Here is a 288,358-nt window from a genome sequence, read left to right as displayed (position 1 = left end):
CGGATATTCATCCAAACTTAAATGGTATACCTTAGCACAAACAATTAAAATAATTACAATCAAAAGTAGTATACATAAACGGCTTCTTTTTAGATCTCAGGCTGGGCTAAAAGAGGCAAAAAATGGCACTAATAGGGCCCAAGTGCACATGTATGCCTTCTAAAATGCAAGATGTCAACTACAAAAATACAAAATCATGAACTGTGGATACTATGATGTTGTTTTGAAATTAAGTCCTTGTAATCTTTTATTATTTTATTAATGATTTCTGGAGAAATTTAGGAGAGAATTGATACTTTGTCTCTTTAGACTGCTCGTTTCTCCTTTAATCTGACTAGATGTTAATGTCTCTGCGATGAATTACGAGAGGGAGTAAATAATAGAGGTCCTACATAGATTTAGGACACAAGTCCGACAATGTGTCTTCGTATGTCATATTTGTTGAATTGGCAAGATCTCTTAGTTGTTTGTGTATAAAGTCACACTCACGATTTGGTCATATGAAGATGTTTCCTCCCTGGGATCCGATGCCTCGTTGTACAAGCCTTACAATAGTGGAGATTGTCTCGGCGTCCTCCGAGTGAGTGTGCGCATGTGCAGGTACGCTACACTCTGTCAACAGGACCGGTGCTATGGGTCCTTAAAGGGGAGAATCTCTTCTTTCAAATGAATCTTGAATTTTGTTTCTAGGTGCCAGGGATCCAAAGATATTCAGGTTTAAAGTGAGAATATCAAATTTAGATTCTTATAAAAGAGGAGGCTCTCTTCTTTCTTAGGCTACATTCACACTAACGTATGGGGGACGTATATACGGCCGATATACGTCCCCCATACACTTCTATGGGCGCACGGCACCCTACGGGAGCGGTACGGTGCAGCACACGTGCGGCACCGTACCGTTCCGTACCCAGGAAAAAGATAGGACCTGTCCTATCTTTTCCCGTAATACGGCGCCGTGCGCCATAGGTTGCTATGGAGAGGGGCGGGGGTGAGCTGCGCTCACCTCCTCCTCCTCTCCCCGTACACTGCCGTTGCCCGCTACGGTACGGGCGGGCAACGGCAGTGTGAATATAGCCTTAGGATAAAAGAAGTGAGGTTCTATGTGTCACAGAGCCAGAGATACAGCCCTCTGAAGTGTACCCCCCCCCCCCTCCATCAGGCTGCAGGGAGAATTTGCTGCACACAGGAGCTGCTGCATCTCACAGATAATGGAAATATTCATATTTATATGTTAGTACATTTTTAGAAGGGATAATATCCACTATTATTCATGTTTTTAACCCTTTTTTATGCAGAACTATCTAAAAGCACACTTTCTCTCTTATTGCCTTTTATTTTGTGATTTTTTTTGAGAAAATTGACTGATACGATGAACATTTGATCCTCTTTGCCTAATGTCGCTATTATATGTTAACACCGCGACCCGGAACATGTCCATAAAGTTATATGTAACACCAACAACACACACATGTTCCGGAATAAAATTTTTATTTCACACCATCCTCCATTATTTACACCTATGTTATGATGTTCTCACTCGAATTCTTATGAAGCGCGGAGGGTTCTGTTATTGTGCGGTGTGTATGCAGAGCATGTGTCAGTAATGTGTGTGTATGGAGAGCATGTGTCAGTATTGTGTGTGTATGTAGAGTATGTGTCAGTAATGTGTGTGTATGTAGAGCATGTGTCAGTAATGTGTGTGTTTGTAGAGCATGTGTCAGTAATGTGTGTGTATGTAGAGCATGTGTCAGTAATGTGTGTGTATGTAGAGCATGTGTCAGTAATGTGTGTGTATGTAGAGCATGTGTCAGTAATGTGTATATATGTAGAGCATGTGTCAGTAATGTGTATATATGTAGACCATGTGTCAGTAATGTGTGTGTATGTAGAACATGTGTCAGTAATGTGTGTGTATGTAGAGTATGTGTCAGTAATGTGTATATATGTAGAGCATGTGTCAGTAATGTGTATGTATGTAGAGCATGTGTCAGTAATGTGTGTGTATGTAGAGCATGTGTCAGTAATGTGTGTGTATGTAGAGTATGTGTCAGTAATGTGTGTGTATGTAGAGTATGTGTCAGTAATGTGTGTGTATGTGAAGGAGCGGGTCAGTTGTCATAGGATTAGTAAACAGCAAGCCTGAAGGGACTTACTGTATGGTTGAAGGCTCAGACTGCTCAGGGGTGTATAGGGGAGGCTGGAGGATCTTCTGCACCTGCATATCAGTTCAGGGGGGTCATACGGAGACCTATGTACCCCCACATGTCTGTAGACTTTTTTATTAGTCCCACTATGGGACATGAACATCAGGTGATTCCTTGTCCATTATAATTCCCTGTAGTACTGATGTATTGCAGGGTGTTATCAATGTCACCCTGTGCAGAGGCAGATACAGAGATTGTAAGATCCATCTATGTGGGTTCTGACTATGGACAGTCCTCGGGTGCCATAGCAACTACTGTCACCCATCAACAGCGGAATGGGGGGCTTATCATGGGGGGACAATCCCCCAGGAGACATTTGAATGAAGCAGACCACGGCATCTAACAGGTCAAACTCCTACAATCAGACCTCACACTCAGTGCTACACTGGGGTGTCAGCTGTTAGTAGCAGATGACACCGGTGACGGATATTTCCTTCTCTAAGCAGCAATAGATTAATGAAGTGTTTGGTTTTTATCTTCTTTGCTTCTTGAGGAAATTACTTTTACTGTATATCAATTGGCAACCAATCACAGAGCAGCTTTAAGTGTAAGAGAGAACGGTCAGGAATGGAAGCTGTGCTGTGATTGGTTGGTATGGGTAACCAGGATAGTTCTGGCATATGTTATGTTACCCTGAGGGGGGGGGTGTACATGTGATACCTGTGCAGTACATAAGGGGCAACCACTGGGGCAGATACATCCATAGGGGCAGTTACTGCACTATGTTCCCTGATGACCCTGTGAGATGTGATGTGCACAGACCTTGTATTCACCAGCCAAAGAAACCACCAAGAAAAATTAATTTAACCAAAAAAGATCCAATAAATAGACAAAAGACAAATAATTGGGAACTAAATAACCAAATATTTATTTATTATCCCATCCCATGGCAGACCCCCGACTCACGAAGAGTCACCCTTCAGCACTCAGGAGAGGAAAAACCCCCTGTGGAGGAAACCTCTAGGGAAACCATGGCTGAAGGATCGCCCTTCCTCTGGGCTTAGAGGGTTACTGCCAATACATATCTGTCACCCAGGTATCCGGGATCCCGAGGTCCAGGGGTCCATGCGTGCGGGGGTCCATGCGTCCGGGGGTCCATGCATCTGGGGGTGCACACGTCCAGGGGTGCACGCGTCCGGGGGTCCATTCGTCCAGGGTCCATACGTCCAGGGGTCCATAGATCCACGGTTCTTCACGGCTCGGCGTCTCATCACCCATTCCCTGCCCCTTCTGATTCAGAGGTCAATTTATCATAAGTGGGAATTGTGACATCAGCGCATCTATGAGGTCACACTCAGGATTCTAAAGGATTAACCCTTGAATGGCTGACAATATGTCTGACTACAGGGGGAAATAAAATGTCCTTGTCTCTTGTACTGGTAGCGGCTGCATGAAACGCCCTAATATCTACATATTTATAAGTGACGCCGCACTCACAGCTTTTAATCTTATTTATTGGAACATATAATCATTAATTTTTAGGGGGGGAAAATATTGTATATTATAATATTATGTAAGCAAATCCTTCAGATTTATCAGGGACCGTGTAGAAGTTTTTTCTTGACACTGTGGAGTTTATTTTTGGGTACATGGTGTTTCATGAGGATGAAGGATAGTCCTAATGATGAATTGCTGGGCTGACCTCCACCATTGTAGCCAATCCTATGTGACGTCAGAGCTCATGCACATGGACATGACACGTGTGCTAGACGGTGTTTCAGCGGTTATCACACAAGCTGCTGCTGTGTGCAGAGGAGGCCGGTGGACGCATTGATATAACATCATCCCACCTCCCGGCAAGAGGAGGGAGCAGTGAGGGAAAGAGCCATCTATGTGGGTTCTGACTATGGACAGTCCTCGGGTCCTGATCGGACCTCAGAGTTACCGTAGCAACTACTGTCACCCATCAACAGCGGAATGGGGGGCTGATCATGGGGGGACAATCCCCCAGGAGGCATTTGAATGAAGCAGACTACGGCATCTAACAGGTCAAACTCCTACAATCAGAGCTCACACTCAGTGCGGGTGCTACATTGGGGTGTCAGCTGGGCTGACCTCCACCATTGTAGCCAATCCTATGTGACGTCAGAGCTCATGCACATGGACATGACATGAGGAGGACATGAGGAGGCCGGTGGACGCATTGATATAACATCATCCCACCTCCCGGCAAAAGGAGGGAGCAGTGAGGGAAACTTGGACACCAATATTGGGCCTCTGTGTACCAGGAAAGTGGCTCCCCTAGCCAGGGCCGGCGCTATGGGTAGGCAAAGTGGACAATTGCCCAGGGCCCCCTTAAAGGGGAGAATCTCTTCTTTTAATCTTGAATTTTGTTTCTAGGTGCCATGGGTCGAAACAGGGCCGCATCTGCCATGAGGCGAGATGAAAATCTCGCCTCAGGCGGCAGAATGCGGATCCCTGTAATTCGCCGCTCTAAAGTGGGCGATTCGGGCGCCCGTTAACGCCCGAATCGCCCACTAGCTAAATAAATCGCGCCTGTCTCTTTAAGACACAGGCGCGATTTATATGCGGAGCGACGCAGCGCCTTTCCGGCAGCTGCGTCGCTCCGTTCTAATCAGTGACACAGGCGTCATGACGTCACGGCGCCTGTGTCACTGTGCTGAGCCGCGGCTCACAGGAGAGCCGCGTGTAGATGGGACCCGCGCGCCGAGGGAGCAGCTGCCTGCAGGTGAGTATATATTTTATTATTTTTCATGTACTGTCATTTATTTTATGTGGCCAATAAGGGGGAGTGGGGAGGTATCGTGGGCGTGGGAGGGGGGAGGGAATACTGTATACATTATAGGTGTCCATAATTGTTGTATACTGTGGGGGGGGGGTTGTATACATTACATGGAGCCAGAATTGTTTTATACTGGGGGGGGGGGGGTACTGTATATATTTTATGGGGCCAGAATTGTTTTATACTGGGGGGGATGCAGTATATATTATATGGGGCCAGATTCATTTAAACTATAACAAGGGAATTTCCCCTTCCAGGAGGGAATGGGGAAAAATATTGATGGACCCCGTTAATGTGTGTTCCGTGGTGGCTGGGTATTTACAAATTCAATTTAAACTTCCAAAAAGTCGCACGGCCAACGACCAATAGTACCCTTTAGCCACCAGGGTTGGATAATAAAACTCAACTTTTATTGAATATAGTTTAAGACTTTATAGATAACGAAACCAAAATTTAAAAGTTTGCAGACAGACAATAGAGGGAAGGGTTGGTAAAATGGAATATTATTCAGGCGCTTCATTGGACTAGGATGAAAATATCTAATCTTCCCGGAGGGAGAGTGATCAGCTTCTCACTCGGGGATGGTGACAGCACTGTAAGGTATTCCTAGGAGCTATTTAATCTGTATAGCTCAAGGTAAAGTGTGTAGCACTATGAGGTATTCCAAGAAACTACCTGATCTATTCTTATATAGTTGATTGCCCTATTAGAGGCATAGTGATTATTCTAGTTCGCCCTCACTAGATTGTTATTCCTAAATTACCCTGACCTCTATATTTGCTGCTGCTGAATTAAAACTTAGACGTGCCGCTCAACCAAGCCCACCCGACATGTTTCGCCGAACTGGCGTCATCAGGGGTTTGGGGCTGACTGCTACGCGACCGGCGTGCAGTGCGGGCTTTTATAGCTATCGATTGCTGGCTCATCAGGTCGCGCCACTCAAACGGGATGGCGCTGACCTATGGGTATTGTTGTTAAAAAGAATGTAATTCAATGCTCCGTCCCAAGCTCGGAGATAGGCTAATAAGCCCCAGTATTCCGTACCTCAGACCGGTTGTTGATCGGAAAGTATCCAATCAGTGGCCGTGGAGTCGGTCGCTTCCCTTTCTCCTCACAGTGCGTCAGCCTCTGTATCGGCGAATCGCCACTTGCCCATTGCGCCTGCGCAGAGGGGATTCCAAGGTATACGAATGGAGAAGATTTGGCGCATGCGCGCCCCATTGCGCGTGCGCAATGGAGATTCCGAAGGATATAGATGGTAAAGATTTGGCGCCTGCGCACCCCAAGTTCAATGTGTAGGTAAGTATCTCATGATATTAAATAAAGGGAGGGAAGGGGGCGTATGCGCGATGGAACTAGCCTCTATATATATGGCACCTCCGAGGGTAGGGTGTATTTTTGACATTTAAAATATATGACCATAGAAATATAGGTACATATTATTTATTATTATGAATATAATTGAAGGCCAGAACTGGGTTAAAGGGAGCAATTAGTATGTTATAGTTTAATGTTGTCAATTCGAGGTCGCACTATTCACGGTGGATGAGCCAGTTAGAAGATAGAAAATGTAAAGATAAATAAAGAATTATCGAGGTTCTCATTATTCTTGATTCTTAAAATTTGTCACATGTTATTGTATATAATGTAATTTCTTGTCCAGTGTTTTGGTATGCATATCTCTATATAAGGGCGCCTGGAGAACAATTTCTGTCCAGGCAATGCATAGCTTTTGAGGTAACAATTTATATCCAGGCAGTGCATGGCTTTTTATGGTCAGAGTTTTTTATAGGAATGATGAGAAAGAGAATCCTTCATTAAGTCCTCCTGGATTTAAACTTTCAAGTCTGTATATCCATTTAGCTTCTTCTCTTAGCAACTTTTTGTCCAAGTTGCCTTTGCGTGGGCCTAATTTGACTTGTTGTAGGCCCCAGAACCTAAGACACTCCAAGTTTCCAGCATGTACCTGTCTTACGTGACGGGAGATTGGTGTGTCTTCTCCATTGCGTATAGTGCAGAGGTGCTTCGAGATCCTCCTTCTGAACTCTTGAATTGTCTTCCCAACATAGAGTTTGGGACAGGTGCAGCTGGCTACATATACTATTCCCGTGCTCCGGCAATTCACAAACTGGCGGATCTGGTAACTTTTGTTGTCTACTGGATTAGTGAATTCTTTTACTCTCGGGACAAAGGGACAGAAGGAGCAATTTCCACACGGATGCGACCCTAGAGTGGCCTGTGACAGCCAATTTGTGGCTGATTTGGGTTGAATTTCCAGGTGGCTGTGCACCAAATGGTCCCTTAAATTTGGGCCTCGCCTGAAGGTGAGTTTGGGATGGGGGCTTAGGACCTTCCTCAGGTCCGCATCACCCCGTAAGAGAGGCCAGTATCTTTGAAGGATGGTGGTTACTTCCTGTGTATATGCATCGAATTGACCGATGCATCTGATCAGGGGAGGATCACAGTTGATCTCCTTCGGTTTCAACAAGTCCTCCTGGCGTAAAGTCCTCGCCCGATTGTACGCCAGGTTTAAGGTTCGTTTAGGATATCTCTTATTTCTGAACCGTTGGTAGAGATCGTTACATTCCCTCTGGAATGTTGACTCCTCGGAGCAGTTACGTCTTGCGCGTACATACTGGCCAATTGGAATGCCCTTTTTAAGCAAGAACAGGGGTTGATATCTAAGGACGAGTATCTGTTCATGTACAACCCAGCACCAACAACTGCTACATTTTATGCGCTTCCGAAAGTGCATAAGGAACGTCTCCCCATGCCAGGAAGACCCATCGTCTCCGGCAACGACAACCTTACGCAGAATTCCAGTGTATATATTGATAAAATACTAGCATCTTTTGTCGAAAGTCTTCCCTCATACCTTAGGGATACCAAGGATACAATAGCCCGTTTACAGGGCATTCAAATATCTTCGAATGTACTGCTGGCTTCCCTTGATGTTGAAGCCTTGTACAGCAGTATACACCACGAACTAGGTCTCAGGGCTGTTGAATATTTTCTGTCCACACGAGGAATACAGTATCAAGCACACAATCGTTTTGTTTTATCACTTTTGGAGTTTGTTTTGAAACACAATTATTTTTTGTTTGAGGACACTTATTTTTGGCAGATAAAGGGAACCGCCATGGGCACAGCTTGTGCCCCCAACTACGCAAATTTATTTCTTGGGTGGTGGGAAGCAACTATAGTTTTTTCTGAACCAATGGAGCACTTTACTAACCACATTTATTTTTGGGGTCGTTTTATCGACGATATTCTAATTTTATGGGAAGGCGACAAACAAAGCTTTGAAAATTTTGTCAAAGCACTAAACCAGAACAACATTGGTATGCACTTCACTCACGAGACACATGCCACTCAAATCAACTTCCTAGACCTTACTATCATGGTATCTCCCGCAGGTAATTTGAATACTAAAATCTATAGAAAACCTACGTCCACTAACAATTTCCTGGACTTCCGTAGTTGGCATCCACCAGCCCTTAAAAAGGGCATTCCAATTGGCCAGTATGTACGCGCAAGACGTAACTGCTCCGAGGAGTCAACATTCCAGAGGGAATGTAACGATCTCTACCAACGGTTCAGAAATAAGAGATATCCTAAACGAACCTTAAACCTGGCGTACAATCGGGCGAGGACTTTACGTCAGGAGGACTTGTTGAAACCGAAGGAGATCAACTGTGATCCTCCCCTGATCAGATGCATCGGTCAATTCGATGCATATACACAGGAAGTAACCACCATCCTTCAAAGATACTGGCCTCTCTTACGGGGTGATGCGGACCTGAGGAAGGTCCTAAGCCCCCATCCCAAACTCACCTTCAGGCGAGGCCCAAATTTAAGGGACCATTTGGTGCACAGCCACCTGGAAATTCAACCCAAATCAGCCACAAATTGGCTGTCACAGGCCACTCTAGGGTCGCATCCGTGTGGAAATTGCTCCTTCTGTCCCTTTGTCCCGAGAGTAAAAGAATTCACTAATCCAGTAGACAACAAAAGTTACCAGATCCGCCAGTTTGTGAATTGCCGGAGCACGGGAATAGTATATGTAGCCAGCTGCACCTGTCCCAAACTCTATGTTGGGAAGACAATTCAAGAGTTCAGAAGGAGGATCTCGAAGCACCTCTGCACTATACGCAATGGAGAAGACACACCAATCTCCCGTCACGTAAGACAGGTACATGCTGGAAACTTGGAGTGTCTTAGGTTCTGGGGCCTACAACAAGTCAAATTAGGCCCACGCAAAGGCAACTTGGACAAAAAGTTGCTAAGAGAAGAAGCTAAATGGATATACAGACTTGAAAGTTTAAATCCAGGAGGACTTAATGAAGGATTCTCTTTCTCATCATTCCTATAAAAAACTCTGACCATAAAAAGCCATGCACTGCCTGGATATAAATTGTTACCTCAAAAGCTATGCATTGCCTGGACAGAAATTGTTCTCCAGGCGCCCTTATATAGAGATATGCATACCAAAACACTGGACAAGAAATTACATTATATACAATAACATGTGACAAATTTTAAGAATCAAGAATAATGAGAACCTCGATAATTCTTTATTTATCTTTACATTTTCTATCTTCTAACTGGCTCATCCACCGTGAATAGTGCGACCTCGAATTGACAACATTAAACTATAACATACTAATTGCTCCCTTTAACCCAGTTCTGGCCTTCAATTATATTCATAATAATAAATAATATGTACCTATATTTCTATGGTCATATATTTTAAATGTCAAAAATACACCCTACCCTCGGAGGTGCCATATATATAGAGGCTAGTTCCATCGCGCATACGCCCCCTTCCCTCCCTTTATTTAATATCATGAGATACTTACCTACACATTGAACTTGGGGTGCGCAGGCGCCAAATCTTTACCATCTATATCCTTCGGAATCTCCATTGCGCACGCGCAATGGGGCGCGCATGCGCCAAATCTTCTCCATTCGTATACCTTGGAATCCCCTCTGCGCAGGCGCAATGGGCAAGTGGCGATTCGCCGATACAGAGGCTGACGCACTGTGAGGAGAAAGGGAAGCGACCGACTCCACGGCCACTGATTGGATACTTTCCGATCAACAACCGGTCTGAGGTACGGAATACTGGGGCTTATTAGCCTATCTCCGAGCTTGGGACGGAGCATTGAATTACATTCTTTTTAACAACAATACCCATAGGTCAGCGCCATCCCGTTTGAGTGGCGCGACCTGATGAGCCAGCAATCGATAGCTATAAAAGCCCGCACTGCACGCCGGTCGCGTAGCAGTCAGCCCCAAACCCCTGATGACGCCAGTTCGGCGAAACATGTCGGGTGGGCTTGGTTGAGCGGCACGTCTAAGTTTTAATTCAGCAGCAGCAAATATAGAGGTCAGGGTAATTTAGGAACAACAATCTAGTGAGGGCGAACTAGAATAATCACTATGCCTCTAATAGGGCAATCAACTATATAAGAATAGATCAGGTAGTTTCTTGGAATACCTCATAGTGCTACACACTTTACCTTGAGCTATACAGATTAAATAGCTCCTAGGAATACCTTACAGTGCTGTCACCATCCCCGAGTGAGAAGCTGATCACTCTCCCTCCGGGAAGATTAGATATTTTCATCCTAGTCCAATGAAGCGCCTGAATAATATTCCATTTTACCAACCCTTCCCTCTATTGTCTGTCTGCAAACTTTTAAATTTTGGTTTCGTTATCTATAAAGTCTTAAACTATATTCAATAAAAGTTGAGTTTTATTATCCAACCCTGGTGGCTAAAGGGTACTATTGGTCGTTGGCCGTGCGACTTTTTGGAAGTTTAGATTCATTTAAACTGGGGTGTGGGGGGGGGGGGGGTACTGTATATATTATATGGGGCCAGAATAATTTTATACTGGCGGGCTGTATATATTGTATGAGGCCAGATTATTCTTTTCCTCAGGGGGGGTTATATATTTATATGGGTCCAGATTTCAGCTGGGGGGCTGTATATGGGATAGAATATTACTAAGCTAGGAGGGGGCTGTATATGGCATACAGTATATTACTAAGCTGGGAGGGGGCTGTATATGGGATACAGTATATTACTAAGCTGGGAGGGGGCTGTATATGGGATACAGTATATTACTAAGCTGGGAGGGGGCTGTATATGGGATACAGTATATTACTAAGCTGGGAGGGGGATGTATATGGGATACAGTATATTACTAAGCTGGAGGGATGTATATGGGGTACAGTATATTACTAATCTGGGGGGCAGTATATGGGATACAGTATATTACTTAGCGGGGGGGAAGTATATGGGATACAGTATATTACTTAGCGGGAGGCTGTATATGGGATACAGTATATTACTAAGCTGGGAGGGGGCTGTATATGGGATACAGTATATTACTAAACTGGGGGGGCTGTATATTAGAGGGTGCTATATATTCACATTGGTCAGGGGAGCACTGTATGTAAAATCATGTAACATAATAACAGGGTGGGATATATTAGTTATAGGATACAATAGATTACTTTTAGAGATGAGCGAACATGCTCGTCCGAGCTTGATGCTCGGTCGAGCATTAGGGTACTCGAAACTGCTCGTTGCTCGGACGAATACTTCGCCCGCTCGAGAAAATGGCAGCTCCCGCCGTTTTGCTTTTTGGCGGCCAGAAACAGAGCCAATCACAAGCCAGGAGACTCTGCACTCCACCCAGCATGACGTGGTACCCTTACACGTCGATAGCAGTGGTTGGCTGGCCAGATCAGGTGACCCTGGGATAGACTAGCCGCTGCCCGCGCTGCTCGGATCATTCTGTGTCTGGATGCCGCTAGGGAGAGAGCTGCTGCTGGTCAGGGAAAGCGTTAGGGTGTTCTATTAGCTTACTGTTAGGCAGGAGTGATTCTCAAAGAACCCAACAGCCCTTCTTAGGGCTACAATAACGTTCTACTTTTTTTATTTTAATTTGCATCTAGTACCATTTTGTGAGGAATTAGCAGGGGGACTTGCTACCGTTGTGTTTAGCTCTTAGTGGCACACATATCCATAGCAAAGACCGAAGTGGGAAAATTTAGTAGGGGTTGGATTTCAATTAGGCACTAACTCAGTGTCATCTCATCTGGCATAGTAGTGTGCTTTGATACTTGGCTAGAAAATAGCCATAGGAGAATACAAAGAGCTTACTTACGCATACAGTAGCGTTCTATATATTTGATTTCTGGTTGATCTGCTGGTGGCTGTACTTTCTGCAGTGCATGTACTAGCCAATTCTGAGCAATTTGTAGTGAGACTTGCGACCGCTGTGTTCTGCGCTTAGTGACGCACATATCCATAGCAAAGACCGAAGTGGGAAAATTTAGTAGGGGTTGGATTTCAATTAGGCACTAACTCAGTGTCATCTCATCTGGCATAGTAGTGTGCTTTGATACTTGGCTAGAAAATAGCCATAGGAGAATACAAAGAGCTTACTTACGCATACAGTAGCGTTCTATATATTTGATTTCTGGTTGATCTGCTGGTGGCTGTACTTTCTGCAGTGCATGTACTAGCCAATTCTGAGCAATTTGTAGTGAGACTTGCGACCGCTGTGTTCTGCGCTTAGTGACGCACATATCCATAGCAAAGACCGAAGTGGGAAAATTTAGTAGGGGTTGGATTTCAATTAGGCACTAACTCAGTGTCATCTCATCTGGCATAGTAGTGTGCTTTGATACTTGGCTAGAAAATAGCCATAGGAGAATACAAAGAGCTTACTTACGCATACAGTAGCGTTCTATATATTTGATTTCTGGTTGATCTGCTGGTGGCTGTACTTTCTGCAGTGCATGTACTAGCCAATTCTGAGCAATTTGTAGTGAGACTTGCGACCGCTGTGTTCTGCGCTTAGTGACGCACATATCCATAGCAAAGACCGAAGTGGGAAAATTTAGTAGGGGTTGGATTTCAATTAGGCACTAACTCAGTGTCATCTCATCTGGCATAGTAGTGTGCTTTGATACTTGGCTAGAAAATAGCCATAGCAATAGGATAGCATTGTTTGGTTTTAAAAACTCAAAAAAAAACAAAAAACACAAAAAAAAAAAAAAAACACAAAAAAAAACAAAAAAAAGTAAAAAAAAAAATAAAGTTATAACTCTCATTTTAAAAATGTTTAACCCGAGGGCTAGGGGTAGAGGACGAGGGCGGGGACGTGGGCGTCCAACTACTGCAGGGGTCAGAGGCCGTGGTCCTGGGCGGGGTGAGACACCACCTGCTGATGAGGGAGCAGGGGAACGCCGCAGAGCTACACTCCCTAGGTTCATGTCTGAAGTTACTGGGACTCGTGGTAGAGCACTGTTGAGGCCAGAACAGTGCGAACAGGTGATGTCGTGGATTGCTGACAATGCTTCGAGCAATTTGTCCACCACCAGTCAGTCTTCCACGCAGTCCACCCATGTCACCGAAATCGCCACTCCTCCAGCTCCTGCACCTCAGCCTCCTCCCCCCCAGTCTGCCCCCTCCCAGGAAAATTTGGCATTTGAACCGGCATACTCTGAGGAACTGTTTTCTGGACCCTTCCCACAGTCACAAACCACTTGTCCGGTTGCTGCTGAGCAATTTTCCGATGCCCAGGTTTTCCAACAGTCACAGTCTGTGGGTGATGATGACCTTCTTGACGTAGTGGAAGTGTGTAAAGAGGTGTCCGACGATGAGGAGACACGGTTGTCAGACAGTGGGGAAGTTGTTGTCAGGGCAGGAAGTCCGAGGGGGGAGCAGACTGAGGGATCGGAGGATGATGAGGTGACAGACCCAAGCTGGGTTGAGAGGCCGGGTGAACACAGTGCTTCTGAGACGGAGGAGAGTCCTCGACCAGAACAGGTTGGAAGAGGCAGTGGTGGGGCCAGACGGAGAGGCAGGGCCAGAGCTGGTGCATCAGCGCCAAATGTGTCAACTAGTGAAGCTCCCGTGGCGAGGGCTCCTGCGGCGAGGGCTAGATCTTCAGAAGTCTGGAGGTTCTTTAAGGAAACACCGGATGACCGACGGACTGTGGTGTGCAACATTTGCCAAACCAGGCTCAGCAGGGGTTCCACCACTACTAGCTTAACTACCACCAGTATGCGCAGGCATATGAATGCTAAACACCCCACTCAGTGGCAACAAGCCCGTTCACCTCCGGCCGTGCACACCACTGCTCCTTCCCCTGTGTCAGCTGCTAGTCAGCCCCCTGCCCAGGACCCTGCCACAAAAACCCCATCGTCGCCTCCACGATCCTCCACAGCATCCACCAGCGTTCAGCTCTCCATACCCCAGACGCTGGAGCGGAAACGCAAATATAGTGCAACCCACCCGCACGCCCAAGCCCTTAATGTGCACATCTCCAGATTGCTTAGCCTGGAGATGCTGCCCTATAGGCTAGTAGAGACCGAGGCCTTTCGCAACCTCATGGCGGCGGCCGCCCCTCGGTATTCGGTCCCCAGCCGCCACTACTTTTCCCGATGTGCCGTCCCAGCCCTGCACCAGCACGTGTCAGACAACATCATCCGTGCCCTGACCAACGCCGTTTCTGACAAGGTCCACCTGACCACGGACACGTGGACGAGTGCTGCCGGGCAGGGCCACTATATATCGCTGACGGCACATTGGGTTAACTTGGTGGAGGCTGGGACCGAGTCTGACACTGGGGCTGCTCATATACTGCCGACGCCGAGGATTGCGGGGCCTACCTCGGTCCAGGTGTTTCAGGCCTACTATGCCTCCTCCTCCTCCCACCCCTCCTCCACCTCCTCCTCCGAACTACCATCCGTGGGCACGGCGCCATCAGTCGGTAGCTCTAGGCACAGCAGCAGTGCCGTCGCTAAGCGACAGCAGGCGGTGCTCAAACTGCTGAGCCTAGGCGACAAAAGGCACACCGCCCAAGAGCTATTACAGGGCATCACGGCGCAGACTGATCTGTGGCTGGCACCGCTGAACCTCAAGCCGGGAATGGTTGTGTGTGACAACGGCCGTAACCTGGTGGCGGCTCTGCAACTCGGCAGACTGACACATGTGCCATGCCTGGCCCATGTGTTAAATCTGATAGTTCAGCGTTTCCTCAAGACATACCCCAATCTGTCTGATTTGCTCACGAAGGTGCGCCGCATCTGTGCGCATTTCAGGAAGTCCAGCCCAGATGCTGCCACTCTCAGGGCAGCGCAGCGCCGCCTCCAACTGCCCGCTCACCGACTGTTGTGCGACGTGCCCACGAGGTGGAATTCAACACTGACCATGTTATCCAGAGTTTACCAGCAGCGCAGAGCGATTGTAGACTGCCAGATGTCAACTTCCACCAGAACTGGTAGTCAGGTCAGTCAGCTTCCTCAAGTCTACAATGAGGAGTGGACGTGGATGTCTGATATCTGTCAGGTGCTGAGTAACTTTGAGGAGTCAACACAGATGGTCAGTGGCGATGCCGCCATCATCAGCCTCACCATCCCGCTGCTTGGCCTGTTGAAAAACTCTCTGGTCAGCATGAAGTCGGAAGCTTTGCGCTCGTCACAAGAGACAGGGGAAGAATATTCCCTTGTTGATAGCCAAAGCACCCTCAGGTCTGTTTCTCAGCGCATATCGGAGGAGGTGGAGGTGGAGGAGGATGAGGAGGAAGAGGAGGAGAATGTTGGTGAGACACAAGAGGGGACCATTGTTGAGTCCTTTACTGTTCAGCGTGTATGGGCAGAAGAAGAGGAGTTGGAGGAGTTGGAGGAGGAGGAAATGGACAGTCAGGCCAGTGAGGGGAGTGAATTCTTACGCGTTGGTACTCTGGCGCATATGGCAGATTTCATGCTAGGCTGCCTATCCCGTGACCCTCGCGTTCAAAGAATTTATTCCAGCACCGATTACTGGGTGTTCACTCTCCTGGACCCACGGTACAAGCAAAATCTTTCCACTCTCATCCCTGCAGAGGAAAGGAGTGTGAGAATGCATGAATACCAGCAGGCCCTGGTGCACAAGCTGAAACAGTATTTCCCTTCTGACAGCGCTAGCGGCAGAGTGCGTAGTTCTGCGGGACAAGTAGCGAGGGAGAGTAGGCGAGCAGGCAGCTTGTCCAGCACTGGCAAGGGTACGCTTTACAAGGCTTTTGCCAGCTTTATGTCACCCCAGCAAGACACTGTCACCTGTCCCCAGTCTCGGCAGAGTAGGGCTGATCTTTACAGAAAGATGGTGAGGGAGTACGTAGCTGACCATACCATCGTCCTAAATGATCACACAGCTCCCTACAACTACTGGGTTTCAAAGCTGGACATGTGGCACGAACTGGCGCTGTACGCCTTGGAGGTTCTTGCCTGCCCTGCCGCTAGCGTCTTGTCCGAGCGGGTTTTCAGTGCAGCTGGTGGCATCATCACCGATAAGCGTACACGCCTGTCGACTGACAGCGCTGACAGGCTGACGCTTATTAAAATGAATAAAGGCTGGATTTCTCAGAATTTCCAATCTCCACCAGGTGAAGGAAGCTCAACCTGAATAATTGATCCACTCCTCCTCCTCCTCATTTTCCTCCTTCTCCTCCTCTTTGTACAGTAAAGCAGAGGAAAATGGCTATTTTTTGACAGGGCCCACTGGCTCTTGCTATAGTACTTCATGCATTTAATTTTTCTGGAGGGCCACCTACCCGGTCCTCTGTTTGAAACAATTTTTGTGAGTGCCACATACAGGCACTCAATCTATTCCATTTTACTGCAGGGCCACCTACCTGCTCCTCTGGTTTGAAACATTTTTGGGACTGCCACATACAGGCACTCAATCTATTCCATTTTACTGGAGGGCCACCTACCTGCTCCTCTGGTTTGAAAAATTTTTGGGACTGCCACATACAGGCACTCAATCTATTCCATTTTACTGCAGGGCCACCTACCTGCTCCTCTGGTTTGAAACATTTTTGGGACTGCCACATACAGGCACTCAATCTATTCCATTTTACTGGAGGGTCACCTACCTGCTCCTCTGGTTTGAAAAATGTTTGGGACTGCCACATACAGGCACTATCCAAATTAAATTGTCTCCATAGCAGCCTCCACACGTTGTCTCCATTGCTACCTCCAAAAGTCGTCCATATAGCTGCCTCCATACATCGTCCCTTTATCAAACGAGGTGTGTCAGGCAGAAATTTGGGTTGTTTTCATGGATTCCACATCAAAGTTGTTAACTTTGTCGCCACCCTGCTGTGTTATCCACAAAACATACTGGCAAACTTTTACCATTTAGGGATATTATTTCAGCGCTTCTTGCGCATCTGTTTACATTCCCCTCACCCGGCATATCCTAAACTTATAAGAACGCTACTACACTTGATCTTATACAAAAGGTTCTTAGAAGTGCTGTTTGGGGAGTAGCCTAGAGACAGGGGCTTGAATTGGCGAAAGCTCGCCTGGCAGCGGAGCGCCAGCTCCATGCGCATCATGCGCTTCTTGCGCATCTGTTTACATTCCCCTCACCCGGCATATCCTAAACTTATAAGAACGCTACTACACTTGATCTTATACAAAAGGTTCTTAGAAGTGCTGTTTGGGGAGTAGCCTAGAGACAGGGGCTTGAATTGGCGAAAGCTCGCCTGGCAGCGGAGCGCCAGCTCCATGCGCATCATGCGCTTCTTGCGCATCTGTTTACATTCCCCTCACCCGGCATATCCTAAACTTATAAGAACGCTACTACACTTGATCTTATACAAAAGGTTCTTAGAAGTGCTGTTTGGGGAGTAGCCTAGAGACAGGGGCTTGAATTGGCGAAAGCTCGCCTGGCAGCGGAGCGCCAGCTCCATGCGCATCATGCGCTTCTTGCGCATCTGTTTACATTCCCCTCACCCGCCATATCCCAAACTTATAAGAACGCTACTACACTTAACTTGGTGCAGGCTGGGACCGAGTCTGACCCTGGGGCTGGTCATATACTGCCGACGCAGAGAATTGCGGGGCCTACCTCGGTCCAGGTCTCAAAGGCCTACTATACCTCCTCCCACCCCTCCTCCACCTCCTCCTCCTCCGAATTACCATCCGTGGGCATGGCGCCATCAGTCGGTAGCTCTAGGCACAGCAGCAGTGCCGTCGCTAAGCGACAGCAGGCGGTGCTGAAACTGCTGAGCCTAGGCGATAAAAGGCACACCGCCCAAGAGCTATTACAGGGCATTCCACATCAAAGTTGTTAACTTTGTCGCCACCCTGCTGTGTAATCCACAAAATATACTTGCAAACTTTTACCATTTAGGGATATTATTTCAGCGCTTCTTGCGCATCTGTTTACATTCCCCTCACCCGCCATATCCTAAACTTATAAGAACGCTACTACACTTGATCTTATACAAAAGGTTCTTAGAAGTGCTGTTTGGGGAGTAGCCTAGAGACAGGGGCTTGGATTGGCAAAAGCTCGCCTGGCTGCAGAGCGCCAGCTCCATCCCAAGATCCAACTAACATAGTTGCAGCACCTTTAATCTACTACTAGTTCACTGCCTCCATAATAATAATAATAATAATCTTTATTTATATAGCGTCATCATATTCTGTAGCGCTTTACAAATCATAGGAAACAAATACAAATGTAATGTAACAGAGCACAACATTTGTATGGAACAACAGGAGTGAGGTCCCTGCTCGCCAGAGCTTACGGTTTATGAAGATGATGGGGTAACACGAGGTAAAAGAATATTTAATGGTCAAGCCATTCTTCTTAGGGAATAGAAAAAAATATAATAAATGGAATTGCTGTCGCTTGAACCACTCAGCCGTCATCTTATATACCAGGTCCAGGGTGAATGGGACTGCAGAGAAGTCTGGTGCCTGTTGGTTGCTGGATAACAGATGGGAGGACGACACAGGACGGGTTAGTAGAAGAGTTAAAACTTCATGCAGTTAATGAGTGTTATAGGCTTGCCTAAAGAAATGGGTTTTAAGAGCACGTTTGAAACTTTGGAGGTTAGGTATTAGTCTGATAGTCCAGGGCAGAGCATTCCATAGAATTGGTGCAGCTCTAGAGAAGTCTTGGAGACGCGAGTGGGAGGTCCGCACTAGGGTAGAGGTTAATCTAAGATCACTGGCGGATCTAAGAGCACGGGTTGGGCGATAGACTGAGATAAGAGAGGAGAGGTAGGGGGGTGCAGCATTATACAGAGCTTTATGGATGAGGGTTATTATTATTTTAAACTGTATTCGAAAGGAGACTGGCAGCCAGTGCAGCGACTGGCATGAACTGTAAGCATACATGGTCCCCTTATCAAACGAGCTGTGTCAGGCAGAATTTTGGGTTGTTTTCATGGCTTCCATGTTAACTTTGTCGCCACCCTGCTGTGTAATCCACAAAATATACTGGCAAACTTTTATCATGTACCGATATTATTTGAGCGCTTCTTGCTCACCTCCTTTGGTTCCTCTCTGCCACCCATTGGTTTGAAGCCTGAGTCCATTTAGGGTATGTCGCCATGCCACTCTCTAGCCTGCTGCCGCTGCCTCTGCCTCTGCATGCCGTCCCCTATAGTGTCAGGGTCAATTATTGGATGTTTTACATGCTATCTAGCTTCATTCTGTCACTCTGTCATGGCCATGCTGTTGCCCATAATTTCGGCATAATGGTGCGATTAAGCAGCCTCAGAGGCATCCATGCATGCTGCCCCTGCTGTTTCCTGTCCATTTCCGTGGTGTTTCCATCCTTTTCTGAGGTTCCCAGGTGTTTGGCCAAGCTTCCCTGTGCAGAGCCTTGGTCCCCTTGAAAAATGCTCGAGTCTCCCATTGACTTCAATGGGGTTCGTTATTCGAGACGAGCACTCGAGCATCGGGAAAAGTTCGTCTCGAATAACGAGTACCCGAGCATTTTAGTGTTCGCTCATCTCTAATTACTTTGCATCATTTAAGCTAAATGTTAGGGGTCTGTATTAATAAATTGGGGGTGTTGTATATTGATTGGTGCTGTGTATGCTATAATTTCAGTAGAATATTTATATATAATGAAGGGATGTTTTGTATGTGGGGAGAGTGCGGTCAGTTGTGTTGTGAGGGGTATATACTTCATACTGTAAGTGACTGTGGTATTTTTAGGGACGCCGGGTGGAGATGCTGCACGGAGCTGAAGATATCTTGCCGTGAAGTCAGCAGTGATACGTCATGGATTGGAGAACCCGGAATAAAGTCCTACTGATGGAAGAGATGCCTCTCAGATCCTGTAGTCAGTCACACAGTGTCAGGGAGCTGTCACTTGTTAGTAGTTTTCAGCATTTACTTAACAGGGAGTGGGGGGGGGGGCAGCATTTTAATATTCGCCTCAGGCAGCAAATATGCTAGAATCGGCCCTGGGTCGAAAGATATTCAGGTTTAAATTGAGAATATCAAATTTAGATTCTTATAAAAGAGGAGACTTTCTCCTTTCATAGGAAAAAAGAAGTGAGGTTCTATGTGTCACAGAGCCAGAGATACAGCCCCCTGAGGTGTTGCCCACCCCCCATTAGGCTAAAGGGAGAATTTGTTGCACATAGGAGCTGCTGCACCTCACAGATAATGGAAATATTCACTTTATATGTTACTACATTTTGAGAAGGGATAATATCAACTACTATTCACGTTTATAACCCTTCTCTAGGCAGAACTATCTAAGAACACACTTTCTCTCTTATTGCCTTTTATTTCGTGAAAGTTTTTTTTTGCGAAAATTGACTGATACAATGAACATTTGACCCTCTGCCTAATGTTGCTTTTATATATTAACACCGCAACCGAGAACATGTCCATAAAGCTATATGTAACACCAACATTACCCACATGTTCTGGAATAAAGTTATTATTTCCCACCATCCTCCATTATTTACACCTATGTTATGACGTTCTCACTCAAATTCTTATGAAGCGCGGAGGTTACTATTATTGTGCTGCTAATACACTGGCGACATCTAAACATGACTTTTATTATCTTATTAGCTTGGTTTATGGATATATAGTTATTTATTTGGGTTACCATTGTGTAAGGCAGCATACAATGATACATCTGTGTGACGCTCCGCAGTTTGGTGTCCCTGTGGATTCTCTTTGCTTCATATTTTGGTGAATAGACACATCTGGGGTCTGTATAGAAAGATTTGGGATCTAGGCACAGTATGAAAACCCTATCTAGGGCTAAACACATGCAAAACAGCCTATATAATAAACAAGAACCTACGAATCTCAATCAAACAGAAAACGATTGAAACTACACTGTATAGGAAGGAAACTGCGACAAACAGCTTATTACATTACCAGAGCTTCCACCCCCGTCACCTAAAGGATGGCATCCCAACAGGGCAGTTCCTTCGTGTCAGGAGGAATTGTAGTGCACAAAGTCAATTTATGGAACAAGCAAGAGACCTAACACATAGGTTCAAAAATCGGGCCTACCCAAAGAAGGTCATCTCTAAGGCGTTTCTACGGGCCAAACACACTCCGAGACAAGACACATTTGCACCCAAAACGAAAGTACCGGACGGAAAACCCTGTTTAATAACAACGTACCATAATCAATGGTCAGATGTCTACAAATTGTTACACAAAAATTGGGGTATACTACAAAGTGATCCCAGGTTGGACATACATATCCCCCCTGCACCAAGGATGATTGCTAGAAGAGCCAAAAACCTGCGTGACAGTCTAACCAGGAGCCACTTTCAACGCCCAAGCAGGGCAATAGGACATGGCCAACGTCTATTGGGAACATATCCATGCGGGGATTGCACGGTCTGCCCTATGATCCTGAGAGGGGACAACTTTCAGAACCCGGCTGACTCCAAAACAGTCAAACTTCGATCTTATGTAAACTGCCGCACACGGTGTGTCATTTATGGTCTGATCTGTTCCTGCCCAAAAATTTATGTGGGACAAACAGGTCAAGAACTGCGGAAAAGAGTGCAGAAACACATCTCTACTATACATAATGCAGAACGGGACTTCAATGATGGAAAACAACTTTCCACCGTTGCAAAACATTTTCTCAATGCACATCGGGGGGACCCTTCCGGATTGAAAATTATAGGTCTTGACAAGCTACAACCCAACATACGGGGAGGGGACCTGACTCCTGCCCTACTTCGCTTAGAAGCCAAATGGATCTTCGAATTGGCAGCATTGGCTCCTCGAGGGATGAATGAAGACATGCTTTTCTCCGGCTTCTATAAAAAGTAGGTATCCCCCTATCCTCCCCATTTATCTCTCTTGCTCCCTGGGCTTCTCTTCTCTCCCCCTGCTCTTCTCACCCTCCTTTTCCTCCTTTCTTTTCTCCACTCACCTCTGGGCTCTTCCAGCATCTGCTGTTTCTTTTGGCTCCTTTGCTCTATTCCCCTTTTTTCACTCTCACCCGCTTCATCTTCTTCCCCTCCCCTGGCTCTTCCTCTCACCATTCACGGCCTCACAACCATCTCTTCCTATGGTTGGCACACATTGGGTCACCCTATGTCATAGTGACCCCCTCCCGGCACTACACAGTCACCAGTCCAGTTTCCACTCACCTTTGCTCCAGCCTGGGCTTATTATTTCTCTGTCCCCCCTTCTGATTGTAGTATACAATCAGCCTGCCCCCATGAAGTATACAGCCTGCCCCAATGAAGTATACAGCCTGCCCCCATGAAGTATACAGCCTGCCCCAATGAAGTATACAGCCTGCCCCCATGAAGTATACAACCTGCCCCCAAAAAGTATACAGCCTGCCCCCAAAAAGTATACAGCCTGCCCCAAAAAGTATACAGCCTGCCCCAAAAAGTATACAGCCTGCCCTCAGTATAATAAAAAAAATAAACTTAATACTCACCCTCCGACGATACTCACCTTTGATTTGAAGTGGCGGCTCCCGGTCCTCGGCGGCGGCTCCTGGTCCTGGGCGGCGGCTCCCGGTCCTCGGCGGCGGGTCCCGGTCCTGGGCGGCGGCTCCCGGTCCTCGGCGGCAGCTCCCGATCCATTGTGGCGGCTTCTCTCTTCGATCTTCACGTGCCGGCAGTCGCGTCTATGCGACTTGCCAGCGGGCGCACAGTGCGATCATACATCATATTGTGCGCCCGCCGGCAAGTCGCATAGACGCGACTGCCGGCACGTGAAGTTCGAAGAGAGAAGCCGCCGCATAGGATCGGGAGCTGCCGCCGAGGACCAGGAGCCGCCGCCGAGGACCGGGAGCCGGAGGGTGAGTATTAATTTTTTTTTTTTTATTAACTCGTTTTTTTTTTATTAACTCGTGTATAAGCCGAGATTACTCGAGATTACTCGGCTTATACATGAGTATATACGGTACTTCTGCACAGCTATAGATTACCAGACCTTTGTTATCCCACACAATAATATTGCACTAGCACTTTATTAGTTAATTGTTCCATCCGGCACACACCTTTCATCTTCTTCTTGCCTTATATATCATTGACATCGGCGTCGGTGTTGCCCGGATACGGAATTGCGGCACGCATGCGCGGACGGCCTCCCGCGTCAGCGGAAGTGACGCGATCCCGCGGCGCGCCTCCCCCCGTGTCCGGGGACAGCCCTCTGACGCCGCTCTGCCGCATGCACACCGGCTACAGATTTACATCAGACACTATGTGCATATATACCCGAGTACTGCATCCATGGGGCACCCCTGAGGAAGCTGCGGTTGGCGGCGGAACGTGTGGGGCGACCACTCCTGAGCCTTCACCCTCATCCCACACTCTCTGGTAACATTTATGCATTGGCTTATTATGGGTGGCATGTGATTTGTGGGTAAACTTTCTCTTTTCACGACACAGCAGGATACCTTTGCACTATCCGTGCACAGATTTCCATCACTCCTTGCTGTGCTCTCTGCTTGTGGTCACCCCACTGCAGTGTATACATACACACACCCAGCAACCTTGCAATTTTTAATTTTAGCCAGTGTTTGTGGGATGCCATTGTGGGTGGCTCAGGTCTGGAGGACCTGACAACACCAGGTGTCAGGCTCCAGGTGATTTTTCACCTATGGGTGCAATTCCTTGCATCCTTTTTAAATGTTTTTATTTTTTGCTCTTTGAAGGTCTTGTTCCATGTTTATGTTGGTAACCTTAATAAAATTGTGTTTTTTGGCTACGTGACACATGCTTCTTCTTTATTATACATCTGGGGTCTGTATGATCCTACGGTTTTAGGAAAGTATATTTTCTTTATATAAGTATTCAGGATTTGTAAATATATTAGAGGAAATTTTGAATGTTAATTGCCAAATGCATCGCCTGGTTGTCTGCTTTCAAAATTACTTAGGTTTTATGGCGCCTTTGGTTTTTATTCTGTTTTATTGCTATATTTTGCAGGTTGTGACTGTCTTAAAATTTCTAGCTGAAAAGCAGATATTTAGTTATTTCAGTTTTAGTGATATTATGATGATTTATTCATGTGAACATATCAATATGAGGCATTTGTGAACTCTACACATGTCCATCTATTACACTTAGGAGATGTGAAGGGAAATATTTTCTGTTTGGAGCACATTTTTTGCCATCAAAGTAAAATTTTAAGTATTTTTTATAAAATGTTTCAGTTTGAATCAAAATTGCGTGAAGGTGCTTATGTCTATAAACTCTTTAATGCAATTTTGAAAATGGGGCAAGTGTCTGCTTTCAGAAAATATGAGGTTTGTTGGGTTTACTTTAATTCTTTTTACTGTAATTTTGATTTTATTTTTAAGCGTCAAAATTGTAAAAATTGCTCTGGCCAATAACACATCAAAATATCCAGAATGGGGAGTGAAAGGTTGAATTCCCGGTTGAAGATGCTTATCATCTATCTGTCTAATTATCTATCTTCTATAATCTGACTATTTATATATCTCACTATTACGCTATCAATTTATTAATCAATCTTCTATTTCTCTTTTACTGTAGTCATCTCTCATATCTACTGTATATATTATCTACTTTATAGTTCTGCATCTAGATATCTCAATCATCTTTCATATTTATTTTCTATCATAATAATAATAATAATAATTCTTTATTTATGTAGCGCACACAACCCTGCACAGAACTTCCCAGATCAGTCCCTGTCCCCGATGGGGCTCACAATCTATTCAACCTACCAGTCATTTTTTGGAGTGTGGGAGGAAACGGGAGGACCCGGAGGAAACCCACGCAAACACAGAGAATATACAAACTCTTTGCAGATGTTGACCAGTGCTGCAAGGCTGTAGTGCTAACCATTGAGCCACCATGCTGCCCATCAATTTTCCTATCATCTATCTCCTATACAATTCACCCATATTACAGTTTGTTTTACCATACTAAAGGGAGCCTTTCCCACTTTAAGTTTTGCCCAGGGCCCCACTTTGTCTAGAACCGGCCCTGTCTGTCAGGTTGTGTGAGCTGGAAGCTTTTGTACCTAGTCCCGTGATGTAGCAGAATGGAGATGAGGTATTTGAATATACCGTATATACTCGATTATAAGCCCAGATACCGAATTAAAAAAAAGGGAAAAACCTATTGACTCGAGTATAAGCCTTGAGTGGGAAATGCATTGGTCACAGCCTCTCCAGTATAGAGCTAGCCAGCCCCCTGCCCTCCAGTATATAGCTAGGCAGCCCATATCCCCCAGTATATTGCCTGCCATCTTCTGCCCCTCAGTATATAGCCTGCCAGCCTATGACCCCCAGTACACAGCCAGCGCCTGCCTCTCAGTAAATAACCTGCCAGGCCCTGCCCCCCCCCCCTCCCAGGATGAACAGCCTCTGCAGTATATAGCCAGCCCATCCCACCCAGTATATAGCTGGCCAGCGCCTGCCCCGGGCATGCCAAGCTTCTAATAAAATTGTAAAAAAAAAACTGTACTCACCTTTACGATGCCTTTTACTCTTCTTGCTTTGGTTCCCCGCACATGCAATGACGTCAGCCGCTTGCCAACGTCATTGTTTGTGCACCGCAGGCATCGCAAGAGAGCCCGGAGGACACGAAGGAGGAACTAAAGCAAGAAGAGGACCTGCAGGGGGGCGGCAGAAAGGTGAGTACAGTGTTCATTTTTTTAATAGACTCGAGTATAAGCCAAGTTTGGGTCTTTCGGCTTATACTCGAGTATATATGGTAATAAATAATAAAACTTCATTTAAATGTCTGTTCTATTCCTTATCTAAGGATTTAGGTCAGAGGTGAACAAATGTATTGGTTCAATGGTCATATTGTCATACTGCTCAACTTTAAGGAGCCACATCAGCAACCAGTGCTCTATATGCACCAACAGCCACAGTACAGCACAAAATGCCACCCCAGAAATTATAAATGACACAGGACAGCAATGATATCACCCCCAAGTGGAAATTCCGACCTCTATGCAGTAATTCAGTACAACTTCTAAATAAACTACAATTCATTCCCAATATTTAAAAGGTCTCATATAGCTACATTAAAGAAATAGTTTTTTGTTTCTTTTGTTAAATGTCCTGACAACTAAACCACATAACTACCATTATTGTAATCTACACACTTATCTTCTATCAACAGGGTATGTGCCTGATAACTGGGACCCTCAGTGAGCACAAGAAATAAGATCTGAAAGAGCACCATACAAGTCAATAGGTCATGGCATATGTTACTTCAGTTTTATTTTTTCTATGGGAAAACTGGATATCACATCTAAGTACAGTATGAAAGAAATGCGTAGAATGGTGCCTGCTTGTGGATCTATACAGACATTTATCCTGTGAATAGTGGGTAGGAGTTATTTATGGACAACCCTGTTAAGGGTGGTTTCACATTGGGGTTTTTTTTCACATCAGTGATTTCTCACTGAACCCATTTTGGAACCCATGGGCCAAAATGAGTTCAGTGAAAAATCACTGATGTGAAAAAAAATGCCAATGTGACACCACCCTATGGCTGAGTCATTAAGGGGCTACTAAACCCTAAAGGCTCTTGGTTTATTTGGATAGAAATATTAAGCACAATGCACGTTTTACACATCTGGTCCGTGGCGGTAGAAGAAAGGCACTGCAAAAAGTACAGTACATTTCAGTACATTTGGCTCATGTCCATCCATAGTTACAGCTGTTTTAAACAAACTAAGAACATCTAGCGACATGTTCCTAGAATTGCTTTAATGGATAACTTACGGGAACTGCATGTAAAAGAGAATCCACAAAAGAAAAAAAATGACTCATTCAATATGTACTAAAACAGCCTGTCCTGAATGCTGTGTATTTTCTCACTGTATGAGGTGAATGGAATTTTGTGGAAATACCCTGGAGAAAAAAGTGTCTGAGAAAGTGACTCTTGGAAAATCTTGATCTCTGCAAGAAAAATTCAAAGCTTTCGAAAGCTTGCAGCAATTTCATAGCACATAGACACCCATTATCCTACTCTGTATTAGGTAACAACGAAAATGCTGTCACATTAATGTACAGGGTAGCTACCTTTTACAAATTATGATGAAATACCCTTTCTCCAAGGACTTGGAGACAAAGAACTTTCAAAATATTCTTGGACTATCCCCATTAATTAATACTTTGTTCAATTATAAAGAACACTTTTGACTAATCAATGGGAGGTTTTGAAACATGAACCAAATAGAAGCAATATACAATAATATTATATACAGGAAGAAATTGTTCACATGCTGGAGGCAGCTCCCTTTTTATTTTGTAACTGTTTTGCTGTATTGTGTGTCATTTTATTTTGTACCCCTTTATTTTGTCACCACATTTTTCAAAAATACAGATAGTGACAGGTTCCCTATTAACTAAATTCCACCCTTCTTTTAGCTAAAAATGGTTTAATCCCCATAAAGTCAACTCTGTTATCTTACTTTGCATCAGAGAGGGCGTGTCTTGCTCAGCCAACTTTTCCCATCACCTGCTCCCTATGCCTCCTCACATTTCAGCACTTCGTTTGACCAGGGTAATGTCATCTAAAGTCCTTTACCCAGTAACATTTGCAAAACCTACCTCATATACGTATCTGATCACATCAAATCACAGACATCTACTACCCCCCATGCTATGATTTCATGTGATCAGATACATACATGAGGTAGGTTTTGAAAATGTTACTGGGTAAAGGAAAGCATGTCTTACCAGTGAGACCTGTCACTCAGGAACAAGGTAGCAAGGTAAAGTTTAACTGATTTTAAAATAATTTTTTAAAATTGCAGCCATGGAAAGGAACTATCTGGGGATATGAGCAAAGCTTTTAATCTCATAATTTTTTATAAAGTATTTATTTTGGGTGGGTTAATTTAATTGACAGGTTCCCTTTTAATACATTTTTTAAGCACTGAACCCTTTTTGTATTAAAGATTTTACTCTAAAGGGGTATTCCAATGAAGACAACATTCTTAGATATACTCAGTATAACAAAATAACAAATTCTCTAATTCACTGTTCTTAACTAAAATACATAATTTCACAGATATAATTCCAACCTGTCTATCAGTTGTGGTATTTCAAATTTTGGTTGTCCCTGGATCTGATTGAAAATCTTCTGACTATGGTCATATTCTTCTCATTCTCCTCCTGTCTGCACAATGCAGTGTCTCTCTGCCTCCAGCCCCTCCCCCTGCATTACAAGACCAGCTCAGAAACAGGCATTTCCTGCCTGCAAGCAGCATTGTGTAGAGACTTATTCTACTAGCTACAGACATTATAAGGTCTTTATAGCAGTGCTGACTGTGTGTGTTATAAGTGAGTTAGCAGAGCTAACTCCAGTTAGGAGTCACTTTGGCATATTTACTAAGGGTCCATTTTCGGGGCTAAAACAGCTTGTACAGGTATTTAATAAGTGTGTGCGCACATGACCCTTTTTGTGATGCAGCTGTGCTGGTTTCCATGCGACACAAATTAGGGGGCGTGTTGTCGGACAGTCTGACAGATTTGGACTGAGCGTGGGATTTAGTGTTTAAATTGTGTCGCATGCACTTAGATGCACCACTAAAAAGATGGGGAACTCTGTCGGACCTGAGCTTGGAAGCGACACATTCATGATATCGGGGGCACGATCTTAGTGAATCACGGCACAGTGTATTATAGTCGGACAATACACTTTCTATGAACTCCGGTGATCGGGTAAGTAAATGTGCCCCATTGTGTTTTATATCATCATCATGGTTTCACCTCTATTTTTCTATGTGTCAGATACGAGTAGGATGTTAAAAAGCTAAATAAAAGTGTAGATTAACCCAGTACCCTGATAATCTAAGCACATTGTCAGTACACAGTATCTCATAGCAAAGAGGAATCATGAAGTATTTGCTTAGAGTCCCCGCCCACACCCTGGAATATTACACTGACCATCACAGAGTTAGGCTACATTCACACTACAGTATGGGGGACGTATATACGGCCGACGTATATGCGGCCGATATACGTCCCCCATACACTTCTTTGGTCTCACGGCCCTGTACGGGAGCGTCACCGTGCGGCACCGTACCGCTCTGTAGCCCGGGGAAAGATAGGACATGTCCTATCTTTCCCCATATTACGGCTCCGTGCGCCATTACTTTCTATGGAGAGGGGCGGGGGTGAGCTGCGGTCACCTCCTCCTCCTCTCCCCGCGCTGGGGCCCTTGGCAAAACTAAAAGTGGGGCACCAAAATAAAACTATTTTATAACTAGTCACAGTCAGTAAGAGGCTCCCTTTAATATGGTAAAACAAACTGTAATATGGGAGAATTTTATAGGAGATAGATGACAGGGAGATTGATGGGCAGCATGGTGGCTCAGTGGTTAGCACTACAGCCTTGCAGCGCTGGTCAACATCTGCAAAGAGTTTGTATGTCCTCTCTGTGTTTGCGTGGGTTTCCTCTGGGTCCTCCGGTTTCCACACTCCAAAACGTACTGCCAGGTTGATTTGATTGTGAGCCCCATTGGGGACAGGGACTGGTTTGGCAAACTGTGCAGCGCTGCGTAATCTGTGTGCAATATATAAATAAAGGAATAATTATTATTATGATAGAAGATAAATATGAAAGAGATTTCTAGATGCAGAACTATACAGTAGATTATATATATACAGTAGATGGATATGAGAGATAAATACAGTAGAAGATAAATAGAAGATTGATTGAAAAATAGATAGAGAAAAAGTTAGATATATAAATGGTCAGATTATATGAGAGATAGATATATAGACATGAGAGAGATGATAAGCATCTCCACCAGGAATTCAACCAAGGGGTATTAACCCTTTCCCTGCCAGGTGTTTCTGTATATTTTGTTGCGTTATTGGCCAGAGCAACTTTTAGAATTTTGACATTTACAAATAAATTTACAGCAAAAATAATTAAAGTAACCGCAGCAAACCACATATTTTCTTAAAGCAGACACTTGCTCCATTTTTAAAATTGAATTAAAGAGTTTATAGACATAAGCGCCTTCATGCAATTTTGATTCTGAAACATTTTATAAAAAATACTTAAAATTTGACTTTGATGGCAAAAAATGTGCTCCAAACAGAAAATATTTACCTTCACATCTCCTAAATGTAATAGATGGACATGTGTAGAGTTCACAAATGCCTCATATTGATATGTTCACATAAATAAATCCACATAATATCACTAAAACTTCAATAACTAGGTATCTGCTAGTTGCTATCTGCTATCTGCTAATTTTGAGAGTCACAGCCTGCAAAATATATCAATTAAACTTTTCAGCAAATGGCAATAAAATGCAAAAATTTTATGAAAATTCTAAATTTCCTCTAAAATATGTACAAATCCAGAATACTTATATAAGAAAAACATACTTTCCTAAAACGGTAAGATGTGAGGAGATCATACAGACCCCACATGTTCATCAAAATATGCAGCAAAGGGAACGATAAATCCACAGTGGACACCAATTTTGCTGAAAATTGCACTGAGCGTCACACAGATGTATCATTGTATGCTCCTTACATGATGGTAACCCAAATAAATAACTATACAGGTGGTCCCCTACTTAAGGACACCCGACTTACAGACAACCCATAGTTACAGACAGACCCCTCTGACCTCTGGTGAAGCTTTCTGGATGCTTTACTATAGTCTCAGATTGCAATAATCAGTTGTAAAGTGTAATGAAGCTTTATTGATAATCCTTGGTCCCATTACAGCAAAAAATGTTTAAACTCCAATTGTCACAGGGGCCAATTTTTTTTTGCCTGCATCTACATTTGTAAAATATACAGTTTCGACTTACATACAAATTCAACTTAAGAACAAACCTATGGACCCTATCCTGTACATAACTCGGGGACTGCCTGTATATCCATAAACTAAGCTAATGAGATAATAAAAGTCACATTTAGATGTGCGCCATTGTATTAGGCGCACAATAACAGAACCCTCCGCGCTTCATAAGAATGAGAGTGAGAGCATCATAACATAGGTGTAAATAATGGAGGATGGTGGGAAATAAAAACTTTATTCTGGAACATATGTGTGTTTTTGGTGTTAAATATAGCTTTATGGACATGTTCTGGGTTGCGGTGTTAATATATAATAGTGACATTAGTCAAAGAGTATTGAATGTTCATCGTATCAGTCAATTTTCACAAAAAAACGATCATGAAATAAAAGACAATAAGAGAGAAAGTGTGTTCTTAGATAGTTCTGGATAAGACAGGGTTAAAAACATGAATATTAGTAGATGTTATTCCTTATCAAAATGTATAAAGTGAATATTTCCATTATCTGTGAGGTGCAGCAGCTCCTGTGTGCAGCAAATTCTCCCTGTAGCTGCCGGCTAAGAATTTGGAGGGGGGACATTTCAGAGAGCTGTATCTTTGGTTCTGTGACACATAAAACCTCACTTTTTTTTTCCTATGAAAGAAGAGAGTCTCCTCTTTTATATGAATCTAAAGTTGTGTTTCTAAGTTTCAGGAAAATGGAGATATTAACTGTTAAATTGCCATCAGGAGTGATTTTTATATATAATAATCGCACATGATATCTCACTTTCAACCTGAATATCTTTAGATCCATGGCACCTAGAAAAACACAATTCTGGATTCATTTTAAAGAAGAGATTCTCCTCTTTCAGGGGGCTCTGGGCAATTGCCCACTTTGCCTACCCATAGCGCCGGCCCTGGGTCCCTGTATGCTCTGCTAATCCATAGGCTTGCCAGTGTGGTTAGCTGCATGGCTGCTTGTAAGCTGAGAGTGCATGTCTAGTGGAATAATAAGATGACTACTTAAGAGGCAAGAGTGGATGTAGATTGGGATGCCTATTGGTTCCAGTATTTAATAGGTGATGGAACATGTTTGAGGACTATCGCTGTGTGAGATTTATGCTCAATTTGTGACTATGAGTTAAAGGTAAGCGCAAGATTGAATTATGTTTTCCATATAGTAAAGGCCGGACTGTAGCCAGTGAAGGGGAGGCCGGCATGACAGGGCCTGTTGGGAGGGAACTGTTGTCAGGGGGCGTATTAATTAAGAGCGGGAGTTGTCAGGAGGTGGAGTTGTCGGTCAGCATGAAAATCGACCGTTAGTCAGTTGTGAGGAGCAGGAGAAAGAGTACACACGTACCTCACAATGTCTGACCTGTCAGACCTGTCAGGTCGGCGTCAGCAGACGAGAATGGTGCCCTGGTGCGGGAAAGAGTGGGGGCGGTGCTGAGGTCCGCTATACTGGGGAGCGCTGGAGACAGAGAGCCGGAGCTGCCCACCGACGCGTTGGAGGACCTGGGGAGAGGGGCACGCCGCTCACATCCAGCGGAACGGCTGAACCCAGAAGTGGAGGCGACTCTCTGCGCAGCCGCTATCCGCCCCCTTGCTGCGGGACTGGAGGGTTTAACAGGATTCCTGATGCCAGAATCCTGTTAACCCCTCCGGTCTCACGGCAAGGGGGTGGATAGCGGCTGCACAGAGAGTCGCATCGCTGCTGAGGCCGAAGGAGCGATCGCCATCGAGGAGCAGCGTGGCAGCGCACAACCCAGGTGAAGAGCCGGCCAGGAGTGTAGATGGGTCGGTTGGCAAGGCAGCTGGGGGACGCAGGTGATCAACAGGAGACGCGGAAGGGAAGACAACAGGAGGGAGGAGGCGGAGTTTGCGGGAGCTCCATTCGATCGGTCACGCCTAGGGGATCCGAAGGGTCAGTTCGCTGCTGCAGCTGTGGAGGCCAGTCAGATGCAGGAAATGGCAGCAGGCTGTCGGAGGAGTCAGGCACGGAGGACGGCGCTCAGCGAATGGAGTCTGGAGAGGCCGCTGGTGGGGTCACAGCACCCATGCAGCCAGGTTAGTGTTTGTCCGATATGATTGGGCGTGGAGCCGAGGTAGGTGGGGGGGTGAGTGGTGCAGTCAGTGCAAGCGGGGTGAGTGATGGTGGAGCAGGAGAGGACTTAAGGGCTCTGGTGGGTAGTGTGAGAGAGTTGCTGGATAAGTGTGGGGGGAACAGTGGTGGGGCCCCGGTGGCATTGTGGATGCCTTGGAGGGGGCAATGTGGTGGGTTGGGGTGCGTAGGGAGTCTAGAGTAGCAGTGTTGGTGCAAACGGAGAAAGATAAAGAGGAGAGAGTGCGGCTAGATGATAGGGCAAAAGGGGAAGTGTATGTCTGCTTTGAGGGCCCTCTGGAGTCGCACTTGAAGAAGGAGGTGAAGGAGAAGATTTGGTGGGATGAATATGTCGAAATCTTCTCCCTCTTGCCATTAGCCAAATTTAATCTTGACAAAGTGCGGGATAAGGAAACTAAGGAGGAGGATGAGGAGAAGAAGAGGTGGCGCATGATTCCGCAGACTTTTCATAATTGGCTACAAGCATTTGCAATTTTGGCTAGTGTGATAGGGGAGAAGGCTCTGGATAATTGTTTGGGCCTTTTCTGTTATTTGGATGCAATTGTGGAGGCGTGCAGGGTATATAGGGGCCAGACATGGCTGCGCTACAATGAGCAGTTTAGGCAACGTAAGGGAATGGGAAGGTGGAGTTTACGTTGAGGAAATCTAAGACAGATGGTGGGGAAAAGGGAGGTTGATAGTTTTGGGTCGCTAATGTGCCCGGTGGCTTGTTTGGAGGGTTTTTGGAAGGTGTGGGGGAAGGAAAAGGGTCCATTATTGCGCCATGTTGATGGCACATTTTTGTCACGTGTTCAATTTATGGCTGTTTTTCATCGATGCTTGGCGGAGTTGGGATTGGACCCTAAGGAATTTGCACCTCATTCATTCAGGAGGCGGTGGCATGGGGTTTGGGCCCAGACGTAGTAAAAAGAATTGGGAGGTGGGAATCAAGAAGGTACGTTTCTTACATTCACCCGGATTTAGCAGTTTAAGGAGGGTGCGGGCAGGGGGCCAGGATGGGGTGTGTGAGGGATCGCAATAATTTAGCGGGGGGGGGGCAGGAGTGGTCTGTTGGGGGTTATTATGTAACTTTCATTTTCTATTTCAGGAGGGACAGTTCAGATGGTGTGGATTCTAGGGCACTCCTATGTGCATTGGGGTGTGGAAAGGGCAGTGGTTGGGCTTCCCAAGGGAAGAAGTGGCGGTGGTAAGGTGGTTGGGTCTTTGAGGAATGAGGTGGGGGAGAGTTTTACAGGAATTCCACAAGATCGTGAGGTTGGATAGGATACCGGACATTTTGGTGCTTTACGTTAGTGGAAATGATTTGGGAGTCCGGCCGGTGCGGGAATTGATTTGGGATATGAAACATGACTTGTTGCGCTTGTGGGTGGATTGTCCCAATGTGGTGGTGGTCTGGTCGTATATGGTGCATCGTAAAGTTTGGAGGCATGCTCGGTCGGTGTCCTGTTTAAACAGAGCTCGGTTGAAGCATAACAGGTCAATAAGGAGTTTTGTGGCAAGGAACGGAAGGTTGTTTGTTCGACCATGGCGAGTTGGATCCCGCCTTGGGGGAGTACTGGTTGGCGGATGGAGTACATCTCAATGCAATTGGGATAAACATGTGGGCTTGGAATATTTGAGGTGGTATTGGAAGGGCGTTGTTAATGGTGGGGGGCTGGCATGCTTGAGGTGGTCAAATCAGGCAGGCTGTGGCATGGTGTGAGGTCCTTGGAGTTGGTGGAAAGTTCGGGTGATGGGAAACATACTGGTCGGTTTCCTTAAAAAAAAGTGGCGTTTTTTGGTCTCCCGCTGGGTGGTGTGTCCGGGGAGTGAGGGAAAAGGAGAGGTGGAGTTTGCCATAAGGTGTGTGGGGTCCAGTGCCCTCGAACCAGAGGTGGCAATTGGGGGTAAGTAACAAGTGGGGCAGATCGGCATGCCCTCTCCTTTTTTAGTAGCTCCAAGGACCTCATCCTTTTAAGGTAGTAATTGCAGGTTAAAAAGTTATTTATAAGAGTTTATAAATTGTTAATTTATGTTATATGTGGTTTGTAATAAAATGGCTACTGTGGCCAATATTATCCAACCTTGCTTGTTTGTGTGTTTATTGGGAAAGGGGAAGTGGGTTGGTGGGGGGCTACACAGTCAGGTAAAAGAAAAATGTAACAGTGAATTAAAGGTGGGCTGAAGAAGGTAAATGCATAGTGGACAAAGGAACCAAACTCAATAGTGCCATTGTCAAGAAGATCCAGCACTAAGGTCTTGCCGTCCATTCATAGGACGCTTCACTTTTGCTCTCTTGCTGTCTTAGACAGACTCAGCTCCTGATAGCTTCTTATAATTCGGGCACAGAACGCTTTGGAGCCTTTGGAAGTGAGAAAGTATCCCACATCAGGTACTAGACTCATGAGTAATATTACTAGCAAATTCTTTCCAATTTGGATATAGGAAATGATTGGTCAAGAGAACTATCATTTCTGCTGGCCAGGGAGAGTGAGAAGCTCAAGGAAAGCCACCAGCGGACTCTTCTTCATGTGCTGGCTGTTGTATAACTATGCTTTCTCTTACTTTGTTTTTCAAGAATTCATTCTTTTAAATTCTCGCCTGTTTACATATAAAATAATCTCTTCCAAAGTCATTTAAAAATGAACAAGTAGGAGTCATATTTTGCATCAAGGGGTCATACAAGTCTGAAGAAGTTTCAGTCTCAGATGTTTCTAATAGGTATATTGGGCACTGTTGACATTTGCTTAGATATCTACCAAGGATAAGCTTACCCATTGTAATTTAGAATTTAGTCAACCTGGAACCAAAGGGTTTTCTAACTGGTTGGGTTTCACCCATGTCAGAACCATTACCATAATAATCAATATTGAATACCATTAGTATTGAATACTATTTTTCTTAAGTCCATTAAAAAGACCAGTGACTCCATATATTTTGGAATCTGGAAGAAAGTGTGCAGGTAACATGGAGTTTTACCATTATTTTCAGGTCTCAGTAGCTGTTACTAAATTGTCTTGGTTTGCTTTGGAACAATTATGTCTGATGATGCCAGGTCTTTCTGTAATTAATACAGGTGGTCCTTGGCTATTAACTCTTCTGACAATTGGTTGTGTAAAGTTTACAATGTGATCATGTTGTCTTCACTTCCAACAGTGCTCACAGGAGCCTTTGGTAGTTTAGACATTTCTCTGTAACCAATGCCAATAGTATTTTTTGCAATGGTTGCGGAAATCTTGAGACAGCTGACTGATTAACCCATCATGAGATGTGTCTATTGTGGCACCTTAGTAATGAGACCTTTTTATAGGCCATCAGTTGAACAATCTGCTTTCTAATTTCTGATCATTACTGGTCATTTTGCATTATACATAACTTCATTTATGGACATCTATACTTTGATTTTTTTGCCAGTGCGGATGGGTTGTCACAAGATTGATACTTCACCACAGAAAATATGCTTACCACTATACTCTGGTGTATTACACTGCTACCAGGGTGCTATGTTTGCATTTACATGTTAGCCTGGCACTAATAATAAACCATGCCGTGTCTAGCAGGGAGGCAGATAGCCCGAGTCATTCCTCCAGCTGATGCCATTCCTTGCGACACAGCAGCTTCCAGGGCATGGCCGTCTATACAGACTTAGTAGCCGCTGTACGTTTGTGGGAAATGAAGCGATGCACTTCCTGAAGCAATGCACACAGTCCAACAGTACAAAGTGCAGCTAGAGGCACGTCGGGAGGACGAGCCAAGTCTCATATGCATGTTGCACTCATGTGACTCCCACTTGAGAACCAATGTATGCAGGACGGATACAGGAGTAGGAGAACGGGGAGGCAGGGTGGGGCTGCACACAGCTGATGTATCGGCACATTATAGAGAAATTGGACCGGCCAGGAAGAATTTATAGACGTATCCATGGGAAACCAAATTACAAATAGGAAGAACTGATGAAGACAGGTAAAATATCTGTGAAACACGTGATTTTTTTTAAAAATTCCAAAATATGTTATTTTTCTTTTCTGAATGTAATTATGAAATTTTGTCTTTGTGGGAATAACTCTTTAGTATCTCATCCTTATACATCAATTTTTGAATCAGTCTTCTCATCTTTCCCTCAAGCTTTCTCTGTACTGCAATGGCTACAGTTGATCCCGCTTTCAATCCATTTTTCTATGCAGTTTTATTTTCATCTTTCTCCCTTACTCTTTCACGATTCTTATTCTAAATTCTAAGACAAGCTGAGCGTTAGCTTCAGAACTATTCCTTATGTCACAACCACTCAAAATAGCTGAAGTAATCTGATCCAACCTCAGTTTCTCTTCTATTATCGCTGATTTGTGTAAAACAAATCCCAAATATTCCTGGTTTCCGGAAACCAGAACATTTGGGAATTTTGTATGAGAATTATTTTGTAGAAAATAATTTGCTCAGCTCTACTGTCTAGTGTTTTTTCTCCTTTCAATATATTTATATTGCCTTACCCTTCGTTGTTGCTTACATGCTTAGATGCAAAAATACTCCTTGAGGCTTTCCAAAAAAGAATGTTAAAAATGCATGGTAGGGAAAAAGATTGAAATGTATGCAACAAATCTGTAATTTCTATGACCAAAATATTTGCAGACTTGCAGATTTTCAAACTTGTTCAAGCAAAGTTCTTGTAACAAATTCAGCCCATCAGCAAAACACAAGCCGGACAGGACTCCACAATAAGATGTGCAATATGATCATGACTTTATATATTATGTTCCACTTTTCCCCTTTATCCTACCCCTTGCCAGTGTAGGGAACATCCCCCAGTTGTGTTCTGTTTAGAGAGTAGCAGACCCAATGGTCGGGTTCGGTGTTCAGGTTCAATGGCCTGACCCGGACAAATTGTCCCAAGCAACTAGCCATAGCTATGATTGGCCATGGGGACTCACACTGTCCAATCATAGCTATGGCTAGTTTCTAGAGTTATTGTTAGAGTTTGTAGAGTTGCCATATTGTTGACATATTGCTGGATTGGCTGTTCAGTCCCAAATCCTGCAATATGTCTGGGTCAGGCAGCCGAATCCAAACGACAAACCCGAACCCAACCATCAGTTGTTGAGAAGGGGGATGGGGGTAGCACATGTCACAGCTAACCCCCCTCTCCTCCCTCCTGATCTGTCATTCTCACTTACATCCCAAGTTCTTCATTTTATTGATGCAGAACTATCCGCTTGTATGAGAAATTACATCTGGATCACAAAGGAGTCAACAATGTGAATGAATCTGGGGCCATATTCATTTGAACTGATTGCATTTCACATCTGGGAATGAGCCAGATCACTGCCTGGTGATGGATTCAGTCTTACTTCAGTATTAATAGTTTCTTCACATATGACTCATTTCCTGATGTGAAACCCCAAACTTGCTTTTAGAACAGTCAGCAGACATAAACATGTGTGGTTTGAAATAAACAGCAGGCTTACAGGGGGCTTCTTCTTTTATGGAAATAAAACTTCATCATTGTATCATCTCAGCTTTAGAGACGATTCAAGGCTCAAATAACAGTAATCCTCACGGATTCAGGCACCTACACACACACACACGTGTGAACCCACTTAATATAGACACGTGCATCTATACATTGGCCCGCATTTATTAAAAGTAGTGCAAACTACACAAGGTGACTAGGTGCAGTTTCCCTCACTAATGTTCAGAGTGCGCCAGATTATTGAATATGCCAACTATTTTTGGTGCACCTTTAAAATAGAGCATGCAACACAATTCAGTTGAGTCACAGTAATAAATGTAGTGCATGGTCCGAATCATGGCAAGAACATGTGGTCACATTACAAAGCTCCTAGCCGTAGTATATTTATATTTTCACAGCAATTGTGCCAAATGTATATGGTTACTTTCAATTAAAATCAGTACAACTACATCCATTACATGACGAGAGTAAAACATTACTGTCTCTGGAAATTTAGGGCAATGCATTTCTTTACAACAGAAAGATACATACCCTATATACTCATGTAGAAGTAAATTTCTCAGCACAAAAAATGTGCTGAAAACCCCCACCTTGGCTTATACACGAGTCTATAAAAAAATAAAAGTACATATTCACCTTCCGGCACCCCCATGCTCCAGTCCCAGCGGCTCCTCATCTCTCTGATGTAACAGCCAGCAGAGCTGCGGCCATGCGCTGTCTGGCTATATACCTCAGGTTGCTGTCTGGCTATATACCACAGGGGGCTGTCTGGCTATATACCACAGGGGGCTGGAAGGCTATATACTACAGGGGGCTGTCTGGCTATATACCACAGGGGGCTGGCAATCTATATACTACAGGGGACTTGCTGGCTATATACTGGGAGGCTGTGACCAATGCATTTCCCACCCTCGGCTCATACTGGAGTCAATAGGTTTTCCCAGTTTTTGGTGGTAAAATTAGGGGCCTGAGCCTATTCTCGGGTCGGCTTATAATTGAGTATATATAGTGTTTACTATTTCTTTTACCATCACACGATACAGAATTGCTGTTAGATGTTCTCGTCTTCTTGGATTACTTGCACAATTTCTTTAGCTCTTCCTTTTTTTCCCTTTAGAGCTTCTCGCTTGAACTATCCGGTGTGAAAGCTTAGACTTTGTGGAAAACAACTGGACTCTGTTATGATACTGGAAAATATGACTGCCTTGGAGAATATCATTGGAATTAGAATACTAGTATAAAAGAGGTTTATGCAATATAAATCCAGCAATGTGCCATGAAATGTTTGGCAGGTAAGTGCATATGGAACTGTAGCAGACATGTGAGCTGTCACATGGACTGGACTCAGCATTTTCCCAGCCTACATAAAACGCTTTATAACAAATGTTATAACAGTCTGCCTTACATACACCAGAATTAATATATTATTTATGGATATTATAGAGATTACAAGACCAATGCACTGCAGCCGTAGATGCTACATTACTTGCGCTCATTAAAAGCAATTAAATTGCAACCTAAGCAATATTCATACAGGTTATGAACTGATAATCACAGCTATAATGAAGGCTAATGTTGCATCTTGTAAAGCAATATTCTTGCTGGCTGCTGGTTTTATGATTGACAGCTGTCAAATCCAAAACTACTTAATGGGGTTGGCCACTTTACCTCATGTTTTTTGTTATGTGTGTAAATGTGTGGGTGGCTGAACATTAGGTAACTTAAAGGGGTTGTGTCACCATAGCAAATGGCTGTAATTGGGTCCCATGCATTGTGACAAGTACTTTCACCATTTACACTTATTACAAAATATGCAGCCTTACTGAGATAACTCCTCTTGTTATGGTTGCTGGCGCCCCCTAGTGGTAGCTGTGTCCTGTCCTGAGCAACAGCTGATCTGGCCGAGTCTGCGCACAAGGAGTAAGCCAGATGCTCTGCACTACAGATCACTCCACGGACTCACAGCTCCTCTCCACACTGAGAGATCACCTGACACACTGCAGCCAATAGGGAGTGAGAGAGGAGGAGGGGCAGAGATTGTGCTGTGATGGCCACTGTTTACCAGCTCCACACGAGCTGCCAGCAGCAGATACAAGGTAACTGCAGCCAGACATGACTATCTGCAGCTCTCCCCCAACATGGATCATAGCAATGTAGCAGCCCTCTCCTGCCTCCACCATTAGTCAGGTCACACAGGAGGCTGCAGAGATAACACAAGTAACAGGCTGAGCTCTGACCTCTCCTGATGCAGTCCTCCTCCTGTACTCTCCTCCATGCACTGTCCCTCCATGCTACACTGCTGTCCTGCAAAGGGGCCCCTGTCCCTGACTAGCAGGGAAGTCGCTAAAGATCAGTAACATGTGAGAAGCTGTCATCTATCTATCTATCCAAGTCCTATTATCTATCACCTGTCATCCATCTATCTATCACATATCCATCAGTCTATCTCCTATCTATCACATATCTATCTATCTATCTATCTATCTATCTATCTAATATTTATTTATCTGTCTATCTCATATCTATCACATATCCATCTATCTCATAAATATCCATCTATCTCATAAATATCTATCTATCACATATCCATCTATCTATCTCATATCTATCTATCTATCTATCACATATCCATCTATCTATCTCATATCTATCTATCTCATAAATATCTATCTATCTATCCAACATTTGAAAAGTCCAGCAGCACCAAGATTGCCAAATAACTTCGTGGGTGCAAACCCCAATATCCTGGTCTTGACACACCAGACGATTATATCCAAGAAAAAAATGAGACTGCACTCCAAGTAAAAATGTGATCTATCTATCTATCTATCTATCTATCTATCTATCTATCTATCTATCCATCTGTCTCATATCTATCTATCTAGTGATTTAGTTGCAATTCCTTACAAAATACACAGAAAGAGATGCAATTAACGGCCCCAAAGGAAGATACAAAAATACAAAAGTTTATTAGTAAAAGTCATAAAAACAAAGGTCCATGTTAATGCACCTAATTTTGTACAATCAATGCATACAAGTAGAGCAAAACAATGGGGCAGATTTACTTACCCGGTCCATTCACGATCCAGCGGCGCGTTCTCTGCGCTGGATTCGGGTCTGGCCGGGATTTATTAAGGTAGTTCCTCCGCCGTCCACCAGATGTCGCTGCTGCGCTGAAGAGCATCGGAACACACTGGAATACACCGAGCCGGGCTGAGTGAAGGTAAGTGCAATCTTCGCAACACATTTTTTTTTTTTAAATGCAGCGGTTTTTACAAATCCGTTGGGTTTTCGGTCGGCCAACCCCCCCCCCCCCCCCGATTTCCGCCGCGTGCATGCCGGCGCCGATGCGCCACAATCCGATCGCGTGCGCCAAAATCCCGGGGCAATTCAGGGAAAATCGCTGCAAATCGGAAATATTCGGGTAACACGTCGGGAAAACGCGATTCGGGCCCTTAGTAAATGACCCCCAATGTATTCTCACAGCATCATGGTCGGTCAGACGTATAGTAAAGTGTAAATATGTCGGCGGTCTAGAAAAATGCAGGGACGGCAAACTCCATGCGTATCCTCACTTCGAAGTCATTTCAGGGGAAAGTGTCACTTTGGAGTGACGATACACGTGGGGTTTGCCTCCCCTGCACCCACCTAGACTTCCGCCATGCATGTCAGCCTGACCGACCATGATGCTGTGAGAATACATAGTACATGTGTACTATGTGCAGTGTCCTGTGTAGTGTGCAGGGGGCGCCAGATTCAGGATTTCTGGCGCACGTTGTTCATGAATCTGGTGCCCCCTGCACTGCTTTGACAGACCGCACCAACTTTTTTTGGTGCACTTTTAACATGGGGTGTATGACACATTTCTATTGGACTTCTATTGGATCAGTAAATGCAGGGACTATTTGAGCACAGCAGGTGGAAGGAGACTCTGAAGGCTGAGCGCTCTGTAGCACCGAGGTGTGCAATAACTTCCGCTGTCAGTGCTGTGCCTAGCCAGGCCCCTCCCACATCTGCTTCTGTGTGGAGCAGAAGAGAGGCAGAACAAGCATCATAATAACAAATAGAAAGGTATCTTTAATTCCAGGTAACCATTACAAATAGATTTTTGAAATATTTTAACCTCTTTGACAGCTTTTTGTAGTCAATTGTTTCGTGGCATAACCCCTTTAACAATATACATCTATTACAAGTTTTGAACTGCTGTCTTGAAAAGTAAAGCAAAGCCTCCTGGTACAGAAATGTCTTTTACTTCATCAGCTACCATTCCTGTCCATAAAATGGCCTCGGACGGAGGGTCATGTGATTCTAACTGTTTATAAGCAATCTCTCTTCCAGAACTTTAAAAGGGTTGTCCACTTTTTTTTTTTTACATAAGTTGGCCATGTGCCTTTGCTTTCTTAATAATAATCCCTGAATGTTCGTCAAATGATTCAGCATTCCTGAATTTGTACTGTCTACAGACTCTCTGTAATTCTTTGTTTACATGTGTGAGCACTGTTGAATAGAAGGAGCAACAGCAGAAATATTTTAACTCATCCTGCTCCCCGCTCTCTCTGGTAGCGAGGATGGAGACTGAATAATTGCACAATAACACACCAGTCCTAACCATGCTTCGGAAAGGCAATGGTATGATTTGTGCAAAACAATTGCGCATTTTTTTAAAATTTGCGCCTAATTAGGGAGCTTTACTTTACACATCAAGAAGGCAGAGCAGAACATTTAACAGATGTATGTTGGTAAGTTTTGGTGTTGCTGAACCTACCACTTTTGTGACGTCTTGCCTCTGGCCTCCAAAACACGAGGCAGAGTAACTATTGCAAGAGAGATTGAGCCTTCTAGGGCTCTGATAATGTCCACCAAAAGCACTTCAGGGTTTATATTTACAAATTATCTGTGCGATTTAGGAAGGAAGGAGCCTGTGTCTACTCAAAACAAATGTATGTGTGACAATGTGTACACATTCCTACACCATGACATGGTATTAATTAAAGGGGGGGACCATAATGACACATTCCTGTTAAGAATTTTAGTTATGTGTCTGAGATGAATGCTGCCATATAGCATCTAGAGTCGACATTCTGCTAGGGTAGTAAGTTATACTCTGTAATACCTTTTCTGGGGAACATCAACCAACATGGTTATATCATCCCAAACAGCCCCCTCATGGCTATTTTATATAAAGCCCCTCACCCCATGAATTCTTTATGAACAGCCTTATGTGGGCCCTCAGCAGCTGCCGGAACCCAGCACTTGCCCAGGAATGCCCTGCGCTGGCACCAGCCCTGAGTAAACTTATCATGTTATTTATTATGTAATTAATATTTATTATGTTATGATGAACACCACAGAATCAAATATATAGAAAAACAGCGGTGGAACTTCCTTTTTCTAATATTCTCTCCATGAAATAGTTGATATATGTGTTCTCCTAAATAGTACCTTTAGTTTTTTACTACTCAAACTAAAACCTCCTTTTTTTGTGTAGAACTGAACACCTGCCTTTATGTGCTGGAGCAGTACATGGCTGTTTATCAGTGGCGTAACAACCACCGTAGCAGCCGTAGCGCTTGCTACGGGGCCCGGGCGCAGGGGGGCCCGTGATGGACGGGGAAAGTATACCTTTATTAAGTTGCTTCCTGCCTCTGGCAGGAAGCCAAAACGGTGATTTAATGAACGGTAGAATTATACTGTATTAATGACATGCCTCCGGGCCCATCCCATTACCGCCCCTGACTGCAGGCCTCATATGAGGTAGGCGGAGAGATAGTGGGATGGGCCCGGGGGCACATCATTAGCAAAGTATAATTCCCTGCTTGTCCCTGCTGTTTATTATGCAGAGCTCTAATATTGGCACTAAATATCTGGCATTTTGTGCTATTAGTATGAATAATATGCATGAATCATGCTACAGCCTTTCCAAGAATGGCCAGATAGCAGGTTTATTCCAGGACAGTACAGTTACATAACATATTGTATCAGGACCCCACTTCCTAGAAAAGCTTAGATAGGAGTGGTGAGGTTCTGAACAGGCCAAGTCCTGTATAAAACAGCTGTTATACAGTTTTGCATTATAATGTATTACATATTGCTTAAACTAGTGATTGTGCACATTATATGATCGAAAACATCAATATCTTTTACTTTTGCATGCAAAGCAAACTTCTTTGTACTGACTCCTTGGAAACAAAAGAAGAAAAACCTCCAAAAGTGATCAAAATAAACAAAACATGGCACCATACTGACATAGATATATCACCCAATTATTCATATACAAATTATAGGCCTGAGCTAGGTCTTTGTGAATAAGGAACACAATGCACCAGAATTCTTTTATAAAATACACAGAAAGGTAAAGTATTTTAGACACTTTTCCTGATCTGAGGAAAAGGGGCAAGACTTCTGGAATATGGGCCCAATTTTTGATGCTTTGAGACAAATATTGGATGACACTGCAATACCATTTTCAGGCATAGACTATCCAAGTAAGAAGCATAGCTCCCAACTGCCACCCATTCGGTGGGACAGCCCAGATTTTCCACCTCTGTCCCGCCATACCTGGCGGTTGAGAGATTGTCCCGGATATTTCGGTGGTGTCCCACACTCAGTGGGGTTGTTCTACTTCATTGCCTTGGCCGCTTTGTGTGACACGCCTGCTGGTGAGGACACTGACATACGCTGCTACAGTGAAGCCAGGATGCGGGGTGACCTGCACCCAGTGTCACCACAATCACTGTGATGTTGCGTAGCTATAAACTCCCCAAGCCCAAATTTGCCCCCCCCCCTTATAATACTGTTCCCATGTGATGACTGCAAGTCAGAGAAGAGGACAAGAACATTACGCAGGCACAGGGCCAGATGAGTGTGGAGGTCATAATATGGAGGACAGGGGTCACAGTACAAGTGATGATGGAGGACAAAGGCTACAGTATAAGATGGAGGACAGAGGTCACCATTTGTAGGGTGGTTTACAGAGGCCACAACATGGAAGATGGAGGACAAAGGCCACAATACAAGGGAGAATGGAGGACATATGCCACAGTACAAAGGGGATGGAGGACAGGAGCCACAGTACAAGGGAGGATGGAGGACATATGCCACATAATTTGAGGACAAAAGTACACAATATGAAGGAGGATGGAGAACAGAGGCTACAATATGAGCGGAATGGAGGACAGAAGCCACAATAGGAATGAGTATGTAGGACAGGAGGCCAATATATGGAGGATGGAGGAGATGGGAGGGGGTAGAAGTACATAAAGCTCAGGTATTATAAGTTTGAAGTAATAAATAAAAGTGGGGGAACAAATGTAAAGAGAGATAAAAATTAAAGGGGTTGTATTATATGTTGCCTTTGGGGGTATTGTATGGGTCCTTAGAGGGTTAACCAATGTAAGGAGGCATTATACTAGGTCTCTGTTCATGAACAATCGTCCTGCCAGGACCTTATGATAGTAATCATAATGATAAAATTAAAGTCTTGGCAGGGTGATTGCTCATGGACAGTTAGAGGTCACATGACGCTCCATCTTCTGCCATTTAATGGACAGGAATGTCTGGCGGATGAGGTAAAAGACAGAGGGCTTGAATTTACATATATGTATATTAATAATATCCTGCCCCCCAAACATTAAAAAAACAGGAGGAAAAGTGGGCACCCCTTTTAAGGATCATGATACATAAGAGTATAAATGTTTATTTGAAACAGGAATATGTGTTGTGTAGTTACAGCAGTAAAATATTCTTTTGGCCCACAATCGACTATTGAAAATGAAGAAATATCCAAAACAACAATATAAAAATATCTCATAAAGAACAGTTGACTAATATGCAGATGACGTGGAAAAAAGAAGAAAAAGTTTGCAATTGTTGGCATCCTGCTTTTCCTCTTCAAACTATAATTTTATTATTTTTAGTTTTTCTCAGCTGAACAAACTCAACCAGAACAGGAATAACATCCAGTCCGCAAACCTGAAATACTGTGCTTGGAGATAATGGCGCCAATATTATGTGGCTAACCTTCACTTTTTAAGAGAAAAAAAAACCCATGAAGATTAACATTTCAGTACATGAACTCAAAAACTTATTTAGTAGAAATAATATCTAAAAACACATGTATATAAGGGACAAAGAAGTTGGAACTTGGTTAATTGCAACCTTACATTGCCCGGAACAGCATTGTGTAGTTGTCCGGTTTCAGCAAATCAATGGTATGGTTTCAATAATGGAAAATTATACAATTTTCCTTTTTACTTTCTGTAACAGTTCCCCATGGTTTTCTAGATCGCTGGAAATTGTATAACATTTCATTAAACAAACCAAAACAATTAATTGAAAAAACTGGGTAACCCTTTTAAGCAAATCTCACCTATGTGCTACATAAAAAAGGAAATGTCCATTATTGCTGTAGTTCATCTGTAGCTTTCAATGCAATCCGTTGCAACGCAATAAAATAAAATAAAAAGATCATGTAGCATATATACTCGAGTACAAGCCTACCTGAATATAGGCTAAGGCACCTAATTTTATCACAAAAAGCTGAGAAAATGTATTGACTCACTATAAGTCTAGGGTGGGAAATGCATTGGTCACAGCCTCCTCTCACAAATGCAATGTCCAGTAGCCTCCCTTCAATAATGAAATGCCCAGAAGCATCCCCCATTTAATGAAATGGTCAGCAGCCTCCCCTAACTATTAAAAAATGGCCAGCAGCCGCCCCTCACTAATAAAATGGCCAGCAACCTTCCCTCACTAATAAAATGACCAGAAACTTCCCCTCACTAATCAAATGCCCAGTAACTTTCCCTCACTAATAAAATACCCAGCAGCCTCCCACTAATGAAATGCAAAGCAGCCTCTCCACTAATGAAATGCCCAGCAGTCTCCCCACTAATGAAATGCCCAGCAGCCTCCCCATACTAATATAATGCTCAGCAGCCTTCCCTCACTAATGAAATTCCCAGCAGCCTTGCATCACTAATGAAAATCTCAGCAGCCCCCTTTTGCTAATAAAATGCTCAGCAGACTCCCATTACTAATGAAATTCCCAACAGCCTCACCTCACCAATAAAATGCTCAGCAGCCTTCCCTCTCTAATGAAATGCCCAGCAGTCTACTCACTAATGACATGCCCAGCAGCCTCCCACTAATGAAATTCCCAGAAGCCTCCCTACACTCATGAAATTCCCAGCAGTAACGAGGCAGAGAATTCAGCGAGTTGGACTGGGTGTATACTTACGCTTGAGTCTAGCAGCCGCCTCCTAGGCATGTCATCGGTTCCTCCTTTTTCCTATATCTCACTTGGCCGTCTTGACGAATTCTTGCGCATGCGCATAAGCCGCATGTGGCTGTCATCTGAAAGGGGAAAAGTCGCACATGCACAGTGAGCTCAAACACTCACTGTGCATGACAGCCGCATGCGGCTTATAAGCATGTGTGAGAATTCGGCATAAGGGCCAAGTGAGATATCGGAAAGTGAAGTGGAAAGAGGAGGAACCGATGATGTGCTGAGGATATGGCTGCTAGAGTAAAGCGTGAGTATACGCCAAGTCCGACTATCCAGGCTGGATATCAAAGTTCATTTCCACCACTTGTGACCATAGATAAACTTAATTAAAAAGGGTGCCCTTAGGCATATAAGGCTCTATGGGAATCTGTCTAATGCTCATTTTTTTTTAAAACAGCAGTGACAGGTTCCCTTTAAATACCCAGCAGCCACCCCATGATTGCAATGTCCAGCAGCAGCCCTTATTATATGAAGAAAATAATCTCAGTGCTCCCCCCCCCCCCAGCGCTCCCTGCAGCCCCTCTTCTCTCTCGGAGTTCCTGTGTAATAGCACGGGTAGAGATGGTTCCATGTGCTTGGATCGTCTCTATCCACGCTGCTACAGAGGAACCCAGAGATAGAAGAGGGGCTAAGCGGAGGAGTGCCGGAGGTAAGTACTAAGTTTATTTTTTTTATATTCAAGTATAAGCTGATTGGGGCTTTTTAGCACAAAAATTACACTTACACTCTTACACTTATACTCGAGTATATACGATATCTCAAATGGTACCGATAAGAATAAAGCCCATTCTTCAAAAAATAAAATGTAAACATTAAACCATCTACAACACAGGCCTCTTCTCTGTTGTCCCTCACAGACCGCTATAGCGATACGGCGAGCGCAACAAGTACTATTTTCTATGGAGAGGGGCAGGGGCAGGCAGCGCTCCCCACCTCCTCTTCTCCCATGCGCCAACGTGTTCCTGCCAGGCTACGGCACCGCGGGCGTACGTTAGTGTGCATGCAGCCTAAGAGATCCCTGAGAATACCTACCACATTTACTGAAGTGGACAAAGAATCAGTAGGTGGCGCTACTTCATTAATACTTCTTAAAAATCTAGGGATATAGGCTAGATACTTTGGGGGTCATTTACTAAGGGCCCAAATCGAATTTTTTTGTCTGGTTTCCCGAATATTACCGATTTGCACAGTTTTTCCCTGAATTGCCCTGGGATTTTGGCGCACGCGATCGGATTGTGGTGCATCGGCGCCGGCATGCATTCGACGGAATTTGGGGGCATGGCCGTCGGAAAACCCGACGGATTCGGAAAAACCACAGAATTTAAAAACAAAAATGTGTCGCTTGACACGCGCTTACCTGCACCAGAAATAGGATAGTGAACTCCGGCGCACTCTGGCCGCTTTAAAAGCGCAGCAGCGACACCTGGTGGACATCGGCGCACTACCTTAGTGAATCGCTGGAAGACCCGAATCCTCCTATGAGATCGCGCCGCGTCAGGACCGGGTAAGTAAATCTGCCCCAATAAATTAATGTAAAATAAGTTCTGTCAGGTTTCTGGGGGGTTTTCTTTACTGCAAGAAGGTGACTTATAACATGCATCATGTGTTGGCCCGACTGGAATTTCTTTGCATAAGATTTGAATGTGAACATATCAGATAACAATGTTAGAATATTGTCAGTAAACAGCTATATGTGTCAACCTGTAACAAGCTGTGCAGATACTGTAACTACACAAGAATGTTTCCCTGGTCAGCTCTATTTTGTAAAAACACATGACTTCTACACAATCACGTGCTACTCACAGAAAATGTGTAGCTTCAAGTTGGGAAAGAGTTACTACATAAACAATAGTCATGTGGTGTCCAGCAGATTATTCTACCAAACTGAAATTTTGTGTGAGAAAAGGCGTTTTCTTATGGAGAACAGATGTAGTTCAAGGACAAGTTCAGCATTAACAAAATCTCATTATTTCCAGTATAAAAATTAAGTCAAGCAGCTGGAGCAGAGATATCTATTAGTCCCAATTAAATAACAGTTTTATAGAATCTATTCTTAGACTTGTGCCGGCTTATTCCTCCAGGGGCGTAACTAGGTGAGGCTGGGTCCTGTAGCTGACCTCTGCATGGGTCCCCCTTCCCCAATATATACACATATTTGAATAAACACATGTTTATACAATCACACACATGTGTATGCAACACCGCTACCAACGCATAGACAAGTGGGTTGTCAAAACCATTGAATCAGCCTCTACCTCCATATTTCTTGCACACACCACCTGCTGGAGACCTGTCAGGCTGTAGGTCAGCCCTCCGGTCCCCATACCAAGCACCATAGCGTACCCAAGGCCACACTAGTCAGCCACTCCGGTATTTTGGGCCCCGGAGGCCTCCAGGCCACAAGAAAAGGCTGTAAGTGTGTACACAGTAGATATACACATACAGCATATACACAGCAAATACACACATATACACACCATGCACACACATACAGTATATACACCCATATGCAGCATGTAAACACCGTATATACATACAGAAGATATTCACATATACACATTTGTATATACTCACACCACACAAACGTTCAGATATGATTTCGTGCAGCACATTACCCGCTGACCACATGGTGGAAGTATACGCCAGGGAGTAGAGCTGAGAGATCCCTAGTCCTGTCGTTCTGCTGTCACCTCCAGTGATTTTTCTTATCTGAGCAGCTGGCTCTACTGTGTACTGTGGAAGTTGTGCACTGTGATATACATATTATTCTGTATATGCTCCATTCTTTACTGTAGAAAGTCAGGTGGCAGAAAAGCAAACACATAGAGGTGAAAACCCTCAGATTTTTGCCAACCAGTTCCTTTGCACCCCTATAGAGTAATAGTGCCTCCCTTTAAGCTCCCATTTGCCTCCTATTGCCTCCCACACAGAATAACATTAATATATAATATTATAGCATAAATGCTGTAAAATACCTTATAAGCCCCCTCTCCGCATTACATTGGCTCCTAGACTGTAAAATGGCCTTGTTTTGGCCCCCATATATTATCATCCTGTTTCTACAGTATAACCCTAAACAGCATTACCCATAATAGTTTATTGCCCTCTAAATTATACCACTGGCAGAGTTTAATGCCCAGTGGCCCTCATGCTCCCTGTACAGTATACAGGCCCTCATGCTCCCTATACTGCATGATGCCCCCATACTCTCCCCATTTAGTATACTCAATGGCTAATGCAGCACTAAAATGTTGACTAATATGGTATGAAGTGGTTTTCTCTAAACAGAACAGCTCCATAACATGGACAATCTTAACCCAACTCAGGTCATCAATGCATTTTCATCAATTCATTGCATTTTTGTGTTCTTTTCCTGACCAAATATTCCTGGTGCAAACCCCTTGCTCAGGGTCAGACTGGGAATTTAAAGTGGCCCTGGAAAAAACTGTAAAAGTGGCCTCATTCTGTGGGCGGGGTCAAAACAAGTAGGCGTGGCCTTGTGGTGTGGGTGGAGTTCCTAAACTCCACAAACTGTTTATAGATGGTCTAAATCAACTTGTACACTGCAAAGAAAGAGACTCATACTGCCTCCCTTATACAGGAATAACACTTCTATTTTAAGAGCACACAACTTAATACTGCCATATATGTACACTAAAAACATACTACAATACCTTCTTCGATGAAAAAAAATATAACTACTATAATACTGCCCCCTGTGTACAAGAATATAACTACTATAATGCTGCCCCCTGTGTACAAGAATATAACTACTATAATACTGCTCCCTATGTACAAGAATATAACTACTATAATGCTGCCCCCTGTGTACAAGAATACAACTACTATAATGCTGCCCCCTGTGTACAAGAATACAACTACTATAATACTGCTCCCTGTGTACAAGAATACAACTACTATAATGCTGTCCCCTGTGTACAAGAATATAACTACTATAATACTGCCCCCTATGTACAAGAATATAACTACTATAATGCTGCCCCCTGTGTACAAGAATACAACTACTATAATGCTACCCCCTGTGTACAAGAATACAACTACTATAATGCTTCCCCCTGTGTACAAGAATACAACTACTATAATGCTGCCCCCCGTGTACAAGAATACAACTACTATAATACTGCTCCCTGTGTACAAGAATACAACTACTATAATGCTGTCCCCTGTGTACAAGAATATAACTACTATAATACTGCTCCCTATGTACAAGAATATAACTACTATAATGCTGCCCTCTGTGTACAAGAATACAACTACTATAATGCTGCCCCCTGTGTACAAGAATACAACTACTATAATGCTTCCCCCTGTGTACAAGAATACAACTACTATAATGCTGCCCCCTGTGTACAAGAATACAACTACTATAATACTGCCCCCTGTGTACAAGAATACAACTACTATAATACTGCTCCCTATGTACAAGAATATAACTACTATAATGCTGCCCCCTGTGTACAAGAATACAACTACTATAATGCTGCCCCCTGTGTACAAGAATACAACTACTATAATACTGCTCCCTGTGTACAAGAATACAACTACTATAATGCTGCCCCCTGTGTACAAGAATACAACTACTATAATGCTTCCCCCTGTGTACAAGAATACAACTACTATAATGCTGCCCTCTGTGTACAAGAATATAACTACTATAATACTGCTCCCTATGTACAAGAATATAACTACTATAATGCTGCCCCCTGTGTACAAGAATACAACTACTATAATGCTGCCCCCTGTGTACAAGAATACAACTACTATAATGCTTCCCTCTGTGTACAAGAATACAACTACTATAATGCTGCCCCCTGTGTACAAGAATACAACTACTATAATACTGCTCCCTGTGTACAAGAATACAACTACTATAATGCTGTCCCCTGTGTACAAGAATATAACTACTATAATACTGCTCCCTATGTACAAGAATATAACTACTATAATGCTGCCCCCTGTGTACAAGAATACAACTACTATAATGCTGCCCCCTGTGTACAAGAATACAACTACTATAATGCTTCCCCCTGTATACAAGATTACAACTACTATAATGCTGCCCCCTGTGTACAAGAATACAACTACTATAATACTGCCCCCTATGTACAAGAATACAGCTACTATAATGCTACCCCCTGTGTACAAGAATACAACTACTATAATGCTGCCCCCTGTGTACAAGAATACAACTACTATAATACTGCTCCCTATGTACAAGAATATAACTACTATAATACTGCCCCCTATGTACAAGAATATAACTACTATAATACTGCCCCCTATGTACAAGAATATAGCTACTATTACTAGTAGCCAGCACCCCCCCAGTATACAGCCAGCCCACTGTAGTATATAGTCAGCCAGACAGCCCCTGTCCCAGTATACAGCCAGACGGCCCCTGCCCCAGTATACAACCAGACAGCCCCTGCCCCAGTATACAGCCAGACAGCCCCTGCCCCAGTATACAGCCAGACAGCCCTTGCCCAGTATACAGCCAGCCCCCCCAGTATATAGCCAGACAGCCCCTGCCCCAGTATACAGCCAGCCCCCCCCCCCCTGTATAAAGCCAGACAGCCCCTGCCCCAGTATTTAGCCAGACAGCCCCTGCCCGGAAAATATAGCCAGACAGCCCCTGCTCCAATACACAGCCAGACAGCCCCTGCCCCAGTATATAGCCAGGCAGCCCCTGCCCCAGTATATAGCAAGATAGCCCCTGCCCCAGTATATAGCTAGATAGGTCCTGCCCCAGTATATATCCAGATAGCCCCTGCCCCAGTATATAGCCAGACAGCCGGCATTGCACAGACCATGGCGTCAGCCGCTTGCCAACGTCACCATCTGTGCGACGCCAGCGCGTACGGACCTGCCACCACGGACGAACTAGATCAAGTAAGGGAGCAGTGTCGGAGCGTCAGAAAGGTGAGTTTCATGTGTTTTTATTTCACCACCGGCTCCACCAGTCCCAGACCGGCCCCGGTGGGTTATGGCCAGTCAGCCCCTATAATTTGGCACTTCTTTCACAAAGGCACATCAAACTTACAGCTTTATGACTGTGCCTGCAGCACATTGATCACAGTTAGTTTCAGGAAACATCCCTCTCCTCTCTACACCACATTATCAATACTGCTGCAAACAACCGCACAGAACACAGAACCAACAGACCACAGAGCAGAGTAATAAAGGAGAACCAACAGGCCACAGAGGGAATCCGGACTAAAGTGGGGAATACAAAAGTCACAAGAAAAATCCACAACATACATTATTCTCTATTGAGTCTGCCACCATCTGGTGAATTATCTCCATCCCATTATTCCAATGTGAATATGATTCATTCTTCTGTTCTCTGATGCCCTCTGGTGGATTATATTACTCACTGTTCCACACAGAGATTATTAATATAAACAGAAGCAGTTAACTTTAAATTTACCTTACCTTAGGCTTGGGAGTTGGGATACTTTGGCAATGTAATGTTTGCTACATCTGGTGGATATGAATTATTGATGTGAATTCTGTTGCTAATGTTAGAATAAAATTGTTCATCATTTATGCCTTCAGAATCCTTTGGATGACATAACTGAGCTGGTATTGTGCCATCTGTGTGTACCAATATCATCATCCCTGCGCAAACCCAAACCCAAAAGCCAGGACACAAAAAGCAAGCAGGACCTCGGCTTAACACCTCCTTAAATGTCAAATATCTGGGTATCATAAATGTATCATAAATATCACTGTATATACAGTATATCGATATCCAGACAGTCCCCTACTTAAGATCACCTGACATACAGATGACCCCTAGTTACAAACGGACCTCTGGTAATTGGTAATTTGCTGTACCTTAGTCCCAGGCTACAATGAACGGCTGTAACAGTTATCACAGGTGTCTGGAAAATTTATTATTAATCCTGGTTCTTAGGAAAACAATACATTTTTAAAATCCAATTGTCACAGAGACCAAAAAATTGTTGACTGAAGTTACAATTATAAAGTATACAGTTCCGATTTACATATAAATTCAACTTAAGAACAACCCTACAGAAGCTATCTTGTACGTAACCCGGGGACTGCATTTCCAATTCAGCTACTAGCAGGTTCTAGCTACTGATGAAGGACAGAGTAACTCTGAAATGTCTGTCTCTGTCTGGAGTTGCAACCACTGTATCTAGAGAAATACTGTCAGTATCATGAAATTCTTGATTGCCGTTATGAATATGTGAAAAGCGGAGTATTCTCTGCACAATTTAACATAGTCCGACATCTATCTCAATACAACTGGCTATCGACCAACAGACTGTACATCCGCTTGGACACAGTAACATCCCGCATACCATCTGGAGGGTGACTCAGAATTGACTCGGGATGAGCTATATCATACCACCAAACCAGAAGGATGTTGTATGGAAATGCCTGTTTATGAAAGTGATTAAATACAGACGTGCAGAGATGTTAGTTCATTCCCTGCCTGGTTTTATCTATGATCTTAGAATTTATTTTTAGACTTTTTTAGTGTGTGAAATTGTCTGTGTGTGTATATATATATATGAGTTTTTAATTTCAAAATTTCCTTTGCAAAGCTGCCTGTGGAAGGGGCTGTCCTCACACTGCAGTGCTCTGCTCTCCTCTGCAGAAATGCTGTACTATTCAACCAGAAGCTTGCTACTGTGACCTTGTAGCAGCAAGGATTTATAAAGCTATAAATCAATATTAATGTCAGCCTCAGGCCACATTCATATATTGGGGCAGATTTATCAAGCAGTCTGAAAGTCAGAATATTTCCAGTTGCCCATGGCAACCAATCACAGCTCAGCTTTCATTTCACCAGTGCTCATGAATATTTTAAAGGGGAGCTGTGATTGGTTGCCATGGGCAACTGGAAATATTCTGACTTTCAGACTGCTTGATAAATCTGCCCCATTGTGTTTCAATAGCATTTTGACACGCTATACAAATACATTTCCACTGAAACACCTGCGAAGGGCAGCGAGCACCCAATGTTTTGCATTGTTTTTGCACCCAGTGTTCTGCACTCCATATATGCAAAACATGTGGTTCTCATTCCCAAGCACATGTCTTTCAGTGGAATATGTAATCAGACCAAACCCCTAACCATTGCATTTGAATTGCGTTTCAAAATGCAATTGCAACTCAACGTTTAAATGCAGCCCCCAGTTTATGGGGCACATTTACTTACCTGGTCCCTGCGCAATCCCCAAGGTGTGTTGTCTGCCAGAATGCCCATTTGCCGCGAATCATGAAGATCGTGCGCCCGATTTCCTGCATGTGTCGCTTCCCCACCATCTTCCTCTCTGTGTTTGTAAGTGTATTAGATGCGACATAAATTGATTTGTTAAATCCCGCGCGTTGTCCGAATCTGTCGGATCGTCCATCAGTCCCCCCCCCCCCCCCGATTTGTGTCACGTGAAAGCCAACGCGATTGCGACACATTTCGATCGCAGGCGACGCAATCCCCGGCGGGATTCCCGGAAATGTCGGAAGACCCAACGGAAATGCAGCCGCAGGACCTTAGTAAATATGCCCCTATATGTTTTATTCCAGTAATGGTGAACCTTTTACACACTGTGCACCCAAACTATAATGAAAATCCACGTAATTATCGTAAAGTGCCAACATGGTCCTTGCTTCCTGCTCTGTCAATTGTATCGGCTCCCTGAGGACACCAATACAGTAGAAAGGAGGAGAAATTCGATATAAGAATTGCATGAACTGGAATAGGAGCTACAATAATAATCCAGCTCTGTCCCCACCTTCTCTCGCCTCCTTTAGTCCCAGGTGGCCCAGGATGTGATGCTTTAACCCCTTAATAAAAAAGCCCTAATAACCCTGTTTTGATTGAGGAATAAAAAAGTTATAGCTCTCAGAATATGGCGACACTTAGGCAAATACGGTTTCCATAAAAAGGATTTTTAGTAGTAAAATATAAGAAAACCTGTACATATTTGGTATCTCCTTAACCGTACTAACCTGAAGAATGATTTTATAATGTTTATTATACTGTGTGGGGAACTGAGTTAATGTTTAACCCCTTAAGGACGCAGCCATTTTGTAGCTTAAGGCTCAGCCCGATTTTTTGGATTCTGACTTGCGTCGCTTTATATGGTTATAACTTTTGAACACTGTTACTTATCAAAGCGATTCTGAGATTGTTTTTTCCCCACATGTTGTACTTCATTTTGGTAAATGTTGACTGATAAGTTTTGCGTTTATTTACAAAAAAAAAGAAAAAACTATGAATTTTTTAAAAAATTTGCCATTTTCGAAATTCGAAATCATTGCGTTTTCAGGCAGATAGATTTACCACCTAAATGATTTGTTGAATAACATTTACCATATGTCTACTTTACATTTTCATAATTTTTGAAATATCTGGATAATTTATTTTGATGTCACGTGGCTTACAAATTGAATATCGCTTTTCCGGATTTTCAGAATTGACTATTTTGGGGATAAATATAGTTTTAAATTAAATTTTACATATTTAGCATATTTAACCCCCTATATAACCAACCCATTCTCAAATCTGCACTCCTCAAGCTATCAGAAGCAGATTCTACGAAGAGTGTTAACCCCTTGAGATCTTCATAGTAATTGAATCAAAATGGAGGTGAAATTTAGAATGGTCAAATTGTGCCGGTTACCGTATTTTTCGGCCTATAAGGTGCACCAAAAATCCTTTAATTTTCTCAGAAATCAAAGGTGCGCCTTATAGGCCAGTGCACCTTATATATGAACTTATACAGAAATGTACTACAGACAAGATGTACTGTACATTTACCAGTGTTTAATAGCTCCATCCCCAGAAATTTCCTGCACCTTCCCACACAGTATATACGGTCCCTAGCTCCTGAAGTGCCCTGGCACCACAACTAACATTGTGCCCATCCTGCCCTCCCCTAGCACGGAGAGACCGGAGCTGCCATAGTGCCGACCACGAGGCAATCATCATCATCATCATCATCAGTAACCAATCCCCCATACCTGCCAGCCCTGTAACAGGGGAAAGAGAAGGAGCCACAGGGAACCCCACAGGAATAACACCCTGGCTGAGGATGGAAGGAGAAGGGGCAGAGGGAGACCGCTTAACCCCTGCTGCATTACCCTGCATTAACCCCCAGCAGCCCATACCTCTGAGATCGGAGCTCTCTGACACGCTGAAGACAAGTTTCCCGGGAAGTGTAGCTGGCTACAACTGTGCACAGGTCTGCCACCTGCTGATCATTTTTAGGTACTGCATTTGATCCTGCGCCTTATAATCCAGTGTGCCTTATATATGAACCTAGATGTCTTAGCAGGCATTTATTAGAGGTGCGCCTTATACTCCAGTGCGCCTTATAGGCCGAAAAACACGGTATACGTTCATTTAGCCCTACAATTTACACATTTCCAAAAGATAAAAAGAGAAAGCCCAACATACAATTTCTTCTATAATTTCTCCTGAGTACAGAGACCCCCCACATGTGGCCGTGACTTGTTTTATGGGCGCACAGCGGGGCGCAGAAGGGAAGGAGCGCTCTGCAGCTGCTAGGATTTTAGTTTCCTCATTGGTCCCTTTTGCAGGCTATAAAATTTTCGTTTTTTCGTTACTGGGGCCATGTGACGGCATTTTTTTTTGCGGGATGAGATGCTTTTTCCAGTATTACTGGGGTTGGTATCCCCTATTATTGAAAATGTAGGAACTTTTTTTGGAGGGCAGGAGTAGAAAAGCATCAAATCTGTACTGGAATTTTTTACTTTTTTTTTTTGGTGTTCACCGTTTAGCCTAATAATCATGTTATCTTTATTCTATGGGTTGATACGATTACGGGGATACCAGACATGAATATTTTATCTTACGTTTTGCTAAATTTGTCAAATAAAACCCTATTGTGGGGAAAAATCTATAATTTTTGCATTTCCGTCTTCCAAGTGGCATAACATTGTTACTTTTTTGGCTACAGAGCTGGTTAATGCCTTGTTTTTTGTGAGACATGTTGTACTTTGCGCCAGTAACATTTTGGAGTACATATGTTTTTTGATCACTTTTTATAGCATTTTTTGTGGGATTGAATAGGTAAAAATGATAATTTTTGGAGGGTTTTTTTTTTTTACGGTGTTTATCGTGCAGGTTCGATAATTATTTACTGTTATTCTACGGGTTGATAAGGAGGCGGTGATACTATATATGTGGGGTTTGTGTTATGATTTAGACTTTTTTTTGAGTTATATGTCTCTTTATATGTTTTGGGACTTTTGGGCATTTTTATTGATTTCTTTCTTTCTTCTTTTTATTGAAGAACTTTTTTTTTTTTACTTTTTCACTTCTTCCACCATTGGGGCATTAACAAACATTCATCTGATTGCTTGTTCATGATAATATCCTGCAATACCCACCAGACAAGACTGGTGGTATCGCTCACCTTGTCTTCTCCGAACAAGCTGTTTTCCAGATGTTCCAAACAATCGGAAAGGGGATTCATCAGAGAAAATGACTTGCAGCACAGTAAATGCGTTTTGGAATTGTCTCATGTCCTATTCATTTGCGTCTAAATTTGCGCCAAATGTGTCTCAAATTATTAGATCTCATTTGTGACTTATAATGAAAGGAGAATGTGAAAAGGTGACAGAACGTTCAGGGCTTCATCTCTGCACAAAAAACTATCATTGTGATGTAACTGCAGGGAGTAAAAGTTACAGATATGTAAAAAAATTCTTGCTGAAATGAGTCTTTGCCTTTTTTTTTATAATTTACATGAAATGGAGTCTGATAATATCCTCAGACCTGTACAATAAGACAGTAATCTCTCACAGAGATGATCCTATAGACAATGATGAAGTCTTTACATTTTAAAACTGCGCTGAAGGATTTTCCATGTTGCATAGAGATAATTTTTCATTTGGCAAATGAAAACCTTTGTTTTTAGTCAAAGTGAAGTTTTTTGGAAGTGCACCTGCTCAGAGTAGGTGCATTTTTGCGCCTTTTTAGGCGCAAATTAGTGATAGATGCCGTGCAAACATCTGTATAGGAGGAACTCACTATGTCAGATAAGGCGCAGGGACTCAAAACCACTAAGTGCTGGACTTTGCAGTGAGCCAGAAAATGGCGCAAAAATGTGCCAAATTAACGAGATGCGCCAGTTTTTTGCGCAAAAAAACGCTCAAAACAGTCTGACAGGCTATGATTAATGTCCCCCATAGACTGCCCAGTGTCTGTGATGCTGCACATGCTGACCATTATTTATGATGCAGCACAGGTTGCCCAGTCTCTATTATGCTGCACTGACTGCCCAGTATCTATGATGCAGCACAGGCTGCCAGTATCTATGATGGGGCACAGACTGTCCACTATCTATGATGCAGCACAGGCTTCCCAGTATCTATGATGCATCACAGGTTGCCCAGTATGTATGTCACGGATGCAACCGCGGATCTCGGGCAAACCAGTGCACCTCTATATGCCGCGGTCCCCGCTGTCCCACTCCCCAGCCTGGACTCACCTCTCCACACTCCTGGCTGTACTCCTGCTAGGCCGAACATCCCACTGCTAGGGCGCGTGCCTGCCGGCTCTAACCCCTTCACGCTCCGTGGCGGATATATCCGCCACGGAGCGCAGTGACTTAGCGCTCAGTGGCGGATATATCCGCCACGGCGCTTATGCCGGCTCGGCTCTGGATCAGAGCCGAACCGGCATCGGGAAACACGGGGTGCCGGCTGTAACTAATAGCCGGCACCCCAGTGTAACACCCGCGATTGGAGTTGTCTCCGATCGCGGGTGCTTAACCCGTTAAATGCCGCGGTCAGCCGCGGTCTAACATGCATCTGGGGGGTCTTTCCCCCACGATCGGCTCCCCCGAACCGTTTTCGGGGGGCGCCGATCGTTGCTATAGCAACTCTGGGGTCCGATCTGGACCCCAGAGTTACTTGCAAGAATTGCCAGTAAGATGGCGTCTGTGACGTCATCTTACTGGCACAGTGCCAGCCTATGCAAGTGTATAGGCTGACACTGATAATACTCTGCAATACATCAGTATTGCAGAATATTATCATGAAGAAGCAATCAGAAGATTGCTTCTTCATGTCCCATGGTATAAAAGTGAACAAGTAAAAAAAAAAAAGTTATTCAATAAAAAAATAAAAATAAATCACTAAAAATGCCCCAAACTCCCAAAACATATAAAGAGACATATAACTCAAAAAAAGTCTAAATCATAACACAAACCCCACATATATAGTATCACCGCGTCCGTAACAACCCGTAGAATAAAAGTAAATCATTATTGAACCCCCACGATAAACGCCGTAAAAAAAAACTGTTATAAACCCTCCAAAAATTATGATTTTTACCTTTTCAATCCCACAAAAAATGCTATAAAATGCGATCAAAAAACCATATGTACTCAGACATGATACTGGTGCAAAGTACAACATGTCCCGCAAAAAACAAGCCATCAACCAGCTCCGTAGCCAAAAAAGTAACAATGTTATGCCACTTGGAAGACGGCAATACATAAATGATAGATTTTTCCCCACATTAGGGTTTTGTTTGACAAATTTAGTAAAACGTAAGAAAATATATTCATGTCTGGTATCCCCGTAATCGTATCCACCCATAGAATAAAGATAACATGATTATTAGTCTATACGGTGAACACCAAAAAAAAAAAAAGTAAAAAATCCAGTACAGAATTGATGCTTTTCTACTCCTGCCCTCAAAAAAAGTTCCTAAATTTTCAACAATAGGTGATACCAACCCCAAAATGGTAACAATGGAAAAAGCATCTCATCCCGCAAAAAAAATGCCGTCACATGGCCCCAATAACGAAAAAGCGAAAATTTTATAGCCTTCAAAAGGGGCCAATGAGGAAACTAAAATCCTGGCAGCTGCAGCGCCCTCCTTCCCTTCTGCACCTCGCTGTGCCCCCATAAAACAAGTAACGGCCACATGTGGGGGGTCTTTGTATTCAGGAGAAATTGCAGAACAAATTTTATGGTGGGTTTTCTCTTTTTATATTTTGGAAATGTGTAAATTTTAGTGCTAAATGAACATATAAGGGAACAATATGACCATTCTAAATTTCACCCCCATTTTGATTCAATTACTATGAAGATCTCAAGGGGTTAACAATCTACGTAAAAGCTGTTTCTGATAGCTTGAGGGGTGCAGATTTGAAAATGGGTTGGTTATATAGGGGATTTTGATGCTAAATATGTAAAATTTCATTCAAAACTGTATTTATCCCCAAAATAGTCAATTCTGAAAATCCGGAAATGCGATATTCTATTTGTAAGCCGCGTGACATCAAAATAAATTATCCAGACATTTCAGAAATTATGAAAATGTAAAGTAGACAAATGGGAAATGTTATTCTGCAAGTTATTTAGGTGGTAAATCTATCTGTCTGAAAACGCAATGATTTAGAATTTCGAAAATGGCAAATTTTTCAAAAAATTTATCATATTTTCTTTTTTTTTGTAAATAAACGCAAAACTTATCTGCCAAAATTTACCACTAAAATGAAGTACAACATGTGGGGAAAAAACAATCTCAGAATCGTTTTGATAAGTAACAGTGTTCAAAAGTTATAACCATATAAAGCGAAGCAAGTCCGAATCCAAAAAATCGGGCTGAGCCTTAAGCTACAAAATGGCTGCGTCCTTAAGGGGTTAAGACTTTAAGGGCCAGCGTCCTCCTGATTGGCTCCTGCTAATCCGGCTTGCCCTTATAATCCGGCACCTTCCTTCACTACCCGCCAGATCATCAGCATCATTTCCTGCTAAGAGAAAGCCCTCCTGTGTTCCCTGTGTTTCCAGTGTTCATCTGTGTTCCAACGCTACCAGTGTTCCTCCATGTCTCTGCCATTCCTGTGACCTGCTGTGCCTTCCAGGGTTCCTGTCCAGTGGAATCTACAGTCCGTGCCAGAATCACCAGTGTTCCTCTGCGTGCCAGCGTTACCAGTATTCCTCAGTGTTTCCTGCAGTCATCTCAGGTTTGGACTGTTTCCTGTAATTCCTGCCGTACTACCTTGGCTGCCACCTCGGGCCTCATACCATCTCCAGTGGTGGTCCAGAGGGTTCACAGACTCTTCCAAGAGACTTATACACACTTTCCCTCCTCAAGCGTGACAATGTATAGACAACATAGACTGCCCAGTGTCTGTGAGGCAGCACAGGCTGACCATTATTTATGTTGCAGCACAGGTTTCTCAGTCTCTATGAATCAACATAAACTGCCCAGTATCTGTGATGAAGCGCAGGCTGCCCAGTATCTGTGATGAAGCGCAGGCTGCCCAGCATATATGATGCAGAACAGGCTGCCCGGTATCTATGATGCAGCAGAGGCTGGCCAGTGACTATGATGCAGCACAGGCTGCCCAGTATCTATGATGTAGCACAGGCTGCCTGGTATCTATGACACAGCACAGGCCGACCAGTGTCTATGATGGAGCACAGGCTGCCAGTATCTATGATGCAGCAGAGGCTGCCAGTGACTATGATGGAGCACAGGCTATCCAGTATCTATGATGCAGCACAGGCTGCACAGTATTTATGATGTAGCACAGGCTGCCAGTATCTATGATGTAGCACAGGCTGCCAGTATCTATGATGGAGCACAGGCTGCCAGTATCTATGATGGAGCACAGGCTGCCCAGTATTTATGATGAAGCACAGGCTGCCAGTATCTATGATGGATCACAGGCTGCCAGCATCTATGATGGAGCACAGGCTATCCAGTATCTATGATGGAGCACAGGCTGCCCAGTATCTATGACACAGCACAGGCTGCCAGTATTTATGATGGAGCACAGACTGTCCACTATCCATGATACAGCACAGGCTGCACAGTATCTATGATGGAGCACAGACCGACCAGTGTCTATGATGGAGCACAGGCTATCCAGGATCTATGATGCAGCACAGGCTGCCCAGTATCTATGATGGAGCACAGGCTGCACAGTATCTATGATGGAGCACAGGCTGCCAGTATCTATGATACAGCACAGGCTGCCCAGTATTTATGATGTAGCACAGGCTGCCCAGTATCTATGATGGAGCACAGGCTGCACAGTATTTATGATGCAGCACAGGCTGCCCAGTATCTATGATGGAGCACAGGCTGCCAGTATCTATGATGCAGCACAGGCTGCCCAGTATCTATGATGGAGCACAGGCTGCACAGTATTTATGATGCAGCACAGGCTGCCCAGTATCTATGATGGAGCACAGGCTGCACAGTATTTATGATGCAGCACAGGCTGCCCAGTATCTATGATGGAGCACAGGCTGCACAGTATTTATGATGCAGCACAGGCTGCCCAGTATCTATGATACAGCACAGGCTGCACAGTATTTATGATGCAGCACAGGCTGCCCAGTATCTATGATACAGCACAGGCTGCCCAGTATCTATGATGGAGCACAGACTGTCCACTATCCATGATACAGCATAGTCTGCACAGTATCTATGATGCAGCAAAGGCTACTCAGGATCTATTTTATGGTGAAGTAAAATGGTTATTTTTTTTTAAACTGAATCCATTTTATTAAAAGCTGAAGTCCTAAGCCATGCCTGCTTTCTGGTACTTGTGTGAACTCTTCCAGTGTTGATTATAGATTGGAGACCTTTTCTGTAACAGACCTGGTACCCTGACAGTGACTAACCTAATTATAGTGGGGTCCAAAACTAATGGCACCAATTGCTAAGGAATGGTGGAAAAAATTCAAAATGGTTAAGGTCCAATGTAACTGAACGATTTTATAAGCTTCAATTGATTACTAACTGGCATTATGTAGGAATGATGAAATGTACTATAACTTATTACTGTAGTCCAAAGTGTATGAGTATCGCTTGCTGAATATGCCACAACACATGAACCCTGTGCTTTTATGATCTTGACAACTTAATGAACCTTGCTACATACTATATATTATATAATAGATCATTTTACTTACTTTTTGAGAACTTCATAATTAGAAATCATTTTTATATTGTTATGAAATAAAAATAAGAAGCTGCAAAAAACCTGAAAAATCACAAATTGATATTGTTAGTGTATGGTTTTGTGTATTCATGTTCAGTGGATTCTCTCAATAAAAGGAAGACTTTCTCGCAGCTTTCCTATATGGGAATGAGAGGGAGAAGTTGGAAGGAAGCGCCCCTCACCACCACTGGGACCAATAAGTATCCCACTCTACATCCACTCTTGCCTCTCAAGTAAACACCTTGTCACACCAGTAGACATGCACGCTCAGCACTCTAGCAATCACACAGCTAATAACACAGTGAAAGCTTTAATACAAAAGGGAGTTCAGTGGTTTCAAAAGTTTTTTAAAAGTTACAAAAATAAAATAACACACAAGAGTTATAAAATATAAAGGTAGAAACATAACAGAAACTTACAAATTAAAGTTACAGGCAGTCCCCAGGTTACATACAAGATAGGTTCCATAGGTTTGTTCTTAAGTTGAATTTGTATGTATACAAAATTATTTTAACCCAGTGACAATTGGAGTTTCAAAATTTTTGGCTGTAATGGGACCAAGGATTATCAATAAAACCTCATTACAGACACCTTACAGCTGATCATTGCAGTCTGGGACTATAGTAAAGCATCCAGAGAGCTTCACCAGAGGTCACAGTGGGCAGAGGGGTGCGTCTTTAACTAGGGGTCGGGTGTCCTTAAGTTCTCTGTTTGGTTCAGGTTTCAGAACCTCCCATTGATTTAATTAGTCCACAGGGTCACTCAGGATTTGAGAAAGTGTTAATGAGGAGGAGAGTCCAGGAATATTTAAACATTTTCTTTGTTTCCAAGTCTTGATGTAGGAGGGGGAAGAGTTTATCAAGCTCCATGTTCTCTGTGTTTGTTATAAAAGCTGCCTGGACACCTCAATAGATACTAATTGCCCTATAGTTCAACAACTCTACACATTCAAGATTAATATTACCATCACAGTGTGTGTAATCATCTGGGTGCTAGAACTTCTAGTGCTAGAGAGAAGAACTTAGCATTATGGGAAGTGAGGGAAACTGCTCTGGCCTCAGTGTCCTCAGCTGATTTCACAACCAGGAAGTATTAATGCTTTACATATTAATTAAAATAAGGTTTAAGATCTTAACGGGAACCTGCCATTAACCCACCCAAATTAAATACTTTATTTAAAAAAGCTATAATTAAAATGCATTGCTATTATCCCTTAATGGTTCCTTTCCATGACTGCAGCGTTAACAAATAAGTTCAAAAACATATATGCAACTCACCTGAGGTGAGTCTAATGATATCAATGGACTCCAGCCTATTGAGTGTTCACTGCACTGTCCTGCTTTCCTGTTTCTGATTGATAGGTCTCACTGCTACCAGTACTTAGGGATTGTCTGCCAATATTCAACTACAACTCTACTTATTATTAGGGCTATAGGTGGAGCAACCAGGGGGGGGGGCAGAGGGAGTGATGTATCCGGGACTGAGGGGCTTTTAGCTTTATAGAGTTGTATGCAAGGACTATCACAGCTCCACTCTGCTCTCTATGGTAATACATGTGTGCCGGCTGCCAACACCCATATATTGCTATTTACCTTTCAGGACCTGTGAGATGAGTCGTTGACAGGTCCTGTTCGTGCATCACTGCTTAGGTGAGACAGGGCACATGTGTGATGTAAGTAAGTGTGTATGTGTATGTTTGTGTGTTTGCTATTTCTGTCTACGCTACTACACCTATCCTACACTGGACCATTGCACAATACTACTACACCTATCCTACACTACAATATACTACATCACTACTACACAGTACTCCTTTCCTGTATATATGGACACAGCACACTACTACTACTCTTATCCTTTATACATGGGCTCAGTTCTCCTACTCCTATCCTATGTATATGGATACAGCATAGTGCTGCTACTGCTATCCTGTATTGCACATCCCTACTACTCCTATCCTGTATATATGGACACAGTACTACTACTCTTATCAAGTATATTTGGGCACATCCCTGTCCTGTATATAAGGGCATAACTCAGTACTTCTTATCCTATCCTGTATATATGGACACAGCTCAGTACTACTACTCCTATCCTGTATATATAGGCAGGGGCATAACTTTAGGGGGTGCAGAGGTTGCGATCGCATCTGGGCCCAAGAGGTTTAGGGGGCCCTTATGGTGTCACTTTCCCATATGCGAAGACTATTACTATAAACCATACATTATAGTCGGGGGCCTGGCACAAACTTTGCACTGGGGCCCATCAGCTTCTAGTTACGCCACTGTATATAGGCACAGTTCAGTACTACTACCCCTATAACTGTATATATGGGCACAGCTCAGTAGCATTACCCCTATCCTGTATATATTGACACAGCTCAGTACTACTTCCTCTATCCTGTATATATGGGCATACATCAGTATCATTCCGCTACAAAAAGGAATCAAAATGCTAATGAGGGACAGCACACTAAGTAATCACAGACATATTCAGTAATTAACTAGTAAAAACTAAATTATTCCATCATGTTAATGTCTCATATGTCACAAAAAAAAGTAAAAATTATTATGATATGTAAAGCAGTTTGAAATATTGTTTTATTTAATAAGAGCAGAACAGAACTGCAAAAATTGACCTACACATTCAAGCACCAATGACCTTCAGGTTAAGGCCCCATGCACAGAACCATGTACAGGCAGTCCCCGGGTTACGTACAGATAGGGTCCAGAGGTTTGTTCTTAAGTTGAATTTGTATGTAAGTCGAAACTGTATATTTTATAATTGTAGATCCAGACAAAAAAAAATTTGGCCCCAGTGACAATTAGGCTACATTCACACGATGTATGCCCGCCGTACCGTAGTACGGCGGGCATACATCGGCGCTGCGGAGAGGAGCAGGGGATGAGCGCTGCTCACCCCCGTCCCTCTCCATAGGAAGATACAGAGCACGTCGCCGTATCACGGGAAAAGATAGGGCATAGAAGTGTATGGGGGACGTATATTGGCCGTATATATGTCCCCCATACATGTGTGTGAATGTAGCCTTAGAGTTTAAACATTTTTTGCTGTAATGGGACTAAGAATTATCAATAAAACTTCATTACAGACACCTTACAGCTGATTATTGCAATCTGGGACTATAGTAAAGCATCCAGAGAGCTTCACCAAAGGTCAGAGGGGTCTGTCTGTAACTATGGGTTGTCTGTAAGTCGGGTGTCCTTAAGTAAGGGACCGCCTGTACACATGTCCCCCATAGACCGCCAATGGCCGACATAGCGATACGGTGCTGGTACCGCTCTGTACATGGGGAAAACATAGGACATGTCCTATCTTTCCCAGTTTTACGGGCTGTGCGCTGTTTATCCCTATGGAGAGGGGGGGGGGTCACCTCTCCTCCTCTGCATCGCGGCGAATGTATGCCGCCCATAACCGCGCGGGCATGTGTCAGTGTGCATGTTACCAAAGATTCTGGAAGGGTCTGGAAGAGGACTAGGTATCCCCCACTGACTAACGCTTAGGAAGGTGACTTCCAAATCTTGTTGCGAGGTATAAATATAATCCTCCACCATATGTGGATATCATTATGTGGAGCAGTGAAGGTATCTTCCCACATTCTGGATAAGATTTATGTATCAATTCCACATCTAATCCCTGCAATCCGGCAGGAATAGCTCCTTCTCTATATTTTGTGGTGGGCGCGGCGTGGTCCCCCGGTGGCCTCATTACAGACTGACCATGTCTGATAGAAGTCACGGGGGGCCATGAGGTGCTCGCAATTTGTGTGGCTCCCAGTCCCATATAAAGTCGCGTCATGAGCCCTAAATCCTGGTCCCATTCTCCAGCACATCACCTCCAATATTAGGGGACGGCTATTGGGGTAGTGGAAAAATCCACACACTTATTACCCCACATGTTCCTTATTTAAGGCCAGACACAGGTCTGCTCGTTGTGCAGGATTTCTGTGTTCTGTGTGTTTCTGTGCCTAAATTTGAACAGAGCCAAAGGATTTTTTCCAGCAGGACTATGGGGTTTTGTATCCTGATGACCGTTTAGTCATGTTCCTGCTCCATGTATAACACTGCGCTGCGGTATGTACTAGGCTGAGGGAGGTGACATGACAGGATGCTGTGTGTGTTCCCTATGGGGCGCCATGAATGATGCCTCCTCACAACACCCATCCTCCTCATCCTCCAGTCACTGCACAAACAGCCCGGAGCCTCAATGACTCACAGCCCCGCCCACTGCTCTTATTCTATGGCCGGAGCTAGAGCTCTCGGGGCGGGGTTATGCCTCATATCTTCTCTGATAGGCTCCAGCTCTCGTTCTGGTCCCGCCCTATGAATGACTGTATGCTGTGATTGGCTAGTAGTGAAACGGCTGATACCCAGCACACTCTGCAGCTGCCATCCGGAGGGTAAGGAGGCACATACACATATATACATATACATATACACATATATACATATACATATACACATATATACATATACATATATACATAGAGAGAGGAGGCATATACACAGAGAGAAGAGGGACATACACATATACATAGAGAGAGGAGTCACATACACAGGGAGAGGAGGCACGGTATACAGAGAGAGAGGAGTCACATACACTTATACATAGGGTGAGGAGTCACATACACTTATACATAGGGAGAGGAGTCACATACACTTATACACAGGGAGAGGAGGCACAGTATATACAGGGAGAGGAGGCACGGTATATACAGGGAGCGGAGGCACGGTATATACAGGGAGAGGAGGCACGGTATACACAGGGAGAGGAGGCACGGTATATACAGGGAGAGGAGGCACGGTATACACAGGGAGAGGAGGCACGGTATACACAGGGAGAGGAGGCACGGTATACACAGGGAGAGGAGGCACGGTATATACAGGGAGAGGAGGTACAGTATATATTGGGAGAGGAGGCACGGTATATACAGGGAGAGGAGGCACGGTATATACAGGTAGAGGAGGCACGGTATACACAGGGAGAGGTGGCACGGTATACACAGGGAGAGGAGGCACGGTATACACAGGGTGAGTGTTTCCTGTATTCCTTATACACAGCCCTGGCATTGCTGAGACTTGTGATTCTACCATAGGTTGTATAGTTATAATAATTAGGATAACCACCCCTAATCTATGCAGATCTGTATAATCAGTGCTGTGTTACACATCATCCAGGACACTACAGGTGGAATGACCCCTCTGATCTGAAGAAAATACATGCAGGACACAGACAGGATCCTCAGTGGCAGCGGGTTACAGCAGCCTTCAAATACATGACATTACCTGCTGTGGATTGCAGATTTTATGGGGTATCACCTAAAATCTGTGGTTTTCCACCGTAAATACATCACATGACTGGTAGTAGTTATGCTCCATTCATTGATTCAGTGATTGGCTGCAGGGGTCACCTGACTGCGGATAGGTCATGAGCTTTTCTGGACCAGAAGCCTGGGAGATAATATCAAGAAAATATCAATTTCATCTGAAATTTAATGTTTAAAACTGGTAAAACACCCCTGGAATTTTAATTCTTCATAAAACACACATTTAGTGACATTATATTATATTTCCTTTGTTTTAGTTCAGGAACATGGAGAACCAAATTGATGTGCCGTCTATGTCCACAAAATTACAGAAAACCTTGATCCAGTACCACAGCATTCCGGAGGAGGCCTGGAGCGTGGCTAAGAAATCTGTAAGTGGCCTTCACGAAGTTGTCATTATTATATGGTCTTAGCTGTGAATAGTGGGAGTGATACAGAGGGATCATTAAACAAAAAAAGAACAGGATCAGGCATATATTTTGTAGAAACATTAACTGAAGTCAGTATATCCTGGCAGGGCTGCAATACAAAAATATAGAGACAGATCAGTAAACTGAGCATGTGATGAGGCAGTAATTTTTGATGAATCAGACACACATGTCCATTTTCGTGGACCATGTGCACCAATATAAGCGCGGTCTCCTATGTGCCCATGGAAGCAATGTCACCTATGTACCCATGGAAGCAATGTCACCTATGTACCCATGGAAGCAATGTCTCCTATATACCCATGGAAGCAATGTCTCCTATGTATCCATGGAAGCAATGTCTCCTATGTACCCATGGAAGCAATGTCTCCTATGTACCCATGGAAGCATTGTCTCCTATGTACCCATGGAAGCAATGTCTCCTATGTATCCATGGAAGCAATGTCTCCTATGTACCCATGGAAGCATGGTCCACTATGTACCCATGGAAGCAATGTCACCTATGTACCCATGGAAGCAATGTCACCTATGTACCCATGGAAGCAATGTCACCTATGTACCCATGGAAGCAATGTCTCCTATGTACCCATGGAAGCAATGTCTCCTATGTACCCATGGAAGCAATGTCTCCTATGTACCCATGGAAGCAATGTCTCCTATGTATCCATGGAAGCAATGTCTCCTATGTACCCATGGAAGCAATGTCTCCTATGTACCCATGGAAGCAATGTCTCCTATGTATCCATGGAAGCAATGTCTCCTATGTACCCATGGAAGCAATGTCACCTATGTACCCATGGAAGCAATGTCTCCTATGCACCCATGGAAGCAATGTCTCCTATGTACCCATGGAAGCAATGTCTCCTATGTACCCATGGAAGCAATGTCTCCTATGTATCCATGGAAGCAATGTCTCCTATGTACCCATGGAAGCAATGTCTCCTATGTACCCATGGAAGCAATGTCTCCTATGTATCCATGGAAGCAATGTCTCCTATGTACCCATGGAAGCATGGTCCATTATGTACCCGTCGAAGCATGGTCTCCTATGCACCCATGGAAGCAATGTCTCCTATGCACCCATGGAAGCATGGTCCACTATGTACCCATGGAAGCAATGTCACCTATGTACCCATGGAAGCGTGGTCTCCTATGTACCCATGGAAGCAATGTCTCCTATGTACCCATGGAAGCAATGTCTCCTATGTACCCATGGAAGCATGGTCTCCTATGTACCAATGGAAGCAGTGTCTCCTATGTACCCATGGAAGCATGGTCCACTATGTACCCGTCGAAGCATGGTCTCCTATGCACCCATGGAAGCATGGTCTCCTATGCACCCATGGAAGCATGGTCTCCTATGCACCCATGGAAGCAATGTCTCCTATGCACCCATGGAAGCAATGTCTCCTATGCGCCCATGGAAGCAATGTCTCCTATGCGCCCATGGAAGCAATGTCTCCTATGTGCCCATGGAAGCAATGTCTCCTATGTGCCCATGGAAGCAATGTCTCCTATGTACCCATGGAAGCATTGTCTCCTATGTATCCATGGAAGCAATGTCTCCTATGTACCCATGGAAGCAATGTCTCCTATGTACCCATGGAAGCAATGTCTCCTATGTACCCATGGAAGCATTGTCTCCTATGTACCCATGGAAGCAATGTCTCCTATGTATCCATGGAAGCAATGTCTCCTATGTATCCATGGAAGCAATGTCTCCTATGCACCCATGGAAGCAATGTCTCCTATGTACCCATGGAAGCAATGTCTCCTATGTACCCATGGAAGCAATGTCTCCTATGTATCCATGGAAGCAATGTCTCCTATGCACCCATGGAAGCATGTTCTGCTATGTACCCATGGAAGCAATGTCTCCTATGTATCCATGGAAGCAATGTCTCCTATGTACCCATGGAAGCAATGTCTCCTATGCACCCATGGAAGCAATGTCTCCTATGTACCCATGGAAGCAATGTCTCCTATGCACCCATGGAAGCAATGTCTCCTATGTACCCATGGAAGCATGGTCTGCTATGACCCATTGAAATTTGGTCTCCCAGGCACCAATTGATAGCTAAAAATATTTGTGAAGCACACAAAGAGACTTAGCTACGGTGGAGCATTATTCTTCAGAAAAATTGAGAACCACCACTATGGGTTTCCCTGGAACAGTCCTAACATGCCATAATGATCCAATGACTCCTCATCATCATCTGCCCTGCAGTATCCTAAGTAATAATTCAAAAATATAAGAAGCTGAACATGAACAAACCAGAGAAAAGCAAGGAATGATTATTTAACCTTTTCACCACCCCACTGGTCTAGAGCACCAGAAGGAGTAAAAATGGCCAGTTTGTTGCACCAAAAACACTTACTCCTCGGACCACCTTAATACTACTGTAAATATGAGATCCTAAGATACACTGTAGTATCTGCGTGTACTTGTGACATGTTCTTCTCTAATTGAATGGGGACCACAACAAAATTTAGCCAGGGTTCCCAGAATCCCCATGGCCCTGTGCCCTCTCTAGAGCACTAGGAATCCTAATTATGTATCATGTACAGTATATATGTATATGTAGATCGGAGTTATTTCTCTACTTTTTTTGTCTGGTCAGAATTTCGTGTTGTGGTTTGTTGCTTCCTTGTAAATTGCCTTTGTCAGTTCTTTTTTATGTGTCTCGCAGACAGGTCTGTGCTCTTCAGTTTTCCTCACAGTCACGTCTCATCTAAACTTTGCTCCCACATTCCTGTTAATCTGAGATTAATAAAAGATTTGGAATCTTCCACTTATCAAAGACCTGTATCCTAGTAGCCATAAATCCTGTAATAAATGTGCTGACTCAGCTCATGATATTGTATGTCAGTGCACATATAAATGAAAATATAAAAGAAAATGAAAATTGTCCACATTAGAGTTGCACATTACTTCAGTGTATGCAGTGAACTATAGGAACCCATTTCTGTTTTTCTACTATAGTTTATGAACAAAATATTAAAATACCAATGGGGATAAATCCTTTATGAAGGGCACAAATGGATTCTGACAAATTTACTAAATGGGAATGTAAAAGTGGATTCTATTCGATGCTCTAGTGTTCATGTATACTTAGTTAAAGGGATTTTCCCGTTATACTGGGATAAATGGTACCTATCTTGCTTAGGCTTCGTGTTCACATAGCACAACCCTTTGATTCCCGATAGTGTGGGCTGGAAGTCTCGGGACCACCTGAGAGGTTTGCGGAGAAAGATCAGTGAATAGTCATGATGTGACCTTTGATTTCTCTCCCTGGGGCTCATTTTCTTATCCGGCCACTGGAATTCACAGAAAGTGCATTGTCTGACGATCATGCACTCTGGCGCGACTCACAAAGATCGTGCGCACAATATCCTGCATGTGTCGCTTCTCCGTTCAGGTCCGACAGAGTTCACCTTCTTCTTCCTGGTGCATGTAAGTGCTCGGGCTTGTGACACAATTTGAAAGTTAAATCCTGCGCTCAGTCCAAATTAGTCGGATCGTTTAATGGCACATCCCCTAATTCGTGTCGCATGGAAGCCAGCGCAGCTGCACCACAAAACGACCGCGTACGCCAAAATCCCAGCGCAGACACTTCTTAAATGCCGGTGCAAGCCGTGTAAAACCCGAAAATGGTGCACAGTCCGACGAAAGTGAGCAGCGCAACCCTTAGTAAATAAGCCCCACTGTCTGCAGCTGTCACAGGACCACTGATGGAGGCGCCACCTAGATACTGGAGGGCTGTACTGCAGGAACAGGGAAGCAGAGCAGTTTTTTCCTAGGCTCAGTCCTCATCACCCATTAGTTCCCTTTTCACTAGAAAACTACTTTAACCCTTGTGTTCCTTACTATGTTCAGTGCACATTTTCATGATTTATTCATATTTAGTTCTTGAATAAATGATTAAATAAACCTAAACAACTGTAAATGATACATAATAGTAATCTTGTTATTTGTAACTGTACTATACTTATACTGATAAGGTTTTAGCTGCTAAATATATCTGTATTACGGTATAGTCTCTGTGTACTTTGCCTGATAACAGCTCACTCCATTTCTGTGTATTCTGTTATCTGATGTCTATATTGCTTGAACTAACAATATTAACCTTGGCTTTTCTGTTCACTTTTACAGAGTGATGTAACAGTGTGGCGCAAGCCTTCAGAAGAATTTGGTGGTTGCCTGTAAGTGTCTAAAAAATATGTGAAGCATTCAGTAATTATTTAGGAGGAGTTGTCGCATGGATTTTGGATTGTTAAGTCCCATTATTTTTAAAGGAAATCTACCATCAAAACTAAGCATGATAAACCAGGGGCACTTACTCAAGGCTCTGTGACTGTGGTAATCTTATTATATTTGCTATCCATGACCTTCATGCTTCTAAAATCAACTTTTAAAATTATGTTAATGAGCCTGATGGGCTATCATAACCTCTATCTGATCTGGCTTTACAGGCTATTACTCCTCATGCTCCCTCAGCACTTGAGCAGTGAGCTCTGATGGTAGATTTTTAAGGCCGCATATACATCCCCCCAGACGGTCATGCGAATGAGCCCTTACCTGTATATACAATATTACGCTGCTCACCCCTGCCCCTCTCCGTAGGGAGATACAGTGCACGGTGCCGTAATACGGGAAAACATCGGACATGTCCTGTCTTTTCCCGTGCTACGGAGCGGTATGGTGCTGCACCGTACCGCTCCCGTACAGGGTCGTGAGCCCATAGGAGTGTATGGGGGATGTATATCAGCCATATATACGTCCCCCATACATGTGTGTGAATGTAGCATTTGGCTGCATTCACGCGGCCGTCAGGGGGCGTATTTACGGCCGCAAGCTTGCAGCCGTACATACATCCCCCATAGATGGCAATTGGCGCAAGGAACGATACGTTGCAGCACACGTGCTGCACCGTACCACTCCGTACACAGGGAAAAGATAGAGCATGTCCTGTCTTTCCCTGTGTTACATCTCTATGGAGAGGGGAAGGGTCACCCCTCCTCCTCTCCATCGCACCCAAGGGGCTCCGTTAGGTTCCTCTAGGATGTCCATTTTTTGCCAGAAACAACAATCACTGCATGCATGCACTAGGATTAATCAGCTTGAACAGCTTGTGCCAGGCTTCTATTAGAGTATCTGATGCAGGTGTGAATAGAGCCTGTGCTACCTTTTAGGATGAAAGTTATTATAGATGACTTTCTTATTTAGGTCAGCTACGTATTATGTGAATCTTCATGCTGGAAACCGGCTGTACCAAATTTGCGCCCTTACGCACTATTTAGTACAATGGGAGTGTTGGATATTGCTTGTCTATATCCAGGATTTCGAGTGACTGTCTAATTGTGGGCTGTAAATTTAGTTTTTTGTATTTTTTGGACAAGATGGATGTGGATTTCAATCTGGATGTTTAATGGAAATTCTGCAGTTGAAAAAAAAGTACTGTAAAGAAAAATTTCTCACTGCACTAATGAGACCGGGAAAAAAAAAAACTATAATCGTATTGTTTTACACAATGGAATAAATTAATGCTTGGATAAAGTAATTGTAATACCAGATTTATAAAGAATAAATGGCTGGTGTGTTGTACTGCCTTATATACACAATATATAATAAATATATACATATATTTATAGTGGTTACATGACACAATGGGGATTTGTTAATTTTGGCACAGGGTGGCGCTGGAAGTGTGTCATAATTTTCAGTGGGATGTAAGTTTGTGGCGAAAGGGATCAATGATTTGACGCACAAACAAAAACAATTAGAAATGTTTCCTCATTCATGGAGGTAAAGTAGAACTCCCTAGACCGACTTTTGGCTGCTCTAATTTCGTGGTAAAAACTGTGCCAGAAAAGTAACAAATTCATAAGCGCCCAAAAAGAGAACAAGTTGTTAGTGTTGAAAAATCGCCAAAATAGTGAGGCCGACACTTCATAAATAAGGCGCAACAAGGGGAAAAAAAATCAGCCAGTTTTTGGTTTGAAAGGCGATAATAAATGCCCCCCAATGATTTGTGGTTCTAGAATAGGATCCCGGCCTTTATAGTACAAATAAAAAACTCTACACTGCACTACAAATACAGTCAAAGGTAACACATCTGCCATATTTATAGTCCTTAAAAGCTTTATTAACATGACTCAAATGTCTCACCGACATAGCGAGCTGCCTGCAGGGTTTATTTCATCTATCAGAGATTATTGGCAGATCTTGGCATTGACATTTCTCAACAAGAAGTTAGCTAATCCCAGGTGATGACCCGTGAAACATGGCTTTAGCTTTGGAAACCTGTTCTTTCCAAAGTTATGTGTCCATCTAGCTGCAGTGGCGCAGGTTGTCATTACAAAGGGATCAGATGCTGGTCCAGAAAATGCATGCAGAATAATCTGAATTAGGAGGGAAATGGACCCATATGTTGGTCCCACAGACTGAACAAATTGCAGAGGATGGGGGTCCATTCATCATATTTATGTATGATGCAAGGACTCCCATTCATTGCACTCTGTTTAATGGGATCGGATCAGCAGATGGGACGGATCCACGCGTTAAACAAGGTCCCAGTGCTGGTGAGCGATTTTTAGTTACATGAGGCTGAATTTCAAGTCTGCTTTGCTTTTCTTAGCTCAGTCTGATTTTATTTTTCTTACAGCTACAAAGTGGAGGGAGTTGTTAAAGATGTCACAAACAGAATTGTTGATTATATCAGACCGGGACCGTACAGGCTACAGTGGGACAGCCTGATGACCACCATGGATATCATCAAAGATTTCCAGCAGGTACACTTGTCTGCCTTAACAGTGTGTGTCCATGTCACTTTACAGAAAAGACATTTGTGGATAGATAAAAAGATAAATATTTAAGTGGAATGTGTCATCAGGATTTCACATATCAGATGATTGTACACAACACAAACGTCTTTGACTAAGATATCTGCTGATTTGTTTTTAATCAAATTTAGAAAAATGTACTCATCTCTATTTGACTTTAGCCATTTGGGCCTCTCAACAAGCCAGCAGATATCTTAGTCAAGATAATGGCAGCAAAATGCCATTAAGCTGATGTGTGAAATACTACTGACAGGTTCCCTTTAATGCTTTAGGACAGTGATGGCGAACCTTTTAGCGGCCGAGTGCCCAAAAAGCAGTAATACATTGTACTTCTTCTCTGTTTTCACCACAGGGTTGCTGTGTTATGCGCTACACAACTGCGGGACAGCTTTTGAATATCATATCCCCAAGAGAATTCATAGACTTTTCCTACACCACAACATATGAAGACGGCCTTTTAACTTGCGGTATAATTTCATTGTTTTAATTATTTTCATTTTTATTTTAAATGTTGCTTTTATCTGTATAAAAAAAGGAGAGAAGGCCACAGCATCCAATATGATGAATAAAGGTTAAACCTTTATTCACACACGCATAGAAAAAAATGCAACCTTTTTTCATCATATTGGATGCTGTGGCCTTTCCTTTTTTTGTCTTGGACTATGGATCCTGCACACTAGGACCCGGAGCTGCGTGCATCAAACAAACAGCTTTTGGTAAATAGATTGGTTGCTGTCTTTTTTGGGGCTTTTATCTGTATACTACACTGATGGGAATACCGACATGTGGACCTTTAGAATTATTGGGGGAGATTCATTATAATAATATTAAAGATGTATTCCAGGAATAAGCATGATTCATATACAAAAGGGTACACAAAATATGAGCTAATATGTAATTGGTTGTTATTTAAAAATGTTGCTCCCCTTAGCAGAAAATACTGTGGAAATACACTATAATGAAGAAATAAGATGCTACTGGCCCTTTAATCAGTCCGTTGATTTCCTCCGTGTGGAGAAGACACAGGACACAAGATGGCCGCTGGTCACATGTCCTGCACCTGCCTGGGAAGGCCATGTAATCATCACTATGTTTGGCTGTAGTGGGTTGGTTACATTATATCCAGCGTGGCCAGTGTTGTGGTGAGACGTCATCTCAGTGAGGTAATGTGCAGTGATGGCAGTTACACATCACTACTACGGTAACAGAGCAAGACAGTCTGTTACATCATCACAGAGGATAAGAGGGAGGAGGAGTTACTGAGAACTAAAGGATCATGGAACTTATAGTTTTCAGTGGCGGCCATCTTGGTGATAACTCCTCCTTCTTTAGAAAGGCCATAAATTTTGTAAATTATAAAATCAAACTAAAACTATTTAAGATCCATTTTGTGACTAATGAGATTGAGTTTTATTATATTAATTTATTTATAGCATTATGGGTTTTTGTATCAGACGTTCATATTCCCGGAATACGCCTTAAATCTTTAATTAAAAAGCGGCAAAAAATTCAGCAATGCTTTATAAATGGTGTCTCTGACAGTTTTCTGGCTTTCTCCAACCCTCACGCCATTATGGGTGTGTCAGGGTGGAGAGCAGAGGGTGGGCGATGTGTGAATGACCTGTCACATTTACTATGTCAGAGTCTATAGCAAAAAACTCTACAGGTCACAACTGGTGGAGTTTGCACCCATATTCACTAAGAGCCTCTTAGTGGATATGGGCGCAGGACCGATGGCAGGGGGGAATTTTAAAACTGTTGTTCTAAACACCAGTCTTAAACAGGTATTCCGGAATATGAACGTCTGCTACAAAAATCCATAATGCTATAAATTAGTAAATAAAACAAACTCAATGTCATTAATCACAGAACGGAGCTTAAATAGTTCACAAATATTTTCACAAAATATTCACCAAATTTTATGGGCTTTCTAATGTAGGTGGAGTAATCTCCAAGATGGCCACCATAGGATACTACATGTCCCATGATCGCGCAGTTCTCATTAACAGCTATTCCTTCTTGTGCTCTGCTCCCAGTGATGATGTAACAGACTGTCCTGCTGTGTTACTATAGTAATGATGTGTAACTGCCATCACTGCACATTACATCACTGAGATGGGTCTCACCACAACACTGGACACGCTGGATGCACTGCAACCAACTGACTACAGCCAAACATAGTGATGATCACATGACCCGCCCAGGCAGGTGCAGGACATGTGAGGTGGACATGTGACGGCCGGCCATCTTCTGCCCTGTGTCTCTCCTCCACAGGGAAAAAGTCACAGGACTGATTAAAGCGCCAGTAGCATCATAGAGTGTGTCCACAACATTTTGTCTGCTAAGGGGAGCACTAATTACTCATTACATATGATCTATGTTAATGACCCATTTGAATATGAATTTGCTTCCTCTTTTATTTTTCTCCGTTGCTACACTGCTGATGCCACTGCCAACAGACACCTTACCCTTCTGTCCTCCATCTATACATATTGCATTTACGTATTTCTTTTCTTTCACAGGTGTTAGTATCGAACATGAAGATGTAAGACCCCATTGCGTCCGTGGCTTCAATCACCCCTGCGGGTGGTTCTGTGTACCCCTCCAGAACAACCCAGAGCACAGCTTCCTGACGGGATACATTCAGACAGACCTGAGGGGAATGCTTCCTCAGAGCACGGTGGACTTTGCTATGGCAGGTTCTCTGGTGAACTTCTACAGTGACCTCAGGAAGGCCTTGAAGAAGTCATAGACTTGAATCCGAATGCATATCCCCTGCATCATTTATAAAAATAACCTTTAGACTGAGTGCTTTAGACTAGGTGCTTGAAAATGATCATAGAGTAATTGCATATTAATATTCCCATAGGGCGCACTATTTTGCAGTTACTTATATTTTATGAAGTATATTCTATTTAGCAGACTCAGATGTATTTTTATAATTTTGCTTTCACATTTGCATATGCTGCTATGTATATGTCATAATAAGGGTTCTGATATATTGGTGCTGTTTTAGAGTTTCCAACAGGAAAAGAAAGTTACAGTATTGTGTGGTACTGTATTTAGGGCAATGACCCCCAAGGACCTTTCACCTATGAGCTTGGTCAGCTAAACCACTGTTTTACGGCATTCACTATTTAAGAGTGCTGTGTGTTAGTTTTATTGGAAATTTTGGTAACAACATCACTGGTTTATTGGGGTAATGTCTCATTTTTCATTTTCTTGGAAAGGACCCAAGTTGGGATACTCACACAGGTTGCTTCACCAGAGTTCCACTCACTCTTTAAAGAGATATTCTGGCTTTAAAGGGAACCTACCACCCCGATTCTACCTATAAAGGTAGAAGGGGTGGCAGGTGGATGAATGGGACTTGAGGATAGCCCTTTTTTGGGCTAATCCTCATGTCCCGGGTGTCTTTTAGAAAACTTTATTGGAGGCATATGTAAATTTTTTTATGCGGCTACTGGGGCGTGGAGTAGCCGGACATGAGGCTACTAGTCGCAGCTACTCCACGCCCCAGTAGCCACGTTACTCCGCCTACCATTTAATCTTCGGCGCGCAGCTCCTCGTAGCTGTGCGCCCTCGTCCTGGTCCCCTGCGTTCTGCGCATGCGCAGAAGGCCGCAGATGTCGGGGGACCAGGACGAGTCATTACCATATTTTTATAAAATCGTACCTTACAAAGGTGCAGTAAACTGATGCAGAAGACCCCTTAAGGTAATGAGCATGACAGTGGGGACAGTCTACCACCAATAAATCTGGTAGTAGATGTACTTTAACAGGTTATCAGTAATTCACTGCATCCAGTTCACCTTTTGCTGGGAAAAAGCGTGATCACTGGAGCCCATTTTTGTGATCCTTTTTGGGAAGATCACATTCATAGAAAGCTGATAACCTGATTTACCCCTATGACTTCCATTCACATTTCTCAATTTCTATAAATATTTAAGCATGCTACACCTTATAATTTAAACTTAATTGTATATTTAAGCGATAGGATTTCACCTTGAACTTTAGCAACATTTAATTTCAGTTTTTTTTAATGATTTAACATGACTTATAATCTATACACATATTTAATCTTTGTTGTGCTAATTGTCACAGAGACCTTTGAGAAATGTTAATATATTTTATTGGTTATATTTTCAAAAGTATTTTAAATGTAGATAAACGTCCTGCCGTATTGTTATGTAATATGACATTTAGCTTTAATTCCCTCCATACAGTTGTCAGCTGTTGGTTTCGGAAATATCTCCTGTATGGACCTGGAAAGTATCAACCAGGAGCATTATTTCTGCTGGCTTCATTTATTGTGGCTTTTTTACTCTACTGGTAAAAGCTAGAGATGTTTTCTTCTAGAAAAGCTTTCTTTAGTATGTATGACAAGTGATACAGTATGCCGCATTGTTCTGCCATATTTGTACGGATTGCTGTACTATATGAAAGTGAGCCGCAGTGCAGTCAGGGATCTTACCTCCGAGCTCCTTTCATGAGCTGCTCTTGGGTCTTGAGATATAACTTGTTTGCACCTTGAACATGCTCTTTGTGTTTGCTTAGTCTCCCTAGGTCAGTGATGGCGAACCTTTTAGAGACCATGTGCCCAAACTACAACCAGGACCCACTTATTTATCGCAAAGTGCCAACGCAGAAATGTAATTTGTGATTTATACTCCCTTCTCTGTCACAGCTTTCATTGATATCAGCACCCTGAGGACACCAATAAAGCAGAAAATAGAAGAAATTTGGATGATCATTGTAGCTTCCCTCCGGGGTCCCATAAACAGGAAGAATTGTCAGGGCCGGAGCAGGAGCTACAATGATAATCCAGATCCTTCCACTCCTTCCCACTCCTCCAGTAGCCCCAGGTACAGCTGTCTCTTGAAAATAGCTCTGTGCACAGCAAGTACTGGGCTGTCTGGGACTGCAGGAAGATACCTGGAGTCCTCTCTGGTGATGGCCTGGGTGCCCACAGAGAGGGCTCTGAGTGCCACCTCTGGCACCAGTGCCATAGGTTCGCCACCACTGCCCTAGGTGAATGATAAGAAAAATTCCCGAAATTGGGATGGTTTGTGGTTTTCAACTTCCGAACTTCAAACATTAAAATCTGCAATTAACATCTGCAGAATAATGTGTAATGCTGTGGATCTAAAATATCCCAAACATGTAATTTTACGTCACACTTTTTTTAATGCAATATGTGAATGGGATATTTGAAATATCCTATCTCCATTGCTGCAGAACGCTCTGGGTGACCCACAAGCAAAGTTGTCTTAGGGCATTTTCACGAATCTGGAGGAGATGTATCAATGTATTGCACATTAGTCCAGTGCAGAGTGTGACTATACCTAGAATCTTCTGCTGCACCCGATGGTATCTGATAGTATAGTATTGGACTGTGAACCATCTGTTAGTTGTTCTAATTCAATGAGGCGCCTTAATTTTTTGGAGTGAAATGAAACCCTTTTTCTCCTACAAATTTTTTAGTGCATATCCTTCTTAGCAGCTCACAACCTTGTTGGCACTCCTTGCAGCTTATCTCAGTATGATGCATGGAGTCCCGTCTGGACCTATGTGGTTGGTCTATGAAATCTGACCAGCACATGGTACGTTTTTCACAGGCTGACCACGGTCATGTGCTGCCTTATCTTTCTGCTAAAACGTGACTGCAGCATTTTTTGGAAAAAAAAAACCCTGATAATATGTGATAAGGTTGTACTGTCCATCCACGCACATTCAATCCTCTAACAACCATCTGTATTTTCTGACTGTAGAAAAATGGTTTACATGTTCATAACTCAAGACCCCACATCAATATGGGGAAGGCACTTTAGGTTTAAGCTACCTATCTTTTATACATGTTATATAGTTTTTCCATGTCAGTATTTGGTTGTTATTTAATGTTGCAATATGCAAAAAAAATGCCTAAAATGTGTTTTGTTATATACTGAATTCTATCTATTCTTTGATATCTGTATACTTGAATTTTCCATGAATTGAGCATTGGTTGTAAATCACAGAGGAGAAACAATGGGCAGCTTTAAGATTCTACCATAGAAACAAGTCCTACAGCTACAGTATGTCAGATCTGTGTAAAACTTCAGCAATGTCCAAGATTTATTTATTAAATTGTGGCTCCTGATAAATGTCTCCATTCAGTTTTGTTTGCACAGTAACACAAGAGGCCATCTGGAAGAAGAAAATGAAATGCCAATCTTAAAATCACATAAGAAGAGGAGACTTAGGCTCAATTTCCATATACATTACAGGTTTCACCAAAAAATGTGTACAAAAAGGTCCTGCGGGTGATTTCTACATCTGGCAATATAGCAGGTATCTGAACGAAAGTCCTAAGGACCCTATTGCAGTTAATGGGTAAATTGGGTTCTGTTGGTGTCCATAATTCTAATCATTTCCCCTTCTGTGATTGTCCATTGTTCTGATTCTAGAACAATATAACTAAGTAGCGCAGATGTGCCTTGCTAATATATTGTTGCAGACTCCAAGGCATTGTTCTCTGACTGTGAAGATTGTCGAATGACTCCCAATAGTTCATTAATAACTAATATGAACCTCTAATTCATAACAAAATGAATCTAATTATCATCAGTAGCACTTCCATTGGTGTAAATTAGGAATGTGATGCAAACACTAATGTGCCATTTACCTATAAAAATCTCCATAGTCATGTGAAAGTGAGTTGAGAAGAGTCAAAGTTGCCTGAGATAAGTCAAGTTTAGAAGCGGAATGGGGCACGTTATTTTAGATGCCACTTTTTGGGCTGTACATATGAGTTTGGCAGCAAATTAAATATTAGAAACTCTTTTTCAGTGAAACTGCATGTATCTCCAGTTCTATAGCTTTTAGAACCACAGTCCTGCTGTGATTTAAAAGAGGAGCTTATTATCTTTAAATTGATACTAAAAACATGTATATAGAGCCCAACATATGGGTATTTAAAGGGATATCCCCCTTGCAGCCTTATCTCTGCTCATTTGCATATGGCTTTGACTATAAATAGTTACATGGTGAGCCTTCACATAAAAGAGAGAATTCTAGAAATTAAGTTGCAGCTCCTGCATCATTCTCCTCCTGCTCCTATGGCCCGGACCGGAATAACCCCTGAGTAACCAGGTGGTTTTGGAAAACTTCTCTAAATGAAAAAAAATGTAGCAATAATAAATGTCATAGATAAATACCTGTAACAGAAATAGATTGACAACTGTTCGTATAACAGAGATAGATATATAGTTAAATGATAGATGTGTGTGATGTGTGTCGGTCTCCTACAAATCAGATATTGACTAATATTCTAGATAGGTTATCAATATTCTAAGCACAGAGAACCCTTTTACCTTACTCAAAGTAAGAAGTTTGACTTCCATCCCATTATCCCAAACACATATCCAGGCACTTTCACTATGAATGAACTATAGTCAGGAGCATTTAATTTGCAATATATAAAGGGGTTTTCCTATGAAAGAAAGTTATCAAATGTTTACCCACTAGCAATGTTTGCATAAGGATCATTTTTAACCCTCTTACTTTACAACTTTACTCAGTTTTATTTCTGTTGTAGCTCCTATCAATCATTGATGGTCAGTGTAAAATCCCAGAGTATGGGCAGAGACTCTCTCTGCAGACAATTCATGATCCCTCTAGTGCTGTGAGATGCTGTGTGCTAACAATGTGCTTAAATTATCAGGGTCCAGTGTTTATTTACACTTATTTAGCTTCTGAACATTCAACTAGTATCTGACACACAGAAAAAGAGAGATGAGACAGAACAACAGAACAGAGATCAGATATGATGAGATCCATGAGATGGATATAAAACACAATGACGCTCTCTGCTTTGCTAACTCACCCAATCAATAAAACACAGATTCAGCTCTGCTATAAAGTCCTTATGTAGCTTGTAGAGTAAGTCTCTGCTTGCTGCTGGCCGTCAGGAAGTGCCTGTGTCTCAACTGGTCTTGTAATGCAGGGGGGAGTGGCAAAGAGCACTGCAGTGTGCAGAGAAGAGAAGCTATTCATGAGAAGAATCCAACCATAGTCAGAATATTTATGGTCATATCCAGGGAAAACCACAACCAAACAGTGAATTAGAACATTTGTTCTTTTTTTTATCCTGAGTATATTTAAGTATCTTGTCTTTGTGGGAATACACCTTTAAGAAAAAAATTGACAACCACAATTGCTTTATATTTTATTTTAAAAAAGGAAAAATCTTAATAGTACAGAGATGAGCATTCCGACGATAAATGTCCGCTTTAAACTTTGAGTATTCTCTTAAATAAACCCTGATATATTAAAAAGAAATGTACAAGAAGTTAGATTTCGCTCTATGTGTCTTTCTGCCTTCTTTATTAAGTGTCGTTAAAAACCCAACCAAGTTTATAGATAAATTTTATAATATAGTTACTGCACTTTATTATTGTTGCTTATAACTGACTTATTAAGCATTCAATTTCTAGACAATACAATGACAGAGATCTATGAAAGTGCTTTTTGGTTAATAAAATACTGTATATAAAGTGTAATTATAAGGCATTCTTAATGCAAGCTATATTAACATACGTGTTCCAGCCCCTTGGTCTATGCATTCATGTTGCATTAATGGAATGTTGCTATTCATTTTGCCATTAATGCATATTCTTGTAAACAGAAGTGATATGATGTAAGGTGATAGATGTGGTTCTTCTTGATTATCTTAATCAATCCTGCCAAAGTGGTGGGACTATGAGATGGGTATCTATACTAGTGGAATATTTCCTATAAAGTCCATTACTGTTATAAAATTGGAAAATAAAACACTACACACTTCATACTTTATCTACAGTGTAGATACTATGCATATTGAGGTTATATTTGAAATAATATTTGCCCAGGTCATAGTTCATGTGTAGGTACAGCACTACACCTTCCATGCCTCAGGTCAGTCATCTTACTATTTTGATAAGCAGTCACATGCATTTAACAAAGTACCACCAACTCGTGCATTTCATAGCACCCCATGATGAAATCTATCACAGGGCCACGTATGGGAATCTTTCCTGCGAATATAAAGATTGATGTAGCTGGTGCATGAAATGGCAGCGACCCAGACCCAAACATGAATGATATTGACTCAAGATGCTCCTTCCTCTGCCTCCTTAGAATGCTGAGTGTTTGGCTCCTCTTGTCCTCCATCTTGAACTGGAGATGGGTTTCTGCTTGTTTTATTGCTGTCATGACTACTGTGGCTCCCAGCGCTCCCTAAACGTGTGGAGGCGACCACAGCTTTAACAGCTGCCTATAGGGAAGAAATGAAGTCTAATCATATTTTCAAGAAGTGCAATAAGAGTCGGGTATAAAGTCTCAAGTTCACCTTGGTAAGTATAACAAGGAAGGAATAATGTTGAGAAAGAATAAAATGTAACTTTTATTTTCGCTGGTTAAGATTCAAAAAGTTTATAAAAAAAGAGAAGTAATAATGTCTGGTACAAAAGCAGTTATTACCATTGTATGTGTCAAAACTGACTTTGATTACTATCCTGCCATACTATTATTTTATAGCAAAATACTTAAACTACTAAATACTAAAAACACTAAAATGGTTATCCTCCTCAGGGAGAATAAGTAAGTCCCAAATTGTGAGTGTCACCAGTCAATTTGGTACATCCATATACTTCATATCTTGTGTCAATCAATGGTAATCCTCATTGGGTTGTCAGAGGCTCGTGTTCACGTAAAGGAGTTACCTTATATACTCGAGTATAAGCCTAGTTTTTAAGCACAAAAATGTGCTGAAAAACCCAAACTTGGCTTATACTTGAGTCAAAAAAATAAATATATCTAAACTCACCTTTCCAGCGACCCCTGTATATCTTCTGTGCGATCTGTTCGGCAGCGGCGGCAGGCTATATACACTGGGGCAGGGTCTGGCAGGCTATATACACTGGGGCAGGGTCTGGCAGGCTATATACACTGGGGCAGGGTCTGGCAGGCTATATACACTGGGGCAGGGGCTGGCAGGCTATATACACTGGGGCAGGGGCTGGCTGGCTATATACACTGGAGCAGGGGCTGGCTGGCTATATACTGTGGTGGCTGTGACCAATGCATTTCCCACCCTCGGCTTATACTCGAGTCAATAGGTTTTCCCAGTATTTTGTGGTAAAATTAGGGGCCTCGGCTTATACTCGGGTCGGCTTATACTTGAGTATATACAGTATATTTGTCTGTGTGACCAATAATGAGATTGATGGTTTACACAGAAAGACCAGAGTACACAATAAGGAAAGGTGAATAAATAGGTTCACTACGGGACTATTGGGACAAAGGAGCTATCATAGCCTAAAATTCTTGAACTCCGGGCTGCTGCCCTATTATGCTACGGACCTGACTGGGATCTGGCCCTGCAGTCACTGTCCCTGTTAATGGCCGAACAGCAAGGTTAAGTCCCAGTGTATGGTCATGTGTCTATCATCATGCTTAAACATGGAATAGGCATATTTACAGTATGTCTGATAAGTAGCTGTATCATATAGAACAGTATCCAAATATACTTAGGACAGAAAAATGTGATCTGATGTAACTTCTTATATGTTATAATATTGATGTGTGTATAAATGTAATGTTAAAACTTTAATAAAAATTGTTAAAAAAAAAAAAAAGAAGGAAAGAAACATGTTCCAACCTAAAAAGTTTCAGCCATTTGGGCTCATCAAGAGATTCAAAGAATGAAAAAATGAAATGTCAATGTTGCAGATGAACATTCAGGAATGTCCCATCCCAAGCTGTGTGATAAGCATTGCTGGGCAGTGTGGCAGTTTTAAAAAAGTTTTATGATGTTTTTGAATTTTAACCAGCTGTAGTGAATGTTAAATTTTATTCTTTTTCACTATTTGTACTGATATTTTCAGTAACACGAATGTATTTGTATCACTGGATATAAAATATTTAGCAGTGTACCAAAATGCAGAAAATAAGGTTAAGAGTGATTTTGTCACTGAAATGGGCGTTCGGGTGCACTGTTCTTAGTAAATGTCCCCCAATTCACATCTGCTTTCCCAGGCAGTAGTGAGGCTATGAACATAACTATATTATTTTCCATGTACAACCTAATTTGTGGATATAAAAGTAAATATTCTCCATTCTGACCTGAATATTTTAGCTACCATGTGCGTAGTAAGACACAGACCTCAACTATAACAATTTCATTAGGGAATATGCTATGACATGCTCGGCTGAGCGCAGAGATAATCCTAGTCTGCCATATGCCATATACATACCTTGAGCTTGCGCCTGGCATTGAATTCTTGCAATTTCTTTTGAGCATTGTCCATATGAGCAAAATTTGTAGCTTTGCCTGTGACCCATGGGTGTTGAAGAGCTTGGTGAGTAGTCAGGCGTTTCTTTGGATCAAACACAATTAACTTTTTCACCTACAATAGATACATATTGGCAATAATGTATCATATGTCAAAACATTCTCATACTTGAATCACTATGTCTAAACTGTGAAGCCAAAGGATGAAGACAAATTTTACAGCAAATTGAGAAAAGAATAATCATAAAATCCACAACTGCTCTCCAAGGTCCTGAAGATCAAGACAAGAAGTCATGGTCCAAATAATTTATCACAAGGACTGTAAATAATGTCTCAACGTACAGATGTGTCCACATATGACTGATTTGTGGGTATTTAACTCATTCTACCATGCTAATTGTTAATAAGAAAACAGCCTTAGGCTTCTTCCACAAAAATCTATGCCATGCCCTGGTTGCGCCTCGGGTGTAGCATACGTTTGAAAGGAGAGATAGAGGTGTGAGCGCTGCTCACCCCTCCCCTCTCCATAGGGATGCGTGGTGCCCAACCGTACATATTGTATGGTATGGTGACACCGGACTGCGGCCGCGTGCCATACGCGTCTAGGGGGCTAGATATCTGGCCACATGTTGTGCAGCATTTTTTTTATCCAAATGTAGGTATGGTAATGAATGGGAAGCCTAATATTTTTTTTGCATTTCTTTACTGCATCAAAAACTGCAGGTCAAGAGAGGAGGTAAAAAGTGAGACATTGTTTTAAAGGGGTTGTTCATGCAAAGCTGAATCCTTTTATTATTAAACTTTGTCAGGGTAAGTACAGGACCCCAATGGTGTCACCCATATAGTACTTACCACGGTAACGTTTCTGTAAAGCTGCCACTTCCTGTGACGTCCTGTGTCCTGCTGCCTTCCGAGAGATTGAGGGAGTCATGCATTCATTACAGTCTACACGTCCCTCTGTCATAACCAGTAACTGGTTGGAGGGCATTGCCAAGTTTACACAAACTTTACAAGGGTAAGTACTAAATGGGGCCCCTTTCAGGAAGCTGTCGATGACACGAGCCGGAGTGCTGTGGTGGTAGTCTGTTGATCTGTGTCATTATGTACTAATCTGGTTAGTATAACTTTGGCTTCAGGCTGTCTTGGTATTATCAGGCCAATGGGTCCCTCAGTTTTATTTAGGACTATTTAGTTTCTCACTGATTTATTGGCATGTGGGCAGAAATAGAAAGTTCAAATACTGTGTATACTATCTGCGGCTGGAAGTCTTTGTAAAAATATGATATCGATGTTTTATGCTGCTTATTTGTATTTATAACCACCACCACATAGGTTTTATGTATGTCTTGAGGTCCTGATGACCAAGTGTTTTTATATATGTTTTGTATAAATAAAGATTATAATTCACTGGTAAAGGGTACCGTGTTATACCTCATTTATTAAATAGGTCTAAGCTGCTTATAAGTATTGTTGACTACTAAATGACTACTAATATATTCCTTAACCTAGTAATAATAATAATCTTTATTTATATAGCGCCATCAAAATTCTATAGTGCTTGGTAAAAAGTTTTGATAGTGACCAATCCCTTTAAAGTAGAACCATTTTAACTTATTGTGGATATTGCTCTACCTTGAGGATACTACAAGAAATAGCAACAGATAAGCACAGTATTCTCATAATAAGGGCCTTCAATGTCCATAGTGTTTTTAATGTAAACAGAATGGGGCTTTCGTCGGTCTTTCCAACGTTTTTGGGTAGATGTGCACCATTGTCTTTATACTATTAACTTCTGTTTTTAGGATTATATCTAAATGTTCAATATATACTCACCGGCCACTTTATTAGGTACACCTGTCCAACTGCTAGTTAACACTTAATTTCTAATCAGCCAATCACATGGCGGCAACTCAGTGCATTTAGGCATGTAGACATGGTCAAGACAATCTCCTGCAGTTCAAACCGAGCATCAGTATGGGGAAGAAAGGTGATTTGAGTGCCTTTGAACGTGGCATGGTTGTTGGTGCCAGAAGGGCTGGTCTGAGTATTTCAGAAACTGCTGATCTACTGGGATTTTCACGCACAACCATCTCTAGGGTTTACAGAAATTGGTCCGAAAAAGAAAAAACATCCAGTGAGCGGCAGTTCTGTGGGCGGAAATGCCTTGTTGATGCCAGAGGTCAGAGGAGAATGGGCAGACTGGTTCGAGCTGATAGAAAGGCAACAGTGACTCAAATCGCCATATATATATTTAGTCTTCATTGCTTGCTAGTTAAAGACATCAGGGCACATTTACTAAGCTCCGTGCAACAGTTTTCTGCCAGACTTTGCATGATCTTTCACATGCAAATTGCTCGCACAGGTATTTAAGAAGGGTCAGTGCCACATTTGTGTCGCAGCTGCACTATTCTTTATGCAACACAAATTTCTGCACTGAAGGGGAGCGTTCTGGTGCGCCAGATTTAAGATTCAAAGTCCGACAAAATTGTGTTATACGCCCCATGATAAAGGTGCACCAAAACCAAAAGTGGTGCCAGATTCATGAAGAACAGGTGCCAGAAAGCCTGAATCTGGTGCCCTCTGCAGACTACACAGTCAAACTGCATATAGTGCAGTAGTAAATGTGCCCCGTTCTCTTCTGAATGGTATTCACACTGTCTAGCAATAAATAAAGATTCTTTGTGAAAAAAAAAAACCTGCATGGTGAGAAACACATAAGCTGCATAGATGAACCTTGGCTTATAGGGCATTTCCCATATTCATAGGATAGTTCATAGACACAAGATTGGTGTGGACCACCTCCTCTGACCCTTTCCCTGCAGCCTGGCCAAATGGTGGAGAGTTTTCTGGACATGCATGACTACTCTCCATTCATGTCTAATGCTGAAAATAGAAGTGTATAGCTTTTTCTATAGTAATGATTGTACGTACTGACCGGTACTGATGTGAATATAACACTTGGGATGAGAAGCTGCTTTTCAGATATTGTTAGGGAATTCTAAAAAGACAGAACCGAGGGTTCTCTGAGACAAATTGTGTAAAATCTTTTTATTGATGTGCGTAAAATTTCAGTGTTTTTGTGAGTATAATGGAGAAAATATCCCCACTTGCAGCGCGGTGTCATGGCCTATCTGTGCTTAAATCTAAAATCATGGAATCATTGAACATTGCACAAGAATGACTGGAACTATTACAGGACTGGAACTCAACTCATAGTTATTGACTTTTTGAGGAAAGTAAAAATTGGCTCTTGAAATGGATCCTCTTTTGTAAATAATATATTCTTTAAATAATATATTATAGAATTTTGGCGCATTCTACTCACCAAGTCCTTTGCATTCAGTGACACATCGTCCCACCAGGGGGAGACAAAGTCATAATCACAGTTGAGAATTCTTTTGAACATGTACTGGTCTCCACGTTCATCATAAAATGGTTCGAAGCCACAGAGTCTGGAAGAATGAGATGTGTACAACTTATAGAATAGGCCATTTATCATCCCTACAATGTAGTCTTGGGTACAGACTGGGAAAACAATCATCGCCCGTCCCGTACCTAATAATTTATACAATCTGCAGGAAAATCTGGCAGCACACATAACTTCCTAATAAACTCTGGCACACCCTTTACTCTCAGAGCAGTGTAGTGTAACTGTATCACAGATATAGTGACCTGCCATGGGGTCTACATTGACTTCAAGAGCATCCAGCATTGTTCATGTTATTTCACGGATAAGAGTGACATAGTGGGTGCCATTGTGTCTATATATGTTATGTTTGTTGTGTTATTCCTATGATTGTAATCCAGCACTGCTACCTCCATACAGCATTCATGAAATGACATTTAATTTTTCCTCTAAGTACCCGAGTGTCGAGGTCAGTTTTTGAACTTCAGTTTTTCTCTTCTTTGACTTATTGCAGAATGCCTACTGACCCTTTAGACACTAATCTTGGGAGCAGAACTGGTTAACTGGCAGAAATGGTTTATTACTGCTGCTGCCTTCTCACTTCCTCACTGCATAGCGCTAAAGCAATGCTTTACAGTCAATAGAGGAGCCCGCACTGCCACCACCTCTATAAACCTGGAGGTCCCTGGTCTTAAAGGGTTAATCAGAGCTGCTAGGTCTGATCAGACTCAGTACAGCTCTGCTCAGACAACAGCCCCCACAGTGGGTTGTTTCCCCGTGTAACTAAGGAGTTAAATGATGATATCTTTGGAATAGACTTTAACTTGATAGGATAGTTTTTTGTGAACAAGATACCATTTACTGGTCATTTTTCTCTATTTAAACCTTACTTAAATATGTTAAAAATATGTTTGGAGTCAATCAGTCACCCGTCCCCAGGTTTAGCTACAAACCAGCTTCTGCAAACTGTCAGTTCTGTCTCCCTGCATCTTCTTAATTAGTTTGCCCTCATTTTACAATGCTAGTGGGCATACTTACCAACTTTAGACTGCCCAGCCCACTGCCAAACCTGCAAGCATAGTATAATATTGATGTCCGTCGCCCCTGTCCTCTATACTCCCTCATATTGTGGTCTCTTATCCTCCATCTTCCCTCATATTCACCATTCTGTTTGGTATTAAACAAAACAAACTTTACTTAGCTTTCTAATTTTTCCACTGCCACACATCTCTTCTAAAGAGCAGAATCACACATGCGGAGCCAGCAAGAGCTAATACCGCCTCCTGGTCCCAATGTTTCAGCTGCTCTGTATCTCTAGTGTGTTGGGGCTGGGACCAGAAGCCGGGACAATGCGGGACACCACGGGACTTTCTCTTAACCACCCGGGACAGTGGGACATCTCTGAAAAATCTGGGACGGTCCTGCTAAATTTGGGACAGTTGAGAGCTATGGAATGGGGAACACTACAAACAGTAATATATTCTGAATGTATTATGTATCTAATTGCCACAGAACCTAAGATGTGCACAATTAAAGTTACAGTCAGTAGCATGTAACGTGTGGCCAGTCTTAGTCTACATATCGCTGGTGTTGCCAAGTATAGAAGATATTAGGACCATCTATATTAATATAACATTATTACATGTAAAGCTTGTTGGCATATGGACTGAGATCTACTATTATTACAGTACATGTACAGGCAGATCATCTTCCACAGTCACATTGTGAAAGGCACATAAGTGTGTAATGTGTGAAGAGATAGCGTAAGAGGTGATACGTGACACTGAATCTGCAGAGACTGCAACTCTGAAAATAAATAGATGATAATTTTATATATATATATATATTTGTTCTCCTATAGCCTGGAAGGATTATCAGTGGAGAAGAGGTTCATTTAATGACTTTCAGAAGAAATCACATGAGTGAAGTATGAGGCTGGGTCACGTACATTATCCCATATCTTCGCTTGTCATTTTTAATACTCTTCAGTCTGCCCTTGTTTGTCTCCGATTTGGTGCCAGTCTATGGTCATATTCACGTCATACAGTAAGCTGTAATTGATCCAGCATTCAGGGACCGAATATAACGGTGTTAAAACTTGCTTCACATTTATTTCAAAACTTAAAACTGGAACATACAGAGATGATGACAAAACCAACGTGTTTCGACCAGGTGTGGTCTTTCTTATGGTCAGTATTAGAAGCTTAGCATACAGTAAAAATCTCCAGCCTAAAAATAGCCAGAAGCATCCTGGTACAGAAGCATCCTGAATGTTCTTTTATATGCATTGTAGTCTTAGAGCTATATATGCTACTGAATGACTTTACAATGCCATATGTTGGACCCTTCCAGTGGGCAATATTCCTGATGTATATTTTGTGTAAGGGCATATTATCTACATATATTTACAATATACAGGTAACATCTGTGTCAGTATTTTCATTGTAGCGCCAGAATTATCACAAGCTACAACCATCTGTGATAAGTTGAGTTCCTGCCTCTTATTAATCACTTTTCTTTAGGTGCAATTTAGGTGCAGTATAGACGCAATGTTAGATTCAGGCAGTTACAAGTAGCCTCCTACATGCTCCTCTATGCTTCTCTCCCGCACCCCAGCATGAGAATAACACAGCCCAGGTGTGTGACACCCAGCACCCAGTGATCTCCACAGCAGTGGCTGCTCCTGGAGGGGAGCCTCCAGTGATGATCTTCTGCTGCCCCCATGTAATTCTGTATTCTCCCTGTATCCTCCTCAGACACCAGTGTGGTCATCCTGCTACATGGGGACACTGTACTGTCTGCAGCTCCCACACACTTCTCTTCTATCCTGCTACACGGGACACTTCTCTGTACTATCTGCAAAATCCTACTCACTTCTCTTCTCTCCTGCTCCGAGCTGCTGTTTTGCAGATTGTTTGTAAATAAAATCTCCTGAACTGTAAACAGAGGCTGCAGGTAGTGTCTGTAGTGTCTGCTGAGCTCCGCTGCTGGGGATAAGCTTCTCTGCACAAGAGCACAGTGTTGCTTCTCAGTTTACGCCATCTTTGGGCTGTAGTATTTTTGTGCCTAAATTGCGCCTAAATTTGGTAATGATAAATGATTATTAGGCACAGCAAAACATCTGGTTTGGTAGGATTAATGAGGAAAATATGGTTAAATTTGCTGTATGGCTAGTTTGGTGTTGAGTCGCAAAACTGGCATAAAAACAGTGGGACAATATGAAAAAGCGCAAAAACAACAGAAAAAACATCTGGCCCTATGCTTTCTCCCATTCCGATCCACAACTGATGATATAATTTCTCACACGTTGACTAATTACATAATATCACTGTATTGTATTCAGTACACTGAGCCTTTAGATACCATTTCACAACTTTTAAATCATTGGACCCTAATAGATTATTTTAGGTGTAGGTACTTACAATATATAGGTTATGATACCCACTGACCACATGTCCACTTCAGGACCATAGGCGCACCCTCTGAGAATTTCAGGAGCTGAGAAGGAAGGGAAATACATTACAAAATAAATTATATATATTAAAGTACTAGTATATTAAAGAATACTTAAATACAAATCATAAATTACTATTTTAATCCAGGAATATATATATTTTATGGATTCTGTCTCCTTTCAATAAGACAGTAAATGACTGATAAAATACAGAAGGGCACAAGATAATTTGTGGCAAAGTAAAAATATAAAGTATATATACTAATACACAGTTTATATCTATGAGCCTACAGAGGAGACACATAGGGGGTCATTTACTAAGGGCCCGATTCGCGTTTTCCTGACGTGTTACCCGAATATTTCCGATTTGCGCCGATTTCCCCTGAATTGCCCCGGGTTTTTGGCGCACGCGATCGGATTGTGGCGCATCGGCGCCGGCATGCACGCGACAGAAATCGGGGGGTGTGGCTGAACGAAAACCCGACGGATTCGGAAACACCGCCGCATTTAAAACAAAAAATCTGTTGCGGAGCTTGCACTTACCTTCACTCAGCCCGAGCCGGTGAACTCCAGCGCTTTTCAGCGCAGCAGCGCCACCTGGTGGACGGTGGAGGAACTACCTTAATAAATCCTGGCCGGACCCGAATCCAGCGCAGAGAACGCGCCGTTGGATCGCGAATGGACCGGGTAAGTAAATCTGCCCCATAGAGTAGTTGGTTCTCTGTAGCAGTTTCTTGGTATTTTTATGGATTGTTCTTTGTATGTAGAGAAGTCCAGGCGATGGCCATATCAGTGAGACAGCTATCTCATAGAAAGTAGGCTGTGAATCATTGATTGGACCAGCTCTTTGACTTTTTCAGATTAGAAAGAATAGTGATATAAACTAGTAAATAAAGTATTTTGGATATTTTCCACAAATCCATATATATATATATATCAATACAGGTGGTCCCCTACTTAAGAACACCTGACTTACAGACAACTCCTAGTTACAAAGGGACCTCTGGATGTTGGTAATTTACTGTACTTTAGCCTTGGGCTACAATGATTAGCTGAAGCAGTTATCACAGGTGTCTGCAATTAAGATTTATTGTTAATCCTGGTTATTGTTAACCCAACATTTTTAAAATCCAATTGTCACAGGGACCAAAAAAATTGTGGCTGGGATTACAATTATAAAATATACAGTTCTGACTTACATACAAATTCAACTTAAGAACAAACCTACAGAACCTATCCTGTATGTAATCCGGGGACTGCCTGTATACTCAGCTCATGCGACCTAAAGATTATAATGCACAGGTTTTGTGCCCTCTCTCAGCAGCTGCTACATCGTCTTCATGTACTAGTACTAGTCTTTTAATATTCAGCAAAGGGAGAGTTTACCATCAAGGTTTGTGCCTAACTAAAACTGGAAACAAATATGAATATGAGATGGAAGAGAGATTGTCATTCTAATGTGTCTGAAAATCAGATAAGATGGTAATTTCCAATGACCCATCTAACACAGAAAGGAAGAAATCAATATAATCCTTCTGTCCTCGGAAGACTTCAAAGCTTTCTTATAACACTTAGTGGATAAATGATTAAAAACAGATTAAGATCAAAAGACACAGTGGGAGACAAAGGTAATATTAGTTATATGTGCTATTAGCATTGTACAGTTAGTAACAGATCCAAGCTAATATATTTGTGGATATGATTAGTGTCCTAGCAATGTTCTTATATCTTCTATTTATTGTTCTGCTTAGTGACGCTATTTTCTATAAGGTTTATTAATAAATGACCCATGTTCTATTCATTGGATCATTTTGGCTAATTAGAATATGACTACAAATTGATGAATTGGACTAAGGTTTATAGTTACCTTTATCTAGATTTAAAGGGGTTGTCTGGAGATAGAAAAACATGGCTGCTTTCTTCCAGCACCACACCTGACCATGGGTAGTGCATGGTATTGCAACTCAGTTCCATTCATCTATAAACTACTAAGCTCCAATACTAGCACAGCCCATGGTCAAATGTGTGGAGCTGTTTTTGAAAGAAAGCAGCCATGTTTTAAACCTCTGGACAACCCCTTTAAAGCATTATGAAATGCTATGTAACATTAGTCACATTAACATAATCATAGCTTCTTAATGAGCCTAAACGGCCACATTTCAGATATAATGAGGATGAGATATCATGCCTTGTGAACCAGTTGATGTTCAAGGCATGAAAAAGTCACAATTCCTGGACGGGCCTTGTCAGGGATACCTCGACCAACCAACTTTACGCTAATCTGTACCAAAAAACTGCAGCAGGTCACAGCTGAAATCTACGCCAGGTCAGAACTGATTTCAACTCTGGGGCACAAGTGCTGCTCCACAATTGCTAAGATACGTCCTGAAATAATCACAATTCCAGTCAGGAATCATTTCCCCCTTTACATCACCTCCGCATTAAGAGGCCGTGGAGGAGTGTGAAGAGGTGCCCAGTGGCTGAGGGCTTCTGCAATCCCTATAGCATAATAGCGTAATTCTCTTCCATCTTACATCAAACGCCTGTTCATGTTTTGTCAGCGCATGATAAATGTCCCCCAATGGAACCAAATCAAAGCATGTAAGAAAACAATCTGGTCATTATGAAAGTCTTCTCTTTTTTTAAAGTTATTGAAAGGTTTTATTCTGACCTAATGGAGGTCTCCACTGGATACAGCTTCCACTGATTTTAAAGTGGAATATATGCATTGTACAGTATATCTATTAGCCACAGTCTATCCACAGTAATGTTCCAGCACCATGGTGAAACCACGTAATTCTTGTCATGTACCAACACTGCCTATTGTGTGCTAGTGGCCTAGAGTGCATGTCATGATCATGAAAAACCAACTAATATTATTTTATGATATTTTTTTCTAATATTTTTTTTATTTACTAAGAATGACCTGCTTAGCAAGTTATGATATTGAGTTTTGCTGTGTTATTATAAATCTGGTTGCATATCCTGAGATTTTATCTGGTTTTGGCCAATATGTGTAATTGTTTAAAACAATATAAAATAACTGTATAGCTTTTTATCTCTTAGGGTACATTCAGACGTCCATCTATGGGGACGTCCTCCTAGACGGCAATCGCCGCCTGGCGGCGGTATGGTGCCACACATGTGTGGCACCATTCTGCCCCGTACACCCGGAAAACATAGAGCTGCTCTATCGCATACCGCCATGTGAATGCACCCTTAGGTTGACTGTAATTGTGGAGATGTTCCCCTTTACCTGTGATTTTGGTATATATATATATATATATATATATATATATATATATATATATATATATATGTGTCAGTAGATAAAAAAGTTGGATATTTTAGATGCAAACTGCTTGAACAGGTATTTAAGAAGTGCCGGTGCAGGGGGCACCAGATTCATGAAGAACGGGTGCCAGAAATCATGAATCTGGCGCCCCCTGCACACCACACAGGCAAACTGCATTAAGTGTAGCTTGCACTGTTCTTAGTAAATGTGCCTCAGTGAGTGATATGTGTCAGTCAGTCACTCTGTCAATGGTGTAGTTAGAGTATTAAGATCTGTTATCTTAATATCACATTTCCCTTATTTTATGCTTAAAGTGGGACAGGGAAATGAGATATAGGGATTTACTTGTTTGGCTGCTCCCTCCCAAATCCTTATTATCCTGCAGGATTAAGAAGTAAAATAAAATACATTTTCTTCATGTTGTATATGTGGAACCGTACAGAACCGCTACTGTACTTCAGGTAAATAAAATCTCATATCTATATATCTCAACATGTTGCCTTGCCATTAGGATGGATACAAATACAGTACTAGTTTCCATAGTCCTGCACTACTATAAATGTGTGCAGCTAAAGTCACATTGTAATTGGGCTCACTAAACACGCCATGAGCATTGTGATTATGTGTATATTTTCTCATTAGAAAATCCACTTCTCTCTACAATATTGTATGTTCTGTTTTATTTAACAAAGAGGATGAAATATTGGATTAGTAAGGGCTTAACAAAATTATAGGGGCATTTGGTTTGACAGGAATAAATAATTCAAACCAGGAAACAGATGCGTAATAAGCGACCGTAGCCTCACTTGTGCATGAAAATCAAGTCTGTTTGTCAGAAATTAGGCAGCATGAAAGTAGGCAAAGTGAAATTCACCAAAGAACAGCTCTGCTATAACATTGAGGAGAACGTATTTTCGCTTATTCGTCACTATGAATAGCTCAATAACATCATTATACAAATAATGTACTGATACCTATCAAAAATGTATCTTCATTAGGTTTCTATCAGCTGCTGCGGCAAGGGTGACAATGTTATAGCATTGACACTGACTGTATTATCAAAAATAACAAGCATGTAACAGTACCATAGGTAGGTTCACTTGCTCAAACCCCACTCTAAGATTGGACAATTAGGATAGAAAACTACAAAAACATTTCTGATGGGTTAAATGTCCCCAGAGTGAGCATGACCACACCTGAGGAAGTTTTGTAAATTGGGAGCTCCTGGAAACACGTACTGGAAAGACTGACTAATATCTCTGTAGAACATAATAGATAAGCAAGAGGAGTATACAGTAAACATAGTAGTGGGAATTTATCAAGAGCCAGTGCATCAATTGCCAACTCTTGATGCTCCCCCAACCACACATGTAGGCCTACATTTATTAAAGGGGTTGGCCACTTTACCTCATGTTTTTTTATGTGTGTGTAAGTTTGGGGGTAGGATATTGGGTAATTTACCAATATACATCTTTAAAAAGTGAAGATATTTAAAGTGAAGCCTTGTGTCTTTGACCTCATCAGCCAGACATTCCTGTCCATAAAATGCCTGCAGAAGGAACGTCATGTGATCACTAACTGCTCATGAACAATCGCCAGTTAGAGATCACATGACCCTCCATCTGCGGCCATTTTATGGACCTGAATGTCTGGCTGATGAGGTAAAAGACAGGAGGCTTTACATATCAGGAAAGCAAAGCAGAACTTTTAAATATATTTATATAGGTAAATTACCTAATATCCTGCTGCCTCACACTTACACATACACTGCAAAAACATGAGGTAAAGTAGCCAACCCCTTTAAAGCCCCTGCAGCAGCTTATTGTCTAACTGCACGTTGCATGTATTTATAAAGTGTTGGTGCTACTATTGTTCCTCGCGTATACCTGACATAACACAATATTTTGTTCTTAAATGGGCGTTCTAATGCACAGATAGACCGTGCAACGCATTTATCACGAGGTGCCACACAGAAATGTGTCACATGCCCTATGTTAAAGTTGCACCAAAAAAAGTAGGTGCACTCTGTCGGAGCAGTGCAGGGGGCACCAGATTCATGTAGAATGTGCGCCACAGTTCATGAATCTGCACACTTCACAGAAACTGCAGATTTGCTCCAAAATTTTTTAAAAAGTCAGACTTTCACACCTGGATTCAGGTGATAACTCAAGGAACACTGCTGAAAACTAGACAATGGCGAACTTTGAAATTAACCTGTTTTAAGTTAAAAAAAAGTTGCAAATGAGCACAAGCACCTCAAAAATTTAACAAAAAGTCAAGCCAAAAATGTTAAACATGTACCCCTATGACATGAACAGCAGAAAAATTTTTGATGCATGTTCAGCTGATATGACCATAGATTATGGCTGTTATACAATACACTATTTCAGCCATGTCCCTGTCAAAACCTTTAGGAACCATGTTTTGCGTTTTTGTTTTTCATGCAAGTTGAAATTTAAGCAGTTCACACAGACATGCAGGGGGCTGTAGGTACCGTGTGCTTGTAGTGCTTTCCACAACATACATGACTCTTCATCTCTGTAGTACTGCCGCAACGACCCCAGTTTTGCTTTTAACAACATTAAACTTATATGTTATTATTATCATTATACTTAAGCAGGTCACTTAAAAGTTTAAGGATTTAAAAAAATAATTTTTTCAAAAAAATCTAATGGCAACATACCAAAAAGCATAAAAGTACTGTATAAGAGTGAGAATAAGATGAGTTTTTCAGCACACAAAATGTGCTGATAAAACCTACCTCGGCTTATACTCGTATCTATAAATAAACAAACTCTGTGCTCACCTTTACGACCCCTCCTGGAGGTCCTCTTCTTCCGATGCTCCCTCTTTGGCTGCCTGCACACTGCTGTAGCATAAATTATGATGTCAGCTGCTTGATCAGTGTGATGGTGTGTGCATCTGCAACGAGCGGGAGCACCGGAAGAAAGAAGAGGACCTATGGGGAATGTTGGAAAGGTGAGTACAGAGGCTTTTGTGGGCTGGTTGGCTATACCCCTTGGGGCATGTGTTGGCTGACTATATACTGGGGGCTATGGGCTGGCTATATACTGGGCGGAGGCTGTGACCAATGCATTTCCCACCCTAGGCTTATACTCAAGTCAAGGTACCTTGGCTTAGACTCGGATCAGCATATACTTGAGTATAAAAGGTAATTAAAATAACAACAAAGTAAAAATTATAGGAGACCCACCTGATAATGGTGTACCCTCTTACCCCAAATTTACAGCGATAATAAACAGGAACCGAAAATGAAACCCTGCCCGGCATCCAGATAAACAAGGGACATTTTATGTATGCCTTATATCAAAATGTATGTGGAATGCTAACTATTCTTGTAATTTTATGTTAAACAAATACCAAGAAAAAAAATTGCAGCTCTTTCTTTTTTTATTTTCTTTACCCACATAATATTATTCATGCCTGCGTTATAAATGTTGACCTTTTCGGTTTCGAACAGATCTGCGCAGACTAATTTAAAATGGTATTTTGTGTATATATTCATCAGACTATATCACCTTCCATCACAGTAAAACCCGAAAGCAGACTTAAAGGGAATATCAGTTGAAAAGTATAAAAAGCAAAGCAATAGAGAGTGCAGTGAATTGTGTCCATTGTAATACTTTAGCTTCATAATAAGCATGGTAGATCAAGAATAATTTAATATCACTGGTTGATTAAATAACTGTAAGCTTTGATGAGTTATGGATCTCAATTAAAAACATGCCCAGAAGCAATTTCAGATATTACATTATTTCTTTTAGGAATATTATGATTCATAAATCTCTAAAGAGCTGTCCCTATTTTCTGATTGGCTGCTGTAGGCAAAAAGGAGACTTTTGTTCTGAAAAAGAAACTTTTGATAAATGAGTTAAACTGCTTCAAAAAAGAGACAATAGTAATAATTTTAGATTTTGTGCAATGGAAAATTGTAATATTATCCATTTCAATAGTAGGTGACCTTAAAGGGATTGTCTGGGAGTAAAAAGAATTGATATATGGCTGGAGTTGGGGGGGGGGTGGGTTAAAAAAAACTATATACTGCTTATACCTAAACCATCACTTTCATTCTCTTGTGGCACCCCTGTCTCTGCTGTGTCTCTGTTGTTTACAATGGCCAGATAGCTGTCCCTGCCCCATGCTGGCGAACTACCGAGACCATGTGAAAGTTGACCTTGCATGCAGCCACCCACTGGATGCATCAGGAGTCCTATGCCTCTTAATGTATCCAGCAACACTAGGGAGGGTGGATATTTCATAAATTTCCCCAAATGTTTGGGAACTCCAGTGGATAAGATGGTGATTGCAGTGGAAATTTCCAATCTTAGAAACCTGCTCTTCAAAAAGTTTGTTTCTTTTTTGGCAACCACTGTTTTCAGCTCATATCAAGCACTGTGCTAGACAGCTCATATACACTACATACAATTTTAACCGAAGTATAACTACACACATTGCAGATCTATATTTCACTCACCACAGTAGCCTGGGGTTCCACATACAGTCTTCATTGTCACTTGGTCATCCACAATTTTTGAAAGTCCAAAGTCAGCTAAAAAATAACAATTAAACCAAATTATGTTCATGCAATGTTTCATATTTTCAATCCAAGGAGCTAAAAAATAGCACAGTGTTTTATTTCTATGACAGTTCAAATAAATCTATATAAAAATAAAATATAAAATGCAAAGAGATCATGACCCTAATGCAAAAGGTCCTTAGGAAAGCAACATAGGGATAAAAACACCCAATTAAGTTATAAAAATTTTCTTTAAAGAAATCTGCCATGGGAAATCTACTTTTGGAAAGATTTTGCATGGTAGGTTCCCCATCCAGGCAAAAGCTGCAACCCGTTTTTTACTAATTCTTGGATGCAGCTGCTGCCGAAATAAAGTTTCATTGTCAAATATGCGAATCAATGTCATAGGCTAATGGAGTGGGGAGTAGCCTCAGACAGTTCCAGGAGTGAAGGGTACTCCATGCTCCCACTACAGACCCCCTTCTACATGCTCTGGGCCTTTCTTCTGGTGCACCGACGGAAGCAATCAAGCTCTGCACAAGCGGAGTAGCTTCAGTTTCACTGCGACGTGCCCGGTGCTGGGGAGCTCTGCGCTTCTGAAGTAGCTCTCATTCGTATGCCGACGACAAGCCTGGAGTGCGTACAGGTGGGTCTGTAGTGGCTACTGGGGGCGTAGCCTTCAGCTGTCTGAGGCTACTCCATGCCCTAGTAGCCTAGGAAATACATTTGCATATATGAAGATTAAACTTTATTTCAGCAGCAGCTTTATCCCAGAATTCGTTAAAAATGGGATGAAGATGCCTGGATGGGGAATCTATCATGGGGAATCTGTCCAAAAGTAGATTCCACATAGTAGATTTTCTTTAAGATTGTTGAGATTATTTGTGTAATGGAATTCATATATTTTTTCCTGTATACTTTTCGTCTCGGTTTTCTAGATCTCTGTTTGCTGTCATTCAACAAGTTTCATTGTTATATTTACTTTGGATAAAACTGTACGTAATAAAGCCCAGGCATGTTTATATGTCGTGCCGGTTAAGCAATGAGGGATCTTACAGAAGGTGAAACCTAAGAAATGAACAATGTTATAAGCTTATTCTTATGGCAGCATTATTGGGAATGGAAATATTAGTAACAGATTGAAAGTGCCACCCACTACAGGAAGTACAGCTGCTTATATCCCAGGCATTACTTCTCATTTAGGCGAGAATCCCAACACTTATCTCGTAAAAGCTCATTGACTAGAATTGTTTAGACTTGTGTCAATCACAGGCAGCCTTGCTTAAGACATTAGAAAGAATAATGTGAAATGTTTGCAAATTCTAAATCTTTCTTTTAATTCCATATCAAAAAAATTGACATGGACCAAAAAAACACCCCACCCTATACTCAATCTACATAGAAAATGAATAATATATGATTTAGAAATGTGTGGTGGTAACCAAACATGTTAAAGGATAGAGCACAAAATATACATACTTATAATGTTCTATCTGCCAGATATCCATAAAGCTTTCATTATTATTGTGTCTCAAGCAGCAAACGCAACAGATGCCTATAATTACACATATTTCCTGCTCTGCAGAGATATTACACTTTCGACTCTCTGATTTAGCTCAGTAGTTTCAGAAAACATCAAATAACTTTGCCATAAAACACAGAATTAGAATTTACAAAAAGCAGTGCAAAGCTAATTTAGCCCATCAAATAAAAGTATTAAACAATATTTCCGAGTTATGCACAAGAAGGAGAAATTTATGGCTTTTATGGTAGTCACTTTACCAAGTTGGCATTGGCTATCAATTTGTCCACACTCACTTTGTGGTCTCTTTATATAAAAAGGGTGTAATGTTAACCTCAAATTATTTTACCTATACTATATTTTAATAACCTTACCATCAGGAAGCTACCTATTAAGGTTAATTCGATGGTAGGTTCCTCATTAAAGCGCTAAACTATCTTTCCCTAATAGTTTAACATTTCCTAACCAGATCTAAACTTTATGTAATATGAAAATTTTCAGCAGAGGCTCCTGGGGCGTGGAGTAGCCCCTTTAGCCAATGTGCCCCGCCTCCTTCTGTGAACTTGGTGCGTTTTTTCACGCTGCTGGCTTCTTCAAGCTCTGTACTTGTGCAATAGCTCCTGCTCAGTGCTGGTGGCAGAGCGTTTGCACGTAGTGTAGCAGCCGCCGGCACTGAAGATGCTACTGTGCATGCGCAGAGCATGAAGAAGCTGGTGGCGTGTATTCAGCTTGTGTGCAAGAACAAGCTGTATCAGAAGCACGCCGAGGACAAACAAGGAGGTGTGATAGCATCAGCTATTGGGACGTAGAGTAGCCTTTGCTCGCGCAGCCTGGAGAGGCTTCTACATGCCTGAGTAGCCTCTAATGAAAATTTGCATATTACTTAAATCAAGTTAGGAAGTATTCAAGAATTAGGGAAAGGCAGTTTACGGCTTAGGATGTTATGAGAAACCTACCATCAGATCTTCCTTAATAGGTAACCAATAATAATACCATATATTGATTAGATGGAACCAACATTTTTTAACAGAATAATACTGCTAGTACAAAAATTTTAAAAGCTATCTATAGTTCGCCTACATCTGAGTCATACAAAATCTGTGGCTTTATATGCCAACAGTTGCCCTTGGAAGCATGAGATTTAAAAACAGGATTTTAATATATAATAGATTTGATAAATATCACCAACACAGCGAACCTGCTATACATGTTGTATTCATGCCTGGAACATGAGGTGTCCTAGTGAGGGAGGGACATGATTCATTTTTGGAATATGTCAGTCTTGTATATGCTTGGGTATGTGGAAGACTTGCCCACTGATGAGTCTACAAGGTGATGGTGGCATGGATGCCACCACTGACTTGATTTTAGAGATCCAGAATGGAATATGGAATAAAGTGAACTGGTTAGTGAATATGTACAAAGGAATATGCTCCAGGCAAGGTGCTGTTGCAAAGTTTGGGAATATTTTGGCTCTACAGATTAATACTTGGGGCTGGCATATAGGGAATTATTACAATAGAGACTGGGTGGGGTTAAATGTATTCACTTGGGGACACATTTACCTATTCTTGGTGTAACCATGGGGGGTTGCATTGCTGGGGCGATGTTATGGGTTATGGTTTTCCATGCTGATTTCAGGTCTCTAGTACCGGGCTGAGGACTGTGGTAGTGTGCTCTGGCTGCCAGGTTGGGTTGGGATTCTTGGGTGGAGGGTTCTGATGGTAAGGATTTTTATCATTGTGCCATGTTTTTCTGTGGTTATGGAAAGTCTTTAATTAAAAGAATATAAATAATATCACCAATAGGATTCATGTGTTAACTCATGTGTAACTTTCAGTTTCTACTACAATTTGGTGTTAGAGATGAATCCTACCTAAGCACTGGTCAGGCATGATATTCATTTATCCTATGTAATGTATGAGTTACTTGGGGGTCAAATAGTGGAAATGTGTAAATTATACTCTAACTTTGGTGAAGTACCACGCATTGCATTTAACTAGATTCTATTTTACTGTGATTTGTTCTCTCTGGAGCACCAGGGTGGCACGAGGAGGCGTTTGATGGATACTGAGAGCTTGTGCATTCTGCAGTTTCAGCGTAATCAATGAAGAGAATAGAAGACGTGAGAAGCTCTTGAAAAGAGTAGGCTGCAAATATCTGTAGAATAATGTTTCAGAGTGAGTAATATCAGATTTATTTTCAGAGGATTAGTGGAGGAAGCTGCAAAGACCTTTAGTTATAAGATATTTATTGTTCATATTTGAAGTTGTGATGGATAGGGTCAGACTAACTTCTCCAGTGGACAACAGCTCTGACTCAATAATGAATCCCAAAGTACACGACAAAACAAAACTGGAGCTAACGTAGAAGCCAATCACTTCTCACTAAGGCCAGGAAACAAATAACTTTAGGATCCCTCACTACAACATGGGACTTTAAGAAGCAGATTAGATAATACACATTGTAATGTCACAATGCATAGATCATTTATACATTGATGTCACAGTACAGGCATAGTAAACAGTGATGTCAAAGAACAGGCATAGTAAACAGTGATGTCATAGTAGAGAGGTAACATACAGTGATGTCCCAGTTCAGGGATATTAAACACTTTGATACCACAGTTATCATACTCAGTGATATAACAATACAGAAATAATTTAAAGGGAACCTGTCATTAAGAGCTCTTTTCCTGGCCCCTCTATGTCCCCATTGAGAATGGTGTATACTTTGCCAAAGAGTCTTTATAGTAAAATCTTTTTCTGAAAAATTAAATAAAAGTTTACCTTTCTGTATGGAGAGCTGTGTCCCTAGTCCCATGAGAGTGGCTATTGAGGAGTGGGGCAAACATTTATGACGCCCTGAGGGGAGAAGAAATGGAGAATGGAGATATGGGGGACATGGGAGGGTATTTTTTAAATTGATGCATGATGGAGCAGTTTCCCGAGCAGGGGTGGGGATAATTGCTTCTCACTGGACATTCCCATGGGACTAGGGACACAGCTCTGCATACAGAAAGGTAAACATTTTGGCAATGTATGCACTATTCTCTATAGGAACATCATGGGGAGCCAGAATAAGGGCTCCTGATGACTGGTTCCCTTTAGACAAAATTGATGTCAAAGGATAGAGTAGTGGCAAAAAAGCTATAGTATGGGAGTATTACATAAAGTGATGTCACAGTATAGAGATAAGCTCTGCCTCACCTATTAAAACTGATATCAAAAATGTTGCACCAATTTTTTATGATTTATTATTTATCCTTTAAAGCACATCTACCTTTAGTTTTACTAATAAGTTCTGCTTCCATTATAACTCTATACACAGGGGTTGCAGCAATATAGAGTTATAAAAATTATACTAATCAGTCTGGGGTGCTCCGGCTACCTACCCAGAGCTCCTCAGAGCACCTTGTCTTATAATGTATTCACTCCCCCATACGATACAAGTTCCCGCCTGGTCTTACATGTCCACTGTGCATAGAGCAGCTGATGCTCCAAGTACCATGTGGTATATTGGAAGCATATATGTAGTTTTGTTTTAATTCTTTGGGGAATAATATTGATGATATAAATAATTTCTTGACTTTTCAAGTGACTTTTGCTCGAGTATATGTGTTCTGTCCAAAAGTTGACCTTAGGGCATTCTCAGAGACAGTGAAAGAGATCTGCCTCTACTTGTGTACATTTGGGACTTGAAGATCTGGACTAGAGACTCAGGGCCAGCATAAGCACTGGCATACCTGTGCTAGTGCAGGGAACCAGGGCTCTTGGAGGGGCCCACATAAGGTTGTATCTTAATGAACTGTTTTTAGTTTCAGAATTTTTAATGCCACGTGAGTTCACTGCAAAAGGGCCCACTCGGGCTCTGTCGTCCAGGGGTCTACTGAAACCTGAAGCCGACTCTGTAGAGACCCATTCAATAGCTTTGTGAAGGAAAAATATATACTCTGTGGACAATTTTCAGTGACATGTCCATGTACATAGATGTGGGGATCCACAATGCTGTCTAAAGTTGAGAATCATCTCCTTCTGGAATAGATATGCTGGTTTGGCTTTAATCCCACATCATGTCATTAGGCTTCTTGAAAGTCATGCTTGATAAGGGGGCTGTCTTGCAAGGTAGCAAAAGAGGTGTGATTTTCCATGTCCCATCCTGGAAAGCTTATTTGCATGTTTCACAGTTATATCTAAATAGAATTGGTACTGCCCAGGCATCATACCAACAATCACACCATATAGGGAAAAGGAAAAGGAATAAAGAAAAAATTAAAATTTTATTTAACATGAATGCTGCAATTAAGGTATAATTAATGCAAACAGCTTCATAGTAAACGTAGAAGAGCATTCCAACTTCCAGTGCTATCTCCTACTGCTTCCCATGTCTCCCTAGGTTGATGAACACCATAGCATCTGCTCTGCCTGTTACCCAGGTAGTTACACCAATGACTAAAGCTTCTTCTGAGTGCACAGATAACCAAGTTTATAGTGCAAGTAAAGGGAACCTAGTCAGAACACAATATAAATTATATACAATAATGTAACCTTGTAAAAGAAATAGCTTAAATACAAGTTATTTTTTAATAGTTATAGTCTATGCTGTAGTGAGCCCAAGAGAAACAACATGTCACCATCCACTAGTTACACATTTTAAGGATCTGGCCCCTAGCAAGTGGTTTATCACATTGCTATCACGTTGTCAGGAATCTACAACTATGGCTGTTTTTTACAGATAGACATTAACATTTAACATGAAGTGTAAACTAAACATTTAGCCTGTTTCCCCGAAAATAAGACAGTGGGGGTCATTTACTAAGGGCCCGATTCGCGCTTTCCCGGCGTGTTACCCGAATATTTCCGATTTGCGCCGATTGTACCTGAATTGCCCCGGGATTTTGGCGCAAGCGATCGGATTGTGGCGCATCGGCACCGGCATGCACGCGACGGAAATCGGGGGGCGTGGCCAAACGAAAACCCGATGGATTCGGAAAAACCGCCGCATTTAAAAAAGGAAATTGTGTCGCGGAGCTTGCACTCACCTTCGTCCAGGATAGGATCGTGAACGTCAGTGCATTTCAGGGAATTTCAGCGCAGCAGCGCCACCTGGTGGACGTCGGAGGAACTGCCTTAATGAATCCCGGCCGGACCCGAATCCACTGCAGAGAACGCGCCGCTGGATCGCGAACGGACCGGGTAAGTAAATCTGCCCCAGTGTCTTATATTAATTTTTGCTCCTAAAGAGGCACTAGGTCTTTTCTCAGGGGATGTCTTATTTTTCCATGAACAAGAATTTACATTTATCATTGAACAAAAAATCTACCTCTCTAACATCCTTATAACTCTGCAAACTCTGAATTTGTATTTCTTGTGACTCCATTTCTATTAGAATCATTGGCCCCAACCTCTCATGTTTAGTAAAAGCATAACTGACCCTTCTTATCCTGGAAGCTGCTGGTATCACATTTGCAGCACATCAGCCATTTAATACCATGAATTTCTTCCCCATGTCACAACCTTCTGCAGCATCTAAAAGATTTACCAATACCAATGTATGGTGTGGGGGGAGCTGCTGCAATGGCGGCTGCTAGGTCTTATTTTCAGGGGAGGCCTTATATTTCTAAGCTGGAGCAAAATTGTACTAGGTCTTATTTTCGGGGAAACAGGGTATTAAGTTAATACTACAAGGCAAACCAAATCAAATTAAGAACCAATTGCAAATTTTGAAGAAATAGAAAAAAATGTTTTTATTTTCTAACATTTGTGTCAGGGTTTCAGATAAATATGCAGACATATGAGTATCAGGGAACAGGTGTGGCATTGAGATACAAGCACAGGAACAGTGTACATGCTCTGAAACACGGTTACAGGAGTACAGCTACTGGGTTCCAAATCAGGCAGGATACAAGTTTTGAGGTTTCAGATCAGGTTGGGTTCCAGGGTTGTGGATCAGGTTGGGGTTCCATGGTTCCAGATGAGGCAGGAAGTAGGCTTCCAGATTATACAGGATTCAGAATCAGGTAAAGGTAACAATTCACACTAGGGTTCAGGGCACCAGCACAGGGTGAGGGTACACAGGTTTCTAAACCTGGCAGGATCAGGGAAACCACATGTCACAGAAATACCAAGCTGAAGAAACCTGAGGTATACTGTGTCCAATGGATGCTGGATGCCTCCCCCAGCAGCTGACTGGCTTGGCCCTGCATTGCTCAACCCACAACTGATAACAACATTGAGCTGCAAATTAAACCACACAACTTTCCAGGGATCAGCTTCTGCTCGGCAGCTCAGTCAATCAGTTTGTTTTCAAGTTGACATTAACCCCTTAACGCTCTGCGCTGTAGCTCTACGGCGCAGAGGTACAGGGAATGTGTGAAGAGGGCTCACGGGCTGAGTCCTCTTCATACAATGATGGGGGTTGTTGCATATTGCAGCAAACCCCACCGCTAATAACCGCGGTTGGTGCTTGCGGCATTTAAAAGACGGCGGCGTGTGCGCACCGCCATCTTTATTCCGATCGTCGCTTCCCCCAAACGTCATCGGGGGCGGCGATCGGTTGCCATGGTAGCCCCGGGTCTTCGTTTGACCCAAAACTACATGGCTTCAGCAGATTCGTTACAATGAGCCAGTGGCTCATTGTAATGAATGACCTGCAAAAATGCAATATATTGCAATACAGAAGTATTGCAGTATATGGTAGAAACGATCTGACCATCTAGGATTAATGTACCCTAGATGGTCTAAGAAATAGTGAAATAAAAGAAAAAAAAAGTTTATAAAAAGTTATGGCCCACAGTGACCTCCGAGACGGGAAATGGCGCCCAAATGTCCGAAATGCGACTTTTACACCTTTTTACATCACATAAAAAATTTAATAAAAAGTGATCAAAATGTTGCACAGACCTCAAAATGATAGCAATGAAAACGTTGGTTCATTTTGCAAAAAATTACCCCTCACACATCTCCGTACCCCAAAGTATGAAAAGATTGCAAAAATTTTTTTTTCTTTTGTGTAAACATTCGTTTAATTTTTGAAAATGTATTAAAACACAATAAAACCTGTATAAATTTTGTATCACCGCGATCGCACCGAACCAAAGAATAAAGCTGAGGTGTTATTTGGAGCGCACAGTCAAAGTCATAAAAACTGAGCCCACAAGAACGTGGCTTTTTTCAATTTTTTCACATTTTGAATTTTTTTCCAGCTTCGCAATACACGGCATGTTAAAATAAATAACATCGCAGGAAATTAAAATTTGTTACGCACAAAATAAGCCCTCTCACAGCTCTGTACACGGAAAAATGAAAAAGTTATGGATTTTTGAAGGTGGAGAGCGAGAAATTAGAGAAAAAACTCTGCTACCCAGTGGAAACACAACCTTCCATTCTTGTACTTCCCCCAACCCGAGCGTACATCATACTCTGCAGCTTTCTCTCTGATCCCAAAAAGGTCAAAAGGTTAAAAGTTTTATATTAGCTCTACCATCCATGTGCAATTTGGCTTTCATGTCATTCTGATATTTGGCTTTTCTACATGACTATCTTTCATTTCTGTGATTTTGTTCCTGATTAACTTTTTCTGTTGTGAGCCGGATTGTTGACCTCCCACTTGCATTATTTGCTTGTCTTACGTGTCCACACTTTGGAGAGAGGTTGGATTGTCTTTATGGTTGTCTCGTATTGACTAGGATACACAGATACAAGCAGGCAGGGCTTTTGGGGCGGCTGGAGTTTTAGGGTTCACTATCCTGTCTGTTGTCCCTGAATCCAGTGTAGTTTTTAATAAAATGAGATAACTAACAGAAGTGACTGGGAATTTACTGGGACAACTTCCATGTAAATTTATGTATTGCCACATATGACCAGATACTGGCATCAATTGATATTTCATACTGATTAATTGGGAAGACTATGGCAATTCTACAAAGTAGAAGCTGTAGAGCGTACCATGCAGTAGGTACTACTGTCTAAGTAGTCTCCAAGTACTCACAAAAGTAGTTCAAATAATACAATTACTGAGTATGGGCTCTCAAATAGACTGCAATTCAGAGAAAAGAGCATTTTGGTTTGTATTTCATCCCGCTGGCATGTACAAATGGAAGGTATTTTCTGCTCTTCCTTCTGGCTAGCCAATCTTGATTTCAATGCAAATAACAAAGCTGGAATATCAATGAGACAATCACGGAATAGTCTGTATTGTTAACTTGGCATCAAATGTTCTACAAGGAATGGCTGCCCACAATACTCCTGCTTAGCAACACTTTATTATTTAACCGAATATCTTTTATTTACTGCACAATAGAAACCTTTTAAAATCAGTGTATTCAAAAGTACTGAGGCTATTTGTATCCTCAGATACACAGATTATTGAGGCCAACTGTACTCTCTTAAGAAATCTTAAACCATTTACTAATCAAGTGATGCTAGACTGCATATTTTTCGCCTTCGGACACTGTCAGTGGGTAGGAAATTCTTCTATACTGTCCCAGGCTTGTAAAGCGCAGTAAAAATTATTTCATATAAAGTATAAAGAGAAAACTGTACAAAAATGTATGAGACGTCACAGCCAACTCCAATGTTAGGCTATATTCACATGGCTGGGTGGGCATATGTACGGGGTGCTGTAGAGGAGGAGGGGTGACCCCTCACCTCTCCATAAGGATGTACACCACACGGCTGTAGAAATGGGGAAAGATAGAACATATCTTATCTTTTCTCCGTGTACTCCGTGAGTCATACAATGCCACGCGTGTGCGGCACCGCATTGCTCCATGCACCTATTGCCATCTATATATACGTATATATGGCCGCAAGCTTGCGGCCGTATATACGTTCCATATACGGTCATGTGAATGTAGCCTCATATCTTTATGGCTAGCACCATTAACATTTGGGAACAAGTTTTCCCAGGAGTACATTAAAGATTGTGTTACATTAGAAGCAGAGGGAGTTTTAAAGGAAATCTACCACCAGGGTGAATAATAATAAACGTATTTATATAGTTCCATCAAATTCCATAGAGATTTACAGATTCTGAGGAACATACAAAAAAAATAAGACATTACAGAGTAACAACATGTCATGTGAAACAATAGGAGTGAGGGGTTGTAAACCAAGCACACTGACATACTGGTGTGCGCCCCCTCTGGCAGGATCTGCTCTTCTTAAAGCTTCTGATACCCTTATGCAAATTAGCCTGAGGGGCTCCAGGCTCGATTAACAGCTATGGAGCTTAGAACCCCTCAAGCTCATTTGCATAATTTTAAAAGCCTTTTTAAAAAATATAAATAAGGGCATAAGAAGCTCAAAGAAAGGCAGATCCTGCCAGAGGGGGCACACACCAGTATGCTTGGTTTACAATCCTTGATCCTGGTGGATCATCCACATATAATGTACTACAAATTGTGGATTTTTTATGCAGAAATTTCACTGAAAATCATCAATAATTCTACCAAATCATATTTCTTCATCTTCTAACCTACTCATAACCTTTACTGAGCTCATGACCTACTTGAATATTTTGCTTCAAAAACAGAAAAGAATAAACAGAATGATTTAACAACTTTATATAAAGTAGTTTCATATACTTGAAATAACTTCAATAAAAAACATCAAGTTCATATATGGGTTATTATAAGGGTTGATGATAATGTTTTTTCTTTTACTCTGGTGTAGTCTATGAATACATAAAAGAGCTGTCAGCTACTGCTGACATGGTTAATAGCTGTGATGAAGTGCAAGTGTGGATATGTTTATGATTCAGAAAATACATAATTTCTAATGAGGCCACAAAACTATTCACAGACAACTGATCAACTATTCAACTGGTATTTGGGTAATGTGTTCAATCCGTGAAATCCAGCAAGTGCACAGGCATATGATAAATTCCCCCCTATCACTTTGACAAGGTGAATGGTAAATATCCTGGAAAAGTTATAATACAATTATAAGAAAAGATGATCCAGAATTGCGTTTTTTTAGCATATCTCTATGGTTTGTGATTTAAATAAAAAGACTCTGACTACATTCTTTTATTAAAGGTGGAGGACCAACCCATACATAGCTGAATGGAATAGGAAAGACACAAGAAGACAACAGGAAGACATAAACTTCTTTTTATCTTTATGGTGAAGTTCTCTTTACATTTTCACAAGATGAGAAATAATGGGCCTATTAGTTCCTGTACTGTCGTATGTATACTTTTGCTTTCAACACTTTTTGTAAAAGATTTTTTGTCTCACAGATGCCACACTATTACTGGAACATTCTGCAGCTGTAAAGGATGTTCTCCAGCTTAGCCTATTAAATTTATTGGCAATTAACAAAGCCAGCAGTCATCAACATTCCTGTTTATAATGAAACTGTTTATTGTCAAACATTAAATGGTTTATTGCATTCCTACTAACTTTGTCCCTTCTGCCTAAACCACTTGTGGCATATTACCGGAAAAGAACATCTAAGAAAGTAATGTCATTGCGGATGGTTTCTTTACGTAGAAGTACAATGGCAGTCGCTGCTCATTAGTAACTATAGTTTACAGTGGCCATAGAAAAGCAAGTGTCTTATTTACACCATTGGTTAAGAAATTATTTAAAAGTTTCATTGTACCGTTAATGTTTGGAGAGATTTAAGGAAGCGGAGCGGCCGCGCCGCAAATCCCCACTGAATTAGGACCCGCTAAATCTCTATCACAACAACCACCTGGCTCGGTCATGTTGCGGTGAAACCCTTTGTGCTCAACGCACTGTGACTGAATGCCACAGAACTCTCTGGGGCCATGTTTGCGGTCGTGTGCACAGAGCCTAAGTAGGATTTATTCAGGGGCGTAACTACAGCGATAGCAGCCATAGTAGCTGCTATGGGGCCCACAGTGTCAGGGGGCCTTGGCATCAGAACTGACATACTAAAGAATGGAGAATTTGCACTATTATATAAATATTATGCTGCACTTTGTACAGTATTATGTAACATAGCACATCTTCCACAGTACACAGCATAAATCGGCAGCTACTTGGACAGATCTGTGTAAGTGTACAAATATATATATAAGTCCATAAATATTTGTGTATAAGTGTATAAATGCGTCAGTATCCAAAAATATATATGTTCTGAGGGAGTAGGGGGGCAATAAATAATAAATTATTAAAAACCTGGGTAACCCCTTTGAGTTATGTTTTTTTCTGTTGTGATAGAATTGGAAAGAATAAGTGTCACAACGTCACAACCATGACTGAATTTAATTTGTCTAGATAGAGCCTTGAACACCACCTACTATTTTATTTCCAATGATAGTGTGCGTTGGTAAGTGACTCACCATTCTAATGTTGCAGTCTGTATATTCTGGCTAACATTCTATTATAAAAATCAGAACATGTTCACACAAGGTTTATCCCACTGATTCATTGTGAAAAATTTTTTTTGAAAAACTGCCTCATTTTTTCCCCTTGGTAGGCAGGGATGTTAACTATCTTAACATAGTTTCAGGGCCAAATACAGAACCAAAATAATGGAGTGTAATCACTCACTTATTATTCCCAGAGAACCCTAAAATCCAATAAAAGGCATATGATGAGTGTTAAAAAAAACACTAAATTTGACAAGCACCAACAGTAAGCAATAACAACAGATCTTAGGCTAGAACCAGATGGCTGTCAATATGGACAAAGTATATAGCATATAAAAGTGTAGCTTATACATGATATGATTGTTGGAGGACATGCTTACCGATTTTGAGTGGTGCATCTGGAGCTGGAGTCGCATACAGAAGATTTTCAGGCTTAAGATCTCGATGAACAATTCCATTTTCATGTAAATACTAGGAAAAAGGCATCATATTAGTTCACCTCACGGTTTTATCGTAGATTTAGTATTGATGGCACACAATACTACATTCTCCTACAGTTGGGGCAGCAGGGAAACTATATGATCAGATGACAATTTCTTGTATGCTAACAGCTCATGTTTCGAAAGTCAGACTGATGGTATTCAACAGATTACTTATCCAGTAACAATTTTTGAAGTACAACTGTAAAGTATAAAAACTTTTGCCTAACTCTGCACTAAGCAAAAATTAGCAAACCTTTAATTTACTCTAATTAGCAATCTGCATGTGTTTAGCTGCTAGCAGAAGTTTTACCTTGTCCCCCCGGGCTATTCTCCATTTGCTATGCTTCATGGTAACCATAGAAAACCTTGTAGAACAGCTGGAGAAGAGAGGAGGCTTTTTGGGAGGGGCTGTAGGAGATGAGTGCAAGAAAATAGGACCATAAGTGACTCATCACATGCTTCAGGTCATCCAATTACAAACATGCTGTCCTGATTCATGTGAAAGTTCTTACTGTTCTGGCAAAGGACCTTAAGTGATGTTTCAAGCATGTGATTCATCTCATGCTTCAGGTCGGCCAATTACATTCACGCTGACCTGATTACAATGAATGCCCTGAGTGCCCTGACTTCAGTGCCCTTTGCTGATGTCACAACCAGGAAATGATGCGCACTTCAGGAGTAGTTGTATATGATTTAGTAAGAAATGATGATAGATATACCAGACTGTATCTAAGGCTAGGAGGAAGCCAGCAGCATGATACAGGTATCATTGGAAATGTTGTCAAAGTCTCTTTCCAGCTGTGCTAACACTATTTTCTATAAGTAACTTTAGAGTTACGCTTTAAACCATCGTGTGAAACTGTATCATCCATTTTTGCTTTGTAAGATATTAGAAATAAATTACAGGTATGTTTCATGTTATCTCTAGCACGAAGAAAAATAGTACATAATATGTAATATAACATCTTTATAAAAAAGAATCTGTTAGCAGCTACAACAGACATAGCTTGTAAGATGAGTAATCCCTATTCTCTCATGGCAACATTTCAGGCTGCGAAAGTGAAAAGTATGTCAAATGATAATGATTTAGACATCTGGTGATAGAAGGTGATTTGAAATACCCTGTGCTATAGAGATGTCACTGACTTAAGGATAATGAAAAGAAACTTACAAGCCTCCGAGAGCAGAGGATAATGCTGTCTATGTAGTATCTATGTAATACTTTGACACAGCCAGCTAAACTTTGCAAATGTTCTAGTAAAAAGAAAATATCTGGATGACAACTGCAATGACTTAAAAAAAGTAAAATGAGTCAAAACACCAAAGTAAGTATCTACAAAATCTTGTAAAAGTTTTATCCCACAATGCTGTGTTCACATACTGTATGTGTTGGAGGCACCATTGAAAATTAATTGATTAATTGATTTCTCATTTTCATTACACTGTTCTTAAGATGATCCTTTGGATAGAGTTAGCAGACTCTACTTAAAGTAGGTCCAAAGCAGTTCCCAGGTTATGTACTAGATTAGTAATTTTGGTTTGTTCTTAAAGGGGTATTCCCACGAAGACAAGTTTCTTGTATGTACTCAGTTTAACAAAACAACACATTCACTAATTTACTGTTATTAACAAAAATACTGGATTTCACAGATCAGTCCTGCTGGACACAATTTAAGTTGCCCCTAGGGTTGGGTTGCCGCCATCTTGGATTTCTGTGCGAGATTGTGCAGATGAGATTTCTGCCGCTCTCTGCTCTGAACCTGTAGCCCGGCCCCCTGCACAGAGTTCACAGACACTCACTGATCACTTCCTGCCAGCATATCATGAGCAGCGAGGGTGCAAACTACAAGGAGATAAGTGATCCAGGAGAAGGGGGGAGACAGACACCTACCTGTGAGATGTAGCAGAGCTAAAAGTGTAACAGTGTAAAAGTCTGTCAGCCTCTGTATGCATCTCTGATCTGTCTTATCGCTCTACTTTTATGTGTCAGTGTGTTAGTACAATATCAGAAGTCAGATGAAAGTGCACATACACCTGTACCCTGATAATGTAACCACATTGTCACCCTACAGAACTAGATGGATAATAACATGTCTGTTTCGAGAGTCCCCGCCCACACCCTGGAATATTACACTGAGCAGCATAGAGAGTGATAGGAGCTAAAACAGCAAAAAAAAGTGAGTAACATTGTAAAGTAAGGGAAAACCCCTTTAAGTGTAATTTGTATGTAAGTCTGAACTGGTATATTTTATAATTGTAACTCCAGACAATTTTTCTTTTTGTCCTTGCCTGTGACACTTTGATTTTCAGATTTTTGTGGTGTCATTGAATCAAGGATTATTAATAAACATAATTACAGACACCTTACAGCTGATCCATGCAGTCTTTAGCACAACATGGGGAGACCCATGTTGAAGTTCGTAGGGTTGTTTCGTTTTATTTTAGAAGATTTCTGATGATAAATAGATTTTGGATCCGCAGAGAGGGATAGTGCAAATGATAATAGTAAAACTTAGTAATATATTTAAGTAAAGAAAATCTACTATGAAAATCAAGCATCACAAACAAGGGACACTTAATCATTAATCCAGACATTTCAAATTTGGTAATCATCTTATATTTGTTATCCATGGCCTCCTACCTACTAAAATAATATTTTAAAATTATACTAATAAAGACCAGCTTATATACATAAATTGTACAACATAGCGTTCATTTCATGTAACCAGAACCCTTTAAGCTTTAGCCTTCTTTTTGTTTTTTCTATGTTCTTTCCTAATCTCTATGCAGATGGAACTTGAGATACACTGCTCACTGCAGGAAAAAGAAGGAGTATAAAAAAAAAAAATTCTTGACTTTGTGAAATGTATTACAAAGTTTTCTAACATCACCTGCACTTTTCATTTCCACAATAAAATCTAAAATCACTGCTTTAAAGATTCCTTTATTTTATGTGAATGAGTTTGACCACTTTATGCCACTTAATATTACTTTAACTTTTTTAGCAAAATTTTCATTCTAGCTTTAAGGACATAATCATTTCTTCACACTGACAAAAACAGCTACTGCCTATACATAGTAGAATTTGACCTCATAAGCAAACCCCCCCTGCACAAGGCACTTTATCCTAGAAAAAAAGCTGACTTTTAAGTTATATATCTGTCAAAGGAAGTTCTATTAAAGCCAACAATCATTTTTAATGTTGAAATGTTTGTGTAAGTCAATGCTTTAACATTTATACTTAACATATACTTAGTATCATCAAGGGGTGGTCCAGGTTTTACCAAAACTAAAAAAATGTGCACATTACCACCACCACAAAAAACATCATCACTTCAGGCAAGCTACCAGAGACAGATTAGAGAGTAAAGTTTTTTTTTTACTTTTTTTAAATGAATACACTGGGGCATTGAAGGGATGGACTTGCTGCGGCGGGTAACCACCAGGTCGTTCCACAGGTGCGACTAGCCTGTGGTGGCTGCCAAGGTAGTAATACAGGAGACACGGAGTGACGGGAGGAGAATAGCACTGAAAGGCACACCAGGACTCATGTCAGAAATCGCAGGAGCTGGCATACAGGAACACAGGACCACTGGGACGGACTGGCACACAGGAACACAGGACCACAGGAACGGACTGGCACACAGGAACACAGGACCACTGGGACAGACTGGCACACAGGAACACAGGACCACTGGAACGGACTGGCACACAGGAACACAGGACCACAGGCACGGACTGGCACACAGGACCACAGGAACGGACTGGCACACAGGAACGCAGGACCACAGGAACGGACGGGTACACAGGAACGCAGGAATCACAGGAGCTTTCTCTTCAGGGAAGTATGAAGATCCGGCAAGAGCAATAGGAAGAGGCTGGAATTTAAATCAGGCCAGCCCCAATTATTGGCGTGCTGGCCCTTTAAATCCTAGCGAGCCGGTGCGCTCCCGCCCTAGGAGACGGGGCACCGAACCGCGGGAGCTGCGGAGGACGCCGCTGGAGCCGGGGGAGGTGAGTGCAGCCGGCCACCGGAACATGAAGAGGCACGGGTGCACCCGCAATCCGAGACAGGGATCGCGGGAGCACCCGTGTCAGTTACCTCCCTCTCTTATGTATGCATCTGTCACGCAAGAGGTGTGAATTCATTGTGAACCTTGTGCTGCTTTTTACAGCTCTTTTTTCAGTCGTGTCAAGAAGGAGGAATAGATTTCCTTTAAATGGCATCCTTTTATGCATTTGCACATTGAAGAGTGGATGCTGTATGGTGGTTTTAGCTATTGTACAACCAAAATATTCTAACAGAATAAAGGTCTAGATAAAGCTAGCCTCTTTAGGAAAAGTTATATGTTTATATAATTCCTTATATTTCATTTGTTTCTTACTTCATCAGTATCATCTAATTCTAAATTCTAAAAAATGTTTTATACAAATTCCACAAGCATACCAAAAACAGGGAAGTCCACGAGGAGCACGATTTTATTATTATCTGACAATCAAAAGTTAGTTTGTTTGCAAATCAACGAGGACCACATTCCGCGGTGCCCAATTATTCTGAAGATATCACTCCCAAATCCTGTGTTACTTCTTTAATAAACATAGAAATCTTTAGTTGTGCAGGGAATTTAATGTGATGCTTGTCATAAATCTGTCAACCTACTTCTAAAATTACAGTTAAAGATGCTCAAAGGGATAGATAAGAATTGTACAAGTCAACAAAACTGACATCCAGTATAATATTTTTCTTAAAATAAACTATTATACTCAATATATTGAAACTTAACATTGGAAACATGTTTCAGGAATTTTGTAAAGGAAGACTTTTCTTATTTTCTATAATATTTATTGTTGTTCAGCAAACAAGTATAATTCTAGTGCACTGGCACAGTATTAAATGGGGTGTCCATTGGATGGCTGTTTGAAACAATTAAATGAAGTGTGAACACCGTCAAAAAGTAAAAACAGGTGAGTGGCAAGGCTGAAGAATCCACATCAACGGCGCGTCATCACTTGGAAGGCTCTTTATTGTTATTATTGGTAAAAGGATCTACGCGTTTCGGCGCTGTACTAGCGCCTTCGTCAGGTTCAATCTTGTGAAAATTATCTTCTTTATTCACAACAAGTGGTACGCAGGGAGGCACGCAGTGCCGCTAAGCCAACGGGCCGTTTCGCGCCGCTCGGCGCTTTCTCAAGGCAGTGGTCACTGCGTGCCTCCCTGTGTACCACTTGTTGTGAATAAAGAAGATAATTTTCACGAGACTGGTGAGTGCCGCTTCTTCTTTGTATATGTAATTAAATGAAGTGTGGTCTCAGTGGATGGGATATATTCATGTAATCAGTCTGATGTGTTTATCCTAACTATGTTACCCCAAACCTTGGACCCATGGGAATCCCCTCACCTCCCTCCTTTATTTTTTCTTCTTTTATTATATTGATATGACTCAGATTGTGTTCTCTTTTTAATTATGTATATTTACACTTGTTTTACCAGTCCAGGCTCATTGGATATTTCTTTGTTTCATCTATGTTTGATTTGTTTATAAAATTAAAAATGTAATAAAAATGTAAGTAAAAAAAATGAGGTGTCCATGATTTTACCCTTTTTCCGAAAATGAGATAACCTAAATTTTTATTTAGGTTCCCCTTCACTGGCCACATTGTACATGCTCTTGTAAATGTTGAGAACATGTTGCTGGTCACTGTAGTAGCCAAACTTTTCATCACCATCAGTAAGGACATCTTCTCACTGCAGACAATAAAAGCATACAGGCGGTCCCCTACTTAAGAACACTCGACTTACATATGACCCATAGTTACAAACGGACCTCTGGATATTGGTAATTTATTATACTTTAGTCCTAGGCTACAATGATCAGCTGTAACAGTTATCAAATGTGTCTGTAATGAAGCTTTAGCGTTAATATTGATTCTTATGACAACCCAACATTTTTAAAATCCAATTGTCACAGAGACCAAAAAAGTTCTGTCTGGGATTACAATGATAAAATATACAGTTCCGACTTACATACAAATTCAACTTAAGAACAAACCTACAGACCCTATCTTGTGTGTAACCCGGGGACTGCCTGTATTGACAGGGACCTTCAAAATAGCAGCTCTAATGGGAACCTGTCTTCAGAAATTGACCAAATAAATCAGTACTAGTATGTTGTCAAGCATCTTCCAGTTCATGTTCCTTTCCAGGCCCAGCGAGTGACATAATCCAGCGCTTCCAGCGTCTTCAAAAAGGTGGTGTGGATCGTCGTTCCATTTGACGTCATCAATTTGCAAATTGTAATGAATGAGGAGGAAAATCCCTATATACTGCCATACTATAGTATGGCAGTATATGGTAGGATCGATCAGACAACCTAGGGTTAAATTAGCTTAGGGGGTTGGAAAAATAGTAAAAATTAAAAAGTAAAAAAATATATATATAATACAAAACCTAAAACAGTAAAAATCATAAGCACATTAGGTATCGCTGCGTCTGAAAATGCCCGATCTATCAAATTTTAATGCCGATTTTTCACTGCATTTAACCCCGGAGTGGAAAATAGTGCACAAAGTTGGCACTTTTTTTCCATTTTGAAAAACATAAAAAAATTCAATAAAAAGTGATCAAAACGTTATACAATCCTAAAAATGGTAGCATTGAAAACATCATCAAAAGTTGCAAAAAAAATGACATCCACCCATGACATCCTCGAGATCCCACCGACCCAAAGAATAAAGTCGACATGTCATTTGGGGCGCTCAGTGAAAGACGTAAAATCCAAGCCCACAAGAAAACGGCACAAATGCGTTTTTTCAACATTTTCACTACATTTGGATTTTTTTTTTCCGCTTCCCAGTACATGTCATGGCATCTTAAATACCATCATTATGAAGTGCAATTTGTTATGCAGAAAACAAGCCATCACAGAGCTATTTACGTGTAAAAATAAAAAAGCTATAGATATTTGAAGGTGGGGAGTGAAAAATGGAAATGAAAATAACAAAAAAGAGCCAGGTCATTAAGGGGTTAAACTGTATGGTAAAATTATAAAAATTCTATATTTTTGACATGGAGCATTCAGCGTTGACTGCAATGCTCAGAATCCATTTTCTATTGTGGTGTTTCTCATGATATTATAAGAAATTGTGACATGTCTTGGTGGAATATCACACATTGCTCCAAAATCTTTAAATGACTTTTGTTCCTGATTTATTTGATAGTGGCCATTTGATGTAATCAGAAACACTCAATGTGCAATTTACTAGAGAGACAATGACCCTGGTCTTCAGGCTTGTAGTATATGTTGTGTCAAATGTATGTTATGCGTCAGCACTTAATAGAGTATTACGAGACGATCAGCATCAACCACACTAGTGAAGCAATGCAGGATATTTATAATTTTTAATCCAATCACAACATTGATGTAACCGTCCTCTCTCTATATAATTATATGATGGTATTTCTAATTACAGTACATTACTTGCTAAATTGTAAATCAATGGAGCTGAGGTACATCTAAATGTAATGACTCTACGCCTTGATGTAGTAATTGCCTGTTTTGACAAGGTATAAATCCATATAAGAATGGAGCTTCCAATAATTCATCTGCTAGGAAAGCTATTTCTAGATAGCAGCAGAGATTGTTGGTTGGTTCTGCTCTGAAGACACCCCGGCTATAAACCTTTATGGAGCACAGACCAATAAATAAACTTCTTCCTGGCAGAAGCTCCAAGAGTTCCCTCTCGAGAGTAAATAATATCTCAATGTCAGTCTAACAGATTTTTTATTTCACATGGATTGTATAAGCTGTAAATCTACAATATATCTACAGACGAATGAATAGTGGGCAGAAGGACATATTCTTATTATAACTGTATTTAAATAGTATTTAGGGGGGAGGGCTCCATAGCTCCAAAAGCTCCATAACAAAATTCGGAATTCCACTTCACAGTTTTTCTAACTGCATTTTATCGATACTAAAGGTATCACCCACCAGATTATTTTAGGTGCACAATTCTGTATTCACAATGTCAGGCTACATTCACACGACATGTGCCCCTCTCCATAGTGATGTATGGCGCATGGCACCATATTCCGGAGAACGACAGAACACGTCCTATCTTTCTCCTGGCTACAGGACGGTACGATGCCGCACATACTGCTCCCATACGGAGCAGTGCGCCCATTGCCGTCTTTGGGGGACATATATACGACCCCTGTAGACACTAACTTGTGATCCGTAGGGACCGATTGAACCAGCGGAACGTATAGATGTGCACAGCAGTTGTGCACATTCTACAGTATGATACATGGGAGCAGAGTATCATGGAACTTGAAATCCTCATGCCGAGCACTGCATCCAGGCTACCAGGAATAAAAAGGTAAAAACCCTTACAAAAACGATTTGCCACAGCAATCACACAAAAAAAGCTATAGGTCTACAAGTAGTGCAAGAAGTGAAGACACACTGGGTTTTGTTTTTACGTTCCGTGACCATACAACCCTTTTAATCATGTTCTAATCCACCTCAAACCCTGCTAGACAAAGTGTATATATTTTTTCATAGAATATCTCTCATTTACAGTGGTCCTAAGATTTTTCATCAAAATAGTTATACTGTATAGAGTGAATTTTAAAACCAGTGTAATGTCTGGCAAATACTTACAGCAACAGCTTCTAAAATTTGTTTCACTGCATCAGCAGCGTCCCGCTCACTGTAGTAACCTTTTTCCACAATTCTGCAAAGTAGCAAAAAACATATTAAATGTATTATCGATAATTCAATAATTTATTTCATGTGTTTTATACATATATGTACATATTTTTTAAAAAATATGAAGCAGGGAAATCTTAGGAGGGTGGGGGGAGTGAGGGATGGGGGAGTAGGAAGTATCATAAAAGAAAAATAAAAGAAAAAAACTCCAAATAGGCCAATTAAGACTTATGTTAATTAAACATGGAGTATATGGAGCACATGTTTTAAACTTTTAGTTTGCTTTTTTCTTTAATTTTTGAGACTTTTCGTGATCCTTTGTGACTTTTTTTGCACCTAAATACCTTCGGAGATCACTATTGTCTAGTTTTCTGCAGTGTTCCCTGAGTTATCACCTGAATCCAGATGTGAATGTTCCGACTTTTTAAAAAAGCCCCAATATTGTTACACATTTTAGGAAACTCATCTATAGCAGCCTAGAACTGATTGCGACTTTTAGAAACTTTTTGTGACATTTGTTTTAAAAAGTCGCAAATTCACTTAAGAACACATGTATCAATAAGAAAAACTGCTAAGATACGTCTAACTAGCAGAAAAGCCACAAAAAAAGAGATGGACAAAGCTAGACCTACGATACATATGCCACCATGTGATTGGAACAGAATAGAAGGTAAGGTAATTAAACAAAGAAGAGACGAAGGAAGAGTGCGAGTGCATTTAAGGCGGTGCAGAGGAGATCCCTCCAACCAGGCAAAAAAGTGTCAGTCAAAACTTTTGGGAGGGAGGAGAGATAAACCTGAGAGATGAGGTCAACTCAGAGACTGTTGTAGATATCATGTGCTGTAGATAAATCCCACATGGAGCCCACATGAGCGGGTAATCAACATGGCACCAGGTTTCAAAAAAGTACCGGACCTTAGGCTCCTTTTGAAACTAGGCCCAATCCAAAAACTACAGTTTTTCCAAAGCTGACAAACTTCATTGAAGAAATAACAAAAGTTAGTAGTAAAGCAGTAAAATAGTTACTTTTTTCTAAAATGCAAACTGCCGAGAGTAGTACCACATTTTTACATTATGTTTAACTATAGTCTTTTTCTTGTAAAATGAGTTAATTCTGTGTCTTCTAAATTATTTTGTGTAATTATATCACACGAGTATCATTTAAAGCTCCTGGGCTCTACAGAAAATTCTATAATAGGGACTCAGAACAGAAGAAACCGTAAAAGTTTATCCAAACCTCCTAGTCACTGGTGTCCTGTAACTATATTACATAGTGGTACTTACTCCCTATTGTAAAATTATGTGATACTGTTTGAGTATAATTCCAGAATAAGGAGTGGATCAATATAGTACTGATGGGCCCTAGTAGGGGACAGCAGGAGATCTCTGTTATGGCACAATTCAGGGGAATGAAAATGAAGGAACATTGTATTGTGCTAAAGGCTGGGTATTTTTTTTTTCTGATGGATCTGGAAGTAACACACGACCATTCCACAGTTAATCCACAACCAACAGAAACCAGTTGGTGTATTGCAATGGTTGAATTCAGCAAGAAAAAGTGACATCCATTCTATATGGAGATTTTTTATTGCTAAATCCAATGCAGATATTCGTTGTGTATTGAAAAGTTGGGAAATTTTTTAATATACTTTCTGTATCAATTCCTCTTGGTTTTCTACATCTCCTCTTGCTGACACATTATAAAAAGCCTCATCATTTACTTCCTGTGGGCAGAAATCTGACCATGGTCTTGTGATGTCACACAGGTGCATGGCTCGTTACAGTAATCAGAGTTGTGTGCTATAACGAGCCGTGCACCTCTGTGGCATCACATGATCATGGACCGATTTTTATCCACAGGGAGTAAACAATCAAGCTGTATGCCTACCGGTGGCAGATAGAAACCCACGGTCAACCCATAGTCAATCATGGTCAACCTTCTGTTCTGGACTTCACAGCAATACATATTGACATATATTACTGCAATAAAAACGAAAATTCCTCGCCTACATAGTTAACAGTCAGTCATCTTCTTCATCACTAAAGACTAAACACCAAGCCAAAAAAACATATTAATTGAAATAGGTTATATTTTTGAACAAGAATCTTTAGCAAGAGAATTATGATTAGTTTCATTGTCTACAACCAAATGCTGATAAATCTGTCAAGGATCTCTGGAACAGAGCTGCATACAGTATATACTGCTCAGAGCTAGTCATCCAGTGCTGACACACCATTCTAAGTTCTCTATGAATATATTTAGTGCACATCAAACATTTGCTTATTGTCATCCACTTTACAAATTAAAAACAGAATTTTACATCCCAGTAAAAAGTGCTTGGAATGGAGGAAAATGAGTAAAACCCATAAACATTCTAGGTTTTCCTCAGTGTACTTCTGAAGACTGGACTAAATAAATTTCAATGAAATTGCTTAGTGGAGAGCTCAGGCTGCTCGGTATGAGGTTGATAATGTAGACTTTATGGCAATCAGCTGCTAAGAGATAAGAAGAGTGTTGATTAAGGCAGTGTATGGCTCCTCCACACCACCGCATGTCTGACATACATACACAAGTGTGTACAATGTAATTTGTTAATCATTAGGATTTGTATAATGAGGTTGACTATGATTTTTTTATAATTCACAGAAAATAAGAAAATATACCCTATGTTATTTATTGAAGAGAATTTACAAGCAGTTTTGACCAAACAAGGCTGTTAGTAGCAGCAGGACAGTAAAAAAATGCATATATATTCCAGGATTGTAGCTGGATTTGGAGCACTGATGTCATCTCTTCAATAGCATTCAATTCAGGGTAATATCCTGATTTATGGGATTCAATTTTACTAAGGATAAAGCAGGATGAGGTAGAAGCCAAATTCTCTCTTCTTGAGGATTAATATTCTTTACTAACTTCAAATTTGGCAATATAAAACGGTGGATCAACTATTCACTGTCTAGTAAATATAACCTGTAATATTGTTAAACTCAAGAAAGGCATCTAGGGCCGTCTTAATCCTATTTACATGAATTCCCCATAACAGAGAGTGCCATAGTCTTACAGTAAATAACCTCCCTCTATACTGGATTAGAGGATAGCCCATGGTTACAGATACAGTCCTGATGGAAGACATTGACCAGGTGCAGCCTGGAATGTACACAAATTGTTGTGGGGTAACTATATATTTTTACAGCTTCCAACAGGTTTTCCGAAATTCTCAGAGAACCTTCTTAAGCTTACCCTCACCTAATAATAATAAAAATTCTTTATTTATATAGCGCACACAGATTACGCAGCGCTACACAAAGCATGCCAAATTGGTCCCTGTCCCCATACGGCTCACAATCTAAACAACCTACTAGTATGTTTTTGGCGTGTGGGCGGAAACCGGAGTACCCGGAGGAAACCCACACAAACACGGAGAGAACATTCAAACTCTTTGCACATGTTGACCTGGGTGGGAGTCAGGACCCCAGCACTGCAAGACAGAAGTGCTACCCACTCAGCCACCGTGCTGCCCTAACCTAAAATTCTTAAGTCATTTCCCATTTTTCCACCATACATTTATCAGTAATAATCCTCATGTGTTATTACTGAAAACTAATTATAAATGCAATTTTTGTGTAAGTGAAACAATGAAATGCTTTAAATTATAATCCAATCTAAATGTGGAAGTGAGGATTTACAGCCAGCTGCACCTTTTTCTCACTTCAACATTTAACGTGAATAAAGAGGAAAGCCTAATTTGCATCTCTCACTTCCATGAACAAAACACATCAATCTTACCGAGAGACACGATTATGATTTCATTTGGAGCCAGCTTTTATCAGGAGTCCAAGACTCCCTAACAATAGAAGGCTCTTTTCTAACTGCCTTAGTCCCTGGGGCACTGTTATTTCCTTCTACAGAAGTTCAGATTTTAATATATTTGTATTATAAATGGTTCTTATATGGTTTTTCTCCATTCACCTGATCAGGCACAAAAAAACAGTTGTTAGATTTAGGGGTCAATGGTTCATCACTCACCTATCAAACAATTCACCTCCGGTCACCAGTTCAAGAACAAGGCTTATTTCTGTAGGTGTTTCAAATATCTCCTTTAGCTTTATCTAAAAGTAAATTCAATGGAAGATCATCAGTTTACATGAAATTAACATTTCTGTTCAATAGTGTAGTAAACAAAACTAAAATAAAAAGTCAAGCAACTTTAAAATAGTTTAATTGTAAGTATTCGACCTTTTTGTGTCTACAATTCCCAATAATATATGCATTAGAGATCAAAATTAGAGAACAATGGGGGTCATTTACTAAGGGCCCGAATCGCGTTTTCCCGACGTGTTACCCGAATATTTCCGATTTGCGCCGATTGTACCTGAATTGCCCCGGGTTTTTGGCGCACGCGATCGGATTGTGGCGCATCGGCGCCGGCATGCATGCGACGGAAATCGGGGGGCGTGGCCGAACGAAAACCCGACGTATTCGGAAAAACCGCCGCATTTAAAACCCGAAAAAGTGTCGCTCCGGAAGCGCTTACCTTCACCTGGTCCAGCGCGGTGTATTCCGGCGCGTTGAGATGATTTTCAGCGCAGCAGCGCCACCTGGTGGACGGCGGAAGAACTACCTTAATGAATCCCGGCCGGACCCGAATCCTGTGCAGAGAATGCGCCGCTGGATCGCGAATGGGCCGGGTAAGTAAATGTGCCCCAATGTGTGATCATTTACGTTTTTCAGAAATAATGGGGGTCATTTACTAAGGGCTCGAATCGCGTTTTCCCGACGTGTTACCCGAATATTTCCGATTTGCGCCGATTGTACCTGAATTGCCCCGGGTTTTTGGCGCACGAGATGGGATTGTGGCGCATCAGCGCCGGCATGCATGCGACGGAAATCGGGGGGCGTGGCCGAACGAAAACCCGACGTATTCGGAAAAAACGCCGCATTTAAAACCCGAAAAAGTGTCGCTCCGGAAGCGCTTACCTTCACCTGGTCCAGCGCGGTGTATTCCGGCGCGTTGAGATGATTTTCAGCGCATCAGCGCCACCTGGTGGACGGCGGAGGAACTACCTTAATGAATCCCGGCCGGACCCGAATCCTGTGCAGAGAATGCGCCGCTGGATCGCGAATGGGCCGGGTAAGTAAATGTGCCCCAATATAATCTCTACTGGTCAAAATCTGGTGGATTTTTTGGAAAGGGGTACACAATGCCACTAGAATTGTGTCTATAGGGTCGCCCTTTTACCCTTCTTCTGGACAACCTGCGGCCACTGGGTTTCAGTCACTTTGGAACAACACAACATTTTTGCAATGTTACTGAAAACTGGAGAGTTATGCTGACAGTTAAACAGGGTTTGTCAGATAATTAAGGATATTAGCCCCAGGTGTCAAATTACACAAATAACTGGCAGGTATCTGAAAGTGTTCTCTAATGACGTGTGAAATGTGCATGCATTGCATTTGGTCTCCGTTTTGTCTCTGTTGCTTCCATTTTGTCTTTGTGTCTGCATTAAAAAATGAAAGTTTAACATTGGTTTAAGTAAAAAACTGACCTGTCAAAAGTTTTTTTTTGACCTATAGACTTCAATTGCCTTCTGCGAGCCACAGAAGTGAACAAAAACCAACATGTTCAGGAAACAATGGGGCAGATTTATTACGATGTCTAAAAGAAAGTGTTCTTAGTTGCCCATGGCAACCAATCACAGCTCCCCTTTGAAAAATTCATGAGCACTGGTAAAAAGAAAGCTGAGCTGTAATTGGTTGCCATGGGCTACATTCTTACTTTTAGACATCTTGATAAATCTGCCCCAATATGAAAACACCAACAGAAATCAATGGCTCAGTGAGGCAACTATGAAAAGTACTGAAACATGGATGTGAAAAACAAGGTCATTGTAAAAGAGCCCTACCGTAATTTATTTTCTAATTATCATATTTTCATTACCTAATGTACTTTGGAATATATACAATTTATAAAATTAGCTTAAAATACTGCTATCTTATACATGTTAAGATAGGACATATTCACATAGGACTATAGAATAACCTTGACATTTCGGAAATTGTGTATTGTTCTCTAATTTTGATCTCCAGGACTTAAAAACATACATTGTGGTAATATATACTTTTATATATATGCACTACACACACTGTATATAATGTCCAGACTACAAAAACAGTTTGTCTAGATCTATTTGTTTCCAGTTACTAACAACTATGTGTAGTTTCATTATGCAGCCATTTTGTTTATTATCCTTTCCTTTCCCCATGCCCTACTGTCCAGCAAAAGAGAGGCATAGGCAGGGGCGTAACTTGTGGGGAGGCAGAGGGTGCGGTCACAACTGGGCCAAAGAGGCCTAGGGAACCCATAAGATGTCATTTTCCCATATGGTAAGATTAGTACTATAACCCATACATTATAGTCGGGTGCCTGGCACAGACTTTGCAGTGGGGCCCATCAGCTCCAAGTTATGCCCCTGGGCATAGGCACAGATATCATACAACTACAGGAAAAAAAACTACAGAGGGTTGTTAGAAGCTAACAGACAAAACTTTTTTTTAGTGTAGACATTATGGGGGTGACTTATCACTGCTTCTATGCCAGTTTTTGGTGTAGAAGCAGTGAAATAATTACAAATTCTTGTGCAATGCAAGAATTTGCAATTATACAAAGCACTACACCACCTCCACGCCATGTAAGCATGGGGGGAGGGGCATAGAGGGCCGAGGTAGCCGGTGGAGTGGGTGGGACACCTGTGTAATTTTACAAGCACTGGTGTAGTTTTGTGTGGCTTACCCCTCTTGATATATCCGGCTGGACACGGGGGTGGGGGTGGCCTTTATCGTATGATAAATCTACCCCTTTATATGTATAAACAATATGTATGTAACATACATGTTGTTGGGTGCTCCTCATACCACTGTCATCATTTTATAATATAAGTCTACAAAGGTAATAGACAATAATATTTCCATTATGGTAAAACAATGCCAACTGCTCATCCAATGAGCTGACAATTACTCCATAAATGAAATTAATATCATGTACAAGAAAAATATTTTTGAAAGCTTTGTTTAGAATTATAACAAACTTACAATATTCGGATGTGAAAGACGTAGGAGAACCCCAATTTCTGTTCTTACAATTTTCTTATCTACCTGGTGAAAAATTGCAGAAGCATGGTAAACAATGAAATGGAAGTGAAAGTTCAAGGCACACTTAATATACAGGCAATTGTAACTAATATATATGTAAGTTATTATAAATAACTATAAAATACTGGGGCACATTTACTAAGAGTCCCGCGGACGCATTTCCGTTGAGTTTCGCAAATTTTTCCGTTTCGCGCTGAATTGCCCAGGGTTTTAGGCACACACGATCGGATTGTGGTGCATGGGCACCGACTTGCATCTGACACAAATCGGGGAGCATGGCCGTCGGACAACCCGACTGATTTGGACAAACCGCAGAATTTAACTTTCAAAATTGTGTCGCAAGACACGCACTTACATGCACCGGGAAGAAGATGGTGAACTCCGGCGGACCTCAGCGGGGAAGTGACACATGCAGGAAATTGGACCATGGTCTTAGTGAATCGCGGCAGCTCTGAATCCTCGTCGGACATTCCGAATCGGCGGCGTCAACGGGATGGGTAAGTAAATGAGCCCCAGTATGTTCTTCATCAGAGCACACAGTATTAAGACCTATAGCTCATGTATTTTAGCATAGTCCACCCATATACATATAAAGTGTTATAATTTAACTCCCACACAGCAAACTATTTCTACTTTTATGGTGGCCATATTGTATATGAATCTGTTATTATAAATCTCCTTAAAGGGGTATTCCCACAAAGACAAGTTTCTTACTTGTTACTCAAGATAAAAAAATAACACATATTCTAATCCACTGTTATTTAAAAAAAATAGAGCATTCATAGATATAAGTGCAACCTGTCTCTATCAGTCCTGGTGTACACAATTTCAGTTGCCCCCAGACTCGGGGCCGCCATCTTGGAGATTTGTGTGACGGCCGTGCAGCTCAGTTTCTGCTCCCTGCACTCTAGGGCCGGCCCCCGCAGCTCACTCTGAAACAGACACCGAGTTCCAGCAGCGTAAGGAGAACTGCAAGCTGCAAGCAGATAAGTTCTTTATCTGGGGAGGCACAGCAGAAAGGCACAACAGATTTAGTGTGTTGTGGAATAGCAGAGATGAATTAAAGCTAACTGTGTCATTGTGAGTTATATCCATCTCATGGATCTCATCATCTCTGATCTGTCTCATCTCTCTCCCTGCGTGTCAGATACTAGTACAATGTTCAGAAGCCAGATGAAGGTGCATATAAACCTGTACCCTGATAATCTAACCACATTGTCAGCTCACAGAACTAGAGGGATCATGAAGTGTCTGCTTAGAGAGTCCCTGTCCACACACACAATTTTTCACTGACCATCACTGAGTGATAGGAGCTAAAACTGAAATAAAACCGAGTAAAATTGTGAAGTAAAGGGTTAAAAAAGGGTTAATCTTAATTGTGTTAACATCACTAGGGGATGGAAATTTGACAATAATCTTTCATAGGAAAACCCCTTTAAAGGAAATCTACCAATGAAATCAATCATGATGACCCAGGGAGACTTACTCGTAGATCCAGGCACTGTGACTGTGCTAATCTTCTTATATTTGTTATCTGTGGCCTCCTTCTTACTAAAATCAACTTGTAAAATTATGCTAACAAGCCAGAAGTGCTCGGGGGGGGGGGGGGGAGGGGGGCATTTCCAGAGCCCCTGTGTGTTGTCACTTCACAGGCTGTTATACTAGCTCACTCTCCCCTATGCTACCTTGGCACTTCCCCCCTCTCTCTGTCTGCTATAATCTCACAGGAGCAGAGAAATTTTCAGCACACAGTGGGAGAGGGGAGTGTTAATGCACAGTGTAACAGCCTGTTTATCTGCATCATGAAGGGCTCTGGTAACACCCTCTAGAGCCCCTGTGACCCATTAGCTTAATTTAAAAAGTTGATTTTAAAAGGAAGAAGGCCATTTATAACAAATATAAGAAGATTACCAGTCAGAGTGCCTAGATCGATGAGTGAGTGTCCCTGCATCAAACAATAACATCAAAATTTGATTTAAAAAAAATATTTTTTTAGAACTAGAAAATTCTGTTGATTGAGTTAGGACTTTTTTTTTAAGAATAGGATGATCCTCTGACTTCAATAGGGCAATTAAATTTCAACTCCCTGTTCCTATTGTTGTTTGGGAGAGGAGACATTTTAGAGTTGTCCGGCAGTGGCCTTTACATATAAAACACATGCACACTTGGCTGAGCCAACCTTGTGTATGTATGGTGGAGTATAGAAAGATAGCTTCCAAATCTGCTAACGTGGCTAATGTGTAAGTCCAGAAAATACTATAAGAACTTCATCAACAGCTTCTAGTGGGTTTATTTTATGCTAAACATTTAGGGTGCTGCAGAATCCTCTGGTGTAATGTCAGCCCTGTCTGACCCTGCTCTGTCCACTTCTTTAACATGAGAGTCTCACTTACTGATATCTCCGCGACTATAACTAGTGTAAACACTATTATCGCAAAATATATACTATCCATACCCCGGATGTTTAATAATAGTAACATAATGACTGGTTTGTACATAATTTGCCAAAACCATCTCCACATAAAATGTATAATGTGCAATACAATAGACATAAATCTCTTGATACACAATCCAAATGCTGCAGTATTGTATAAGCTTTTTCAAGCTCGCTGTGAGATCAGAATTACAATTGTGTTAGATATCCTACAAACCAGAGCAATCAAGAATGCTTTGAGAACCAACTAAGATCTTCCTCAGCTAGAATGTTCTTCATTTGTATTACTGAGGCACTTCCAGCTGCTATTCATTTTACATTTCGTGTCATTATATTTACTTCCTTAGGAACAGTATCAGTGCGCTGCTCCAAATGTGAGGAACTGGAATAACAAAGACAATCTAAAAAGAGCCACGTTGTTTCCATGTAATTTGTTTGATTTGCAAAATATATAAGTAGTAGCATCTATAGGCAAACAGGAAGTGACCAAACTGGGTTTTTAGCTATTTTAAAGCAAATATCATCCTCCCAGGTTTAACGTTCTGTCACTTTGTGAATACACAATTGTGACATTAGGATGGTTGGCATCACTGTAAGCAGAAACTAGAGATAAGTCACTGAAGTTTCACTAAATTTTCTCAAAAGATTCGGTTTGGGTCTGGATCAAATTGGTCCGAACCACTGTTTCTCCAATTGTTCGGGAAATTAGTATACGTTCCCCTCTGGTCCTCTAAAACGCAGATTTTTTTTTTATGGTTTATAAAAAATTCCTACCTTATATTGTTCATTTTCTATTAATGTTTTTCATTGGGGTAAGGGTTATTGTAAGAGTTAGTATAAGGTTTTACCCTAATTCTAATCCAAAACATAATGATAACCAACTAATGATAAACAAGAAATGACCTTTTTTTTAATAGAGAGCTAGGGGAGGTTACACACCAGTTTCTAGGACAATTGGTCTAACATTGGTTTGTCTGAAGTAAATTTTAATTGATTCATACCAAACCTATGTTACAACAAATAGATATGCTCATCTCTAGCAGAAAACAATACAGTATATACAGTAGTGGACCCCATTAGTGACAAATTGACCATGTTATTTGGTGGTAAAATATCTAAAAATTCCACCTAAACATGATATTGGTAACAGGAACAAAATTATTGCTACCCTTGTTTAATAAAAGAAAAACCCACAATGGTCACAGAAATAACTTGAATCTGACGAATGTAAAAATATTTTCTATGAAAATGAACAAATAAAAAGGCAGAAATAGTTTTTCTACCATGCTTCAACAGAGAAGTAGATCTAATGAAACAGGCCTGGATATGATGGTTCCCTTAACTTCATATTATTTTGCACAACCTTTTGAAGCAATCGCTGCAATCAAATGATTTCTGTTACTGTCAATTCATTTTTCTCCTGAGGCTATGTCCAGAGAGGTTGGCAACAGTCCACCAAATCTTAAATTTCTGAATACTATGTGCTACTGTAGTCACAGAAACATGAAGCTACTTGGTCTGGTAACCTTTACCTTTAACCTGCTTGTCCATAATTTTTTTTTCTGAACTTCTGAGACAACTCTTTCCTTTGCTTCCTCTGGTCCATGTTGAGTGTGGTACCGTACACACCATGTCACCAGACACCACAGTGACTATATACAGGCCACTGACTATGCAGGCCACTGACTGATTACAAGAATGTAGACACCTAATTAGTGGACACGGAATGTCCCTTTGTTCACATTTTTTTGGTACCATCCTAATTCTTAGTGAAGCATGGTTGGAAAGCAATGTCTGTCTTTCATGTCTACATTTTTATAGAAACTTAATTTATTTTTACTTTTGTCAGATTCAAGTTATTTCTGTGACCATTGTTGGTTTTTCTTTCACTAAACGAGGGTTACCAATAATTTTTTCCATGTGAAAAATACACTTTGTATTGAACCCGTCAGCAGCTATTTATTAGAAAATATACATCCCTGTCCTCTTGCTCTACTTTATCAAATTCTTTCACTTCTATTATCAAAGTTTTTAGCAATGCAATAAACGTCAAAAGTATTCTAAGTTACTTAGTATGTAACACTTGATAGGGTTGTCCGGCATCAGTTTTTTAGAAGTCTCTGTTTGTTGTGGTGTCAATAGCGTGCCCGTGGTTAGAGGGGATATAATTATCTGTGAGGATCTTACACAAGTGAGAAAACCCTTTTTCGGCTTCTGTAGTAAGAACAGTCGTCATCTGACCCCTTTGCTGCAATTATTTCCCTATTCATGTGTAATTGAGGGCTGCAAATAGTGGAATATATGCACTCTTGTCGCTATTGTCGGGACCCCCATTCACCCCAATGGAGAGTGGCCATGCATGCACAGCCAAATCTTTGTGCAGCCTGAACTTGGGAAGGAGGTCAGCGGACAACCGTCCTTGCAATATGTGTTGGTACCTATCTTCTATTTATGACATATCAATATAATTGGAATAATCACAGACAAATAAAAACGAAACTGTGCACCCAATATAAGATGCACACCAACCCGATATCGATCACATATCAGGTCATAAGTAAGTAAAAATACCCATTTAAAGAAAGCCAAGTGGTATTTCAGTAGGTTGACATCTTTGAGTACAGGGTAATGTATGATTTTCTAGTATTTATTTTTAATTGTATGAAACATAAAGCTGCAATCTGCTCACAATGGGTCTCAACAAATAGAAAGATTGTCAATGGACATATCCATGACTCCTTATCATCTAGCCCCAGTCTTTAAGTTTCATTACTAGGATAAGGATATTTCGGAGGTACCTATTTTGCACTAAGGTTATTCCAGTCTAATAATTCAGTGTATAAAAATAAGAGAGCACTTGCTGTTTTCTAATTGAAACTTAAATGACACAACACACAGCAGATCTCATTACATCCGCTACCCATGAACTCAGGGCAAAGTTATGAACAGAACACTCAAAAATAAATAGCGCTATCCACAGGACATCCTGTGTTACTCAGCCTACTATGTTCCGAACTAAGCACTTCATTATATTTTATCAAATAAATGCTCAACTCCTACGAAGCCTTTTCTGCAACAGCTAAAACGCCAACATTAGCCTTTCTACATGCTGGTTTAAAATGTATCATTCACAACCTAGTTATTTCTTCCTGACTTTACAGTGTTTCTGCATCTAAATATTTTATTTCGAGAACATAAAATTGTTATTTATTTTACTTTTCACTTATTGTTAGTTGTTGCAGACCACTGTTAGGTCTCTTTCACATTGGCTTTGGTGCTCAGCCTTAGTTGTGCCTCCGTTGCATTTAGTCTCCGTTTTTCTTCTGTTTCATCTCCATGAAGCATTCGTTTTGTGTCTGTGTATGCAAAAAACCTGAAGGTTTAACATTGCTTTGAAAACATCACAGCTGTTTTTTCAGGTGTTTCATCAGTTTTTTTTTGTGGACCCTTAGACTATTGCCTTCCATGATCGGCATCCATGAAAAAATAGAACATGTTTCATAATTATGTTCATGGACAATGGAACAGTGGAAATAGAAGCCAATGTGAAAACACCAATAGAAATCAATGGTTTTGTGAGGCGTCCGTGGAAATCAATGAACCATAGACACGAAAAACAAAGCCAATGTGAAAGTGCCCTAAGGGTTTTTAATAGAGATGAGCGAGCACTAAAATGCTTGGGTACTCGTTATTCGAGACGAACTTTTCCCGATGCTCGAGTGCTCGTTTCGAGTAACGAGCCCCATTGAAGTCAATGGGAGACTCGAGCATTTTTCAAGGGGACCAAGGCTCTGCACAGGGAAGCTTGACCAAACACCTGGGAACCTCAGAAAAGGATGGAAACACCACGGAAATGGACAGGAAACAGCAGGGACAGCATGCATGGATGCCTCTGAGGCTGCTTAATCGCACCATTATGCCAAAATTATGGGCAACAGCATGGCCATGACAGAGTGACCGAATGAGGCTAGATAGCATCTAAAACATCCAATAATTGACCCTGACACTATAGGGGACGGCATGCAGAGGCAGCGGCAGCAGCGGCAGGCTAGAGTGTGTCATGGCAACATACCCTAAATGGACTCAGGCTTCAAACCAATGGGTGGCAGAGAGGAACCAAAGGAGGTGAGCAAGAAGCGCTGAAATAATATCGGTACATGATAAAAGTTTGCCAGTATATTTTGTGGATTACACAGCAGGGTGGCGTTAAAGTTAACAAGTTTGATGTGGAAGCCATGGAAACAACCCAAAATTCTGCCTGACACAGCTCGTTTGATAAGGGGACCATGTATGGAGGCAGTGAACTAGTAGTAGATTAAAGGTGCTGCAGTTAAAACTATGTTAGTTGGATCTTGGCATGGAGCTGGCGCTCCGCTGCCAGGCGAGCTTTCGCCAATCCAAGCCCCTGTCTCTAGGCTACTCCCCAAACAGCACTTCTAAGAACCTTTTGTATAAGATCAAGTGTAGTAGCGTTCTTATAAGTTTGGGATATGGCGGGTGAGGGGAATGTAAACATCTGCGCAAGAAGCGCTGAAATAATATCCGTAAATGAAAAAAGTTTTCCAGTATATTTTGTGGCTTACACAGCAGGGTGGCGACAAAGTTAACAAGTTTGATGTGGAATGCCCTGCAATAGCTCTTGGGTGGTGTGCCTTTTATCACCTAGGCTCAGCAGTTTGAGCACCGCCTGCTGTCGCTTAGCGACGGCACTGCTGCTGTGCCTAGAGCTACCGACTGATGGCGCCATGCCCACGGATGGTAATTCGGAGGAGGAGGAGGTGGAGGAGGGGTGGGAGGATTTGGAGGTATAGTAGGCCTTTGAGACCTGGACCGAGGTAGGCCCCGCAATCCTCTGCGTCGGCAGTATATGACCAGCCCCAGGGTCAGACTCGGTCCCAGCCTGCACCAAGTTAAGTGTAGTAGCGTTCTTATAAGTTTGGGATATGGCGGGTGAGGGGAATGTAAACATCTGCGCAAGAAGCGCTGAAATAATATCCGTAAATGGTAAAAGTTTGCCAGTATATTTTGTGGATTACACAGCAGGGTGGCGACAAAGTTAACAAGTTTGTTGTGGAAGCCATGAAAACAACCCAAAATTCTGCCTGACACAGCACGTTTGATAAGGCGGGCATGTATGGAGGCAGTGAACTAGTAGTAGATTAAAGGTGCTGCAGTTAAAACTATGTTAGTTGTTTCGTGGCATGGAGCTGGCGCTCCGCTGCCAGGCGAGCTTTCGCCAATCCAAGCCCCTGTCTCTAGGCTACTCCCCAAACAGAACTTCTAAGAACCTTTTGTATAAGATCAAGTGTAGTAGCGTTCTTATAAGTTTGGGATATGGCGGGTGAGGGGAATGTAAACAGATGCGCAAGAAGCGCTGAAATAATATTCGTAAATGGTAAAAGTTTGCCAGTGTATTTTGTGGATAACACAGCAGGGTGGCGACAAAGTTAACAACTTTGATGTGGAATCCATGAAAACAACCCAAATTTCGGCCTGACAAACCTCGTTTGATAAAGGGACGATGTATGGAGGCAGCTATATGGACGACTTTTGGAGGTAGCAATGGAGACAACGTGTGGAGGCTGCTATGGAGACAATTCAATTTGGATAGTGCCTGTATGTGGCAGTCCAAAAAATTTTTCAAACCAGAGGAGCAGGTAGGTGGCCCTCCAGAAAAATGGAATAGATTGAGTGCCTGTATGTGGCAGTCCAAAAAAGTTTTTAAACCAGAGGAGCAGGTAGGTGGCCCTCCAGAAAAATTGAATAGATTGAGTGCCTGTATGTGGCAGTCCAAAAAAGTTTTTAAACCAGAGGAGCAGGTAGGTGGCCCTCCAGAAAAATGGAATAGATTGAGTGCCTGTATGTGGCAGTCCAAAAAAGTTTTTAAACCAGAGGAGCAGGTAGGTGGCCCTCCAGAAAAATGGAATAGATTGAGTGCCTGTATGTGGCAGTCCAAAAAAGTTTTTAAACCAGAGGAGCAGGTAGGTGGCCCTCCAGAAAAATTTAATAGATTGAGTGCCTGTATGTGGCAGTCCAAAAAAGTTTTCAAACCAGAGGAGCAGGTAGGTGGCCCTCCAGAAAAATGGAATAGATTGAGTGCCTGTATGTGGCAGTCCAAAAAATTTTTCAAACCAGAGGAGCAGGTAGGTGGAGCTCCAGAAAAATTGAATAGATTGAGTGCCTGTATGTGGCACTCCCAAAAATTGTTTAAAACAGAGGACCGGGTCGGTGGCCCTCCAGAAAAATTAAATGCATAAAGTACTATAGGTAGAGCCAGTGGGCCCTGTCAAAAAATAGCCAGTTTCCTCTGCTTTACTGTACAAAGAGCAGGAGAAGGAGGAAAATGAGGAGGAGGAGGAGGAGGAGGAGTGGATAAATTATTCAGGTTGAGCTTCCTTCACCTGCTGGAGATTGGAAATTAGGAGAAATCCATGCTTTATTCATCTTGATAAGCGTCAGCCTGTCAGCGCTGTCAGTCGACAGGCGTGTACGCTTATCGGTGATGATGCCACCAGCTGCACTGAAAACCCGCTCGGACAAGATGCTAGCGGCAGGGCAGGCAAGAACCTCCAAGGCGTACAGCGCCAGTTCGTGCCACATGTCCAGCTTTGAAACCCAGTAGTTGTAGGGAGCTGTGTGATCATTTAGGACGATGGTATGGTCAGCTACGTACTCCCTCACCATCTTTCTGTAAAGATCAGCCCTACTCTGCCGAGACTGGGGACAGGTGACAGTGTCTTGCTGGGGTGACATAAAGCTGGCAAAAGCCTTGTAAAGCGTACCCTTGCCAGTGCTGGACAAGCTGCCTGCTCGCCTACTCTCCCTCGCTACTTGTCCCGCAGAACTACGCACTCTGCCGCTAGCGCTGTCAGAAGGGAAATACTGTTTCAGCTTGTGCACCAGGGCCTGCTGGTATTCATGCATTCTCACACTCCTTTCCTCTCCAGGGATGAGAGTGGAAAGATTTTGCTTGTACCGTGGGTCCAGGAGAGTGAACACCCAGTAATCGGTGCTGGAATAAATTCTTTGAACGCGAGGGTCACGGGATAGGCAGCCTAGCATGAAATCTGCCATATGCGCCAGAGTACCAACGCGTAAGAATTCGCTCCCCTCACTGGCCTGACTGTCCATTTCCTCCTCCTCCAACTCCTCCAATTCCTCTTCTTCTGCCCATACACGCTCAACAGTGAAGGACTCAACAATGGTCCCCTCTTGTGTCTCGCCAACATTCTCCTCCTCTTCCTCCTCATCCTCCTCCACCTCCACCTCCTCCGATATGCGCTGAGAAACAGACCTAAGGGTGCTTTGGCTATCAACAAGGGAATCTTCTTCCCCCGTCTCTTGTGAGGAGCGCAAAGCTTCCGACTTCATGCTGACCAGAGAGTTTTTCAACAGGCCAAGCAGCGGGATGGTGAGGCTGATGATGGCGGCATCGCCACTGACCATCTGTGTTGACTCCTCAAAGTTACTCAGCACCTGACAGATATCAGACATCCACGTCCACTCCTCATTGTAGACTTGAGGAAGCTGACTGACCTGACTACCAGTTCTGGTGGAAGTTGACATCTGGCAGTCTACAATCGCTCGGCGCTGCTGGTAAACTCTGGATAACATGGTCAGTGTTGAATTCCACCTCGTGGGCACGTCGCACAACAGTCGGTGAGGGGGCAGTTGGAGGCGGCGCTGCGCTGCCCTGAGAGTGGCAGCATCTGTGCTGGACTTCCTGAAATGCGCACAGATGCGGCGCACCTTCGTGAGCAAATCAGACAGATTGGGGTATGTCTTGAGGAAACGCTGAACTATCAGATTTAACACATGGGCCAGGCATGGCACATGTGTCAGTCTGCCGAGTTGCAGAGCCGCCACCAGGTTACGGCCGTTGTCACACACAACCATGCCTGGCTTCAGGTTCAGCGGTGCCAGCCACAGATCAGTCTGCGCCGTGATGCCCTGTAATAGTTCTTGGGCGGTGTGCCTTTTATCGCCTAGGCTCAGCAGTTTGAGCACCGCCTGCTGTCGCTTAGCGACGGCACTGCTGCTGTGCCTAGAGCTACCGACTGATGGCGCCATGCCCACGGATGGTCGTTCGGAGGAGGAGGTGGAGGAGGGGTGGGAGGAGGAGGAGGCATAGTAGGCCTGAAACACCTGGACCGAGGTAGGCCCCGCAATCCTCGGCGTCGGCAGTATATGACCAGCCGCAGGGTCAGACTCGGTCCCAGCCTCCACCAAGTTAACCCAATGTGCCGTCAGCGATATATAGTGGCCCTGCCCGGCAGCACTCGTCCACGTGTCCGTGGTCAGGTGGACCTTGTCAGAAACGGCGTTGGTCAGGGCACGGATTATGTTGTCTGACACGTGCTGGTGCAGGGCTGGGACGGCACATCGGGAAAAGTAGTGGCGGCTGGGGACCGAATACCAAGGGGCGGCCGCTGCCATGAGGCTGCGAAAGGCCTCGGTCTCTACTAGCCTATAGGGCAGCATCTCCAGGCTTAGCAATCTGGAGATGTGCACATTAAGGGCTTGGGCGTGCGGGTGGGTTGCACTATATTTGCGTTTCCGCTCCAGCGTCTGGGGTATGGAGAGCTGAACGCTGGTGGATGCTGTGGAGGATCGTGGAGGCGACGATGGGGTTTTTGTGGCAGGGTCCTGGGCAGGGGGCTGACTATCAGCTGACACAGGGGAAGGAGCAGTGGTGTGCACGGCCGGAGGTGAACGCGCTTGTTGCCACTGAGTGGGGTGTTTAGCATTCATATGCCTGCGCATACTGGTGGTAGTTAAGCTAGTAGTGGTGGAACCCCTGCTGATCCTGGTTTGGCAAATGTGGCACACCACAGTCCGTCGGTCATCCGGTGTTTCCTTAAAGAACCTCCAGACTTCTGAAAATCTAGCCCTCGCCGCAGGAGCCCTTGCCACGGGAGCTTCACTACTTGACACATTTGGCGCTGATGCACCAGCTCTGGCCCTGCCTCTCCGTCTGGCCCCACCACTGCCTCTTCCAACCTGTTCTGGTCGAGGACTCTCCTCCGTCTCAGAAGCACTGTGTTCACCCGGCCTCTCAACCCAGCTTGGGTCTGTCACCTCATCATCCTCCGATCCCTCAGTCTGCTCCCCCCTCGGACTTCCTGCCCTGACAACAACTTCCCCACTGTCTGACAACCGTGTCTCCTCATCGTCGGACACCTCTTTACACACTTCTTCCAGTACGTCAACAAGGTCATCATCACCCACAGACTGCGACTGGTGGAAAACCTGGGCATCGGAAAATTGCTCATCAGCAACCGGACAAGTGGTTTGTGACTGTGGGAATGGTCCAGAAAACAGTTCCTCAGAGTATGCCGGTTCAAATGCCAAATTTTGCTGGGAGGGGGCAGACTGGGGGGGAGGAGGCTGAGGTGCAGGAGCTGGAGGAGTGCCGATTTCGGTGACATGGGTGGACTGCGTGGAAGACTGACTGGTGGACAAATTGCTCGAAGCATTGTCGGCAATCCACGACATCACCTGTTCGCACTGTTCTGGCCTCAACAGTGCTCTACCACGATTCCCAGTAACTTCAGACATGAACCTAGGGAGTGTAGCTCTGCGGCGTTCCCCTGCTCCCTCATAAGCAGGTGGTGTCTCACCCCGCCCAGGACCACGGCCTCTGACCCCTGCAGTAGTTGGACGCCCACGTTCCCGCCCTCGTCCTCTACCCCTAGCCCTCGGGTTAAACATTTTGAAAATGAGAGTTATAACTTGAATTTTTTTTTTAACTTTTTTTTTTTTTTGTTTGTTTTTTGTGTTTTTTAGTTTTTAAAACCAAACGATGCTATCCTATTGCTATGGCTATTTTATAGCCAAGTATGAAAGCACACTGCTATGCCAGATGAGATGACGCTGAGTTATGAAAAAAATAAACGTAAAATAAAAAAGGAAATGGCAGACTGTGCCTAATTGAAATACAACCCCGGGCCCTAATAAATTTTCCCACTTCGGTCTTTGCGATGGATATGTGCGTCACTAAGCGCAAAACACAGTGGTCGCAAGTCTGACTCCAAATTGCTCACAATTTGCTAGTAGATGCACTGCAACAACTACAGCCACCAGCAGATCAACCAGAAATCAAATATATATAACGGTACTGTAGGCGTAATTAAGCCGTTTGTATTCTCCTATGGCTATTTTCTAGCCAAGTATTACAGCACACTACTATGCCAGATGAGATGACGCTGAGTTATGAAAAAAATAAACGTAAAATAAAAAAGGAAATGGCAGACTGTGCCTAATTGAAATACAACCCCGGGCCCTAATAAATTTTCGCACTTCGGTCTTTGCGATGGATATGTGCGTCACTAAAACACAGTGGTCGCAAGTCTGACTCCAAATTGCTCACAATTTACTAGTAGATGCACTGCAACAACTACAGCCACCAGCAGATCAACCAGAAATCAAATATATATAACGCTACTGTAGGCGTAAGTAAGACGTTTGTATTCTCCTATGGCTATTTTCTAGCCAAGTATTACAGCACACTACTATGCAAGATGAGATGACACTGAGTTATTAAAACAATAAACGTAAACTAAAAAGAAACTGGCAGACTGTGCCTAATTCTACTCAAACCCCTAATAAATTTTCCCACTTTGGTGTTTGAGGTGGATATGCGTGTCACTAAGAGCTAAACACAACGGTAGCAAGTCCCCCTGCTAATTCCTCACAATATGGTACTAGCTGCAAATAATAAAAAAAAAAAATGTATAACGTTATTGTAGCCCTAAGAAGGGCTGTTGGGTTCTTGTTGGAGAATCACTCCTGCCTAACAGTAAGCTAATAGAACAGCCTAACGCTTTCCCTGACCAGCAGCAGCTCTCTCCCTAGCGGCATCCAGACAGAGAATGATCCGAGCAGCGCGGGCAGCGGCTAGTCTATCCCAGGGTCACCTGATCTGGCCAGCCAACCACTGCTATCTACGTGTAAGGGTACCACGTCATGCTGGGTGGAGTGCAGAGTCTCCTGGCTTGTGATTGGCTCTGTTTCTGGCCGCCAAAAAGCAAAACGGCGGGAGCTGCCATTTTCTCGAGCAGGCGAAATACTCGTCCGAGCAACGAGCAGTTACGAGTACGCTAATGCTCGATCCAGCATCAAGCTCGGACGAGTATGTTCGCTCATCTCTAGTTTTTAATTATGTTAGTAATCAACTAGATTAAAAGACTATGGGGCACATTTACTATATGCAGTTTGCCTATCAACAGTGCAGAGGGTGCCAGATTCAGGATCTCTATCACGCGTTCTTCATGAATCTGGCGCTACCTCCACTGCCCAAACTTAGTGCACAACTTTTTTATGGTGCATCTTTAACATGGGCCGTGTATAACACGCGCTTTCAGTGCAGTGGCGCATGTCAAATAAGTGCAGCATGCGCCACAAAAGGGTCACGTGGAACACATATGTATTATTACATACCTGTGCAAGCAGTTTGCACTAGAAAGAGCATGGAAAGTCCGACAGAAAACTGGCGCACAGCCCTTAGTAAATGTTCACATGCAGGTCTTTGATCAACCATAATGGAATGCTAAGTGACCCTATTATAGCCTCTTGGGTCCATCTGGATCTTATTGTAGATAAAATGAGGAATCGTTAACTGTGATTTCAGTTTTTCAGCTCCTTTAATAGAGAATAAAGGAAACTGTTGTCGGAAATGTGAACATGGTCTAAATTTCCACTTCACCACAGACACGACTTATGAGTTACCTTGATAAGGTTTCCTAGCTGAAACGTTCTGCAAGCATTAAATGGATGTTGAACAACCAATTGAAAAATGGTCATGGGTCATAAAAGATCATAGGTTATATCATAATTATTGGTTTTTCCTCTCTATGTTTGGAGACATTGTACTGATAACTATTTTGTCAAAAATTATGAAATCAGTGAAGAGTATAAATAGTGTTATAAGTAGTAGGGAAGGCTATGTTTGGGGTTTTCAGGTACCAATGCTGGAGCCTATTGTATTTTTCGCCTACCACTTTTGTACTATTAATGGTCCACTTATATCCATTTTTCTATTTCATCATGAGAGCAGAAGAACTAATATTTACATAATGGAGACCAGTGGAGCCCAAAAGATACATTTGACAATATTGGGATCCATCAGGTTTCCGCTATGATGTCTGTTTCATAGACAAATTTTAGTTTTGAGGCCCTATTTTGCCTAGCACTCCCCTAGACTATGAACATAAGTGTGGTAGATATCCGAATGCTGTGTATAACATTGTTTTTGGTTATTATATGACTTGTATCTAATATTAGCACCTTTATCTGTTAGTTTGCTGTGTATGTTCAGTTATGGGTCCACGGTACCTGCCTGGCAGTGCATGCTACTTTGTTGAGCAAGTTTGATGCATCTAAGTCACATCAAACTTGGATTATGTGCTTACTGGAACATCTGGCCCAAGCGTTCCACAACCAGAACTGAGCTCAGCATGTCAGTTCAGTTCTGGTTGCTGAGCGTTGGAGCCACGTATTCCAGCAAGCACATCATGTCAGTGTGGTGAGATGTGGAAGCATCAAACTCACTTGTGGGAAAGAGACCTCAGATCATTAGGCCTGTGTGTCTTCTGGCAGATATCTGAATGATGTGTTTAGTAGTTTTCAGGCCTCCCCTAGATATTGAATAAAGGTGCAGGACACATGTTCAACCTGCTGTCCATTAATTAGTGAGAATGGGACCCCCACTTATCAGATTGTAATTCCCTATGCAGTCTGAGAGTAAGGCCACATGCACACAAGCATTTGGACTTTGTGGGCTGCAAGCTGGGGAATTTGATCCCGTGTTTGCCGTTCATTTGGCATTGTTTGACCACCAATGTCAATAGGAAATGACTTCTGGGACTGCAAACACAGGCAGAAATAGGAACTGGTCTATCTTTTGCAGTGTGCAAAGTTAGCTTGTTCAAGGCACATTGTATACATGGTGCATGCACCACACCATCAGCAAGCCCATAGAAAATAATAGGGTCATGATTTAGCTGGAAAAAGGCAAGCTGACAGCCCCATTACACATTCATGTGCAAGAGACCTTAGTCATTTATTTTTGTATCAGTCGGGATTACATTTTTTAATATTATGGATAATCATTAGTTTACTTATTAAAAACAACTTCATCATTAAAATAGTTTCTATGTAAACACTTACAGTTTTCTTCAGCATTTTGACTGCAAAAGGCTTCTGGGTTCCTTTTTGCCTGCATCTGTACACCACCGATGTTGCACCCCTAAAGGGAAAAGGAGTAAGTTACCACAAAGTGAAAGTCCAAGCTATCAGTTAACATGCTAGGCTTCAATGATCAAGACACAGTTTCTACATTGTAGTAAATACTTGTATATAAAGGCAGTCCCCAGGTTATGTACAGGATAGGTTCTGTAGGTTTGTTTTTAAGTTGAATTTGTATGTAAGTCGGAACTGTATATTTTATAATTGTAACCCCAGCCAATTTTTTTTGTTCTTTGTGAGAATTGGATTAAAAAAAATGTTGGGTTGTCATAAGAACCAGGATTAACAATAAAGCTTAATTACAGACACTTGTGATAGCTGTTACAGCTGATCATTGTAGCCTAAGGCTAAAGTACAGCAAATTACCAAAATCCAGAGGACCGTTTGTAACTAGGGGTTCTCTGTAAGTTGGGTGTTCTTAAGTAGGGGACCGCCTGTAAATGGAAAGTGATGCTGTGAACAATATTTAAAGATGCTGTCTGTCTCATATGTGTTCCACCTCGGACAGCCCCTTTAACTGAACCTGAAACAATAGATGTGAAAGTGCCTGGAATTTTCTATTTTTCTATTCTATTTTTTTAATGGGCATAAGATTAAACAGTATTTAGTTGAATATTTTAAGCACAGGGGTAATTTTGAAACTTCGCATAAATGATCAACACCTGTAAATATCAAAATAAACAATGAAATACAGTATATCTTTCCAGGAAAAAAAGCTTAAATTTACTCTTACTTAAATCTTTCTTCAATCAATCTTGGTCTCCCTAGACAGATTGTCACTTCACTTAAAGTGCACCTGTCACCAGGAATGTGATTTTTAGCTGGTGACAGGTTCCAATAGCCTATGCTATGCAGATTTTAAAAATGTCTTTGTCAGCATTCTGAATCAATTCTCAATGACTCAAGTATACACATCCCTGGCTACAAAGGTGATAGAGACAGGGGGGGATATTTATCAGGACCTCTGCGCACCGCCAGTGGCGCAGAGGCCCTGAAAAAATCGCAAATGCTAGCTTATTGCTAGCTTTTGCGATTATTTTCCCCAAACCGCCACCTTCACGCCAGTGGGGCGTGAAGGGGCGTGAAGGGGGGGCGCGGCCTGCCAAGCGTGGGGCGCGGCCGGACGGGAGTGGGCCGGCGTGGGCGTTACTGTCCCCGCGCCTGCGCACTCGCTGCTGCCGGCGACTTTTCAAACGTGAAAAGTCGCCGGTTGCGTTTTTTTCTACGCCAGGCCCTGCAGCCCTGGCGCAACTGGCAGCCCGATACATCAAGAGGCAGAAGCCTCTTGATGTATCGGGCTGCGAATTTGTAGCGGCGGGGCTATCATAAGCTGGCGCACGAGCGCCAGCGTATGATAAATATCCCCCAGGATGTCTATGAGGAAAAGTAAAAGCGGAAAGTGTGATGCTCTACATTAACAACAAATGGAGCCACCCCAATCAGTACCCCATCAAGAAACAACAATGTTGTGTAAATATTTAGCTATTAATAGTTGGCATACTCCCTTATTATCTGTCTCTGTTGTGTACACCCCCCCCTATCTGCAGACACAGACAGATGGGGGATTCTGTGAAATTCTCAATGATGGTACCAGTGAACAACAGAAAAAAAACATTCCCATTGTTTGATCATAGTAATGGGGATTTCAATTAGGCATATTCCCACCATGCCCTATCAGGCTTCCATTAGACTGTTACACATCAAACTTTGGATACAACTCGGACTCCTGCCACCTACAAAAATGACTCCGTAGTTGTGGGGTGCATCAACGGGGGCAACAACAAGCAATACAGAAATACTATCAGCAACTTTTTTAGGTGGAAAGAAACAGACTGTTTATCAACAGTGGTTAGCAATCTGAAGAGAAACAAAACAGCCATACAACCAATTAGGATCAATGGACAAGCAACAGATCGGGTCAACATCTACAGGTACCTGGGTGTGTGGAATGGAGAACGCAATGACTGGGCCTGTAGCAAAGCGATGACCAGGCTACATCTGTTGAGGAAGCTTAAGTCCTACCATAATAGTAAACATTTTTTACAACACAATTGTTCTTTGCTGTTGTCTGTTGGGGAGGTGGCTTAAACAGTAAAGAAGAAAACCGGCTCAACAATGTAATCGGGAGAGCCCAGAGCACCATTGGGGAAACGCTGAATCTATTATAAGAAGTTTGGCACAGCAGATTCTAGTGACACTATTACACTGTGACAAAATGTGACACTATTGCGACAAACAACACCCACCAACTACATGGCATATTACTGAAGCAACAAAAGAAATCGCTATCGCCAGATGTGCAGCAGTACCACAAAATTCCACAATTCCTTTGTCCCAAAAACAATTGAACTGTATAACCAAATAGTGGTGAAAACAAAGGACTAAGTCACCCCGTTCCCCCACCTCTTCCTGTGCAAAGTAGTGTTGTAATGTAATTCTGCCTTGTTCGTTCTGTAGTATTCTGTTTAATGACTAGCCTGTAGTAGTAATGCTAAAAAAAAATCCCAACGGGATTAATAAAGTTTTGTTCTATTCTATTCTAAGTGTAATTCACATTACCTGGTTCCCTGCCAGCAGTGTGTGGTGAGTCCCAGGGAGGGGGCAGCTTCAGTCTGTGTGTGCCTGTATCAGTCTCCTCTCCATACTAATCCCACTCCCTCACTCCTCCCTACTTCTTGTCATGTGCATTAAGACAGATAAAGTAGAGGAAGAATGCATGAAGAGACTGAGACACAAGCACACACAGGCTGCAGCTTCTCCTCCCCCAGGACTTACCACAAGCTGCTGGCAGGGAGCCAGGTAATGTGAATTAAATTTATAAAAAATATTGAAATGATTCAGAATGCATTTTTAAAATCAGCACAGCATAGGTTATTAGAACTTAACACTAGCTAAAAATTACATTCTTGGTCACAAATTTGCTTTGAGAGTGGTTGAGTGAGACTAAGACCAAAAAACATTGAACCTGGTAAAGAAAAAAATGTATCTCACCCTTAGTGCACTGCTAAAAAGTCTTGTTTGATATAAGTAATATAATGAAATTGTGTCACTGACCATGTAAAAGGTATCCAAATATAAGATAAATTTTACACCTTGAAGTAATGATCAGCTGTAGTTGGTGAACTAGAAGAGGGCAAGAAGCCTATTAAAAAAAACATCCTAATGACATTATAAATAATGAATTAACCAGAGACAGTGACTGGCTATAGTAATGTTCTTACTATGGTTGCACACTACACAACACCTGTAAGATAGGTGACCGAAAGTCCCAGTACTAGTCACCCTAGCAGGGTCTAGTCTTGATGATATTACATCATGTGACATCACCAACCCCCCAACAATGTGGTATTGTCATAAATTCAGGGACCTTTAAGGGTACGTGTCAGGCAATGTAACCTGTTGTCCATATAGGGCTGTCTATGACTATGAATGCACCTGCCCACGGTAAGTTGTACAGTAAGAGTTAAGTGGCTTATCTTCCAATTTGTAACCCTATCAGACATCATTGCCGTGTAGGATTTGTCCTGTTTCATTGTATTAATTCAAGGTTCTCGGAACAAACCGTTCATTTTAACACTGACAAGGAGCTTCTGCCAGCACTGACTACAGATAATGCCATGCTACATCTGAGAGACAAATGACAGGGCAGATCTCATTATATCTTCCTCCCACTCTCCAGGAGAATCAACTCAGCTATTTTTATTAAGATTCAACCACTGTGTCGGAAATGTCATGTAATGAGATGACAACATTTTCAATACATTCTGGCTGGAAACATACAATGGTTGCCTTAACGAAACGATGCCACTCCAATTAGTACGTTCTCTACCTTTCGGAAGTTGCTTCCCATTCATTGAGACACACTGTCACAGCAAGCATACCAGCGCCCACACTCCATAAATGCCATAAATCGCCCTCATTGTAAAGGATTGTATACCCTTGACAGCATTCATGTGATGTGAGTTGCAAAGATTGTCATTGTTACCAATTCAATAAGTCTCCAGTAGAATGAAGTGAGGAGAATTATCTACAATCATCATTTCTGTATATTAAGATATACAGAAATTACATGACTATGAGGAAAGGAGGAATGCACAAAAAATGGAATATTGTACAAAATGATGTGTCAAAGTATATTTTTATGTAGTCACATTGAAGTGGGGTTAATGACAGCTGTCTGATGGTAAGTTGGTGATGGTGGTTAGTTGAAGACTAAGAGGGGCACAAATTATCCAAAGATCCATAGAAATATTCTGATTTCCAGTATTTCTCACATTTTCAGCCCACTTACAGAAATTCCGTTGTGGTGAAATATGTTGCCATATATGCACCCTTAAAACATGTTTAACCTTTCAACAAATTTTCCTGGAACCAGTAATCCAGTATGTGTACATGAGGACTAAAGTGGTTTTAGTTATTATTCGACTTGTAATCTTCATTATCAAGCATTTCTGCAGCTTTATCTGTGAGTTTGCTGTGCACTTTCAGCTACTGGGAGGAGACTTTGTGTAACGGTGGCGGCGCCCAGTGGTTGATGCCATGCTACTACTGTCTGACCATGAATGCCACTCTTTTAGATGATATACCCTATGAGTCTTCTGCCAATAGGCCTCTGGCCACATCTATGGTGCATACCTCTAATGATAAAAGATACCCCTACCCCAATGGGAGGTCCTTGAGTGTTCCAAGGGTGTTTGCTTTGGATTTCCTGTTTGACTAGGCTTTGCTCTCAAACCACAATCAAACCACCATCTTGATCTGTAATCCTCCAGATTGTTCCTGAACTAGTGCTGCCTCTGCCTGTTATTGGATTCTGCTACTTTGCTGCCTGGACTGTCTCTGACCATTTGCTTGCCTGATCCCTCAGTGTGACACACCGGTGTCTTTGGGCGCACTGGGTCAGCTGCTATCCATATGAGGTCCCTTTATGACACTGGTCATTACACTTTTCTTCTGTGAATCACTACTCTCCCAACCCTCTCCATAAAGATTGATGTAATCTCACACCTCAGTGAGTGTCTGTCTCATAAGGAGGGATAATAGGTGACAAAATAAGTGGAGAAAAGAGCAATAAGAAATAATACAAAGTGTCTTTTACTATCTATTTATGCAGTTCTTTAAAAAGTGACCCTTTAAAGAGCTCACATTAAACAGCCACAATTTTGACCTTAAAATTTGCTCCTTGTGATTCCATTTTCAGTTAAAGGCCTAATTTGCCATACCATCAAAGCGTCCTTGTTCAAGAGACAACTTTTTCCCATAAAGAATATACTAAGAACACGAGTAGGAAAGTTTTATACAGGTATCAATCGACACCATGAACTGAGCATTCAACCTTTATAAGGTCTTGTTTTGTATAAAGCAAATTTCAATTACACATTTTATTAAACGAATCTCAAAGTGCAATCTATCACATTTTATATTTAGCCCTCTCAGTGTTAAAGAATCTCACTTACCGAACAGATCTGTCATGTTGAAAATAATGATCCAGCTGCTTCATTATGAATTTGCATATCTGTGAATTCAGATTGTTGCCATTTACAAATGATTCACTCTTACATGAGTGTTCCATAGATAGATTTGCACATCTGTATAAGGAGAAAGTTTGTCTATCCATATTTATCTTTTATCCATCATCAGGGGCGTTACTTGAGGGGGTGCAGTGGTTGCGATCGCACCCGAGCCCAAGAGGCTTAGGAGGCCCTTATGGTGTCACTTTCCCATATGAGAAGACTGTTACTATAAACCATACATTATAGTCGGGGGCCTGGCGCAGACTTTGCACTGGGGCCCATCAGCTTCTAGTTACACCACTGTACATCATTTATCTTTTATCCATCTCTAGCCTCTATCTATCCAAAAGTAGTATAGTCCAGAGTTGCACCAGGGGGAAACAGAGACATATCTATATGAATATGGAAGGAGTATTCTAAAAGTGGCATACAGAGAGGGGGTACTATAAATAATGAGGCAAGGGAGGGAGCATTATTAAAGATGGCATAATGAGAGTGAGCACTATAAATGGGGGCATAATGAAAGGTGACATTATAAATGGGGGAATAATGAAAAGGGGGCATTATAAATGGGGACATAATGAGAAGAAGCATTATGAATGGGGGTATAATGAGAGAGGGCATTATTATTGGGGGGCACAATGAGATGGGGCATTATGAATGGGGACATATTGAGAAGAGGCATTATGAATGGGGGTTTAATGAGATGGGGCATTATGAATAAGGGTATAATGATAAGAGGCATAGTGAATGGGAGCTTAATAAAGGGGGACATAATTAGAGGGGGCATTGGGTATTGGGTAGAACTGACTTAAGTACTGTATATTAGTCTGGCCCTCTAAAACCATTCCAATTTCTCATGTGGCCCCATGGGAAACTTAATGGCCCACCCCTGTACAAGACATAGAATACACCAGGTATATCATTCAGTGGATTTATCCCAATTGGATAAATCTGGAGCAGCTCAAGACTGTTTAACTCTGCACTGTCTAACTTTTAGAAATGTTTAATAAATCTTCACCACAGAGTGTGTGTGGATAGTATATAGTATGGCTACAACTAAAAAGTAAGTTTTCTTTTCTGCCTGTCAATTACTTTGCTCTATTTTTGTTAAAAAGACTGGGAAAGATGAGCACGAAACAATAACAATAAACTGTAATGCAGACATTCCGAGGTAAATGATACATAGAATTCTCCAAGGAGCCGGTTATTGCTGCACTCGGTCCTGCTCAGTGTGCACATCTAACAGGATGTTCCTTCTCTCTATCTACTGCCATAAACCAGGCAGAAATTTATTATTACATAAAAATTACCCAGCGGTTCCTTCCCTGAGAACAATCTGCCTCTTTGAAATGTGCAATTTATTACAAGTAGCAAGTGGTTCAACTGAGAGTTATCTTTGTGTCACACAATATGACAGTCACTTCACACTGAAGCTCTTCTACACAGGAAAGACACTTATTTCAAATTACACAGTGACTGAAAGGGAACTTCATCCAGTAACCACTGAGGATCAATATACCATGTCCAGTGTAAATAATAGAGCCCTGGCAGGTATATTCACAGTTATAATAATTGCAATTCACTTATCCAACAGGTCAAAATTCACACTATGGAATCTGGTGTCGGGAGAACCACAAATAACACAGAAGACCCAAGAGTGCAGAGATGAGTATTATACATTAGCTTTCCATGCCTGCACATAAGAGATGAAGACGGAAAAATTTTGTATAGATTTGTCCAGCAAAAAATACTAATTGTCCACTAGCTCATTGTTATTAGCAGCATTTTGTATTCCAAGATTGTAGCTGGACTCTTGGCTATTCGGGGCACAGCCCCCCCCCCTTTTCTATGAGTCAATGTTGTAGGAGGCTTCTGTTTGAATACTACAGAAGTTACTCAGGTAGGTGGGGCTGTACTGTGTTGAATGAAAAGATGCTGTCTAGATTCCAAAAAATAGCCGCTACTTTCTACAGGTTATGTGTGATATTAAAATCATCCTAAAGATTTTACACTGAAACAGTTAGGGATTAAAAAATTATTTCAATTACGTCCTAGAATTTAATGCATTCCCAAATGAATAGTTTGTCAAGTATATAATCCAAATTACCGCTTGGTAAATTTGCTCTAAAATGATGTGTATGTAAACTGTTCAAAGTGAACATATCTGTACCTGCTGAGCATTGTGAACTCAAGTATTAACAATCAAACAAAGTTAATCGGTTCCTGAAAAACAAGGTGACTCAACTTTTCATTTCTGAATCATTGCTGTCTATCTGACAAACATTTGCTTTTAGAGTCTTCTCTACCTGGACTGCATTTGGCCCACACAAAATATTTCCCATTGATTAGACTTTATTATAAGCGCTATTACTCATCGGTATGAAAATAAAAATACAATATATGTAGTGGATGAAAAGTCAAATAAAATCTGTTATCTAATCTAAAATGAAAAATAATAATTTAATCAACAATTGTTACTGATTGCCTACCTAGTCTGGCTCTCGGTAAACTCCAGCAATGGGTAACATGCTCCTACTCTGCATCTCCCACCTGGAGCATGTCATACTCTGATAAATACCCTATGTTAGGGGTGGCAAACCTATGGCACGGGTGCCAGAGGCGGCACTCTGAGCACTTTCTGTGGGCAACCAGACCATCACCCCAGAATGAAGTTCACCAGACAGAACTCAAAGAATCTGCCTGCTGAATCTTCCTACAATGATAGATAAATTTTCCCTCCTCCTTTCAACTGGGCTGGTGTCCTTGGGAGGCTGAAGGATTGAAAGTTGTCAATGAACTAAGAAAAATACATTACTTCTTAAATTGCTACGCTGGCACTTTGCAATAAGTAAGTGGCTTTTGGTTGAAGTTTGGGCACTGAGGCTCTAAAAGGTTCGCCATCACTGCCCTATGTACACTATTTTCTTTGCTGGTTAAATAGATTTTCTTGCTAGATCTATTGTCTGTGCTTTTTTTTGCTATCGTTCTTGACTATTCTTTTGTGTATGCAATTCTGTATATGCTATCTCAGTTTTCACCCATATTGTTCTCCATCCTTATTTTGTTTACATGTTTTATATCTTTTTGTAGGGGGACAGTTTTAAACAAATGAGGTACCTCATTAAGCATGATGTATCAGATGACAGGCCCCTTTAAGTACAGCTAGGGGGGCCTGTCATCTGGTACAACATGCTGAATGATATACCTCATTTGATTGCAACTGTCCCCCTGAAATATGATTTTTATCCACTGAAAATAAACATTTCAAGGGAACCTGTCAGTAAAGATTGACCTAATAAACCACTGTCAATATGTTATCAAACAGCTAAACACATTCCAGATCATGTTTCTTTCATAGCCTGGTGGCATCATCCAGAAAATCAACTTTGAAGTAAGATTGGTATAAAGTCATGGAGGCAGAGAGTTTAGCACTGAAGTCTGGCTCAAAACACCTTTGAATACCACCTTTCCAGGGAAATCTAGGATTCTGTCACAATCAATCTAATTTCCAAGCCCATTTACCTTAATCAAAGTTCCATTACTCTACAGACACACAAACTTTTTCATCTTAGCCGAAAATCATTGTACGAGTACATTGGGGCAGATTAACTTACTCGGTCTTGTCGCAATCCCGCGGTGCGTTGTTCAACGAGGATTCAGGTCTGCCACAATTCACTAAGGTCGTGCGTCCAATTTCCTGCATGTGTCGCTTCCGCTCTGAGATCCGCCTGAGTTCACCTTCTTCTTCCCGGTGTATGTGAGTGCTTAATCTTGCGACAAAATTCCGTTAGGTAGTCCGACGGCAGGCCCCCCGATTCCTGTCGCATGCAAGCCGGCGCTGATGCACCACAATCGGATTGTGTGCGGGCAATTCAGTGCAAAATGGAAATATACTGGAAACCCAACAGAATCGCGGTCCGCGGACCCTTAGTAAGTGAGCCCCATTGTCTCACATTCATTCACTTAAATGGGTGAAATGGTCTTTATATGCAATAAAACCTTCATGGACTATTCACTATCCACCCTTTTGCATATATCATAGGTAAATAGTTTTTCCTTTTTCTTATATCCCTAGTTCCTCAGAGAGCGTTTAGTTATCGCTTACTAAATGAAAACTCCATGTCACTTAGGACATGTGGTCTATATGTAACCTGATAAAAATTACATGAATTTTTGGATTGGACCAGAAATCTCTTTTTTTCCTGCTGAAGAACATAGGGAGTCATTTGTCTTATTTCCTCCTTTTCTGAGCTCTTATTGCGCCTGTTGTGGGTCAATTTTTTGCACCTCATTTGTCTTTGATATGTTGCCTCTTTGTCAAATGCAGTTTTTTTTTTAGCCTTGTTACAAACAAATTTTTAAAAAAGGTGCAATATTTTTGCAATTCATACCGTTGCCTTTCCTAAGCATGTCAGGACTGGCGTGTTATTGCGCAATTATTTGTGCCCATATATTGGTGCAAATCAATGTAAAATAAGGCGCAAACATCTGTAAAAAGGCGCAATGTAATGACAAATACACACAATGGTTACATGGCGAATTTAGTAACATTCCCCAAAAAAAAAACACAAAATAGGCACAAAACACCCATTACACAGCCAAAAGGTGAAAAACACCAACGGGAGGGGAAAAAGTAAAGATAAATGACCGCCATAGACTCTCCACCGAGCTGAGCACAAAACTTGTCATACATATTACTGATGAGATGATACAGTAATAATGGTGGAGATGACAGTTTAGCCTCCTTATGTCCAAACATTGCATAAATCCGTGAATAAAGAATACACCTTTGTTTTACTGCTATCTAAGGAGTTCTGCTGCCTTTCTACATTACGGATTACAAGGACTAATAGCTTTGAGCACCCCAATCTGACTGATTCCTTGAGACCTTAAGTGCTGTTTTATCTTCTATATTTCACTTTCTGTCACTTATATATTGTAGGAGAATATAGTGAGACAGGTCATTATACTGTCCCTCCTAGCAGGCAAAGGTGGTACAATCTGTTGCTCATTTGATTCTCTCCTGATGTATAATTGGTAATATTATCACACTTGGCACTTCTTATACATATGTATCAATATGGAAAGGGGAGCAGACTAGGGACTGTTTTAAAATGAATGCCACATATTTCCACTACTTTCACCTTCAAAATGTAGAAGTATTATAAATGTGAAGAGATGTGTCCAACTCCTGAGCTCAACTGTTCCACAAATTCACTGTTATTAAAGTAAAGAGGCCTTGTTGTCTATGGAGGTTAAAACTTCTTTTTGACTTTTGGAATGATTTTACAAGGAAGAGATTTGTACCATATTTTTTTCTAAAAGGCCATTTACAGGTATGTAATAAATTGTGATAAATCCCCACTCGAGTTACATCACAGGTACACTTGCACAAGGGAGTCGCACAATTTAGCACATACAACCCGCCCACCTATGCAAGATGGCATCCACTAGATTCCTGCACCTGTCAGGGAAACCAAATGCATCAAAATCCCTGACACTCCATACCACACATGCACAGCCCTGGGGATGCACTACACACTATGTACCCCCCTACCACATAAGTGCTTATGTAATGCTACTGCACAGAGCCACTCTGCTGGCCAATACAATCAGATACTTTTCCATACAGCTGCCAACACTTGTAATTATGGCTTATGAGACACCTACACCAGGACCACACACATTCACCCAGATACTCAGTCATCTAGGTACTATACAGTTCACCTGGACAAACACTACCTATAGCTAACTGCCTGCACACAGACACTCACAGAGTAACAAGGCTTAGCGGTAATTCACCTCTCCAGATTTATGGGAACGTATAGAGCAACAAGGAAAAACTTATAAAAGGACAATTTAATATACAAAAGGTACAATGCTTATAGGTTGCATAAATTAATAAATAGACGTAAATCAAAGCAAGACAATAAAATAGAAAGGATAAAATAAAGAAAAACAGACCTTTCACTAATTAGACTGGCAAAGAGATCCCCGGAAGAGAACCAATGAAATCCTGGACAGCTCTACAAAACCTATTATATCTCCTTGAAAATGACCATGGTGTCATCGTGAATCCGCCCCCTTTGTCATGTGAAAGGGGCCTGGATCAAGGTGGAAAGTTGGGAACATATTTCCTAATTATGTTATATCTTTTTCCGGGGTGAATTTACAAATCCAACAATTCCATTATGAAATGTTGGGCCAATTGTCTAATATCTATTTTCTTGGTCTCCTGACTCGACACCCCAGGAATATCAGAGGATGCTGATCACAGATTAATTGACAAGAAATTTAAATGTATGAATTATGATCAAGTTGGCTTTGTAGTATGGTTCTGACGTACTCCTAAGCAGCCATTTTACAGACCTCCGTTACCTGCATGGCATTCGGTGATGGAAAGTCTAAATCAATTTACATTTGCTATTCATGGGACAGAGGACACAGCGGGGGGGGGGGGGGGGAGGGTTTGTTGTGAAAACATTTTGCCTAGGGACTAGGTGCTAATCATGTTATCTTGTGTCTGAGGTGGTTTGAGCTGCAGATAGGGTGCATCTTAAAACATAATTCATGACATAAATTGATCTTGCTCTTGGAGGATGGTGGATCCTCCCAACGTGGCACCAGAACTTAAACCACATTGACAAGGTAACGAGGCATGTGATGCATATTGTTAACAAGAAATCTGCAAAGAATTAGTCAGATTAAGTTGGTGATGAGGTTTTGAAGATCTCATGACCTCTTTAAATCGCTACTCTTACTGGCTAGGTATTAGGGTGAAGGGATGGGGTTACCTGCCCTTCATTAAAATGCAGCTAAGATCAGTCTGTCAAGACTACCTGAAAAAAGGTGTGCAGTCTAGGGACCCTACTACTATGGAACTAGCAATTGCAGTATGTGCCCCAAAAACCACTAGGATTTTTGACATTCATGAATACTTCTCGGTATCCTGATGGCGCTATAAAAATAAAGATTATAATTATTATATCCCCCATGCCCCTTATAATTTTTGTGACCCTCAACTTTATCCTCTCCAAATCCAGGACATTCCTTCAAGGAGCTGGTGCTCAGGACTATATTCCTGAACTATATGGCTGAAACATTGCTTTATATAACATAATCCATCAATGCTTTATGTAACAAAATACATCTTTATTCGTTATAGAAACACACAAACAGATGTGATATCCCCATTGCCATGCACCGCAGTAAGATGAATCAAGTGGCTTAGGCCGGCTGTGGCTGCAGCAATTGCACTGGAGCAGGGACAGGAGATAGGAAAATAATCGCAAGTGCTATTTATATGTAAAGGAAACCTACTACCACGGATCTACCTATAAAAAGGTAGATGGGGTGGTAGGTGCATCTTTTGGACATGAGGATAGCCCTTTTAAGGGCTAATCCTCACGTCCCCGCAATCTTTTTATAACTTTTATTTCCCTAATATGCAGATTTCTAAAGAGGCTACTCAGGCGTGGAGTAGCCGGAGCTGAGGCTACAGGGTGCGGCTGCTCTACGTCCCAGTAGCCTCTTTGATCCTCCTACCAGAAATCTGCACGTGCAGAACAGCAGGCCCGCGGCTGCGCGGTCACTGCTCCGAAGCCAAAGCTACTGCGCATGCACAGACGGCAGGTTTTGCGGACGAGGGCGCGCAGCTCCTCATAGCTGTGCAATGAAGATTTCTGGTAGGAGGAACAAAAAGGCTACTGGGGCGTGGAGTAGCCGCGCCGTGTAGCCTCAGCTCTGGTTACTCCATGCCCCAGAAGCATCTTTAGAAAATCTGCATATTAGAAAAATAATAAAATAAATAAAACTTTTAAAAAGATTGCGGAAGGGCTATCCTCTCGTCCAATAGATGCACCTACCACCTGATCTACTTTTTTAGGTAGATCCATGGTGGTAGATTTCCTTTAAGCCCCATAGTATTTATTTATCCAGTCCAATTTTGAAAATTAAAATTTGCAGCAGAACTTCAGGAGTTTTACTCAAAATGCACCACAGAAAAAGACTCCAGTTTTGCTGGATAAGTAGTAATTAGGGAATTCTAAATGTAAACTTTATAGCCTATAATTACTCTACAAATGGCTGTACTGAAATCACATTGCTACGGAATGAAGATACATTTTGTTTGTTGCAACTAAAGACTTTGCTGGCTCTTAACATATTTGCAAAAACCCATTCACTGTAGAGACAGCGTGGGCTCTGCAACTGCCAAGCTGTCAGCGAGAGGATCCAATTAAATTCTCTGGAGGTAATTAGCTGCAATTATCAAGAAAGTACATGCGAGTACATGAAGGATGGGGTGTGCAATGTATTAATATTTTCCTGATTAAACTTCATTTGGGGATCTTGTTACAAACTGAAGTTTCCATTAGGTTTTCAAAGGATAATTGATATTGTAGATCATTGAGAAGCATGTTAAAGATTTTCATTGTATATATACACTCACCGGCCACTTTATTAGGTACACCATGCTAGTAACGGGTTGGACCCCCTTTTGCCTTCAGAACTGCCTCAATTCTTCGTGGCATAGATTCAACAAGGTGCTGGAAGCATTCCGCAGAGATTTTGGTCCATATTGACATGATGGCATCACACAGTTGCCGCAGATTTGTCGGCTGCACATCCATGATGCGAATCTCCCGTTCCACCACATCAATTAGATTGAGATCTGGTGACTGTGGAGGCCATTTGAGTACAGTGAACTCATTGTCATGTTCAAGAAACCAGTCTGAGATGATTCCAGCTTTATGACATGGCGCATTATCCTCCTGAAAGTAGCCATCAGATGTTGGGTACATTATGGTCATAAAGGGATGGACATGGTCAGCAACAATCCTCAGGTAGGCTGTGGCGTTTCAACGATGCTCAATTGGTACCAAGGGGCCCAAACAGTGCCAAGAAAATATTCCCCACACCATGACACCACAACCACCAGCCTGAACCCGTTGATACAAGGCAGGATGGATCCATTCTTTTTTATGTTGTTGACGCCAAATTCTGACCCTACCATCCGAATGTCGCAGCAGAAATCGAGACTCATCAGACCAGGCAACGTTTTTCCAATCTTCTACTGTCCAATTTCGATGAGCTTGTGCAAATTGTAGCCTCAGTTTCCTGTTCTTAGCTGAAAGGAGTGGCACCCGGTGTGGTCTTCTGCTGCTGTAGCCCATCTGCCTCAAAGTTCGACGTACTGTGCGTTCAGAGATGCTCTTCTGCCTACCTTGGTTGTAACGGGTGGTGATTTGAGTCACTGTTGCCTTTCTATCAGCTCGAACCAGTCTGCCCATTCTCCTCTGACCTCTAGCATCAACAAGGCATTTCCGCCCACAGAACTGCCGCTCACTGGATGTTTTTTCTTTTTCGGACCATTCTCTGTAAACCCTAGAGATGGTTGTGCGTGAAAATCCCAGTAGATCAGCAGTTTCTGAAATACTCCGACCAGCCCTTCTGGCACCAACAACCATGCCACGTTCAAAGGCACTCAAAACACCTTTCTTCCCCATACTGATGCTCGGTTTGAACTGCAGGAGATTGTCTTGACCATGTCTACATGCCTAAATGCACTGAGTTGCCGCCATGTGATTGGCTGATTAGAAATTAAGTGTTAACGAGCAGTTGCACAGGTGTACCTAATAAAGTGGCCGGTGAGTGTATATATATATATATGTGCTTGCATGTGAACAGAGTTCAGGACTCTTACTAACTCTCCTAGGAGTCAAATGAGGATTTTCTACTTTTGAATTACAGACTTTTCTCCAGTTCATATACAACTATAAGGCTCGGTTCGCACCCTTCTGTCTGCCAAAAATGTCGGATGGAAAGGCTTAGCAAGCTCTTTTTATCCTGCAGCCACCACCTAAACGAAGTATGTGCTCACCTGGGGCAATGGATTTCTATGGGGTGCGGATGCAGCAATTGCATCTCTCCCCAGAGTCTCGTTGAGCGCATAAGTTGCTTGGCAGGAGGGAGGATCCAGTGATGTCACTGTCCATATTAGGACAGTGACATCACTGGGGGAACGTCCTGTTCATCGCCAGCAACCAATTATGGGCTGCTGCCGATGTACACTCCCATACGGCGTATACCAATGTATAGGCATACAGGTTGGAGCCCTTCTGACGTGTCCTTACAATGAATGGCAAATAATGTGGTGTGAACCCAGCCTTAGCCATATATACTGCAAACATCTTATTGGTGCATTTTATATCCATCTGTCATTTAGGGCAGAATCAATCACCTAACCGGCTAAATTGAAAAGAAACCTGGTTTATATTATACATTTGTTTCTTGGTGGTGAAACCATCTTAATGGTGAAGAAGAGATTCAACTTCAAGATGAAGAATCTCCAGAAACCGTTAATTAAAATTTGTGTTTCAGGTGTTAATTGGATGTTGTCTCAGCTCAGAGTGTCAATTTTAGCGTTTTGAAATTCCATTTTTAACGGTAATGAATAAAACTTTGAAGTTCTAATTTACAGAGATTCTCTGTCTGGTAGTGGAAATGTGGCCCATGTTTATTAAAGCTCTTGCGCCAGTTATCTGTCTGACTTTGCAATTAAAAGAATGTGTAAACATACAAAATCCCATTTTATTCTCTGTTTACATTTGATTTAGCACTTCTATATAGTTCCTCAAATTTATACATAATATGTACTCCTATCTCCACTCTTCCTCTTACTGTGGCCCCCTGCCCTCAATCCTCCCTCATATTGTGGTCTCCTGTCCTCCAGTATCCTCTACTTGTAACTCCCCTGTCCTACAGCTTCCTCCTGTAGCCCCCAGTCCTCCAACCTCCTCCTGTAGCCTCCAGTCCTCTAGCCTCCTCCTGTAGCCTCCTGTCCTCCAGCCTCCTCCTGTGCCCTCCTGTCCTCCAGCCTTCTCCTGTGCCCTCCTGTCCTCCAGCCTCCTCCTGTGCCCTCCTGTCCTCCAGCCTTCTCCTGTGCCCTCCTGTCCTCCAGCCTTCTCCTGTGCCCTCCTGTCCTCCAGCCTCCTCCTATGCCCTCCTGTCTTCCAGCCTCCTCCTGTGCCCTCCTGTCCTCCAGCCTCCTCCTTCTGCCCTCCTGTCTTCCAGCCTCCTCCTGTACCCTCCTGTCTTCCAGCCTCCTGTGCCCTCCTGTCTTCCATCCTCCTCCTGTGCCCTCCTGTGGCCTCCTGTCTTTCAGCCTCCTCCTGTGCCCTCCAGTCTTTCAGCCTCCTCCTGTGCCCTCCTGTCTTCCAGCTTCCTCCTGTGCACTCCTGTCTTCCAGCCTCCTTCTGTGCCCTCCTGTGGCCTCCTGTCTTTCAGCCTCCTCCTGTGCCCTCCAGTCTTTCAGCCTCCTCCTGTGCCCTCCTGTCTTCCAGCCTCCTCCTGTGCCCTCCTGTCTTCCAGCCTCCTCCTGTGCCCTCCTGTCTTCCAGCCTCCTCCTGTGCCCTCCTGTCTTCCACCCTCCTTCTGTGCACTCCTGTCTTTCAGCCTCCTCCTGTGCCCTCCTGTCTTCCAGCCTCTTCATGTGACCTCCTGTTTTCCAGCCTCCTCCTGTGCCCTCCTGTCTTCCAGCCTCCTCCTGTGCCCTCCTGTCTTCCAGCCCCCTCCTGTGCCCTCCTGTGGCCTCCTGTCTTTCAGCCTCCTCCTGTGCCCTCCAGTCTTTCAGCCTCTTCCTGTGCCCTCCAGTCTTTCAGCCTCCTCCTGTGCCCTCCAGTCTTTCAGCCTCTTCCTGTGCCCTCCTGTCTTCCAGCCTCCTCCTGTGCACTCCTGTCTTCCAGCCTCCTCCTGTGCCCTCCTGTGGCCTCCTGTCTTTCAGCCTCCTCCTGTGCCCTCCTGTCTTCCAGCCTCCTCCTGTGCCCTCCTGTACTAAATGATTTTATTACAATTTTTGCGTAAAACTTTTTGTATAAAGATGTTTAGAGGAAAAAGCTTGTTAAACAAACAGCAAACTAGAAAAAGTGACATTGTGTAGGATGGATTCTCTATCAACAAGCCCACATATGTACACTGTATAAATAGAACAAACAAACAGCTATATACTGTGCATATAGAGTAGGAAACAAACCACAGGCAAGCTCATAGAGCCTAGTAAAATGCCTATTTGTAATAATTCTGGAACACAGTGTTTGTTTTAGAGTTCACTCTGTAGATATGGAAATGATGTTAACATCATGTAAGGAGCTTATTTATTATGTTTTCACTACCAATAGAGAACAGTATGAAAATGTCTCATTGAAAATAGCAGCAAAGCCTGAATTAATGTGTTATAACCAACAATGCTTCAAGGCAAATTGTAAAACAGGAAACTGGAGTATTAACTTTATATTATAAAGTTTTATGCATAACAGGATAAAAGAAAGGCTTAAAGGGGTTATGCGAGTTTACCAATAATTTAGGGCCAGGCTGGGGAGGGCTACTTAAAAATAGTAAACATGTACTTACCTCCTCCAGCGCTGCTGATGTACCGCGTTGCGATCCATTTGATCCATGCCCCTGTTTGTTTACAGGGGCACAGAAACCGCGCACAGGGAGCCGGCTCCTCCCATCCGTCCCTATTTCTCAGCATTGTAAGCGTTGGCAGATGGTGCTGGATGGGAGCTTCCGGCCGGCTGGAAGCTCCCTGTGCGCCCTTGTAATCAATCCAGCACAATGCAATCAAACAAATGAACTGCTACCGATATGTGAGGGGGGGCCTAGAGTTGCTGTTTAACATTATGCATTTAATAAAGTGTACCTCCAGTTCACGGAAAGAGTCACAGTAAGGCCCCTTGCACATGACTGTATATGGCGGCCATATGCTAGCTGTACGTTGGGCAGCTAGCATTCTGCTGCCATAGGAGTTCATTGTGTTTGGTGTGGTGAGCACACACCTAACCTTCCCATGCCATAACCGGGAAAAATGCGTGCTCTATCTTTTGGCGTAAGAATAGCCCAGCAGCATGCCTCCCTTTGGAGAGGGGAGGGGTGAGGAGAGCTCAGCACTCCACCTCTCCAGCCAAACATATTCTATGCCTGGGTCCCGGCATGGGCATAGCACACAAGAAGCCTAAATACTCTGCATAATTAAAATATCAAGAGCAGGGGTACAGCTTCAGCGGTAGCAGCTGCCATGGGGCCCGCTGTGTCAGGGGGCCCTGGCATCAGACCAGAATGGAGGATGTGTACCATTAAATACTTATTATGCTGCATATTATATACCATAATATGTAACAGCAAAATAACAGGACTAGGAAACTCTCATCTCTGCTACCTGCCATATACTTCCCTACTGGAACATTACTGTATAAGTATGTATATATCAGTGCACAAATGTGTGCAGATGTGAGTATATATGTGTGTATGTGTGTAAACAAGTAATATGTATATTTTTTGAGGGGGAAGGGGGTCCCATTCAGAAGGCTACTATGGGGCCCTGCCTCACCTAGTTACACAACTGATCAAGAGCCTTCCTGATTCTTTCTGATTCTCAGGCCACCCACATTTTCATAAAATGACCACCAGTTTATCAAGCCAACTTTGAGACACTCTTCCCAGCCTTAGGCAAAAAAAATGAAGATACTAGACCATGTCATGGCCAGATTTCACATACTGAACATTGCGCTGTGTGTGGGATATATGATGCAAGGAGCCCCTGCTTCCCCGTGTAGCATGATAACAGTTCAGCCCTGTTGGTTGATATTTTTCTGGTGATCCGTTCAGCCCCGTTTGAGGAATTGAAACTTATCCCCCCCTTATGCAAGCTCCACAATTGGACAGGGAGGGAAGGAGAGCACGGATCTTGGTACGGGCTATAGCAGAATTATGTGCCAGATACACCAAGATGCGAAGTCTCGTAGTATATTGGGTGCATCCTGCCCTGGCAGGAGGATGTCCTTGACTGGTGCTGTATATGCCCAGTCATGATAAATCCCACCCATGGTAATTTAACTATACATTACTCAGTTATATTATCAAGGTATATTAATATAAAAGCCTTTGCAATGCCTCTATTTGCCATGCATTTAATTTAATTTTGGTACAAATCATGGTATAATGGTACAACTTTGGCGCAAACAAACTAAAGTCCCAAGCAGGCGTTGTCAAATGTTTAGAAGGTGGTTGCAAAAGAATTTGAAACTTTTGTGCTACTTTAAAAAAAAAAGTCAAAAACTCAAAAAAAAAAAAAAAAGACATGCACAAATGTCCGGACTAAAGATAAATGACCACCACAGTGTTCAAAAAGTCTAGAGCAATATCCGCCCCTGGTAAAAACTTGATCACCATTTATGAGCTCATTCATCCCTTTCTACAAGCTGCACATTGATAAGCTTTGTAGTTTGGGTTTTGGGTCTCACCCTCCCCTCTGCTCCCTCAGCATAGAGAGGCTAGTGTATAATTTGCATAATTTTAAGAATTGATTTGAAAAGGAAGTAGTCCATGGATAACAAACCTAAGAAGATTACCACAGTCACAGTGCCTGGATCTATGAGTAAGTGCCCCTGGTTTATCATGCTGGATCTTGATGGTAGATTTCCTTTAAGATGCAACTACTCAGCCTTAAGCATGTACTTAATTTATTTGTAAGTTTTCTGGTATTTGTGCTTCTATTGTAAGTGACTACAATCAGCTTTGTGCATTTCTTTTTCTCGCTGGCTCAGTAACCTTCTCTTAGTATTTAGGTCACATACACTTCATTCCACAGGCGACTTTAGTTGACGGATTCCATAATGTCTGATTTGGCATAACACAGACCAGGCAGTATCCCATTCTATCCTTTTCTGCAGCTTCTCCTCTGCATTTCCTACTACACAGAGAACATTCCACTATAAGATGTGGCATTTATGGATTTTTTATCCTATTCTTCAAAGTGACCTCTTTGCATCCATTATTTTCTCACCCCATGCTGTACAAAGAATGATATATAAATTCAATATGTGAGCTTAAATTCGTTAATGGAAATCTACAATTAAATTTAAGCTTGGTGATCCGATGAGCTGTGTTATACTTTCCCCTGCGAGGGGCATATGTTTCGCCAGTTCTATTGTAAGGCGTCTTTTTGCTTTTTGATCAATAAAGTTTTGTTGAAACTAAATTTAAGCCTGGTGAACCAGGGACTCTTATACATAGATCCAGGCACTGTGACTGTGGTATTCTGCTTATATATGTCATCCATGGCCTCCTTTCTTCTAAAATCAACTTAAAATTATTCTAATGAGTCTGAAGGGTTCTGGGGACGTTTCCACAGCCCTTCAGGGCTGTAGCTTAGCAGGCTTTTGCAATGAGCAGAACATGTCTCACCCAACCCCCTGCTATCTCCCTCCTCCCTATGTCCGTGTAGCAGCAGGGAGTGCAGCTCTGCTCATTGTAACAGTCTGTGAAGCAACAGCACTGAGGAGATCTGAAAAAACCCACCAGAGCATAATTAGCATAATTATAAAAGTTGATTTTGCAAGGAAAGAGGCCATGGATAACAAATATAAGAAGATTACCACAGTCACGGTGCCTGGATCTATGAGTAAGTGTCCCTGGTTGATTTTTATGGTAGATATAATGTATTTTTATTAGTTGTATATAACATGTTGGTGTGTTTTAGCTTGTAATAGAACTAGTTAGATTTTTCTAAAGGGGATGGGATATTGAAACATAACATCAGTACAATATTTTATGCATATTCAGTTATTATCATAATTATATCAGTTATAATGGACATTTATTTTTATCATTGTAGCATATTCTCCAGCAGGGCTTACAATAACAACCTACATCTCTATTAAATTTGTAATTCAGCTTTCCCATCATAGGAATGAATAATGAACTAGAGCTCTTGGCTAGTCCCAGAAGTAGTTTATGAATCATAGTTCTACTCTGACCCCATGAAAATAGCATTGAGACATCCATGTAAAAATCATTTCTTTTTTGCATGAAATGCTATATATATTTATAAAGTGGGTCAGTTTGAGATGGTGGTAAAATACTGTGGACTATGGAGCTAAATGTCTGTTTAGAGGCTTTAGGATGAGTTTCCAGACTTCTAATCCCCAGTTGATGGAAGCTTAAGAATCAGACGTGAGAAAGCACCGGATCCCCTTAAAGCCCATGTATTAAGTATGTCCAGATGCATCATTGCGCTGACCGTGATTGTAAAAAGCCATTGTTGTGCTGTGTATTCTTTCACTTTTCTTATATCCTATGTAGGATATTTGCCATAAATCTTAATTGAGGATAAAATATCATGTGTGCTGGTCCCAGGACACAGAGGTTTAATTAGTGTAAATAATCGTCTAATATTTTTAGCAGTATACCCTAATTTTAGAATTGGATTATTTTTGTTTCATTTGCATCCCAAAGATTTTACCAAGTAAAGAAAAGATAGCCACAGAGAAAAATATTGTAACATAACCAATACATGATACCTCATGTACTATCAAATAAACTTTGTGGGTGGAATTTAACATTGCTTGTATACTTTTTAATCCCCTACATCACCTCCACGCCAAATAGGCTGGGAGGGGGCAAGGAGTGGGCAATAGCTATAGCTTGCTGCAGAATCTAAAGCAGGATCCTGCGTGGAATTCACAGGGATAATCAATCATGCATCGGATAAAGTAGAGGCCATAGCCTCTTAGAACTTTAGGCACATTGAGAGAGATACATAATGCCTTCTTTACCAGTTGGAACATGAATTTCCCCCTTCAGCCAGTTTTGCTTTTTTCCGACCCCCACTCTTCTTTGGGCATGTTAGAGAGGGAAATGGGAGCGGGGTGGAAGGAGTTTCACAGCGGAGACTACAGCAAAAATTGCTGACATAATGAATTCCCCCCATTATTCATGGGACGGAAGGGGGTACAGCACTCCCTATGTTTTTGGATAACTTGATACTAAGCGATATGTAGGATGTAGGGTAAATCTGAGCTGGAATTCCGCCTTTACAATGACATGAAATAAATGAAAGCCAGCGCAGCTGCGCCACAATCCGATCAAGTGCGACACAATCCCCTGCTTAATACCTGTCACAGCCACGCAATCTCTGAACACGGCGGAATATCTGCCGTGGACCCTTAGTAAATAAGCCCCTATAAGTCGGTTATGTTATGCTATAACTTGGCCTGTCTTTCACGCCATATACTTGATTGGCTAAGGGACAACAGCTGTCACTCAGATACTAAATTAGAGTCGGAGTACTGTTTTCCTTGGGACCCCCGTACCATGTTGCATGTCCAGTTTGGCTAATTAACACCTTAGATCAAAATGTCAGTCAATGTCAGAGATACCATAGCAGCATGGAAAGTGGTACGAAAAGTTTATAGTCTCCCATGAACGATTTCAAAATATTTACCCCTAAAGAGCAGACTGTAGAATGGAGGGATAAAGAGATTATGACAATTAAGGATTTATTCCAAATGCAAGAGCACCATTGGATAACTGAGTTATAACTGTTCCAGAAGTATGACCTGAGGGGGGATCAAACATTGCTGTTCACACAGATGGCTAAATTTTACTCAGACGATCTCGGGGACGTGACATTGGAGGCGGTGGGTAACCCCTCTGATGGGCTGCTTAAATTACCCACAGTGCTTGGTCGTAAAGAACTCTATTTGTGGTAGGCAGTTAGCCAATGACGGTATAGAGGAAAAGATCATCAAGGGCTGGCAGGCAGTAAGAAATAACGTGATTAATGAGAGATAAAGTGGCACTCAGTTTTGCATCATGCAACGGGTGATATTTGCCTTTAACCTGCCTCCCTTCCCAGCATTTCCGCAAAGGAAGGTGGAGGGACCGAATTGCCAGGTAGTGATCTATATGGAATCATGGGATCTGGTAGTGCCCACACTCCGCAGCTTTTTGGTCTGAAGTGCAGAGTCTGGGAACTTCCCTATGGGGCAGGGAGATTCTTAGGACCCCCTCAAATACTTGTTTCATTATGACGTGAGAAAAGACAACAAGGCCCAGCACCCAACAAGTGGACTACCAAAGCTGTTCCATATGGTCAGTCTCGTGGCAAACAGGTGTTTATTGCAACACTCGCTGGAACCAAGAGTTCCTCCAATATCCAAATAATAGAAATAGAAAGATTGGAAGCAGAATGCGCTAAGTTGAGGCTAACGTGGAAATTGTTCAAAAGATGGAAGGGATTTCTTGTGCATCCTGTCTCTTATCAGTAGCATAAAATTATTGTCCAGCCATTTCCCCTCACGCAATGGTATTTGCTGTAACAGTTTAGGGGGAAGCTGCACAACTGGGGACAACACTGATAGGAGAAGGTTAATGAAGCCCCAGGGGTAAAATCAGTAGGGACAGACAAGAACTGGGGTTCTCAAGGTTGAAAATGGGCTATAATTTGGAATATGTATTATGTTCTGTACTTACAAAAATGATAGTATTTCATTCATGTATCCTCCTCTTTGTGGAAGATTGCACAATTTATTGTGTATTTGTGTGTTAAATGGTTTGCGAGTCATACTTGCGTCTGTTGTTGTTTTTTTAAATGCTAAATAAAAGATTTTTTTTTTAAAGAATATTTCATACCCTAGTTGAGGGTGCTGCTCGTTTAGTGGTGACAGATTCCCTTTAAAGTGAATGTATGAGTCTAAACAAGTGTTTTGCAGACCTGTGTAGACGTCATTATGCAGGGAGGGGGGGATTACATTAGCTGTAGCCAATAACTGTGCCTGGACTTCACAAAAAAATGTCCAAACTAAAAGCCTGATTTAAACATGAAGCAGCAGATTCATAACGATAATCTCAGCACCACATTGACACTGTCATACTGGCCTGGAAAAGAAGTGGTCCTCAGATAAGAAATGGATATGAATCATAGAATGTAATGCTCAGCACAAGAGGCCATTAAAAATGTGTTACTTGTAGGAAGTACTGTACATCTTATAAGTGGAGAGATATGACAATAATCCATAGATGTTACACGCTGCAGTATATCACAGTAATGTATATCTGTACAGAAGGAATACTCAGTCCCAGCCTATATGGCTATTTCTCACATACTAATACTCCTAATACTCATAATACTCTTTAAAGAAGAAAATTGTTACATGCCATATACAAAGCCTACAGTAATTGGACCTGGTAGTAGTTGTGATTTGAGGTATATTTTTAGTTTTAAGAAGATTATGTGTAAAAAGAAAAAAATAAAGAATGTAAGCCAGGATTTGCAAAATCTACAAAACGATTACAGTTTAGAAAAGCATTAAGACACAATATGCCATGTGTCCGGGGAAGCATCCCTTTGGAGATTATGCAGCAATACGTTGACTGTATATATATATATATATATATATATATATATATATATATATCTACAGTAGCGGGGTCAGCTAGAAAAGTCCAGAGACACAGACAGGCATGACAGTGGAAATGTGTTTTCCTTGCAGCTTTTATTGGCAGGTAAAGTAAAACAAAACAGGAAACAAAAGCTGGCTCTTTTGAGCACTACCCTTACAGCAGCGATTCCTTCACTAGAGAAACAGTGTATTCACAATGGCTAGTGACACACAGCTGGCTAGCCTTCCAGAGCAATGTGTCTCACACAGTGCACCATAGTTATGCGTCGTTCGCGATGGTTCCTTCGCTCACTAAACCCCGCCCCTAAACGGTTTACCCCGGCCCCTTTAACCCGATAAAATTTGAATTAAAAGTGGTGTGGAGTGGGGGACTGACTGGCTTGCGGTTCCCTATTATACATTTAATAGGGAGCCGTTCAGAAGCCAGAAGAGCCGGCTCTTCTTAGTGAGCGGAGCCTAATAAGCAAGCTCACTAAGAAGAGCCGGAATTCCCATCACTAGTGCACCAGTCCAGGATGCAGCTCTGGGCTAAAACCCTCTTTCCAGCTGCACTTGGTAATTAGGGCTGTGCAGTCTCTGGTCAGTACACTAACCATCTATTACCTACCCAGCCGCTGTCCAACTATATATATTGTGGAAGATTTGGCTCGGTAGAGACCGTGGTAGCGGGGTGCTGTGATGCAGTTCAAGACAGTGACACCAAGGTACAGTCCAAACAGGTCTCGCCTGCGTTTATTGCAGCAAAAATAAACCAGCCTTTACATTCAGGTATTTGAATAAACAAACAAAAACCTACCCGTCAGGGTGCTAACTATACAAATAGTCCACTAACTCACACTATACAAAGATCACGTGGCTGCTCCAGGCACAGAGGTCAGGGCTGTGTCCTCTCAGCCTCCTTCCACAGAGAGACAACCCACTCAACTCTGCTGAGTGATTCTTATGCAGGCTCATTAGTCTGCACCCATCACCTGTGTCCAAGGTGCTGGACAAACCCACATCAGCACTATGGCCTTGCATAGAAGCAAAACCTAGGGGAAACATACCGCCCATCCACAGTTAACCCCTTCAGTGTCTCACATACCCTCCCCCTCTGTTTGACCCTGTGGGGACGAACACTTTTGGCCATCAGACAGTGGGTACGAGACAGGGCATCGGCATTCCCATGCAGCTTTCCTGCTCGATGTTCCACCGTGAATTTAAAATTCTGGAGCATTAGGAACCACCTTGTGACCCTGGCGTTCCTCTCTTTGGCCTGACTCATCCAGGTGAGGGGAGAGTGATCAGTCACTAGTGTAAACTGCCGCCCTACCAAATAATACCTCAGGGATTCCAGAGCCCATTTGATCGCCAAGCACTCCCTCTCAACTATACTATAGTTCTTCTCAGGAGGTGTGAGCTTGCGGCTCAGGAATGTTACAGGATGTTCCTCACCCTCCACCACTTGGGACAGGACAGCCCCTAAGCCCACGTCAGAAGCGTCAGTCTGCACAATAAAGGTCTTGGTGAAGTTAGGGGTGATCAGTACCGGTCCCTCACACAAAACCGTCTTAAGTCGCTGAAACGCCCCCTCAGCCTCTTCATTCCACTTTACCATCACCGCCCTGCTACCCTTGGTCAGGTCAGTCAGGGGTGCCGCTATTGTCGCAAAATCGGGGATAAATCGGCGATAATAGCCCACTATGCCCAGAAAAGCCCTCACTTGCTTCTTGCTCAAAGGTCGTGGCCACTGCTGGATCGCCTCTACTTTATTTACTTGGGGTTTGATGACCCCTCGCCCAATACGGTACCCCAGGTAACGGGCCTCTTCCAGACCCAGTGCACATTTTTGGGGGTTCGCTGTCAGCCCTGCTGCCCTCAGGGAGTCTACCACTGCTTGTACTTTGGCAAGGTGACTCTCCCAGTCGTTACTATAGACTATGATGTCATCCAAGTAGGCCGAGGCATAACTCCGGTGAGGTTTTAGCACGAGATCCATTAACCTCTGGAATGTGGCGGGAGCCCCATGTAGCCCAAAGGGGAGTACCACGTACTGAAAAGGCCCATCAGGGGTAACAAAAGCGGTCTTCTCTTTAGCCCTGTCAGTCAGGGGTACCTGCCAATACCCTTTCGTCAGGTCAAGGGTGGAGAAGAACCTAGCCTGTCCAAGTCGTTCTATCAACTCGTCAACCCTGGGCATGGGATAGGAATCAAATCTGGACACCTTGTCCACATTCCTAAAATCATTGCAGAATCGTAGGGAACCATCAGGTTTGGGAATCAACACAATAGGACTCGACCAGTCACTTTTAGATTCCTCGATAACCCCCAGGTCTAACATCTGCCTGACTTCTTCGGATATGGCAAGCCGGCGCGCTTCAGGGACCCGGTAGGGTTTTTGGTGTACCCGGATGTGGGGTTTGGTTATGATGTCATGCTTGATGACTGAAGTACGTCCCGGTAACTTAGAGAACACATCCACATTTCGGAGCACAAACTCATTCGCTTCCTGAATCTGGGCCCTGGAGAGGGACTCCGAGATCCGTATTTCAGGCACCTTGGCATCGGGTACACCTACCTCCGGTGTCCCCTTCTTGGGGACAGACGCCTTCTCTACTCCCATGGCCATCAGGGACTCTCTTTCCCTCCACGGCTTTAGGAGGTTCACGTGGTATATCTGTTCGGGTTTCCTCCTCCCCGGCTGAGATACCCTGTAGGTTACCTTCCCCACTCTCTCCATGACCTCATATGGTCCTTGCCATTTTGCCAAGAACTTGCTCTCCACGGTGGGCACCAGAACTAGCACTCTGTCGCCTGGGTTAAAGGTCCTAAGTCGGGCTGACCCTAGACTGGGCCTCTTGTGCCCTTGTCATGTGCTCCTTTACAAGGGGCATTACCGCCGCTATGCGGTCCTGCATAAGGGAGACGTGTTCTATCACACTACGGGGGGTCCTCTCCTGTTCCCAGGTCTCCTTGGCTACATCCAAAAGCCCACGTGGGGAACGGCCATATAACAGCTCAAAGGGTGAGAAACCCGTGGAGGACTGGGGAACTTCCCGTATGGCAAACATCAAATAGGGCAACAAACAATCCCAGTCCTTCCCATCTTTGCTGACCACCCTCTTAAGCATCCCCTTCAAGGTCTTATTAAACCTCTCGACCAGGCCATCTGTCTGAGGATGATACACAGAGGTGCGGAGCTGTTTTACCTGTAGTAACTTACACATCTCCTTCATTACCCTAGACATGAATGGGGTACCCTGGTCAGTCAAGATTTCCTTGGGGAGGCCTGTGCGTGAGAATACCTTTAACAGCTCCCTAGCAATATTTTTGGAGGAGGTGTTCCTTAATGGAATCGCCTCGGGATACCGCGTAGCGTAGTCCAGGATAACTAGGATGTATTGGTGCCCCCTGGAGGATTTGACTATGGGGCCAACCAGATCCATTGCAATCCGTTCAAAGGGCACTTCTATGATTGGTAGCGGGACCAAAGGACTCCTGAAGTGGGAGACCGGGGCAGTAAGTTGACACTCAGGGCAGGAGCTACAATACCGGTTTACCTCCTCCCACACCCCGGGCCAGAAAAATCGCTGCAGGATCCTCTCTCGGGTCTTCTCAGCACCTAAGTGCCCTCCCAGCACATGTTTGTGTGCCAACTCTAGCACCAGCCTGCGGTGAGATTGGGGTACTACAAGTTGCTCAACCTCCTCACCCCGTATCTGGTCGACCCTGTACAACAGTTCCCCAATAATCACCATTCGGGGGTATATTTTATCAGCCCCTGGTATTTGGAGTACCCCATTTATTACCTTAACATTCTCCCGTGCTTTAACCAAGGTAGGGTCCTGTAGCTGTGCAGCCCCAAAATTTTCATGGGAAATCTCAAGGTCCAGCATGTTGGCCACCTCCTCGTGGCCCTCGACCTCACCAGCTAGGACCTCTAGGGGAGAGAATTCATCACATGGGGTCACCCCTACTGCTGGTGTGTGTACATCGGCCTCAAAGGGTTCAGGGGCCAAGGCCGGACATACCTGATGTCCATTATCTGCAACAGCACCTGAAGTGGGTCTTCGTCTCCAGAGGTCCCAAAACACCGGTAAGTCTCTGCCGATAATAGCCTCATGAAAAAGGGTCCCCACCACCCCCACTTCATGGGTAACAGTACCACAAGGGGTATGTAGGTTGATGACAGCAGTGGGATATTCGCGAGTGTCCCCATGTATACACAACACTCCCACTCTCCGCCCACTGTATAGTCCAGGATCAACCAAAGTTCCCCGCACCAGGGTGACCAGACTCCCTGAGTCTAGCAAGGCTTCCACTGTGTGACCACCGATTGTGACCATGCATACTTGGGGTTCTGCATCCGTGACTGACTCAGCCGCCAGAACTGGTCGGGCAAACAGTGACACTCGCCGGGTCTGGTTGCAGTCCATTGGCTCCACTGACAGTGGACAGTTGGCAGCAATATGGCCCATTTCATGGCACCGCCAGCACTGGATACGGCCATGACCTCTGTCACGAGCCTCACTGGGTTTCTGGGTATCCACGCCCCCCAATGAACCCCCTCCCAACCTGACGTGTCTCCCCTTTTCCGCAGTAGCAGTCTTACCAGCTGGTTTGGTGACCCTGTCACTGGCACTGCTTCGTGTCGGAGAGGTAAGTAGAAGGTCCTCCGTAGCCCGATACCTCTCTACTAGGGACACAAGCTCCTCAGCTTTTGTGGGACCAGCCTGTCCAACCCACCGCTGGAGCCGAGAGGGCAGAGAACGGGTGAATTTGTCGAGGACCACTCTCTCTACCATCTGTGCGGGGGTGCAGTCCTCTGGTTGTAGCCACTTCCGGACAAGATGGATCAGGTCATGCATTTGGGAGCGTGGGGGTAATTTTTCTGAGTAAGCCCACTGGTGGACCCGGCTGGAGCGAACTTGAACGGTGACCCCAAGACGAGCCAGAATCTCCGCCTTTAGCTGGGGGTACTCACGGGCCTCCGTTTCACTCAGGTCGTAGTAAGCCTTCTGCGACTCGCCGGTCAGGAACGGTGCCAGGACATCTGCCCACTGCTCAGCCGGTAACTCCTCTCGCTCAGCTACTCGCTCGAACACTGTGAGATACGCCTCCACGTCGTCGGTCGTCGCCATTTTTTGTAAAGCCTTTTGTACTGCAGCCCGTGCGGAACGCTGGACAACCGGGTACCCTTGTAGACCAGACCCCTCAGTAGTCGTCGCTTGCGGTGCTGCCATAATGCCAGAAAACTTCTCCATCATCAGCTGGAACATGGCTCGGGACTCTTCCTGCTGTTGCTGGAGCATGGCTTGCTGCTGGCGGGACCTCTCCTCCTGCTGCTGGAGCATGGCTTGCTGCAGCTGTCGATTAGCCTGGGACTCTTCCTGCTGCTGGCGGGACCTCTCCTCCTGCTGCTGGAGCATGGCTTGCTGCAGCTGCCGATTAGCCAGGGACTCTTCCTGCTGCTGCTGCCGATTAGCTCTGGCCTCCTCTTGCAGGTATTTAATAAAGTCCTCCATCTTGGCTTTATCCTGCACTTTGCCTGCTGCTTTCACCCAGGCCATGCAATGTTGCAGGATGTAGCAAGCCTTTCAGGTGTATGTCTTTTTGAACTGCCCGCAATCCGAAGCACCATATGTGGAAGATTTGGCTCGGTAGAGACCGTGGTAGCGGGGTGCTGTGATGCAGTTCAAGACAGTGACACCAAGGTACAGTCCAAACAGGTCTCGCCTGCGTTTATTGCAGCAAAAATAAACCAGCCTTTACATTCAGGTATTTGAATAAACAAACAAAAACCTACCCGTCAGGGTGCTAACTATACAAATAGTCCACTAACTCACACTATACAAAGATCACGTGGCTGCTCCAGGCACAGAGGTCATGGCTGTGTCCTCTCAGCCTCCTTCCACAGAGAGACAACCCACTCAACTCTGCTGAGTGATTCTTATGCAGGCTCATTAGTCTGCACCCATCACCTGTGTCCAAGGTGCTGGACAAACCCACATCAGCACTATGACCTTGCATAGAAGCAAAACCTAGGGGAAACATACCGCCCATCCACAGTTAACCCCTTCAGTGTCTCACAATATATATATATATATATATATATATATATACACACACTAAGAGATAGTCCAAGCAACACAAGGAGACAGCTTGTGGATGCATGCCCATTACAGATCAGTCCTCCAATAAAATACACAAGAAATCAAGCAGTCCTCCAGGTAGACTCAAGTAGTGAGAAAAAAATTGTCTTCTTTATTCAATATCTGGCTTAAATAAAAAAGAACCACTTTTTTGACTACGGCAACATTTGCCTGCAGATGATAAATATTATATGAGAACAAACTGCACCTCACTACATATGATATATTAAAGGGAACCTGTCACCAGGAGACCCATTTTTAGCACTCCCCCAGTCCCACAGAGCATAGTACATACACTGCCAAAGTGTTTTTGTATAAAAAAATTGGTTTTACAGAAAAAAAGATATGTTATATTGTACCTTTCATTAGCATGTGCGGTGTGACTAGGCCGTTGCCAATTAGGAGGGGCTGGAAAGGAGCAGTTACCCCCCACCCTTGGGAAACATGTGACCTTTTCAAATATATAGGAATAACTCCCCACACTCGGGATTGGCTGTAGAGGAGCAGGGGGCGTCGCTAGGCCAAGTGATGGGTGTTTTCATATATTTGAAAAGGTCACATGGAGTAGCTGTTCCCCAAGGGTGGGGGGGAACTGCTCCTTTCCAGCCCCTCCCATTTGGCAACTGCCTAGTCACACAGCAGATGCTAATGAAAGGTACAATATAATATAGCTTTTTTTCTGTAAAACCAATTTTTAATACAAAAACACTTTGGCAGCGTATGTACTATGCTCTGTGGGGACTGAGAGAGTGCTAAAAATGGGTTTCCTGGTGACAGGTTCCCTTTAAGCCAACTTATATTAGATAAACTACACCGCCCAAAGTAGTGTGCTGGGTAATAATGTAGCCATGACAAGAACTTGATTCTTACACAAGTAGAGTTAAAGTTCATGTCCAGCTTTTTCATAATGATGACCTATACTTGGGTTCTGTTAAATAATATCAGATCAATGGGGGGTCCAACACCCAGCACCCCCAGCAATCATCAGTTTCACTAGTTTCCAGGGCCAGAACTACACAGTGTATGGGGTTGAAGAAGACAGTTCTGTATTCCGAGTGTTGCCAATGCAGTAAAACCATACATAAAAATGGGAGCTTAGCTGCAGTTCTAAGCATGGCAACTATACTGTCAATCATACAGAAATAGTAGACAGCATACTCAAGAAAAAAGACTAGTACTGTAGTTGTGGAGTGTGCCAGCAGTCCATCAGTCCCAGTCAGGAGTTCCCCATGGATCCAATAATAGCAAAGAAGACCGCAGCACCGGGACGGATGAACTCAATCAGAGTGCTTTATTCCAACCAAATGCAACGTTTCGATTGCATTGCAATCTTTGTCAAGCATGTCAATGTTAATGATAGGACATCAATTTCAAAAGGCTGCAAGACTCCTCTGAGACTATAAGCATTTGTTCCTGTACAAGAGGTCTGTCAGAAATATATGGTGGAGAATACTATGTGATGTGCACAATGAGAGCTACAAAACCAACTTATTTCTCCTCCAGAAAACTCCTTTAATGGGCACAGGCCAGGCAAAAATGTATACATGTGATCAGAGATGATTTTCCTATAAAGAAATAAAAAGTTTTTTTCATGTCTCTCTAGGAAGGAACAGACAATTTAAAATGGGGTTGAATCCATTAGAGAACTGCTCATGACTTCAACTATCAAAAAAATAATCATTCACAAAATCAATATGCTATTAAGCCCTCTTAACACTACTGGAGAATTGAAGTGTAAGCTTTCACATTAAAATTTTCTGATAAGCTATATTTTCTGATCTGTGTCCAGAGCAAATGTAGACCGAGCAACCACAGTAAGGCTATGGGTTTATTTTATTTCATGTTATATAGTGAAGTAGGCTGGAAATGACAAGTTCACCACAATAAAACTTTCTAAAACTTGATGTCTTTCAGAAGGAAAGAACAGGACCCACATTAAAATATTTGCTAATTTGGCTGACAATTATTATATTTCCCAGATGCAATGTAAACATCTACTTCCAGTCTATAAAGCAGCAGGTGCTGTCAAAGTCATTCCCTGGTGTTCACCCTTCAACCTCCAAACAAGAACTTCACAGCAGGGAAATCACTGGGTTGCTCCCTTTTGGTGTAGTCTCCATTTAGTAATAGCTAACACAGGAGTAACTGGAAATACCAGTCAGATAGAGACAGGGTCAGGAAACAATGTTGGGCAGGCAGAGTTTGTGTGAAATGTTATATCATACGAAAGTGAGACACAGGATCAAAAAGGGTAGCCAGGTAGAGAATAATGCAGACAGATCAGGTTCTGACTTTAAAGAAAATTTACAATGCATTTACATGCATGATAAACCAATAACAATTACTCATAGGCCCATGCAGCATGCCAGTGGTAATCTTATATTTGTTACACAGTGTCTCCAACCTTCTAAAGTCAACTTTTAAAATAATGCTAATGAGCCTGAGTTCAGCCTTTGCAGTCTGCTTGTGCATGGTAGATTTCCTTTAATAAGCCAAAAGAATACAAACATAGGGACTTATTTACTAAGGGTCCGCAGATTGCATTTCCATCTGACTTCTTGTCATTTTTGGGATTTAGCAGGGGATTGTGTCACACACAATCAGATTTTCATGCGACAGAAATCGGGGGGAAGGCTGTTGGACGATCTGACTGATTTGGACTGAGTGCGGGATTTAACATTCAATTTGTGAATCGCAGAAGATGTGCATTCCGGTCAGACAATGCACTTTCAGGGATCACGCAGAATGGGTAAGTAAATGTGCCCCATAGTGTTTAAAATACACACACCGTATTTTTCAGACTATAAGGCACCGTATTATAAGGTGCACCATCAATAAATGCCTGCTAAAATGTCTAGGTTCATATATAAGGCACACCGGATTATAAGGCGCACCGGACTATAAGGATGAATGACCAGCAGATGGCAGACCTGTGCACAGTTCAAGGCAGCTGTTGTCTGTAAGTATGGTTCACATATCAGGCACACTGGACAATAAGGCGTACCTTTGATTTCTGAGAAAATCAAAGGATTTTTTGTGTGCCTTATAGTCCGAAAAATATGCTAATATACAGTATATCAGCCTGAGGATCTCAGGGTTGCATCATTAGACCCCCTCCAGGTCCCACCATATATACTACTCTTGTGCCAGAATTGCAGAGAACTGGCTGACAACACCGTCCCTCTGGCTGAAGCCGGAAGGGAAGAGGCGGAGAGTAAGCCAAAAGTCTGAATAATTAAAAGAAAGTGGATGAGTCTATAGTCTTAATGAAAAACTGATGCTGGTACCTTGTCCATTAGAGCTAGTGGATTTTGGAATTTTAGGAAATCCTTATTAAAAAGTTTAATGAAAGACTGTGAATTTTACTGGACTTCAGCTTTAGTAATATGATCAAATTATAAGATTGAAATGTTTTCATGAAAGATGATAGCACCATTAAGTCCATCAGGACTGACTTCTTGAAATTGATGTAGACTCAGTTTTATGGCCATGACATCACTTTATTGAATTCGAATAAACAATACAATAAAATTCAGCTAAGAGATTAAATTGAAAATATCACTTTTAGTATCCCATAAAATTTTATAGTATACTGTAAGCTTTTCAGTATGCCTTGGAAGAGAATCAACACACGATAAAAATGTGTATTATGTGAAATTACAAAATATCATACATTATTAACAACTTGTTGGTCATGTTATGCTCACCTGGGACATGTTTAATGGTAGGTTTGGAACCCTATTTCACAATTTATAGTCACTGTGATAATATTACACCAGCTCTACATTTTTCTGTTCCTTTCCTATTTATTTACTGGGGGCCTATTTATTGTCCCACTAAAATACATTACAGGCGTGAGACTCCATATGGCAGAGCAAATGGACTGACCACCCGAGGAGGTGACCAAAAATTGGGAGGAAGCCTGTTTGTACACCAAATGTGAGGATTCACATCTTTGCAAGTCCATCTCCTGAGAAGGGGAGATCAAAGAAGTAGAAGGCCTGTGTATTGTTGTCCCACGAAAAGCCAGAACAAGACAAAAAGGTTTCATATGTGTCCCATAATTGGGACATAATTCATAATTATGGGTCCTCAGTTACAGGAGAGAGTTAAAGGACCGAGATATGCTCATGGCCTGAGTATCAGACCTAGTAAACCTAGTTCAATAAATGTTAGGCCCAAGTTTGGTATGGGGGGAGAGGCAGCGTGGTACCCTGATGATTGAAAGCAATAGCACAGTTCGAGGATTTGAATAAAAAACCAGACACAGGAGGTGCCTCTCTGGAGGGAGGAGGAAATGCAGACCTTCAGCTCTCAGTGACATCACAGCCAGGGGGTAAGGGTAAAAACACACTGGGGTTTAAATTAGTGAATATGGAAGAAGGCATTGTCAGTCTTAGAACTCTATCATTCTCCATTCTGTGTTCCTCAGCCAAGATGCCTCTTTCTACCTGATAGTAATGGTATTTTGTTCATTCCATAACTGTTTGTATGTATTGTATGTATATTGTTTTGGAACCTTTTTTACTTTTAATCTGACAAGTTTATGTTTTGAGTGTATTGTACATTATGTATATTAAAGTGTTGACCTTAATAAGCCTCTGTTTGTAGCCTTAGAGAATTCAAGTTTCTGAAGGGATTACGTTACCAGGTTCTTTAAGTGCTTGGGAGTAAATTAAGCATAAGGATGCCATTTTGTAAGTGGGCGGAGTTGAAGGGCTAAATTTTGGGACTGCATGGAGTAGGTGTACCCTGTGATTGGACTTCAGTGTGGGGGTTCATGGCAGTCACCAACGCCCCATCATTCCTTGTAAAGACCAGAAGAAAGTTGCATCAGCTGACGAGTTGGTGAACATGGTTTTAAAAATATTTTTATACTTTATATTTTATATATAAGACATTCTCTTCTGTCTGGCTAGTCCATCTCTTTCCGCACTTCTCCTCTGTCTCTCCTCTCTGCCAGTCTCTCCTCTGGTTACCAATTGCACAATGAATTCAATTTAAAATATTAACCATGACTTACAAAGCTGTCCATAACCTGTCCCCCCCCCCACATGCATCTGACCTGACCATGCCCCACATGTAATCTCAGATCTTCACAAGACCCTCTGGTCTGCTATCCTACTATCTGCTTTCTCACAACCATCTCCAGGATGTGCATCTCCCATACTCTAGAACACTCTACCAAAAACATGTCAGACTGTCCCCCACTTTCCAAACCTTCAAATGCAATCTGAAAACCCACCTGTTCAGGATCACATACAACACACAATAACTGCACTGCTCTGGTACCTCACCTTGTGTCTCCATCTACCCTCACATATAGATTGTGAGCCTTCACGGGCAGGGTCCCCCTTCCACTTGTGCCAATTCAGTATAGTTTTGTGTCTTTTATACTTTAATTCTTTGTATTAATGAAATTTAATTGAATCCCTTATCAAATGCAAACCACAATGGCTATGGGCTCTTTCACAATTGCTTTGGTGCTCAGCTTCATTTGTGCATCCATTGTGTTTTGTCTCCATTGTTTTTTTTTCCCTTTACTTTTCGTGATGCATCCGTTTTGTCTCTGTGTCCGCAAAAAAACCCTGAAGGTTAAAAATTGCTTTGCAAACATCTGATTTTTCAGCCTCAGCAGTGAAAAAAACAGATGTTTCTTAGTTTTTTTTTACGGACCCATAGACTTCTATTGCCTTCTATGATCTGCAACAGTGAAAGAATAGGATGTTTCATTATTTTTTCCATGGACAACAAATCGGTGAAAATACAATACACTATGAAAACACCCATAGGAATCAATGGATTTGTGAGGCATCCGTGAAAATCACTGAACCACGGGCATGAAAAACAACGGCAATGTGAACGAGCCCTTATGGTGCTGTATAAATAACAATAACTTTATTATGCTGAAATATCCAATTAGATTTTTCATGTGACCAATGAAGGCACCAATTGAGCTGAATGCTTTTATTTCATTGGCTATAAGATTGAAATGAACATATTGATAGCCAAAGTTTAATCATTTTGGTAAATATTTAGTACAAATGTAAGGAAATATTAAATAGTATAAGCTGCAAGTATCTTTTCAATGTTACAATTATAATTGCCACAAGGAGTATAATAGCAGCTTCATCCTGTGAATGATTAAGACTCCAGGGATTTCTCACCATTTCTGCTAATTTATAAGATGGATTAGTTTGCTTTTATATGAGATAGAGACTCTCAAGTATGTTAAAGCTTTTAACATGTATAAGGTGATATGCACAATCTATGGTGAGAGAGTTTTCTACATTTAGCTCGGATAACAAACAATTCCCCCACAATGGCAGGTTTACCAAACTTATACACTCCCTTTATGTTTTCTGTTTTAATAAGGTATACAGGCTGTCCCCGGGTTAAGTACAGGATAGGTTCTGTAGCTTTGTTCTTAATTTGAGTTTGTATGTAAGTCAGAACTGTATATTTTATAATTGTGATCCCAGCCAAAATGTTTTTGGTCTCTGTGACAATTGTATTTTAAAAATGTCGGGCTGTCATAAGAACCAGGATTAACAATAAATCTTAGTTGCAGACACCTTTGATAACTGTTATAGCTGATAATTGTAGCCTGGGACTTAAATAGAGTAAATTACCAAAATCCAGAGGTCCATTTATTACTTGGGGTCGTCTGTAAGTCGGGTGTTCTTAAGTAGGGGACTACCTGTATAACATACAAAGGTGCTGGGCACAGGAATTACATTTACATTGTACATAAGACAACTTTCCCAGTAGTGGAAATGGGCAACAAAGGGAACATCACCAATAATGTAGTTGAGAAAGCAATCGTCACAAACTTTTACTTCAAGGCATAAAACAAAACTATGCTAGTAGGCAAACCCCCACTCAGGATGGCGTAAATGGAGCACGCTGGGGTGACAACCCCCTTTATGTTTTAACATGAGAACAAGGATCATCATGGGTTATAAGACAATCAGCATTATAAATTTCAAACAAAAACAAGGGAGAAATTTAGAATTTGTAGCAGCGGCAGGCTAGAGAGTGTCTTGGCAACATACCCCAAATGGACTCAGGCTTAAAACCAATGGGTGGCAGAGAGGAACCAAAGGAGGTGAGCAAGAAGCGCTCAAATAATATCGGTACATGATAAAAGTTTGCCAGTATATTTTGTGGATTACACAGCAGGGTGGCGACAAAGTTAACAAGTTTGATGAGGAAGCCATGAAAACAACCCAAAATTCTGCCTGACACAGCTCGTTTGATAAGGGGACCATGTATGGAGGCAGTGAACTAGTAGTAGATTAAAGGTGCTGTAGTTAAAACTATGTTAGTTGGATCTTGGGATGGAGCTGGCGCTCCGCTTCCAGGCGAGCTTTCGCCAATCCAAGCCCCTGTCTCTAGGCTACTCCCCAAACAGCACTTCTAAGAACCTTTTGTATAAGATCAAGTGTAGTAGCGTTCTTATAAGTTTAGGATATGGCGGGTGAGGGGAATGTAAACAGATGCGCAAGAAGCGCTGAAATAATATTGGTAAATGATAAAAAAGAATTTAGAATTTGTAGTAAAATATTAATAGCAGTGGCAATAAAAAGACTATAAACAAGGAATAGGGTAAAGCAAAGTAGCAACATTTATGTGCAGGCAGTCCCCGGGTCACGTACAAGATAGGTTCCATAGGTTTGTACTTAAGTTGAATTTGAATGTAAGTCGGAACTGTATATTTTATAATTATAGCTCAAGACAAAATTCTTTTTTGCCCCAGTGACAATTGGAGTTTCAAATTTTTTTGCTGTAATGGGACCAAGGATTATCAATAAAGCTTCATTACAGACACCTTACAGCTGATCATTGCAGTCTGGGACAATAGTAAAGCATCCAGAGAGCTTCACTAGAGGTCACAGTGGGCAGAGGGGTCCATATTTAACTAGGGATCGTCTGTAAGTCGCGTGTCCTTAAGTAGGGGACCGCATGCATTTATTTCTGTATTTTCTGTATTTCAATTGTAACAATTCTGTCTACATCCACATAAAATCACTTTTGCATATATAAAATACTGTATATCATCTATGGTATCAGTGCTTCTACACATTTATAACACATAGAGGTCTAGCGCTGAACTAATGTTATTGTACCTGCAGTTATTGTACTGACACAATTGTCCTATTTCTCAAACCACTGGTGATCAATCTAAACAGGTCAGGATGCAAGTTGCACATGGATTAGATGTCATCCAGCTTAATAAATCTACTCTTTGTGCTGGAAAATAGACCTAAATCCTGCATGGCAATATAGTATAGAGCCAATAGTGGGGAATTAGGTTAAAGTTACCTCTGCTCACAATAAATACTTCATTAAAATACTTGCTGTGCTTGTCTCTTACTCCTTATCCCACACTGGAAAATGTATTTGCATATTTCCTTCCCAGACTTATGGACTAATTTAATAGAGGAGCAGAATCACTGGACTACAGATAAGATTGGTGGCACAATTACATCTGCTGGTTCATCTTTTCCGATTTATTCCCTTTTTCAGGGATCCTATTAGTATTTATGGTATTACAGACTTTATCAACTACACCAGCAATTTTTCTATTACATGGAAGCAGCTGCGTGGTTTAGGAATACCGAAAAAATGTTTAAAGGATATCTACCATTGTAAACCAAGCACACATACATACATGACATGCTGGTGTGTGCCCCCTCTGGTAGTATCTGTTCTTCTTTTAGCTTCTTATTCTCTGGTTTTTACAAAAAAAAAAGTCTTGCAGCATTTTGCAGCATTTCTTAAAACCATGGGCATAAGAGGATAAAAGAAGAGCAGATCTGGCCAGAGGGGGCGCACACCAGCATGTCAGTGTGCTTGGTTTACAATCCTTGATCATGGTGATGTCCTTTACAGGGGATGTCCTTTACAGGGAGGTATCACCAGAAAATGAACAATTTTTTAGCCAAATTTTTATGTTAAAATTTGTGATGATTTAAGAAAACAATGGCAGTATATTAATTAAAATGTACAACAACAATTTTCACTCTGGCCATTTGTCCTAATGACTTTAGCTAATCCACAAATGATTACAGCTTATAGATGTCATGGCGTATATACATTTCCTATCTGCATATAACGTGCCTAGAAAGATCTGAATGGGGCACATGTATCATAAGCCTGACTTTGTCCGTCTGTTTTTTTTTTTGGGGGGGGGGGGGGGGGGTTAGATGTATCTTAGGGGTTTTTCCTTATTGGTACGTATGGCATTTGGTCTTTAGTAAATTTGCGAGCTCCAAAAGTTTCCAAAAGTTCTAAGCTAATTTCTACGCCTAGCAGGGAAGCCGTAGCTCATAGTCTAAGCTGGAATGGGGAGTGGTCAGCGTCAGTCATAGTCTGGTCCTGTGGATGACAATGGATGTCAGCCATTGTCTAGTCTAGGGTGGGGGAGTGACGCTGTCAGCCATAGTCGGATCTGGGGGGTGGGGTGATAATGGATGGTGGGTTGGACGGCATCAGCCATAAACTGCTCTGGGGGAGGGGGGTGACAGCCATCTGCTCTGGTTGTCTGGATGCACTTGCACCTAAAGCCTAGAACCTAAAGAGGCCAAAAAGGTCACTAAACCCCATATAAAGAGACCATTTCTATAAATGACATGCACCAGTAGTCTAAGCTTCGTATTGGCGTTCAACGGCTCAAACTATGCCTGACTGACAACCCCATTTGCGCCCACATGACATTTAATATTTACATTGATAATAAAACATTTTAAAATTCAATAGTGTTTTTTTAGCCAGAGTACACCTAGATACAGCATGAAAAGGAAAAAAGCTGAAAATGTAAGACATGGCAATAATTTCTGCACAAACCCAATAGCTCACAGCTATTTGTTGCATCTGCTGCTGAGCACACAGTGACTAATGTTTTATTAGTGTTTTCCATTGAGATGCATTAGTGTTTCTTTACTGCTCCCCAGGAATATCTATCACCAAACAGTGTAACAACACATTATAGTAATACGCCAGGACCAGCACACGCATCACTGCTACCTGTGGGGTAACTTTATTTGCCAAGAATTGAGAGTCAAACTAATTTCCATATTATAATTAGGAGACAGAAAGTCACTTAGAGAACTGAATGCAGTGTTTCATTCACTGTCACTTGCCGCAATTATCCCTGCATGATATATGCTACTTTATTTAATATATCACATTTACTGTACTTTGTAGTGTATTGGTGGTTGCTGTAGATATCAGTGACTCTCCTGATGGTTACATGATTATCAATTAAAAACTCTACATACAGTTGAGCGATAGATAGATAGATAGATAGATAGATAGATAGATAGATAGATAGATAGGATAGATAGATAGGAGATAGATAGACCATAATATATGGTGACACTTCCGGTGAGGGTTCACTGTAGATAATTAGCTAATTGCATATTTGTAATTGTTAATAATTTTAAAAGTGTCAAACTCTTAGCGTAAAACTCTAAAAACTGTACAGCTTAAAGTTACTAATGATGTAGAGCTGGTAACAATAACGTTAACAATATGGTAACAATAATGTTACGTCTTTGCCTGTATCGTCTTCTGTCCGCGGTATGCGGCTTAGAAGGCGTTGAGGTTGTTCAGTGTTCCTGTGTGTGAACTGGGACTGAGATTGCTGCAGGGTTGATTGTTGCACCACACCCGCTTCCCTGCAGTCTAGCAACAGTTAACCTGCTGTGAATGACAGATCTCTCCTCCAGTCACCTTGAGGGGAGGTTCCCCAGTCACCTATATTACTTCCCAGCACAGGTTCCCCAGCGCTGGTAATATTCGTATTTTTCAGCTCCCCAGTCCTTTCAGCGTTTTGTTTTGATATTGACTTCTCTGGCATTCTGACTTTGGCTTTCGTTACTTACCTCGGCTTTCGCTTTCTGATTCTGCTTATATATTGCTCTCTCCGTTGTGACCCGGTTTACCTGACTTCGCTACCTGTGTGTATTGTTTGTTTGTCGTGTTTTTTGTCTGCACTGTAGCCTAGGAAGGGATCGTCTTCGTGGTTGTCCCGTATCAATAGGATACCGGAGGCAAGTAGGCAGGTGACAGCATTGGGGGGCTCAGACTTAGGGCTCACTGTCTGGTTAGTTGCCCCTGAATCCCCGAGCCATCATTACATTATTACCAGCCCTTTAAAATCCTTAGTTTGCTACGTCTTCCGGACCCGCCAGGATGAGCTCCATCCCGGATCTTGTGCATCGCATGGAAGGCCTAGCAGGCATTGTGGCTGATCTGGCTAACCAGGTCCATGTTCTAACTCAGTTTAGAGCAGAGACCCCTGCCACGTCTCCTGCTGCTCCACAACCTCCACTCCCCAGTATTAACAAGGTAAAAATGTTACTCCCGGATCGATTCTCAGGTGATAGAGAGAAATTTGAGACTTTCAGGGAATCCTGTTTGCTTTATTTTCGGGTTAACCCGTTATACTCCCAGACTCAAATGGTAGGGGTGGTTATTTCCTTACTCCAGGGGGATCCCCAGGCATGGGCCCTGAAACTACCTCCAGCCGCAGAGGAGTGGTCCTCTTTGGAACGCTTTTTTCGATCCTTGGGGGCCATATACTCAGAACCCGATCATGTTGGGCTTGCGGAATCCAGTTTGCTGTCTCTTTCGCAGGGTACCCGCTCTGTGGAGGAATACTGCATGGAATTCCGCAAACACTGCGTAACCTTGAACTGGTGTGAACCGTCCCTGAAAGCCCTCTTCAGAAAAGGCCTGTCAGAACCTGTAAAGGATGCCTGGATTGGTCATCCTGATCCAAACTCACTGGAGCAAACCATGGCCTTAGCAGTCCGCATTGATCGTCGCCTACGGGACAGACGAAAAGATAGAGTAGGTGCGAGTCACTCCTCCGGGTTACCTTTACTTTCTCCTAAAAACTCTGTCTCTCCTATTTCTGAACAAGAACCTATGCAGTTGGGCACGGCGAGAGCCAAAACCCGGAAAGAGCATCGCCAGAAGAATCGTCTTTGCTTTTACTGCGGTGAATCTGGACATTTCTTGAGAGGCTGCCCTACCAGACCCAGGCCACAGGCGGAAAACTTCAGCGCCTGAGTGGTAATCGGGAGTGTCACTCAGGCGCACAGGTATCTTCCGACTCGGTATCTAAAATTTTGTTGCCAGTGTCTCTGTTTGCTAAAGATAAGTCTATATCTGGACAAGCTATGGTTGATTCTGGATCCGTTGCTAATTTTATTGACTTTGCTTTTGTTTCAGCCCTAGGGCTGGAGTTGGTTAACCAGAATCCTCCTGTCCTAGTTGTGGGGGCAGATTCTACCCCTTTAAGGGGGGGTAGAGTTTGTTTCAGAACTCCACAGATAACCATGCAGGTTGGTGCTATTCACACCGAACGGGTAGTGTTTTTTGTTTTAAAAAACTTGTCCGCTGATGTCATTTTGGGGTTTCCATGGTTATCTGTACACAATCCTGTATTTAATTGGACCACTGGTGAACTGGTTAAATGGGATCCGCTGTGTTCCTCCCATTGTAATACGCTGTTCCTCTCTGAATGTCAGTCAGAGGAGGAAACTCTGCCTGAATTTATCTCTGATTTCTCTGATGTTTTTGATAAAAAGACTGCCGAGTCCCTGCCTCCACATAGGCCTTATGACTGTGGGATCGATCTCATTCCCGGGTCTAAATATCCCAAGGGAAGGATTTTTAATTTGTCTTCCCCAGAACGAGAGGCTATGCGAGATATATATATACATCTTGTATATATATATACAAGAGAGCCTTCAAAAGGGTCATATACGACCCTCGAATTCCCCTATGGGGGCTGGTTTTTTCTTTGTTGGGAAAAAAGATGGTGGACTTAGACCCTGTATTGATTACCGTGAACTGAATAACATCACTGTCAAAAACCAATACCCACTTCCTCTTATCCCTGATTTGCTTAACCAGGTGGTGGGTGCCCGCTGGTTCTCCAAAATTGACCTCCGTGGTGCCTACAACCTGATTCGCATCAAAAGGGGGGACGAGTGGAAAACTGCTTTTAATACCCCCGAAGGACACTTTGAATATTGTGTGATGCCCTTCGGGTTGTGTAATGCACCAGCAGTATTTCAAGAATTTGTGAATGATATTTTTCGTGATATCCTCGGTCAATATGTGGTAGTCTATCTGGATGATATTCTGATTTTTTCCCCTGACTGGTCAACCCATATCCGACAGATCAGGAATGTTCTCTCTAGATTACGTAAGAATTCCTTATGTGCTAAGTTGTCTAAATGTCTGTTCGGGGTCCAAAAGATTACTTTTTTGGGTTATATTATCACCCCTAAATCTTTTTGTATGGATCCACTTAAGGTCACGGCTATCGAGAAATGGGAACGTCCCAACACTCTTAAAGCCCTTCAGCGGTTTTTAGGGTTTGCCAACTATTACCGCAAATTTATTAAGAATTTTTCTGTTGTGGCTAAGCCGTTGACGGATCTCACTAAAAAGGGTGCTGATCTGACCAATTGGACTCCAGAAGCGGAGCAAGCATTTGCACAGCTTAAAAGATGTTTTGTAACCGCGCCAGTTTTGACTCAACCTGATTTGAATCTCCCTTTTGTAGTTGAAGTTGATGCATCCGAAGTAGGGGTGGGAGCAGTGTTATCTCAGGGATCAAAGTCTCTCACTAACCTAAAACCTGTAGCTTTCTTCTCCAGGAAGTTCTCCTCTGCCGAACATAATTATGATGTGGGTAACAGAGAGCTTTTGGCCATAAAATGGGCATTCGAGGAATGGAGACACTTCCTAGAAGGAGCTAAACATCGCATAACTGTGATTACTGACCATAAGAACCTGTTATACTTAGATAATGCTAAACGACTGTCCCCCAGACAAGCTCGCTGGGCACTCTTCTTTACTCGTTTTAATTTTGTTGTTACTTACCGTCCAGGCACTAAGAATATCAAAGCAGATGCTCTTTCACGTAGCTTTGGTAACGACAATACCCCAGAGGTTGTCCCAGATAAGATCCTATCACCTGGTATTGTGTTATCTGCCATTGACCATGACCTCGCCACCGCTATCTCGAACTCTCAAGATCTTGCGCCTAGTAATCTTCCTATGGGTAAATTGTTTGTGCCACATAATCTTCGTCTCCGGGTCTTGGAGGAGATCCATTGCTCTGTGCTCACCGGACATCCTGGTATTGCCGGCACTAAGTATCTCTTAGAAAGGTTGTACTGGTGGCCCTCGTGGTCACGTGACATTCAGGAGTTCGTAGCAGCATGTGATATATGTGCCAGGTCTAAGGTGCCCAGAAGAGCACCAGAGGGACTTCTCCAACCTCTCCCTCTGCTTAAAAAACCCTGTACTCATATCTCCATGGACTTTATAACTGACTTACCTGTTTCTCAAGGGAGAACTGTCATTTGGGTGGTTTGTGACCGATTCTCGAAAATGTGTCATTTAGTACCCCTCAGGAAATTACCCAGTGCTAAATTATTGGCCTCATTGTTCATAAACAATATTTTGCGTCTTCATGGTATACCAGAAAATATTGTCTCTGATCGGGGGGTACAGTTTGTCTCTAAATTCTGGAGAGAATTTTGTGGTCAATTGGGAATCTCTCTTTCGTTTTCTTCCGCTTTCCATCCTGAGACTAATGGGCAGACAGAGAGACTTAACCAATCGCTTGAACAGTTTTTAAGATGCTTTATTTCCGATAACCAGGAGAAATGGAGATCCTTTCTCCCGCTCGCCGAATTTGCCTTAAACAACAGGGTTAGTACCTCATCTAAAATGTCGCCGTTCTTTTGTAATTACGGGTTCAACCCAAAGTTTTCGTCCTGCCAAGACATTGAGTCTGTTAACCCTTCCGCCGAAGCAACGTTCCAAAGGCTGAGCTCAGTCTGGGCACGGGTTCTGTCGAACCTGGTGAAAGCCCAAGATACCCAACGGCGTCAGGCTAATAAAAAACGATCTCCCGGTCCTGAATATAATGTGGGGGAACGAGTGTGGCTATCTACAAGAAATTTGCGTCTCAGAGTGCCATCTGGGAAATTTGCTCCTCGATTTATTGGGCCATACACGATTAACGAAATTATTAATCCCGTCTCTTTTAGGTTACAATTACCTAGCTCTCTTCGCATTCATAATGTTTTTCACAAATCTCTTCTGAAAAAATATATCCCTCCCGTGTTACCCGTGACTAAACCACCAGCTCCTGTGGTGGTCCAAGGTGAACTAGAGTTTGAGGTAGAAAAGATTTTGGATTCCCGCAGGGTACAAAACTCTGTCCAATATCTGGTCCATTGGAAAGGTTATGGCCCGGAACATCGTACCTGGGTCTCTGGTAAAGATCTCCATGCTCCACGTCTCCTCAACATATACCACTGCCGAAATCCTTCTAAACCAGGTGGGAATAATGAGGGTCCAGTGGCCCCTCGTAAAAGGGGGGGTACTGTTACGTCTTTGCCTGTATCGTCTTCTGTCCGCGGTATGCGGCTTAGAAGGCGTTGAGGTTGTTCAGTGTTCCTGTGTGTGAACTGGGACTGAGATTGCTGCAGGGTTGATTGTTGCACCACACCCGCTTCCCTGCAGTCTAGCAACAGTTAACCTGCTGTGAATGACAGATCTCTCCTCCAGTCACCTTGAGGGGAGGTTCCCCAGTCACCTATATTACTTCCCAGCACAGGTTCCCCAGCGCTGGTAATATTCGTATTTTTCAGCTCCCCAGTCCTTTCAGCGTTTTGTTTTGATATTGACTTCTCTGGCATTCTGACTTTGGCTTTCGTTACTTACCTCGGCTTTCGCTTTCTGATTCTGCTTATATATTGCTCTCTCCGTTGTGACCCGGTTTACCTGACTTCGCTACCTGTGTGTATTGTTTGTTTGTCGTGTTTTTTGTCTGCACTGTAGCCTAGGAAGGGATCGTCTTCGTGGTTGTCCCGTATCAATAGGATACCGGAGGCAAGTAGGCAGGTGACAGCATTGGGGGGCTCAGACTTAGGGCTCACTGTCTGGTTAGTTGCCCCTGAATCCCCGAGCCATCATTACAAATAACATTTATTTCTATGTATGGACAACTGATTCTCAGCAGTGACAAGAGTGGATATTATTATCAGCGATAATTTCGTGCCAATTGGAAAATGTAGATTAATTATAATTGGTCCAAAGAAAGCAGTAGGGAGTAGTAACAATGTAATCTGTTCCATACTTTAGAAGATTTGTATGATCTCTAAACCTGATCCTGTAATATCACAGGATTGTGGGTTGCTTGCACATGTAATAATACGTTTTATGATACAGATGTAGTACAGAGACTAAAGAGGAGTACAATGCAGAATCTTCTTACATGTTAACAAGAATGATGACAGCAGAGCATATCTTAGCTCATCTTACCACCGTTTTAGGAACAAGGTGCTAAAAGCAGAGATGTAAAAAGATATCAAGGGACCACAGGATAACTCAGAATGTCTTAAAGGGTTCCTCGCAGCTACAGATTTAAAGGGAACCTGTCACCTGTCAAAATTCTGTCATTTGTGGATCAAAAACTCCCCCAGTTTTTTTTCAAAGTGAAGGAAGAGGAGCATTTTACACAGGAGGGGCAGGGGGCGCGCTTCTTTATTGAAAACGCCCAGGGGAGCCAGGTTAAGCCAATATAAATTATCATTTAATCCACAAATGACAGAATTTTGATAAAAATAATTTGGGGATATGCTATTAATTGTCTGTGGGGGCAGCTAAAAAAGGGTCTCCGGTTCTGACAGAGACCGCCGTACACATATTTACCACATGCGGGGGAAGTGCTCCTTTTACGAGTTATGGGGCAAATTTACTTACAGGGTTACTCGAGTTCACGGAAAATGCATTGTCCGTCTATAATGCTGCATGCGTCAATTCAATAAGATTGTGCGCCTGAAATCATGAATGTGTCGCTTCCCTGCACTGGTCCAACAGAGTTCACCACCTTTTTGTGTGGTGCATCTTTAACATAGGGCGTGCAACAGTCCGAATCAGTCGGATTGTCCAACGGGCAAAAAGGGTTGTGTGCAGCACAATCCAAGCACTGGTGCTCGTTCGCCAGCGTATGCATCAAGAGGCGAAATCCTCTTGATATATCGGGGCAGGATGCTGTGGCGTGTTTATTCTACGCCAGACAGGGCCTTAAATTTCGCCGGCGGAAGGGAAAGTAATGCCCTCCTCTTGGCCGGCCACTGATAAATTGCCATAGAACTCCTTTTATGCACATTGGGGCTCATTTACTAAGGGTCCGAATCGCGCATTTTCATCGGGTTTCCCGAATATTTCCGATTTGTGCCGAATTGCCCCATGATTTTGGTGCACGCGATCGGATTGTGCCACATCGGCGCCGGCTTTCACTTGACAAAAATGGGGGGGCGTGGTCATCAGAAACACAGACGGATTCGGAAAAACCGCGAAATAAAAAAAAAATTTGTGTCGCAAGAATAGCACTCACATACACCGGTACGAAGAAGGTGAACTCCGGTGGACTCCAGCGCAGCAGCGACACCTAGTGGATATCGGGCGCACAACCTTAGTGAATCCCGGCAAGCTCCGAATCAACGTCGGACAATGCGCCACAGGATCGTGAATGGACCAGGGAAGGAAATGAGCCCCATTGTCTACATTTAAAACTGTTCAAAGTGCGAGTAAAACACTGAACAAACAGACTGAAAACTGAATGAACTGTCAAGAAAAGTGTCAATTTTTCAATGACCAAAAAGTGGTTGCACTCTGATCAGACTCTGATCACAAAATGAAGCCTCCTGTTGAATGACAACAAAGCAGAGATCTAGAAATCTGTGAAGAATTAAAACCATGAACACTTCTTTCCATTAACATGAATAATGCATCGTCCATTCTTTGAAACTGCGTACCAAAATCTGGCTTTTTTACTAAGGGTCGCGGATCGCATTTTCGTCGGACTGTTCGCCGTTCGACTGAATCTTAGTGAATCACGGCCGAGTGTATTCTTGTTGAACAATGTACTTTCAGTGAACTCCACGGATGAGCAACCCATTGGGGCCCATTTACTTACCTGTGCGACGGAGGTAACAGAAACAGAATTGTCCGACAATAATGCACTGATATCGTGCATGTGTCGCTTCCCCACTCGGGTCCGAGAGAGTTCACCATCTTCTTCGGAGTGTATGTAAGTGCATTGTCTTGCGACACAATTTGAAAGTTAAATCCTGCACTCAGTCGGATTAAGTCGGATCGTCTAACTGGACGTCCCCAATTTGCATGGAAGCCGGTGCAGCTGCACCACAAAACGATCACATGCGACACAATCCCAGCGCAGACACCCCCAATGTGTCAGTCTGCCCTCCACCTTCCAAACCTCCAAGTGTAACCTGAATCACCTAAGGAACACCTAAAACCCACAATATTCCCATTGCTCTGCTCCCTCACCTTCCATATAGATTGTGAGCCCTCACATACAGGGTCCTCTCTCCACTTGTGCCAGAGTTTTTGTAGTTTGTACTTGGATTTGTTCTCATCTTAATGTAATGTATGTGACCCCCTTAATGGATTTAATGTTGCTATAAATAAATAATAATAACATTATGGCCCACATTTATCGAAAACGGTGCAAACTGCACTATGTGCACGTTCTTCATGAATCTGGGGCTCCCTGCTCTGCTCCGACAGAGTGCACCAACGTTTTTTGGTGCACCTTTAACATGGGGCGTGGGACACACTTCTGTCAGACTCTGCATGATAAATGTGTTGCACGGTCCGGCTGTGCATCAGAACAAAATTTGTGTCACGTCGGATATAATACAGCCGTGACACAAGTGAGTTGCGTGCTACACGTATGTGTCTCGGACACTGCTTCAGTACATGTGTAAGCAGTGTGCACGAGAAAGAACATGCAAAGTCCGACAGAAAACTGGCATAGGAGCTTATTGTAGAAGTGAACACAGCTCTGGTCCAATGTACAAAGTCTGTGCTTTGCAAGTACAGAAAAGAATATCTCCAGTAATCTCTAGACAGTTTTAGGTCAAAATATCTATTACATAAAGAGAAAGATTAGATCTCTACATTCCATTTATGGACTAACTGAAGAATCACAGGTAGAAAATGCAGGCGAAAGAAGAAGCCATTAAGATGGAAAATGTGATTCTCACTCAAAGTGACCTTTTATAAAATTGTAATTGTGTTACATTTACATTACTATATGTATTGTTTGATTAGAAGTTGCCAAACATTTACATATAGTGCAGGAGACACAAAAATGAGAAAATTAGGATCAGGAGATTACTATACTGCCTGTGTAAGGTAGGCAGGTGCTATCCCTAAAATCAATGCTAGTCTTTTCACAGTATCTATCTATCAAGATCCATGGATCTACTTTTCTGTTTCTATAAATACGCACCAGCAGTAGCGGATTATGTGTCCCTGAGCTCCAACCAACGCGTGCCCCGAGACTTAATCGCCTCCACCCGACGACACTACAGCAGCCTGTACTGCCCCCCCCTTTAATGAAGTGTTCACAGCACAGCCCCCATTTAATGAAATGTCCACAGCAGAGTCCCCTTTAATGAAATGTCCACTGCAGAGCCCCCTTAATGAAATGTCCACAGCAGAGAACCCCTTAATGAAATGGCCACTGCCATGCCCCCCTTTAATGAAATGGCCACAGCAGGGTCCTCTTTTACAGACATAGTAACAGTAGAGCCCCCCTTTAATGAAATGTTCACAGCAGGGCCCTCCCTTTACAGAAATGTTCACATAAGAGCCCCATAAAAAAGAAAATCTATATTCACCTCCAGCTTCTTCTCCCTGCTGCTCTGTCTTCTCTTCTCCCAGCCGGAGCACAACACTATGACCCTGCCATGTCATAGTGTATACACGTGGGCTGGAAGAGGAGAAGAAGATGCCGCAGAGAGAAGGAGCCGGAGGTGAGTATTGATTTTTTTTTTAATCTGAAGCCGGTGTGATCTTCATATAAGACCCAGGAATGGGCCCAGCCAATACCACCTATATGATAAAATCTGCCATTGTTCACCAGAGCCACTCAGACTCATTACCATCATTTAAAAGTTTAGAAGTATGTGGCACAAAACACGCAAAGTTCAACTCACAACATTTCAATCGTCAAGCGATCTTTGTCAAGCTTGTGTACAAGGTCAAACATAAACATATATACTGTTTTGGGAGCAGCTTCTTTTTACATCTATGGACTATTTTTGATGATTTGCTGTCTACAGTACAGTCTCTATATTGACATAAGTAATTTCAAGGGAATGTCATGTTATACAAAGATCCTTCTGGTAACACTTACGGTAAGATAAATTGTTGCTAGGAATGGGTTAAATCTTTGTGCTGATGCATACCTTGTGGCCTTGCTTACACCTCACTTCTCTTTATTAACAAAAGGGAAATGGTAAGAGAACCGTTTCCCTTCCGCTCCTTGAAAATCACTTGCATGTGGAACATACATGGAACAGTGAGATGCATCTCATCTATTAATAAACAATCATTATTTTTTTAGAGAATATTTCCTAGCCTGTTTGGGTAAGGCACATTTCCCTTTCTATAAAAGCAGCTCATCTATAACAAGCATCTCTCATTGCTAAATGTACCACAATCGACTTCTGCTGGTCGGACGGGTGAAGCTTATTATACAATTCACCTCATTAATTTCTGCTATACATTCAAGGACAATACATGCAAGGCAATTACTGCCAAGAAAAGGCTGTTTTATCTTGATTTTAAGTCTTGTATATTTTAATTTTCCTGCATTAAGTAAAGAACCATGAACAGAAATTTTGTCTAAAGAGATTTTCTGCCCAAAAAACTTCAAATTTGTATAAGCCAACAAATTAAAAGTCAATGCTGTAATAAGAGTTTGGTGATGTTTCTGTTGCCTTCAGATATATTGTTTTCTTATATTGCTATTATTCCTATAACTATTATTTTGTCACCTTGTTCATCTTACAAAGATCTGTACATCAAAGCATGTAAAACGTATTGGTGTCAGAATAGGGCAAAATGAAGACATTTCTTTTTGTACAACAGGTTTTAATTTTTCAAAATTTATTAAAACATAATAAAACCTATATAAATTTGGGATCCCTGTGATCCTACCAATCCAAAGAATAGATCAGAAGTGTCATTTGTAGTGTGCAGTTGAAGCCGTTAAATCTGCGTCCATAAGACATTTGGCGCATTTGCAATTTTTCTATAATTTCATCGCATTTGGATTTTCCTTCCAGGTTCACAGTAACTGGCATGGAATATGAAATGCTGTCACTAGAAAGTACAATTTGTTAGGTAGAAAAAAAAAGCCCTGTACACAGAAGAGCTCTGTGCATGGAAAATTTAATTTTAAAAGACGGCAAGTGAAATATGGAAATGTAAAAACAAAAATGATGTGGTCCGTAAAGGGTTAATATGTATTCTGATTTATATAGAAATACACCACATCAGAAGTCCAATTTCTAACTATATTTCAATTTATTTTTCAATCTTTTTCTAGGACCAACATACCTATCAAAGACATATCCCCAATCCCTAGCAGAAGTCATATCCCTGACATTCAATGTAATCAGTTTTGTATTCTTCGAGGGTCCCATATGTGCCCATTAATCACAATAAAGTCTAGATCAATTAACTAAACTGTAAAGAACAGCATTTCATTCATATATACACTCACCGGCCACTTTATTAGGTACACCTGTCCAACTGCTCGTTAACACTTAATTTCTAATCAGCCAATCACATGGCGGCAACTCAGTGCATTTAGGCATGTAGACATGGTCAAGACAATCTCCTGCAGTTCAAACTGAGCATCAGTATGGGGAAGAAAGGTGATTTGAGTGCCTTTGAACGTGGCATGGTTGTTGGTGCCAGAAGGGCTGGTCTGAGTATTTCAGAAACTGCTGATCTACTGGGATTTTCACGCACAACCATCTCTAGGGTTTACAGAGAATGGTCCAAAAAAGAAAAAACATCCAGTGAGCGACAGTTCTGTGGGCGGAAATGCCTTGTTGATGCCAGAGGTCAAAGGAGAATGGGAAGAGCTGATAGGAAGGCAACAGTGACTCAAATCGCCACCCATTACAACCAAAGTAGGCAGAAGTGCTTCCAGCACCTTGTTGAATCTATGCCAGAATCTATGCCACAAAGAATTGAGGCAGTTCTGAAGGCAAAAGGGGGTCCAACCCGTTACTAGCATGGTGTACCTAATAAAGTGGCCGGTGAGTGTATATATATAATATGTATGTAACTAAATACAAGAACAATGTCTCCATGCTGTTGGCCATTCTTGGCAGTACCATAGAGAATAAATGGAGTGACAAGTCACATGTTTGACCTGCTGCTCCATTCATTTGTAGAACAAGGTATGACCAGGAAAAGGAAAATTGTTTATATACATGTCTCTCTGTTATTGATTTGGCCATTTCTACAAAATAAGAACTGCATAAGAAAACAGTTTCCCATAGTTACCCTTTTACACAAATTACACATTTGGTCAACAATGGAAGTCAATCGAAAACAAATTCTATGTACTTAAAGAACTGCAGGGCATTACATACAATTTCCTCTGTCAAATAATTAGGTTTAATTTAAGACGACAAAAACCACTTAAAGTGTCAATTTCACCCATAGTGTAGTAATGGCTTATTGACTTAGTCTAATTATTATTACATAGACCCAAATGGACTCCATTATAAACCACCAGTGTTCAATGACGAAACATGAACAAAAATGCTAAATTTTAATTGTAAAATGTTTTAACGTGTTTAAGTGTTATGGTTGAATCAAGAATGGACAAAATGAACTCCACAAACCAAAAACTATGCTACTTCCCACTCTGGAGCTCCAGGATTTTACAGCAAGTCCCCCTCTTTTGGTCAATAGTATTTTACCTTCTGACATGTGATTGCATTTGAAAATTATTTTCAATAAAATTACATATATTATTATAAAATATAAAAATAAAAGCTAAAAAGCTGCCGCATCTTACAGTGTACAGATAGGAGGACTCTTCATTTTCTTGAAGGAGTTGGCAAAGATTTACTATGCTGAATATAGGGGTCATCATGATCATCGGTGGGAGTTCAACGATTATGTTCCCAATTAATCAAGGTGAGGACAGGGGTTCAATTTCCTTGATGTATGTAGAGAAATAGAGCATATACCCTTCTCTTAGAGGGATGGGGTTACCTTGTTATGATGACGTATGAGGGTCCCAATGGTTAGAAGCCCACATATTATGCTTTCCCTTTGTATGTGGATTGGATCAAACCAATTTTATGTATAGGGGTTTTCATGATCATCGGTGGCAGTTCAACCATTATGTTCCCAATTAATCATGGTGAGGACAGGGGTTCAATTTCCTTGATGTATGTAGAGAAAGGTAGAGCATATGTCCTTCTGTTAGATGGATGGGGTTACCTTGTTATGATGATATATGAGGGTCCCAATGGTCAGAATCCCACATCCCTTTGTATCTGGATTGGACCAAACCAATTTTATATACTTTAGATGAGACTTATATATTGTACATACTGTAATCTATTGACTTCAATAGTCAGCAGATACCTGTGTAGATGACGTATATACCACTATATGGTCACTGTATGGAGATAAAATGAGTACACCTGGTTTGAGGTGCTACTTAAATTACCTTTAATGAACCACTAGCTACATGTCTATGGATATCCATAGTTCCATCAGTGGTCCTATTAAGGTCTATGTCACATTTGGAGGCAACAATATGGCAACAAGCTGTATTATTTTTGCTATCAAAATAATGAGAACCTCAACAGAACCCACTTCTACCCTTGTTTGATTTAGTACCGTGTTATGATTTATACAGTATCATGTCTATAAATGGAAACCATGACAGCAATATACAATGAACAATGCTGGACACCTACTTATTAGTATTTTTAATGTTTAAATTGTAAATATTGTTGAACATTAGATGAAAGGAAACAAAGAGATATTTAGTTCTCACTCCATTCCTATAAGAAACAGTTATCCAGCCAATGTGTAATCCAAGCAAAACTATTAAGTGTCTTCTTTCATGTGAAAATAAGCAATAACTGCAATCAAATACTTGCTGCAAGTTGACATTTGTCTTTCATATTGCAGAAGAGGGATTTAAGATAACAGTGGGCTGATATAATATACGTAGGATTTCTCCACTATGACGGCTACTGAAGGTGGTGCAGCTGTTTATTAAGTATAAATTCGATTTTAGTTTTCTCATATTAGGCTGTTGTTCCTTACAAAATTGTGGCAATAATTCAGAAAGTGCTACGCGTCTTGTCAAGATCCCCTGTCTAATACAACATTGAGCCTGACATCAATAAAATAATAGGGTGACTACATTTTCCTCTGATGCCACAACTGCAGCATTGTCTTTTGACCCATAGTAATAATCCATTAAAACATAACTGAACTGTTAACAAAAATAAATCAATAGAGCAGATAATAGTAAACTTTGTTATATACAGTATTTTTCGGACTCTAAGGCGCACTGGAGTATAAGGCGCACCATCAATAAATGCCTGCTAAAACTTCTAGGTTCATATATAAGGCACACCAGATTATCGGGCGCACTTGATTATAAGGATGAATGACCAGCAGGTGGCAGACCTGTGCACAGTTCAAGGCAGCTGTTGTCTGTAAGTACGGTTCATATATAAGGCGCACTGGACTATAAGGGACACCTTTCATTTCTGAGAAAATCAAAGGATTTTTAGTGAGCCTTATAGTCCGAAAAATACTGTAGTTCGTAAAAGAAATATGTTTCTTTGTCATTCTTTCTCCCTTGCCTTTCTTCCTTATTAACACAGTTTGTTTATATAAATCATCTTTCTATCCTGTATCCACGGACAGCTACGAGATAAAAGACTGACAATGTGCCTAATGACTTAATCATCAAGGGGCACACTTTAGTCTTTAGTCTGTAGTGGATGGATCTCAGAGGGTTTTTCGATCCACTGCTCACTACAGGAGAAAGAGCAGAAAAAGAACACAAAGAAGCTGCTTTTCTTAATGAGATGCATCACAAAGTTTACTATTATTATCTGCACTATTCATTTCTGAAATAAAATAAAAAATTCTTTAAACATTTAGTTACTCTTAAAGGGCATAAGTATTAATTAGTCTCAGTAATTACTGATGGCTATTGAATAAAGCTTAGAGCAATGCAGAAAGGGATGGCCAGTGTAAATCGTGTTTCAGGGCAGCATTCACTTAATTATAATTTATATTTGGACATATTAAGACTGCATTTATTTCTAGCTTTGCGTAAGAAACTCATGCATATTGATTAAAGAATTGCAAAGGATAGTCCTGAGAGGGTTGCATTCTAAAAAATACAATGAGTGTTGGTGCAGCAAAATGGGGTCTGTTGCATGAAGACAACCATTGTCCATATTCCCTATTAGAATATGGAGATCGTGGAAAGGGAGGGAATGGGAGGGCGTCCCGACGAACTTAGAGATTCAGCTTTTCTGATGGAATTTTGCCACAGGGGAAATGAATAGCTGGATGCAGCTTACACCAAGGTCCAAGAAACATCACAGGAGGAACACTTTGGATAAAGACGTCCTTTTTGTGATGGAGGTGTTTGTCTGTTTTACATAAATATACATGTGTTTTCTGACAAACTTTGTAATGTGTATAATGTGTATAATGTTGTTATCATTCTTTCCCATGAATGATACCATTACGGTTATTGATCAAAAATAAGCAACAAGAGGCAACTAAATAAAGAGATTGTTAAATTACAGCATTCTAGAGAACATCCTTCCTAATATATTGCATATTGAAATATAGTATATTTCATTCTGTTGAAAAATGCCTTAGGGCTTGTTGAGACGAGCTCACTGGCTGTCTTCCCAGGCCGCACATAGTGTTTCTAACAAGACATCATGCCAATGCAAACACCCAGTATAAAACCTTTTCTCCTTCAATAAAACCTTCAATGCTAAAAAAAGAAGCCATTGGGCATCCTTGTACCTGTAAATAATAACATTTTTTACAAGAAATGTGTGACTGATAAATTATACTGGGGCTTATTTACTAAGGTTCCCGCGTGCGCATTTTCATCAGGTTTTCGCACGTGATCGGATTGTGGCGCAAACGGGGGGGCGGGCCGACGGACGATCTGACGGATTCGGACAAAGCGCGGGATTTAACGTTTAAAATTGTGACGCAAGCCAAGCACTTACATGCACTGGGATGAAGAAGGTGAATTCTGGCGGGACTGATCGGGAAAGCGACACATGCAGGATATCAGGCACACAATCTTTGTGAATCGCGGCAGCAGTGCAGGATCGTCGGACAACGCAACTTGGGGATCGCGCAAGGACAGGTAAGTAAATGTGCCCCACTGTCTCAAATCACTGGAATATTCCGTTTATTTTACCGTGTGATGTTTCAAGGCTACCAATGATTTACCATGTGTTACATACTTGTGTCTAGCGCTGAAATATAACAGGTTACTGTACCCTGTTTCCCCCGAAAATAAGACAGTGGGGGTCATTTACTAAGGGCCCGATTCACGTTTTCCCGACGTGTTACCCGAATATTTCCGATTTGCGCCGCTTGTACATGAATTGCCCCGGGTTTTTGGCGCACGCGATCGGATTGTGGCGCATCGGGGCCGGCATGCGCGCGACAGAAATCGGGGGGGCGTGGCCGAACGAAAACCCGACGTATTCAGAAAAACCGCCGCATTTAAAAACCGAAAATGTGTCGCTTGGGGAGCGCTCACCTTCACCTTCTATGGGATGGTGCATTCCGGGGCGTTAAGATTATTTTCGGCGCTGCAGCGCCACCTGGTGGACGGCGGAGGAACTACCATCTTAAATCCCAGCCGGACCCGAATCCTGTGCAGAGAACGCGCCGCTGGATCGCGAATGGGCCGGGTAAGTAAATGTGCCCCAGTGTCTTATATAAATTTTTGCCCCTATTGATGCACTAAGTCTTATTTTCAGGGGGTGTCTTATTTTTCCATGAAAAAGAATTTACATTTACTGGTGAACAAAAAATCAACTTCTCAAACATCCTTAAAACTCTCCAAACTCTGAACTATTGGAATATTTTCCAATAATCTCATGTTTAGCAACAGCACTTTCCTTAAATGGCCACTTCATGTTCATGTAACTGCTTGTAGCGCATTTGTCCTGCAACAGTCAGTGATTTTATTCCGCAAATTCTTCACCTCCTATTGCAGTATGTAAAAGATCTACTAATACTAATATATGGCTTGGGGTGAGACGTAGCAATGACTGGCCCCAAGCCTCATTTTCAGGGGGGGGCTTATATTTCTAAGATTGAACAAAATTGTACTGGGTCTTATTTTCGGGGGATGTCCTATTTTAGGGGATACAGGGGTAGTTGTCTAGCTCTTCATTTAAAACTTCCTTAGTATCCTGAAGATATCCTAGAGTTTTTTTTAACACTTGGTTGGAGATACAAGTCCAACCAATTGTTAAGTCGTTCAACCAGAGAATCCACTCCACAGATAATAGGGTGCAATGGTGGAGGAAATTCACCCTTATATATGATAGGGATTTTTATGCAGGGCCCCAACAGCCCTCTTAACTTTTGTAAGGTGAGTCCTAATTAACCCTTTCATGGTTGTCCTGGTACCAGGAACTTGAACATAAAACCAAGACACGTTAGTCTCTTAGTGTATGTAAAGATCTTCTCTCGTTTGATATCTCAAATGCATAATATCACAGAGTCATCAAAGAGGCGTGAATAGTATACTGCAAAGCTATTGGTCATCAGCACATTCTACAAAAAGTTAATTAATTGTGCTCAGTTCTCAGGGACCTTGTACACAGATATTGTTTATACAAATTTCCTGAGAAGAAAGAGATAAACTGGCACCAAAAATCAAAATATTGAACTAAAGATGAAGGACAGACTGGCTTCTCATTAAATGTCAAAGGGAATTAGCTGACAGGCGAGCAAACAGGTTACATAAAATGAAGTTTGAACTGGACAGTGCTTTGACCCCCAGCGTGACCCTTGGCTAATACTTAAAATGGCGGACAGTCCCTTATTTTGGGATTTCTTAAGTCAAGATGGCGTCCGAAACCAGTGCAATCTCCTTAACATATACTAGAGGGCATTAAAATGATTTCTGCTATGTTCTAATGTGTGCTGTGAATATGCTTGTTTTATGTAAACTGTTGAGAGCAATAAATACTGGTGCTTATATCTGATTACTCTCTGCATCTATTAGATTTTCATTGTAAGTAGTTTCCTGCCCACCTAGACCATGAGTAACACGTTAGTGCCGGTGTGCACACACCGCTCAGATTTAAATTCAGCCAGCTACTTTGCCAGTGGAATTTAAACAGTTAACCTCATGGATCAGTGCTGGCAAGGTTCTGGTCCGGGTTTGACTGATGAACAGACTTATAAGGATTCATTAGCCATGCCCCTATTTGGTTTCAGGATTACTTTGGGAGGTGTTAACTGGGGTAATTATTGCTCATAATGTGGATGTAGTACTTGAGAAAATAGAGGATACTACAACATAAGAGGATGCGATAATGCAAAATACATAATTTATAACATAAATCATTGAAATGCTACTATTGTACCACAAGTCAACAGCAAAGTCATATAACTAATGCCCTATACTACTGCAATATGTGTAGGTCAGGAGGTGAACAAAGCTGCTTCTAAAGAATAGGTTTACTTTAATCAAATTTCTAGTGAACCCTTTGTATGAACCTGTCTTAAAACCTTTGTAATCAAATTGTAGTCACTATTAACATCATATTTTTCATAATTCATTAAGTCAATATTTACTAAGCAAGGAGGAATTTATCATCATCCCAAGGGCCGTAGGGATTAGATACGTAATTATTGAGTATTCACATTCTAGAGTTTATCTTACTCTCTTATCAAATATATTGAAATTACCCACAAAGAGATCCTTCCCACAAAGAGATCCTTTATACTATTTGCACTGTGTCCCTATCAATATTACAGACCATGTGAGAAGAAATGGAAAACTTAAATAATCCATTTTAAAAAAAATATGACTAAAATAGACTGGCAGAGTGAGTTTAAATCATTCCTCCATTCAAAACTTAAAACAAGGAAAAACTTACAAGCAGCTCCCTGGATCGCCTACAATGTAACATTTTCTATTCTTTAAATGTTCTTAGTTTCTGTGCCTACTGGGATTTGCAACTCTGAGATACATGTAGCATGTATTATTTGCAGTGTTTTTTGTCCAAAAGAAATTCTGATAAATAAAAAGCAAAAAACAAAAGTACTCATTATAAACATCAGTACTCGTTATAAACCATTTTTAAGGGGGGGAGTGGCCTGTCTATGGAGATGACAAGCAAAAACGTCTCACATTAGCTCCTGCTCGTCCTCAGGTTCTCATGTGCCCTAAGTGTACCCCAGCACTGAAATCCACCTCCATATGGGTCCTAAGAATAAGAGGGATCCCCAGAATCTCTCGGCATCCCAACTTCGGGAAACAACAAGAGGGATAAGCAGATTTCTGGCGCCCTGTCCCTCAGCGGCCACAATGCCCTTTGGCGTCAACATGGCGGCGACCAACACAGCCTGTGGATCCGAGACCAGCACCCCAAAGCCCTCCACATCACCTACTTTCCTCGGACCCCTTACACTTTGGGACAAGCGCAGCAACCTGCAGGAGGGCTCTGCAGGGAAGGAGAGGTGGCAAATGGAGCCGACAGGAACTGGGGGGGCCACACTGCACACGAGTGAGAAGGGCCGCGGCTGCCGCGACTCATTATGCCAATGTGACAGATCGTGTGGGACCACTCGGGCCCAGCCAAGAGATGATGATTGCCAGCATGGAGGGAACCAGCAGCCCGGTAACGGACCAGCATCAGCAGGTTAGCAGCGGAGGAGTCAAGGTACCCGCAGGCCGGGCCTCCCACCCCCCGTTCCAATGAACCACTCTGTGTCCTCACGAGGAAATCCCCCCACACACCAGATTCCCCTCCGGCACTGTCACCTAGTGCAGGCTCACATGCACCACCCAGCATCCCAAGGTTCTTCTTCATCTCTCCCCTCTCAACACATGGGGACACAGCCTGCCATCATGTGGAACACAGAGGTGCACAATGGCTTTCAGGAGTCACCTCCACTTCATCTCCTAGTTGAGGCACCCCCTGACTCACAGGAGGGGGCATTGGCTGAATACCAAGACAGGCCAGAAGCCTCCAGAGCCCCTTTTATCCCATCACGACCTTACAGCCACCAAAGTGGCTGCACTCTCCAGACCCACCACCCCTGACACCTCACTTCTGCAGGCGCCGTGGGACACTGGGATGCAGACCCACACCCTGCTTTCTCCCACGATATCCCCAAGAATATTTGTAGCAACACAATCACCAGAATCTATAACTACTCCACATCTGTATATCTCCAGCCTTGTGGGCTCTTCATCTGCCTCTTAAGTCTTTATGTTTCCATCATTTGACATGCAGCAAGCTACAATACTAGCACAAATTCTGAAAGGCCTAGCTGAATTGCAATACCCACAAAAGAGGATATGGAGTGTTATGTTTGCCGCCTCGAGCAATCATATGGTGCTGAAGTGGCCACCTTGAGAGAAGAAGTTCAACAGCTACAGGCCAGGAATGAGGTGGCACAGGTAACCCTGCAAGACTGAACAGACTCTCATGCAGCCATTCTGGCAACCCAAGCCTACAAGCTGCAATACCTTGCAGATCAACTAGATGACTATGAGAAAAGGGGTAGGAGGAAAAACATCAGTGTACGTGAGTTACCAGAAATGGTAAATCTGCACATCTACATGACGTTCTCCGCTCTATCTTTAATTCAGTCCTAGAGGTAGCAGAGGACACCCCCCTATAACTGGACAGGGCTCACCGGGCACTACAGGCTCGCCCCTCAGCGAGCGCACCTCCTCAAGATGTAATTTGCAGGGTACACCAATACCAGTTGAAAGAAGCCCTGATGAATAAGGCGAGGTCTCTAGACCAAATCACCTATCAAGGAGCTACCTTTCAGCTGCTGCCGGACCTCTCCAGATTGACATTACTTAAAAGAAAGGCCTTCAGGCCCCTGCTCGAGATCCTGAGATAATGTAACATCACATACAACTGGGGCTTCCCGTTTAGGCTCCAAATCCGACATGGCGGCCTTACCCAGATGATCCGCCATCCCAGAGATGTGTCCCCCATTGTAGAGACCCTCAATTTGCCGGCTCTGGAAATACCGGAATGGCAGTTGCTCCCGACTCTAGCGCTACAAATGCTGCAACCAAACCCTCACCGAGCACCCAGGGGAAGAGCGAGTAACGTCCCTAAGGGCCCAAGCCAACAGCGTAGATGCCCAAACGACCCCCACAAAATTTTCCATCCAGCAATATATTTTTTACAATGTATCATTTGTTAGTATGCTGGGTTACACCAGTTGACGAACATATCAGTTACTTTTCTTGAGGCACGGGAGCCATAGACGTGGGCTTGTTTGATAGTTAGACCTCTTTCCACCTAGGGTAGCGTGTTTGGCTAGCCTGCACACATAGTATACATTTCCCTCCCCTTGTTGAGGGCCTGGACTTTGGCCCCATACCTATTGGAATAGATTTAGTCTTTCTTGTTCACTTATTATATCGTTTGTTTTTAAGTGAGTGTGAGTGTCTGTCTGCGTCCAGCCCCCACCTTCCTCTGGTTTATTCCTCTCACAACCCCATACATCCCGGTGTGTCCTCTCGCTTGGGCTGAGTTAAAGCAGCACCTCTCCGGCTCCTCCACCCCCCCAGCAATTTAGCATTGTTGTTAATCCAACTGATCGAACTGCAGGTTCTGCATGGCAACTCTAAAGATAGGATCCTTGAATGCCCGGGGCCTAAATATCCCCCAGAAAAGATCTCAGATACTCTAAGGAATGCACAGACAGGGTGTAAAGATCTTACTCTTGCAGGAGACACACTTCAAATCCGGTCATTTCCGAGAGATCAGAGATCAATACTTCAACACCTGGTTCCACAGTACTAATCCAGACTCACGCTCCAAGGGCGATTCCATTGCCATCCACCGCTCCTTCCCACATGTGCTCCTTGGCAAGCTTTTAGATGAGGTAGGCAGGTATGCTTTCATCAAACTAAAAATATACGGCCATATTTTCACTCTAGCAAACCTGTACTTACCCAATCGCTCACCAATTCCAATTCCAATTCCAGCATCTATCAGGGATGCTGATGTTGGGCTGGGATTCTAATACTCCTTTTGATGTCAAACTTGACACTTCCTCAGAAAGAAGCCATATATCCCTACGGCAGTTGAGTACTCTCAGAAGGGAACTATATAATCTCCAATTGGTGGATGTCTGGCGCATCCTCCACCCTTAGGACACGGACTACACCTATTATCCCTCTGCCCATGACTTGTACAGTCGTATAGACCTTCTCTTCATCCAACATAGGGTCTCGACGTGGGAGCCAACAGCATCTGTAGGCAATATCATCCTATCGGATAACACCCCAATATACCTGACGGTCACTATCCCTACCGCAAATAAGCATCAGTGGTCCTGCCGCCTTAATGACTACTTGCTCAGGGATGCCCTTTGCCAGGAAATTAAGCACACCATAGAATGTCATTCTCTCTCGCCCGATCTCCAACCAAAGGACCAACCACTGAAATGGGAAGCCCTCAAATGTGAGCTACGTAGTTGCTTCACTCAGCATGGAGTTAGGTTAAAGAAGGAAAATGCATTTAAACTCACCTCCCTGTTACAGAGGCTGCATGTCCTTGAGCAATGCCATAAATCAAACCAGGTCCCTGAGGTCCTAGCGGACCTCATATTAGTCAGGGACGAGATAAGGGCCTTACTAGGCCGTAAATCACTGTCCCAACACTTTCAATTTAAAGGCAGTCTTTATGAGCACGCAAACAAATGTGGTCGCCAGCTTTCCAGACTCCTACACCCTAGATTAGGCGCATACATAACCTGGCCGAAATCAGCGCGCAATTTGGCTCCTATTACACCCAACTGTACAATGTGAAGGTCCAGCTCTTTGACCTAAACCAGTCATAATTGCTGGCTATATACTGGGGTGGGTCTGTGATCAATGCATTTCCCATCCGTGGCTTATACTCGAGTGAATAGGTTTTCCCAGTTTTTGGTGGTAAAATTAGGGGTCTCGGCTTATACTTGGGAGATATTCTGAGATTCTGCCCTTCTGATTATGCATACTCTTATTTTTGTAGGATGTTATGGGGCTTTGAACGTTAGGTGCGATTTTTCACATTTTCATAAAAAACGCAAAATCCTGCTATTGAGGGGCCTGCTCGGGTTTCAAGTCACTTTGAGAGACCTAAATAAAGTAAAACCCCATAAATACCCCATTATAGAAACTAAATCCCTCAATGTACGTAAAACAACTTTTATGAAATTTGTTAACCCTTTAATTGTTTTACAGGGGTTAAAACAAAATCGGATACTATTTTGAAAGTACATTTTTTTGGCTAAATTAATGTGTTTTTCAAAAAATTTACAAATTCTCAGTATATATAATACCAAAATTCTCCACAAAATTTGATACCCAATCCCTCCTGCATATGACAATATGTGGTGGTAACCTGCTGTATGGGCACACGCCAGGGCATCGAAGGGAAGCTGCGCCATTCAGAGCAGATTATGCATTGTCACTTTTTATTGGCTATCCAATCTTTATTTTTTTGGCAATTTGGACATATAAGGGCTTATTTTTTGCGACATGAGATGCATTTTACAAATATTTAATTTTAGTGGGTCATTAGCTTATTGATGAGATTTTATTAACTCTTGAATGTATGGGTGAAAAGAAAATTGTCAATTTTGGTTTCCTTTCTTTTTGTATTTTTGGGGGGTCGTACACCGTACACTAAGAATACTATATTATCTTTATTCTTCAGATCACTACGATTACGGTGATACCTCATTTATATAGTTTTTCATTTATTTTTACAATTTTACTGGGAAAAAAACTATGAGAGGAAATCTCATTTGTTTTTGCATCGCCATCTTTTTGTAGATGTAACTTTAATAGTTTTTTGTTGACAGAGCTGGTTTAGGGCTTATTTTTTACGTGTTGAGTTGTCCTTTTAAGTGATACCATTTTGGCGCACATAACTTTTTTTGATTACTTTTTAGAACATTTTTGTGAACAGATTTTATGAAAAATGCTAATTTTTGGCGAGTTTTTTGTGGTTTCTTTTACGGCGTTCACAGAGCGGGCCCAATAATGTTTCTGAGTTATTATACGGATTGTTACGAACGCTTCGTTAACAAATATGTGGGTTTTTTTGGCGATTTTGTGGTTTTTTCACTTTATTGCATGTATATAGGGAATATTTGTGTTTAGGGGACTTTAACTTTATTTAATTAATTATTTTTATTAATAAATGTTTTTATTTAATGTTTTTAACTTTTTTATTTACTTTTACAGGTTAGCTTGAACAAGCGATCCACTGATCGTTTGTTCAAGCTATTCTTCACCTTACACAGTGTAATACAGATGTATTACACTGTGTAATGTAACACACTGATGTATCAGATATTCATATTCATATTTAGGTTCATATTCCAGGAATACCCCTTTAAATCATTCTTTTTTTCTTGCCCTGCAGTGATGACATCCCAAACATCCATGTGTTTGCTAACCTAGCATTTGATAATGCAGAACACATTATTAATTCAATAATGTAAATAGACGAAAAATTGGACAGATTTTTGACACTGGAGTAATGTACCTTCTGATTTTGTTTTACTTTTTCAACATTAGAGAAATACGGTTTAACTGTTTATATAAATGTATTGCACCAATTACACTGCGATACCCACCGCTGGTTATTTGCAATGCCTGCCACCCAGGTTTTCCGTCATACACAATGATGTGACATCCATGTTAACAACTAGTGATGTGATCCTGTTGTCGTTGGTTGGCATATCACCATGCATGCAGTAGTGTTATACAAGGGTTGTGATTAAGAATTAGTAAAACAAAGGGGCTCATTTACTAAGGGTCACGCGCTGCACTTTGGTTGGACTTTGCACCTTTTTCAGGAATTGCACGACTTGGCAGGTATTTAACAGGTGTCTGTGCTGGGTCTTTGTCGCACACAATCGTTTTTTGGCGCAGCTGTGCTGGCTTGCATGCAACACAAATTGGGAGGCGTGCCGTTGGACGGTCTCACTAATTTGGACTGAGCGCGGGATTTATCTTTTAAATTGTGTCGCAAGCCCTCCAATTAGATGCACCACTTAAAAGATGATTAATTCTGTCGGACCTGAGCGGGGAAGCAACACATGCAGGATATGGGGCGCACAATCTTAGAGAATCGGGGCACAGTGCATTATTGTCGGACAATGCACTTACAGTGAACTCCAGCGGACGGGTAAGTAAACGTGCCCCAAACTGTTATTCTTGGAATTAAAGCTCAGATGCAAAAAATGTGAACCTTGGAATGAAATCATATGTGTAATATTTTTAATATGTATTTTACTTGTTTTCAGTGAATTGTGTATTAGATTAATACTGGGTTGCATCATTATTGCTGTAGGGCTGAACACTTCCCTTGTCTTGATGGGTTACTGCACTGTGAAATGAACCTGTTTCACTTGCTTCATGTCATTGTGCATTATGTTGCAGACCTCGAAGTGGGAAATGAATCCATTTCCCTCTATCTGTGTCATGAGAAATCAGGCCAGCAATGTTCTGAGAAAATCTGAGAAATATGATGTGTTCCAAAGTTTCTCTCAAAATGTGCTACTTTTTAACTAACTTGTAAATGAAGTAAGAACATTATATCTCACATTTCTTCCTTTTTACAGTAAAGCACGGCCAGTGTTATAATCTTTGCCAATTAATATTAGACGTTGAATTTATGCCTCGAGAAGAAAAAAAAAAACACCAAAGAAAAAAACCATATATAGGGGACGCATTGATGTATATCATTGTAGTTTGCTTCTCTTTACAATATGTGGATCAATATATTTAATGATGAGATTTTACAAAATAACTTTACGGGAACCAAGAATCAAGAACACGCACAATACACCCAACCTCCAACTGTGCCTTTGCTGAAAAGTACAGTGCAGGCCTCCCAGTTTAAAACCGGCTCCTCGCACTAATAAAATCGTTCCACAAACTTTTTTGCCGTTGTCTATGTTGGCTCCTCCCATTGCGGGTGCTCACTGCTAATTTCACCATGCAGTGAGAGGGACAACATTCTGCTAAGGACAGGAAGTGAAGAGGAAGATGACTTCCTGTCTGCTAAGGCTGAGATTTGAAGAGATGTCAATCAAAAGAAGGAGGTGGCCAGGTGAAAACATGACTGTTCTATTTAGAAACTGACTCTTTGTATTTTTTAGGAGCACAGTATAGTTATCCAAGTGACACTTTACTGTAATTGACTGTTATATTTTTAGCTGCACAGAGAGATGTGTTGCATGTAGCTGAAGACATCTTGGGGCAAATACAGCAAGGGTAAGTCATGGGAAGGAAGAATGCAGATCACCTGTAAGTCACTACATGCCATTTGTATATGTGTCTGTTCAGTATTGTTGTCACTGACTAATCTCTTAAAGTGTGTGACATTGTAATGTCATATAGTTAACGATGGTAAACTGTTATGTATGCGCTAGGACTTGGGAAGGGAGGGGCCACTAAATTTGTCTCTATGGGTCCCCAAAAGGCCTAGTGGCAGCACTTTGTACAATAAACAACAAGCTAGGTTTTCTCTATATACTAATTAGTACATTCACATTGCCTTCTAGACATGATGGTGTATGGTTGGCTTAAAGATCCAAAAGAAAGGAGAATGGCTCTGTACCAAATGCAGTCTTCAACTGTTCCATAGTCTCATTTAAAAATACATTGTGACAAAAAAACGGACCAAATGGCTGTGTATTCTCGTTTCTTTTGGATTCTCGTCTGGAAGAGTGCTCATGTCCAAGTGAGGTTGCTGTACACATTTGCTATAGTACAGGATGGTGAGCTGATTATTCCATTTTTATATTGTATGGTTGGCTGTCTACTACTAAGATCTTTAAAGGGAACCTGTCACCACAAACCTCCATTATAAACCTCACACGATACCTTAGAGACAGGGATACAGATATTCCATCGATTCTATTGCTGGGATTCCGCTGTGCTGCAAAACCAACTTTTATTCCTTAGTTGACTTCTGTATCCAGTCAGAGAGGTGGAGAGAGCTCTCAGATCCATTGAAGTTCTTCCCACCTCCTCTCTGCCATCTAGCCACCTAAACAACCCACTGCATTGCCCCTCCACCCTGCCCTCTTCTCCACCTCACTAACCACCCGTTCACGATGGTGTCGCATGCGCCTGTATATTTGAAGACAGCCTGCACGTTCCCGGCTACCTCCTCGGGCACGTTCACATTGATGCAGGGCCGCACACAGTGTCCGCACAGTATATGCACACAGCACTTGCACCTCCATTAGGAACAGGCAGTGACATGGGGGGGAACAGAGCACGGTGTAGTTGGGGTCGAGCAGGCCAGTTTCAAAGATATAGGCGCATCCCGCATGCGTCGCCATTTGCACGGTTTGCATTAGGTGTCTGCTGCTTATTACATCAGATACAAGTTGTAAATGGAGATTGTATCCCATTGATTTTGACTCCTCCCCATACACTTTACTCAAGACTGTAACATTATAGTACCCCATGTGTCAGGAAGGGGATTGAACTGCAATGGTATTCTGAGGACTCCAATGTGGGTTAAATCACTGAGTGGATGTGGGTCAGCATCCATCCTTACTCTGATTCCCCTCCCAGCTATTTTTAAAACTGTCTGGAAGAGCCTATATCCCACCACTGTAATGCCCACACCTCACCCGCAATCTCCAGAGACAAATCCACATTAAGTTTCAAAGCAATCAGTAAAAGAAAATCCCTTTAGCTACCATTATTGAGCATTAAGGGAACAAGTATCGAAGCAAAGATTTATGTTTAATCATTGTCCCAGAAACTGTGGTTTTTCCATGAATTGCTCCTGGGAAGTGAAAGGATTGAGCACCAATAAACTGTAGTTAAAGCCTTCCTCTGCCTACTACATAATGTATCCCCAAAGCACCATTGTGTACCTACTTTTATACACCAGAGCTGCAATATACTAAATGCCACAGCGTTAGTAAACATGTAGGTCTTTAGCTAATACAAAACAATAGCGGCTTATTCACATGTCCCTTTTTTTCCATTCGTCTTCCATTTTGTATCCACATCCTTTTTATAAAAAAAAAACTATGGCATCCATTGTTCTGTTTTACTTTCACATAAACAAATATACTTAGAAATATGTTAGGTATCACTGCATCCCAAAAGTTCAGATCTATCAAAATCTCAAAATGGTTGGTCCCAGCGTTAAACCCCATAACGGTAAATAGCATCCAAATATTTTCAAATGCCAATTTTTGGCTATTTTGCAACAAATACAATTTTGAATTGAAAGTGATCAAAAGATTGTAAAGTCTCCAAAATGCAATGAAACAATGAATTTGTCAACTCACCCCACAAAAAAATGACCTTATGTAACTTTGGGGGAATTTATCACAAGTTGGTGCATGGTGTGCCCCCCCGTCCCCGGCTCTCTCCTGTTATATCTGGCCTGCTGAGTAGAGCAGGGCAATTCTCTGTCTTTCCTGGCATAGAATTGAGCTAGTGTGCACTGCCCCATGCTGGCCCACTCTGCAAGCGGGCTCGGCCCCGTTCACACACCTCCCTGCCCATTTTGTGTGGAGGTTAGCGTAAGGGGTGAAATAGTCACAATTGTCCATTCACCAGGAATTGCAAACATTTGTAAACCAGAAAACTGGTGGGCAAGATCTTAATCTCCCTTAATCTCTCTTAATCTCCCATTATTTAAGTAAATTTCAATACAAATTGAAATTTCTAAGAAAATGTTATTTTAAAGAGATTTTACTCTAAATAATAGAGATGTCAGCCGCCATCTCATTTTTATCTTCTCTTAAAATGCAAAATAAGTTTTATACAATAGTGAAAAGGTCTGCAAAATAATGTGCTGGTAATAGATTATTGTATGCCCTGGATTATGGGAAGGGCCTCTTACTCCCATCGCTGTCACTTTTCATGATTAGCTTGGAGCTTTAATTAGCAGAGATGTTTGGGGGATCAATCACACAGTACAGAGCAGTGATATGGAGTAAGCTCTGTATACATCTGAGACCACTCTACCGCCCACAGCTACTTTGCATTATGGCTGCTCAGCAATTGTTACTTAAGTCCCGTGTTTACTTCATTAGAAGACCATTTTCTACATGTCTGCATTGATCTACAAACACTTTGTTCAGGGTGAAGTTTAGCCAATAATAAACATGGAAAGTTAGGCACAAAACATATGAAACGATGTCTGTGCAAGCATTGTCTATGTAAAGCCCATCACTATGGTGGAACAAAATACATTTTACCTAAGAAACAGCAAAAAAAAGGATCAAAGTGGAAGATTCTACAGTACAGACATATAGCAATTTATAAAATAATTCAAGTGAATTTCTAAAGACTTATAGGCCCAGATTTATCAAAACTAGTGCAAACTACATTATGTGCAGTTTGCCTGCAGAGGGTGCAGTGTGCGAAAGATTCATGAAATGTGTCACACGGTCTTCATGAATCTGGCCCCCTCTGACTGCATCTGCTGGATTATCCTCATGCTTTAGAATTGTGGCGCTGATGCAATTGTGCACCGGAACGCCCATTTTGGCCCCTTCTCGCAACTGGCTGTTCCGGTTAACTCAGGTGTGATGCGGGTTAGTCCGTCACCCTTTGTCGTTATCTGTGGAGGTCCCACGAGAGGCACTATCCAGTAGATAAGGCCTAACTTGCTACCATGACACAACCTTTAACCTGAAAGGTAGATAGACCGTTATAGATCACATGATCTTTCATCTTTCACCCCTCAAATATATCCTGCTATCCTGCCTACCAAACATTCCAGAAGCATTCCATGAAGTAAACTGATGAACCTCTTTAATATGTGACATCTAATTTCTATTTTTTATCTCTACACATTAACAGCTTTACTCAAATGTCAAAATATATATAATACTTTGCATACTGTACATATACTACTATATACCACTTATGTAATGAGGTCTCACAATAAATAACGGGGACATTTATCATATTTTTGGGCTATTTTTTGCCTTTAATTTGTGGCAAGTACAGATACAACTCTAGCACGCCAATTTCCGTCGATTTCCGATGTGCGACAAATTTTACTGGGGATTTTGGCGCACACGATCGTATTTTGGCGCATCGGCGCCGGCTTTCATGCAACAAAAATCGGGGGAGCTAAGCGCGGGACTTAAGATTTAAATTGTATTGCAAGCCAAGCACTTACATGCACTGGGAAGAAGAAGGTGAACTCCGGCAGACCTGAGCGGGGAGCTGACAGATGCAGGATATTGGGCGCACGCTGGTAGTGAATCGCGGCAGCTGTGGTTTCTCGTCGTGGAACGCACCTCGGGGATCGCGCAGGGACAGGTAAGTAAATGTGCCCCTCTGTTATGCAAATAATCAAAAGGAACAAGTGTTTTCACAAAATGGGGGTCAAAAGTGAGAGCTTAGGAACAAGAGATGATTGCAAGAGGTTGCAAAAGTAAGTACAGGCGGTCCCCTACTTAAGAACACTCGACTTACATACGACCCCTAGTTACAAACGGACCACTGAATATTGGTAATTTATTGTGCTTTAGTCCTAGGCTACAATGATCAACTGTAACAGGTATCACAGGTGTCTGTAATGAAGCTTTAGTGTTAATCCTGGTTCTTATGACAACCCAACATTTCAAAACACAGAGACCAAAAAAGTTCTGGCTGGGATTACAATGATAAAATACACAGTTCCAACTTACATACAAATTCAACTTAAGAACAAACCTACAGACCCTATCTTGTATGTAACCCGGGGACTGCCTGTACAGGGGGCCAAAGGTGACAGCAGGGGAGGACGGGAGCTGACTGTATAGGGGGCACATAGGTTGGTACAAGGGTAGGGTAGCCATGGGGGAGGGGAGGTCAATAGGTAATTTGCACCATGTTTTTCATCAGTTGCAACCTTAGAAACAAAAACTTACAAATAACACAATAAACATTCATACACCAATTTTACACAAACAAGATCAGGCCAGTCGCCATATAATGATATATGTCTGCTATGCTATTCCTTCCACAAAAAAGTTTATTAAACAAAAATTTCAATAAATAATAATAAGCTGAACATTGAGCTTGGACGATCTCAAGACAAAGTGAAGGGAAAGAAAGTTATAGGGAATAAGAGGTCAGAAATAAATCACCAGTTGGGGAAATAAACCAGTCATGATAATTGTACTATAGCTGCGCCAATGCTCTTAGCTGATCGTATTGGCTTCCAAGTGTCATATTCCACCAGTTACCTCTTAATGGAGACTTTAAAGTTAGAAAATATTGGAGCCTATGAGATATGTAAGGTGTACATGAATCATTTCTTTATAAACTGTGTAGGTTGATTATAAAAGCATAAAACTTTTCTTCAGCTCATTAGAAATGTGTGTATTGTTCTTGCTGTGGGATTAACATAATAGCACAATTTGCAGGTTGGTTCATTTAATATTTGCTTGCAAAGCGGTAAAAGGTGTCACGGTGGAGGTGTAGAAATGTAAATTTCTTGTGGACTCCATTACATCCCGAGGATATAATGGCACAAAATAACAGCATTGATAATTGGTATGCGCACCTTTAACTTCCCAGATCTGTATTCTCATCACAGCTGGAGTTATGTAAAAAGCTTTGCACAATTTGTTTCTGAAAGTATATGGGGTTTTGTATGATAACCTGTAGGGAGATCAAACCAAAGAATTTTATTCTTGCAATGTGAAAGAAGCTGCTGTTTCTATATTTCTATTCCTAGGAGGGGATTTATTGAGATAAGTGCAGAATTGCAACTGGTTGTCACTAAAATATAGTCTAAACTATGCGATCGTTAAATGGATGGTAGTGCGTTTAATAAAGGGTATCAGCAAATTACTGTAATGTAAGAGTAGGGTATACTTTATATTTAATAATATAGAAATCTTGGCCACTGTAAAATAAATTGATGTTTTAACTGTAACTTAGATATCCCCTTTAAAATTGCTGAAAAGTCACTACTTATATGTAGACATATAATCCAGCGCTACTCATTTGGGTGGGCCGACTAGCGGAGAAAGGTTTCTTTCTGGCGTTACAAACCATAAGGGTCACAGTCAGCAGTGATAAATATGTGCATATATATATAAATATATCAGATGAATTAACTGGGACCAAGAAATCCATAGCTTTTGCACTGTATAGATAAATATATTTATGGGACCACTTATTACCTGAAATAGATGGTCGTTGTATGATCCAAAAGGACATGGCACTCTTCAATCAGAAATCATTCTAGGTCTACACTCCTGACACTATCTATTGATATGTCACTAGAGGTCCACAGTAGTTAACTTGCAGGTTTATAGGTTAAGCTAAGTACAGGCCAATCTGAAAAAAAAAATCTCCAATGAATGGGTATTTATGAGGTGTAAACAATGAAATCCCAATCTTTGAGAGATATAATGATCAATGTAAAGAAGAGTATGATTACTTATGGTTATGGATACAATGGAGCACATATACTAAGAACAGGGAACTAACTGCACTAAATGCATGAATCTGGTGCTCCCTGCACTGCCCCAACAGAGTTCACCAACTTTTTTTTTTTGCTGCACCTTTAACAAAGAGCGTGCGACACAATTCTGCATAATAAATCTGGTGCATGATCCAACTGAGCACCGGAACGCTCCCCTAATTTATGTTGCATGGTGCCTAGTGCAGCTGCGCCACAAAAGGGTCACGTACAAGTTTGCACCTAAAAGAACATGCAAAGTCTGACAGAAAACTGGCACCTTAGTTAATGTGCCCCAATGTTATTGTTTCTATAAGGCTTAAGATAAATCCACTTTAGCCAAATAATCATGTCTTGTGCACCAGTTTTTGGCTAACAAGGTAATTAAAAGTTTCAATTCCTTTTGGACTCCATTACATCCTAAGCGGAGATGATGGCACAAAATAACAGCATTCATAATTGGTATGCGCATCTTCAACTACTGCTAACCTGTATATATGAGCACATTACAGTACTACTACTCCTATCCTGTATAAATGGGCACATTACATTACTACTACCCCTACCCTGTGTCTTTGGCCATAGGACTGTACTACTCCTTCTATCCGGCATATAAGAACACAGCACAGTATTATTACTGTATAAATGGGTACAGCACAGTACTACTACTACTCCTTCCCTGTATAAATGGGTACAGTACAGTCCTTCAACTTCTTCCCTTTATAAATGGGCACATCACAGTACTACTCCTTCCCTGTATATATGGGCACAGCACAGTACTACTACTACTGCTTCCCTGTGTAAATGGGCACAGCATAGTACTACTACTCCTTCCCTGTATCCATGGGCACAGCACAGTACTACTACTACTGCTTCCCTGTGTAAATGGGCACAGCATAGTACTACTACACCTTCCCTGTATACATGGGCACAGTACAGTACTACTATTCCTTCCCTGTATACATGGGCACAGCACAGTACTACCACTCCTATCCTGTATAAATGGGCACAGTACAGTACTACTACTCCTATTCTGTATATATGGGGACAGCACAGTATTACTACTCCTAACCTGTATCTATATAGAGTACTACTATTACTATCCCTTATATATGGCTCACTTGGATGGTTCCCCTCATGCTGAACCCCTGGCTATCCCTCTGACCCTGTCATAGACTTCAATCCAGCACATGAGCGATTTCATGTCACATTGCGGGCGTGCAGATTGTTAAGACTGCTACAGAACAGACCCTATTGTCTTTTTATCATATTGAAATTTATTAATTTAGATAAGAAAATGTTAACCCTTGAACTATAAAAATGGTAGTGGCTTGTGGGTGTTTGTAACTGGCAGAAGGAGATGGAGCCACAACTCTTATTATGTGTCTTTCTGTACAGTATATTTTATGCTGCATTACTTGTCAAGATGGTGAAATTTGTTGAAGGACCTGTGCTCCAGATTTTATTTTTATGCACAGTTGGCGTTCTAGTTTGTGGTAAAGGGTTGTACTAGAAGCCCCGGCGCTGAATATTTTAATCAATTATTGATGATCTTGTTCTGAAATGCAGCTTCACAGAGAGTTATTTTTTTTACATTTCACATTCTAGATGTACTATGAATAGCTAAATCATTACTGTAGCTCTATGATCATGTAGGTTAGATAAATTGAGATATCCATTATTTAAACACTGCAGTATAGACAGACTCTCAGCGCTATATAATGGTACTTTCATCTTGTGTTAACTGCTTGTTTTTTGCCCACTGTGTATAAGCACAATTACATTAAGGTATCAGTTTCCTATAGAAAATGGGGTATAGCAAAGCAGTTCCACATCAACATCTATGGCTTCAAAGGTTTTATTTCAAAGGGCATGTTTAACCTACAAGAAAACATTCAATGTGGTTCCCCAATGTAAAATAACTTACAGATAAGAGTGAATAATTTTCCTATTGATAAAAAATGTATCATCAGAATGCTCGCCCCATGGAGAATATAACAAATAGAATATTTTATAGCAGCATAAGTAGGGTCAGGGCGCAGCATGAGAGGTAGGTGGGGGCAGTCGCTTAGGGTACCATAGTGGCAGGGAGGCAAAATCTATTAATTTAATTTAAAGAAAAAACACTGCTTAGACCTGTCAGCTTATACAAAATTACCAGCATACCTCATTTGATTTTGGCGGTGCCCTGGCCAATTTGGTGTGTTTTTCTTTTTTTTAGACCTATCGAGTTATTCAAAATTTACACCACTCAGACATTTTATGTGAATCAATGTATACGAGCTAAGGGGGCATAAGCTTTTATTTTGGTACAGCACATAGACACAATCCGAGAGAAATTTTAAGGTTACGCCGGTTCTAGTATGAGGGCTATATATGGTCCTAAAGTTTATAGCTTCTGCTATTGGGCCTGCAGTGTCAGGGGGAATTGGATGTCTGTATATGGTGTTGTGTATGTGCTCTATATGTGTGTGCATTTGTGATGTGTATATGCTGTATGTCTGTGTATATGCTACATGGTTGTGTATGGTACTGTTTGTATGTGTGTATATGCTATATGTATATATGGTGGGTGTCTACTGTCTGTATGTTTATGCTGTATGTGTGTATATTGTGTGTATATGATGTATGTATATAAGTACAGAAATGTGTGTATATATAAGTGTATACATATGTGTGATTGCAATTCACATGTCTGAGTATATAAACATGTCTATTTTTAAAGGTGAAAGGGGGCTCCATTCAGAAGTCTGCTATGGGGCCCAGCACCTCCTAGTTTTTTACAATGTGGCTCTTCGATATGGACTGTTTCTGTGGCTGCAGCTTAGTGTCATCAAAAATCAGGCCTAAGGGAAGTCAATATATATTGCAGCAGTAAAATTTCTCCATATTAAACTAGTGAAACATAGTGAAACTAGTGTATAAATATATACAATATGTAGTTTTTAGGTTGCCTTGTACAGGCAGTCCCCAGGCTACATACAAGATAGGGTCTGTAGGTTTGTTCTTAAGTTGAATTTGTATGTAAGTCGGAACTGTATACTTTATTATTGTATCCCAGCCAGAACTTTTTTGGTCTCTGTGACAATTGGATTTTAAAAATGTTGGGTTATCATAAGAACCAGGATTAACACTAAAGCTTCATTACAGACACCTGTGATAACTGTTACAGGTGATCATTGTAGCCTAGGACTAAAGCACAATAAATTACCAATATCCAGTGGTCCGTCTGTAACGAGGGGTCGTATGTAAGTCGAGTGTTCTTAAGTAGGGGACCGCCTGTATTCATTATATTAATGTATGTATTGTATATTTCTTTCTATTTCATATAAAATGTAATTTGCCAAGTGTTTATTAATAACATTTTTGGAATAAATATTCAGTAGTTCTCCATATTCTCTTTGTGATATATCACTTTTAACGCTACCAGAGATCCATTTAATGCATTGTGAAAGAACAGCTCATGTGCTATGAATATCATTATTGTCATCACAGTGGACTTGAAGGGTGGAATGAGACCTCATTTAGAATTTTCATTTGTTAATAAGTAACTTTTATCAATTTGCACTTTTTTTAATCAACTGTGCAGACAGAATAATAATCTAAAAGAATAATTCTCAAAAACATCAAAGTTTGATAACCTATTAGATAATACCCAAATGTAATTCAGCAATTTGTAAGTATAAAAGTTTTTTTTAAAGTTATCTAAAAGCAACAATCTATTGAGTAGATATACTAATAAAAAGATTTTTTTTAAAAAACAACAATGGTTGCTAAATATTTGCTCAAAAACTGCTAAATTGCTAAATATTTCCTCAAAAAAACATGGAGGGTAGGACATTCGTTCAATGCTTAAATCCGTTCAATGCTCTGTTCAGCTGCTTAATAGCAAATAGTATTGAAAAATGAGAAGAGCAGTTTACAATGTTACTAGTCTATGTATGTCTATGGAGAGGCAGGGCCCCATAGCAGGCTTCTGAATGGGGCCCACCTTCCCACTTCATAAATATACTTATTTTTATACTCACTTGTGTGAGTTACACACCATACATCGTATACATACGCATACAGCATATATTTATATACACATACAGCATATATACATCACATATATGTACAATGTGCACCATAATATGCATATGGTGCACATCCTCTACTTTTTAGTTTGTCAGGTCAGATGATGTCACTGCGGGCCCCATAGCAGCTGCTATGGCTGCTACCACTGTAGTTACGCATACATGAATATAGAGAAAGATGACGGCACTCACCGGTTCCAAAAGCAGGAAAAGCGTCCTTTATTGGTGGGGAAGCATGCAGGGGGGTAAACAGACAGGTTCCGGCAACGGGGCCGTTTCACGCACTGTGGCGCTTTCTCAAGCCGATGTCTATACTATTGGTGGCGCTACAGGAGAACGGTTACAGGGACTGTAACAGTCATTACATTGATATAAAATCCTCCTGAAGGTGGCAGCAGTGAGCTGGGTGATTTTCTGAACAGAAAAAAATATAAGGCAGCAGGGGAATCAGAAGTCAATGATCATATAATTTTATATTTCAAATACAATTTTATATATACCTGACTGTCTTCAGAGATCAGAGTCTGAGCATGGGCACTAGATACACTGCATCTACTTCGTGCCTAGCTTATATACAGAAATAATCTGTGAGTTTTATATCTGACAGTCTTCAGAGGTCAAAGTCAGAAGATACATTGTATGTACTCACTGGCTAGTTTATAGACTATGACAGCGGATGAGGGGGAGAGCATTAAAGAACCAGAGCCCTTATGGAGGAGGGGGGGGGATTTTACAAGCTCTGCATTCCAAAATTCTGAATGTAAATGCTGCAGAATATAATTTTTTGGATTATTTGGGGCATTAACCCACCCACAGGTCCTTATAGACCGATGGTTTAGTTTCCCAAATCACCCTTTAGCAAGTCCCTCTGTGGGTGCTATAAAAATAACCTTTATACTTGCCTAGTGATGCATCATGTGTGATGATACACATTGGACCCATCCCTAATGCCCACTGCACCTGCGCAGTACTCCAAAGAAAAGGGGAGCAGGACACCCCGGCTTCATTGTGCACAACCTCAGCACAAACGCAGAGAAGCCTTGGTGTTGTACGCCGGATTCACTAAGGGACTCCACACTCGCACCAAAACGAAGTATGTATAAACATTGGTTATTTTAATTGTGGATGCATAGGGACTTGCTAAAGGGAGATTTGGAACACTAAACCACCATTAGATAGGGTCAATGGCTTTGGGCTAGCTGACGTTTTTGTGGCCACCATGTATGGTTGGCCATGCATAAAGGCTGTCACCCAGGTTTTTAACCCGTTTGTTGCCACAATCACATTACTTGGTCGATCAGGAGTCTGCCCCTCCAATTTGGTCACCCGGTTTGCCAATCACCTTCTCATACAATGGAGGAACTTTTGGCATTCATCTCTGGAGAATAACACATGTTCCCAGGGTAGTTTGCTTAGTAGTCTGGCTGTTTGACAACAAAATTACAAAACGTAATATCTAGTGGTAACCTTTGCATGATATTCTGTGTCTCTACGACAGTGTATTAGCATATAGGAGTAAGTAAGGATCATGGTCCCCTTTTATCACAGGTGCACCAACATTTTTTCTGGTGCACGTTTAACATAGGGCATGAGACCCAATGATAAATGTGGCACACAGGAACATCCCTTTCAGGGAAGAATTTTGTGTCGCGCTAGGTTCAGTGCAGCAGTAATACAAGTGAGTCGCGTGCTACACATATGTGTCTCGGACACTTTATAAATACATGTGCAAGCAGTTTGCACTAAAAAGAACGTGCAAAGTCAGGCAGAAAACTGGTGCAGGGACTTTAATAGATCTGAGCCTATATGTATAAAATAACAGAGGACCGGTAGCTTTTATAGACAGTCAAGAGAATATGTCTCAATTACCTGATGAAAATTTACTGCCCGTAACTAGCTAAAGTGTAAGCAAACCACTCAGCAATCAGCAAATAAAGTCTTTGGATCTTCTGACAGATACAAGCTTCATTTATCAGTAACTGAAATCAAAAGGTTTGCTGTATGCACTCACTCTATGGTATCCTGATTCTTATCAACAGTCCTGTGCCACCACCCAACTCCTGGCCAAACAATCCTCCCATATACACAGGATTACGGAACATGCTCAAATAGTGTATCCACAACATTGTAATCACTGACTCATGCCGTTTGCTCAGATAATAAGCAGTAATAGAGAATTATGTTAATACACTGGTGATGTATAATGTATACTTATACTTAATGTATAAGTCTTAAGGTATTTACACACTATGGGGGAGATTTATCATTAGTCCTATGTAGCTTCTTGGCGTATGATTGTCGCAAATTTTTGCGCAAACAACATTTTTGCGTTTTTTTAAGCGAGAATAAAACACAACTCTAAAGTCACGGAATGGCGGAAAAAATACCCCATAGAGTGTGCAACACCACATTTATCAACTGAGAATTTACAAAAAGAACGCAAATTTAATCGCAAAACTACACCGGAGGTGGTTATGTGGGTCCATTGCTACTACAGGGGGACGTTTTTTCTCAATTTTGAAGTTTTTGCTCAATTTTATGTTTGAGGTATCTGAGAATTTCCTGTGCAAAAATATTGCTAAAAGGCAGAAACTGAGCAGATGTTAAACATACGTGCAACTGCAGCAGTCTATTCGCATAGAGCACACACAGCTGATCAGAAGGCATTTAACACTGCACATACACCGGACTATAAATCCAACTGGTTGATATCCTGTCCTCCAACCCAGGGGCGTAACTACAGTGGTAGCAGCCATTGCTATGGGGCCCGCAGTGTCAGGGGGCCTGGGCATCCGACCGGACAAACTAAAGAATGGAGGATGTGCACCATACGTATTATGGTGTGCATTGTACATCATATTATGTATATGACACTGCATTTCTTCCATAGTATACATTACGAACCGGCAGCTCAGACAAAAAAATGTGGGAAGATGGAGGGGAAAGGAGAACAACAGGACTAGGGATTTCTCATCTGTAATTCTTGCCGTTTACTTCCCTTGTGTGGTCAGCAGCTGCTGGGATAGATCTGTGTAAGTCTATAATTGCATACTGGGGGTCCCATTCAGAAGTATGCTATTGGGCTCTGCCTCTCCTAGTTAAGCCCCTGCTCCAACCACAAGGTATATCCACTGGTTCTCGAAAAGAAAAATCAAGTGCCTTGTGGATATGATAATACATTATTTCAAAAAGATATTTACAATTTTTTTAAAAAAATGAGTACATATTACAAAAATCTTCCAATTCTGTGCAAAGGCATATACTGTATATCTAAAATGAGAACATCCCTGTAAGCCGTGAAATGATAATAGGTAATTGATAATCGAAGATAATACATGTATTGTACCGTAGACCAATTTATCTTAGTCTGGTGCGCCTTTTTGGTTATATTTTAGTGACTTTTTGAGATTGGGATATTTGCACAACTTTTTGGGACTTTTTCCAAAAGTTCGACATGTAGCAATAATCCTGTTTTGTGCCTAATTTGGCTTTGTATTTCTCCTGCTTGCAGATGTTTGCGCCTTATTTAACATTGATCTGTGTCTATATAGGCGCAAATAATAGCGCAATAATACGCCAGTCCCGACCATGCTTAGGAAAGGCTATGGTATGATTTGCGCAACAAAATTTTTTTTTTTTAAATTTGCGCCAAAAAGGGCACAAAAAAACTTTATTTGACAATGACAAAGACAAATCAGGTGCAAAAATATAGACCCACAAAAGCAACAAAATGAGCCCAGGGAAGGGGAAAATAAGATAAAATATATTTGATGTGGATTGTGCTTTTCTCAAAGTATTAATTCAATGCGACATTGTGACACATCATTCAAACCTTATGGATAACAATGGAAATCAACTCTGGCACACAACAGTAGGCACGGAATCTGAATCATATGAAAAAAACAGATAAATACACTATTTTAGGTTCAGTAAAGTTACACTCACAAATTCTGTGAGACAAGTTGTTCTCCTTCACCTGGGATCTAAAGTGACCACAGACACGGTCAGGCTTCCTTGCCCTGGTTGACACAGCATTTAATTACACCCTAAGGATATATGATGAATACAAGTGGCAGCAAAGTCAATTATTTTGCAAATATTCTGCTTTTATTTTCTACTGCATGTTAATTTATGTAATTTATTCCCTAAACACTTTAATTTGCATAACTTCAAAGCAGAGAAAGAAATTTGATTAAAAAGAAATAAGACAGTAATGAATGTGATGAATGCAATGCTTCTGAATGCAGTGTAGTAATGTCATCTGCTCTTTAGAACCAGGACCAAGTAATTTGCTGAGAAGCACTGGCCCATTTACTGCCTTCTAGTTGTTATGCATCGAAGAACTGGCATATGAGCCCAAGAAAGTGTCTTTCATAATATAACATGCATATTCATAATAAAACTTGTCTGTACAAGGTCTCTACTTATAAAACTGCTCCAACTCATTTACAGATATTTCAGTTCTGGAACACATATGGATAAATCAGATTACCCAGGGTCCGAAAGCCACAAGGCCTATGCATCCCATAACTATTCCCCATCCTAAAGGTGGTCATACACATTAGCTTAGTTCCAGATTACTTTTTTAACCCACTGTTGTAAGGATATGTTGGGAGGATTCAACCCGATTCTGGGAAAGGGTCTAAACCTTTAAACCCAATCCTCCATTCCATATGGGCCTCTTTAGGTGACTTTCAATTTGTTGACATTCAGGAATATACAGGTATAAATGTCTTTTGTGGCCCAATCCCTTTAATCACATCAATCCCTTCAAACATTCCGAATTAGTGTATATTAACATGCAGGGAGGGGTCAATGTTGAAATGTTCCTACCAAGAGGCAATAATCCTTCTCCTGAACTAGATTTGATCTACATGTGTTTAATGGAAACCATAGTAAGGCTACATTCACACTTCTGTATTGGGGGGCCTATGTATGGCCGCAAGCTCCGTACATGGGAAAAGATAGGACATTTCCTATCTTTCCCCATAGTACGGTCCGTACGCAATGCATTTCATTGGAGAGGGGAGTGTGTGAACATAGCCAAAGTTTGTCTACAACCTGAGCCAGGGACAAAGCCAGCACATTTATAGCCACGAGGTGTGATAAAGACTTCTCAACCTTCATAACTACTGTAGGAAGAAGGTATTGGCCAAGGGGCACTGCGGGGAATGCCACTTACAGACTACCCATCGGGAAAGGAGGAATAAATTAGAAAACACACATAATAGTGCATCAGTTTGTGCTTACTAAAGTAAGCAGCTCCTAGCGCTACCCGATTTTTAGCAGTAAGAAACTGATAGCTCTATCAAACCCCTCTAATAAAGCTAGCACATACTGCAGCACCATAGCCTCAGAACGCTGGACTAAGCTTACGATGGTCCGGCGTATTTATGGGGGGTAGTCAGAGGCGCTGCTTCTTCCATGGACCGCCCCTCCCACGCCATAGGCCGGTGGTGACTGCCGGGCTTCATGCGGCAGCCACCCCCTCCTAGTCCAGCCCCCTCATGAATACGCCAGATCGATATAAGCTTGGTCTTGGTCTTTAGTAAGCAGCTCATAGTGCATTTTTTTTAGTGACAGGTCCTATTTAAGAAGCCAGACTTACTGGCAGCCACAGAGTAGTGCGGCACACTTCCACATGTAATCCAGAATAATGGAGCTGAAAAATCACACAACATTACAGGTAATATAGGGAGCAGCAATCCGGAAGGTATTATGTGGTGCTCTAGTGGTAAAGGTCCCTCTCGGATCATGTTGACTTCAGGTTACCATACTTATTACATGTTTCTAAGCTGTTATTCCCCTTAGAAATTTTCCAAGGAAACTAATGCTCAAAAAGATTGTAGAAAGAGACGTGATTGCTGAGCTTCCTAAACTATTGAGAGTGTGACATAAGGGGAATTTACACCTGACGTTTTATAATTTGATTGTATACAATCTGTCCTTGAGATTGGGGCGACATGACAAAATATTGTTCCAGAAACCAATATTTCAATAGAGTATGCAGCTGGTCAGTTAGAGAGGCCAGTAGGGTCCATTAGGTTTAGGACCCACCAGGTCCACAACTTCCCTACCATGTAAATAGAGGAAACACTGGCCCCACCTAAAGTTGCAGATACAAATACTTTTATCATGTTAATCATTTTACATTGAGTGAGTCAGTGTAGAGTCAGCCTAGAGATAGCCTTCAGCCACCCTAGTTGCACCTTGTAAGGTGCCTCAGTAATTGGCATTATGTTATTTTTGTTCAAAGTGACAAGGAATAAGCAGTTTCTAGGAATAAAAGAGCAGGAAAGAGTTGGTTGAAAGTCCTATGTTTTTATTATTATTTCCATAGTTTTTTTTCCTGTTACCTTAATTGTGAAAAAGTGAAAATATTATTATTGGTTTTGGGTAAATAAACACTTTCATATTGTCTCATATCCTACATATAAAAAATGGATTAACTTTGGATTATATATGGCATGCGTATTGTACAGGCTAAATCTCCCAGACACGCTCACCTCTTATTTCATTCAGTGTAACTTTTACATTTGTAAACATCACAACCTAACCAAACAAAACCCCCATTGTTTTAACTAGAATAAAAATCTTTTTTTTTTCTTCTGACCATTGTTACAAAAGCCATAAAAACATCCTCTGCATGCATAGCCTTATTTGCCCTACTCTTGTCCCAGGTTTATTCATGGTGTATATACTATGTAAGGATAGTATAATCAATAGTATAACAAAAAACAGATAATCATTGCTATAAATAAATTACTAATTACAGAATGATTATTTTCTGTGTTTATCACTGCAATTTAAATGAAACCTGCCTTGCCAACAAAAGCATAATACAATCTCTCCTGGACAGAATGAAGATGGTCAATATAATAAAAATAAATTAAATTACAATATATTAACAGGATCATGTACATTAGGTATATACTGAAATGTCTTCCCTATTGTTACAAATCAAAGTGGAGATAGTGACCTCAAGAAGGTGGAGACAACGTCTGATCTCCAACAGGGGGCAACAAGATTACAAGATCCTATGTGATCCACCTGCTGTGCAACAAGATACAATCACAGCATATTGGTTGTATGTATTAAATGCCATGTAGTGGAGGATGCTATGGCACACATCTCCATGCCTGTCCGGTCAGACACAGAATAGGGATATATGTTTAATAGGTAAATAGAAGGTAGACCACTGCTCCCGGGCATATCCTTGGCTGCTGTCCTGAGATGTGGTGTGAATAAGAATGCATGGTGTCTCCAAAGACTTGTGCGAGAATGGGATGTTGTTATTACAATCCATGCTGGTGATGATCAGCACTGCTACCAGCTCCAGCCCCTGCTCTGCCATGCACACAGCATCTCCCCTCTCCTCTCATGGTTCCTGCCCATTCATGTCCATTGACAGTATCAGATACTAGATAGGCTGAGATACTGAATGATCCTGATTGTAACTTCCATCATTTTATATCGAAGGAGGGAAGAGACACATGGCTACTCTGTGTGTGAGAGGAGAGGACCACTGCTGCATTCACTAGACATGATATGCTCTACTTACCGTCCCAGTTCGGACTCCAGCTCATAATAATGGGCCAAGGTGTCCTTGTTGGAGCCATCGATCCAGTAATCCGGTGCGGTGCTGCCAGACCTGGAGGAAGAGGAGGAGGAGGTAGAGGAGGATGCTGAGGAAGACGAGGAGGACGAGGAGGGGAGAGTGACTTTCAGCATCTCGGGGAGGTAGAGGAGGACAGGGCTGCCAGGAGGGGGAATGAGACACAGGCACTCAGCTCAGCTCCTCAATCAATAGAGCACAGATCCCAGCCAATGGGGCAGCAGCAGAAGGAGGAGGCAGGGTCTGTGTGTACCCTGATGCTTAGGGACTAGCACCCAGTGCCCCCAATTTGGCTAGCGAGGGCAGCCCCGTGACCAGCTGAGATGTATCCAGGGCAATGCTCACATAGATATCACAGTCCGCCTGTGCCTGCTCCACACTGACGCTCCTTCCAGTGACTGTCAGCTGTGTAGATAACAGTGGAGAAAAGCCAGAGGTATTTATAGGCACACTTGGAGTTTGTTTAGTAGATTTGCTGCCATCACTACCACTAAGAAGATTAATGAAAATATTCTTCTTTTTCTATCCTAAAAGGAAAGGTCACAGAATAACGAGGAAAAAAATATATACTATATATATAACAACGTAATTTCGGTAAACTATATTACAAAAATGTAAGGACACTGTGTCTGGATACACAGGGAAGGCACGGAATAAGCTGCGTTCATAGGATGAGAGAGAATAGAGACAGCAAAAAATACTGTCCCTCGACTGAGACCTCCCTTAAGGGGTTAACATGAATAATAGAGTAGACAGGGAGGGAAGGAAGTAAATCACTGCTCCTTGGTTTCTGCTCTCTGTGATTACTATCCCTCTATTCAGCTATCCCAGGGGAGGTGTCAGAATAGCAAATCACGCAGAGATACAACTGGCAATGCCTTGGCCGCTCTGCCCCGCAACTCATCTTCATGTGTGCTAAGTCTCCAAAATCATCAACGTGTTTTTTTTAATTTCGTTTAAAGAGGTTTACAGAGAATAGTACAGGATCACAGGCAAATACTGTACATAACAGCGTATGGACGTGATGTCCAGCCCAATGCACCTGCACAGATGCTGAGTATTTATGAGCCGGACGCCTCCTCAGCCCAGCACCAATATACTTCCTACACGTCACCGCCGTACATTATGCTACCTAGAGGGATCCTCAACCAATTGGCAGGAATACGGCTGCCCTGCCCCCGTTTCCAAGGGGATTCTCTATGTGCAAAGAGACGCTGGTTTTCGATAGATCAAACATTAAGGCTGCATGAGGGCGATCAGAGATGAAGCGCAGTTACTATTAGTCACCCATCATCAGGGGGGCCACCTTCATTACAATTCTGATAATGAATCCTAGTGTAACTACCCGCATTATACAGTAGTTAACCACATAGACACCGTATTAAAAAAGACTGATAAATTATGTATCTTACAACTACAAAGGTATAATGGTATAACAGTGCAGCCTATAACATGATAACAACAATGTAATATTTATAGACTACAATAAAATTACAGCAGAAACATAAGGCTGGATTCACACTGCTGTTGCCTGCCGTACCGTAGCACCGTAGCTTGCAGGGAGAGGAAGAGGAGGTGAGGGTTGCTCACTTCCGCCTCTCTCCATAGGGATATATGGCACACGGCGCCATATGCGGTGAAAAGATAGGACATGTCCTATCTTTTCACGGGGTACAGAGCGGTACGGTGCCGCTCCCGTAGGGCGCCATGCCCCCATTGCCGTCTATTAAGGGCGTATATATACGTCGGCCCTATATACATCCCCCATACGGCATCTGAATATAGCCTTAAACTGTTAAACCCCAGATTCATTACGGGATTACATACATCCATAGATAGATAAAGGCGTATATAGGATTGGAGATTTTTGTGAAAGATTAACCCTGAGGTCACATGAATTTTTGTTGACTTTCCATAACCAAATCCATCATTCATGTTAGAGTCGCTCAACGAATATTACATTGTGCACCCCATTTGAAGGCCTGTGTTTACATTCATACCAAAACATACCCTGTACTCCATTTACTCGCACCTAGTGGAGCTTTTCTAGAAAATGGGATATATGGTTGCCTGGGAAAGAGAGCTAGGCAAAACATACCCTTTTAGTAAGGTGCAAGATATGGCAAAATTATCTCCATCAATATGGCTGTGCTAGAAGCTAGTTATAAAATATTATAAATAAAGATAATTATTATTATTATTCCTCAGATGGTATTTAGCACCAGTCATAATTGCCAATATAATCCCCTCCTATTCCCCACTGTGTTTTAGTCAGAGTGGTCGTAGGGTACTTATTTCCATAACAGGATGAAATTCCAAAACTGCACAGGTTCTGGAGAAGTGTTTATCAATGAAATCCATAATGGGGGGAATGGCCTGGCTATGGAGGAGAGCAGATGTGCTGCATGCTAGCTCCCGCTCTGTCCTGGACCTTACCGCATTAAACTAAGGCAACCCAGCTTTCTGGGGCCCTAAGAAGAGGAGGACAGTGAAGACCTCCGTGGCTCCTCCGGTCCAAGTTATTCCTAAGGGAACCAGCCATTACCTCTCCCACCGGTGGCTGCTGCGGCCTCCAGCTCCGGACCCGGCATGGCCCCACTGCTCCTCGGGCTCACCTGCGGATGCTGGGTGGAACGGATTCCACCTCGGCAGACCCTACTCAGACTTCCGGTAGGGAAATGGACCCCCCAGGCCCTGCTCACCCATCCCCAGCGCTGTTTTCTGTTGACGCGGACTGCCGCGTGGGCCACAAAATGGTCGCCGCAATGAAGGCGTCGCAGGCGGATGGGTGGATCAGGCCAGTTTGCAGCTCCCATCTGCCGAGGATGACACCGCTTCGCAAGCTGCTGAACAGCGAGAGGCTGTGCTCTGCCAGCCCAGGAGTGAACTGCTTGAGCCCGCTGGTCCTTCTGCACAGCTGCACGTGGTCCAAATCCACCACCATCAGGACTCCCCATCAGTCCTTCTGCAGCCATCAACCTCGTCCTCCTCGCAGCTGGATGACAATCTCACAGACAGGGAGCGGCAATTATCACAGGAGCTGAAGGTGGGTACTGTCATCATCGAGAGCCTGTCTGGGCTGCACGGGGACCCAGGGGCCAGGCCCGACACATATGTGCCCTCTCCACTTGCACCCTGCACCCCTGTTTTTCCAGCCTCACAGTTGGTGCATGGAATGGGGGATCACGACCTGGACCCTGACCAGGCTCCGACACATATGGCAGGCAGCCCCGGCCTGGTTCAGTCACCCATTTGGCCGGATGCAGGTGCGCCATGGTGCACCCCACCCTCTGGGTAACAAATGCGCACTCAGTTTCCACCACAAGCTACGTTTCTTGCAACACAGACCACAGAGAGGGTTGCTTCTCCACAACCGTCATTCTCCAGCTTTGAAGGCCTCCCTTTTTCCTCAATTATTGGAGGGTTTAACAGAACTACATAACCTCAAAACGCATCTTAAAGACATTCCAACTAGAGAGTATAGAGAGTGCTACATATCTCGCCTTGAACAATCCAATAGTGCAGAGGTAACAGTGTTGAGAGATGAAGTAAGACAATTGCAACAAAGAGTCGTAGGCACCTGATGATCCTGATGATGTCCATGCAGTTGCAGCCGCCCTCAACATCCCAGTTCCAGACCCCTCTACCTGGCCTTCACTGCCGATTTCAGACAAGCAGGGATTACCTCCGAGACCCCCAATAGCACCTAGAGGAAGAGCTGGGGGCAATCCAGATGGACCTAGGAGACGAAGACATCAATCTGCGGCACCACAAGCCTAATTACCTTTGACACAGTACCGCTTGGGACATTGACCCCTGGTGGGGTGCTATCCTTCCTTTTGGTTTAGTCCATGTTGTATTTCTTGTTAACTAATCTTTTTAGTTTTTGTTCTCTATACATGCTGGGTTCCACTCATAATGTGTTCATTCTCTTCATAGTTTGCGGGGGCCTTAGGGTCGGGTTACCTTGATACTTAGGTCACTTTCTACTTGGGGAAGCACACACGGCTAGTCTGTTTGAGCATTATAATTTGCCCAGTAGTTACCTTTGGGTTTTACCCCACATCCCCTAACAAGGGGTTTTTATGTTTTACTAGTTCTTCCCATCCTTTCTCCCCTTTTCTCCCCCCCCTGTCTACTCTTCTCCTCACGTCCTTTCCTAGTATACCTCCCCCAGTTCTTACCCCCTGCTCCCTGAACTTCCCCATCATATTCAAGAAATATACCTCAGGTAGCCTTTCATCCATGGTGACTTGGATCTCTGAATGCCCAAGGACTGAATGTCCCTCAGAAAAGGTCCCAAATTCTATATGGTATGCATAGCCAAGGTGTCAAAATTATTTTTTTTACAGGAGATGCACTTTAAAAATGGTTGTTTCCCCTGTGATCAAGGATCTTACTTCAATAACTGGTTTCATAATTCTAATCCTGAATCTCGTTCCAAGGGTGTGTCAATTGATGTTCACTGTTCTCTTCCGCACGTGATTCTGGGAAAGTGGATGGATGATGCTGGCAGATATGCTTTTTATAAAGGTACAAATCTTTGACCAGATTTTTACTTTCGCCAACCTGTACTTACCCAATCACTCGCAAGTCTCTGTATATTGGAAAATCCTGAGTGAGTTGTCGGGGTTCTCGGAGGGGACGCTAGTGCTGGGTCGGGACTTCAACTTCCCATTAGACGCCAAATGAGATACCTCCTCGGGAAAGTGTCATATACCTCTGCAACAGTTACATACGACACAGGGCCCTTACATGGGAACCAACGGCCGCCAATGGCAATATTCAGACCACGCCCCGATTTATGCATCAGTCACTGTCCCGAATACATAGCTAAATGACCCTGGTCATGGCCCCTTAGATCATTTGTTTAAAGATGCGCTCTGCACACAGGAAATCAAGAACACTATTGATTCCTTCCCTCTATCCCCAGACCTTCCTCCAGAGGTTCTGCCAATGAAGTGGGAGGCCCTCAAATGTGAATAACGCAGTCAGTTCCCTGACCACAGGGTCAGATTTAAAAAGGAAAACTCGGACGAACTCGCTTCTATGTTACAGCAGTTACACCATCTCGAAAGCAAACACAATGAAATCCATAACGATGAAAAATACATTCTCTCTCTCTGTACCAAGCCTTGTAAAAAGAAAAAATTCCTGGGTTGGCAACCCACCTACGTAGATTTATTTCCACCTATTTTATTGCAACCATAGCTACCTCATGGAGGAAGTCCTCGGTTCCTTTGAATCTAAACTAATGATCGCTGAATCTGTACCATAATTGATAAATAAGAATTGACCACTAAGACATGCTAATCTTGGCTGGATTACCAATCAATAGTGTAATTGATAAGCGGTCCTCTCCCCTCTGAGAGCACCCATTTCCTCCCCTTCTTTCCTTTTCTCCCATTCTATTCTGTATGTCAACTCTGTTAATATTTCAATCTATATATTACTTGAAGAGATGACCGTGGTGTGGGTGGGCGGCACAGTAGAAAAAGGGTTCAACCCGGTGGGTGCAAGCTACAGCGAGACCGATCCTAGACCAATATATACAGCATACAACGAAAGAAGTAGCAGCACTCCGTATCCAATTCAAGGTAGTTTATTCACCAAGTGAGGGTATAGCGACGTTTCAGCTAACTCATTGTAGCCATTTTCAAGCTAATGAGTTATGTGCTATCACTCACATTCATTCCTTCTGCACAATGCTTATTAAATTGAAAAACCTCAATAAAAATATTATGAAATAAATAAAATAGGTAGACAAGGCTGGGGTCGCAACTGAAAAATCCATTGCAGTTTTCTTTTTGCTCTTGACCTTGTCTTTGTATATTGCCTGGAGACAAAAGGGTTCACCTGAATGTTTTTCCCAAATATGTCTTGGCGTGCCATATTTGTTTTTCTGTCAATATTACTAATATTGGTAACCGTCTAAAAGTAAGACGTAAAAAACACTATAAATGCAATTGATGACTTTGAGACTCCGAAGACGTCACTAAGTATTTTACTTGTAAACCTTACAGGCCATTCTTTATGAGTTATAATTTATTTCTCCTCAAGTCAAGTTATTGATCTTATTTTAGAGGTGAATAATGACATCTAGGAGCCTATGACAGAGATTTGAGTCATAGTCAAATCAAGACGATGCACAAGTTTCTTTACTGATATATGTATTGAAAAGAATTACGTAATACAGTGTCCATAATCTGCATCTCAATGGCACATCAATAGTTTAAATGTCTATCAAATAGCCCATAGGCTTACAACTGTTTGTAAATAGTGTAATGAAGAATACATAGCTATCGGTTTAGACTTGGCTTGGAACACCCCCATGATATTTTGGGTCTCTGACACTTCTTCAAGCGTATAAGGGTCTGATTCCAAAATGTATATCCTCAGTCACGTTATTGTCATTATAATATGCAATCTGTCATTATCACAATTTACAAAAGCCATTGTAGGGGAAGTGTTGGGAATCCCATTGGAGTGCTCACAACAAACAAATGTATAGTGAATTTGTTGAAATGATAGATTGCATATTAGAATAATCCACATCCAGTCTCATCCCATAGTAATGTATTCCACATTAGATTCCCCTCATATTTGTCTATGGTCTATGGAATCTTTGATGGACATTTTCACTATTGATGTTTTATTGTGATGCTTGATTTGAATATATGTTATAAGTGGAGTTAGTGAGGAACCGTTACAGTGATGCAATATAAGAGGTGTACCTTTTAACCCCTTAATGGTCATAACTTTGAAACGCTTAAACATATCCAGGTGGTTTTGAGACCGTTTTTTCGTGACACATTGTACTTCATGTTGGTTGACAAATTTAAGCAATATGTTGAGTATTAATTTATGAAACTCTAATTAAAGATGAAAACCCCCCCAAAAATAGTTAAACTATTTCTCCCGAGTATAGAATTGCCCCACATGTGCATATAAAATGTTGAATGGGTACACAGTAGGGCTCGGACAGACCTCCTTAACATTTGTCAGGATGCATTTGGAGAGCCCTAGTGGTACAAAACAGAGGAGAACCCCAACAAGTGACACCATTTAGGAAAGTGCACCCCTTGGAGAATTTAGCAAGGTGTTATTAGTGTATTTTCCTGTAAAGGTGTTTGATTCAATTAGGCCCTAAAAAGGAAAAAGGTGAAAATGTTCCTTTTACCCCTATTCCATCAAGTCTTGTTACTCTCTGTCCGTGAACAACAATCTCTGGTGCATTTTCAATCCTGGTATTTATGCACAAAAAGCAAGAATTTTTATTTATGAACAATTATGTGAAAAACTTTTCTAACATCCCTATAACTCTCCAAACCCTGAATTTTGTGCTGACTTTCTTGTGACTCAATTTCTATTTGAATCATTGGCCCCAATCTCTCATGTTTAGCACTTTCCTTCAATGAGGACTTCTTCTACAGGGAGCTGCTCCTAGTGCATCTGCAGGTATGCTGACAGTTCATTACTACTGAGCTTAAAAGAATCTTTAAAACGATTACCTTTTCACCATCTCGCTGGCCTACAACATTTATATTTTATTAAAGGTATTAAAAAAATGACAAAAACTATTTTTACCTTAAAACCTTAAAAACTATACCACAATTTCAATTGTTCCCCCCACATCCCCATATTTTTATCCCCACTTCCTTCCCACATAGTTACTCACTTTCCCTCAATGATCATAGTATTCAGAGGATGCAGCTAGAGTTGCAGCATGGGACATACCTCTTTACAATAAAAATATACAGGTATATAAGATCACAGCAATAATACAACAGTGTTGTTCAAGAGTGAGGTAATAATTGCACTGTTACATCAGATTTGGCAATGCTCTGTGTAGCGCTGCTTAATCTGTGTGTCCTACATAAATAATTGAATAATTAGTATGGTGTTGGCTTGAATTTTTTAATTTTTTAATATGGGTTTAGGACAGGGGTAGGGAAACTATGGCTCAGGAGCCAGATATGGCTCTTTTGTTGGCTGCATCTAGCTCTCAGACCGGTCTTTAATAAATAGTGATGGCTGCTGTGTGTCTCTTAGACTGATCACTGAACACTGCTGTGGCTACCTATCTACTGGGAGTATGTGCTGTGGCTACATATATACTGGGAGTATTTGCTGTGACTACCCATCTACTGGGGGTATGTGCTGAGGCTACCTATATACTGGGAGGCATGTGCTGTGACTACCTATCTCCTGGGAAGCATGTGTTGTGGCTACCTATATACTGGGGGGCATGCGCTGTGGCTACCTATTTACTTGGGGGCATGTGCTGTGGTTACCTATTTACTGGGAGTATGTGCTGTAGCTACCTATCTATTGGGGGTATGTGCTGTGACTACCTATCTACTGTGAGGCATGTGGTTGGTATCAGGATTTGGAGTAGTGAACCCCCTGGACCACCACGGACAATGATGTAAGCAGACACCTGGGACCGGAATGTAAGTGGCACCTAGTCTTCCCCAGAGCCCGCCGCAAAGCAGGTGCAACTAGTCCACAGTGGCAGCCAAAGTCGAGTTACAGGATCACTAGGCAATTTCGTGGTCAAGAACAGGCAGACAGTCAAGGCAGGAAGTAATGATGCGAGGTTGGGCCGGAACAGGAGATCAGGGCTGGCAGCGAAGGAGCAGAATCAGGAACAGGTCCGTGGTCACATTGAGAGGTCAACATTTGGGAAGGAAACACTGTGGAAAGCTTCCTCAGAGGCATAAAGCACTAAGTTCCGGCGGGGAATGCTGGGTCTTTATAGGAACCTGGAAAGTGGGCAGCGCCAATCAGCGGCGCACTGGCCCTTTAAATCTGCGAGTGCTGGCTCGCGTGCGCTGGCCAGGCGGGATGGGAGCCGGAAAGTGGTGAGTTGAGTGAACTGCAAAAAAGGGGCGCTGTCACGGGTGTGCCTGCGATCCAAGACATAGATTGCAGGGGCACCAGTAACACAAGGACTACTTATCTACTGGGGGGCATGTGCATATGGTACGGCTCTTACAGAATAACATTTTAAAATATGTGGCGTTCATGACTCTCTCAGCCAAAAAGGTTCCTGACCCCTGGTTTAATTATGTTTTTTTTTAAATGCATACATAGTATGTAGAAAAAAATATATGTTCATATATGACTGATAATACTATGGCTCAAACATGGCTCCTCATAGTCCTACTGGCCCACCAGTGTGCTGCTGAAAGCTTCAGTTGGCCCCCACGACTCTCAATTCCACCCCCTGCAGATTACTGGCAACGCCGCCCGCCACTGACTCCGCCCCCGATTTCCGATATGAGGGGGAGATGAGAGGACACAATATGAGGGTGAGATGTGAGGGTCCACAATATAAGGGAAAGATGAGAGGGGCCACAAAATGAGGAGGAGATGAGAGGCCACTATATGAGGAGATGAGAGTCCATAATATGAGGGGTAGATGAGGAGCCACAATATGAGAAGGAGATGAGAGGGGTCAAAATAAGAGGGGGAGGTGTGAGGTCACAATTTGAAGAGGAAATGAGAGGCTACAATATGAGGGAGAGATAAGAGGGTCCACAATATGAGGAGGAGATGAAAGGTGCCCCATTATGAGGGGGAGATGAGAGGGGCCACAATATGAAGGGTGTATAAAAGCGGCCACAATATTAGGATAAGATGAGAGGGTCCACAATATGAGGGGGAGATGAGAGGTCACAATATGAGGAGAGTAAAGTCCATAATATGAAGAGAAGATGAGAGGGGCCACAATACGAGGAGTAGACGAGGGGGTCCACACGAAGGGGAGATGAGAGAAGCCTCAATGAGGCACATTTACTTACAGTGCTGCTGGAGTTCACCAAAAATGCATTGTCCGTCTATAATGCACTCGGCCTCGATTCACTAAGATTGTGCACCGACAGAGTTCACCATCTTTATTGTGGTGCATCTAAGTGCGTGGGCTTGTGACACAATTTGAAAGTTAAATCCTGCTCTCAGTCCAACGGCACGCCCCCTAATTTGTGTCGCATGGAAGCCAGCACAGCTGCGCCACAAAAGGGTCGTATGCGCAACAACTTCTTAAATATCTGTGCAATCTGTGTAATCCCTGAAAAAGGGTAACAGTGCACATGGTCTTAGGCTGCGTTCACATTATAAGGCGTATTTACTAAGAATGCGGCGGATCGCACTTTTGTCAGCTTTTAGAAATTTTCGTGATTTGTGCCACTCTGACTAGAAGGGGATTGTGTCGCATGCGATCGGATATTGGCGCAATCGAGCCGACTTTCATGCGGCAGAAATCGGGGGGCAGGCCGTCGGAGGATTTAACTTTAAAATTGTGTCGCAAGACCAAGCACTTACATGCACCAGGAAGAAAAAGGTGAACTCTGGCGGACCTGAGTGGGGAAGCGACAGATGCAGGAAATCGGGCTCACGATTTCATGTTCATCGGACAATGCACAGCCTGGATCGCTCAGGATGTGGCACGTAAATTTGCCCCTATGTGTTTGCATTGCATTTTAAAACTCAAAATAGATCCATGTTTTTCATTATACTGATGAGTTTTGGGATGCGTTTGCTTGATGCATTTGTTGTGCCTTTCAGTTGCAATGAAAATACATTCTGTAAACGCGGCCTAGGTAGGCCCCATATTCAATTTCACTGGTGGGCCCTCAAGAACCAGGGGCTGGGGATGGCTCCTATCTGTGGGCCCCCTACATTACAGGCTAGTTCCCAAAGGGTGTTACAGACTATTGGGATAAGTCATATAAGAATTTGCTAAATATGTACGATAACAAGTTGACTTGCAAATAAGATATATATAAATATATCACATGGTAGCTGCTATTTGTTACTTGTCTCCTGACCTTGGATAGATTGAAATGTAAATTATATGCAAATATACATTGTCATCAGAGAGTCACATAAGACAGGCCAAGGTCTATTCAATGTTACTCTATTGCTTTAGGTCTTAACCGTCAAACAGTTTAATATGATAGTTCTAAATCACCTTTCCTTTATATACACTCACCGGCCACTTTATTAGGTACACCATGCTAGTAACGGGTTGGACCCCCTTTTGCCTTCAGAACTGCCTCAATTCTTCGTGGCATAGATTCAACAAGGTGCTGGAAGCATTCCTCAGAGATTTTGGTCCATATTGACATGATGGCATCACACAGTTGCCGCAGATTTGTTGGCTGCACATCCATGATGCAAATCTCCCGTTCCACCACATCCCAAAGATGCTCTATTGGATTGAGATCTGGTGAATGTGGAGGCCATTTGAGTACAGTGACCTCATTGTCATGTTCAAGAAACCAGTCTGAGATGATTCCAGCTTTATGACATGGCGCATTATCCTGCTGAAAGTAGCCATCAGATGTTGGGTACATTGTGGTCATAAAGGGATGGACATGGTCAGCAACAATACTCAGGTAGGCTGTGGCGTTGCAACGATGCGCAACTGGTACCAAGGGACCCAAAGAGTGCCAAGAAAATATTCCCCACACCATAACACCACCACCACCAGCCTGAACCGTTGATACAAGGCAGGATGGATCCATGCTTTCATGTTGTTGATGCCAAATTCTGACCCTACCATCCGAATGTCGCAGCATAAATCGAGACTCATCAGACCAGACAACGTTTTTCCAATCTTCTACTGTCCAATTTCGATGAGCTTGTGCAAATTGTAGCCTCAGTTTCCTGTTCATAGCTGAAAGGAGTGGCACCCGTTGTGGTCTTCTGCTGCTGTAGCCCATCTGCCTCAAAGTTCAACGTACTGTGTGTTCAGAGATGCTCTTCTGCCTACCTTGGTTGTAACGGGTGGCGATTTGAGTCACTGTTGCCTTTCTATCAGCTCAAACCAGTCTGCCCATTCTCCTCTGACCTCTGGCATCAACAAGGCATTTCCGCCCACAGAACTGCTGCTCACTGGATGTTTTTTCTTTTTCGGACCATTCTCTGTAAACACTAGAGATGGTTGTGCGTGAAAATCCCAGTAGATCAGCAGTTTCTGAAATACTCAGACCAGTCCTTCTGGCACCAACAACCATGCCACGTTCAAAGGCACTCAAATCACCTTTCTTCCTCATACTGATGATCGGTTTGAACTGCAGGAGATTGTCTTGACCATGTCTACATGCCTAAATGCACTGAGTTGCCGCCATGGGATTGGCTGATTAGAAATTAAGTGTTAACGAGCAGTTGGACAGGTGTACCTAATAAAGTGGCCGGTGAGTGTATATATATAGTGGGTTTTTTTCATTTAGAGTTTAATATGATTTCTTTTTTTAATGTGCCTTTATGCCACCAGTATATAATCCAGTCAGTATTATTTATTTTTTCTATCTAAAAATCCCTGAAATAATTCTCTGTGTTTGAATTATGTGACCTGATGGTGACACCAAAAGGAAGGAAGGCCACCAGAAGGAAAAAATTCCTTCTGGTGGCCTCATGGTGGTGACAATCTTAGACAACAATATTTTTGAAGTATTGAATGTACAAGGCTATAGAGTGAAAGATCATCATACTGTCCTCGCAGCAGGCAGAGATGGTACAGTCTACGTATGGTGACTATTTGATGTTGTGCTGAGGCATCCAGGTATCGATAACATAGAGCGCAAATGTAGTGCTGATGTTTGAGAACGGATAATAAGATGGTAAAGGAAAAGACAGACAAGGACAGTGAGCTCTAAAGCTAGACGCAGCTAGCTGTCCCTAACTACTTGCTAAGCTGATGACAAATGGTGTACGTTTCCTTGCTGTACCAAAGTAAAAACACAGAGACAACGGAAACGGAAACAAGAATGGCCATACAAATATGGGTTGAAACCAAGGACAATGCAGTACAGAATTAAGAGACAAATGGAGGGTCAGATGACAAGCAAGTCAGAAGATCAAAAAATGTGGATATCCAGAAAACTCTAGCAAGCTCCAAAGAAGACATATAGCAAGTACTGGGAAGTGGGCAGATAATCCTCTTGAGTCCCGGTTAAGCGAGTGATTAGAACAGTCCCCTGTCATCCAGAACAAACAGATTAGAAGAGGACAATGTAAGTCAAGGAGAAATCTCTCTGTCACACCTAGCTTAACTGTCTGCATCTCAGAATAAAATCAACAGGAGACAGACTGGTGTGGTGGAAATCAATTAAACAGCCTGGAATGAAATAAGGCAGTGTTCAAACTAGTGCAAAATACAATGAAAACTAAGCACAAAATAACAGTCAGCAGCACATCCATGGAGAATGATACTGAAGCCGAAAAGGGCACAGATGTTACACCAAACAGTTAAGATGGACTCTCAGAGAAGAGAATGTGGGTTGCTCCCACTCTACACTTCTATTATGTACATTGCAATCTGTGTGCAGAAGGAATTTTCTTTTACAGGCTTTTTCTGTTAACTGTATTGTTGACCCTGTGTCTGAAGGTTGCTGGGACAACCTGATCTGTGTCCTCTGTATCCAGAACATAGATTATAGTAATGTAATGTCTGTTGTCCAACAGATACATTTTAACAAAAAAACATTAATTCATTCCTTCCAATAACACATTTATTAAAAAATGAAAAAATGTGTCTTGTCAAGAACTGGTTAAATATCCATCATAAAATCTTGTTCAGGGGATTCCCTATTCCTACTTCTCTTACCAGAAAGAATATCTATGGAGATGAGGATGCCTAGGTGTAACTAAAAAACGGCTTCAAGAGAAACTGTCAAAAGATATTACCACATTAAATTACTATCCCCCTCATGTATAGTTTGAAATGTCTTTTCTAGAATTTCCTCTTTCATGCAAAATCTCACCCTTCACCTATAAAATTATCCTACAACGTCATATGTAAATGAGCAGAAAAGAGTCATACTGCATTTGCCTGAAATGAGGTGTTTTTAGAGACTGTAAGGGGAGTGTCACTTCAGATGTCCCTACCGTTGGTTTCTATACAAACAGTTAAAACAAAAGGTAGGAATTGGATTTTTCTCAGCCGCTCAAATTCACAATTACGTCTTTACTGATTCAAACTAAAACGTGATTGTTATCTTTGATCTGATATAATATATAAAAGTATGTTTCTAGGTCCTATTGAATTGAGGACAGGAATTTAATTGATGTTCCCCCTTGAGCTTCTAAAGGTGACTCATCTCAGGCAAAACATCATTCTTCTCTACTCATTTTCATGTAACCTTGGATGTTTTTCTTATAAATTTAGGTGCAAAATGTAAAATAAAAGAGAGAATTCTTGGAAGGACATTTCATATCCCATGTGAGGAGGGTAGTTCAGTGGGATAAAATCTGATGACTGATTGCTTTTAATTGCTACCATTTTATTTTTTTTCTTGATAGATCTACAATATGCTCACAGTGACCTGTCAGAAAGCAGAATTATATTGTCACATATTTAGATGCTTTCACCTTTACCTAACAATATCTGAAATCAATATACACTCACCGGCCACTTTATTAGGTACACCTGTCCAACTGCTCGTTAACACTTAATTTCTAATCAGCCAATCACATGGCGGCAACTCAGTGCATTTAGGCATGTAGACATGGTCAAGACAATCTCCTGCAGTTCAAACCGAGCATCAGTATGGGGAAGAAACGTGATTTGAGTGCCTTTGAACGTGGCATGGTTGTTGGTGCCAGAAGGGCAGAAACTGCTGATCTACTGGGATTTTCACGCACAACCATCTAGGGTTTACAGAGAATGGTCCGAAAAAGAAAAAACATCCAGTGAGCGGCAGTTCTGGGGGCGGAAATGCCTTGTTGATGCCAGAGGTCAGAGGAGAATGGGCAGACTGGTTCGAGCTGATAGAAAGGCAACAGTGACTCAAATCGCCACCCGTTACAACCAAGGTAGGCAGAAGAGCATCTCTGATCGCACAGTACGTCGAACTTTGAGACAGATGGGCTACAGCAGCAGAAGACCACACCGGGTGCCACTCCTTTCAGCTAAGAACAGGAAACTGAGGCTACAATTTGCACAAGCTCATCGAAATTGGACAGTAGAAGATTGGAAAAACGTTGCCTGGTCTGATGAGTCTCGATTTTTGCTGCGACATTCGGATGGTAGGGTCAGAATTTGGCGTCAACAACATGAAAACATGGATCCATCCTGCCTTGTATCAACGGTTCAGGCTGGTGGTGGGGGTGTCATGGTGTGGGGAATATTTTCTTGGCACTCTTTGGGCCCCTTGGTACCAATTGAGCATCGTTGCAACGCCACAGCCTACCTGAGTATTGTTGCTGACCATGTCCATCCCTTTATGACCACAATGTACCCAACATCTGATGGCTACTTTCAGCAGGATAATGCACCATGTCATAAAGCTGGAATCATCTCAGACTGGTTTCTTGAACATGACAATGAGGTCACTGTACTCAAATGGCCTCCACAGTCACCAGATCTCAATCCAATAGAGCATATTTGGGATGTGGTGGAATGGGAGATTCGCATCATGGATGTGCAGCCGACAAATCTGCGGCAACTGTGTGATGTCACCATGTCAATATGGACCAAAATCTCTGAGGAATGCTTCCAGCACATTGTTGAATCTATGCCACGAAGAATTGAGGCAGTTCTGAAGGCAAAAGGGGGTCCAACCCGTTACTAGCATGGTGTACCTAATAAAGTGGCCGGTGAGTGTATATATCAACTTGACCACAGTCCAATACATGAAACCACATGAAACTAAGTTGACTCATATGTCTTATAATAATTTGCTTCCGCCAAACATTTCCGTTTGCACATCGCATACTCATCGCTGTCTGCCCTTGTCACTTGAAAGCATTCCCACACCTCCTCTGATAACATTGTGACTGCTCATAACCATGGTCACCGGATCTGTTGTGTTTCTATACTTCATAAGAAATGCTTGCTTTGGACGTAAGAGCTTGTCCTGTCCTTGTCAAAAATAATGAGTGAGAGAAACATAAATAACAGAGAGTTATACAACGCATCATAAAATGAGTAAGAGTTCAGATCTGTCATCATGGTCTTCAAAAAGAATTCCTACCAATCCTTATAAAAGATTTGAACCAATACGAGACATCTGGAGATTTATCATGTCAAGTCCACGGGAGTTATATTCTGGAGATTAGTGCTAGTCTCAGCTGTGGGTTGAGTGATGCAGGGCCTAGATAATCCCTTAAAATCTATCATCAAAAACAAGCATGATAAACCACTTACTCATAGATGCAGACACTGTGACTTTCATAATCTTCTTATATTTGTTATCCATGGATGCCTTTCTTCTAAAATCAACTTTGCAAATTATGCTAATGACACTGTTACACTATGCAGGAACACTTCCAACCCCCACTGGGGGCGGGGGGTAAGTTTTGAGGGAGCAGAGTGGGAGAGAGAGTGAGAAATCCAAAAATGTCCAATGTTCTCTAATTCTAGGAATTTAAAGGGGTATTCTCATCTGGGCATTCACATTCAGTTTCATTAATTTGCCATATGTAAACATTTCTTCAATTAGATGTCATTAAAAAAAAATGTTCCTGTGTGAAGATAATTTCTCATAAATGTAGCCATGTTGTCCCTTAGAAACGAGATTGCTTCCTCGGATACGGCCACCTCTGCTGGAGTGAGTGCACAAAGAAACAAAAGGTTATTGTATATAAAATGTCCGGGAGTTACTACATGTCGCACAGGCACCCTGTCGTAATGATTGCTGAATCCTGGTGGTCTGGCAGGACTCTATAGTGCAAGTCTGGCCACCGCTGCCAGAGTGTGACGTGGTCGTATCCGAGGAAGCTATCTGGTTTCTAAGGGACAACATGACTACATTTATGAGAAATTATCTTCACACAGGAACATTTTTTTAATTAACATCCAATTGAAGAAATGTTTACATTAGGCAAATGAATTTAATTAAAGGTAAATGCCTTTATGGGAATACCCCTTTAATCTCCTGCGATACATGCAAAGTATCTCCTCTAGTAAAAAAAATTTCCAAGATGACACTATTTCACTATTGTTATGAAGAAACAAACCCATTTGATGGCAAATTCACAATTAGAATTTAATTTAGAAAACGTAGCTTCATGTAGGAATAAATAAGATCTTGAAGCTACTGTGCATTACTATGAATAGCGAGGTCACTGAAATTTTGGTAGTGAAAAAGAGTCTAGGCATTTTAATATTGAAGTTCTCCACTGCCCCCTGCTGAATGACAAGCTCACTTGTACTATAGAAATGACTTTGAGGAAGTGTATTAGTATATATTGGGTGTCCTCAGTATATATTCCTCAAAATGGAAACGATCCTGTTCCATATAATCCATCAATAGTACAAGATAAAGGCCTTTCTCTGGGGATGTACGACCACTCATTAATATGAGCTGTATCCTCGGAAAGATAAAACTGAACAGGGCTGTTCCCGGTTTGCACAATTGCCTAAGGCCATTTATATGTTTTCTTATATGTTTTTTATATGTTTTACTTTAAAAAAAAAATATGCAGCTTATTTTTGCCTATGAAATTTACAGTATGTTAAATCAGTTTCTAAAAAGCTTTTAATAAAAGAACATGGAACCCAAGGGGAAGCAGTTTACAGGTGTATTCATACATAATACCAGTGTATAAGATACCAGTATACATTAATTACATAGATGAATTATTGTAACATGAACATCCTCCCAGGAGACATGCACATGGTCAGGATTAGCCGATTAATATTCCATTCAATGTACAAGAAAGCTGGAAAGAAATTCCAAGTGCGTTGAAATTGACAATAAAACACCTTTTTATTTTTTAGGTCGATACGATCACAGGGATACCAAATTTATATAGGTTTTATAAGGTTTTAGTAGATTTTTTAAAGGTAAATCTTTTGTTCACACTTTTTCACACTTCGGTGTATGGACCTATGTAAGGTATCATTTTTTGCGGTACATGCTAGCATTTTTAATATATATAATTTTTACTCAAATATTCATGGATAGAAAAATGGACGGGAATAATCTTTTTTCTAATTTGATAGAACAGGCATAGAATGGGTTGCGCCGATACCTAATGTGTTTATGATTTTTACTGTTTTTTTTTTTTTTTATACATATATTTTCTTTAATTTTTTACTATTATTTCAGACCCTCTAGGACCCTGCAGGGTCTGATAACTCATGCTGTATACTGCAATAATAGTGTATAGAAAAAAAAAAAGATATGTTATATAGTACCTTTCAATGCCATGTGCTCTGTGACTAGGCACTTGTCCCTTGGGAGTGGCTATAGAGGAGCCTTAGGAAACGGCTCCTCCATGTGTCCTTTTCAAATATATGAAAATGTCCATCACTTGGCTCAGCGACGCCCCCTGTTCATCTATAGCCAGTTCATCTATATATGTTTTCATATATTTGAAAAGAACACATGGAGGAGCGGTTTCACAAAGGTGGTGGTGGGGGGGGGGGGGGAACAGCTCCTCTATAGCCACTCCCAGGGGACATGTGCCTAGTCACAGAGCACGTGGCATATCTTATTTTCTGTTAAACCTATTTTTATATAAAAAACTCTTTGGCAGTGTATGTACTTTGGTCCCCGTGGGGACAGGGGGGGGGGGGGGACACTAAAAATGGTTCTCCTTATGACAAGTTCCCTTTAACGATTGGGCATTTTTGTGAATTTTCAGATGTAGTGCCTTAAGGGACATAATTAAATTTTTTTGTGTGCTTCCTTCGAACATTTTTCCAGGTTTTTTTTCATGATACATAGGGATAGTTAAAAATAAACAAGATTTATTTGCGGAAACCGCTTTATTAGGTAGTATCTAAACCAAACATAACTACTGGTTGGTGTTTAGGTACGGTTGCAAGATCATGGGGCTTATTTACTAAGGGTCACCTTTTACCTGAACTTGGCTGTGGCAAACCAACTGAACCCAGGCTGCAACAAGACTCATTGTCCTGCTCCCTTATCTGCTGAGCCACCATAAAAAGTTGGCATACCAAGGAAAAGCCCCCTTGACTGCCATAGAAAACATATACACAATTGTTAAATGGTTAACACAGACTCTGTTAATGTATGCTTAAAGTGAAGGCGTCTCTTTTATTTTATATCATTTTTGTACTGTATTACCAACAAGCAAAAATCCCCCCAAAAATTGGGATATTTTTTGATATATATTAATTACATTGTCATCAAAATATAAAATCACAAGGAAATATATTAAGAAAATACAAGCAAATACAAGTGACGCATAGAGCTCAGTGATGACAAGGACAGGTGGCTTCTCCGCCTTGTAGAGGATCTGAACATGAATAAATCAGATCTAGTCTTGGATGTATAGAAGATTCTGTGTCATCTCTATAATGTTCATTCATCATGGTAGCATAACTTAGAGACTATTTTATTATACAAAAAATCAATGCTCACAAGTCTATGGGGACATCATAACCCAAACGTTGCATGACCTTGTTAAGAGAAGACGTGCAGCTGCCATCCCTGGAAACAGTCACAGCTCGGAAGTGATATGATTTGTCAGTATTAGTCTTCTGGGAGTTACGGACAAGCCAATTTTACCTCAGAATGAACCCAAATCTTTCTGCCCACACAACAGATGTCACCTCAGGAGGAGCAACAGTAAATAGGTCATCACTGATATCTTCAGGTTAGGTAATACTCTATTGTTAATGGATTTACAGGCAGTCCCCGAGTTACGTACAGGTTAGGTTCTGTAGGTTTGTTCTTAAGTTGAATTTGTATGCAAATCGGAACTCTATATTTTATAATTGTAGCACCAGACAAATTTTTTTTGGTGTCTGTGACAATTGGAGTTTAAAAATGTTGAGTTGTCATAAGAATCAGGATTAACAATAAAGCTTCATTACAGACACCTGTGATAACTGTTATAGCTGATTATTGTAGCCTACGGCTAAAGTACAGTAAATTACCAATTACCAGAGGTACGTTTGCAACTAGGAGTCGTCTGTAAGTCAGGTGTTCTTAAGTAGGGGACCACCTGTACTATGAAAATATAGAGGCCCAGCTCAGTCATGAAAACAGTCATTATTTTCTAAGCCAATGTGAATAGCATCTAAGATATAGCCACACCCCTTCTTATTAAGTGGCTGAAAAGGGGGATAGTATTTAAGGCCTCATGCACATAAGACCTCCTGGCCAACCCACCGCAAAAAAGGGCCACACACAGTGTTGTTCACAGCAGTCGTTTATTTTTGTACTCCCATAAACTTCTATGGAAAGATGGTGCTGCTAAACATAACAACATAGGGAATAGTGCATCAGAAAAGTGTTGTTGTCAAAGAATAGTGCATATTATTATGTGCCTCAGTAAAGTGTTGTAGAATAGTGGACACTAATAGGTGCGTCAGAAAAGTGTTATTGTCAAAGAATAGCGCATATTACTAGTACTATATAATGCTGATAACAACAAGTAAATACATTTCCTGATTGCTGTATCCAAAGGTTTTAAGATACAGGCAGTCCCCAGGTTACGTACAAGATAGGGTCTGGAGGTTTGTTCTTAAGTTGAATTTGTATGCAAGTCGAAACTGTATATTTTATAATTGTAGTTCCAGACAAAAAAAATTTTGGCCCCAGTGACAATTGGAGTTTAAACATTTTTTGCTGTAATGGCACCAAGGATTATCAATAAAGCTTCATTACAGACACCTTACAGCTGATCATTGCAATCTAAGACTATAGTAAAGCATTCAGAAAGCTTCACAAGAGGTCAGAGTGGTCTGTCTGTAACTATGGGTTGTCTGTAAGTCGGGTGTCCTTAAGTAGGGGACCGCCTGTACTGACAACCTGCTTCTTTTTCCCAGGCCTGCAACAAAAGCTAGAACTTTTCAGTAAATCAATGATGCAGTTTTCATGTTTCTCCGTCATTGGGAAAACATATTTGGCCCTTGAATAGTGGTCATCCTCCACTTAGAACTTACAAATTCTACACCGAGTATAATCCAAAGAAAATAGGTGATGACATAAAGAGAACCTGTCAGGCAAATAAACCACCTAAAACTAAATATATTTTCATAAACTACGATTAGAAAGCATTGGCCCTATCCCTACATCATCCCTATACATGCCTGTAAACTTAAGCAGTCAGGCCCTAAAGCTGTCAGCAAATGACTTGAGATGGGTCCAATGAATCATTATCATATTCAGCTGTCCAGCTTATTCATGAGTGTCATGCTTCATGTATGTTCCAGAACATTTGATAATGCACTTAATAGTGACAGATTCCCTTTAAAAGATGCAATGGGAAAAAACAGGCCCTTGCGATCAACAAATATAAGAAAAAATTAAAAACAATTAAATCAAATTATAATTTAACACATCATAGGTCCATTGGGAAGAGGAGGAGTTGGAGGTAGATGTGGCTCTGGCCACAGAATCAATGGGAACCCATCACCAGGAGATGAATTATCAGATACTTATCCACCGTGTCAGTAACTCATCCCTATTCAACAGTTACTTGACCTGATCCTGATCCTCTGCAGTCTTCACTGAGCTGGTTACACGCTGAGAGTCACTGCGCATGCATGGACTTTACCTCAATGTTCTCAGGCAGCATGGACACATGGGGAAGGCTGTAAGGTGGAGCAGTCTTAGCACCAGAGCTCACAGAGGCCAATTCACGGCCCAGTAGCCTGCAGCTAATTAACATAAATAAAACTATTACACCAGGTTAGGTTTGAGAAAATAGTAACAGTTAAATAGGGATGAGTTAGACTTGGGCAAAAGTGGTATTTTCAACTTTGGGCGCTACTTTCCGTTACGGGGTCAAATAACAATTATTATATTTTGAATGATCGTACATTTTGGGACGCGGCAATACCCAACATGTTTCTGATTTTTACTGTTTATTTATACAAGTTCTAAGTAAGGGGGGGAAAGGGAGTGATTTGAGTTATTTTTTTACTTTATTTTTTTATTTTTGCCATTTTTCAGACCCCCATACTGCCATACGACCATATCCTACCCCATACTGCCATACGACTGCATGGCAGTATATGGCTATTTACTACATCATTCATTACAATGTGCAATTAGCAGCTTTGCCTGAGGCATTGTACAGGGTTAACAACCATGATCAGTGCCCGCGCGGCCATCTGCATGCTCGGAATGGATCCAGCACCGGGAGGAGGAGGTGGAAGTATTGAGCGCTCCTCACCCCTTCATAGGCAGACAAGAAGCTGATACTGTGCTCACCACACCGTGATTAGGAGCCATAGACTTCTATTGTGGATGTGATCTGACTGCATTTGGTGCGGTCAGATCACGGCCACAATTCCAGCCGTCTGAACGTATTATTAAGACCTTCTAAGTAACAGATATATTTTTTTATTAAAACCAAGTAAAGTGAATGCACATTTTCTCCTGACAGTAGAAACATTTATTTTTTTCTAAACTTAAATATAGTTTCACCATTATTGTACTGTACTGGTGGATGTATAAAGTTTCATCAATAGAAAACAACAAATTGAATACAATCCCATATACACATTGTGCTGTGTATTCATGTCACAATATGGTGGTAGGATTTCAGAAGACAACATATAGGTATGAAAGCAATAAAAATGCTTTAGCAATAGTCATCACAACTTTTGATAAATTGACAATTATCCTTAAAATTCGCCAACAACAATATGTTTGGAGCAGATTTTATTCTTGGAGGAAAAGTGTCTCTGGTGTAACCTGTCCTGGGATACAGTTGAACAAACAGCCCAGCCACGATTATGCAGATTCTCAAGCACTGCCTGCCACCTTCTTTGGGTTGCAATTCATTACGTAGAGATCTAGGAGTTCGTGCCTTGGATTGTAGACATTGTACAGCCGTTGTTTCACCCGTGCACAGAAAGGTTTGCTCCATCACTTTTTGCAATAGCCAAAGAACTTTCAAAAAACTTCTGTAGGGAATTCTGATGGTCTTATAATAAGGCACTTTTCATGTAGGTTAACACACACAAGCTCTGGTTAAACAATTTCTGCATATGAAGCCAGGTCTCATCAAGACTTGTCGATAATGTGGAAAATTCTTCTAATAATGTTGGTTCGGAGGAGATAAACTTCAGATGAATCTGAAAATAATGCAGATAAGATTATAGCAAACACAAGAAATATAAAAGATTGTCTACTGATCATGAGATGTATACAGTCTCCTGCACAGATACTTCCATGTAATGTAATTAAACATATTTAAATCTTACAGGAGTTTTGAAGCCTCTTTGGTGAGGATTATGGCTTCTCACACAGCAGGACCTGTTCCTGCTCAGAGTGCATTTCAGATATGAATTCATGATAAGTGATGATCAGACCCAAACCACAAAGTTCGAGTTCACGCTGGCACCGATCACGGGTGTTAACTCGCCAGTGGCATTCAATTTGTTAAATCTAAAAAGCAGGACGTTGCCACTTTAAGGGGGACATTTACTCCTCGATGAGGTCGTTTAGAGCACCAATCCTCCCCAAAATGGCCGCATGTGTCACACGAGTTAAACGTCTGTGATTAGTGCTGGCAGTTGTTATTGGAGGAGAGTCCGAGTTTTGTCCCCAAACAGGGTAAAAAATTCAGGTTCAGACAAACCTGAATTCAGACTGGACTACTCATGAATACCCATGACCCTGGAGTGGGACTAGTGTGGCGAGGAAGACACATTAAAGACTTAAATCAGGTCAATATGCACGATTAGTCACTTGTGTTGGCGGCACCTGGCCTAAGGAATTGAGCACATGACGTGCTAAAATGTCCTCATGTATTTCTAGGAGCTCATAGATGCTTGTGGTTTAATTAGCCTCATGTATGAGCCGACTGCTCGTACCAAAAAATTTGTAGCAGGTCATATCCTTGTCCCTGCTTGTAGTTTGTGCAGTCTTTACTTTCATTCATCTGCACATGTATTAACCTCACACGCTAATAACACACAGGACCCTTGTTTTTGCCAAAGACTGTACACAAATGCAGGAAGTCTATAAGCCGAATACCATCTTCATTTTGCTGTGGAATACCTGCAGCTCACCTAACCATGGCAAAAAGCAGCTGGTTCCTGTTGGAGTTTTTTTAGTTAGGATTACAAACATTATTGCACAAGAACAACCTTCGCAACGCAATTGACTTACTATGGATTCCAGACCCAACATCGCAACATCATTAATATCCTAAATATAAATACTACAGATTCATCTAACGATTTATATTTCATGCATAATTATTTGCCAATTTCACAATACACTGAACAAGAAAAGCACCAGATTGTGCAAATATGTAGACTAAATGCTTACCTTTAAGAAGAGAGCCAGGTATGCCTGAGCAAGCTCAAAATCAAGTTTTGTTTCCAGCATCCGCCCAATCATCTTTAAGAAACTCTGCATCAGCTCTACTGAGCCGCCACCGTCTGGAGCCAGGCTCCTTATCTCCATTTCAATGCTGGAAGGCCCCATCTCCTTTATAGTCTTTAGTGGAACATCATCTGCAGATTAATACATAGAGCAAATCTTAGCTCTTTTGCTTTGTTGCAGCATAACATCATACTAATGGGTTAACAGCTTCTACTAAACTGAATCTAGACAGAAAAGACGACTTCTCTTACAGTTCTCGTGCTTGAGGGATTCTTCGAGTTGGACACAAAACACAGACTTCCTTTCAAGAACTCCTAGATTCACAACTTTGGACTAAAGAGAAATAATAATAAAACAGTTACTTGTACTACTCATTGTGCTACATTCTCTTGAAACTCTCTCTGCCTTATCGATATGTTGTCATTTATATGTTTAATAGAGGAATGTTAGAAAAAAAAAAAAAAAAAAGCCACATTTATGACCCATTAAACTATAGCTTAAATACATCAACTTTCTTCTATTAAGCCCTACAGGGCTCAGCCCTATTTATTTTTTGCGTTTTTTATTTTTACGTTTACAGAGGTGTGCGAGGGCTTGTTATCTGCGGGACAGATTGTTCTTTTTAGTGGCACCATTTAATATTTAATGCAAGGTACTGGTAAGCTGGAAAAAATTTGAAGTGCAGTGACATTGACAAAACACTCATTTGTGGTGTTTTCTGGTGGACATTTTCCGCGTTTTATGATGCAGTCCAAATTAATCTTTATTCTTTGGGTCGCTACGATTAAAATCTTTTGTACATTAAAAATATTTACCATTTTGCCAATTACTGAGGCAAATAACTTTTTCCCACTTTGGTGTACGGACCTGTGTAAGGTGTTTTTTTGTGGTATGTGCTGGCGTGTTAATTTATAGCAATTTGGGACCTATATAACAGTTTGATAATTTTTTATTTTTTTATATTGTATTGCAGTATAGAAGAATTTTACTGCTGATCTCTAATAGCCTACCATCTGCTGGCTATTAGAGATCATTACACTTAGCAAAGCCTACAAGTCTCTGATGACATCACAGGGGGCGGCGACTGGCCATCTGAGATCGCCCATGGGATGTTAAGTTAGGTGGTGCAGTAAAATTTGACTGCGAACAATGCCAGCACTGACCGCGGCAATAACAGGCGGGTGACAACTGTGTTATGTCATTGTGTAAAGAGAGAGCTCAGCCCGTGAGCTCTCTCCAAACAACCCCCGTAGCACCAGGACATTATAATAAATCCTAGTGCACGTAGGGGTTAAAAAAAAAAAAAAAATAAAAAATAAATAGGTAAAAATTGTTATGACCAGGAAAATGCTCATTTAAAGGGGTGTTCTGGGAATATGAACATCTGATACAAAAACCCTTGATGATATAAATAAATGAATTCAACAATGCTCCATGTCATTAGTCACAAAACTGAGCTTAAATAGTTTGATTTTCTGATTTACAAAATTTATGGTCTCCCTAAAGTAGGTGGAGTTATCACCAAGATGGCCGCCACTGGAAACTACAAGTTCCATGATCCTTTAGTTCTCAGTAACTCCTCCTACCTCTTATGCTTTGCTCCCGGTGATGATATGAAAATAGGTTTTCTTGCTCTGTTACCATAGTAATGATGTGTAACTGCCATCACCACAACACTGGCCATACTGGATGCACTGCAACCAACCGACTACAGCCAAACATAGTGGTGATCACATGACCTGACCAGGCAGGTGCAGGACATGTGATGTGGACATGTGACCAGCGGCCATCTTCTGTCCTGTGTCTGCTCTGCAACAGATCGTGCGGAGGAAATTAACGGACTGATTAAAGGGCCAGTAGCATTTTAATTCTTCATTACAATCTATGTCACCAGCATTTTCTGCTGAGGGGAGCAAAATTTTAAATAACAACTAATTACACATTAGCTTATATTTTGAGTGCCCACTTGTATATGAATTATGCTTATTCCTGGAATACCCCTTTAACTAATCTTAACATTTAACATTGACTACAGGGTTAAGAAAATGCATATACTTCTTCTAAAATAAAAGTGGAACCAAATTTTTAAAGGCCAATTTCGATTTAGGCTGAGGTATAAACTACCAGTCACAGTGCCGTTATTTAATTAAGTAAAAGGAATGACTTACTTGTGTGGACTCATCCTCTACTTCAGTAACAAAACGTGGGACCAATCCCGGCAAGGTAGGGATAAAAAAAGGTGCAGATTTCGGTAGCTTGGGGGGCTCTTTAGGTTTGTTTCTTCTCTGATTTAAAAAAAAAACAAAAAAAAAAACAACACATTTATGTTTATGATGTAAATGTTCACAATTAAAGAACACAGCTTCTTAGATTTCCCCCTATTTTAATGTAAATGGTATGATAAGCCATCAAATTATCACGCGTTTCTCTTGTGAGCTTTACAACTTAAAAAGAACCTATCCAGGCAACAGTGAACACTAAACCAACTACAGGTTCTTTGCAGTCGGCATAACACATCCCGGTTTTATTCTGCATGGGCTGTAGGTACAGCACATCTGCAATGAATTGGGGTTTACTACGTCTGCGTCATTGAATCAAAGTGCAGGTGCAAAGGGCTCCGGCCCATTGTAAGTTTATACATTTTTTTCCTTTGTGAGTACGAGGGAAAAAAAAAAATCAAAGCAATTTGGGACACCAAATTGCCCACAGGACCCTATGTACCAGGGGTCTATTGTCCCAAATCTCCCTGACAATTTTCCTTTAAAGGGGTTTGCTCAACTTTTAATCCCTTAGTGATACCTACACAATAAAGATCATTTGAAACCCCTTATTATCAGTTTTATTGACGTTTTAGCTCCCATCACTCAGTAGGGCACATGTATCATAGCTTTTCAGTTGTCACTTTTTCAAGTTTCCTGAAGTTGGCCTAATTAACCATTACAATGTATCTTAAGTTTTTTCCCCCGATGTGATGAGTTCCCGTTTAGTCTGCAACTTTTTTTGGTGTGCGATTTTTTTAGTCTCAAGTAGTAGCTGCGAAAGTAAGTCTGAGTCTGCTCTGTTTTGAGACCTATTAGGTGCAAGAATGGGACAATTTCAAAGCTCAAAAGTCTCACAAGTTGAACAAACATCTGGGCTGCAAAGATAAATACGACACTGCATTACATCCTTGAGGCAGCTAATTTTGGTAACTAAAAAGTTGCAAACTGTGAAAAGTCCCACAAAAAAATCTCTCACAAAAAAAAGAAAAGGAAGCAATAGGAGGAGTGATACATGTCCCCAGTGATGGTCAGCAGGGACTCTTTAAGAAGACATATTATGATTCCTCTGTGCTATGAGATGCAGTTAGATTATCATGATGCAGGGTTTATCTACACTTTTATTTTTTTTATTAAGCTTCTGAGCATGCACTAGTATCTGACAAATAGAAAAAGAAAGATGAGGGATCCGGAGATGGATATACAACACAATGACACACTGAGCTCTACTCTCTTACTTAATCAATAAAACAGAGTCAGCTCTGCTTATCTTGTCTGTGGCTTGGAAATGAAGTCTGCACGCTGCTGCTTGCTGGCAGGAAGTGCCTATATCTGAGCTGGTCTTGTAATGTAGGGGGAGGGGGAGGGGCAGGAGACAGAGAGCACTGCAGCGTGCAGATAAGAGAAGCCATTCATGAGAAGAACCCAACTATAGTCAGAAGATTCACAGCCATATCCAGGGGCAACCAAAATTATATACACCAGGACTGATAAAGACAGGTTGGAATTTTAACTGTGAAGTGCTGTATTTTTGTTAACAGTGAATTAGAGACTGTTATTTTGTTATTCCGAGTATATTTAAGAATCTTGTCTTTGTAGGAATTACCCTTTAACAAGCTTTCATTTAACATGCAGTGGACACAATACCTTGATGACATCGAGATTCAACAGATTCTTCCACCTTGACTCAGGCAAGAGAGAGAGTGTAACCAGCCGTTCTCCCAGCTGTTCAGGCGATTCATATTCCATCATGTCCTCACTGACCTCCTCCACTTCAACTATTTCCTCTGTAACCAAGAAAAAAAAAATAATGGTCACAAAAACCAACTACCACAGAAACTATAATAAAATAATGAAAGTGCCAAAAAAAAAAAAAAAAGCAGAATAAGGACAAAAAAAACAGGCCTCTTTAAAAGGACATCTACCACCAGGATGAAGAATTGTAAAACAAGCACACGGATACAGGTGTGTGCCCCCTCTGGCAGGAACTGCTCTTCTTTAATCTTCTTATGCTCTTGTTTTTAAGAAAAACAGGCTTTGAAGCCCAGAGCCCCGCAGGCTAATTTCCATAATTTTTAAAGCCTTTTTTTTAATAACAAAAAGGGCCCAAGAAGCTAAAAGAAGAGCAGATTCTGTCAAAGGGGGATGGGGGGTAGGGAGGGTGACACCTGCATTGTGTTTGGTTTACATTGCTTCACCCGGGTGGTTGATGTCCTTTAATGTAAACCAAACTACCGCTTCTTACCCTCCTCCTCTTCGGCAGCCCCAGGGAGCATTACAACAACTGGCTCGTAGTTTGATGGAAGAGGACGCAAGGAAACCATGGAGAACAGAGACTTGTTTGACCTGTTGATAAAACAAAAAAGTTACAGTCCACGCTAGCTCAACAAGAAAGCAGGGCAAATAAGCCCTTAATGTTGTCTCATCAATGATCTGGACAAACTACAGATCTGAGAATTATTAGCACAGGCCTTTCAGGACATGGTTCCTGTGCATAAACAGATACACAAAGTTATGGTAGCAGGGAGTATGTAGTGAATAGCAATAGGACAGTGAAAAACTAGCAAATCTTTAAACCTGAAGAGTTTTTTTTTTTTTTAGAAGCTTTTACTCAGAGCCAGGGCATATGGGCTGTGGAGTAGCTCATTGCAGTTGGAAAAGCCCCTTAGGCTAAAAGACTGCCCATAGACTGTACACAAGCTACAGCACTGGATTAAAACGACAGATATACCGCATATATAAGCCGACCCAAGTATAAGCCGAGGCCCCTAATCTTAAAACCTGGTATTTTTTTACTTGAGTATAAGCCGAGTTTGGGCTTTCAGCACATTTTTTGTGCTGAAAAACTAGGCTTATACTCGAGTATATATGGTAAACATATGATCAGACAGCTCTCCAGGTCTTCTACATGACCATGCCCAAGAAGAGACAGCGTTAAAGGGAACCTATCATTAGGCTTTCATATTTTAACCTAATTGCAGGTTTCATAGCCTTTTTAATACCGTTTCCCAAACTACTTTTATAATTAAGATTTATAATTCCACTCACTTACAAAAGTGTATAAAAGTATACCCGGCCTCCTGCCAACAAACTGCAGCAAGGTGGTGGGGTAGTCTGTGGCAAGGCTGCAGTCTGTTGCATGATCATCATCTTCTCACAGCTGTCACAACCCTCCCACATCCTCTGTCCTGCCAATGTGAGCTTCTTCCTTCAGCACAGGGTCAGCTCATGTCTGTGAGGCAGGTGGGAGGAGGAAAGCTGTGAGCGGATAATAATGATGACGACACAGCAACTCTGGTGCCTCCATGACTCAATGTACAGGCAGGCCCCGACTTACGCGGTTCCGAGTTACGAACAACCCGTAGATACGAACGGGGTCCTGGCCTGCGCATGCGCAGCTGAGAGCCCCATTTGTATCTAGGAGTGGCCTGTAACTCAGATCGCAGATACTGTTCTAAGTTCTGTGCCCTGTAGAAGCGCTTCAGCGATCTCGGCGGAGGGTGGGTGTAACTAAGGACCGCGACCGTAGTATCGCGTTCCCGGCGGGGGTAACTAAGGACGCGGTCACGGCTTGTACAGCTGCTTCTTCTGTAAGGGCACAGATGCGCTGTTTTTAAAAAAAAATGTAAAAATCCAATTGTCACAGGGGCAATAAGTGAAGTTCAATCTGAACAGGAGCACAAGCTTCAAAACCAACTTAACATGCTTGTGCACAGTTGCCTGTCATATAAAACAAAAAAATATTGTCTGGAGTTACTGTACATTTATAAAATACACCAGATCCGACTTACATACAAATTCGACTTAAGTACATACCTACAGTCCCTATCTTGTATGTAACCCGGGGACTGCCTGTAATTTGCTGGCAGAGAGCCAGATATACTTTTATACTAAATGTGTTCGACCATTAACCCCTTAATAACCTGGCCCTATTCTTGTTTTTTCATTTCTATTTTTCACTCCCCACCTTCAAAAATCTTTTTTATTTTTACACAAAGAGCTGTGTGATGGCTTGTTTTCTGCTTAGCAAATTTCACTTCATAGTGATGGTATTTACTATTCCATGCCGTGTACTGGGAAGCGGGGAAAAAAAATCCAAATGCAGTGAATATGGTGAGAAAACACATTTGCGCCGTTTTCTTGTGGGCCTGGATTTTACAGCTTTCACTGTCTTCTGAAGAGCCAATGCTGTCATGGCAACTGATCGCCCGCCCCCAATGTCGCCACAGGGAGCGACGGTCGTTACCAAGATGGCAGCGCTCATGCGCCGCCATCTTTTTGACGCCGCAGGCAGCTTTGCCCTGTAAACCCTTACCGGCTATGGAGCTCTCTCCATGCACCCGACGCACACCGTACTATTACGGCGCTTGCTGTTAAGGGGTTAATGTTAATTCTAAAAGCAGTATTAAAAGGCTATGAAAATCTATCATTAGTGGAAAATGTAAAATCCTGATCACAGGTTTCTTTTAAAACTGCAGACAGATTTATTTTGTTTAAAAAGTAGGTATTTAGGCGACTTCAATACACGAAAATTTATAGGTTGAGTGCTTTGTACCCATAGAAAGACAATCCTTTCAGCCACATTATGAAACCTGCAATATTCTGAAATGGAACATACCATAAGTAAAGAGAGAGATCATCCACATGCGCAGTTGCTAGGTAATCTCCTGTGGGGGACATTGTGAGACTCACAACAGGTGTATCTAACAGGAAACAGTCTATGAGGCTGTGGGAAACATAAAAATCATTAACGTATCTCAGGTTTACTTGTCATGAAAACATATACAGAAAAATGTAAGGCTAAAACTATTTTGATAAACCTTTGCTTATCTCTTTCCAAAATTATCCTACTTTTCCATAAATTAATGATAACCATTTCTTGTGATCGATTGGTGGCCCGGCAGTCAGAGCCCCAACAATCAGAATATTATCCCCTAACCTTTAAATAGAGGATTACAGTCCAACTCCTAAGAGTTCAACTTTAAGAGGTGACACAAGTAACAGAAAGTTATGTCTATTGGTTAAAAAATACAAAAAAGAAGCATCAATAATATGAAATTTTACAGATTACACAAGGAATAACAATGACAAAGAAGACGGTGCAAAGTTGTGCTTGGTACTCACCATCCAGATGGAAAATCCCATACTTTAACAGTACAGTCCATAGATGCAGTCAAAAGCCAGCGGCCATCAGGGCTATAAGTCTTAAAAAAAAAAAAAAAAAAACATTAAAACTTTTAATATATAACTTTTAAATTTAAAAAAAAAAAAAAAACAACTTTTATTTTGTAGAGTAAATGAGAATGATTTGTCTGGCCTCTCACCATGTCATTTATCTTCCCATTGTGTCCTGGGAACCGCCTCACCAACTTGTAAGTCTCAATATCAAGAACTTTAATGCTGAAGTCCTCCAATGCCACTGACAACATACCGCTGCCATAATAATAAAAAAAACACATCAGACAAGATAGGAAACATCATTGAAATCCTCTACATTGTACACCATTTGTTTTTTAAACTCGTTTTATTGAAAGTGTACAACAGTCACAATAAAGAAGGTTAGCACAATACATGGCATTATATCTTTACGTCCTGTTCATACACAGATTATTAAAATGTAGACCATTTTTAGGATTTACAAAATTCTTTTTAGCCCCGTTGCTCTATGCAGGAGACAAAAAATAAAAACACACATGCATCCCATGTAAAAGAAGTGTAGACATATTACAACTCTAAAGTAAGTAATGATAGAACAAATGAACATTTAATATATCACAACCTACCTCTCTCTACAGAGCAAGATACACGTAGGGGTGACTTCAATATCTACTGTGTGCATTAATTGTTTGGACTTAAACTTCCAAAATTTGATGAGTTTGTCATCCCCCGCTGTGACCGTCATCTGGTTCAAGCCGTCTACGGCAACTCCTCTGATGGGGCCATCATGCGCTGTAAAACAAATACATTAACACCCCTACGGGACACAGCATCTTTTGGCCTAAAGGACGCGGCCCCATTTTTCAAATCTGGCCTGTGTCACTATAAGTGGTTATAGCTTTGGAACGCTGTGAGATATCCAGGGGATTTTGAGATTGTTTTCTCGTGACACATTGTACTTCAAATTAGTTTAAAAATTTGGATGAAATCTTTTGCGTTTAGTTATGAAAAAAAACAAAATTTGGCAAAAATGTTGAAAAATTCTTTATTTTCAACGTTCTAAATTCTCTACTTTTGATTCAGAAAGTCATAGCACCCAAATAAATTCATAACTTACATTTCCCAAATGTCTGCTTTATGTTGGCATGGTTTTTTCAGATTCCACATATTTTACTAGAATGTTATGAAGCTCAGAATTTGGGAGCCATTTTTCAAATTTTTTGTAAAATCGCCAAAACCTGTATTTAGATGGACCTGCACAGTTTCTAATTGACACTGGGAGGCCTAAATAATAGCGAGACTCGTAAATTACCCCATTGTGGAAACTACACCCCTCAACGTATGAAAAACCACTTTTAAGAAGTTTGTTAACCCTTTACGTGTTTTATAGGGGTTAAAACAAAATGGAGGTGGAGTCTGCAAATTGTAATATTTTTTCACAATACACTCATTTTGGGTGGAAAATTAAACATTTGTAATGGATAAAATGAAAAAAGGCTCCACAAAGTTTGATACGCAATTTCTCCCGAGTACACCGATACCCTACATGTGGTGGTAACCTGCTGTATGGGCGCACGGCCGGGCATAGAAGGGAAGGAGGCGCCATCCGGAGCAGATTTGCTGTCACATTGTACAGGCTATAATTTTTTTCTTTTTTTTAATGAGGACCTATAGGGGCTTATTTCTTTTGCCACATGAGATGCACTTTTCTAATACATAATTTTGGGGCATCTATAGCTAATTGGTGAGATTTAATTAACTCTTTGTTGGTGGAGGAAATGAAAATCATCAATTTTTAGGAAAATTTTTATGTGTTTTTTTTTTTGGCCGTTAACCATACCATGAAAATAGTATATTATTTTTATTCTTTGGGTCGCCACATTTATGAAAATACTTCATTTATATATATTTTTTTATTTTTTCCCATTTTTACTGAATAAAAAGTAATTTGGCAAAATTGTTGTTAATTTTAGCATTACCGACTTACATATGCATAACTTTTTTATTTTTCACCTCAAAAATCTGTTTAAGGGCTTATTTTTTGCAAGAATGATAGCTCTTTTTAGTGGTCTTATTTTAGATTGCGTAACTTTTTAAAATCACTTTTTTAGAGCATTTTTAAAGGGCATTAATAAAAAATCATCTTTATCAGAGAGAGTTTTTTTAGGTTGTTTTTTACGGGGTTCACTTTGCGGATCTAATAACGATTCTGTTTTATTATACAGATTGTTACGGACGCAGGGATACCAAATATGTGGGGGTTTTGTGTATTTTATTCAATTGTACTGAATAAAAACTAATTTGGAGAAAATCTTATTCATTTTAGCATCACCATCTTTTTATATGCATAACTTTTTTATTTTTTGGCAGATAAATCTTGTTAGGGGCTTATTTTTTGCGAGAACAGTTGTTCTTTTTAGTGGGCTTATTTTGGAGTGCATAACATTTTTTAAATCACTTTTTAGAGCATTTTTTATAGGGTATTAATTAAAAATTATCTTTTTTCGGAACGTTTTTTGCGTTTTTTTCCTCCGGCGTTTACCGTGCGGGTCCAGTAACAATTCTGTTTTATTATGCAGATTGTTACGGACGCGGCAATACCAAATATGCGGGGTTTTTTTGTGTTTTTATGTTTTTTATACTTTATTAAGTTTTTTTATGGGAAAGTGACATTTTAGGGGCTTATATTTTTATGTATTAATTTTTTATTTATTATAATGTGTAGTGTTAACTGTTTTTGCATATTTTTACTTATACATACTTGAACTTAAACCAGTGATGCTCTGATCACTGGTTTAAGTTCAATACACTGCTCTACAATACTATTTTATTGTAGAGCAGTGTAAACTGTCTGAGCAAGCTTGCGCATGCTCAGACAGTTTACAGCCAGACCCGGAAGGGGTCTGGCTGCCATGGAGACCGGGCAGCTCCGGGGCACATGCCAGTCCTCGGAGCTGCCCGGCAGAGGATCGGATCCCCCGGTAAGCGGCACGGGGGATCCGATCCACAGCGCTTACACCCTTACACGCCGCGGTCATGTTTGACCGCGGCGTGTAAGGGGTTAACACCCGCGATCGGAGCCGGCTCCGATCGCGGGTGTTAGCGCAGGCTGTCAGCTGTACTAGACAGCTGACAGCCGCTGCTTCTGGTACCGGCTCCGTTCGTGAGCCGGTGCCAGAAGCAGGACGTTATAGAACGTCCCCGTGCGCTAAGCATCTAGCCCCGGGGACGTACTATAACGTCCTGGTGCGCCTAGGGGTTAAACCGATTTGTTATCATTCCAGATTGTGGCAGTTAATGTTGCAGTGTAAAGAGTATCATTATGCCCGGCTCTTCATAGACAACTTTATGGTCCATGCAACTTTTCACCATCCCAGTGGCTCCTTACAGATGATTTTGTTGCAGCGTTCAAACTTATTCTGGAAGCTTCGGCATTAGGCACATACAGGACATGCATTTTCTTATGGTGTTTTAGTTATAGAAAGTTCTTATGCTCACATGTACACCCGGCTCTCTGCCCATTACAGTGCAGCATAAATAAACGTGATGACATAGATAAACGAGATTACATAGATTTGAAAGGGAATGAAACATATTTGTGAATCAAAGCCTCATGTGAAGTCAGGGACAGGACGTCCGAGATCTGCATAACTCCAAAACTCAGACACCAGTGCCAGAAGCTTTTTAAACTTTATACTGGCGAACTATACAATGTCTGCATGTTTTTATTCCAAGAAAACTCACAGGAACGTGCAACTGCCAATGAACATAGGTGGAGCTTGACGTGAATGATATCTGGAAAGTATTAAAGGCATAGACGTGTTGCGATTTCATGAATCTCCCTGGACATTACGCCTTTTATGAGAAATCCTGGATTTATGAGTAGGTGCCCTGGTTTATCACCCTTGAGTTTGATGGTAGATTACCTTTAAAGGGGCTGCCTTGTCGTAGCAAGTAAGGCCCTATTCACAGATCAAGGCCTAACTTGCTGATCGGTGGGGAGCTTAATGATGTACCCGTCGCACCCAGAGATGACCAGAGGACAGAACTAATCTATCTAGTTCAGCTCCATAGCGGAGAATCGGGCAGCGCGTGGATACGCGACTGGCTGCTCCGGTCATCTTGGGGTGCGACAGGGGTACAGTGGACATCTATCTGTGGATAGAGCCTAACTTGCTACGATGGGGCAACCCTTTTAAAAAGAATATAACCGCTAGAAATTGTAAGAAATTAATAAGCAACAGGTGAGCCTGCCGTTGTATACGGCACACAATATATTTATTTTACCTAAAATCAAAAACACTTACCTGTATCTTCACCATAACTGCCTCTGTGAATCCCAGACTGAATGTTATATACATCCACATTACCAGCCGACAATCCGATTACAACAAAGTTACCACAGCTTGTGATGTCCACAGCCTGCCAAGTAAGATAATGGAAAGATGTAAGTACTGCACCAAGTATGCAGAGTCAATCCATGACTGCAAAAGCCATGCTATAAAATATACAATATTCACAGTATTCCTTTATATTAAAAGTTCATTTGGGAGGGGCAGAAGCGGTAGGCTAATTTCCATTTGACCTAAAATATACGTAGTATACTAATGATACTCCATACACCATGTAGATAACTCATAAAATGAGTAATGCTCTAGGACAGAACTCACTCCATGGATTAGTGGAAAAAGTGGGGATCCTTATTACAACACATCTATGCCTTTAATACCTCCAAGATATCACTCACATCGTTCATAGGTGAAGGTTCATGACAATCTAGTAGGAATGAATGAGAAATGAACATGCATAGATAATGTATTTGCAGTATATAGTGTATGGCACATATACAGTCATATTAAAAAGTTTGGGCAACCCTATTAATCTTAATCATTTTTAGTTATCAAAATTTGGGTTTCTGCAAAAGCTATTTCAGTCTGATATAACTAATAATTGATGGACACAGTAATATTTCAGGATTGAAATGAGGTTTATTGTAGGTTTATGTGCATGTAAAATATGTACCGTATATTCTGGCGTATAAGACGACTTTTGAAGACAGAAAAATCTTCTGTCTTCTCTGGGGTCGTCTTATACACCGGTAATCCCGACCGCTCGCCGCGTATTCACGGCGGCGGTCGGGTCGCGCTGCATGGAGAGGGCTCACGGGCCCAGCCCTCTCCATAGCCGGTAAGTCTTTGCTGCTAGCACTGATCGCGGGTGTTTTCACAGCGTGGGCTGCCGGCAGCCTCAAAAAGATAGTGGCGCATGGGCGCCGCCATCTTACCTGGGATCGCCGCTCCCCGTGACGTCATCGGGGGCGGCGAACCGTCTCCATGGTAGCCTCGGGTCTTCCAAAGACCCGAGGCTATTTCGTTTTAAGCACATTGTAATGAATGAGGAAAATCCCAATATACTGCCATACTGTAGTATGGCAGTATATGATAGGATCAATCAGACAACCTAGGGTTAAAGTACCCTAGGGAGTCTGAAAAATAGTATAAATAAAAATAAAAAAAAAAGTTTAAAAAAAAAATTAGAATAAAAAAAAAAAAAAAAAAAACTAAAATTTCAAATCATCCCCCTTTCCCTAGAACTGACATAAATATAAATAAACAGTAAAAATCATAAACACATCAGGTATCGACGCGTCCGAAAATGCCCGATCTATCAAAATATGAAAACGGTTTTTCAATGCGTTTAACCCCGTAACGGAAAATAGCGCCCAAAGTCGAAAATGACACTTTTTTGCCATTTTGAAAAATTAAAAAAAAAAAAAAAAAAAAAAAAGATAAAAAGTGATCAAAATGATATCATTTTTTCGCAAAATTTCGCAAAAAATGACACCATCCACAGCTCAGTACACCAAAGTATAAAAAAGTTATTAGCGCCAGAAGTTGGCAAAATCAAAAAAATAATTTTTGTACAGGAGGTTTTCATTTTTGTAAATGTATGAAAACATAAAACCTACCGTATTTTCCGGGCCATTAGGCGCACCGGACTATAAGGCGCATTAGTAGTCCATATATATATAATTCCATATATAAGGCGCACTGGACTATAAGGCGCAGGGTCGGGGGCGTGGCAGAGCGGAGGCCGAGGAGAGGTGAGCGGGGAAGGGGGTCCCTTCAGGTGCAGGATGGCAGCAGACCCTACTTACATAGGTCCCCGCTACCGGAGACAGCAGATCTCCAGCGGAAACCGTGGTTATAGCTTCGGAATCATATAAGATATCCAGGGGATTTTGAAATTGTTTTCTCGTGACAAATTGTACTTCAAATTAGTTTAAAAATTTGGATGAAATCTTTTGTGTTTTGTTATGGAAAAAAAAAAATTTGGAAAAAATTTGGAAAAATTATTTATTTTCAAAGTTCTAAATTCTCTACTTTTGATGCAGATAGTGATGGCACCCAAATAAATTCATAACTTCTATTTCCCAAATGTCTGCTTTAAGTTGGCATGGTTTTTTAAGATTCCACATATTTTACTAGAATGTTATGAGGTAGTATACTGGGGAGGATAGAATAGACCTCCTGCCCCCTTCACCAATCTTAATCAAACTAGTAAGTACACAGGGTGAGGGTGAGAAGACAATTTAAAACTTAACTTTTAATATAATCCAATACACATAACCTTTGATACTAGAGTGTTATTTCCATGTCCTGGTGGTTCTCAAGCTTAAGTAATCCCCCAACACGCCTGTCCAATGATGCAAGCAGCTGCTGGGCAGGTACTAAGCGTTGCGATTCTCCAAGGTGGGTATTAAATCGATAAAGAAAACCAAGGAGCAAAGTGGAGAGGGAGACACCAAAGGACAGCAAGAGGTAAGTATAGTCAAATTGATTGAAAAACGTAGGGGCAGGGAGAGGGGGAGAACTTTGAATTGTCTCAGAGGTCCCCCTGAAATCCTAATTTTCCCTAATGGAAGGAAGGGGAAGGGATCTGAAGGTGTACAGCGTGTGCCTTCCTACTGGTATAGGTAACATTACTGCTCTTATGTGAGGGATGTTCTTCCTCTGTTTACAATTCCTACTTCGGTTGTGACTGTTAGTAGGCTACACTTACCAGTTTCTATTTGTTCCATTGGTTTTATCAACTTTATATTATGTGGCACTCTCTGTTGTTTTTATATTGTATTGCTGCTGGTGCATTGTGATGCACTATTTTTTCTCAATAAAGATTGTTTTGTATTATACGTAATATACTTTAGATGTTGTGTTTTTCAATTTTTTGGTGAGATTAAAAAGTAATTTAGCAAAAATGTTAATTTTAGCATCACCGACTTTCATATGCACAGCTTTTTTTTTTTTCGGCTGTCAAATCTGGTTAATGGCTTATTTTTTGCGAGAAGGATTATTCTTTTTAGTGGTCTTATTTTAGAGTACCTAACTTTATAAAATCACTTTTTAGAGCATTTTTTAAAATGATCAAGATTAATAGGGGTGCCCTAACTTTTTCATATGACTGTATAAACTTACCTTTGTGAAACCAGCACCATGCCCAGGATGAAGCTGGAATAACGGAAACCTAGGTTGGCCAGTGTGCTTTGGTGTTGTTGGTAATTTTTGATATGATGCGCATATTTTAGAAAACTCATTTGTGACCATATTGAATAAAGAAGGTTTTTAAACTTTGTACAGGCGATCTATTCGATGTCTGAAGGTTTTTATCGCTAGCTTCCAAGGATACTTTCAGGAATGTGGACCTTTGCCCATGAACTTGAGCTTGATGTGAATGATATCTTGGAGGCGTTAAAGGCAATAACCTCATGCGATTTCAAGAATCTCCCCTTTCCCCCCCTCACTCTACTGAAATGGTGCAGTGCACACAATGTGCCCCAGTACTGTGCAGGGGAAAAAAGATAGGGAATGCTCTATCTTTCACCGTGTTTGTAGCCAGACACCACGCCATGACCGGGCAAACATTTGGCTGAAAGCAGCCTGGGCATGCTATCCCTGTCATAGAATAACAGGTAAACACACTAATTTTTCTAATGTTTTACACCAATCTAAAGTATTGTAGACCATGAACCCTACTTACTGTAGCATAGGTGCCTTTTGTTTTTAGATTTGGTGGCTTTAGCTTATGAGCTCCCATGGTAGACCGAACAAAATTCCAGGTAGTACAGTATGACTTGCGTTGGTGACATGCAATAATCCCATCCCAGTCATTCTGCCGTGCCGTCTCTGCCAAATACAAGAGCGGTAAGTACCCATTGTAAGTAAACAACATAAAAGAAGTTTCATCATTAAAGACATGTTCCCATCCACAGTTTAGGGTATAAATGTCACATCCCAGGGGTATGAAAGTGGTCCCAGTTCTTTTTGGTGGTCTTTTTTAACCTTTATTTCCTTTCAATTTTGCCATTTTTAACACAACCAGATAAAATGAAAGTTCAAAATTATGTTAAAAATGCTTGTTATTACATGTATTCCTTCGGGATGAAATTCAAGCAAAAAAAATATAGAAATTATCCCTTATTATATTCCTTGTGGACCAGAAGTAGCCCTAATATCTTTGGGACTAGAAAATGTTCCTATTACTCATTTAACCACAGTATCTCATATATTAAACGTCTCATGAAATCTAATAGCTAAGAATTGGAACTCCACATCACTTCCTTCTATTCACCAAATTCTCGCTGTTGTAAATATTAACTACCTTACTAGCAAATCATAAGGGCACCAAATCAAACTTCTCAAAAAACTGGAATGACTGGTTAAAGTATGCTTCCATACACAATAAGTAAGAAGTATTACCATAATATATTACAAAATTTATAACACTATTGTGTTTCACATCTCACTTCTCTTTTGTTTTTCTTTATGTTCTTACCAGTTTTCTTCTGTTACTTACTGCTATCATAGCATACAAATGTATTAATGCTATCTATGTATATTTTTGTTTATACTGGTTAAAAAAAAATTGTTATTTAAAAAAAATGTTCTCTAGTATAGTATGACTGCAAGGCTTCCGTTAGCTTGAATATCAGTTTATGATAAGTTTATGAACATTTCCAACAATATAATAAGCAGTTTTCATATTTCCCATATACTTAATATTTGCTGGACAAAATATCATCAAAAGTACACCAGTGTAATTGTAATCCAAAACATACCAGATGCAAAGCATACAACAGGAGGCAGCCTAAGGTAACTGCAGCGAAGTCCAACTTTTTTAGCTTTGGCTTTATTGATGGATCCTGTGAAAAGAAAGCCACATATTCCAATATTAGCAATGTGACGAAAATATGTGCTATGCTGGTGAATATTGTTAGGGAGGTCGGTTTTATCACAGACAGTGGCCAGTATATTGTACCTTAGTTTATGGTATTTCATTATTTAACTCACTGAATGGATGAATTAAAAATAATGCCTAAAAAGGTGCGCAAATGAATATTGCTTATATCTCAAAAAATAAAAAAAGTTGCTCAGTCCCAAACGGCGCCAATGAAAAATACAGACCTCAACTAGCACTGTCAGCCAGGAAAATAAAGTTACAATTTTAAAGAAAATCTACTGCAGGGTTTTAATTTTTTATAAATTAAACTATTTATGCTGCTTGGTAGGTCCCAGAAGCGTGAATATGGGGAAAGGCTTTTAGAAGAACTTTTTAGAACTTATAACTTTATTAAAATGAAAGTTAATCTTATAAGTAATATCTCTTTTAAAACTTCTAAGAAACATATCCCATATTAAAATGAATGGTTAATAAAATTGGGGTAGATTTCCTTTTTAGAAGATTGGCAAACATACACTATTTATTCATTTTACAATATGCATTACAATAGGTAATATAAATATATAAAAAGGTATTGTCAGAATCTACGGATCTGTAGGATGAAGGTAATATTATAATTTTCATAGGATAATCTATGCAGATAATAAAATTACAAAATAAAATGTGTTTATTTTCCCATCCCCTTCAGAAAGGTATAATACAATTCAGTTAGCCCTAAATGTAAAAAAACAAACAAACCCACAAATACCCACATACACAGAATATTTTTCGCTTTTTTTTTTTTTTTAAATATGGCTTTTGAAATTGGAGTCCTAAAAACCCCTAAAATAAAAAAGTCCCAAACTGTCTGCATCCTGTAAGGTTTGTGGTATGTCCCAACCCAGAGTACCTCCACCACTTGGAAGCACTACAAATCCTATAAAAACACATATGGTTACCATTAACTTACCATGACCAAGGCTTTTACTGTATCTGTCATGAATTGTTGAAAAGTAATGAATGGCTCCATCCTGCCCTGCAGAAAAGAGGCAAAGAAAAAAAAATGAAATCCCAAAATGTTCAACACTAAACTGCAAATTTATGGCCGCATATATGTCCCCCATAGTTGTCTTTGGCGCCCGGGCTAGGTGCGGTGAGCACAACGTGTGCTCCCCGTACTATACAGAGGCCGCAAAAAAAAAAATAAAATAAAATAGAGCATGCTTTATCTTTGGCTGTAAGAACGGCCGTGCGGCTCTATTCTCTATGGAGAGAGGAGGGGTGAGCAGTTCTCACTCCTCCTCCTGTCTAGCGTGACCAACGTGTGCCCGTTAGTGTACATGAGCCCTCAATGTGAAAATGTTACATAAAAGCATTAAATATAAACTAATCACCTATTACCTGCACTAAGGATATGTTTTCCATCCTGACCATGGTACCGTACAAAAGTGGGTGGAGCACTGTGACCAAGACGGAACCTCAGCAAACGACCTTGACCTCCAGGGCCATCAAAGATCCATACCTGATAAATGGAAAGTTCTGTGAACTTTATTTTTCAGCAGTTACACATGTATTAGCCCTGTATGAACGGTTTATGAATACTACAACTAAACAAATACATGACAATATGTGAAAAAAAATACATAGCAGATAGAAGCCACAAGTATGAAAAAAGGGCTGACAGCAAAAAGTAAAAACTCCCCAAACACTGCGGTTTCTGAAACTTCTACAAACATAGATACAAAAAGAGGACGATGAATTAAAGGGGTTGTACCAAGTTTGATTGTTATCCCTCATCTACAAGATAAGTTATCAGTGGGGACCCAACTACTGGAACCTCAAGTTCAAGAAGGGATCCATTCTTTCTAAGGCTGGTGGTACACAAGTGAGTGTGTTCTGTCAAATATGCTCAGTGTCAGTGGGATTTACTGGCCCAAACGTAGACCTGCTGAACTAAATACAGCATGCCAGTTCAGCAGTTCCGTGAATCCCACAGACACATGGAGGGAGAATTTATCATACGCCGCCTCTCCTGCTTAGGTCTTTCGATGTATCTGCTGCATGGTGCGGCTGGCAAACAAACATATGCCAGATCCGACCTAGCGCAGTATTGCGTAAAAACAGCAAAGGTTTGATTTTTCAAAAGAGCACAGGCACCCCATGCCCTCCACGATCCATCCACACCCAGATGATGTGGTAGAATATTCACTATTAAAATCATAAAATTGCAGAAAACTGGTGTAGAAGAGAGTGATAAATCTCCCCCATGGAGCAAATGTACTTGTATACAACTGACCTAACTGATGGAGCAGCAAGTTGATTGTCAAGAAATTTCCATAAACTGATAGTATTGAATGGAGTGGCAGAAAACATACTTGACTTGTTCCTTCAATTAGTGAGAATTACAAGGCACTTACTCTAATATTTGTTATCCATGGCCTCGTTCCTTCGAAAATGAACTTTTAACATTATGCCAATGAGCCAAAAGGGCTTAGGAGTGGGATAACAGAGCCCCCCTACTTGCTGTAAATTCACAGGCTGTTACATGCTGAAGAAGCACTTCCTGGTCTCACTGTGTGCTCACTGCTGCCTAGATTACAGAAAGTGCAGGGGGAAGGGCGAGACTGACGTGCGCTACTTCAGTGTAACAGCTTCTGAAGCCAGAGCACAGAGGGCTCCTGTAACACGTCCATAGCCCTTCAGGCTCATTAGCGTAATTTTAGAATTGGATTTTAGAAGGAAGGAGGCCATAGAAAACAGATAAGAAGATTATCAGTGCCTGGATCTATGAGTAAGTGTCCCTGGTTTATCATGTCACATTTTCGTTAAAGACTTCAGATATTTGCAGCCAATGGCAACCTTGTATAGCTAAACTGGGATCACAGGACCCCCATTTACATGTTAGGTGGACTCTAATATAGGATTATTTTTGATATCTACAACAAATGTAAGGTAAAGGTTTACCTTTGGTAATGGTTACCTTTCAGATGTTTGTGGCAGGGGACATAAGGGCCAGTTGTTATAATCATAAAGATTTTAAAATTACATCTTGTTCACAATTAAAATGGATATAACCGGACTCAGATAAATGGAGAAAGGTAAATTACCCGTATGGCATTATCAGCAGCATTGGTTATGAGAAGAGGTTCCCCATGAACAAATGTTAAGCCAGCAATAGCAGTTGAATGAGCTTCCCTCATCTGGCTCATCAGCTTCTTTTCTTCAAGATCCCACAGCCCAATGTGGCCAATGGGACTTCCAGCTGCCATTATTGGATGTCCATCTAAAGAACAAAAGCCACAAACAAACTTTCAGCATTTAAAATTGTAGATGCTAAGTAAAATCATTAAGTTTTTGTACTGATGTGACCCCCTGGCCCCACTGATCACTGTGGGTAGAGAATGTATCCTGCGGCAACAATCTATAATATGGGATGGCTAAAAATTGCTGACAGTGCAGGTAAATGGTTAACACCTGTGATCAGTGGTTGCATCGGGTGTGAGCGATGGGTGTTTGCTGCATAATACAGCCAACACCCACCATGTATGAAGAGGGCTCAGCCTGTGACATCCTTAACATGGTATCTCAAAACACGTTAAGGGGTCAATAAAGAATGAGGTTAAAATGTGTGAACTGACCTGTGCGAAAGGATATTGCAGTAATAGGACCCCAATCTTGCTGAAAGGTCATTAAAGTTTCATCAAACTTAATGTTGTGCACAACAATTTTACCATTTGCCAAACCAATTGCCACAACATCAACCGCTGGAGCCTGAAAAAAAAAAAAAAAAAAAAAAAAAAAAAAAGAAGAAGTTGAGAAAAAAGCTATACTATATTTCTAGGATTAGTCGTTTGAGCTCCAGAATTTCATAAATTATTTTGAGCCATTTCAAAGATGAAATAATTAAAATGTGAATTGGTCTTGATACTCAAAATATAGGATTATGGGTGCACACATGTAGCTTAATACAGAAGCCATTGAGAGGGTATTCTTGAAAATATCATACACCCATTGCTGCCGCAGAACCTTGGAATGCAAAAAAATATTATTGTTCATGTAATGACAAGTTCTGCAATTTCCCTCAGTTTTCTAGATCTCTGCTTGCTGTCATTGTTCACAATTTGTCACACAACGAGCCGTGCACCTGCCTGACATCACATGACCATGGACAGGTTTCTATCCACGGGAAGTAAAGAATGAAGCCTCCTGTGAGGGCGTACACACATGGCATTTAAAAACAAACTAAACGGCCATGGGTTTGGCCAAATCGCATCTGCGTTTAAAGTGAAACACATGCACAATCAGGTGAACACAGCCCTCAGGCGTTTGCGAACGTAAAGCAAACGCCACATGTGAACTCCCCCTGAGATGTAACCATTTATAGGAGTTAAGATCTACAAACGCATAAGGTCTAATAAACTATGGCTTCTTAAATGGCATCTACCACCAGGAAGAAGCAGTTTATGCAAAGGACACTGTCATTTTTCCAGTCATCTTGATTTTTTCAGGAAGAAATATAGTTTTTAATAGCACAATCTTGGGTTGCATATGTCTTACTGATGAACTTTTAATAAACCTTTCTGTGCAGTATATTTAAAATAGCCTAAAAGAAAGATACTACAGGCAGACCAGAGGTCTTTCAGAGCACCTCTGGACGCATCTAATATCATTGGTACCCGGGGAACGGTGCTACGGGCTTGCAGTGTCTAATGGGTTAAACATGTGGGCATCTTCTGATATAGAGTGTTAGTGCTGGGCCTGGGGTACTGGGCTAATAACACAGCCCAGTACCTATAGCAGCAAGAACTAGGTTCAGCTATCTTCTTCCGATGGGGTCCCGTAGAGAGGCGTCACATCACAATAAGTACACCCAATGACCGCTGTAAAAACCCAATACGGCGTTCATTAAGGGGTTAAAGGGAACCGGTCACCAGAAGGCCGAATTTCACTGGTGATAGATGCCATTAGGCTCTGCATAGTACATTCCATAAATCTTACTTTCACAATTGAGTTCCCCTCCATTCGAGTAATATCCACGACTAAAGCTGACCTGCTCCCTGCCAAGAAGTCCTGGATCGGTCCAAGATGGTGGTGCCCACTGGAAGCACCTTGGGGCGTCGGCACTGACTGCGCTAGCTACCGCCAGGTGTCATGTGTAATATAGCTGACAGCCGACGTAAGGTATAGCAGTAAGGAACTGGTTTTTAAAATTATTAAGTAGCACATAATAGATTGATAAAAGCTACAAAGAGAATAACAAATATCTTGAAAAAAAAAATTGTACCTGCTGAAGCACAGTGACTCCTGCCTGCCAACCAGGAAAGCTAAACAGAAGTTTGCTGGGAAAGAAAATGTGACACTTAATATACACTACATACAATTACGTTGTCATAAATAACATATATACAAAATCTGATGAGATATGTAAATATTTTTTGCAGCCAAAACCAAACATGGATTATCAACCTAATCCTGGGTTTGACCTCAGAAACAGCTTTAAAGGGAACCTGTCACAAGGGACCTCATTTTCACTAAAGACAGGTTGCAAAAGTCCATTACAGCTGAATTGCAAGTTATAATTGCGTGTTATAACTTACCCTGCACCCGGACAGAATTCTTGTCTGTGCTGCTCACTCCTCAGCTCTTGGCCGCCACCTTTGTGCTCCTGTACAGCTCCTCCCTCCTGCTCCTTAACAAAGCCCACAGCCTGGTGAGCTGACATCAGTGGGAAAGAGAGGAGCTGTACAGGAGCAAAGTGTAATGTCTTAAAAAAGCTGTGCAGGGTCAGGTTTCATTTTGCATATCGGTCAATGGGGGTATATATATTAAACATACTATATTAACCCCTCTCCAGTTCAGAGCACCACCAACCGCTGCTTATACCCAATGTGGACAGCAGGTGTTTGCTGTAGATACCGTGTCACTGCTGAACCTCTGTATAGAGTGGCTAGCAGTGATGGGAGGGGTCACACTGAACCAGGGCACCGAAGGGAGGTAAGTATTAGGCCTCTGTCCTAAAGTGTATGGAGCGGTCTCAACTTTCCAGTAACAGATGATGATTGGGTGAAATAAGCCTGGTTATATACAGGTTTTATTTTTATATGCCTTTTTTTCCCCTTAAGGAGAACTTCAAAACCCATTTGTATCCAAAACATCACTAATATATATATATAAAAAAAAAAAAAATGCAGTACATTTGTTCCAGATTTCATTTAGTCTACTTACTTGGATTTTATATTCCACAACTGAAGGGATCCTTGCTGACTTCCAAGAAGAATTTTATTAATATATGTGCTGGGATGCATTACAGCCGAAATATCAAAATTGCCTTTGTCAAAATTCAGCTGTAAATATTCCTCTGTAAAATAAAATTGTAAATTTATACCTTGATATATCTGAACCAAGTATTTACTTTGTCACTCACAGAATTTTATAAATTTTTTTTTTAATTTAAGGCAGATAGAAAGCTTGAATCTTACCTGCAGAAAGGATATCCCAAACAATGACAGTATTATTGGTATCAACAGATATTACATGGTCACCAAAAGGCAACACCAGATGAATATCAGATTCATGACCTTTGTATGTGTGGATTATCTTAAAATAAAATAGAGAAAGGCAAATTAAAATAACCTACAGGGTAACAACCACTGTTTATTTCTCTACAGTTTTGCTTGATTTGGCTTCTCATTCTGTGTTCTCCTAAGGCCTCTAGCACACAAACTGTGTTGAGAATCGGACGACTTTGCTCAACGTAAATTGTTCGAGTTTGATCCGATTTTTTCGTCATAGTTTGTTTTTTATAGTTCATTCAGAGTTGAGTTTGAGTGTTATACAACAATGCACTTTTTGTAGCACAAATCTTTCACCTGTGCCAAATTCTCTCTGCTCTCAGCTACTTCCTTGAAACATGCGCAGGAAAAATTGACAGTATTATGATGCATCCTAGTTGTGTCAGTTTTTTTTCAAGCCCCCATAGACTTCAATGGGCAGTTTTTTTTTCCGTCTGACTCATCAAACGTTCTACTTTTGAAACATCGCAATGGAGATGTCCAGCAAGGAAAAAAAAATGGTATGTGTAAAGATCTATTGAATTGCTATGTATCTGTGCTTAATGCGATGACTGATGGCCATGGACTTGCATGAGAAAAAACAGTTGGGCAAGATGCCTAAATGGTTAGAAACACTCACTGAACCCGAATTGTTTTCAGTCTGGCCATAAATTAGTGTTTCTACCAACCTTAGAAGACAGAAAAGCACATTTCTCAGCAAGTAAAACAACAACAGTCTACACTGAATGTAAGGATCTTCTACACAAGAAAAAACAAGCAAAATGTTTAAAGGACATCTACCATCAGTTTACAGAGATATAAAAGTTATGCAAATTACCCGTGAACACTCAAGCTACGTCATCAGGCGCATCAGGGAGCCTCATATTTTAATTTACGCACCCCCCTCCCCCTGTAACACTAGCTATGGGGGGAGTGCATAAATTAAAATACGAGGCTCCCTGAGGTGCTCGGTTGACGTAGTTTCAGTTATAATAAAAGAATCGTTCATCAGGAACTTCTTATTAGGAACACTAAAACTGATGGTAAATGTACTTTAATGAAAACCAATTAAAGGAAATGACTCTAATAGATGTAATAGATTTAAAAATAATTTTCCCATTCAGGTGTGCAGTGTCAGGAAAAAAAAGCCGTTATGTTCTTTGTAAATGAATAGTAAAAACAGAACAATTCTGTCAAGAGTGTCCTACAGAAATTAACAAACCTCTTTGTTTCTAGCAAATGCTTTTAGGAGATTTCCATAAGATGCAAACACCAGCATGCGGTCCGCAGCAAGACAAGTAATTTCTTCTGGAAGGGCATTGCCTAAATTTGAGCAACAAAATTATATTAATAGATGGGTTCATTTCTGTAGTCAACAGGCTGGGGACATTCACAGAAATCACAGCTTGACCCCTGCAGTGTACAATAGCAGCACTGAAGCTATCACATCACAATGCAACCTATACTGTATGCTTTACGCTTGCTGCATGTCAAATAATTCTGTGAGTGAATGGCTCCCATTTGTACCTGCGAGCCAAAGGAAAAAAAATCTAGGATAATATTTAGAGCCAGGAAACAGGCTGAAGACCTTTCTCAAAAGAATATTGGCTAGGAGTCCATCCTCTGTGGCTCCAGGCGTTACGGTCCTAATATGAGATGGTCAACATCCCATACTTTGCCATGTGAGGCCACTCCCTTTAAAGCATCAATACACAACTATTATACAATGGATAAACAACACAAACATGTATGTAAATCATCAAGTACATCATAGAAAGGAGATTGAAGTCATAACCTTCCACAGAACAGATCTCTCTTTGTAGAGAAGGTTCTGTACAAGCTATGTGTACAAAGAGAAAAGCCCGGAGTTGTACACAAATGTTAGTATTTGAGAAGAAAGATGAAAAACCAAATAACTATCTGAAAATATAAATCAGAAGAAATACTTGTAAACTGATGGCAGATACAATTAAAACATGGGTATGTTTACATTGCAATATTTGTACATGCACTGAGCACTTTATGCATTTAAAAGGCTGCAATTTCAGCCTGAACAATTTTTGTTAGCACTTTGTGCATGTTCGTTGCCATATATCTTTGTATGAACTGTATGATTACCTCCAATCCCATGTGATATGATGTCTTAACATTTATCACTCTCCCAGTCGCCTATGTTTTTAATTGTTCCTGTGTGACATCCTCACCATCCGCCTGTATCCCCCATCCCCCCTTCCCCCTTTGTGGAATATGTAATTTTTTATGAAATGTAATAAAGATTTTGTGTACTTTTGGCTAAAATTGGCTTAGTGTTGTGTTTGTAGGTCTATAAACTGAGAACATATAGAATAAAAGAAAATCTTTACTTACTGACAGCAACTTGCCCAAGCTTGTTAACCTAAAAAAAAAAAATTTGAAAAAAAAAAAAAAAAAAAATAGAGTTAATTTGAGAGGCATCATAGTAAATTACATAAACAGTGTAATGGCTGAGGGATTAAACCCTGCAGTAATTCCAAAGCCACTTCAGCATCAGAAACCAGCATTGTCATATAATGCCGCACCATGGGGCGGAGGTCCTTAGCTTTGCAAAGTTTGATTTCCACATAATGATCTGCAGCAAAAAATTAACATGCCACATATTTTCCTTGCAGATAAATCCTCTGGATTATACCGCTATTAGAATATGCTGCAGATTACAGCAAGTGTCCATAGGTAATAAGCAACAAAATAAAGCATGAGAAACCAGGGACACTTAGTCATCGCTCCAAGTACCACGACTGTGGTAATCTTATATTTGTTAATCGTGGCATGTTTCTTTTTAAAATCAATTTTAAAATTGTGCTAATGAGCCAGATGAGCACTGGTAGGTGTCACAGGCTGTTACAATGAGCATAACATGTGGAGACCTGAAGTGCAGGGGAGTCCTACTCTGCTCATTATAACTACAAGTGAAAACATCACGGAGGGGCTCTGGAAAACCCCCCAGAGCCCCTCAGACTCATTAGCAGAATTCTAAAAAGTTGAGTTTAGATGGAGAGAGGCCATGAATAACAAATATAACAAGATTACCACCGTCATGGTGTCTGGTAATAAGTAAGTGTCCCTACTTTATCATGCTTGATTTTGATGGCAGATTTTCTTTACGACTATTGCTCAATTGCCTTTCCCTCCTGAGGGCGGATTCTCACATGGCATTTTCATGGGAAATGCATATGAGTTTGCAAGTTTGCAATTAAAAACATGACAAAAACGCCACGTGGGAATCCGCACTGGATGTAACACAACAGAATCCTGTCTGGACCTATATATTCACCACATAATTCTCATTTTTCATTAACTGTGTGCCATGAAAAAAAACTGTAATCATCCTCGGGATTGAGCTTTGGTCTTCTATGTGCACTCCTGACAAGTGTCACTGAGCCTCCATACAAGACGAAGCTGCAGGTAAGGGTCACACACTCCATGGACTCCTCATACAGATGTGCTGCAGGTATGTGACCACATGAGGACAGGCTGCCAGCACATGCAATGCTTATGACACATCACTAGTTACACCGCTACCAGCACATTATACTCACATTATAAGTCAGGAAGCTCTTCCCCACCGCGGTGACCAGGTAGAACTCCTTGTGCTTCTTGTGGTACCGCACTACATGAGGGACGTGGTTACTGTACAGGCCCAGGGATCGGTACCCGGCGAATAAAACGCTTCCCCGCACTCCCTTTTCATTCGCCATGTGTGAACGGAGCAGCTACCCGGCTACACCGTGACAACCACGTGTTCACTGGCCGAGACCTTCTCCACAACACAGTGACTTCCGGGTGAAAGTGCAGCGCCCTAACTCCTCCGCCTCACACTTCCCCGAGCTTGGGTTCCACGCTGCGCCGGTTCCGGTAGTTTGTCTGCCATTCGTTCCGTGTTTCTGTGTCTGCTATGCGGTTACAATGCTTTATTCATCCCAATTATTTTCATTGCAGCCCGTATAGAGCAGTAGTATCACTGCACTGTATATAAGAAGAGATGTAATTTATGGTAATTTATCAAAACTGGAATTTTTTAGGAACATTTTGTGATAGTTTGTTACAACAATCAACCAAAGCAATAACATGAAGGATGGTAAAAAAAAAACAGAAGAGTACATTATAAGACTAGGTAAAATAAACAACACAATATAAATTATTCATATTACACATATTTCACATATCATGGTAGGTACATCCATCTTCAATATGTTGTTTATTCAATAGGCTTAGTGGCCGCCATCACCTACAGTGGCTCATTCTCCATGTATCCTAGTAGACTATGGGGCACATGTATCATAGTTTTTCAGCTGCCACTTTTTCAAGTTTCCTTAAAGTTGGCCTACTTAATCATTGCAATGTATCTTAAGTTTTTTCCCTTTGTGATACATGTGATGAGTTGCCTGTTTAGTCTCACTTTTACAACTTTTTGTGGTGTCTGACATTTTAGTCCCAAATAGTACCTGCAAAAGTAAGTCTAGGTCTAGCATGCTCTGTTTTGGGACTTATTAGTTGCAGTAATGGGACAATTTCGGAACCCAAAAGTCTCACAAGTTGAACAAGCATTTGGGCTACAAAGATAACTACGTAACGCTTTATTAAATCCCCATGGCAGCTAACTTTGGTACGATGCTTGATTCTGCACCTAAAAAGTCTCACATACAAAAGAATGCAATAAGAGTGATACATGTTCCCCTGTGAGTTACTGAGTCTATTCCATCACAGGCTAGGAATAGAGTGTATTTGTGTTGATAAATGTACCAACAGTGAAACAACAACAAATTCAACAAGAACTAGGTCATTGAGGCATGAAAGAAGCATTAGTACGCTTTAGGGTTTAAGAACAAAAAACGTTTAATAGTGCCCATTGCTGCTTCCCATCTCTGCACTGTTGGAAACTGACCCTCTGATGACATACCATTATTTACTTATTTGCAGATATACATGTAATCGCTCTATTTGGGAATACAGGCGGTCCCCTGCTTAAGGACACCTGACTTACAGACGACCCATAGTTACAGACGGACCCCTCTGCCCACTGTGACCTCTGGTGAAGCTCTCTAGATGCCTCACTATAGTCTCAGACTGCAATGATCAGCTGTAAAGAGTCTGTAATGAAGCTTTTTTGATAATCCTTGGTCCCATTACAGCAAAAAATGTTAAAACTCCAATTGTCACTGGGGCAAAAAATAAAATGTATCTAGAACTTCAATTATAAAACATACATTTTCGACTTACATACAAATTCAACTTAAGAACAAACCTCTGGAGCCTATCTTGTATGTAACCCGGGGACTGCCTGTACTGTAAATCACATATAATCAACACCCTCATGTGCAACTTTCTGTAACCTTTGTTTATTTCCAATCTTACTGTAAGCATGATCAACTTGATAAAATCAAAAATGAAAGAAAAAGAAACAATTGGGCCCTCACTTCCCCTAAACTATGTAACTCTGTGTTAGTAATGATTTGAGAAAAATACTAAACCCCATTACGAACCCAAAAACAACCCTTGAGTGGAGCTATGCAAAAAGATTAAGGGGTGATAATGTAACTCAGAAAAGTATTCTTTTGGGCAGACAGCTAAACGGTTTAGGAAACAATACATTTTTATGTAGTTTTGAGAGAAAACTTCTGACTTGTTCAATATAAGTAGCCAAGTCTTGGAAAAAAATGGTAACTAGGTGCATTGCACAACCCAAAGGGTGTTACAAGATTTTCAAAGTGTTCTTCTGGGGTATTGAATGCAGTCTTCCACTTGTTCTCTTCTCTGATGCAAATTGTGGGCCAAGTTGTGGGCCCTGTGGTGATCTATTCTGGAGACTCCCGGATATATTCATGCATAACCTCCCATTCTGGGGGAGATAGATTGAAAATCCTTCCCTTGGGTTATATAAAGGAAATCAACCACTCAAAAAACCCCCAAAAACCTAGAAATACTCACCTTGGCTCCTCTTCATCTTGATCCTAGCGCTGTCCGCCGCTAGTCTTGACACACTGAGATCACTTAGAAAAGATGTCCAGCGCTCCGGGCTGCTGATTGTGCACACCTCCGCTGATTGTGCACACCTCCATGATGTTACGCAAGAGGCGTGATTTCACCTTGTTCTCCCATGCTCCCAGCACGGGAGAGGGAGGTGGCATAGTTTGCAAGAGAGACACACCTATAGTAAAACCAGGAGATGGACTGGATTTGCACCAGAATCAGAAATTGCATATTTTTCAGTGTTTGAAATAGGAAGTCCACACTTGAAAGTATTGTTGATAGGGATGTTGTTTTGGAGGTGCCCGACCTCTTTCATCAGATCTATGAAACAATATTCCATATATATATTATTTATAATCAATAAATAAATAACATTCCATCAAAATCAACAGTGGCAGTATATTGTACAAAAGGGACAAAAACTGTAGAAATGTACAGCATACTGTCACTGTGCTCCAGCGATCCATGTCGCGGATCGCGGATACACCGGTGCTTCGCTGTGTGGCTGTCCCCGTTCCCCTGTCCAGACTCACCTCTCCTGGCTCCTGGCTGTACTACCTGACTAGGCCGCATCTGCCGAGGCTGCATTTTCCCGCTCCCAGCCTTAAAGGGCCAGCGTCCTCCTGATTGGCGCTGGCTAATCCGGCTCAGCCTTTATAATCTGGCACCTTCCTTCCTGTCCGGATCTTCAGCATTTTATGGATCTTCCAAGGTTTCCAAACCTCGCTTCCCACAGCGGACACTCCTGTTCCTCCAGCATTTCCAGACGCCTCCCTGTTCCTCCAGCGTTTTCAGACGCCTCCGAGTCTCCTGTCTCCAGCGTTTCCATATGCTCCTGGAGTGGTCTGTTTTCCAGCGTTTCCAGGCGCCTCCGTGTTCCTCTAGCGTTTCCAGACGTCTCCGTGTTCCTCTAGCGTTTCCAGACGCCTCCGTGTTCCTCTAGCGTTTCCAGACGCCTCCGTGTTCCTCCAGCGTTTCCAGACGCCTCTGTGTTCCTCCAGCTTTTCCAGACACCTCCATGTTCCTCTAGCGTTTCCAGACGCCTCCGTGTTCCTCTAGCGTTTCCAGACGCCTCCGTGTTCCTCTAGCGTTTCCAGACGCCTCCGTGTTCCTCCAGCGTTTCCAGACGCCTCCGTGTTCCTCCAGCGTTTCCAGACGCCTCCGTGTTCCTCCAGCGTTTCCAGACGCCTCCGTGTTCCTCCAGCGTTTCCAGACGCCTCCGTGTTCCTCCAGCGTTTCCAGACGCCTCTGTGTTCCTCCAGCGTTTCCAGACGCCTCTGTGTTCCTCCAGCGTTTCCAGACGCCTCTGTGT

General features: G+C 41.8%; 3 protein-coding genes across 6 annotated transcripts; 1 reads left to right on the top strand and 2 right to left on the bottom strand.

The window, feature by feature from the left end:
* The first annotated feature begins 69,181 nt into the window (after positions 1 to 69,181).
* Positions 69,182 to 83,616, top strand: STARD4 (StAR related lipid transfer domain containing 4). 2 transcript variants are annotated; one of them, XM_072140595.1, is made up of 7 exons: positions 69,182 to 69,276; positions 70,461 to 70,574; positions 74,785 to 74,834; positions 77,297 to 77,423; positions 77,827 to 77,941; positions 79,997 to 82,039; positions 82,505 to 83,616. In XM_072140595.1, the coding sequence occupies exons 2-6, from the start codon at positions 70,470 to 70,472 to the stop codon at positions 80,224 to 80,226; spliced, it is 627 nt and encodes a 208-aa protein (XP_071996696.1). In that variant the 5' UTR covers positions 69,182 to 69,276; positions 70,461 to 70,469; the 3' UTR covers positions 80,227 to 82,039; positions 82,505 to 83,616. The 2 variants fall into 2 exon arrangements, with proteins under 2 accessions (XP_071996696.1, XP_071996705.1); XM_072140604.1 differs by lacking the exon at positions 69,182 to 69,276 and adding an exon at positions 70,364 to 70,384.
* A 2,050-nt stretch (positions 83,617 to 85,666) lies between these two features.
* CAMK4 (calcium/calmodulin dependent protein kinase IV) lies at positions 85,667 to 233,997 on the bottom strand. Of its 3 annotated transcripts, none has more exons than XM_072140571.1 (11): positions 233,533 to 233,995; positions 148,286 to 148,364; positions 132,625 to 132,687; positions 129,562 to 129,644; positions 125,487 to 125,559; positions 116,722 to 116,812; positions 103,435 to 103,509; positions 95,613 to 95,688; positions 92,110 to 92,236; positions 88,747 to 88,899; positions 85,667 to 86,765 (listed from the first exon to the last, which is right to left on the bottom strand). In XM_072140571.1, the coding sequence occupies exons 1-11, from the start codon at positions 233,700 to 233,702 to the stop codon at positions 86,601 to 86,603; spliced, it is 1,155 nt and encodes a 384-aa protein (XP_071996672.1). In that variant the 5' UTR covers positions 233,703 to 233,995; the 3' UTR covers positions 85,667 to 86,600. The 3 variants fall into 3 exon arrangements, with proteins under 3 accessions (XP_071996672.1, XP_071996690.1, XP_071996681.1); XM_072140589.1 differs by having other exon boundaries at positions 132,625 to 132,683; positions 233,533 to 233,671; XM_072140580.1 differs by lacking the exon at positions 132,625 to 132,687 and having other exon boundaries at positions 233,533 to 233,997.
* Positions 233,998 to 255,847: 21,850 nt separating this feature from the next.
* On the bottom strand, positions 255,848 to 285,023 carry WDR36 (WD repeat domain 36). Its single transcript, XM_072140557.1, has 23 exons — positions 284,616 to 285,023; positions 283,408 to 283,435; positions 282,263 to 282,363; positions 280,969 to 281,086; positions 280,715 to 280,847; positions 279,774 to 279,828; positions 278,128 to 278,260; positions 277,597 to 277,772; positions 275,891 to 276,011; positions 275,460 to 275,525; positions 274,389 to 274,472; positions 273,311 to 273,456; positions 269,581 to 269,695; positions 265,900 to 266,065; positions 265,441 to 265,549; positions 265,241 to 265,320; positions 264,735 to 264,842; positions 262,362 to 262,462; positions 261,764 to 261,903; positions 260,027 to 260,143; positions 258,110 to 258,191; positions 257,802 to 257,989; positions 255,848 to 256,600 (listed from the first exon to the last, which is right to left on the bottom strand). The coding sequence occupies exons 1-23, from the start codon at positions 284,772 to 284,774 to the stop codon at positions 256,451 to 256,453; spliced, it is 2,676 nt and encodes an 891-aa protein (XP_071996658.1). The 5' UTR covers positions 284,775 to 285,023; the 3' UTR covers positions 255,848 to 256,450.
* Between the last annotated feature and the right edge of the window lie 3,335 nt (positions 285,024 to 288,358).

The sequence above is a fragment of the Engystomops pustulosus genome, chromosome 1 (assembly GCF_040894005.1).
Source record: "Engystomops pustulosus chromosome 1, aEngPut4.maternal, whole genome shotgun sequence".
Classification (NCBI taxonomy): domain Eukaryota; kingdom Metazoa; phylum Chordata; class Amphibia; order Anura; family Leptodactylidae; genus Engystomops; species Engystomops pustulosus.
This window is presented reverse-complemented; position numbering and strand designations above follow the sequence as displayed.

Excerpts from the sequence above, each read along its gene's own strand:
- STARD4 (XM_072140595.1), top strand. The coding sequence starts at position 70,470 with ATGGAGAACCAAATTGATGTGCCGTCTATGTCCACAAAATTACAGAAA. Across the intron at positions 70,575-74,784 it reads GGAGCGTGGCTAAGAAATCT|AGTGATGTAACAGTGTGGCG; the intron begins GTAAGTGGCCTT and ends TCACTTTTACAG. Across the intron at positions 74,835-77,296 it reads GAAGAATTTGGTGGTTGCCT|CTACAAAGTGGAGGGAGTTG; the intron begins GTAAGTGTCTAA and ends TTTTTCTTACAG.
- CAMK4 (XM_072140571.1), bottom strand. The coding sequence starts at position 233,702 with ATGCTGAAAGTCACTCTCCCCTCCTCGTCCTCCTCGTCTTCCTCAGCA. Across the intron at positions 125,560-129,561 it reads GGAGGTGAATTGTTTGATAG|AATTGTGGAAAAAGGTTACT; the intron begins GTGAGTGATGAA and ends GCTACTTTGCAG. Across the intron at positions 116,813-125,486 it reads AAATTTTAGAAGCTGTTGCT|TATTTACATGAAAATGGAAT; the intron begins GTAAGTATTTGC and ends CCTTTTTCCTAG.
- WDR36 (XM_072140557.1), bottom strand. The coding sequence starts at position 284,774 with ATGGCGAATGAAAAGGGAGTGCGGGGAAGCGTTTTATTCGCCGGGTAC. Across the intron at positions 264,843-265,240 it reads TGGGATTTTCCATCTGGATG|CCTCATAGACTGTTTCCTGT; the intron begins GTGAGTACCAAG and ends TGTTTCCCACAG. Across the intron at positions 257,990-258,109 it reads ATCCCTCAAGCACGAGAACT|ATGATGTTCCACTAAAGACT; the intron begins GTAAGAGAAGTC and ends ATTAATCTGCAG.